General features: G+C 44.5%; 5 protein-coding genes across 10 annotated transcripts; 1 reads left to right on the forward strand and 4 right to left on the reverse strand.

Annotated features, from left to right (window-relative positions):
• Positions 1-450: 450 nt before the first annotated feature.
• TMUB2 (transmembrane and ubiquitin like domain containing 2) lies at positions 451-18146 on the reverse strand. Its single transcript, XM_089674523.1, has 3 exons — positions 17991-18146; positions 6744-7387; positions 451-4464 (listed from the first exon to the last, which is right to left on the reverse strand). Exons 2-3 carry the CDS (start codon positions 7382-7384, stop codon positions 4101-4103), a joined length of 1005 nt encoding a protein of 334 aa, XP_089530649.1. The 5' UTR covers positions 7385-7387; positions 17991-18146; the 3' UTR covers positions 451-4100.
• Positions 18147-21059: 2913 nt separating this feature from the next.
• ASB16 (ankyrin repeat and SOCS box containing 16) lies at positions 21060-30785 on the reverse strand. Its single transcript, XM_089674524.1, has 6 exons — positions 30267-30785; positions 27123-27390; positions 26174-26666; positions 23439-23552; positions 23156-23358; positions 21060-21625 (listed from the first exon to the last, which is right to left on the reverse strand). Exons 1-5 carry the CDS (start codon positions 30574-30576, stop codon positions 23173-23175), a joined length of 1371 nt encoding a protein of 456 aa, XP_089530650.1. The 5' UTR covers positions 30577-30785; the 3' UTR covers positions 21060-21625; positions 23156-23172.
• A 4541-nt stretch (positions 30786-35326) lies between these two features.
• On the reverse strand, positions 35327-68921 carry HROB (homologous recombination factor with OB-fold). Its single transcript, XM_089674525.1, has 10 exons — positions 68809-68921; positions 66133-66186; positions 60117-61010; positions 56764-56847; positions 49135-49275; positions 48750-48858; positions 47710-47795; positions 42943-43044; positions 38279-38672; positions 35327-36857 (listed from the first exon to the last, which is right to left on the reverse strand). The coding sequence occupies exons 1-10, from the start codon at positions 68809-68811 to the stop codon at positions 36808-36810; spliced, it is 1917 nt and encodes a 638-aa protein (XP_089530651.1). The 5' UTR covers positions 68812-68921; the 3' UTR covers positions 35327-36807.
• A 16635-nt stretch (positions 68922-85556) lies between these two features.
• Positions 85557-221583, forward strand: HDAC5 (histone deacetylase 5). Of its 6 annotated transcripts, none has more exons than XM_089674529.1 (26): positions 85557-85911; positions 123660-123831; positions 162217-162482; positions 166858-167002; positions 167132-167243; positions 168192-168322; positions 168645-168776; positions 169458-169570; positions 170595-170708; positions 172681-172858; positions 173940-174130; positions 175992-176204; positions 186595-186727; positions 187045-187178; positions 188920-189097; positions 192060-192109; positions 192846-192953; positions 193509-193564; positions 193826-193913; positions 194024-194143; positions 196849-196946; positions 199492-199610; positions 202275-202408; positions 202495-202579; positions 205238-205385; positions 209005-221583. In XM_089674529.1, the coding sequence occupies exons 2-26, from the start codon at positions 123783-123785 to the stop codon at positions 209042-209044; spliced, it is 3135 nt and encodes a 1044-aa protein (XP_089530655.1). In that variant the 5' UTR covers positions 85557-85911; positions 123660-123782; the 3' UTR covers positions 209045-221583. The 6 variants fall into 6 exon arrangements, 5 of the variants coding, with proteins under 5 accessions (XP_089530655.1, XP_089530652.1, XP_089530653.1 ...); XR_016312360.1 differs by lacking the exons at positions 85557-85911; positions 123660-123831 and adding an exon at positions 139280-139713 and having other exon boundaries at positions 209005-220308; positions 220554-221583; XM_089674526.1 differs by lacking the exons at positions 85557-85911; positions 123660-123831 and adding an exon at positions 139280-139713.
• A 5058-nt stretch (positions 221584-226641) lies between these two features.
• On the reverse strand, positions 226642-261759 carry G6PC3 (glucose-6-phosphatase catalytic subunit 3). Its single transcript, XM_089674531.1, has 8 exons — positions 261673-261759; positions 256918-257063; positions 245500-245717; positions 239935-240035; positions 237983-238061; positions 236361-236479; positions 233511-233652; positions 226642-228896 (listed from the first exon to the last, which is right to left on the reverse strand). The coding sequence occupies exons 2-8, from the start codon at positions 256924-256926 to the stop codon at positions 228533-228535; spliced, it is 1032 nt and encodes a 343-aa protein (XP_089530657.1). The 5' UTR covers positions 256927-257063; positions 261673-261759; the 3' UTR covers positions 226642-228532.
• Positions 261760-273768: the final 12009 nt, after the last annotated feature.

Consider the following 273768-nt stretch of genomic DNA (forward strand, 5'->3'; position numbering starts at 1 on the left):
AGGCCTGAACCGTAGCAGCAGATCAAGAGTCATGTGACAGCAAAAAAAAAAGAAAAGTTTTTTTTTTTTGTTTTTTTTTAATTTTCCCATTGTGAATGGGTAAAGGCAAAAGGCAGCAGGTATTGCTCTGGAACTGAAGCAAACAGAAACTGGTGCAACTCGACAATAAAACCTGGAAGCTGATTGGTTTTTATGCAAAGGCCTAATTTAACAAACGGATTGGTTACCATGCAGAGCTGCGCCAGATTCTGTGTGCTCCTGTTTTAGTAAATCCCCCCCCCGGAGATGGACTGAAATGTAATGGTTTTACTATGCTCTGACTGAATGGCTAAGCCTTACCAAGTGCCATTCTGCTGTCTCGCTGGCCAGTAAGAAAACTCTCATTGGACAATACATGAACCAAACCTTTAATTAGCGCACAGAGGAAAAATAAAGCTCTTACCCCTCAGATCCAGTTCATGAAGAAGCAAATTATTTTATTCATTCATATATTAACCCTGTAGATTTGTTTTTCATTTCACGGTAAAATAAAAGCAGCAGTCTCGTTTCCTTCAGTTAGGGTTGGGTAGTGTACCAGGTCGGAGCTTCCTATGTTGGGATCACAAATAGTCCATAGCAAACGTTTCCTGAAATCAATAACAAGCCTTCCGGGCTCCTGGTCAATGTTAGAGGACATTCCCGATTAGTGATCAGTAACAGACAATATGTGGCTCTAGGCGTACAGTCAGGTAAAGCCCATTACAACTCTACTGCGGATAGGCAATTTTTTTTCACAGCAGGAGGGAAAGTGATTCACTTTTTAAATAGTTTGAATTACTCCTCTTATTCCTGTTGCATGCTCCATACTGGTAAAGCTGGACACCAGGCAAACAGCTAAAATACTGTTTTCACAGCTCTGACTGGATGGATGCTAAACTACAGGCAACTCCTGGAAGCTGATATAAAAACATTTCCATAATAATGCTGCTTGTATTATAAAAATACAAGAGATCTTTTTTTATAACCGGATGAAATGACGTTCTGCCTTAAAGCAAAGCTCCACCCAAAAGGGGAAGTTCCGCTTTAAACATTTTGTCCCCCGCTCTCCATTAAGGATTGGCACCTTTGGGGAGCGGGTATCCGAATTTGACATGTAACTGCTCCCACTTCCGCTGCGACCGGAAGTGGGAGTTGTCCTCCTCCGTAGTCTTTTGGGACATGTGACAGGTCCCAGAAGACTCCAGGGCCATTCACAAAGCGCAGCGCTTCTCGTGCATGCGCAGTGGGCATCCGGCTGTGAAGCCGCAAGCTGTCACAGCCGGGTGCCCACAGTTGAGATGCCGGCGCCAGGATGAGAAGACGGCCGGTGAAACCAGATATGGTGAGGACAACGCTGGACCGAGGGACAGGTAAGTGGCTGCATTTTAAAATCTTTTTTTTTTTTCCGCTTTAAGTTAAATTTTACCTTCTAGGAAATGTTCAGACTGTTGCTGTCAACTTGGGAACTAGAATTCCAATACAATGTTTTTCCTCGTGGTTTGTTTGCTGGGCTGTCCAATCTGCTTCTGCCCAAACCCACGATCAAGCGATGGGACCAAAATCTTGGGCCCCATGGAGCCCAAATGGCAGTGTGCATGGGGGAAGTCATTGTAGTACAGGCTCTCTAGTGATGGAAGAGGTGGCACTGACTGGCTTCCAGGAGTTTGGGCTCAGAATGGACAGTATTATGGCATAGACTGAAGCGCATGAATTGAGGCAGAAGGTAGGTACCTATATGATTCATCACTATAGGGGCACACAGTGAATCTCAGAGGGTTGTTTTCAGAATGAGGAGAATTAATTGGGAGTATTGGCTCTGGGTCTGCAGTACTAGGTAGTATGCGGAGTCATTCTGGGGGTACTAGCTGCCTATAGAGTGACTCTGTGGACAATTTTTTGGGTGCCAACTGGCAAAAAAAAAAATTTCAGGCAAATGCTGATCCTTACTATGGAGGCAGTAATCAATCCAGAATATGAACATTTTCTATATACAGACAGAGCAGTGCCATCCAAAAGCTACAGCCCCCTTTATGGCATGTGCCAAAGATCTGAGAACAGATCAGCATCAATAGTCCCTGCATCCATTTGCAGTAAAAATGAACAATGGCACAACCCATGTTCACATGCACAAATGTGATCAAGTGCCTGCTACTGACAGAACCCCATTGCCAAAATCAAAACTTCAACATTTCCTGTTTCGGCACCGTGTGGGTATCATGGAGCAAAACCAGAAATGGATCCCATTAATGATTATCATACCACTGTCCTTCTCTATCATATCAAATACCTTTCTCTATATCCCCAACCATTTTTGGTTGGTAAACCCCCTGCAGACCTGGGGACTTCACACGGACCTGTTCTCCTACGAGCCCCTGCCATCAGAAAAGGTGCAGGAACTAACACAATACCACCAGTGTGGATACCCAAGATGGTGCTTCATGACACGCACAGGACTCTCACAATCTGTGCTCTGTCCAACTTTACACCATGCAACACCAAAATACCGACATTTTATACAAGACGGGGAAACCAATCCTCATGGGCTCATTAACACAGAACAATGAGGTTGTATCAGACAGGAACCAGACTCCACACTCAAGGCTGTCATGGGTTACTGCCTACCACTGCCCTGTGTACTAAGTTATTACAGAAAACCTAAGGTGCCATTGCAGACGTCCCTATGAATATGGGATCATGCTGATCCTTGGGTTTCAATACTTTTTGACTCAATGACTCTGAATGATGCAGATCACTTACTGCCTACCTGTTCAGGCTCAGTGACTTAGCACTGAAGACAAAGATAAAGGATGCTATGCATTGGCAGCTAATGGACTTCTCTCTCCAGTTAGCTTCCTTTAAAGAGTCAGTCCACACAAAACACGGTAGTTGAATCCCCCATCGACACGAACTCTTTTACGTTGTTGGATCTCTGGAGCTCCCAGTCCTTGAGGCAGAAAGCTCCACCTGTTACAAGGGAGTTTTGGGTGGTGTGGCCCTTTAAATAAGCCTATAGAGCAGTGGTTCTCAACCTTCCTAATGCCGCGACCCTTTAATACAGTTCCTCATGTTGTGGTGACCCCCAACCATAAAATTATTTACCCAGTAATTATAACTCATGAGTGTTGTTTTACCTCCAATACTGCTGCTTTCAACACAGTAGCTGCTTTCAGCACAGCAGCTACTTTCTACACAGTAGCTGCTCTTTACACATCGGAAATATGTGTTTTCCGATGGTCTTAGGCGACCCCTGTGAAAGGATCATTCGACCCCCAAAGGGGTCACGACCCACAGGTTGAGAACCACTGCTATAGAGCGTCATAAAAACAATGTCTCTAAGTGGTAGGAGTTCTGATTTGGGTGCTAAAGGAAGCTGGTTATATGTCATAGTCAAGACTCCCATCAAAGCTGGATGCGGACCCCAGAAAAAGAAGTCAGTTCAACAAAGTACAACATATAACACCTCTGCCATATCTCAAGTGCCGTCCGTGAAATAGGCACTCCACCCAGGAGTGGAGGCCTCCAGAGATAAATGGGAAAAACTTGGCTGTGCCAGGTACCACCTGCCCTTAGAGGTCCACTCCGAGGTGGCAGATGCCAGTCTATTGGTTTACAAGTCATACAGATCCACCTTAGAATACGCCACGTTTCATATACTGCTCTCCCCTACAGATCTTTCACTCGGTGGCCTCCCTGCTCCAGCCTTTGTCCCAACCTCACTGGCACTACCTTAGGAGACCAAAAGTCGTGCAGCTTCCTATCAAGCCTATTGTTGACCTCAATGCCAGCATTGTGTCGAAAAGGTCATGGGATGACGCTTTATGGCGTAATATGCTCCTGTTACGCAAGGCCTTTCTGGATAAATTGGGGACACCATGACAATCAGCCTGATACCACACAGTAATTAATACCGCTTAAGGCCCTAATCACGGCCAATCCATTTGGTACTGAGAACGGGATTAAGCCTGATTAAGGTATTGGTGAATTGATACAGAATACATAACAGAAGCTTTGTTGGTTTATCCCACAGAGTAATTCTGTACAACAGTCATAAGTCACTTAAACCCTTTTTTTTTTTTTCAGTTTTATCGCCCATACATGCCAAAGACCAAAAAGCTGAAGAAAACAGTGACCCCGCACAGGGAGACCGTGGCGGGGGCAGTAAAAAACTGGCGGTAGTTGATCCGGAAATACCAGATCAGTGCCAGCATGACCACAAAGATGGGTATCATCAGGTTCCCAATGGGTGGGGTGAGGCCGGTGTGCTCCGTAGATGTCCCTCCAGATTCCGGGCCTACTGGGGAGGAGGAGACTGTTGCCTGAGAACGGTGGCAATGGATGACGCAGTTGTCTGTGATATGGAGGGAGCGCAAGGTCTGTGAGGAGTCGTGTAGGAGCTGTCCCTGGAAAATGAGCTTCATCTGAGGTTCCTGGCCTGGGAAATATTTACTGGAGGAGAAAAAAACAAGATGAGGAAGATGTTAAGAGTGAACAAAGGTGGTGGCAGAAACATCAGAGGCACAAATCTCAGTAAATACGCTGTATATATTATATTAAAGTGATTCTAAAGGATTTTTAAAAATAATAAGCATGTCATACTTATCTGCTATGTGCAAGGTTTTTGCACAGAGCAGCCCTGATCCTCCTCTTCAGCGCTTCTGGCTCCCCCCTTCCCTAGTCCCGTCCATAGCAAGCGAGTGCTAACTCGCTACCGAGCCATGCTCTGTGTGTCCATTGACACACAGCGCGCGGCTCGGCCCCACTTCCCGCTCTCTTCTCACTGGCTGTGATTGACAGCAATGACTCCTAAGGCTGCCTCAATCTCCGGTGAGGAGACCAATAGAGAGAAATGTTGCTCCCAGTCACAGTGCTGGATCAAAATTGGGCTTAGGTAAGTATAAGGGGGACGGAGGACCTGCGTACAGACAGAAGGTTTTTTTACCTTAATGCCGAGAATGCATTAAGGTGAAAAAAAACACTTCCGCCTTTAGAACCAAATCACTTGACCACCCTCAACACTGGACAACCTGCATGTCACAGTCCACCTATGGACACAGAACTGTTGACTGATATACAGCCAACTGGTAATTTTTTGTATTTTATAGCTCTGCAAGAGCAAGGATGCAAGTATAAACTGATAAACAATAGCTTTATCAGCCTTTCCAGATCAAAAACTCCATTTATTAAAAAAAAAAAAAGTTAATATGTGGCCAGTTTATACTATTTCACATATTTACATACTTTAATAAGCTATAAATGAGCTTTAAAATACACCCTTACTGACCTCTGCAGCTGCAGGTACTAAGGACCAATTCATCCTCAATGGTCATCCAAGTTGTTCTCTCAGCAGCTCAGCTTACCTTGCACCCTCCCACCCGCAGCAATGTCTCAAAAGCTCAGCTCCCCCTCCTATTACTCTTGTTCTGAGTTTACAGCACATGTTGGAAGTTAGTCGAGTCACTGTTTGGGGTGGTGGGGAAGGCAACCTGGGCTGCTGACTTTTTTCTGGAGGAAGGGAGTAGGGAAAGCAGAACCGAGTTGCTCAATCACTGCTGGGAGGGGGAGCAGAGTGAATTGAGCTGGTGAGCGAAAGACTTACCTACCCGCCAATGCACATCATAAAAATGGAGATAGGAAAAAAAAAAAGAAAATTCATAACAATGTCATAGAGAATGAATATGAGCTGGCAAAAGTGCAGTCTTAGTGATTTATAAAAGCATGGTTCATTCAACAAGGCAAAGCAAGATAGAATGCCCTGAAATGCCCTAAAATCCATCCAAACAATGGAATGTCTAGAAATCCATGGCAACCAGTGAAATGTTCACAAATCCATGGAAACCAGTGAAATGTTCACAAATCCATGGCAACCAGTGAAATGTTCACAAATCCATGGCAACCAGTAGAATGTCTAGAAATCTATGGCAACCAATGGAATGTGCAGATATCCATAGCAACCAGTAGAATGCCAAGAAATCTATGGCAACCAGTGGAATGTGCAGAAATCCATGGCAACCCAAGGTCCTCTTTCAACTACTGATGGGTGAAATCTCAAAAAGCTGCATTTCATCCATTAGTTGTCAGGGCCCCTGATAATCCCAGCTATACATGAGAAGTCCCATCACTTCCAAGGACATGCAAGCTCATGTTACACTGAGGATTCTGCCACAGGCAGTCACCAGGATGCAGCAGCCACACCTCTCAATGGGCGTCACAGCAGAAGATCAATGCCACAGGAGAAGGTAAGGAGGTTGTAAGTGTTCCAGGATCACTGATGTGACAATGGGCCTTACAACTCACACGTTTGTCGGTTGACCTTTCCTGTGGATAACCTCAAAAACCCTGAAACCTGGGCTGCCCTGGTGTGCAATTTTGAACCAGCGTCTCTTGTAAAGGGCATGTTCCCTTCTACACCTCACTGCTGGTCCACCACTACGGTGGGAATCCTGGCCAAAAGAGAGGTGTTATGGTGTTAAGTCAGACATCAGGAGCTGGTTCAAATTTGTCTACCAGGGTGTTCCAGGATTCTGTGCTCCCAGGGTATTCCTGCATTAAGTTTTATGAATGAGGCTTGTGATCACCTCTCCGGATATGGCCAGACAGGTCCAAGGGCCAGGTAATCAATACTTCTAAACAAAATCTAGCTGCCTCCTTTAATAGGTTTATCTGATCCTATGTTCTACTTTGAATAATTCCGATGAATACCAGTCTTCCCAGTCCATTTTTCTTACCTTTTGAGAGTTCCGATGGTGTCATCTGGCCTCACCAAAGCAACCTCTTCCGTTTCATTCAGGAATTTCAGCCGCACTGTGATCATTTCTTCCTCAGGCTGTGTCTGCTCCTGGCCTTTGCTGGTTCTCTTTCTCCATTCATGATCCTGCTGATTTGTGCCACTATCCCGCTCTGTCTCTCTCTCTTCTGGCGGGACTTTCCGTCTTGCTACTTCCTGAGAAATGTCTGCTCCATCAGCCTCTCCCTCTGCTAGATCTTCATCGGTTTCACTTACAGCTGTCACAGGCTGGCCACGCTTAGGCACTCCTTGAATATCAAGCACCTGGTCAAGGCTGGCGTTCTCGCTGCCAGCACCCTGTTCACCACCTTGGCCTTGCTCCCCTTCTTCGGGCTTTTCCACCTGGGGCTCCACAGTCCTCTGTGCTTCAGGATTTGGGGGCCCTGGGTTGCTGAGGCCCAAAAGAGGTTCTCTACGTCCTGCGGGCATCAGGCTGCCCAGTAAGGGATCGCTGCCCTCGGCCACATAGGTTGATAGCCACGCCAGAACGAGTGCCAAAAGCAGGATAAAGAGGCCCACTGCAACGGTCACCTCATCTCCGAGGCCCTCTATCATGGTTGGCGGGGGCGACTCCATGCCCATTTTCTACAGCAAAATAAAAAACAAAAATTAAAGAATAAAGGGTGTTATCAACATGGAAAGGCCAGCTACATCTAGATCTACATCTAGAAGTGTTTTTACTCATGGGATGGCAAGAGTGACTTCTTCAGCCTCTCAGAGATGCCAGAGTTAAGACTCCCCCAAGTAGTATGCGTCTCAAACCCCTCTATGACATTCAGGGAAGGACTGGACTTTGTGGTGGGCAGATCTCAACCCTGGAATCCCCAAGAAGTGGAAGAAATTTGCAAGTGATTCAACCTAACCTTGTTTCAGGAGGAGTTGGCCTTTGGAGAAGAACTTTCATCTTCTGTTACTATAATACAATAAAGTATCCGTTGTACCAAATGAGACATTTTTAGTGTGGTAATGTCTGTGGCTACATTTGTCTCCAGCCCTCTGTCTGTCCAACGCATACTTGCATGGACACAGTAATCTATTATCTAGAAAGGTTTTGATCACTGGTAACAAAAGGTTCTTCAAGAGCCTGAACAAGAGAGACTGGCAATGCTATTTACAAAGCTGATTTTCTTTCCCCTTTATGTTCATTGTACCCCACTGCTTCTGCTTCATTCATTCTGGATGACTCCAGCTGTTTGATCATTACCCCACCAGTCAACAAGGGGGCAGCTCTGACATTGAGAAAAGGAGTCACATGGGGGGGGGGGGGGGGGAAAGAATCCAAAGCCACATGCAATATTGACCAGATCAACCAGTTTCTCCTAGCAGGTAACCGGGGAGGGGGAAGGGGAGTGAAAAAAAGTGTAAGTAGCAAGGAGGACAGGTAATTAAACTGACAAGGTTGTCACCCCAATTACTTCCCTGACGTATTTTGTATCTTTCCTTCAATGAAGTGCTACAGCCTCTGGTAGAATGTCTCAATCTGATACTTCCAGAAGTGGAAGTCAGGGGACACCTAGGAGTAGAAAAGGGATGTTGCTCTGGTCCTCCTAGACCATAGAAATTAGCGGGTGCCATCGTTCCTCAGCTAATCTATATGGTCAGCCGCTGCAACCACTAGATTGATCCCAGGCTCATTGATCATCCAGGTAAACCCGAGAATCTTGATACTCAGGTGCTTCTCTCCCTCATCACCCCCACCCCCCTTTTTTTTTTTATTCCCTCCCCTTTCCTATGGTCAGGCAATAGTATTGCTACTTTTATCTAACAGGTTTTCAGATCATATACTACAATGTGCGCCCAATCGGCTTTGGCGACCCCCTACTATGGCAGTGCATATGATCACTGCCACTAATTGCTTAGGCAATTTCTTCTTTGAGATCCCTGTGGTGGAGCTTTCTTCTTGTTCTCTTACTGCACTCTCGCTCTCTTTTTTCTGGACGCCAAACAGACTGCTTCTACCATATTCGGGCTGAGATGGACCTTTACTGCGTCTTCACGCTACCTCACCTCCTACCCACCATGATGGCCACCCTCCAAGTTTGTTGTGGTGTCTCATAACGTACAGGGGTTTAACTCCCCTCAGAAACGTAGGTGTGCCTTCAATTACTATGCCTCACTTCACGCCCATGTTATTGGATTGCAGGAAACCAGATTTTCCACCTCCTCCCCAAAATATCTCTACAAAAACAACCCCCAGGTGTTTCAGGAGACGTTTGAGGAAAAACAGAGAGGAGTCCCAGTGGCTTTTCATAAAAGTTCTCCTTTCATATGCAGACCCTACAGGTCGGTACTTCATAATATTACAGGGGACAATCCTAGACGTTGAAGTGACTATAGTTAACTATTAGGCCCCCAACGCTCAGTCTGTCTCGATTTTCCTCTCACTGATTGCAGGTAATCTCCTCGCATAAGAAGGGCACCCTGATCATAATGAGAGAAAGTAACGTGGTATTGAACAGACAGATCGATCCCCTTCGGTGGGCTCCTCCGGGGTCTCCACCGAAGCTAACTCACAAACTAAGCGATTCTCAGACCTTTTCTCCGAATATGCTTTGCTGGACGCCTGGAGGGAATTTAACCCTAGAGGGCAGGATTACACTTACTAGTCAGTGCCCCACAATTGCCACATACGAAAAGACCATTTTTTCATTACTCAATCTTTCATCCCAGACGTTCTTAATGTCAGATTCTTGTCTACACCCTGGTCTGATCACTCACCTGTAAATCGCTGGCCTCTACCCCTCAACACTATTCCTGGCATCTTAACGACTCACTGTTATTTAACGAGGTGGTAGGAGCCATTCAGGACTATCTCCAATTACTTTATTGACAATACGGTTTTGACTTCATCCCCCACGGTTTTGTGGGAAGCTCATAAAGTCACGCTGCGAGGGAAACTTATACAACTAGCATACCGCAAGAAGAAGCAGGAGTCCCAGATGGCAAATTTATCCTCCCATCTCACGCAGTTGGAAACCCAATTTAATGAGTCTCACTCTGTCTTTTTACGCAAACAACTAGAAGCTGCTAGGGTGGAACTAAATCTCCTTGATAAGGCTGAAAAACAGCTCAGATGGTCACGACATAAATATTATGCCTGTGCTAAAAAGCCAGGTCCAATACTGGCCAACCTTCTTAAAGCCCATACCCGAGATATCACCGTCACAGAGGTCCTTACAACAATCAAAGCCTTAGGATGCAGAGACCCCTGGACCTGACGGCTCCTCCACGTTCTATTAAAAAAGAAAAGAAACTGAAACCCTCGCTCCCTGCTTGACTAACTCCACAGCTGCCCAAATAGTGATGCTCCCAAAAACCCGGGAAAGATTCTCAGGACTCCCACAATTTTAGATCCATATCCCTGTTGAATGTTGACATTAAAATCTTCGGAATTAACTCCTTCCTGCACCACCTTATTCACAAAGATCAAGGGGGCTTTGTTCCCTTTTCTACCCGCAGAGTCATTCATCTTATTCATTTGCTTCAACAAAATAAAACCCATGGTATGCGTCTAGGCCTGGATATACACAACGCATTTGACTCTCTCTTGGGAGTATATGCATTATGTCTTGGAAATATGGGGATTTCCAACTGCTTTGCCGTCATGGCTGAGGGTTCTCAATCAAGGATCCCCCCGCCACGTTTCTCTATCTTTCTCGACAATCCTCCTCTTTTCCCATACACAGGGGAACATGCCAGGGATGTCCTCTTTCCCAAAAGGAGAAAAGGAGAGAGGGGCGCCAAATAGATTGCAATGGAGAAAAGGCATGCATCTCAGGATGGACGTCGTCCTTCAAAAGTCCTGGAGGGTGGAATATCATCTAGGAGCCAAGGCTGCTGTGGGGGCCTGGTCTCCCTGTTCTACGCTGGTAGCGTCCAGTGGCTGTGATGGAAACCAAACTGGAACGCAAATGGCGGCCAGGCGGATGTGACGTCACCACTTAATGCCGCAAGAGGGGGCGGTAACGCGTTTCGAAGCATCAGCTTCTTCGTCAGACCTGATTGGCCACTGGAAGTGGCCATCTGTATAGGAAGGAGGGGCAGGGACAGCTGCAGGGGATGAGTCTCACAGCCCTAAGCCGTGGCAATACAAGGGGAGGTGAATTTTAATGAAGAAACAATAAAAACAATAATAAAAAATATAACAAATAAAAACAATAGTAATAATGGATTGCCCGAGGCATAGAAATAGCGACTGGTAAAGGTGAATTAACAATAAGTTCTAAAAATACGACGTGCAACAATGAGGCTAATATATCCAATGGCATGATGTACAATATGACAGTTAAAAATGTATTTAATATACATAGCAAGTTATTATGAAATGAATGTTAATGGTTAAAACCAAATTTTAGGACAGTAGTGGTCACATCTATCAGGGTGTATGCTATATGGACAAGAGGTCAAGATAGGCGTATGGTCCGTATGCATAATAAAAATGCACAAGAACTCACCCATGTAAAAGTATACGAGAAATAAAATGTGTACGAAAAATGGACAAAAATACTCTTTATCTTAGCCTTGGAGCCTCTACTACATCTCATCAGATCTAATCCGGATATCAAAAGGGTTTCAGTCGCCCATCAATCTTTCAAAGTTAGCACATTCATGGACGACCTGCTCTTGACCTTGACTCCTCCGCACACTACACTACCTACCCTTTTTTCCATCCTCAACCGCTTTTCCAACATCTCCGGCTTAATAGTAAACGAAGATAAATCATCGGCCCTCAATGTCTCTCTCCCTAAAGCGAAAGTCGACCCACTGAAACTAAACTTTGCTTGGCCCCTACCGATTCAGAATATCTAGGGATTAACCTTACGAAGTCCTACCACGCTCTCTACGAAGCCAACTATAGCCCAACTTTTCGTTCTCCTAAAACCTTACTCATGTCCTGGTCTCCTAACCCCTTTCATGGATTGGTAGAATCAAAGCATTGAAGAGGACTATTCTTCTAAAGCTCTTCCAATGACCTATACCACACCCTCCCCAGCCCAGTTCCCTCTTACACCCTAAAGTCATTTCAAAATTATGCTCTACATTTTATCCGGGCTCACAAGAGACCTTGGGTCATCAAACACACTATGCTCATACACCGGAAACAAGGGGCTCTGGAAGTCCCTAACTTTTCTAAATACTATGTGGCGGCTCAAATTGCATCTCTGACCTCTTTATATGCAGCACAGCAGCCCCCCCTATGGGTCACTTTGGAAGCACTTTCTTGCTATCCGGTTTCTCCTAGCTCACTTTTATGGCTCCCTCCGAAATCTAGGCCCACCACTGTCAGCCCTCTAATGGCCCACTCGTTTCGCATATGGGACTCCATTAAATACTCTAGTGGCCTAATATCTCCTCATTTACCACTTCTCCCTCTCTTAGGCAACCCTCTGTTTCCTCCTTCCATTGGTGGGTTTCCTACAAACTTCAGTGTGTTCACTCGTTCCTCACTGGTTGTACCGTTTACACCCGGGCAGAAAGAAGGGATAAATATCAAGCCCCTCGCACTGAACTCTTTCAATTTTTCAAATTAGACATTGGGTGACCTTGACTCACAGACAACGATCCAATGACTCAATTATCCCTATTTGAACACATTTGCCATCGGACGCCCCTTTCCTCAAAACTTATTTCTTTCCTTTACTCACAATTGACTAATCTTCAGCACCCAAATAATCACACCTATGTTTCCAGGTGGGAAAAAGGACCTCAGAAGCACCAAAGATATGGGCTGTTGGTCAAAGATATGGACAACCCTGACCTCCTGCTCTATCAATATCCTTACAATGGAATCAGCCTTTAAAACGGTTACAAGATGGTACTTAGTCCCGTCCTGTCTAGTGCACAGCCACTCTTCTACCCATGGAACCTGCTTCTGAGGCTGTACTACCCCGGGAGATGTCCTACATACATGGCGGACATGTCCTATGCTCTCTCGGTTCTGGTCAAAGGTCCTTACACTCATTTCTAACTTGCCCTTTCCCTAGAGATCCTTGGCATGCCCTTCTCCACCTGAAACCCCCCAGGCATTTCAAAACACCAATTCATGTTGGCTACATACATATTACTGGCGGCTAAACAAACTATAACAAAGGCCTGGAAACAACAATTCATATCTTTTAAGGAAGTCCATCGTCGCCTAGACTTTTTCCTGGTAAATGAAAAACTCTCTAGCATCCTGTCTGGTACCCACAAGAGATTTCCTAAAACATGGACTCCGTGGATCCAACATGCCCACCCAGCCATATCAAAAGAATTTAATTTTGCTATAACTCTGGTGGCCCCATAACCCGGACTCAGGTGCTTTAGACGTTCTCCTCTAGATCCTTTCTTGTCTTCTCATATTTTCCTTTATTATTTTATCTCTTCTTTGACATACGACGACTTGTCTCTACCTATAGATATATGTTCCAACGTACGACCGCAATTGACTGTTCCTTCATTGTGTACATGATAGCGGTTGCATCTGTACCATTTAAATTAAAAAATTATTCAATAAAAATTGATTGAAAAGAAAAGCAATCCACAGGTGGTGAGGAAGAGATAGGTCACCTCCTCACCGTATGTTTGACCCCCGTAAATGCCACACCACCGCATGTGGCTGTGGGGCAGTTGTGGCTCGGCCCCATTTGCTTCAGGGGTACTGCTCACTAAACGCCTCCTATGTGTCACCAAGACAGGAAGGGAGGAGAAATCTCTCCAATGGGGGCACAGAGCGTAAATAAGACTTGACGGAGCTTCCAATATATTTTGTTGGAAACGAAAAGCTCCGGTGTATCTAGTACTTGTACTCAGATCAGTGCGTACCAAGCTGGACAGTAAGCCAGGCCAGGAAAGCACAGGACGGGCATACACCCACAAAGGACTGCATTGGGTCCTCAGTTACTATGACAGACACTGCGCCTACCAACACATTCAAACTTGAGAAATCAGAGAACGGAATACTTTCCTCAGCCACGGGGTTCATTATTCATTTTATTATACAGTATATATAGCGCCAACAGTTCGCTCAGCGCTGACATCTCAGAAACCATTAATAGACACAATCGCACTAGTGGCCTGTAACAAATGTTCTGGGAGAACCCAAACCCACAAGAACACAGAAAGCACGGCTCTGAGAGAAAATGAACGGTCCGCCTGCGGCTACAGAGTGACCAACTATGGTGGGCCATACACGTGGTCAGCAGAATTTGGGGGATAATTCCAGCCAAAAACCAAAGTTTTCAAACTCCTGATGGCCTTGCACATAAATAAAGTCAAAATTTATAGGAGCGATATGTACAGCATGCTTTTTTATTGAGCTATGAGCAGTTTCCTTTAATTCCAGTTTCATGTCAGGAGTGCTGCTGGCCAGCTGCTAGCAGGCTTCAGGAAGCTTTAGTTCTGCAGGACTATTCTTAGAAGCCTGCTTAGAGCTGAACTCCAGGTCATTTAAAAGGAGACCTTCATTCACAAAACATGCTACAAGCTCCTGCTGAAGTATATGGAAGAGAGGAAATCAGCCAAAAAGTGTTTGTTTTTTGGGGGGAAAATGTATCCTGCCAAAAACAAAACCAAACAAAAAACAAAACATAAAAAAAAAAAAAAAACCTAAACAAAACAAAAACAAAAAAAAACAAAACAAAAACAAGAAAAAACAAAACAAAAAAACAAAACATTAATTCCAGTATCATGTCAGGAGTGCTGCTGGCCAGCTGCTAGCAGGCTTCAGGAAGCTTTAGTTCTGCAGGACTATTCTTAGAAGCCTGCTTAGAGCTGAACTCCAGGTCATTTAAAAAGAGACCTTCATTCACAAAACATGCTACAAGCTCCTGCTGAAGTATATGGAAGAGAGGAAATCAGCCAAAAAGTGTTTGTTTTTTGGGGGGAAAATGTATCCTGCCAAAAACAAAACCAAACAAAAAACAAAACATAAAAAAAAAAAAAAAAACCTAAACAAAACAAAAACAAAAAAAAACAAAACAAAAACAAGAAAAAACAAAACAAAAAAAACAAAACATTAATTCCAGTATCATGTTAGGAGTGCTGCTGGCCAGCTGCTAGCAGGCTTCAGGAAGCTTTAGTTCTGCAGGACTATTCTTAGAAGCCTGCTTAGAGCTGAACTCCAGGTCATTTAAAAGGAGACCTTCATTCTCAAAAGGGAGTGATCCTACCTGCAACTACCCTCCCCCCAAATCTTGCCTAGGCAAAAATCGTTTAATCCTGCTCCCATGGCCTGCCATCTCTCATTGGTGCATGACTGCCTCTTCCCACTTCAGATGGTAACATGGGAGCCAGGCTGCAGAACCTGAGCAGTAGATTACAGCAGGACAACACTGGATTTCCTGTGCAGGTAAGTATCTGAATTGAGGACAACCCTTTACAATCAGAAAGAGGGAGAAAAAAAAAAGGAAGCAAAGGGGTAAGACTGAAGTTCATCCTTCAATATATTCCTTTACAACCAAAAAGGATATAGCCTTCCCTTGTACATTGAACACGTCCCGCCCATGGGATGTCATACGACGTCCTCAAGGATGAAGCACCTACAGACATCTCAGTTGGCGATTCCCTCTTCAGCAGAAGTGATTTGAGTGGCTGAACTGCCACTTGATCACTTCTGCGGACACCGTACGGTCACCTATGGAGAATTTTAGGTACCATCATCTGGCCCCGTTCCATGGATGCAACCACCCAAAGCATACGTCCAAATCAACAAAGCAATGGCTTCACCAGAAGATGAAAGTTTTGGAATGGCCCAGCCAGAGCCCAGACCTGAATCCGATGGAAAATCTGTGGGGTGATGTGAGGAGGGCTGTGCACAGGAGATGGCCTCACAATCTGACAGATTTGGAGTGTTGGGCAAATATTGCCAAGTAAAGATGGGCCATGCTGATAGACTCATACCCAAAAATACTGAGTGGTGTAATAAAATCAAAAGCTGCTTCAACAAAGTATTCGTGTAAGGGTGTGAACACTTATGCAACCAGATTATTTTCATTTTTTATTTTTACTTCCCTCCACCTAAAATATTTCGTTTTGTTGTACAGTTGGTCGCATTAAAAGTGGAAAAAGTTCTGAAATGATTTCTGTTTCATTTGTTTTACATCACACAAACCTGACATTTTAACAGGGGTGTGCAGACTTTTTATATCCACTGTAGATGGTGCAGAGGGCAGAACTGTGGGTGGGACCAGCAGGCTCCACCCACAACAGGCTGCCTGCAAAAAAAATGACAGGAGGGGGCGGAGACGAGACCAGTCACTTTTCACAAGGAGAGTGAGAAGCGGGGAGCGGTCTGTATTACAGGAAGGAACACAAAACATGCTACAAGCTCCTGCTGAAGTATATGGAAGAGAGGAAATCAGACAAAAAGGGTTTGTTTTTTGGGGGGCAAAATGTATCCTGCCAAAAACAAACAAAAAAACAAAACAAAAAAAACAAAACAAAACCAAACAAACAGAACAAAAAAAACAAAAACAAAAAAAAAAGCTCTATTCACACTACTGGAAACACTGAGGGGCCAAGCTGCGCTCATTCATCAGCTTTGAGCAGATCACACATCCTAGGTGAATGGAGGGATCCTCTGCTGTCACAATACACGGATCAGCGCTGGAGCTGATTGGCTGCGCCGATTGAAGGAAATTTTTCCAACATTCCCATTGATCAGGAAGCAATCATTAGATGGACTTCTCTCTAGCAGGAATGCCCACAGATGGATAGCAATGTGTCCCGTCTCTGCTGAACCCGATGAATTTCCACCCATCTATGGGCCGGGTAAGGCCCCCTATGCTCATCTATTTGGAACCTTCCATAATTAAAGGGCCCCCGTCCCAGAACGAGTGAGTACGGCCTCCACACAGGAACACAGCTGAGGCTGTCAATCACAGGCCGTGTGCTGGAGCTCCCTCCTCTGTCACTATTGGTGACACTTGGTGTCAGGAAAACTCCTCAGAAGTGATTCATGCTGATAGCAGATGAAGGAGGCAGCAGACAGAGATGACACTTAGTGCTCTGGACTGAGACAAGTACACACTATAGAGGGATGTGCTTTGTTCACACGTCATGTCTGAGGTCTACATCTGCACTACAGCTGAACTGCAGCCAACCCGTTTGTGGGGATTACAGGCGACTCTTCATTCTAGGAGATTACATGAATGAAGGACGGCTGATCAATGGCAGTAGTCAATGGTTTGCTTCCACCCTCTAACTGCCACTTCTGCTGGACAAATTGGTCTGTGTATGCGGCCATTCTATACAGGGGGGGGACCCCGCTACCTGCGTATACGGCCATTCTATACAGGGGGGGGACCCCGCTACCTGCGTATACGGCCATTCTATACACGGGGGGACCCCGCTACCTGCGTATACAGCCATTCTATACAGGGGGGGGGACCCCCCTACCTGCATATACAGCCATTCTATACAGGGGGGGGACCCTCCTACCTGTATATACGGCCATTCTATAGGGGGGGACCCTCCTACCTGTGTATACGGCCATTCTATAGGGGGGGACCCTCCTACCTGTGTATACGGCCATTCTATAGGGGGGGACCCTCCTACCTGTGTATACGGCCATTCTATAGGGGGGGGGCCCTCCTACCTGTGTATACGGCCATTCTATAGGGGGGGGGGCCCTGCTACCTGTGTATACGGCCATTCTATACGGGGGGGACCCTCCTACCTGTGTATAAGGCCATTCTATAGGGGGGGACCCTCCTACCTGTGTATACGGCCATTCTATAGGGGGGGGGACCCTCCTACCTGTGTATACGGCCATTCTATAGGGGGGGGGGACCCTCCTACCTGTGTATACGGCCATTCTATAGGGGGGGGACCCTCCTACCTGTATATACGGCCATTCTATAGGGGGGGACCCTCCTACCTGTGTATACGGCCATTCTATAGGGGGGGACCCTCCTACCTGTCTATACGGCCATTCTATAGGGGGGGACCCTCCTACCTGTCTATACGGCCATTCTATAGGGGGGGACCCTCCTACCTGTCTATACGGCCATTCTATAGGGGGGGACCCTCCTACCTGTCTATACGGCCATTCTATAGGGGGGGACCCTGCTACCTGTGTATACGGCCATTCTATACAGAGGACACACTCCGTATACAGGACGTCATACAACACGATGGTATACAGTGACATCACAGCCCGCACAGGGGGGGCGCGGTGACGTCACACCAGGACGCGGATGTCACTCACCGCCAGCCGCCGCTGCGATCCTGTCAGCCCCAAATCCGGGTCACCAGGGCCCACCCGACACAGGAAGAGGCGACGTCACACGCCGCGCGACCAAGGGGGTTGGGCTTGGGAGACGTATTGGCGTTGCCCCTGAACCGGCCAGATGGTACGGCGCATGCGTAGATCAAGATCACCAACGTGAGCTGACCGACGTCCCCCTAGAGGCGGGTCCTGGGAGTCATGTGATGGGTGGTGGGTGGTAACGATGGGGAGGAGGCGGAGTCAGGGAGGACAGGAAAGCTCTGCTGCAGGGTATCCAGGTCCCTGTCCTATAGCAGCCTGGGCCTGATGTGTAATCAAGGATTCCTATTGGTCAGCTTCTTCAGTACAATGATTATTTCCTACACTGAATTCATCCTGATTGTAAAACTGATTGTGATGGAGAGAAGAGCTCATCAGTCCTCTGCTTCTCCTTTCACTGTCCAGTCCATGGAGACCTGTATGTGAAAGTGAAACTGCAGCAGAGAACAATGAAGTCTCCTGCCAGTGATGTGTGTGAGAGCTGTATAAATCTCAGGACTGGATGGACGAATACAGATAAAACCGATCTCATGTATATCTCTCTTCCGTGGGTTCAGCTTCAATATACAGCTGCCAGGGGTCCGCTGTGTGTCAGGCTCTGCTTAATCCTCAGTAGTCCTGGACAGGGACGGCAACATGGGGGTCCAGGGGTCACGTCTGTCATCGAGAGCCCGGCTGGGAGCTTCCTTCTATTGACCAAATAGGAGCATTACCATACAGAGTGGGGAGGATAATGATTTGATCTGCGGCAGACTTTACGTTTGCCCTCTTATATAGAAATGAGGGGACTATAATGTTTATCATGGATGTGTTTTACCCCCTCGCCTACCGAGCACTTATACCCCCTTCCTGCCCACAGGGCACTTATACCCTCTTCCTGCCCACAGGGCACTTACACCCCCTTCCTGCCCGCAGGGCACTTACACCCCCTTCCTGCCCGCAGGGCACTTACACCCCCTTCCTGCCCACAGGGCACTTACACCCCCTTCCTGCCCACAGGGCACTTATACCCCCTTCCTGCCCACAGGGCCCTTATGCCCCCTTCCTGCCCAGGCCAATTTCCAGCTTTCAGCACTGTTGCACTTTGAATGACAATTACGCGGTCATGCAACATTGTACCCATATGACATTTTTATCATTTTTTGTGACAGATATAGCTTTCTTTTGGTGGTATTTAATCACCTTGGGGATTTTTATATTTTCTTAAACAAACCAAAAACCACTGAAAATTTTGAAAAAACGTTTTTTCTTCATTTTTGTTATAAAATTTTGTAAAGAAGTGATTTTTCTCCTTCACTGATGTGTGCTAATGAGGCTGCAGTGATGGGCACTGATAGGTGGCACTGATGAGGAGGCACTGGTAGGTGGCACTGCTGGGCATTGACAGGCATCACTGATGGGCACTTAAAGGCAGCACTGATACATGGCACTGATAGGCGGCAGTGACTGGCACTGTTAGTTGGCACTGATTGGCATTGATAGGTGTCACTGACTGGCACTGATGGGTGACACTGAAAGGCAGCTCAGATGGGCACTGATATGTGGCACTGTGAGATGGCATTGATGTGGCACCGGCACGAGGCACGGATGGACACTGACAGGTGGCACTGCTGGAGCTACACTGATCATCAGTGCCCTGATGATCAGTGTAGATGTCCCCTCCGTGGAATGCAGATTACCAGCTCTCCTCTCCTCTGTCAGTGCGACAGCTTGTGAGGAGAGAAATACCGATAACCGGCATTTCCCTATTTACATGTGATCAGCTGTGATTGGACACCGCTGATCACATGACCGAGCCGACATCTTCGGCTCTTTCCGTGATCGGTGATCTGCTGTGTCTGAGGGACACAGCGCACCACCGATCGCCTAGTGCGCGGTGAGAATGGGAGGACGTCATATGATGTCCTCCCAGAACGAGAGAACCACCTTGCGTCTGTCATATTACCATATGGCGTCCGGGAGGCGGTTAAATGATAGGATAGAATATCAACCAAAAATCCAGAAGGAACGCATGATACAAATGTTAGAAATGGAGTTGCAGTCCAGTGAGTAAAATAAATATTTGATCCCCAAACAAAACATGACTTAGTACTTGGTGGAGGAACCCTTGTTGGCAATCACAGAGGTCAGACGTTTCTTGGAGTTGGCCACCAGGTTTGCACACATCTCAGGAGGGATTTTAGTCCTCTCTTCTTCACAGATCTTCTCTAAATCCTTAAGGTTTCTTGGCAACTCGAAGTTTCAGCTCCCGCCATACATTGTTTTTAGGATTAAGGTCTGGAGTCTGACTAGGCCACTCCAGGACCTAAATGTGCTTCTTCTTGAGCCACTCCTTTGTTGCCTTGGAGCCATGTTTTGGGTCATTGTCATGCTGGGAGACCCATCCATGACCAAAGCTTCAGTGTTCTGGCATTCATGATCTTCCGGCACTCTCCCCTTTCCTGTCCCAAGTCCAGTCACAAAATGGCTTGTTTTCTTCTAGAATGCAAGGCATTCTGTGCATGGATAGAGGAGATCCTGTCATTCATCCCCTCTATTCAAAAGAATGCTTTGTTGTGCCGCCCATGCTGTGAATGGATGAGGGATCAGTGAGATCTTCATAGTTACTGAACTAAAGTTCAGTTTTAAACCCATGGAAAGCAAACAGATTTAAAGGACAACTCCAGCCACATTTTTTTTTAATTTTTTTGGATAGAGGAGAGAGGGTTAGAACCCTTGTCAGTGAAGGGAAAGCTCAAAGGGAGCTACAAAAATCTGTGAATGGATGAGGGATCAGTGCGATCTTCATAGTTACTGAACTAAAGTTCAGCTTTAAACACATGGAAACCAAACAGATTTAAAGGACAACTCCAGCCAAATTTTTTTTTTTTGGATAGAGGCAAAAGGGTTAGAACCCTTGTCAGTGAGGGGAAAGCTCAAAGGGAGCTACAAAAACCTGTTGTGTCACCAGGACAGGAAGTGAGGAGAATCCCTCCAAGGCAGACACAAATTCAATGACAGAATTGAACATAAGTTGCAGCAAGGGTTTAATTGTGAAGGTTTGGTTGTGACAGACGTTTCTAGGTGCAGGCGACACCCGGGACTTTGACAACTACACACTCTGATCTGCACAAAGGCGTGTTTATGGTTTCCTTGGAGTGCATTGTAGCGCCAACCTATACTGTAGGGGCATGACGGCTTGCAACCAAAGGTAAAGGTAAAGTAAAGGTCCTGCACAAGCAAATTCCATTGACACTCCAGTCATCCAGACATGTTTATATACAAGGTCCTTACTACACTGTGACCCCCTACTGCCCCCCACTGGAAGAGGCCCAGAATTTCCTGTAAATGCAAATGTACAGTACTTGGAATTAGTTCTCAAATTTTGAACTTTTTTTATTATTATTATTACCACCATAGACTGCTTAACAATTTTTAAATTCAAACTACTTACGTTTTAAATATATATATATCTCTTAGATTGTAAGCTCCAAGGATCAGGGCCCTCCTATCCCTCTTGTATTGAACTGTATTGTTGCTGATTGTCTCCCGTTATATTGTAAAGTGCTGAGCAAACTGTTGGCGCTATATAAATCCTGTATAATAATAAAAAAAAATCATTTATTTATATATATATATATATATATATATATATATATATAACTAAATATCTAGTCATCCTACATGACTCTGTTTAGTTTTCCATAGATAGGCATAACAGGGAGGGACATCTTCTGGCTAAAAAGGTGAACTGCATTACAATGCAATACAAGGCCAGGGTAAAAAACAAAAAATAAAATTTTATACACTTTCGAAAAGTCATGTGATACGCCTCTGACTCTTTATAGCGAGATGGGTGGGACGCGGAGACGCTTGGGTTAGCTTAAAGCTGAACAACAGGCGCAAAAGCTTTTATGTAAATAGCGACAAAGCATGCAGTTCTACTTTTTGGAAACCAAACACCTTTGCAGACACAGATATTACATTGTAATGCAGGCCATAGATGGGTCGAAAATCAGCCAATTTTTCTGCCGAAAAAAAAATTGGCCAATTTTCGCACCGTTAGTGGGTTAATTGGTTGGCTGTTTTTAGGGGTTTTGGAACATTTTTTTTATCGGTAAAGTTGGAAAAAAATCGGCCAATTTTGCTGATCACCTGATTTTCCCGGCAATGATGGGCAAATCAGCCGATTGTTTTACCGATAAAAAATCTGCGCATGAGCAGTGACCTGCAAGAAGAAGAAAAAAGGAAAAAAAAAAAGAAAAAAGAAGAAAAAGAAAAAAGAGGAAGAAGAAGAAAAAGGAATAAAAAAAGAAAAAAGAAGAAGAAAAAAGAAGAAAAAGAAGAAGAATTCTAGTCCGCTATTATAATTTATATGAAAAGTCTTGCGGTTGCAACAATGTATCTATTTGTATCCGAATAAAAACATGTGTCCGAAATGGATACAAATAGATACATTGTTGCAACCGCAAGACTTTTTCATGTCAAATATAATAGTGGAGCTCTCTGCAGGGACAGAAGTAATTTAATGCCGGCCGTAGACGGGACGAAAATCGGCTGATTGTTTTTACCGTTGGTGGGAATGTCAGCCTATTGAACGACCGATTTTTCTTTTTTTTTTTCAAAAAACGGCCTATTTTCGACACGTCTATGGCCTGCATAAAAGTAGCAGTCACAGCCTCAACACAAAGCCTGCGCAAAGAGTGGGCCCAACAGGCTCCACCCACTACAGGCTGTCTGCCTGGGTCTCGCTTGGCAGGCGGTACTGCCCAGGAGGCATATTTCCTGCCACAGATGCAAAGCATCGCAGCAGGTATACACCCCCCCCCCCATCGCTGGAGGAGGAGCAGTAAAAATGCTTCTCACCTGCAGGGTTTTACTACCTCCCCCCCATCGCAAGTGTGAACAAGCCCCTAAAACAGACCTAAACTTAAAATTTTGATCTGCTTAAAAAATACTGCCTTGTCACCTAGTAGGTCCTTTTTGGCTATAGGTCTGATTAAGTGGATTTATACATTGGACCAGTTAATGCATAAGATACTGTAAAAGAACTATATCTTGGTGCATATTGGTCGTTGGGCTAATTGTAGTCTGACACGGCCTTGAATCGACCAACGTGCCGTCACCTCTTCATGATCACCAATTAATGGATACTGCCCTCCGGCTGCAGGAGAAGATAGGCAGTGAGCGTTGGGGGTAATTGAAGATCTGGAATCGCTCTGTAACATAGGCCACCATATTTACTTCTCACGGCACAGCGGGCCAAGTGCTGAAGACACCGAGGTTGGTTTGAAAGTCGTGAGATGGATTCATATAAAGTCTGATGTTCCTACACAAAGAGGAAAAGAGGGATTACCGATGGACCTGCTTTATATATTGCTATCTGTAAATACAGCACTGAATTCTTACCTCCCACACTGAAGTAGGCACGGCTTCCACCCAGACGTCACCTGGTGGGATACGATCGTAGGAGTTCAGAACGATCTCAAAGGCCAGGGGTGACGCAGCGCAGTACCTCCACATCTGGAGACAGAAAATCTCACTTTAATATTTTATTTCAAACTAATAAAACCCATAAAATTAAAAACATAAGAAAAATATTCATATATTGGGCTTTCGTGGTCTTTAATACTTCTAGAAAGATACATTGTTAGTAAGGGAATTTTAAGATTTAAAGGGTTAATCCACCTAAAAATGATATTTTAGCTATGAGTGCATAGTGGTCAGTTCATGTTGCTAACTTGTTTTCTGATATATATATATATATATATATATAGATATAGATATATATAGATATATATATAAAAAATCAATGAGAATTCAGGCAGAGCTGCTGATTGGCCAGCTATGTGCAAATGTCAGTCTCCAAGCCCGTTCAACTCAGATTATAGGACCATAGGACTAGGCACAAGGTCCCATGACTGGTTGACAACAAAAGAAAACAAAAACGGAGGAAACCTTTGGGTTATATTGTTGCCTATAGACACTGAAAAACCAAAAAAAAAATGTATGCCAGCCCAGGAGAACCCCTACTACTACCATAATACCCCACTTTTTACTAGTGTCCTAGGAGGACAGATGTCTTTTCGTCAGCTCAAGACTCTTCCCTACATCAATGCTAGAACTGGTCTCCTGGATTGCAGCTCCCTGGCATGGCCATCCGCAGTCTTTGCATCTGGACACCAATGGACTAGATCAGGATTTCTCAACCAGGGTTCCGTGGAACTCTGGGGTTCCTTGAGCAATTTAGCCTCTCAGGTAAGTTCCCACTGATTCTTTTCTGTAATCTGTCAGGGGGTAATTCTTCCCAATGACCACAAGTGTAAGGAGCATTGTTCCCACTGAACATCACACTAATGTATCATGAATAGTAAAGTCATTTTTAGCAGGGGTTCCCTGAGACCGGAAAGTTATGTCAAGGGTTCCTCTGCATTGAAAAGGTTGAGAAAGGCTGGACTAGATGTTGTGGAGAATGCCTGTAAGTGACTTTTGGGTACTAGGTTCTGCATAGGACACTTTCCAGACTCTGTTCTGGTAAAAATGAGCTGTGCAGCGATTTCTAGGTCCAGAAGCATTTCTTCATTGCTTGCCCAATCTTTGAAGACACTTTTGAGAGTAGGCCATGAGTAGTAGGACATTGAGTTACCTCATTTACATAGGTTACCCCTTCTTGCCGGTTTCTACCACAGAAAAGGTAAACACTTGCAGGTATGAACGCTGAAGTCTCAATCTCAAGCCACCCATACGTCGTTGAGTGACCATCTTCCAATTGATGCAAGCATACCCCTATGACTATGTGCTATAGCACGAAACGCGTCAGTGAAGAAGCCGCAGCGTCCTGACGTCACGCCGCCAAGGCCCCTGCTAGTCTGGCGGCCATCTTTGATTCCAGTGCATGGTCAGTTTCTATGTTATTTTACTCTGTTCATCTCCTGTGTTTGGATCAATAAATATCTGGAAGCAATATCACACTATTTTGGCATCCTTTCTTGGGGGCTCTTGCTCTGAGCCCTACCACCCACAGAGCCTATCATCAAAAGAGGTGTGAGGTGTGGCATTGCTACAGATGACCCAGAGGGGAGTCCTTACCAGGGATAGAGGTCCATAGGATGATCCAGCTGACCTAATGAGATTACATGTTCTCAAATGCGCAACATTATTGCGCGATTTGAGATCGGTGAGTGCGTGATTTTATTATTTATCACCAGAAGAATCTGTAGAAGATCAACCTCACATGAGACTTCACGTCTATCTGATATATAAAGACTTTGTCACTATAGTTACACCTATAACCACCTTTATTGATGTTTATCTGCACTTTGTCACTTTATATCAATATACCATTAGTAGTGGCACTCTTTCTGATACATGAAGACTGACGACTATATTATTAGTTCATGTTTTATGTATTTATATGATGGCATTTTATTATATTCTTTCGTTTTTAGCGCTGCATCTTATATTTTACATTTGGTCTCAGAAGGTTGATTTGGTGCCTTTTCGGTGTATACAGCAGCTCGCCAATTAGTGCTCACTCTTGCACACCCTTACTATACATAATTGTGCTCTTGCATGCAAAAGCCATGTGGAACTTTGATCTGTTCCTGATGCCCACCTAGAGTGACTTAGTCACGTCTGGCCATCCGACCCTTATTACCAGAGCCATCCTCTGCACCAGTTTACTGTGAATGTAGGGGTCACACTGACACCCCCGCAGGGGCTGAGGCCATGCACTCACTGTATGTCCTCAGTCTTCAGGGCTGAGTGATGCTGTGCATCATATAACCTGAAAGACTAAGGGCATCTTGTGGGACAGGACTGAGGGTAGATATTGCAGCCAGATCTAGCCTGAAAAGCAGACAAAGCAAAATAACTCAAACGATGGGCTCATTAGAATTACCCCATACCAGGGGCGGACTGACAACTCAAGCGGCCCCCGGGCAATAGGAAATCATGGGGCCCGTGTCCCCGCCCACACTCAAACCACACCCAAAAAAGCCTATGAAAGGTACTAGGTGCATCTCATGGGGCCCCCTACTGACCCCAGGCACTGCCCGAGAGCCTAAATGGTCAGTCCGCTCCTGCCCCATACTGATCCCTTTAAACCATAGCTCAAACAGGAGAGACACGTGACCCAGACTCACCTTGACACTAGGGGACTCTGAGCCATGGTTGAATAATGTCTGTATCAGCTGATGGGGCTGACACTCAGGGTAATCAGTGCACACTTGCAGCGCACAATCCAGTGGGGTGTACCCAGCGCTGTTGGTCACATTGACAGATGCCCCATGGTCGAGCAACATTTTCACCAGCCTGAGATGGCAGTTGGAGCTGGCATTGTGCAGAGGCCCGTGGCCCTTCTTCCCAGGAGTGCCAGGAGAACCCCCTGCCTTCAGTAACATCTCTACAGCCCTCAGGTATCGCCCAAAGTGCTGCGGGGAGTCGCCGGCCGCACAGGCTGCGTTAACGGGTGTCTCACCCTCACGGTTGAGGGCACAAGGGTCAGCACCAAGGCTTAAGTACAACGCTACATGGGCTTCCAGACCACGGGTGGCTGCCACGTGCAGTGGCGTAGCACGGGTGTAATGGCAGGGAAGGTTCACAATACCGCCATATTCCAGCAGCTGCTTTGCACACCTAAAACAGAAAATATTGTTAAAACAGGGACCATCGTTGAGACCCTTTAAACGAACAAAAAGACTTTAAATGTGTGGAGAATACTATAATTAGAATTACGATAATTGCCCAGGTTCATTAATTAAACATTTATATCAGCCCCATTATTTATCTTTACTTTTTGTCAAGATCAACAGATTTAAAAACCCTTCCAATGGTACATCCAACATGACCAAAACGGAGTAAATTAGAGATAATCTTTGTTGGGGACTACATTCTCCATGTTATACCGGATCCCGTGGCTCCTGTGCACATGTACTGCCTAAACACACATGCACGGAGATGAATATACATTTTATTGCGGGAGCCAAGGTGTCCGAACTTCACATGCAACAACAAACGTGGCATTCCTTTACTGGTAAAATGGGCAGTTTTTGATCCACAGATGATGGCCACTATTCTACACAATATACTCACTCCAGAGTGTCCTTTGTGGTACAGAAGTGGAGGGGTGCCTGGCCATCTTCACTCTGTAAATTGGGGTCTGCTCCACGGCTTAGGAGCAGCTGGGTACAGTCAGCGTGTGCTCCCTCGCAGGCGTCATGCAGCGCTCCCCTTCCCCCTATGGTAGAGTTGGGGTTGGCACCGTGGCATATCAAGTGGCGCACACACTCTGAATATCCTCTAGCGGCAGTGATACGCAGTGGGGTGGTGTGAGACTTTTTAGGTGTTAAGGAGAAGAGACCTGACAAATACAAACAAACAAGGAGATATAAGAATTCAGTTGTGTCATAATGGTCATTTATTCCAAATTGCAATAACAATGGGAGGGGCATAGAGCGTGAGCCTACATACAGTGCACAGGAGTCAGAAGTAGGTAATGTACAGAATGCAGGGGTCAGGAGTATATAATGTACAGAATGCAGGGGTTAGGAGTGTATAATGTACAGAATGCAGGGGTCAGGAGTGTATAATGTACAGAATGCAGGGGTCAGGAGTGTATAATGTACAGAATGCAGGGGTCAGGAGTATATAATGTACAGAATGCAGGGGTCAGGAGTGTATAATGTACAGAATGCAGGGGTCAGGAGTGTATAATGTACAGAATGCAGGGGTCAGGAGTGTATAATGTACAGAATGCAGGGGTCAGGAGTGTATAATGTACAGAATGCAGGGGTCAGGAGTGTATAATGTACAGAATGCAAGTGTCAGGAGTATATAATGTACAGAATGCAGGTGTCAGGAGTATGTAATGTACAGAATGCAGGGGTCAGGAGTATGTAATGTACAGAGTGCAGGTGTCAGGAGTATATAATGTACAGAGTGCAGGTGTCAGGAGTATATAATGTACAGAGTGCAGGTGTCAGGAGTATGTAATGTACAGAGTGCAGGTGTCAGGAGTATGTAATGTACAGAGTGCAGGTGTCAGGAGTATGTAATGTACAGAGTGCAGGTGTCAGGAGTATGTAATGTACAGAGTGCAGGTGTCAGGAGTATATAATGTACAGAGTGCAGGTGTCAGGAGTATGTAATGTACAGAGTGCAGGAGTCAGAAGTAGGTAATGTACAGAATGCAGGTGTCAGGAGCATATAATGTACAGAGTGCAGGAGACAGAAGTGTATAATGTACAGAATGCAGGTGTCAGAATTATGTAATGTACAGAATGCAGGTGTCAAGATTATGTAATGTACAGAGTGCTGTAGTCAGAAGTGTATAATGTACAGAGTGCAGGTGTCAGGAGTATATAATGTACAGTGTGCAGGTGTCAGGAGTATATAATGTACAGAGTGCAGGTGTCAGGAGTATGTAATGTACAGAGTGCAGGTGTCAGGAGTATGTAATGTACAGAGTGCAGGTGTCAGGAGTATGTAATGTACAGAGTGCAGGTGTCAGGAGTATATAATGTACAGAATGCAGGTGTCAGGAGTATATAATGTACAGAGTGCAGGTGTCAGGAGTATATAATGTACAGAGTGCAGGTGTCAGGAGTATGTAATGTACAGAGTGCAGGTGTCAGGAGTATGTAATGTACAGAGTGCAGGTGTCAGGAGTATGTAATGTACAGAGTGCAGGTGTCAGGAGTATATAATGTACAGAGTGCAGGTGTCAGGAGTATGTAATGTACAGAGTGCAGGAGTCAGAAGTAGGTAATGTACAGAATGCAGGTGTCAGGAGCATATAATGTACAGAGTGCAGGAGACAGAAGTGTATAATGTACAGAATGCAGGTGTCAGAATTATGTAATGTACAGAATGCAGGTGTCAAGATTATGTAATGTACAGAGTGCTGTAGTCAGAAGTGTATAATGTACAGAGTGCAGGTGTCAGGAGTATATAATGTACAGTGTGCAGGTGTCAGGAGTATATAATGTACAGAGTGCAGGTGTCAGGAGTATGTAATGTACAGAGTGCAGGTGTCAGGAGTATGTAATGTACAGAGTGCAGGTGTCAGGAGTATAATGTACAGACTGCAGGAGTCAGAAGTAGGTAATGTACAGAATGCAGGTGTCAGAATTATGTAATGTACAGAATGCAGGTGTCAGAATTATATAATGTCCAGAGTGCAGGAGTCAGAATTAGATAATGTACAGAATGCAGGTGTCAGGAGTATATAATGTACAGAGTGCAGGAGACAGAAGTAGGTAATGTACAGAATGCAGGTGTCAGGAGTATATAATGTACAGAGTGCAGGAGACAGAAGTAGGTAATGTACAGAATGTAGGTGTCAGAAGTGTATAATGTATAGAATGCAGGTGTCAGGATTATATAATGCAAAGAGTGCTGGGGTCAGAAGTAGGGAAGGTACAGAATGCAGATTTTAGGAGTATGTAACATACAGAGCACAGGGAGCAGAAGCAGATTGTGTAAGAATACAGGCGTCAGGAGTTTGCATTGTACTTATATAACGCCATCAATTTACTCAGCGCTGTATACATATATTGTACATTCATATCAGTCCCTAACCCTCAAGGGTTTGTACAATCTAAGATCCTTAACTTACATCCATACATACACATACTAGGGCCAATTTAGACAGGAGCCAATTAACCTACCAGCATGTCTTTGGAGTGTGGGAGGAAACCCACACAGGCACAGGGAGAACATGCAAACTCCCTGCAGGTGCTGCCATGGCTGGGATTCGAACCAACGACCTGAGTACTGCCAGGTGGAAGGGCTAACCATTTAGCCACTGTGCTGCCCAGTACAATTTACAATCTAATTGTCCAATCTGCTTTAGATTGATCAATGCCTGAAGCGTACGGACCTTCAATTTAAACCTAGCCAAGTAGGCCATTACACTTCATGGCTGTTAGTACATCTAAACAAGACTATATAGTTATGATGGCACAATCAGGTTGAAATGTTGGTGGCCAGTTCTTTGGGGAGGTGAATCTTCTCCTAGGACAGGTGTGGGCAAACTGCGGTTCTCCAGCTGTTGTGGAACTACATTTCCCATGGGGCATTGCAAAGACCGGAAGTTACAAGCATAACTCCTATGACTTGCAGAGCCATGATGGAACTTGTAGTCCTGCAACAGCTGGAGAGCCGCAGTTTGCCCACCCCCGTCCTAGGACAACCCTCTTTTGATTTCAATCACAAATATCACATAGACCACCTCACCTATATCTGGGGACCACTGCAGCTCCTCGCTGATCGTCTCCACCACGACTTCTGCCGAGTCCTGTTCTTTGAATATGACCTTAATCCCTTGGATGTCACCGGTGTACAGGGCATTGTGGATGGCGGCATCCCGGCAGTACTGGCGCCGCTGGCTAGCCGGGGGGTGAAAAGTGTTTCTGTCGGTCTGTAACCTGCGGGTGAGACACTGCCTGCTCACCGCCCTCCTGCGGTCCTCGTACTCCAGCTGTTCTCTCTGCCATTGAAGGGAACGTAGAGTGGACGTAGTGAAGGGGAAGGTGTCCCTGGACATTGCACTAGGTTAGCTTCACCTCGCTGTAGCCTCATTGCACTCCCTGAAAGAGAGCTGCTCAGTCCTATTTATAACCGAAAGGCTCTGCTGCTCCACATGGTAAACATATTTCTGCAGTGTCATTTTCCTGGATATAATTATGGGGTGGCCTGTCCCTACCATGGCTCTCATTGGGACATCACACACACACTGATCGACTACTATTATCACACCAATATTGATTAGAATCAAATCTACACACGGACAAAGATTTCCTAAATACCGTGTACACGGAGAAAACTTACACCAGATCAACAAAAAAAATAAATCTGTAAGTAATGCCTTTCACACAGGCGTTCCGTATATCCGTTTATCATCTGTCCGTTTACAGAAGAAAAATGGATCCCCATGTATTTCTATGGACTTGCGGATGTAAACGGATGAACATCTTTTTACATCTGTTAATGTCCAAATCGACACACGGACAAAGGTTTCCTAAATACCGTGTACACGGAGAAAACACACCAGATCAACACAAGTCTTTCACTTTTACCCCCTTCCTGTCCAGGACAATTTTCAGCTTTCAGCGCTATCACACTTTGAATGACAATTGCGCGGTCATGCAACACTGTACCCATATGAATTTTTTTAGCATTTTTTTGAGACAGATAAAGCTTTATTTTGGTGATATTTATTCACCGCTGGGATTTTTATTTTTCTTGCTATGTAAATGAAAAAGTCCAAAAATGTGAAAAGTGTTTCTTATAAAATTTAGCAAATAAATAATATTTCATCATAAATCTTGGCCAAAATTTATTCCGTTATCTTTTTAGTAACAAAAAAATAACCCAAATTAGTTTATAACCAAAAATTATAATTTTTAAACTTTTTTTTACATTTTTATATTATGTTTTTTTTTTACATACTGTCACCCTAGCAGTACAGTGTGTGTCACCATGGTGACACTGTACTACTTGTGGGGGGTGATGAAGATTTTTTTTTTTTTTACACTGATTTCCTTTTACACCCATAAAGGCTGTAGGGCAGCACAGTGGCTAAATGGTTAACACTTCCGCCTGGCAGTACTAGAGTCGTTGGTTCGAATTCAAACCACGGCACCACCTGCCTGAAGTTTGCATGTTCTCAATGGCTGCAGGAATGCAGCCAGAGAGAAGGAGAAATGATTGCTTTTATTTATGTATTTCAGGTACTTGTATAGCGCCATCAATTTACGCAGCGCTTTACATATATATTGTACATTCACATCAGTCCCTAACTCACATTCACACATACTAGGGCCAATTTAGACATGAGCCAATTCACCTACCAGCATGTCTTTGGAGTGTGGGAGGAAACCAGAGTACCCGGAGGAAACCCATGCAGGCACAGGGAAAACATGCAAACTCCAGGCAGGTGGTGCTGTGGTTGGGATTCAAACCAATGACCCTATTACTGCCAGGCGGAAGTGCTAACCATTTATCCACTGTGCTGTGTATGTGAAATCGCAATAAACTGCAGAAAAAGTAATGCAAGAATTACTTTAGAAATCACGCTGCAGCAAATCACACAGGTTAAGACAGTGACCTTCATTAGATGCGATTTCAGGTGCAATTTCAATTCACAAATCGCACCGGTATGACCCGGCACTTCTAGAGCATTTCATCTGATTTCAGAACTGGAATGTATTACTTTAGGGGGATTCAGTGTATGGTGGTCCCATCTATGACAGTTACAACATGCTGGGGGATAGGAATGCCTCCTGTTTTGTTACATTTTTCTCTCTAATTGTTATGCTAAACACAAATGCCGGCTTCAGGGGATTTCAGCCTCGTCCAATTAGCATTTGATTACTAGAAAGACCAAATGGACAAAGCCAACACTTTCTATTGACTCTATTGGTGTCAGGTTGCCTTGATCTTTGCACCTGAAATGAATGTATGCGGATACTGCCATTTATGAAGTTCCTAAGACCAGTAAGGCAGGCCATAGCCATAGATGGGCCGTTTATTGGTCAAATTGTCAGCCAATAAACGAAAAATCGGTCGGTGCCGTTGCTGATGCTGCCACCGATGTCATTTTTTGTGTTTTTTCCAGCATGACCGATAAAAATAAATGAGATGATCCACAAAAAAAGGCCAACGGGCTGGCCCCACTAACGGCGTGAATATCGGCCGATTTTTCGTGCGGACGAAAATTCGGCTGATAAACGACCAGTCTATGGCCTGCATAACAGGCTTATTGAAAACATTTGTTATGAAACATCAATAAAGTGAATTCTGATTGGCTGCTATGAGCCACTGCCCTTTTCATGTAGTGATTTGCTCCTTGCATTCTTTATTTAAGAAGCAGAAGTGTTTTTATCTACTTGGATAACAGAATAAACTCTCCAGCACTCCAGGGATCAAATGCCAAAGGAAGGCCAAGGGAACCAGGACCAAAAGCGCCTATGGATAGCCTTTCGGAGATGCTGCCCTCCTCAGATAGGGAAATCAACAACTGAAAAAAGAGCAAACAGGAGGAGCACACCCATGGGCGGACTGACAACTCATGGGGCCCCCGGGCAATAGGGGATCATGGGGCCCCTGTGTCCTTGCCCAAACTCAAAAAAGCCTATGAAAAAGGTACCAGGGGCATCTCATGGGGCCCTCTACTGACCCCGGGCCCTGCCGAGTTTTCAAATGGTCAGTCAGCCCCTGAGCACACCCCTAGTGCATTATCCAAGGTTTATTAAAGGTAAAGAGGACGAAAACATACTCAAACATGGCATAAATGTAAAGCTCAGTAGAACGATACAGATGGCCATAACAGAGGCGGGTGTCCGACTGTCAGTATGGTCGGCTTGCTGACGCGTTTCGGGGACGAGTCCCTTTCCTCTGGTGCCATCATATTTGTATGTTTTCATCCTCTTTACCTTTAATAAACCTTGGATAATGCACTAGGGGTTTACGCCTCCTGTTTGCCCTTTTTTTAATCCACTTGCCCTTCAGAGGATTTCCCCCCTTCCTGACCAGGCCATTTTTTGCGATACGGTGCTGCATTACTTTAACTGACAATTGCGCAGTCATGCAACGCTGCACCCAAATGAAATGTAAGTCCTTTTTTCCCACAAATAGAGCTGTCTTTCGGTGGTATTTGATCACCTGTGCGTTTTTTATTTTTTGTGCTATAAACAAAAAAAGACCAACAATTTTGAAAACAAAACAATATTTTTGACTTTTTGCTTTTAAACATATCCAGTTAAAAAATTAAAAAAAAAAAAAAAAAAAAAAAAAAATCAAATTTTGTCATAAATTTAGGACAAAATGTATTCTGCGACATCTTTGCTAAAAATAAAATCCCAAAATGTGTATTTTAAATGGTTTACGTGAAAGTTATAGCATTTACAAAAGGCGGTATATATACTGGAATTTTAAAATTTTTTAATACTAGTAATGGCGGAGATCAGCGACTTTTAGCAGAACTGCGGCGGGCATTCTGACACCGGGGAGGAATGACTAACTGCCACTGACATCCCTAATGACACGAATACAGTGATCAGTGCTAATAAAAAGCACTGACACTGTACTAATGACACTGGGCAGGAAGGGGTTAACATCTGGGGTGAGCAAAGGGTTCAATCGACACATCACATTTACTAAACTGACACACTGGGGTTTATTTACTAAAGCTGGAGAGTCCAAAATCAGACTCCCTTCTGCATAGAAACCAATCAGCTTCTAACCTCAGCTTGTTCAATGAAGCTTTGGCAATGAAACCTGGAAGCTGATTGGTTTCTATGGAGAAGGGAGTCTGATTTTGGACTCTCCAGCTTTAGTAAATAAACCCCATAGTGGCAGAATGCCTCCTATGAATAGGAACTGAGTCTAAATAGAATATTTCTATCAGTAATCCAGGTGCTCATTGTAGGCCTTCTTAGCTCTGAGGAAGAAGGGATCCCCTTGACCAAGAGTTTATCTCTCTTCCGGATGGAACTCGCACATATCTTTTAACCCCCATGTTGGCTATGGATGTTATCAGGGGCGGACTGACCATTTGGAAACTCGGGCACTGCCCGAGGGCCCGGGGTCAGTAGGGGGCCCCATGAGATGCCCCTGGTACCTTTTTCATAGGCTTTTTTGAGTTTGCACAAGGTCACAGGGGCCCCATGATCTTCTATTGCCTGGGGGCCCCATGATTTTTCAGTCTGCCCCTGGATGTTATATGCCTTTTTTACGGCTACTCTTGTGAGTATAATTTATTAATAAATACATGAACTGTTTACTGAGGTAATGCGCAAGGTTGGTGCGCTCTTTTCTTTTGTTCTCTACTACAGTGAGCAAAGGGTTGACTGTGTGCTGTTTTACTGTATGTGCTGTGTATTTTACTAGGGAAACATACTGATTTGTATTGCTCTGCTATGGAGTTAACATCTGGGTGAGCAAAGGGTTCAATCGACACACATCAGACAGTATGCAGAGCAATACAAAGCAGCATGTCGGTGCTGACAAGGGAGAAATCTGTGTTTCCACTGTTCCTCGGCGATCGCCGGGTGACAGTGATTGACATCCGTAGCCACCAATGGCAGCACGGAAATGCAAAATCGTGTATATATACACGTGATTTTGCGCAGCCCTGCCGCCCTGTAGCAGTAGTTCTGCTATAGGGCGGCGGGGAACCAGTTATATAGGAAGGACCATTTCTCTGGAATTGTATTTGAATTACATTTGGTAAAGTGCTTAGCTGAGATCTAAAAAGACAAATTAAGAAAAAAACATAACAATTCAAACTGCAGTTCTGCACAAACAAACCGGATTACTTTATTATTCTAAAGCAATCTTCTTTCTTAACTAGGATAAAGTTTTGCACTTATAAGGCACACGTTTCTTTACATGTTTAGTGGTCCCATGATGGATATCTTCCACTAAGTCAACAGTAACGACTTGTAGAACTCAGAGTGGTGTACAGCTTCCAAGATTTCCCAAAAAACATAAGAGGTTTATCCAATCCCGGACTTGAAATCTTGTGACATAAACCCATACCTTCAGCCAGTGCATCACAGAAGACTAAAGGCCCAATTGAACTTTTAGTTTGAATCAGCTAAACGTGTCCCAGAACACAAAAGTGTAAAACTTTGCATCCCTTTTGTTTTGATGCACTTGGAATGTAAAGTATTTAGCTGATTAAAACAAAAACTTTAGCTGGGCTTTAAAAGAATCACTTCCCCTCTTTATGGCCAGTGACTTAAAGCGGAGCTCCACCCAAAAGGGGAAGTTGAGGTTTAAGGACTGCTTCCCCGCTCCCCATTAAGGATTGGCACCTTTGGGGGGCGGGTACCCGAATTTGACAGGTACCGGCTCCCAATTGCAGTCGGACCGCCTAGGCGAACGGAAACGGAAGGTGTCCTCCCTCCTTCCCTCCCCGTAGTCTTCTCTGGACACGTGACAGGTCACAGAAGACTACAGGACCATTCATGAAGCGCAGCGCTACTCGCGCATGCGCAGTGGGCACCCGGCTGTGAAGCCGTAAGCTATCACAGCCGGATGCCCACACTGAAGATGCCGGCCTCCTGGAATACAGGACGGTCGGTGAAACGGGCTGCGGAAGACACACCATGGGACCAAGGGACAGGTAAGTGGCTGTTTTTTAAAAGTCAGCAGCTACAGTTTTTGTAGATGCTGACGTTTATTTTTTGACAGGATGAGTGGAACTCCGCTTTAAGTTAGCACCTATGTTAAATGCCAAGCACCTGGAGGTACCCGTGCGTCGGACCTGGTGTCTTTTAGGTCAGCCCTTGCCCTTAGATCCCAAGAGTGGCGTGGCATTTTAGGCCAGCCCTTGCCCTTAGATCCCAAGAGTGGCGTGGCATGTGAACAATAACCGTCTTTTTTTGGCTGGCTGTGGTCCTCCCACTCCCCTTTACTTCACTATTGGTAAGTGGGACTGCCCATCACAGGGAAGAGCAAATAACAAAGCAGATTCAGTGAGAAGCGGGCAGACCAGAGCTGGCGACTGGAAGGCTAATCAGAGTTAACATGCCCTTGGTTATCTAGGGACAATTTGCCAAGCTACTCATTATCATGGCGGGTATGCAGACACCTACAGATACCTGCCATCACACAAAAGGTTCAGCCCAAGCTATGGAAATGGCCACACGTTAAATGATTGCAGGAGCCATCTGTTTCATTTTTGGAGACAAGAAGCCTCCCTGTCTAGCTGTAAACATAAAAAAGTGTGCCATTAGGATTTTGAGTCTTCGTTGAGAAACCTGAAATGTCATTCCCTGGGGTCCTCCGGAAGGTCACATAACAAAGAGTCCAAATCATCTGCAAGAAAAAGGGACAAAATATAAAGAAAACTTGAGTTTTAGATTGTGCTTATACCCGAGACTGAGGCCTGGAGATCAGACCGCTGAACAATCATCACATAACCAGGGGCGGACTGACAACTCATGGGGCCCCCGGGCAATAGGGGATCATGGGGCCCCTGTGTCCTTGCCCAAACTCAAAAAAGCCTAAGAAAAAGGTACCAGGGGCATCCCATGGGGCCCCCTACTGACCCCGGGCCCTCGGGCAGTGCCTGAGTTTCCAAATGGTCAGTCCGCCCCTGCACATAACTATGTATGCCAGTGGAGGATCAGTCTGTATATCGTCAGATTCTGTGCATGCAACTGATATCTAGATTTTCCTTTGAATAATGGAAAATCCTGATGTTGCCAGATGAAATTACTTCTCAAATAGATCTCTATATCTAGCTGCACTTATGGAAAACACAATTAACCGCTTCCTGACCGCTCTAAAGCAGATCTACTGCTACAGGGTGGCAAGGTTACGCAAAATCGCATATATATATATACAAATGATTTTGTATTTCCAGGTAGGGGGTGCACGCGCCCTACCCGCGCCGCCATTAGAGGCTTTGGCTGTCGATCACCGGGTCCCAACTGGTGCTTACCCCGCTGGCACCCGGCGATTGCCAAGTTTCACTGACATGACAAGGGTCTGTATGCAAACAATATAGATCTCTCCTCTGTCAGCTCCAGCATTCTGCTTTGTATTGCTCTGCATAGCATAGCAGAGCAATACAAAGCAGCGTGCTTACACAGTAAAGCACAGCATACAGAAAAACACAGTTAACCCTTTGATCGCCCCCAGATGTTAACCCCTTCCTGCCCAGTGTCATTAGTACAGTGTCAGTGCTTTTTATTATGTGTCATTGCGGATATCAGTGACAGTCAGTTCCCCCCCAGTGTCAGAATGTCCGCCGCAGTCCCGCTAGAATTCGCTGATAGCTGCCATTACTAGTATAAAAAAATAAATAAAAATTCCAGTATATTTACTGCCATTTATAGACACTGTAACTTTCAAGTAAACCAATTAATTTACACGTATTGGGATTTTTTTTAGCAAAGACATGTCACAGAATACATTTTGGCCTAAATGTATGACAAACAGGAGCGGACTGACCATTTGGAAACTCGGGCACTGCCCGAGGGCCTGGGGTCAGTAGGGGGCCCCATGAGATGCCCCTGGTACCTTTTTCATAGGCTTTTTTGAGTTTGGGCAAGGACACCGGGGCCCCATGATCCCCTATTGCCCGGGGGCCCCATGAGTTGTCAGTCCGCCCCTGATGACAAAATTTGATTTTTTTAATGGACATGTTTAATAGCAAAAGTCAAAAATATTGTGTTGTTTTCAAAATTGACAGTCTATTTTTGTTTATAGAGCAAAAAATAAATACTACTCACCCATGTCCCAGTCTGCATGGTCTGTAGCCAGAGAGATCCCGGGCTGCGCTGTGCTGAAGTCCAAAGTTGACGCTTTTGTCTGTATCCTGTATGAAGGCTGGTGAAGGGCTGCTGGACCTGGGGCCTTGGGTTGTGCTGAGCTGTAAGATGCAGAAAATACTGCCGGCTGGGGAGCTTTTGATTCTGTTTTGCTGGGTGACGGCTGGTGGGCTCTGGAAAGTGCTGTACTGGTCAGGAAGGGAGATGCAGCTGGATGATTAAAGTCAGGCTGGATTGTGCCGGAGGACAGGAAAGGTGTTTGTTCTAAAGTTCTGCTGGAGAAAGAACACTGCTGTGATTGGGTGTCATTGCTGTTCACATCCACCTCCTTCTCTGCCATTAGTTCCACAGACACCTGTATTGGAATAGGAAATAAAGAATTTTATTGCAATTAAAAGAACAATTCCAAAAAAAAAAGTGAAACCAATTAGTGAGCTACTAATTCAATCGAGCAAACATTACAACTGCTGGTCAGACCGTTCACTCAGTTTATGCATTCATTGCAGCCAACATTGTCACACACTGCTTTAACCTCCCTAGCGGTCTGATTATGTCAGTATTTCTGTGCTCAAAGCGGTACATTTTTTTGCATGGAAATATGTCGTTTTTTTATTGTAGGCCTGTAATTTTAGAATAACTCACTGAAATCTGTCCGAACAAGAGTCTAGTAAACATCCCGGGTAGGATAAAATTTGAAACACGAAATCATAAATTATAATATAATAAATAATCATAAATAATAATAATAATCAAACCAAAAACACTGAAATTTGAAATAGAGCACCAAGTTCGCACATCGCTGAGCAAAGTCGCAAAATCGTTTTTAGTGTCTGATGACAGGCAGCGTGAATGTAGCCTAATACATGTAAGCACAAAAAGTAAAAAAAAAAAAAAAAAAATGTAAAATATAAAAGCACTCTCTTTTTAACCTCTCTAGCGGTCTGATTATGTCCATATTTCTGTGCTCAAAGCGGTACATTTTTTTGCATGGAAATATGTCTTTTTTTTATTGTAGGCTGTAATTTTAGAATAACTCACTGAAATCTGTCCGAACAAGAGTCTAGTAAACATCCCGGGTAGGATAAAATTTGAAACACGAAATCATAAATTATAATTTAATAAATCATCAAAAAAAAAATAATAATATAATAATAATACATTTAATTCAATAATATAATCAAACCAAAGACACTGAAATTTGAAATATAGCGCCAAGTTCGCACATCACTGAGCAAAGTCGCAGAATCGTTTTCAGTGTCTGATGACGAATTTCCCCCACGAATCATTATCACTCAATTCTGCAAGTGGTTCTGATTTACTATCGCTGTTCTCTAGCCGGTCTAAAACCGCTTTTGACCTAAAGGGACGCTTTTTGGACGCCATGGATGTTTCTCAGTTTCCAGGCAGAAAGAACAATAAAAATGCAGGCAGGGCGCCGGACAAAGCACTCGGGACAAAATGTATGTGAAATGGTTTGATACAGGAATGTTATACTATGTGATTTTAGTGTATTGAGTGAATGTCACTTTTTAAAATTTTTTAATTTCCCGCCAGTTCCGTCCCCGTATGTCCCGACGTCGCAGGGAACGGAACCCGGAAGACGGATGCCGGCATCGGCCGGAGGAGATGGCCGGGGACACTGCAGGGGGGACATCGTGGGAGCGCAGGACAAGGTAAGTGAAGAACAGATCCCGGAGCCACGCTGCAGGGTATTCCCAAGTGTATCTCGGGGTTACCGCTTGTGGTGCTGAAACTTTACCCCGAGCTACACTCGGGAATACCACCAGGGGGGTTAAAGAAGAAATATAGGACACATACAGAAAAAAAAAACACCTTCATACTGATTTCTATACTAAAGCATGTGTTGGGATGCAGCTGTTCCACACCGCCTCCCAGACTGAGAACATGGCTGCTGTTCGCTCAGCTCTTGGTCTGCTCCAAGCAGAGAGCAGTGACTATTAGTCACTGCTCTCCACTGTGCTCCTCTAGCACTTAAAGGTGCGCAGGGCTGGAGAGGTGGAGGTAGCAGGCATGGCTATCTCCCGCTCTCAGACTGAAAGGCGCAACCACCTGTTAATCTGGGCTGGCCGCTCAGCTCTTCTGTGTAGCAGAACCTGCTCCTCGGTCCAGCGATGTCCTCACCGTCTTCTCTCCACGGCTCTGGCATTTTTAGTGTGGGCACCCGGCTGTGACAGCTTGTAGCTTCACAGCCGGGTGCCCACTGCGCATGCGCGAGAAGTGCTGTGCTTTGTGAATGGTCCGGCAGTCTTCTGGGACCTGTCACGTGTCCTAGAAGACAGGGGGGGAGGACAACTCCGCGGAAGTGGGAGCAGGTATCTGACAAATTCGGGTACCCGCTCCCCCCCTTCCGCTCCCCAAAGGTCTGCAGTCTCTGGTCATCTCCTGTACCGTGTCCGCAGTCTCTGGTCATCTCCTGTACCGTGTCCGCAGTCTCTGGTCATCTCCTGTACCGTGTCCGCAGTCTCTGGTCATCTCCTGTACCGTGTCCGCAGTCTCTGGTCATCTCCTGTACCGTGTCCGCAGTCTCTGGTCATCTCCTGTACCGTGTCCGCAGTCTCTGGTCATCTCCTGTACCGTGTCCGCAGTCTCTGGTCATCTCCTGTACCGTGTCCGCAGTCTCCGGTCATCTCCTGTACCGTGTCCGCAGTCTCTGGTCATCTCCTGTACCGTGTCCGCAGTCTCTGGTCATCTCCTGTACCGTGTCCGCAGTCTCTGGTCATCTCCTGTACCGTGTCCGAAGTCTCTGGTCATCTCCTGTACCGTGTCCGCAGTCTCTGGACATCTCCTGTACCGTGTCCGCAGTCTCTGGACATCTCCTGTACCGTGTCCGCAGTCTCTGGTCATCTCCTGTACCGTGTCCGCAGTCTCTGGTCATCTCCTGTACCGTGTCCGCAGTCTCTGGTCATCTCCTGTACCGTGTCCGCAGTCTCTGGTCATCTCCTGTACCGTGTCCGCAGTCTCTGGTCATCTCCTGTACCGTGTCCGCAGTCTCTGGTCATCTCCTGTACCGTGTCCGCAGTCTCTGGACATCTCCTGTACCGTGTCCGCAGTCTCTGGACATCTCCTGTACCGTGTCCGCAGTCTCTGGTCATCTCCTGTACCGTGTCCGCAGTCTCTGGTCATCTCCTGTACCGTGTCCGGAGTCTCTGGTCATCTCCTGTACTACGTCTGCAGTCTCTGGTCATCTCCTGTACTACGTCCGCAGTCTCCGGTCATCTGCTGCACTGTGTCTGCAGTCTCTGGTCATCTCCTGTACTACGTCTGCAGTCTCTGGTCATCTCCTGTACTGTCCGCAGTCTCTGGTCATCTCCTGTACTGTGTCCGCAGTCTCTGGTCATCTCCTGTACTGTGTCCGCAGTCTCTGGTCATCTCCTGTACCGTGTCCGCAGTCTCCGGTCACCTCCTGTACTGTGTCCGCAGTCTCTGGTCATCTCCTGTACTGTGTCCGCAGTCTCTGGTCATCTCCTGTACCGTGTCCGCAGTCTCCGGTCACCTCCTGTACTGTGTCCGCAGTCTCTGGTCATCTCCTGTACTGTGTCCGCAGTCTCTGGTCATCTCCTGTACTATGTCTGTAGTCTCTGGTCATCTCCTGTACTGTGTCCGCAGTCTCTGGTCATCTCCTGTACTATGTCTGTAGTCTTGGTTCAGAATATTTTTTTTTTCTTGTTTTCCTCCTCTAAAACCTAGGTGCATCTTTTGGTCAGGTGTGTCTTATGGAGTGAAAAATACGGTAATAAACAAAGCCATGGAAGGGTAGCCTCCCCATTATTCTATTTAGAATAATCAACAAAATGAGCATTTTCTGTAAGGGAAACCTGAAAAAGTGCTATTGATGACCTCTTACTGGCTGCCATGCTGATACAAAGACTTTAATACTTTGAGTAACTGACTTGGAACAACTGGGCTTCCGACTTTCCTCTGACTTTGCTTTATGTGTGTTTATTCAGTGACTCAAAAGTATGTAGGTTGGAGAAGGCCAAGAAAAGAAGGTCTGCAGAAGTCAGAAATGATATTTACAGCAATCATATTTACAGATATCCTATAAAAAAAGAAGGAATTTAAAAGTGGTTCTAAAGCCTAAATGATTTTTCCCTTAATGCATCCTATGCATATAGGTAAAAGAACACCTTTCTGAACCCCCATTATACCTACCTGAGCCCAAACCCGATACAGAGCTGTGCATAAGAGCAGCGTCTCCCCCAGCCCTGTCCCTGCTCACAGGGCAGATAGCAGCAGGAGCCATTGGCTGGGTGGCTCGGGAGCAAGCCTTCATGAGTGCCCCTATAGGAAGTGGCTTTCTATGGGAGCACTCGCAGAAGAGGAGGAGCCAGGACTGCTGGTGGGGGACCCAGGAAGTGGAGGATTGGGGCTGCTCAAAACCATTGCACAGAGCAAGTGAGTATAACTTGTTTTTTGTTTTGTTTTTTTAAAATAAAATAATAAAAACACAGGAAGGTTTAATATCACTTTATAGAAAAGGGAGTATGCTGATCCAGCATGCACTGTTACCAACAGTTGAACACCACTGCCAACAGATCGGTTTTGACGTGCCCCTTGTGTGCATGTTTAGTTTTTTAATAACTAAAACTTCCTAAAATTCTTACCCGAGAACTTTCATTTCCTTCTGCTGGTGGATAGATTTTCACCAAGTTACTTGGTGTCACATTGAGATAATGATTGCGATGAGATGGTGAGAACACTCCAACCTGTGAAGGGAAAACAAATAGTTTAGAGACATCAACAGAGTGAAGTAAGACTTTGCCCTATCTGTTCTTAAAGTGTTACTACACCCACAACAGTACAATCAGTCTGTATATGCAGTGAAGTGTGCTTGTTATAGTCACTGTGGAACCTAAGGGGTTAATTCTCCGCAATGTGTAAATAGGAGGTTTGATCCTGTCTTCTCTTATCCTCCCCTTCTTCCACTGTCCACAATCCATCTGCTGATAGAACAGATCCTTGGGGGCAAGCTGCACATGCTCAGTTTGATGTGTATTGCCAGAGAGGTTTTTTTTCTTTTCTTGGGAGTGTGCATGTGATCAGCACAGTCCTAGCAGAAGGTCAGGGGTCCTGCAGCCTCATAGGACAATCAGGGGAGAATGAAAACTCCTCCTACAAGCTTTAACCAGTGTTCTGTTGGACACTGATAGAAGTCACAAGACTGCTCTACTGCTGATGAGAAAAGGGATTTAGCAGTTTATATTTACTAAAAATAAGTGCATTTCCATGTTGTATGTACTGTGGGAGACCAGATATTGAGAATGCAGGGTCCAGGGAGACCAGATATAGTGAATGCAGGGTCCGGGGAGAACAGATATAGTGAATGCAGGGTCCGGGGAGACCGGATATAGTGAATGCAGGGTCCAGGGAGACCAGATATAGTGAATGCAGGGTCCAGGGAGACCAGATATAGTGAATGCAGGGTCCGGGGAGACCAGATATAGTGAATGCAGGGTCCGGGGAGACCAGATATAGTGAATGCAGGGTCCGGGGAGACCAGATATAGTGAATGCGGGGTCCGGGGAGACCGGATATAGTGAATGCGGGGTCCGGGGAGACCGGATATAGTGAATGCGGGGTCCGGGGAGACCGGATATAGTGAATGCGGGGTCCGGGGAGACCGGATATAGTGAATGCGGGGTCCGGGGAGACCGGATATAGTGAATGCGGGGTCCGGGGAGACCGGATATAGTGAATGCGGGGTCCGGGGAGACCGGATATAGTGAATGCAGGGTCCGGGGAGAACAGATATAGTGATTGCAGGGTCCAGGAAGAACGGATATAGTGATTGCAGGGTCCGGGGAGACCGGATATAGTGAATGCAGGGTCCGGGGAGAACGGATATAGTGAATGCAGGGTCCGGGGAGACCGGATATAGAGAATGCAGGGTCCGGGGAGACCGGATATAGAGAATGCAGGGTCCGGGGAGACCGGATATAGTGAATGCAAGGTCCGGTGAGACCGGATATAGTGAAAGCAAGGTCCGGGGAGACCAGATATAGTGAATGCAGGGTCCGGGGAGACCGGATATAGTGAATGCAGGGTCCGGGGAGACCGGATATAGTGAATGCAGGGTCCGGGGAGACCGGATATAGTGAATGCAGGGTCCGGGGAGACCGGATATAGTGAATGCAGGGTCCAGGGAGACCGGATATAGTGAATGCAGGGTCCAGGGAGACCAGATATAGTGAATGCAGGGTCCGGGGAGACCAGATATAGTGAATGCAGGGTCCGGGGAGACCGGATATAGTGAATGCAGGGTCCGGGGAGACCGGATATAGTGAATGCAGGGTCCGGGGAGACCGGATATAGTGAATGCAGGGTCCGGGGAGACCAGATATAGTGAATGCAAGGTCCGGGGAGACCGGATATAGTGAATGCAAGGTCCGGGGAGACCGGATATAGTGAATGCAGGGTCCGGGGAGACCGGATATAGTGAATACAGGGTCCGGGGAGACCGGATATAGTGAATGCAGGGTCCGGGAAGACCGGATATAGTGAATGCAGGGTCCGGGGAGACCGGATATAGTGAATGCAGGGTCCGGGGAGACCGGATATAGTGAATGCAGGGTCCGGGGAGACCGGATATAGTGAATGCAGGGTCCGGGGAGACCGGATATAGTGAATGCAGGGTCCGGGGAGACCGGATAAAGTGGATGCAGGGTCCGGGGAGACCGGATATAGTGGATGCAGGGTCCGGGGAGACCGGATATAGTGAATGCAGGGTCCGGGGAGACCGGATATAGTGAATGCAGGGTCCGGGGAGACCGGATATAGTGAATGCAGGGTCCGGGGAGACCGGATATAGTGAATGCAGGGTCCGGGGAGACCGGATATAGTGAATGCAGGGTCCGGGGAGACCGGATATAGTGAATGCAGGGTCCGGGGAGACCGGATATAGTGAATGCAGGGTCCGGGGAGACCGGATATAGTGAATGCAGGGTCCGGGGAGACCGGATATAGTGAATTCAGGGTCCGGGGAGACCGGATATAGTGAATTCAGGGTCCGGGGAGACCGGATATAGTGAATGCAGGGTCCGGGGAGACCGGATATAGTGAATGCAGGGTCCGGGGAGACCGGATATAGTGAATGCAGGGTCCGGGGAGACCGGATATAGTGAATGCAGGGTCCGGGGAGACCGGATATAGTGAATGCAGGGTCCGGGGAGACCGGATATAGTGAATGCAGGGTCCGGGGAGACCGGATATAGTGAAAGCAGGGTCCGGGGAGAACAGATATAGTGAATGCAGGGTCCGGGGAGACCAGATATAGTGAATGCAGGGTCCGGGGAGACCGGATATAGTGAATGCAGGGTCCGGGGAGACCAGATATAGTGAATGCAGGGTCCAGGGAGACCGGATATAGTGAATGCAGGGTCCGGGGAGACCGGATATAGAGAATGCAGGGTCCGGGGAGACCGGATATAGAGAATGCAGGGTCCGGGGAGACCGGATATAGAGAATGCAGGATCCGGGGAGACCGGATATAGAGAATGCAGGGTCCGGGGAGACCAGATATAGTGAATGCAGGGTCCGGGGAGACCGGATATAGTGAATGCAGGGTCCAGGGAAGACCGGATATAGTGAATGCAGGGTCCGGGGAGACCAGATATAGTGAATGCAGGGTCCAGGGAGACCAGATATAGTGAATGCAGGGTCCGGGGAGACCAGATATAGTGAATGCAGGGTCCGGGGAGACCGGATATAGTGAATGCAGGGTCCGGGGAGACCAGATATAGTGAATGCAAGGTCCGGGGAGACCGGATATAGTGAATGCAGGGTCCGGGGAGACCGGATATAGTGAATACAGGGTCCGGGGAGACCGGATATAGTGAATGCAGGGTCCGGGAAGACCGGATATAGTGAATGCAGGGTCCGGGGAGACCGGATATAGTGAATGCAGGGTCCGGGGAGACCGGATATAGTGAATGCAGGGTCCGGGGAGACCGGATATAGTGAATGCAGGGTCCGGGGAGACCGGATATAGTGAATGCAGGGTCCGGGGAGACCGGATAAAGTGGATGCAGGGTCCGGGGAGACCGGATATAGTGGATGCAGGGTCCGGGGAGACCGGATATAGTGAATGCAGGGTCCGGGGAGACCGGATATAGTGAATGCAGGGTCCGGGGAGACCGGATATAGTGAATGCAGGGTCCGGGGAGACCGGATATAGTGAATGCAGGGTCCGGGGAGACCGGATATAGTGAATGCAGGGTCCGGGGAGACCGGATATAGTGAATGCAGGGTCCGGGGAGACCGGATATAGTGAATGCAGGGTCCGGGGAGACCGGATATAGTGAATTCAGGGTCCGGGGAGACCGGATATAGTGAATGCAGGGTCCGGGGAGACCGGATATAGTGAATGCAGGGTACGGGGAGACCGGATATAGTGAATGCAGGGTCCGGGGAGACCGGATATAGTGAATGCAGGGTCCGGGGAGACCGGATATAGTGAATGCAGGGTCCGGGGAGACCGGATATAGTGAAAGCAGGGTCCGGGGAGAACAGATATAGTGAATGCAGGGTCCGGGGAGACCAGATATAGTGAATGCAGGGTCCGGGGAGACCGGATATAGTGAATGCAGGGTCCGGGGAGACCAGATATAGTGAATGCAGGGTCCAGGGAGACCGGATATAGTGAATGCAGGGTCCGGGGAGACCGGATATAGAGAATGCAGGGTCCGGGGAGACCGGATATAGAGAATGCAGGGTCCGGGGAGACCGGATATAGAGAATGCAGGGTCCGGGGAGACCGGATATAGAGAATGCAGGGTCCGGGGAGACCAGATATAGTGAATGCAGGGTCCGGGGAGACCGGATATAGTGAATGCAGGGTCCAGGGAAGACCGGATATAGTGAATGCAGGGTCCGGGGAGACCGGATATAGTGAATGCAGGGTCCGGGGAGACCGGATATAGTGAATGCAGGGTCCGGGGAGACCGGATATAGTGAATGCAGGGTCCAGGGAAGACCGGATATAGTGAATGCAGGGTCCAGGGAAGACCGGATATAGTGAATGCAGGGTCCTGAGTTTAGTAACACTTTAAGCAGCCATGAAGTAAGACTATCTTCCAGAATAACAAACTGTCAATGGTGAGAGCACAACCTCCCTCCTCCAGGTAGTAAGGGAGTAACACATGCAAGTGATTTCACTCCCTGCTAAGTCCCCCTCCCACCAATGACAGGACTGGCAGTGTCACACGACCGCAAGGGTTCTTTTTTGGCATCCGGCGTGCTGCTTGAAGCTTGCTGGAGGACTAGATTGCTATACCCGCTCCTCTTTTTTTTTGCAATTTGAAGACCTTGTGTAGGAGGATAGAAGTACACTACAAACAAACAAACATATCAGTGGAGCGACTATATCTCAGTACCTGCTGCAGCAGGAGGACGCTACCAGCCTTCAGCTCGCTCTCCCTCTCCTCCAATAAGAGATGATGGACTGTCCCCTGGATTTCTCCTAAGGAAAAAAATATTAAAGCTGAATTCACACTTGCGTGTGCGGTAACATAGGTAATACACATGCCTGGGCCTCTGGGCTGTGGTACAGTGTCCCTCATTATCAATGGCACCACAGTGCATATATACAATTACAAAAAAGCACACCTGCACCTTGATGCACCACAATGCATGGATGTGCGTACTCCGCAGGTGGGATTTTTCATGTGTTAAGAGAAGCAAAAAGTATCCATGCGTGAGGTGTGAAAGGGTCAAATTTGGTAATAAAAAAAAAGTATTTCACGGTTGTTGATTAAAATAGACCTCCCAAAACATTTTATTAATTTTGGTTAGAACTTCTGTCATGTTTTTGTTGCTGTGTGTTGGGGAGATTCACTCTATTTGTCCTGGTGACTGGACAGAAAGGATTGGTGTCAAAAGGGAACAGTGGTGGGGACACCATTCTGGTGACAACTGTCAAAGTTGGAAAACCTCTCATCTTTGGGACCCGTTTGCTGATTACCTGTTGTGTCTAAATTTAAAAATCCAAATCTTCCCTACTATAAAATAAATAAATAAAAAAAATATGGCCAGGGCAATAATTCATTTTAGTAAGCATAATGTTGATTCTTACATAGTTACATAGTTAGTCTGGCTGAAAAAGACAAAAGTCCATCCAGTTCAACCATTAAAAAAAAAAAAGTTATAATCCTACACCCACAGTTGATCCAGAGGAAGGCAAAAAAAAACCCAGCAAAGCATGATCCAATTTGCTCCTGCAGGGAAAAAATTCCTTCCTGATCCCCCGAGAGGCAATCGGATATTCCCTGGATCAACGTTCCCTATAAATGTTAGTATTCAGTTATATTCTGTGTATCCAAGAAACAATCCAGGCCTATTAAAGTTCTGTTCTATTATGGTTTACTCAAAAGACTACTACAAACCAGACTCCCCCTGCCCTGCCTATCCCTTTTACCTGTTGCATCTCGAAACACTGCACTGGCATCTCCATTGGCTGGGGTTAGACTCTTAAGAGCTACGGCCATCCGTGGGACTTTATTCTTTGGAAGCTGCTTGAGAGCCGCCTGCCAACATTTACCAAGAGAGAAAGCACAGTGAACACGGGTGACACTAAACCAGTGTTTCTCAACTCCAGTCCTCATGGACCCCCAACAGGTCATGTTTTCAGGATTTCCATTATTTTGCACAGGTGATTTGATCAGTTTCACTGCCTTAGTAATTACCACAGCTGTTTCATCTGAGGGAAATCCTGAAAACATGACCTGTTGGGGGTCCATGAGGACTGGAGTTGAGAAACACTGCACTAAACCAACATTACAAGCCAATGGTGCAGTTTTTACCTTACGGAGGACCATGACCACGCTGTATGTTCTCAGGAAGCAGGCTGGGTCATTCTCATCCAATGACAGCTCAGCTTTCATGGTAGCCCAGGGACCCCTTACAAACTCTTCTGCCACTGGCTGCTGGGAAGGGACATTCTCCTGGAGATAAAAAAGAAAAAAAAAAAAAGCCATTTCAGAACTGCTTCTGCTATCCATCTCAGACAGTGAAATCTACTAATCTGTGTAATGCAGTGACTGTAAAGGATGATCGTCAAGTACCTTATTTATCTAGGGCAGGGGTAGGCAACCTGAGAGCCGCAGGACTACAAGTTCCATCATGCCTCTGCAAGTCATAGCTGTAACTGTCAGTTTCGTAATCTTTGCAATGCCTCATGGGAAATGTAGTTCCACAACAGCTAGAGAGCCGCAGGTTGCCTACCCCTGATCTAAGGGGTCGATTTATAAAGCAGTGGTATGGCAATGCAGTGGCCATACCGCTGTTCTTAAAAGAAAGGAAAACCACTCTGGCACATTTATAAAGAACCTCTATGTGGCCATGCAGAAGGTGTGGAAATGACAGCTGACACTGAGTCTGCAGCCGTGCTTCATCCAGCATACATTCAGGTAAATGACAGCCAAAATGAATTGGAGGAACTATAACTCAGTTTAAAACTGAAAGATGGCTCTTATTCCTTCTGATGATGTACATGTGATCCAATTTGCTCCTGCAGGGAAAAAAAAATTCCTTCCTGATCCCCCGAGAGGCAAATGGATATTCCCTGGATCAACGCACGTCAAGGAGGAGCCCCTGCTAGCCGTGACGTCAAGCCGCCGGATCAAGGAGATCCGGCGGCCACCCATTTATACCAGCTGGTCAGTGTATATTCCATTCCATTTTATTACATCCTTTGTGCACAAGGATTGGCTTTACTACAATACTTAAGAAAAATGTGTTTTTTTTGTTTTAATCCTCAATAAATTCATTCTCGTTTTCACCTAAATACTACACTATGGGTACTTTTTTTTCTGCTCCACATCGAGCATTTAACTCCCCAGGACCACAAGGTGATCATCCCAGGGCCCAGAGGAGAGTTGTATTCAGCAGATCCCGCCTATAGCCAGGTCTATTAAGGGGACCCCCAGATGCGGTACCTCCCATCGTGGAGTCATCCATTCCAGGTTTCATTCCATCTACAACTGAAGGGACCTCTGGTGTATATGACACAAATGCGCATTTAAATTGCGCCTCTGGTGAGTGTGCAATTTACTCATTATTCCTGCATGGCACTGGATTATAACGGTCACTGGGATCTAATCATCCGTGGTTCCTTCACCACCAGATATTTATTGGACTATCATTTATACTGTGCATTATATAAATAGTGAAGGTGTGCGATACAAACGGTACCACTGCATCTTTGTTGAAAACTATATTCACACACCATGCGGTTTATATTATTTGGTATTATGTAAGCAATTTTGCATTATTTTATATATATTGTTACTGGTGCACCTATATACATCATTTCTAGCGCTGCACTATTTATGTTTATATAATTTTTAAGGTTTGATGGTTTCCCTTTTTAGTGTATCAGCTGCTGCATTTGTTAGCGCTCACTGAACCCCTTGCGATTATACTTCAGATTAGTAAGTGCATTCTGTTGTTGTAATAAGGACCCATTCATACGTTCAGGAACTTCAGCCAATCAAGGAAAGACTGGGACTATCCCATGGCAGTACCAAGACTTCCTGGTTGGCTGCAGTTCCAGGATATCTGATTAAATATACCTTATAATTCCTCGCTTGCTTTCTCTTTAGAAGTACATTTTAGAGGAGCGAATTCTCCCAGAGTCTATGTGAGAAGCTCTTGTTGTTTTAATCCCCAAACCTAATAAAAATCCCCAATATTGTGAGTCCTACTGCCCGTTATCCCTAACCACTTACTGCAGTGACCTGTGGTGTATCCTTGTGATCCATGCCTGGGTGGTTTCCATTACGTCCGGGTTCAGCCAGCCTTCCAACCATATGAGGCGGCAGCATTTTGAAGTACCGTGTCTTTTAAATGGGTTGAAAACTCAACTATTTTTTCTGCACTTTCATGTATTGTGAGTATATCTACATATTGTAAAATATTGTAATGGATACAAGAAATGTTCCAAACAAATGTATGTTCAATCTTGTAGATGATGTCACCCATATGCAGATGATGTCACCCATATGCAGATTTCTTCTTTTTTCCCTGAAGGAGGAGTGAAGTCACTCCGAAACGTGTTGGGTCATATAGAAACTCTCTCTGTAATCATATGTATGGATGGTGATGTTACATCATTTTTAATGGCTAATCAAACAGTCATACTGTGTATCCTTATCATGCAATTAATACTTTGATAGTGATGCTGTACTATGACATTGGATGATGTGTTGTATGGTATAGTACAGGGGTGGGCAAACTTTTTGACTTGAGGGCCGCAATGGGTTCATATATTGGACCCGGGGGCCGGACTAGCTGCTGGCCGGCCCAGCCACTACCATGCCATCCATAGTAAGTATAGTAATATTCCCCCATAGTAAGCATAGTAATTAATCCCCCATATAGTAATTCATCCCCCATATAGTAATTCATCCCCCATAGTAATTCATCTCCCATATAGTAATTCATCCCCCATAGTAATTCATCCCCCATAGTAATTCATCCCCCATATAGTAATTCATCCCCCCTATATAATTCATCCCCCCTATAGTAATTCATCCCCCACATAGTAATTCATCCCCCATAGTAATTAATCCCCCATATAGTAATTCATCCCCCATAGTAATTCATCCCCCATAGTAATTCATCCCCCATAGTAATTCATCCCCCATAGTAATTCATCCCCCATAGTAATTCATCCCCCATAGTAATTCATCCCCCATAGTAATTCATCCCCCATATTGTGTCAATTCACTTACCTTTGCTCCGCGCGTTCCTCTCGCCGTGTTCCCGCGCCGTTCCGGTCTTCAGGGCGGACTGTGTGAGGAGAGGAGTTCGTCACGCTGCCCCGCCTACATCCTGACAGCCAATGTTTGCCACGCTCCGCGGGCCGGATTAAAAGGTCCGCCGGGCCGTATACGGCCCGCAGTTTGCCCATTGCTGGTATAGTATGTCTACATGTTAACCACTTCCCATCCAGCTCATGTATATAAACGGCCGGACAGGAGCAGCGTAGGGGCAGGTTGCCACTCATAAATGGCGCCCGCCATTTTAGGCTGTGTGCGCTCCCTGGGAGCGCGCCGCACCGTTATCCGGTGCCCGCTATCCGGAGAACACCGTTTGCTGTACAGGACCTCTGTGTGAGGTCCCGATCATGTGATCACTGACTGGCCAATGAATAGTAAGAAGCAAGATGTCACTTCGCCCGCCATTGTAGCCTGTGTGCACTCCCTGGGAGCGCGCCACACCGCAATCCGGTGCCCGCTGTCCGGAGAACACCGATTGGTGTACAGGACCTCTGTGTGAGGTCCCAATCACGTGATCACTGACTGGCCAATCAGTAAGCAAATGAATAGTAAGAAGCAACATGTCACTTCTGACATCATTGCTTACTACGTGTGAAATCTGTGAATGATCACAGACGTCACATGGTACAAGGCTATTCACAACAGCCTTGTACCATGTGACCAATCACAGCTCACACAGTATTTCTCAATGGCTGCAAGAATGCAGCCAGAGAGAAGGAGAAATGATTGCTTTTACAGCCTTTATGGGTGGAAAAGCAATTGGTGGAAAAAAAAAAACAATCTTCATCACCCCCCACAAGTAGTAAGTGTCACTATGGTGTAGCTCGAGGTTACCGCTTCTGGTACTGAAAGTTAACCCCGAGCTACACACGGAAATACCGCAAGGGGGGTTAATCAGAACCTCCCACTTTATAAGTTATTTTATGAGGCAAGAGGGTGTCCAGGGACGTTTAGTAGACTCTGGGGACCCTGGCTGGACACACAAGTGACTCTCTACGTTTGGTCTCTGACCCCATACCTTAGTTGCCCTCTGTTTTAAGTCAACCCCCCGCCCCCCCCGCTGTTCTTGCTACTACCGGGAAGTCAAAGTGTTATTATGATTTTTGGGACAACTACTAACATTGTGTCCTTTTTCCATTCGTAACTTTTTATGGCGCTGGGCGCCTGGGTGGAACCACTCAGTCTAATAACATACATGTGTGCAGTATTCTTATGTTTGATTGCTAACTCGGGGTTTTTTTTTTCATCTTTTGTTTCTTTTTGTTACTTGTTTAATGTAAGTTTTTTTCTTCTAGTTTGATTTTTCTGATTGTTCTTATACATGGATGTACCTATTTGTTGCTGCGGTATGTGTTGAATTTCCAGGCTTTGATACTCAAGAGCTGTGACAATTCCCTTTGTATACACTATTTGCTGCATAGCATTTTGCCATTGTATTGGCTTGACAAGTATAATTTGTATGTGCATTTTTTTTTTTTTTCAATAAACGAAGTTTGAAATAAATTATACCTTATAATGACAGAGTACACTTAGCAAACCGTAGGACAGCTGCCGTTTTTTATATATACAGCAGGTAAAATAAGTATTGAACACATCACCATTTTTCTAGGTATTATTATTATAGAGGATTTATATAGCAACAACAGTTTGCGCAGCGCTTTACAATGGGAAGTGAAAATATATTTCTAAAAGGTGCTATTGACATGAAATTTTCACATGTTGGTAACAACCCATGCAGTCCATACATACAAAGAAACCAAGACAAATAAGTTCAGGAATTAAATTATGTGTAATAAAAATGGAATGACGCAGGGAAAAAGTATCAAACACATGAAGAAAGGGAGGTGCAAAAAAGCATAGAAAGCCAAGATACCAGCTGAAATCTATTAATAATTAGAAAGCAATCCTGCCCCTTGTCAGTGCATATTAATATCAGCTAGTTCAGTCTCAACTGATGGCCTACAAAAAGGTGTCTCATTACCAAGACGTCACACAAGAAACATCTCATGGTGGGCAAAAGCAAAGAGCTCTCTCAAAACCTTCAAAACTTTACTGTTGCAAAACATACTGATGGCATTGGTTCAGAAGGATTTCTAAACTTCTGAATGTTCCAGTGAGCACTGTTGGGGCCATAATATGGCAGTGGAAAGAACATCATTTGACCATAAATCGGCCATGACCAGGTGCTCCTCGCAAGATGTCTGACAGAGGAGTGAAAAGACTTATCAGAAGAGTTGTCCAAGAGCCAAGGACTACTTGTGGAGAGGTTCAGGAAGACCTGGAATTAGCAGGTACAATTGTTTCAAAGAAAACAATAAGTAATGCACTCAACCACCATGGCCTGTATGCACGCTTACCATGCAAGACTCCATTGCAGAAAAAAAAGCACGTTGAAGCTCTTTTAAAGTTTGCTGTACAACATTTAGACAAGCCTGTGAAATACAGGGAGATAATAGTCTGGTCAGATGAGACCAAAATTGAACTCTAAGGATGCCATAATACACACTATGTTTGGAGGTCAAATGGCACTGCACAGCACCGCAAAAACACCAGACCAACAGTGAAACATGGTGGTGGGAACATCATGGTGTTTTTCAGCATACGGTACTGGCAGACTTCATATCGATGAAGGAAGGATGAATGGAAAAATGTACCAAGATATTCTTGATAAAAATCTGCTGCCATCTACCAGGATGATGAAGATGAAACGAGGGTGGACATTTCAGCAAAACAATGATCCCGAACACAAATCCAAGAAAACTCTCGATTGGTTTCAAAGAAAGAAACTAAAGCTGCTAGAATAGCCCAGTCAATCCCCTGTCTTGAATCCAATAGAAAATCTATGGAAAGAACTAAAGATCAGAGTTCATAGCAGAGGCCCACGGAACCTTCAAGATTTGAAGACTGTTTGTGTGGAAGAATGGGTCAAAATCACACCTGAGCAATGCATGTGCCTAGTTTCTCCATACTGGAGGCGTCTTGAAGCTCTCATTACCAACAAAGGATTTTGTACCAAGTATTAAATACATTTCAGTTAGTGTGTTCAATACTTTTTCTCTGCGTCATTCCATTTTATTACACATAACTTAACCGCTTCCCGTCCGCCTTACAACAGTAATACTGCTACTGGGCGGAACGGGTGCGCCAAGTCACGTATATATACGCAATTCTGCATTTCCGGGTAGGGGGTGCACACCCTACCCGCGCCGCTATTTGCGGCCTTGGCTGTCAATCACCAGGTCCTGGCCGGTGATTACTCTCCAGCACGAGGAGCGTTACCGACAAGGGAGAAAACTGTATGTAAACAATACAGATCTCTCCCGTCAGCTCCTGCACACTGTTTTGCATGGCTCTCCATAGCAGAGCCATGCAAAGCAGTGTGCTTACAGTGAAACACACACACAGCTCAGTTAACCCTTTGATCACCCCAGATGTTAACCCCTTCCTGCCCAGTGCCATTAGTACAGTGTCAGTGCTTTTTATCAGCACTGATCACTGTATTGGTGTCACTGGGGAAGTCAGTGACAGCAAGCCAGTTCCCCCCAGTGTCAGAATGCCCACCGCAGTCCTGCTATGAGTTGCTGATTGCCGCCATTACTAGCAAAAATGTAAAAAAAAAATCGTGGTATATATACCGCCATTTGTAAACACCATAACTTTCACGTAAAACAATCAATTTACACGTATTGTGATTTTTTATTTTTAGCAAAGACATGTAGCTGAATCAATATTTGCCTAAATTGATGACGAAATTTTATTTTTTACTGGACATGTTTAATAGCAAAAAGTCAAAAATATTGTTTTTTTTTCTCAAAATTGTCGCTTTTTTTTTTTTTAAATGCAAAAAATAAAAAAAAAAATTGCACAGGTGATAAAATATCACTGAAAGAAAGCTCAATTCGTAGGGGAGAAAAAAAAAGGATGTAAATTTCATTGGGTGCATGACCGCGCAATTGTCAGTTAAAGTAACGCAGCACCATAATACAAAAAAAATGGCCTGGTCAGGAAGGGGGGTAAATCCTCTGGAGAGAAAGTAGTTCATTTATGAACTTATTGTCTTGAACTTAATTTATGAACTGGTGTCTTGGCTTTCTGTGCTTTTTGCACCTCCCTTTCTTCATGTGTTCAATACTTTTTCCCTGTGTCAGTCCATTTTTATTACACATAATTTAATTTCTGAACTTATTTGTTTTGGTTTCTTTGTGTGTATGGATTGCAGGGGTTGTTACCAACATGTGCTGAAAATTTCATGCCAATAGCACCTTTAGAAATATAATTAACTAGAAAAATGGTGCCGTGTCCAATACTTATTTTACCCGCTGTATATACTGTATGAATATTTGCTGGATGACGTGTAACTGCAGACACAGAATCTGGCTATAGTGGGGCTGTAGGAGACAACTCTGTACCCTCCTCTCTGCTATAGCTTGGAGAACCAAGGGCAGCCACCTCCTCTTCCTCTGGGTTGGCCCGGTTCAGCCCTGGTCTAAGCCTACAGATTGCATGCCTAGGATAATGCAAAAGACACAAATTCTCTGTTACTGATGTATGAGGCAGACAAGACGACAAGGCCTAAAAATAAATAAATGTTCCAGAAAAAAACAAAAAAAAAAAAAATCTATAAAAAAAAAAACAAAAAAAAAAACTTGCCTCACTGCGGTGCCTGGCTTGTGCCCCATGGCTGGGTGTATGTGGGGTAGATATCAAGATTTCATCCAGCCTTCTGCCACTGCCCTGGTAAGAGATGAAAATGACGCATTTTAATTTAAAACAGAAATATATTACCAAGCAATCATGCAAAAGGGCGGTTAGGTAACATCTCCTGTCTGTATGTATTACTTTGGTAGATGAAGACATTCTGAGCTGATTGCTGACAATCACTGCATAGATCCATGTAGACATTGGACAGATGTGAATGGTAAGCCAGCCTGTGTTGCTCTATTTCAGTTAGTGGTGCGCTGAAATGAAAGGTCTGGTGGCGAAAACGAAAATTCAAAATGCACTTGGCCGAAAACCGAAATGCGCAGTTTTTAAAAACGAATATTTTTTGGGAAAAAAAAAATACACTTTAATTAAAAAAAAAACAAAACAAAAAAAAAATATACACCCCAAATATGAAAGAGGATGTTACGGCGAGTAAATAGATACCCAACATGTCACGCTTGAAAATTGCGCATGTTCGTGGAATGGCGTGAAACTGCGGTACTTAAAAATCTCCATGGGTGATGCTTTAAAAATGTATACAGGTGTAAAGTTACAGAGGAGGTCTAGTGCGAGAATTATTGCTCTTGCTCTGACGTTCATGGCGATACCACACGTGTGTGGTTTGAACACCATTTACATATGTGGGCGTGGCCTACGTATGCGTTCACCACTACGTGCGAGCACGGGGGGACCTGGGCACTTTAAACTTAATGTTTGTTTTTTTTGCACTGTCCATTTAAAAAATGTTTGAATCACTTGTATTCTTATTACAAGAAATGCATGCATCCCTTGTGATAGGAATAATTAGTGACAGGTCCTCTTTATTTAGAGATATGGGGTCAATAAGACATCTCTCCTCTGCAATGTAAAGCATTGGATCAAAAAAAAGCATTGATCTAGTGCTTTACAAAAAAAAATGGCCAGAACGGGAAGTGACATTGCTCCGGTCCTCCAAGGGCATAGAGATGAGTGGAGGCCATCTTTCCTTCACTCATCTCTATGCCCAGCACCAGGATCATTCGATGGTTTCTCAGGTAAGGCTGACAACTACCGAGCGGTGGCCGGTGGTGGCAGCGGGCAGGGTTTTATCGGCACCGTTATTGGTGCCTTTCTTCATATCGGCCGACGGCTGAAAGGGGTGTTTTCGGCTGAAACGTTTCGGCCACCGAAATTTCACTGCATCCCTAATTTCAGTAAAGTAAAATCAGGTTGCCAAGATAGCTTTTCTATCTAGCAGGGCTGTGTACATCTCAAGACTGGATGGATATAAATGCAAATCCTTTGGCAGGTGAAGCAGATGCCTAGTTATTTCAATAGTGTATTTAGCCGTTTACGTGAAGCTGAACTTTAGACAAATCCCTGCTCTCACAAGTCTCTCTCATTTGGCCAATGAGTGCATGAGGCATGCTATGTTATTTGGCTGACAGCTTTACTGGAGCTCAGCTGTGAGCTTTACCTGCCCCCATACAGTGACTGGCCAATGAAGGAACAAGCATCTCTCTGCTCTCTCCCCCAGTCAACAAGCTCCTTTTTAGCATATCAGCACTGCAGTACACCTGACAGGTTTCAAGTGATTACTTTCCCTCTTGCAGACTGAGTACTACTGTACAGGGTATTTCAAATTTAGGCATTTATAGTAGTTGCTAACTAGTAGTTAACCACTTGACCTCCAGGTCTTTTTCTGACATTTTTGGTTACATATAAAAATCAATATTTTTTTTATTAGATAATTAGTTAGAACCCCCCAAACATATATTTTAAAGCAGAGGCCCTAGAGAATTAAGTGGTGGGTTTTGCAATTTCTTATGTCACATAGTATTTGGGAGAAAACACACTTTTTTGAATTTTGAAAAAAAAAAAAAAAAATATATAACCCAATTTTTCTGTAAAATATAAAAGATGTTACGCTGAGCAGATACATACCAGACATGTCACGCTTTAAAATTATGCCTGCCCACACAACAGCGACAATGTAAATTTTACTATCCATAGTTGAAGCTTTAACCTCTTTGCGCTGGCCGCACGCAAAAGTGTGGCCTCCCGGAGTCTGGGCCTTGGCGCTGAGCGGCCGCACATTTGTGTGCAATTAAGAAAAACATATGTGCTGAGAGCGCTCCCAGCACACAAGTCCGGTACTCACTGAAAGGTCCCGGTCTTCTCTTTTGATCAGGACCTTTCCCGATCATGTGACTGCTGTAATGGCGAATCATGGCGGTCACATGACCTTAAAACCCCGCCCTGCCTCCCGGCTTCTGAAACCTAGAAAGGGCCGGGAGGCGCCGGTGCCAAGGGGTTAAAAGCCTTTACAGGTTACCACTTTAAATTTACTGAGGAAGTCTGGTGCTAGAATTACTTCCCATGATCTGACGTTCAAGGTGATACCTCACATGTGTGGGACAATCACTGTTTGCATGCGTTCGGGACTGACGCGTGCGTTTGTCTTTGCGCACGAGCACGGAGGGACAGGGGCACTTACAATTTTTTTTTTTACAATATCGCTTTAATTTTTTTTTTCTCTGATCACTTTTATTGCTGTCACATAGAATGTAAACATCCCTTGTGACAGCAATAGCAGTGACAAGTACTCTTTATGGAGGGATCCCTCCTCTGCACTCCATGATTCGTATTTTTGAATGCTTTTTTTTTTTTTTAAATTGGTGCCATTTAGTTGAGTAAACAGGAAGTGATGTCAGGTAATCGCTTCTGGTTTAATATAAACAGAGAGCCGATCAAAGCTGGTCCCAGCTTTGTTTAGCGGTCTGCAGAATTGCCGGCTGGCTGCTCGGGTCACCTGGTAGGATGGGAGATCCCAAGAGAGCGGCAGAAGGCTGCAGGAGGGGGACTAGTTAACTGCTCAGATCCTATTACAAGAGAGCCGACTGCCGGCTATAAAAAACGGTACTGGAGTGATGCCTGCAGTGGGCTTTTAAGGTCATGTGACCACCATGATTCGCTGTCACATGATCGGGAAAGGTCCTGATCGAAAGGAGACCGGGACCTTTTCGTGAGTACCGGACTTGTGTGCTGGGAGAGTGCAGGCATCACCCCGGTAAAATCACTTGAAATTCAGCGGCATATTGGTACATCGCTGGTCTGCACGTGGTTAAAAAAAGATCAGCTTTTAAAAAAAAAAGAGATATCTGCATTTATCTGCGTTCTTTTATTTCCTCCTGAAACTTTAGGGACAAAAATTCCTTTCCTGGTAAGACTTCTTCCCATTTTTGGTCAGCCTTACCAAACTGCAGGAGTCAATGGCTAGGAAGTAACAAGCACAACAGCTCTACCGCTAGAATATTCACCTGTTGTGGCAGAAGGCCGGCTGGCCCAGGAAACCTCCTCTCTTTAGGGGGTGGTGTCTCCCATGCCAGCACCCGAGGGGTCTTGTTGGCAGCTTCCACCAACTGTACAAGATGAGTGGTCACCACCGGCGTCTGCAAAGTGCAAGATTGGTGAGGCCGAGAAGGCATCTGGGGAGTTCTTGGCAGTGCATTGCTGCCTGCAGCATCCTGCCAGGAATGAGCTTGCCCGGTGGCCGCTGTTGGTGTAGTGCAACGTGGATAGGTAGACTGAGGCGGCCGAGGCCCAGCTCTTGCAGGTGTGACCGGTTGCGTTTCCAGGCTAGGCCTCAAGCAGGGCCTTTTGGCGGAAGGACTCAGAGACTGGCATTGCCCTCTCCCTCTTCCACTAGAATGGAAATTAGAAGCTGTGGGAGTGTGTGCAGTAAACCCACATGACTGGTATTTGATAGGACCAGTCTCTTGAAGGTGTCCTGTAAACGTCCTGGGTTCCGGATCTGAGCAGAGAGCATCCCGAGAAGGACGTAGCTGAAAGCTGGGACTGCTATTTGAAGTAGAACTGATATTTTGAGATGTCTGACCGATAGGCCTCAAGCACAGTCTTGGATTTGGTGTTTGATATTGCACCTGCGATACCCCAGCTTCCACTTCACTGCAGACCGACAGCAATTCCTCATCATCCAGATCCTGGTCCAGGGATGTCACACTTGGTGTGTTTGCAGGTCTTGCATCCAACCATATGGGTACTGTCGCTTCAGAAAACAAAGGCTTTGCAAGGCTGGAAGAACTTCTTGCCACCTGCGTGCCCTTAGCAGAAATAGGCCTGAGGCGGACAGGTGTTGTATGAGAATTAGTGGAGAAGCTGGGTTCTGTACCCTCCAATGCAGACAGGAACTCCTACAGAGAGAATAGATGCACAGTAAGTCCACTGCCTAGTACTAGATGCATAGAGGACATGAAATGGCATTAACAGAGGTAGCCCCACCTAGCACTACCAAGCACACCAGGCAAGAGTTTCAGCAGCAAGTGTCTGTTCTTTATGACACCAGCTTGCTAGTTCAGAGCCAAACCCTCCTCCTTTCTCAGCACAGGCCTTGCAACAGTGATGGATGAATGAAAAATTCAAAATATGCCAACGGTGTCATATGTAAGTTCATTCAGCAGCATGATGTCCCAAGTGGCAATCAGACTTCTACTGCTTTACTGCAAGAGTATAAACCACTGTGCTGCCTTGCTTCTAATCTCACCTCCTGCTCTCTCGCTTCCTAATCACCTCCTCCCATGCTCACCTCCTCTAAAGCTTCCCACCCCAATCTGTCCGGTTTTCTCTGTCCGCCTTTAGGTGATCCCTGAAAACTCATCTCTTCAGGGAGGGCTGTGACAGGAGTCACTTTGGGTGGGGGGCTCATGGAACTCAGCTCACGTTGGAGAGGTGGGGAGACCCCTGTCTCAGTTCCCCATATTCCTCTTATGTGTAAGTCACCCTGTGCCTGTTAGGGGTGCAGGGTGATCTGTCCTAATATTGGGGTGGGGCGTTGTTGATTGTTTGATGTTATGTGGTTGCATCTCATTGTTCTATTGTGTGTCTGGCTTGGGAGCCATGGGGGGCTCATGGAACTCAGCTCACGTTGGAGAGGTGGGGTGACCCCTGTCTCAGCTCCCCATATTCCTCTTATGTGTAAGTCACCCTGTGCCTGTTAGGGGTGCAGGGTGATCTGTCCTAATATTGGGGTGGGGCGTTGTTGATTGTTTGAGGTTATGTGGTTGCATCCCATTGTTCTATTGTGTGTCTGGCTTGGGAGCCATGGGGGGCTCATGGAACTCAGCTCACGTTGGAGAGGTGGGGTGACCCCTGTCTCAGCTCCCCATATTCCTCTTATGTATAAGTCACCCTGTGCCTGTTAGGGGTGCAGGGTGATCTGTCCTAATATTGGGGTGGGGCGTTGTTGATTGTTTGATGTTATGTGGTTGCATCCCATTGTTCTATTGTGTGTCTGGCTTGGGAGCAAACTATTATGGGATGTATTATTATTATACAGGATTTATATAGCGCCAACGGTTTGCTCAGCGCTTTACATTATAATGGGAGACAATACAGTAACAATACAGTTCAATACAAGAGGAAGTTGAGGGCCCTGCCCCTTGGAGCTTACAATGTAGGAGGAGTTAGATCCATTGTTAGGTTTACTTACTGTCTATGCCCCTACGTATGTATGTGTTTATGTGTATTGGCTTGGTGGGGGGTGTCTCCAGCAGCTCTCCCTCCTGATGGGATTGTCTGTTGGTGTGTCTCTTGTTACTAAATGTAGATTGCCCCCGCCCTGTGTCATTATGCAGGGAGGGGGGATTATCCCCTTAGTGTATATACAGGGAAGCGGTAGTCTAATGGAAGTACCCAAGCGCAGTCTGGGGTCGGTTCCGTTACAAAGGCTATCCCACTTCCACCTAAAAACTGTGCTTTTACTTCTGCCATTGGCTCATCCTTCCTACCTGGTACCTTTTGAATCGGGCCATGAATTGAACTTGGGCAACCAGGTCTCTGGGGTCCTTGGGGAGCTGTGCAAGGTACATCTAGACACCCCTCTAGGGGCCTGCTTTCAATGCCTGCTCACCTCTAAAGTAAAAACCAGTTCATTTTAAAATAGTCCCTATAATATCCCCTAAGGGGAAAACAAATGTTAATGCCTAAGCACAATTTAGCAATTTTGACTTGTATTAGTAAAACCGTACATATCATCACAACTACTTTATGCATTCAGGTGGCTTGAACCTTGTTTTAATCAAGACAAATAGGGATTTCGTTTGGTGGTAAATGGCAATGGATATCTCCTGATTTTGTTTTTTTTTTATCAAAGGAAAACTGGCCCAAAATAATAAAAAAAAAACTTTTTTTTTAAATTTGTGTGTTTGTTGTTTCTACCATAACCTACCACCAAAGAACAACCCAAAATAAATTCTCCTGCTCCTGACGATTGCAGTGGTACCACATATGTGTGTGCTAGTTGTTATTTGTACATAATAGTGCACATTTTTCTTTTTCTTTTTTTTATCCAATCTAAAATATACTGACACTAAAACTAATTCAAAAAAGAGAAAAAAAATTTTTTGTCAAAAAAATACTGACCCTGACCCAAAACTAATCCTGGCACTGACCTACACCAAACCTTAATTTAGGTATTTTTTTTTTGTATTTTATTATTTTCTTCTGCTCTTTATTTTTCTCTCCGGAAGGAGAGAGAAAGTAAAATGTACCGTATATACTCGAGTATAAGCCGAGTTTTTCAGCACATTTTTTGTGCTGAAAAACGGCCCCCTCGGCTTATACTCGAGTCAACGTCTGCAGGGGGCTGCTGTCTCTTACCTGGCTCCGGTCCCACGACGATCCAGTCCAGGAAGCGCGGCTGCTCCTTCATTCGGTTTGTCCACTGGATGTTCGCGCGGCTGCTCGGCTGCGCCTTCTCACCGATGATTGGCCGCCAGAACTGTAGCTCAGGAAAGGCACACAGGCGGCCAATCACCGGCGAGGAGGCGGAGCTGAGCGGCCCCGCGAAAATCAAGTGAAGGAGATGCAGGTAAGTGTGCCGTGCTTAGGTGCTGCTGCAACCACATATGCTGGCTGCAGCAGCACCATACTGGAACAGGGGTCAGCAAGTGTCAGTGGGAGGAATAGTGCCCCATCATTGGTGTCACTGATACCAATGATGGGGCATTATTCCTCCCACTGACACCAACGATGGGGCACTTTTCCTCCCCCCCACTGACACCAACGATTGGGCACTATTCCTCCCCCCCCCCCCACTGACACCAATGATGGGGCACTATTCCACCCCCCACTGACACCAATCATGGGATACTATTCCTCCCCCCCACTGACACCAACGATGGGGCACTTTTCCTCCCCCCCACTGACACCAACGATGGGGCACTTTTCCTCCCCCCCCACTGACACCAACGATGGGGCACTATTCCTCCACCCCCCCACTGACACCAATGATGGGATACTATTTCTCCCACTGACACCAATGTTGGGACACTATTCCTCCCACTGACACCAATGATGGGACACTATTCCTCCCACTGACACCAAAGATGGGGCGCTATTCCACTGACACCAATAATGGGGTGCTATTCCCCCCACTGATACTAATGATGGGGCGCTATTCCTGCCACTGACACCAATGATGGGGCGCTATTCCTGCCACTGACACCAATGATGGGGCGCTATTCCTCCCACTGACACCAATGATGGGGCGCTATTCCTCCCACTGACACCAATGATGGGGCGCTATTCCTCCCACTGACACCAATGATGGGGCGCTATTCCTCCCACTGACACCAATGATGGGGCGCTATTCCTCCCACTGACACCAATGATGGGGCGCTATTCCTCCCACTGACACCAATGATGGGGCGCTATTCCTCCCACTGACACCAATGATGGGGCGCTATTCCTCCCACTGACACCAATGATGGGGCGCTATTCCTCCCACTGACACCAATGATGGGGCGCTATTCCTCCCACTGACACCAATGATGGGGCGCTATTCCTCCCACTGACACCAATGATGGGGCGCTATTCCTCCCACTGACACCAATGATGGGGCGCTATTCCTCCCACTGACACCAATGATGGGGCGCTATTCCTCCCACTGACACCAATGATGGGGCGCTATTCCTCCCACTGACACCAATGATGGGGCGCTATTCCTCCCACTGACACCAATGATGGGGCGCTATTCCTCCCACTGACACCAATGATGGGGCACTATTCCTCCCACTGATACCAATGATGGGGCGCTATTCCTCCCACTGACACCAATGATGGGGCGCTATTCCTCCCACTGACACCAATGATGGGGCGCTATTCCTCCCACTGACACCAATGATGGGGCGCTATTCCTCCCACTGACACCAATGATGGGGCGCTATTCCTCCCACTGACACCAATGATGGGGCGCTATTCCTCCCACTGACACCAATGATGGGGCGCTATTCCTCCCACTGACACCAATGATGGGGCACTATTCCTCCCACTGATACCAATGATGGGGCACTATTCCTCCCACTGATACCAATGATGGGGCACTATTCCTCCCACTGATACCAACGATGGGGCACTATTCCTCCCACTTTCACCAATGATGGGGCACTATTCCTCCCACTGATACCAATGATGGGGCACTATTCCTCCCACTTTCACCAATGATGGGGCACTATTCCTCCCACTGACACCAATGATGAGGCACGATTCTTCCCACTGGTGTTCCCACCCTCGGCTTATACTCGAGTCAATAGTTTTTCCCAGTTTTTTGTGGTAAAATTAGGTACCTCGGCTTATATTCGGGACGGCTTATACTCGAGTATATACGGTATCTCTCTCCTTCATTCAAAGAGAGAAAACACAAGGGCAGGCTTCATAGTGACTGATCAATCAGAGGCTATCACAGCAGTCAGGTGACCAAGAATCGGGAGTTCCGAGTCTTGTCTGTTAGTACAGGACACGGGGCTCTAAGTGAGACCCTAGTCTCTGTGCTGGGAGTGCACCGCGCGCTTCCAGCTCGGATTCAGATACGCAAATATGTGGCCCCACAGAAAAATCCCAGTTCAGTGGGGTTGAAATTTTTATGCCCATGCAGTCGGGTTGCACTGCACGGGATAACTGCTCATTTTGTTCTAGTGGAGAACACAGCGGAGATCTACTTACCGGACCCGCCGATCCTCCCCACACAAGACCGGCCACTTCAGGTCCTGTCCCCCCGTGGTCTAGCGGTCTTGTAAATGGACTGTTCTTGATGTCAGCATGCTCAATAGACAGGAACAGTCCACTGCTGGACCATAGAGGAGGGGGATCACAGTTTTTTGGAGGATCGGTGGGGTCAGGAGATTATAAACCTTGTGCTCACCCTTAGAAAAACAAGCAGCTGACCCATGCAGTGGAGGCACAGCCCGAATTCATGCTGAAATAAAATTTTTACCCGGAGTTCTGCTTTAAGCCCTAATGTTAAATGATTCTTCTTACCTCATCCTCAAAGTCTTCTGATCCCGAGCAAAACAACTTCTGCAGGCTTAAAGCCTAGAACAAATATGAACAAATGAATTATTTATAATGAAGCAAAAACAAGTGAGGTATGAATAGAAGGGTTGCTTGGAAATAGGAGTGGCACAGAATACAACTTTAAAGTGACTGTAAACCTTCACCTTGTAAAACAATCCACTCAGTTTAAAATAGAAATAAAAAGGCAAAACATTTGTGTAAAGATATATAAAAAACATTATATACAGCGGTTTCCCCTTTTTTATAAATGATCACTTTCCCTCTGTTCTCATCTGCATAGAGAACTGGGTGTGCATGGGGGGGGGGGTCAGGCTGAGATCCCAGCACAGCTGCGTGCGTTCTTGTGTAGAGTAATGTGAAAATGTTGCATTTTACTGCACATCTCTGGAACACACACTACTATGGGGTCAGAAACAGCATTTCATTCCCAACCCACAGGCAAAACTTGCTGCTCTTTTGCATATATGTGGGATACTATTCATTTTTAAATCTGAATTCCTGGAATTTAGCTACTTTGTAAAAACTGCAGGCTTACCATAGGTTAGGTCTAATGAGATACCTGCCACTTCCTGGACTCATCTGTGTTATTCACATCTAACAGATTTATTGTGTTCCGGGAAGATAACCTCTGCAGATCCCATGCTGCTCACTGTGCTCCAGTGCTGCCCAAGAGCAGAGTTGCTGGAACTGCTATGCCTGCCCCCTCCCCTCCTTCTGCCCATTCACAGAAGCCTTTGTAAACTCATTCACAAAATACAAAGGCTTCTGTGAATGGACAGCAGAGGGGAGGGGCGGGCCTGTGCTTCTCTCCTCTCACAGCTGGAGTGTATCCTCCAGGAGTGCAATAAACCTGTCCTGGAGGTGACATGCAGCTAATTGGACTTACCTCATAGTGTGCCTGCACTTTTTGAAAAGTTGCTGAATACCTGGAATTCTGCTTTAACGGCACCCCCAGGCTTCGGCAAACACGGTGCATTTTTCGTGTGCGCCAAATCTCACGTTATTGTGGCAACACACGACTTGGTGTGGTGTGATTTAAAAAAAAAAGAAAAAGTCTGCGTTGCATGGGTAGGGCAACCCGTTAGAAATGAGTGAGCTGTCTACCTGCAGAACACAGATTGCACAAGTGTGAACCAAGCCAAAAAGTCTGGAAATCACCCGGCTATGCTCACTCGATTACTGCAGCATGCACAGAGGCCAGCTTGCCATCAACATATGGCTGAGCTCACTAGAGATGAGGTCAGGAGTGTCTGGATGCTCTTCCCAACCCACCTGGTCTAACCAGGAAACTGTCACCTGTAATGGGCCAATCATCAACGGCAGCAGGGGGAGGGGGGCATTCCCAGCCCTGCAGCCGCACATATACAGGGGGTGGGCAATAAATGTGGCCGCTGCTGCAGATGATTGGCTCAGTACAGGTGACAGCTCCTTGGCGGCCTAGACCACTTGGGATCGGAGGAGCATCCAAACATGCCTGACCTCATTTCCCACTAGCACTGCGCGTGCGTCTGCGGCATTCTCAGTGCTCCGGCGTTCACCTGCGCCATTCTCAGTGCTCTGCAGCATTCTCAACACACCAGCGGGCACCTGTGGCATCCTCAGTGCCCCTGAGGCAATCTCAACACACCAGCGGGCACCTGTGGCATCCTCAGTGCTCCTGCGGCATTCTCAACACACCAGTGGGCACATGCGGCATCCTCAGCGCTCCGGTGTGCTCTTGCGGCATTCTCTGTGCTCCGGAGTACTCCTGCGGCATTCTCAACGCGCCAACATGCTCCTGCGGCATTCTCAACACCTTAGCGCTGCAGCATTCGCTGCGCTCCGGCGTGCTCCTGCGGCATTCTCAACGCTCCGGCGTGCTCCTGCGGCATTCTCAGCGCTCCGGCGTGCTCCTGCGGCATTCTCAGCGCTCCGGCGTGCTCCTGCGGCATTCTCAGCGCTCCGGCGTGCTCCTGCGGCATTCGCTGCGCTCTGGCGTGCTCCTGCGGCATTCGCTGCGCTCCGGCGTGCTCCTACGGCATTCTCAACGCTCCGGCGTGCTCCTGCGGCATTCTCAACGCTCCGGCGTGATCCTGCGGGATTCTCAACGCTCCGGTGTGCTCCTGCGGCATTCTCAGCGCTCCGGCGTGCTCCTGCGGCATTCTCAGCTCTCCGGCGTGCTCCTGCGGCATTCTCAGCGCTCCGGCGTGCTCCTGCGGCATTCTCAGCGCTCCGGCGTGCTCCTGCGGCATTCTCAGCGCTCCGGCGGCATTCTCAGTGCCCTTTCTGCGTAAACCAAGAGAACACAGTTGGCTGACATGATGTGCTGTAGAACATACATTACATTGAGGGCCCATTTATCACACTATCGCACATAACATGCGTTACTAAGGCATTCATCTTGAACGGCACCCCACATCACTATGGCAACACGTCTGTGAGATGCATTGCAAAACAGACGGTCACGTACCATTTTTTTCATGTTGGAAATCCATTCATTTTCAATGAGTTGCCAGTACATGACACAAAGTAAATGGGATTCCAACACACAGGACCCCTACAGCTCTGCAGGCATTCTGGGATTTGTAGTCCCACTGCTCTGCCAGACATATAGGGAGACCTACAGCTCATTAATACAGGGAGAATAAAGGGTCACTTCACCATTTCTCTAATATCAAGGCCGCCCCAGCATGGACCTCTCTGTCTTCGAGAGTTTCCAGCGCTGAATTCCTCAACCAACACAACTTCCGGCAGACCACTTCCGGCATTTGGAACGCACAGAGTTCCCGCAGTACGATTCAAACCACCGTGGTCCGGCCACACCCCTGACTTACCATGGAGCGCCCTCTGCTGGAGCCAGGGTGTGAGCTGCAGAATATGGAGCGCCCTCTGCTGGAGCCAGGGTGAGAGCTGCAGCATGTGGAGCGCCCTCTGCTGGGGTACAGAACGTGGTGATGCGAAGTTGCAGGCTAAGTTGTATGGACGCCTGTGAGTATTGGTAAATCCAGAATAAATGTACATGGAGGGATTATGTTGCATGTAAAAAAAAACTGGAGGAAAAGCTGAATGATCAGGAAATTGCTTCTCAGCTTTAATTAGAGCTGCCAGCATTGGCACGTATTGACGTTAAATCTGAACTCGGGGGATGAGCTGTATTGTATAGTTACGTTGTTCCAGCTTGGCACAATGTAAGTAAATATATCGCATACCTGATGGACCGCCAGAGAAACTGACAATCGCTGTAGTAGTTGGTGCAACTACAGTAGTAGCTGCGATTTTCCTAGTCCACCACAGGGGGCGCTGGCTCAGCACTGCCACCATTATAAGAACGTGTTATTTTTTTTAATTGATTAAAAGGCATTCTCTGATTGGACAAGGTGGAGATTGTAATGTCACTGCCTCTTTCAAACTACCCAATCAAAGAAGGTGATGACCCAGTGATGTCAGAACACCACCCTCCCCGCCCAAGGACTCCTGTGAAGAGCCCTCAGCTCTGATGCAATCTGTGGGCTGGCTCTTAGGAGGAGGAGTCAGGCTCCATTCTCACTTGTGCGCTCTAAAGTCATGTGATTTCCATTGCCACTTCACATTGGCACATCCCGAGCAACATTCCAGTCTGCGGGTACAGAAGGCAATCCGAGTCCCACACAGGGGCGGACTGACCATTTGGAAACTCGGGCACCGCCCGAGGGCCCGGGGTCAGTAGGGGGCCCCATGAGATGCCCCTGGTACCTTTTTCATAGGCTTTTGTGAGTTTGGGCAAGGACACAGGGGCCCCATGATTCCCTATTGCCCGGGGGCCCCATGAGTTGTCCCTTCTCCCACCACCCACCGGTGAGCACCGTCCTTCCCCGCTGTCTGATAGGTGGTGTCACCTGGGTCACGTGGCTCATTGGATCTGACGGGTGGACGTGCCAGGAGACACAATGTTACCCATGGCAAGAAATCCAATTCTCCTTTTCATGTTAGGGGGCAGCACAGTGACTAATTGGTTAGCACCTGGCAGTACTCCGGTCGTTGGTTCAAATCCCAACCATGGCACCACCTGCCTGGAGTTTGCATGTTCTCCCTGTGCCTGTGTGGGTTTCCTCCAGGTACTCCGGTTTCCTCCCACACTCCAAAGACATGCTGGTAGGTTAATTGGCTCCTGTCTAAATTGGCCCTAGTATGTGTATGTATGAATGTGAGTTAGGGACCTTAGACTGTACGCCCCTTGAGGGTTAGGGACTGATGTGAATGTACAATATATATGTAAAGTGCTGTGTAAATTGATGGCGCTATATAAGTACCTGAAATAAATAAATATGCGCCCTGTCGGCCTTCACTAGGGTTGCCACCTCATCCCTTTATAACTGAACACATATTAATTACACAGGTTCCGGGGCTGATTTATTGCAGATAAGGTACTAAGGCTAGGTGCAGTTTGCGTTTGATCCGTTTCTGCGGTGCGTTTTTGCACACGCGGTTTTGATGTGTTTTTATTTTCTTGTTGCTAGGCAGATTAAAACACAAAACGCGTCAAAAACGCATTGCATGCTTTTCTGCAGTGTTTCCATTGAAGTCTATAGAACCAAAAACACAACTTTTTGCATCCAAAAAAGTTCCTGACCTTTTACAAAAAACGCACCGGATGAAAACGCAGAGATGTGAATGTGTCCCATAGGAAATCATGTTAAATGGACTGTACTGCGTTTCTGCAAAACACTGCGGAAAACGCTTAGGTGTGAACCTGGGGTAAGGTTAGGTTCACACCTATGCAGTTTGCGTTTGATCCGTTTCTGCAATGTTTTTTCATTTTGTGTTTTTGCACATGCATTTTTGATACCTTTTGCTTTTTTTTTTACTTGTTGCTGGCCAGAATAAAACGCAAAACGCATCAAAAATGCATCAAAAACGCATCACTTGCTTTTCTGCAGCATCTGCATTGAAGTCCATAGAACCAAAAACACAACGTTGTCCGTTTAAAAAAAGTCCTTGACCCTTTCCAAAAAACGCACCGGATGAAAATGAGATGTGAATGTGTCCCATAGGAAATCATGTTAAATGGACTGTACTGCATTTCTGCAAAACGCTGTGGAAAATGCTTAGGTGTGAACCTAGACTTATACAGGCCATAGACGGGTCGAAAATTGGCCAATTTTCACATCGTTACTGGGTTAATTGATTGGCCGTTTTTCGGGGTTTTGGCACATTTATCGGTAAAGTTGGAAAAAATTGTCCGATTTTTGCCGATGGGCCGATTTTCCCGGCAATGATGGGCAAATCGGCCAATTGTTTTACCGATAAAAAAATCTGTGCATGAGCTGTGACCTGCAAGAAGAGGAAGAAAAAGAAGAGGTAGAAGAAAAAGAAGAGGAAGATGAAGTGGAAGAAGAAGAAAAAGAAGAGGAAGAAGAAAAAGAGGAAGAAGAGGAAGAAGAAAAAGAAAAGGAAGAAGAGGAAGAAGAAAAATAAGAGGAAGAAGAGGAAAAAGAGGAAGAAGTGGAAGAAGAAAAAGAGGAAGAAGAGGAAGTAAAAAAGAAAAGGAAGAAGAGGAAGAAGAAAAATAAGAGGAAGAAGTAGAAGAGGAAGAAGAAGAAGAAGAGGATTAAGAAGAGGAAGCAGAAGAAGAGGAAGAAGCAGAAGAGGATTAAGAAGAGGAAGCAGAAGAAGAGGAAGAAGAAGAAGAGCAAGAAGAAGAGGATTAAGAAGAAGAGGAAGAGGAAGAAGAAAAAGAGGAAGAAGAGGAAGAAGAAAAAGAAAAGGAAGAAGAGGAAGAAGAAAAATAAGAGGAAGAAGAGGAAAAAGAGGAAGAAGTGGAAGAAGAAAAAGAGGAAGAAGAGGAAGTAAAAAAGAAAAGGAAGAAGAGGAAGAAGAAAAATAAGAGGAAGAAGTAGAAGAGGAAGAAGAAGAAGAGGATTAAGAAGAGGAAGCAGAAGAAGAGGAAGAAGAAGAAGAGGATTAAGAAGAGGAAGCAGAAGAAGAGGAAGAAGAGGAAGAGGAAGAGGAAGAGGAAGAAGAAGAGGAAGAAGAAGAAGAGGAAGAGGAAGAAGAAAAAGAAGAGGAAGAGGAAGAGGAAGAGGAAGAAGAGGAAGAGGAAGAAGAGGAGGAAGAAGAGGAGGAAGAAGAGGAGGAAGAAGAGGAAGAAGAAGAGGAGGAAGAAGAGGAAGAAGAGGAGGAAGAAGAAGAAGAGGAAGAAGAGGAGGAAGAGGAGGAAGAAGAGGAGGAAGAAGAGGAAGAAAAGAAGAGGAAGAAGAAGAAGGAGAAAAAGAATAGGAAGTAGAAGAGGAAGGAGAAAAAGAAAAGGAAGAAGAAGAGGAAGAAGCAGAGGAAGAAGAGGAAGAAGAAGAGGAAGAAGAAAAAGAAGAGGAAGAAGAAGAGGAAGAAGAAGAAGCAGAAGAATCAGTCCGCTATTATATTTTATACTGTATGAAAAGTATTGCAGTTGCAACAATGTATCTATTTGTATCCAAATAAAACCATCTGTATCTGAAATGGATACAAATAGATACAATGTTGCAACCGCAATACTTTTTAATGTCAAACATAATAGCGAAGCTCTCTGCATGGGACAGAAGTAATTAAATGCCGGCTGTAGACGGGACGAAAATCGGCCGATTTTTTTTTGTACCATTGGTGGTAACGTCGGCCTATTGAACGACCGATTTTTCATTTTTTTTTTTTTTTTTTTAAATGGCTGGTTTTCGACCTGTCTATGGCCTGCATAAGGCTAGGTTCACACCTATGCAGTTTGCGTTTGATCCGTTTCTGCAGTGCTTTTTCATTTTGCGCTTTTGCACATGTGTTCTTGACACCTTTTGCTTTTTTTTAACTTGTTGCTAAGGCTAGGTACAGTTTGCGTTTGATCCGTTTCTGCGGTGCGTTTTTGCACATGCAATTTTTATGCATTTTTTTTCCTTGTTGCTAGGCAGATTAAAACACAAAATGCATCAAAAATGCACTACATGCTTTTCTGCAGCATTTCCACTGAAGTCTATAGAACCAAAAATGCAACTTTTTGCGGTAAAAAAAGTCCCTGATCCTTTACAAAAAAACGCAGCGGGTGAAAACGCCGAGATGTTAACGTGTCCCATAGGAAATCATGTTAAATGGACTGTACTGTGTTTCTGCAAAACACAAAACGCTGCGGAAAATGCTTCGTTGCGAACCTAGACTAAGGCTAGGTTCGCGCCTATGAAGTTTGCTTTTGATCTGTTTCTGCTGAAGTTTTTGCGGTGCGTTTTTAACACTTTTTTTTTTACTTTTTGCTGGGCAGATTAAAACGCAGACTGTGTCAAAAACGCATCACATGCTTTTCTTCAAAGTCTCCATTGAAGCCTAAAAAACCACAAACGCAACGTTTGGAATTAAGTCCCTGACCCTTTCTAAAAACCGCACGCAGCGATGTGAACGTGTCCCATAGGAAATCATGTTAAATGGACTGCTGTGCGTTTCTACAAAACGCTGTGGAAAACACTTAGGTGTGAACCTGGGGTAAGTGCGTTTAATTACCGCCTTAATCAGCCCCAAAACCTGTGTAATTAATGTGTTCAATTTTAAAGGGATGAGGAGGCAACCCTACCTCCTTACTGCCTGTCATTTGCCTCTGAAAAGCAATCCAAATGTGAATCGCTCTTCAGGAGAGTGGTGGATTTAGATGCATGCCTAAATCTCGCCTTTTTTTTTTCATTTCCCAGCGATTTCCCGGAGATTCACTTCATTATAGAATGAGCGCGTTTACTGATTGGCGGGTGAAATGCAGACGCTTCCACTTCCAGAATCGTACGTTAGGGCGCTCTGCTGGAGAGGGAGCGTTGGCCGGGCAGACAGCAGATGTGATGATTTGTAAAGTTTCAAGCCTGGCTGAATGCTGCATCCGGCAGTGTGAGAGGCTGACCCTGGATTGTGAGTCACTCTCTGCAGTGAGTCAGAGAATGGCGAGACCAACAAAAGCTCTGCTCAGGACATGAGGGGAATAGGCAATGCCGTCAGCACCGCGCTCTGCACATTCGCCGCGCATACAAATCCCAGCCAAGTGTGCTCCTAGGGACCATTCATCTCCAACAAGAGCCTACACCAGATCCACAACTTCCGAGAACACAATGAACACGCCACGCTTGTACTAGTGCTGTATTCACACATGTGAATGCCTGGAAAATCGAACGTTACTAGACTGTTTTCTCTGCAGGTCGAATGTTCTCAAGGACAATACCACATTATGGTCACTAGAGGGAGCTGATGATTGTAGTAAATATAGTAAATAGCTTGCCCGCCGCCCTATAGTAGAGCGGCAGGGCTACGCATAAATCACGTGATTTGCATTTCACGCGCACCAGCCTACCCGCACTGGGATGTCAATCACCAGGTTCCGGCCGGAGATTCCACCCGCTGATGACACCCGGTGATGGTTGGGGACAGCTGACAGGGGAGAGACCTGTGTGTAAACAACACAGATCTCTCCTCTGTCAGCAAGGACATGCTGCTTTGTATTTCTCTGCACAGCAAAGGGATACAAAGCAGCATGCCTCCCTAGCAAAACACACACAGTTAACCCTTTGATCGCGCCAGATGTTAACCCCTTCCTGCCCAGTGCCATTAGTACAGTGTCAGTGCTTTTTATTAGCACTGATCACTGTATTGGTGTCACTGGGGATGTCAGTGACAGCAAGTCAGTACCCCCCCCCCCCCGTTTCAGAATGCCCTGATAAGACATATCGGGTGGAGACACTTTGCACATTCCCAGTTTGGTATGTATTGCTAGAGAGTTTTTTTTTGTCTTGGGAGAGTGCAGGTGATCAGCACAGGGCCAATCAGCACTGTCCAGATAGAGGTCAGGGGTTCTGCATCCTCCTAGTGCAGAAAAAACCTCCTCCTACAAGCTTTAACCAGTGCTCTGTTGCACACTGATAGAAGTCACAAGACTGCTCTAACTGCTGATGAGAAAAGGTATTTAGCCGTTTATATTCACTAAAAGAATATAATTTCCACGTTGTGTGTACTGTGGGAGACCAGATATAGTGAATGCAGGGTCTGGGGAGACCAGATATAGTGAATGCAGGGTCTGGGGAGACCATATATAGTGAATGCAGGGTACAGGGAGACCAGATATAGTGAATGCAGGGTCCCAGGAGATCAGATATAGTGAATGCAGGGTCCGGAGAGACCAGATATAGTGAATGCGGGGTCCGGGTAGATCAGATATAGGGAATGCGGGTCCGGGGAGATCGGATATAGTGAATGCAGGGTCCTGGGAGAGCGGATATAGTGAATACAGGGTCCGGGGAGACCAGATATAGTGAATGCTGGGTCTGGGGAGAGCAGATATAGTGAATGCAGGGTCCGGGGAGACCGAATATAGTGAATGAAGGGTCCGGGGAGACCGGATATAGTGAATGTGGGGTCCGGGGAGACCAGATATAGTGAATGTAGGGTCCGGGGAGACCAGATATAGTGAATGCAGGGTCCGGGGAGACCAGATATAGTGAGTGCGGGGTCCGGGGAGACCGGATATAGTGAATGCAGGGTCCGGGGAGACCGGATATAGTGAATGCAGGGTCCGGGGAGACCAGATATAGTGAATGCAGGGTCCGGGGAGACCAGATATAGTGAATGCGGGGTCCAGGGAGACCAGATATAGTGAATGCGGGGTCCAGGGAGACCAGGTATAGTGAATAGGGGGTCCGGGGAGACCGGATATAGTGAATGCGGGGTCCGAGGAGACCGGATACAGTGAATGCGGGGTCCGGGGAGACCGGATACAGTGAATGCGGGGTCCGGGGAGAACGGATATAGTGAATGCAGGGTTCGGGGAGACCGGATATAGGGAATGCAGGGTCCGGGGAGACCGGATATAGGGAATGCAGGGTCCGGGGAGACCAGATATAGTGAGTGCAGGGAGACCAGATATAGTGAGTGCAGGGAGACCAGATATAGTGAATGCAGGGTCCAGGGAGACCAGATATAGTGAATGCGGGGTCCAGGGAGACCAGATATAGTGAATGCGGGGTCCGGGGAGACCGGATATAGTGAATGCGGGGTCCGAGGAGACCGGATATAGTGAATGCGGGGTCCGGGGAGACCGGATATAGTGAATGCGGGGTCCGGGGGAGACCAGATATAGTGAGTGCAGGGTCCTGGGAGACCGGATATAGTGAATGCAGGGTCCGGGGAGACCGGATATAGTGAATGCAGGGTTTGGGGAGACCAGATATAGTGAATGCAGGGTCTGGGGAGACCAGATATAGTGAATGCAGGGTCCGGGGAGAGCGGATACAGTGAATGCAGGGTTCGGGGAGACCGAATACAGTGAATGCAGGGTCCGGGGAGACCGGATAAAGTGAATGCAGGGTCCGGGGAGACCATATATAGGGAATGCAGGGTCCGGGGAGACCAGATATAGGGAATGCAGGGTCCGGGGAGAGCGTATATAGTGAATGCAGGGTCCGGGGAGACCAGATATAGTGAATGCTGGGTCCGGGGAGACCGGATATAGTGAATGCAGGGTCCGGGGAGACCGGATAAAGTGAATGCAGGGTCCAGCGAGACCAGATATAGTGAATGCAGGGTCCGGGGAGACCAGATATAGTGAATGCGGGGTCCAGGGAGACCAGATATAGTGAATGCGGGGTCCAGGGAGACCAGGTATAGTGAATAGGGGGTCCGGGGAGACCGGATATAGTGAATGCGGGGTCCGAGGAGACCGGATACAGTGAATGCAGGGTCCGGGGAGAGTGGATATAGTGAATGCAGGGTTCGGGGAGAACGGATATAGTGAATGCAGGGTTCGGGGAGACCGGATATAGGGAATGCAGGGTCCGGGGAGACCGGATATAGGGAATGCAGGGTGCGGGGAGACCAGATATAGTGAGTGCAGGGAGACCAGATATAGTGAATGCGGGGTCCAGGGAGACCAGATATAGTGAATGCGGGGTCCAGGGAGACCAGATATAGTGAATGCGGGGTCCGGGGAGACCAGATATAGTGAATGCGGGGTCCGGGGAGACCGGATATAGTGAATGCGGGGTCCGAGGAGACCGGATATAGTGAATGCGGGGTCCGGGGAGACCGGATATAGTGAATGCAGGGTTTGGGGAGACCAGATATAGTGAATGCAGGGTCTGGGGAGACCAGATATAGTGAATGCAGGGTCCGGGGAGAGCGGATACAGTGAATGCAGGGTTCGGGGAGACCGAATACAGTGAATGCAGGGTCCGGGGAGACCGGATAAAGTGAATGCAGGGTCCGGGGAGACCATATATAGGGAATGCAGGGTCCGGGGAGACCAGATATAGGGAATGCAGGGTCCGGGGAGAGCGTATATAGTGAATGCAGGGTCCGGGGAGACCAGATATAGTGAATGCTGGGTCCGGGGAGACCGGATATAGTGAATGCAGGGTCCGGGGAGACCGGATATAGTGAATGCAGGGTCCGGCGAGACCAAATATAGTGAATGCAGGGTCCGGCGAGACCGGATATAGTGAATGCAGGGTCCGGCGAGACCGGATATAGTGAATGCAGGGTCCGGCGAGACCGGATATAGTGAATGCAGGGTCCGTCCGGGGAGACCGGATATAGTGAATGCAGGGTCCGGGGAGAGCGGATATAGTGAATGCAGGGTCCGGGGAGACCAGATATATCTGAATGGCATCTGAATGGCACCCCAACCCACCTTGCCGATGGACACGCCTTGCAGTGCATGGTAAGTTGCCAACAACGCATGTACTAAAGTATGTTGCCATGCATTGTGCAGCAACACATATCTATGAGCTAGATGCATTGAAGTGCTATCCAGAATGAATGATTCCGCATCTCACCAACGCATTTGTTGGGTGTTGTGGTAAAGTTTGCAGAAACACGCATGTTGCTGCGATGACATAATGTACACAGGCCCTTTAATAGTTTGGCTGTAATACCATACTGTACCAGAAGGTGGCGATCCAAGTCACGTGTGTAACTGCAGAACTTCATTCAGAATAAACAGCGGCGCATCTCTCCAAAGCATTTACCGTGCGTTGCAGTAACGCAATGCACAGCCACTGCTGCGAATCAGCCCTCACAATAGGCTCCTTTTGGTTCATAAATATAAGATTGAAAACGTCTTTATTTTATATCTGCTCGATAAGTGCAAAAAATCTCAAACAATGTCATCAGGAAGTGTGTTAGAACTACAGAACCCCTCCCATGGATTTGTGTTTCTGTCCATCCAGCCCTGAGATTTACACAGCCCCATCATACAGTGTAGTCCTGCCTAGCAGGTAAGGAGACTCGAACTTGTTTGTTGCAGTTTCACTTTCACTTACCTCCCCACCCTGTGTCTTAGACCAGGGGTCACCAAACTCTCTAAACAAAGGGCCAGTTTACCATCCTTCAGACTTTAAAGGGGCCAGACTGTAGCCAGTGGGAGAAGAAAATATCCCAGCGTCGGTAAAAATGCCCCATCATTGGAGTCCATGAGATATATAATGCCACATCGTTGATGTCAGTAGGAGGAATAGTGTCCCATCATTGGTGTCAGTGGGAGGAATATTGCCCCATTGTGGCTGTCAGTGGGAGCAATAATGCCCCATCATTAGTGTCAGTGGGAGGAATAGTGCCCCATCATTGGTGTCAGTGGGAGGAATAGTGCCCCATCATTGGTGTCAGTGGGAGGAATAGTGCCCTATCGTGGGTGTCAGTGGGAGGACTAGCACCCCATTGTTGGTGTCAATGGGAGGAATAGTGCCCCATCGTTGGTGTCAGTGGGAGGACTAGTGCTCCATCGTTGGTGTCAGTGGGAGGAATAGTGCCCCATCATTGGTGTCAGTGGGAGGACTAGTTTCCCACTGTTGGCATAGGTGGCAGGAATTATGCCCCATTTTTTATACCAATTGACTACAAATATAAAGGACATTCTCCCAACTAACTACCAATGTAAAGGACATACTTCCAACTGACTACCAATGTAAACGGCATTCTCCCAACTGACTACCAATGTAAACGGCATTCTTCCAACTGACTACTAATGTTAAGGGCATTCTTCCAGTTGACTACCAATGTAAAGGGTATTCTTCCAACTGAATACCAATGTAAAGGGCGTTCTTCCAACTGACTACCAATGTAAAGGGAATTCGTCCAATTGACTACCAATGTAAAGGGCGTTCTTCCAATTGACTACCAATGTAAAGGGTGTTCTTCCAACTGACTACCAATGTAAAGGGTATTCCTCCAACTGACTACCAATGTAATTGGCGTTCTTCCAACTGACTACCAATGTAAAGGGTATTCTTCCAACTGACTACCAATGTAAAGGGTATTCTTCTAACTGACTACCAATGTAAAGGGCGTTCTTCCAACTGACTACCAATGTAAGGGTCACTTTTCCCATTGACCACCAGTGTGTCACTTTTCTGTTGACCACCAAAGTGAGGGGGGGGGGCATTTTCCCACTGATCCAAGGGCGGACTGACTATTTGGAAACTCGGACACTGCCCGAGGGCCCGGGGTCAGTAGGGGGCCCCATGAGATGCCCCTGGTACCTTTTTCATAGGCTTTTTTGAGTTTGGGCAAGGACACAGGGGCCCCATGATCCCCTAGTGCCCGGGGGCCCCATGAGCTGTCAGTCCGCCCCTGGTCCGACGTCATCAGGAACGCACCCCCCTATTTTTTGATGCCCGTGTATACTGCCCCCCTTGTATAGACAGCCAAAGGCACGGCCACAAAGTTGGTTTTCGGAAACATTGGCAGCCGAGCTCCGAACGTGATCCCCCCCCCCCTTTGCAGGCATGGCCCTGCATCCTCCTCCTTTTCCACATTCCCTCCTTTTCCAGAAGGATTGGGTGTTTCATGAGAAGAGAGAAATACTGCTGGGGTTACCATGGCAACCGGCTCTCGGACTCAGCAAGTTCCCAGAACCTTCGGCGGTGGGATAGACAAGACTGCGAGTGAAAATAGTATGGGGGGGGGGGGGATGCTTAAAAAAAGAATTTCAGAATTCTGCCGTCAATCTGGAGGAATATTTATGTCGAACGTGTAAAAAAAAAAAAAAAAGCGCAAGCTCTTCAGAACGAAAGCGACTCTCTAGAATTTTTATAAGGGATCTGGTGGGCAGGGGGGGCCTTACCCCACTGCAGCCAATCGGCTTTCAGCTTTTAAAGCTTTAGCCTGATTTAGCAATAAAAGATGATCGGTGATTGGCTGCTGTGATTGCTGTCTGAGGTTGGGGCTCATTCTCACCGTAAAGGTTCAGGATGTCAGTCGGCCCCTTATAGCTTTTTGTGGATGGAAATCGAGCCGCGCGTTTTGGTGCGTTGACATCAGGGGCGGACTGACAACTCATGGGGCCCCCGGGCAATAAGAGATCATGGGGCCCCTGTGTCCTCGCTCACACTCAAACCACACCCAAAAAAGCCTATGAAAGGTACCAGGGGCACCTCATGGGGCCCCCTACTGACCCCGGGCTCTCGGGCAGTGCCCGAGTTTCCAAATGGTCAGTCCGCCCCTGGTGTGTTGTCACATTTGTTGCAAATACTGCATTTTGGGTGCACTTGGGTTCCATGCGTTGGACAAATGTGGGCAAAATCGCCGGGTTTTGCGCGTACAAAAAAAACCACTATAGTGCGAATACTGACTGAGGGCCTGTTTATACTAGTGGTTGGGGGAAGGGGGGTAAAACCATACAGCTGAGCCAGGTTTTTACCTTTCCATAACTGCCTACCCCTGTAGTTGGGAAGGCGGTGGCCAGGGGTGTTCACGTGCAGGGGAGGACTGACAACTCATGGGGCCCCCTGGGCAATAGGGGATCATGGGGCCCCTGTGTCCTCACCCACACTCAAACCACACCCAAAAAAGCCTATGAAAGGTACCAGGCGCATCTCATGGGGCCCCCTACTGACCCTGGGGCCCTTGGGCACTGCCCGAGTTTCTGAATGGTCAGTCCGCCCCTGTTCAGGTGATGCAGCTGTGATGCTCTTCTTCACAGCTGTGGCAGGAATTATACCCACCGGCTGAATGCGACACATTCAGGTGAATGGGGCTGCATTGCAACTAGTGGCGGACTGACAACTCATGGGGCCCCCGGGCAATTGGGGATCATGGGGCCCCTGTGTCCTGGCCCAAACTCAAAAAAGCCTATGAAAAAGGTACCAGGGGCATCTCATGGGGCCCCTACTGACCCCGGGCCCTCCAAATGGTTGCAACCGTGCGCAATGTACTTGGTTGAAGTGCAGCAGTCTGGCATTTTGGGGGTTAAAACAGGAGGGGAGGAGTCTATAGAACACCTTCTCATTGGCTGTCAGATTCTCTGGGAATGTGGATTTCTCTTTACAGAGCAACACAAGTGTAATGAGCCCAAAGCAGGGGCGGAGTGACAACTTATGGGGCCCCCGGGCAATTGGGGATCATGGGGCCCCTGTGTCCTCACCCACACTCAAAGCACACCCAAAAAAGCCTATAACAGGTACCAGGGGCATTTCATGGGGCCCCCTACTGAGTGCCCGAGTGCTCGAATGGTCAGTCTGCCCCTGTCCCAAGTGTTCATTCTGGCACCATAAAAAACAGGCGGTTGATCCACGTTTTTACCCCCCCCCCACCTCCAAATGTAAATGGCAGCTGAAGGATTGAGTTGTGGCTTCTGCATGTCAGGTATGACAGGCGGCACCACCTCTCCGACTCGCCCATTGAAGCCAACAGGACGGTGCCTGCTTGCCAAAGGCGCTAGTTCAATGTAAAATCCACAATGGGCTAAAAGAAATCCTTCCAGGGATCCAGAAACAGGCGTGTGTGAGGCCGAGGAATCGCCTGTCAGCCGGCCGAGATGAAATATAAAGGACAGCGAAGGCAGGCTGTGCACCGACACCCGACATTTACAAACCGCCTGTCCCTAGCTGGACAAGGTTCCCAGTGATTGGCGGGTGATGGCTGCTGTGCTGCATTGTGTGTCATGGCTACTTTGTTGCCTGGATGCCGGGGTAAAGGGTGTTTTCCTGCTTCACTTTTCCTCCTACCCTGTTTTTGGTAATCATTGGTGATCAAGGAGGAGAGCCATTTACCCCCCACCCACCGGGTGCCACTGTACCGCCTTATACACAGGGCTCTCCAGACTATGGCCCACGGGCCACATCCGGCCCTCTACTGTTGTGTCCTCAGTGTGCACTGACCTGGATTCAGGTCAGCTGAGGCTCTCTATGGTTTCCGCTTCTACCACCCTACCCGCACCCAGACTCTGTAAAGGAGGGACTCTGATTGGGACGCTGATGTAAAGGGGACTCTGATGGGGACCCTGGCATAAGGGGGGCTCTGATAGGGATTCTGATGTAAAAAGAACTCTGATGGGGACCCTGATGTAAGAAGGAATCTGATGAGGACCCTGACATAAGGGGGAACTGTAATGGGGGCCCTGATGTAAGGGGGACTCTAATAGGGACCCTGATGTAAGGGGGACTCTAATGGGGACCCTGATGTAAGGGAGAACTCTTATGGTGACCTGGATGTAAGGGGGAACTCTAATGGGGACCCTGACATAAGGGGGAACTCTAATGGGGACCCTGATGTAAGGGGGAACTCTAATGGGGACCCTGATATAAGGGGGGACTCTAATGGGGACCTAGATGTAAGAGGAACTCTAATGGGGACCCTGATGTAAGGGGGGACTCTAATGGGGACCTAGATGTAAGAGGAACTCTAATGGGGACCCTGATGTAAGGGGGAACTCTTATGGTGACCTGGATGTAAGGGGAGGACTCTAATGGGGACCCTGATATAAGGGGGAACTTTAATGGGGACCCTGATGTAAGGAGGACCTCTAATGGGGACCCTGATGTAAGGAGGACCTCTAATGGGGACCCTGATGTAAGGAGGACCTCTAATGGGGACCCTGATGTAAGGAGAGGATCTGATGGGGACCCTGATGTAAGGAGAGGCTCTGATGGGGACCCTGATGTAAGTGGAGGCTCTGATGGGGACCCTGAAGTAGGGGGGGGGGACTCTAACTCAGTACCAGGGGCGGACTGACTATTTGGAAACTCGGGCACTGCCCGAGGGCCCGGGGTCAGTAGGGGCCCCATGAGATGCCCCTGGTACCTTTTTCATAGGCTTTTTTGAGTTTGGGCAAGGACACAGAGGCCCCATGATCCCCTATTGCCTGGGGGCCCCATGAGTTGTCAGTCCGCCCCTGCTCAGTACACAGAGAAGTTGAAGCCAAGCTGCCACTCAATCAGAGCCCATTGGTTGGACACCTCGACCCTTCCTGTGGCAGTCATATGACAGTGACTAGGGGGAGGGGTTAGAGATGGAGAGGTGGGCTTAGCTGATGACTTCTGACAAAAAGTCAGAAGCTGATGCTTTGTGATAGGTCCAGTGCTGTCACATGGCGGTGGGTGGACAGTCCTCAGCCTTGTGATAAGTGTACCCAGAACTTCCTCCTTCCAATACGTTACCATGTATCCGACTATCGAATGTTGTACCCATGAAGAGGAATTGATTTCAGCAATCCTCCGGAAATCCTTCATCTAAGGTCTCTTAAGATGACCATACACTATACAATCTGATTGTACAAACTTCTTCAGATCTACCATCAACTATATAGTGAACGGGTTTGCCTGACGAACACAAACTAAATGGGTTGTTTAGGTGTGTCCTACTCTACAGTGATTGTACAATCTGATTGTATGTATGTGGCCCACATAAAAGAAATTGTACAATCTGATTGTATAGTTTATAGCCATCCTTGTACTCTATGATTGTACAATCTTCAGTGGATGGCAAGAGCCTGCCTGATTGGATAAAAGTTGTTTGGATAAATTAGGGAGATCTTTGTATTACATGTTCTGATAAATATAGAGTAGAGATTGTACAATTCGGTTGTATAGTGCATGGCCAGCTTCAAACTATCCTTAGGTTGTAGTCGTAATGTGATTGGATCATCATCTGCCAATCACTCTGTAGTGTGGGGGCTGACCTCAACAATCCATTCAATTCATCCCGTCATTGCATGATAAAATTACAAGATTACAGGACGATTGGACAATCACATCGTGTGCAAGTGGCCCCCATAAAGAAGACTGTACAATCAGGTTGTGTGTGAATGTGGCCACCGTGAAGGAGGCTGTACAATCAGATTGTGTGTGTGGCCATAATGAAGGAGATAGTACAATTAGATTGTATGTATGTGGCCACTATAAAGAAGACTGCATAATCAGATTGTATGTGTGTGGCCGTCATAAAGGAGATTGCACAATCAAGTTGTATAGTGTGTGGCCATGATAAAGGATATCGTACAATCAGATTGTATGCATGTGGCCATCATATAGGAGATTGCAGAATCAGATTGTATAGTGTATGGTCATCATAAAGGAGATTGTAAAATCAGATTATTTATTGCATGGCCACCATAAAAGAAATTGTACAGTCAGATTGTATGTGTGTGGTCACTATAGAGGAGATTGTACATCAGATTGTATGTGTGTGGCCACTATATAGGAGATTGTACAATCAGATTGTATGTGTGTGGCCACTATATAGGAGATTGTACATCAGATTGTATGTGTGTGGTCACTATATAGGAGATTGCATAATCAGATTGTATGTATGTGGCCACTATATAGGAGATTGTACAATCAGATTGTATGTGTGTGGCCACTATATAGGAGATTGTACAATCAGATTGTATGTGTGTGGTCACTATATAGGAGATTGTACATCAGTGCTGTCTGTGTGCGTCCCGTGTGCATCCCGTATGTGTCCCGTGTGCATCCCGTATGCGTCCCATGTGCTTCCCGTGTGCGTCACGTATGCGTCCTATGTGCTTCCTATGTGCATGCTATGTGCATCCCGTGTGCGTCCCATATGCGTCCCGTGTGCAAGCTGTGTGTGCCTCGTGTGTGTCCAGTGTGTGTCCCGTGTGCAGTCTGTGTGCATCCCGTGTGCTGTGTGCGTCCCATGTGCTTCCCGTGTGCATCTGGTGTGCGTCCTATGTGCCTCCCGTGTGCGTCACATATGCGTCCTATGTGATTCCTATGTGCGTCCTATGTGCATCCCGTGTGCGTCCCATGTGTGTCCTATGTGCATCCCGTGTGCATCCCATGTGCGTCCCGTGTGTGTCCTATGTGCGTCCCGTGTGCGTCCTATGTGCGTCCTATGTGCGTCCTGTGTGTGTCCTATGTGCGTCCTATGTGTGTCCTATGTGCGTCCCGTGTGCGTCCTATGTGCGTCCTATGTGCGTCCTGTGTGTGTCCTATGTGCGTCCTGTGTGCGTCCCGTGTGCGTCCTGAGCCAGCAGCAGCTGGGAGGTAGGGCCCCTTTAAAGGGATGCAAGCTTTCTATCCCAGTGTCCCGCCCCTCATTTACAAGTCAGGCCCTTCCAGTGACAGGCTATTTTTAGGCTGGGGAGTCACGTGACCTGGGGGGGGGGGGGGGGGTTGGTGACGTCACTGAATGTTGTTGTTGGTGGAGAGACTACAAGATCGAAAAGGGAGAGACTGCAAGGAAGGCAGAGAGACGGCAAGGCAGGGGAGTGATGGGCAGGGATGAAGCTGGGCTCCCCAGGAGCTAGACCAGCCAGGGGCCCCTCTATGACAGCCTGATGTCTCCGGCTATGGACTCTGACCGAACACAGACAGAAGACACCGCTTTCCTCTGACTACAAGAAGAGACATCCCTCTGCTGACCGGGAGAAAGACAGCCAAGAGACATCCCCGTCACTGGTCTGTCCGACGGATGAGACCAACCAAGACCAACCCGGAGAGACCACCCACCCCAAATCCCGAAGCGTCTCCTCACCTGAAGGGCTCCCAGACATCAGCCAGGGCTCAGGTAGCACCTGTTCTGCAGTGGATGGGGGAACTCATTCTTGTCTTGTTTGTTGAATGTTTTTGCTTTCTGTTATGTTTTATGTCTTCCCGTGTTATCGTTAGCAGACGTTACTCCTGAAATATTTTGGCTTTCTGCAACGAAGGGTTGGCCAGTTCCTTAGGACATTTTATTTCGACTTGAAGACCTTTTTTTTTTTCTCTTTTCTGCTTTGTATTTTTAGTGAAGAGCCTTTCCTAAAAAAAAAAAGCGTACAGTGGGTCATATGAGCAGAATGATGAACAGGTATGCTTTTCATACTAATGAGCCGAATTCAATGAAAATGGAGAACCCGCATACATGTTATCAAGATGACCCAGTGGGGAAACTTGACCAGATACAACCAGAAATTGTTCTGCTGCATCTGATCGGTTTCCCTTTGAATTTGAGTTTGAAGATATAGTTGAATAAGGAATAACAATGACCATACATATTCAGATTTCCTCACAATTACATGTAAGTGCATGGGGTCTTAGTAGGCATGGCTACCAACCAGAACATGGGGTCTTAGTAGGCATGGCTACCAACCAGAACATGGGGTCTTAGTAGGCATGGCTACCAACCAGAAAATGGGGTCTTAGTAGGCATGGCTACCAACCAGAACATGGGGTCTTAGTAGGCATGGCTACCAACCAGCACATGGGGTCTTAGTAGGCATGGCTACCAACCAGCACATAGGGTTTTAGTAGGCATGGCTACCAACCAGCACATTGGGTCTTAGTAGGCATGGCTACCAACCAGAACAAGGGGTCTTAGTAGGCATGGCTACCAACCAGAAAATGGGGTCTTAGTAGGCATGCCTACCAACCAGCACATGGGGTTTTAGTAGGCATGGCTACCATCCAGCACATGGGGTCTTAGTAGGCATGGCTACCATCCAGCACAAGGGGTCTTAGTAGGCATGGCTACCATCCAGCACAAGGGGTCTTAGTAGGCATGGCTACCATCCAGCACATGGGGTCTTAGTAGGCATGGCTACCAACCAACCAGAACATGGGGTCTTAGTAGGCATGGCTACCAACCAGAACATGGGGTCTTAGTAGGCATGGCTACCAACCAGAAAATGGGGTCTTAGTAGGCATGGCTACCAACCAACAAGATGACCCGGTGTTAAAGCTTGACCAGATACAACCTGAAATTGTTCTGTTGCATCTGATGGTTTTTCTTTTGAATTTCGGAATGAATACTTACTTGAATAAGGATGAATAATGACTATACGTGTTCAGATTTCATTACAATTACATGTAAGTGCATGGGGTCTTAGTAGGCATGGCTACCAACCAGAACATGGGGTCTTAGTAGGCATGGCTACCAACCAGAACATGGGGTCTTAGTAGGCATGGCTACCAACCAGAACATGGGGTCTTAGTAGGCATGGCTACCAACCAGAACATGGGGTCTTAGTAGGCATGGCTACCAACCAGAACATGGGGTCTTAGTAGGCATAGCTACCTACTAGCATAATGACCCAGTGTTGAAACTTGGCCAGATGCGACCAGAAATTGTTCTGTTGCATCTGATTGCTTTTCTTTTGAATGTAGGATTGATTATGAGATTGAACAAGGATGAATAATGACCATACGTGTTCAGATTTCTGTTTAGTGTAACATTTTTCTGTTGCAATCAATCATTTTATCTTTTGATTTTGGCATTGAAGATATGATTGAGTAAATGTCAGAAGTGACTGTATGTGTTAATATTCCTGTACAATTACATGTACATACATGGGATCTTAGTAGGCAAAATCACCCACTGTTGAAGGTTGACCAGATACAACAAAAAATGTTCTGTTGCATCTGATCATTTATCTTTTGAATATGGGATTGAAGATATACTGTAGATGAATAAGAATGAATATTGACTGTGCTCATATTTCCATACAATTACACGTAAGTGCATGAGGTCTTAGTAGGCATGGCTGCCAACCAGCAAGATGTAGGCATGGCTACCAACCAGCAAGATGACCCACTGTTGAAGGCTGACCAGATACAACAAAAAATGTTCTGTTGCATCTGATCATTTTTCTTTTGAATATGATATTGAAGATATACTATAGATGAATAAGAATGAATATTGAATGTGCTCATATTTCCATACAATTACACATAAGTGCAGTCAATATTCAGTAGGCATGGCTGCCAACTAGAAAGATGTAGGCATGGCTGCCAACCAGCAAGATGACCAAGCAAGAAGTTGGCATGGCTACCAACTAGCAAAATGACTCGGCGTTGAAACTTGACTAGATACAACAAACATATTTTTGTTGCATCTCATTGTTTTTTCTTTGAATTTGAGATTGAAGATAAAAAATGAAAAATTTCAGATTTCCTTACAATACATATAATAAGTAGGTGGGGTCCCAGTGGGCGTAGCTACCAGCCTGTAAGATGACCCAGAGTTGAAACTTGACCAGATACAACAAATATTTCTGTACAGTTACATGTAAGTACATGGAATCTTAGTAGGCATGATCACCAACCAGCAAGATGACCCACTGTTGAAGGCTGACCAGATACAACAAAAAATGTTCTGTTGCATCTGATCATTTTTCTTTTGAATATGGGATTTAAGATATACTATAGATGAATAAGAATGAATATTGACTGTGCTCATATTTCCATACAATTACACATAAGTGCAGTCAATATTCAGTAGGCATGGCTGCCAACTAGCAAGATGTAGGCATGGCTGCCAACCAGCAAGATGACCAAGCAAGAAGTTGGCATGGCTACCAACCAGCAAAATGACTCGGCGTTGAAACTTGACTAGATACAACAAAAATATTTTTGTTGCATCTCATTGTTTTTTCTTTGAATTTGAGATTGAAGATAAAAAAATGAATAATTTCAGACTTTCTTGCAATACAAGTATATATAATAAGATGACCCAGAGTTGAAACTTGACCAGATACAAATATTTCCGTACAATTACATGTAAGTACATGGGATCTTAGTAGGCATTATCACCAACCAGCAAGATGACCCAATGTTGAAGGTTGACCAGATACAACAAAAAATGTTCTGTTGCATCTGATCATTTTTCTTTTGAATATGGGATTGAAGAAATATTATAGATGAATAAGAATGAATATTGACTCTGCTCATATTTCCATACAACTACACGTAAGTGCATGAGGTCTTAGTAGGCATTGCTGCCAACCAGCAAGATGACCCAGCAAGAAGCTGGAATGGCTACCAACCAGCAAAATGACTCGGTGTTGAAACTTGACTAGATACAACAAAAATATTTTTGTTGCATCTCATTGTTTTTTCTTTGAATTTGAGATTGAAGATAAAAAAAATGAATAATTTCAGATTTCCTTGCAATACATATAAGTAAGTGGGGTCCCAGTGGGCATAGCTACCAGCCTGTAAGATGACCCAGAGTTGAAACTTGACCAGATACAACAAATATTTCCGTACAATTACATGTAAGTACATGGGATCTTAGTAGGCATGATCACCAACCAGCAAGATGACCCACTGTTGAAGGTTGACCAGATACAACAAAAAATGTTCTGTTGCATCTGATCATTTTTCTTTTGAATTTGGGTTTGAAGATATCATTGAACTAGGATGAATAATGATCGTACGTTTTTAGATTTCCTTACAATTACATGTAAGTGTATGGGGTCTTAATAAGCATGCCTACCTACCAGCAAGATGAACCAGTGTTGAAACTTGACAAGATGCAGCAAAAATGTTTCTTTTGCATCTGATCAGTTTTCTTTTTGAATTTGAGATTAAAAGATAAAATTGAAAAGATATGAACAGTGAATGAATGTGTTCAGATTTCCATTGAGAATATATAAGTACAGGAGATCGTAGTAGGCATGGCTACCAATCAGCAAGAAGTAGTTGTATCAACTGGTTGTTTATCAGACATGCAAGACTAGAGATTATTTTGTGTGCGTTGGTTTAGTTCCTCAACCGCTGGAGGCCCATGGTTTGGGGACTCCAGATTTAGATCATTGAATGGAAGTTTAAAATATATCTTATCTCAAGAACAGTGACTTTATTGGCAGACTGCTTTAGTAGAGTAACTGGACGTAATTTATGGACACAGATTTTCTTACAATAACACGTAGCTACAGTAGATGGGATCTTAGTGGGCATGGCCCAGAAAGATGACCTAGTGTTGAAACTTGACCAGATGCTACAAAACATTTTTCTGTTGCAGTCAATCATTTTATCCTTTGATTTTGGCATTGAAGATATGATTGAGTAAATGTCAGAAGGGACTGTATGTGTTAATATTTCCATACAATTACATGTACATACATGGGATCTTAGTAGGCGTGATCACCAACCAGCAAGATGACCCACTGTTGAAGGTTGACCAGATACAACAAAAAATGTTCTGTTGCATCTGATAATTTTTCTTTTGAATATGGGATTGAAGTTATGCTATAGATGAATAAGAATGAATATTGACTGTGCTCATATTTCTATACAACTACACGTAAGTGCATGAGGTCTTAGTAGGCATGGCTGCCAACCAGCAAGATGACCCAGCAAGAAGTTGGCATGGCTACCAACCAGCAAAATGACTCGGCGTTGAAACTTGACTAGATACAACAAAACTATTTTTGTTGCATCTCATTGTTTTTTCTTTGAATTTGAGATTGAAGATAAAAAAATGAAAAATTTCAGATTTCCTTGTGTTGAGATTTGACCAGATACAACAAAAAAGGCTTCTTTTGCATCTGATCAGTTTTCTTTTGAATTTGAGATTAAAAGATAAAATTGAAAAGATATGAATAGTGACTGAACGTGTTCAGATTTCCGTAGAAAATATAAAAGTACACAAGATATTAGTAGGCATGGCTAACAATCAGCAAGAAGTAGCTGTATCAACCGGTTCTTTATCAGACATGCAAGACTAGAGATTATTTTGTGTGCGTTGGTTTAGTTCCTCAACAGCTGGAGGCCCATGGTTTGGGGACCCCTGATTTAGATCATTGAATGGAAGTTTAAAATATATCTTATCACAAGAACAGTGACTTTATTGGCAGACTGCTTTAGTAGAGTAGTTGGATGTACTTGATGGACCTGGGATTGGGTGATACTGAAGTTAGTCCTGGATCATGGTTCATGGTGAATTTTGGTTTATTAGACGATGGGCCTAAATAAATATCTCCTGATTTTGAGGAGAATATGATTTATGTATAGTGTAGATCAGGGTTTCTCAACCAGGGTTCCATGGGACCCTAGGGTTTCTACAGAGGTTGCTAGGGGTTCCTTGAGCAATGAGCAATTTCTGCCTCTTAGATAAGTTCCCACTGATCTTTTTAGCCATCTGTAAGGGGGCAGGGGGATTCTTCCCAATGAACACAACATTCTTCCCATTGACCATCACATTAATGTATCATGAGTTGTACATATAGTAATTTTTGTTAAAGGTTCAATGAGACTGGAAAGTTATTTCAAGAGCTCCTCTGTTTTGAAGAAAAGGTTGAGAAAGCCTAGTTTAGATACTGAACAGCAACATGCCACTCATAAGTAAAGGAGATGTAAATGAGTTTGTTGCCATGAATAATAAATAAAGTGGAACTATAGCTTAAGTGAGCATATGGAAGAAGCGTTTTGTTAACTGAGCCAATTATTCCTGTAACTAGACCTAGTGATATGACCATGATTAGTAGCCTCCATTCTATGATATTCCTTTTCTTCACAAAATGAATTCCTCATTGGGTGGTGGTTCAATTTTATCCCCAAAGCATGTCATCGTTAACAATGAATTTTTTATATTTGTCGCCTTTTGGTCTGTTATAGATATACCATTAAAAGCATTTTGCTATAGCCGTTCAATAAGTGCCAGAAATCTTGTGAGCTGATAATGTTCTTGGCCTGTTCTGCACTCTTATCAGTTATAGAAGTGGAGATGGGTAGGTGTTCTGTAGTCCTAAAGTACTTCCTGTCCTAGGGTTAGAAGTGTATTACTGGCAGGATCACTAGGTGAAAATGAAGGAAAAGCTTGAAAAGAAAACTAAAGCAGCTACCAAATCTGAGGACTGACAAGCTGCAATATATTGCAATCTATAATATAGGTTATATAGATAGCCAGGCAAATGGCATTCTTAGGAGGTCAGCAAGGAAGGCTGCCTTAGTATTTACATGCTACAAGCATGCTTTAATACTGCAAGTGTTCTTAGGGCCACTAAAATAGCTGAAGGTATCATTTATCAATATAGCATTCTGGATACTAACTAATCTGCTGTTTATGGTAGACTCTTGACATTCACACTTTTTTTAGTTGAGCCATTAATCATGACAATGAAGTCAGTAGGAGCTAGTGTCATCCCATGGGTACAAATCATAAATTGCCTCATGCCTCACTTGGTCTCAAAGCATAGATAAGAAAATGAGGTAAGCCTGAAAAATAATGGTTTAGACTGGTGGTCTCCTTTGTTGGAGTTGGATGAGGTACCTTGTGATTATTATTTTGGTTTCTTGCCATTGATCTGCTCCTTATCATACACCAAGCTTGTTTTGGTATTGTGGGACCTCCTCTTTTTTCCTTGATGATAAAGGTTTCTTAGGTTTTCATCATTTGGTGGGGTAATCTGGCACCCAAAAATGCTTTGTGTAGGACTTTAATCTAAAGCAACATGGACAATGTGGTGAGGACTTCCATACGCCTTGTTTGGTAGGACTTTAATCTAAAGCAGCCATTCTCAACCAGGATTCCGTGGAACCCTAGGGATCCTCCAGAGGTTGCTGAGGGTTTCTTGAGCTGTGGATGATCGACCTCACATCTGATGGTGTCTGCATTCTTCTAGTTCCAGTGACACCATCTTTGATCTCCTTTTTTTTTTTTTTTCCTTAATTTGTTTTAGAAGGGGTTCCCTGAGGCCTGAAAATTATTTCAAGGGTTCCTCTGGGATAAAGAGGCTGAGAAATGATGATCTAAAGCATCATGAACAACATGGTGAGAACTTCCATAAGCCTAGTTTGGTAGGACTTTAATCAAAAGCATCACGGACAACATGGTGAGAACTTCCATACGCCTTGGTTGGTAAGACTTTAATCTAAAGCAAAATGGACAACATGGTGAGAACTTCCTTTATGCATTGTTTGGTAGGGATACCCTTTACATTTTCCTAAAGTTAACATTCAAGTTTTTGGTGGGCACCATCACATTGGCAGTTTTTGATGGTTCCAAGGGATATATTCTACACAGTGGGCTTCTTCTCTTTTACTGAGAGTCCAGAGGATGGAGGGAGCTCCCTTTTCATGACCGCAGAACATAGGCAGAACTGGAAAAACATCGGTGGAGATCTCGATGTTGGAGAGAAAGACGTATGCTATAAGAAGCTACCAAGTGATTTGACTCACTCAAGCATGCCTAAAGTTAACCTTTAAAAGGCTTGATATAAAGGGCAGAAATTAATAGAGCTCTGTAATCAATAACACTGTTCAACAGGTAAAAAGTTTTGGGCATAAAATTAGCTAATCTTACATAATTTTGGGGTGCTGAAAACGAAAATGACCCTAAAAAATGTTGATTGGCTCTAGTTTCCATGATATATTCACCCATCTAATGACGTAAGCCATTCAAAATTATGATGCAACTTCAGCTGCATATTGCGCAATTGATACTGGTGACCAATAGAAAATTGCATGTATACTGAGATGATGCAATATTAGCCTTTAATTGCATCACTTCACTGCATAAAAGCTGCAGTATCTGTAACTGATTGTAGTTCGACAGCGTCTTTACATTTCGTTTTATGCTTATATAGGCTACTCAGTAATGCCTCGAACTTGTGTGAATAAAGCAGATAATTTCTGCTATATCTGCGGTGAAATAACTTTTATCTCACAAAAAAGGAGGATAACAGGAATGATTAAGAAAGCCTACAACTTGTATTTTGGCTGCAAGATAGGAGACCAGGACAAGAGCTGGGCACCACATATATGCTGCAATTCTTGTGGGACGGCACTGGAGCAATGGTTGAATGGAAAAAAGGCATCTATGCCTTTCGCTGTGCCAATGATTTGGAGAGAGCCAACAGATCATGTTAGTAATTGTTACTTTTGTATGGTGCCTCCAATTGTAAAAGGGCTAAATAAGAAGAAAACGTTATCTGTGCACTAATTATTCCATCGGCAATACGTCCAGTTCCTCATGGAGAGGGGCTACCAATTCCTAAAGCACCAGAATCCTTCGTGGTTGAGTCAAGTGAGGAAGAACCTGAAGCGTGTAGTCACGTGCAGTTGTAAGAGATAGCCCTTTCCTCGAATACAAGAGAAAAGCCAAGAGAAGCAAAACCGACACAAACTGAAGACAAAACTAGTGAGAATCCTAAGTATTAAAATGATTCAACTTAGCTTATGGCTATAATTTTTCTTGGTAATCCTATGCAATATATTATGCCATTTAGGCTTTGTTATGTAGTCAATATCACTTGCTTTATATTTGTGGAAAGACATCTATCTATATAATTATTGTGCATTATGTAGTCATTACGCCTATAGTAGAAAACTTTCCGTTTACAGAAAAACTAGAGCCAATTGACAAATTTCATTGTTATATTTGAACTCAGAATGTGAAATTCATTAAGAAATGGATCCTTTTGTTTCCAAAACTGGCAAAAAATAAAAATTTGTTGAACAGTGTAATACATCATTTAGTGTAATATCTTGCAAGCAGGCCATATGAGTATCTGAATATGACCAGGTACCAGTCTGTATAGCTGAGCTCAGAATGGCAGTGAGGTAAGCTTATTAATGTGCTGCTTCTCCTTTCACTCTCCAGTCATGGAGGGTAGGAGAACTGTAAGTGAATGTGAAACTGCAGCAAAGGAAGTTCATGTCCCCTCCCCTTCCAAAAAAGAGCTGTGATGTAGGCAGATATGTGTAAACCTCAGGACTAGATGGCTAGAAATACAAATCCTTTGGCAGGTAACACATCTCTCACCTTCATCTGTGTAATTAGATGTGTTCAGATATCAAGGGAGCCTCTACTATGGAAACTGTCATTGCCATTGTCCTTCTTACAATGCTAGCTGCCTCTTGTTAAAATACATTTGACTGTGGTCAATGACCTGGAACAGGCATGTAGGCTAGAAGGTAAGAGAGCCATAATTCGTAATCTGATTATTGAAGCCATTGGATCAGCATGAGAACAAGGCAGCTAGCATCTTCAGAGGTGGAGGCCAGAACAGCAACCTCCATCCTCTCTCGGCAAAGGCTTATGTCTTGTATATGGTGACCCCATTTTGTGCTTTGTTTAAGATTACGGGATAATCTTTAATGAAATTCTGAGAAGGTGTGCTTGGGTTGCACGGGAGTTTAATTTGGCAGCAATGTTCTCCTTTTCAGGGAATTATACTTCTGCCTGAATAGGCCTGTTAGTATTGCAGTGATAATCATATGCAAATTTCTAGTTGGGGAAAATTCGAGAGTCAGTTATTGTTAGAAAAATAATTTCGCTGCTCAAGGTGCAGCTGTGACCTGCACAGATCCGGCAGACATTTTGTATTTGCTCCGATTCACTAACAATGTGTATGTCAAAGCATTGGGAGCAGCCAATCATAAATTGCCTTCAATTACCCTGATGGCATGGAATAGAAAAGCTGATTTATGATTGGTTGCTATAGATTACAGCATATTTTTATTGTTCATGCGATGTACAACAAGCCCACTTGTTTAGATACTGCTTAGGGTTCTACAAGTTCTGATAACATGAATTCAAATGTTTTTTTTCTTTTATTAAAAAATATCAGCGATTGCTTCTCATGTATCTCATGTTTAACAGTGTTCATCAGGATCAGGATAACCCATAAGGCAACCTAGGATGGATGATGTCATAAGGGTTATCAGAGATATATAGACATTGTGCCATGGTATAACATCATTAAACCAATAGAAAGTTTATGGATGATGTCACCAGAGTTACAGGAGATGGATGGGTGACGTCATTGGGGCAATAAAAGGGTTATGGATGATGTCACCAGAGTTATTAGAGATGGATGGGTGATGTCATTGGAGCAATAAAAGGTTTATGGATGATGTCATAAGTGTTATCAGCGATATATAGACATTTTGCCATGGTATAACATCATTAAACCAATAGGTTTATATATGATGTCACCTATATATGATGTCACCAGAGTTATAGGAGATGGTTGGGTGATGTCATTGGGGCAATAAAAGGTTCATGGATGATGTCATAAGGGTTATCAGAGATATATAGACATTGTGCCATGGTATAACATCATTAAACCAATAGGTTTATGGATTATGTCCCCAGAGTTATAGGAGATGGATGGGTGATGTCATTGGAGCAATAAAAGGTTTATGGATGATGTCACAAGGGTTATCAGCGATATATAGACATTTTGCCATGGTATAACATCATTAAACCAGTAGAAGTTGTACAGATGATGTCACCAGAGTTATAGGAGATGGATGGGTGATGTCATTGGGGCAATAAAAGGTTTATGGATGATGTCACTAGAGTTACAGAAGTTGTATGGGTGATGTCATTAGGGCAATAGAAGAATTAGGAATGATGTCACCAGAGTTACAGGAGATTTATGGATGATGTCATAAGGGTTACCAGAGATGTATGAACATTGAGCCATGGGATGATGTCATTAGAGCAATGGAAGGTTTAGAGATGATGTCACCAGCGTTACAGCAGATGTATGGGTGATGTCATTAGGGCAATAGAAGATTCATAGATGATGATGTCAGTAGAGTTACAAGAGATGGATGGGTGATGGCATTAACACTATAGAAGACTTTTAGATGACGTCACCAGAGTTACAGAAAATAGATGGGTGATATAATTAGGACAACTGAAGATTTATGGATGATGTCACTAGAGTTACAGGAGATGGATAGGTGATGTCATAAGGGCAATAAAAGATATATGGATGATGTCACTAGAGTTATAGGAGATAGATGGGTGATGTCATTAGGGCAATAGAAGAATTAGGAATGATGTCACCAGAATTTACAGAAGATGTATGGATGATGTCATAACGGTTACAGGAGATGTATGGGCATTGAAACATGGGATGATGTCATTAGAGCAATGGAAGGTTTATAGATGATGTCACTGGCATTACAGGACATGGATGGGTGAGGTAATTAGAACAACTGAAGATTTATGGATAATTTCACTAGAGTTACAGGAGATGGATAGGTGATGTCATAGGGGCAATAAAAGATATATGGATGATGTCACAAGAGTTACAGAAGTTGTATGGGTGATGTCATTAGGGCAATAGAAAATTTAGGAATGATGTCACTAGAGTTACAAGAGATGTGTGGATGATGACATAAGGGTTACCAGAGATGTATAGACATTGAGCCATGGGATGATGTCATTAGAGTAATGGAAGGTTTATAGATGATGTCACCAGTGTTACAGCAGATGTATGGGTGATGTCATTAGGGCAATAGAAGATTCATAGATGATGATGTCAGTAGAGTTACAAGAGATGGATGCGTGATGGCATTAACGCTTTAGAAGACTTTTAGATGACGTCACCAGAGTTACAGGAGATGTATGTGTGATGTCATTAGGGCAATAAAAGGTTTATAGATGATGTCACTAGAGTTCCAAGAGATGTATGGGTGATGTCATTAGGGATATAGAAAATTCATAGACGATGATGTCAGTAAAGTTCCAGGAGAAGGATGGGTGAGGTCATTAACGCTATAGAAGGTTATTAGATAATATCACCAGAGGTACAGGAGATAGGTAGGTGATGTCATTTGAACAACAGAAGATTTATGGATGATGTAACTAGAGTTGCAGACAATGGATGATGTCATTAGAGCAAGAGAAGAATTATGAATGATGTCACCAGAGTTACAAGAGATGGATGGGTGATAACATTGGGGTTCTGGGAATAGAACGAAAAATGTATTTGGGATTATAGGAGCTGCATATAAAATGTCCTTAGGGGTCCAGAAAATAATAGAACACGCCCTCCGCCAACATGATGCAGAGAAAAACAATTGCTCCCTGTTTGGAAGTAGGGTCTCTCTAGGCAGAGGCCTGATCACTCAATGTTGAGTCCAAGCAAGAGTTCTTCAGTCGGCATACAGCATTAGCATGAGCAATTGGTCTGACTCAGCAGGAAGTGTATTAGACCTCTGCAGAGAGTCTACTGCCTCCACACAGAACAAACATCTCACTATGCATCATGCTGGCAGGGGACAGACTTTTCTACTCAGGCTGTGGCTGCTTTAGAAATAAAATGAACTGTCAGACGTTGAAAACCTTTCGTTTTGATGCACCTGGACTATATTTTGCTGAACTGACCATTCAATTGGGTTTTAAGGTTCTAGGAGAGGCAATGATGATGTCATTAGGAGGTTCGAGAATGAGGTTGATGGGTGCTGTCATTAAGATTACATTGAATATATAAATGATGTCATGTTTACAGTAAACGTATGAGTGATGTCATTACAATTACAGGAAATGCATAGGTGATGTCATTTGGTTAACAAGGAAGGAAGGACAACAAGGAAACAAGGAAGATGAATTGATGATGTCATAAGGTGTGGCTGATGTCACCTGGGTCTTTCAATTAGGGTGATAGGCACTGTATAGAAGATGTCATTATAGTTACATGAAATCTATGTATGATGTGTTTAGGGTTACCATGACAGTTATCACGTATCTGGTGATGGAGGCCAATGGAGAGAGGGCTTCCCTTGTGGCTAAGTTCCGGACTCCCCTGAGAGTGGGACAGCGGTAGTCAGGCCCAAAGTTGCACAGGTCGCCTGTAGGGGTGCTGCTTGGTGGTCCACTCAGAAGCACAGCTGGTGCACGGAGATAGGTCTGCAGACAGGAGGTGCCTGTGCGTGGTATGCAAACCCTTCCGGGATTTGGATGTTTACTGGATAGTCGGTTCAAGCCAAGATCAGGTACCAGGTGGGAATCAGAGCGGACGTGGTCAGATGGGATAGCTGAGGTCATTCACAGAGGAGCGAGAGAGAGAGTATCCGTAAGCCAAGCCGAGGTCAGATCAGGGGTAAATCAGAGTAGACAGGTCCAGGAGCAAGCCAAGTCGGTAACAGGAAATCACAAGTCAGAATCACAGGAACAAGGCACGGGGAGCTAGAGATCATCCAGCAACCAGAGGAAGTGATGAGCCTCCTTTATAAAGGCCATCTGGCACCCGACTGAGGCTGATGTGTACTTCTGCGGCCATGTAGAGTACTGGCAGAAATGCCAGATCTTCCATAACTCCGTCCATGGACAGGACCCTGACAACAGTAGAGATCAGGGCTCTCCAAACTCTCTAAACAAACGTTCAGTTTATTGCTCTTCAGACTGTAGAGGGGCCAGACGGTGGCCATTGGGAGTAGACAATGACATCAGTAGAAAGAATAGTGCCCCATCATTGGTGCCAGTGGGAAGAATAGTATCTCTTCATTGGGGTCAGTGGAAGGAATAGTGCCTCATTGTTGGTGTTAGTGGGGGGAACAGTGCCGCAAGGGCCAGATAAAGTCGACAAAAGAGCCACGGGCCACAACTTGGAGACCACTGGTATAGATGATATCATTAATGATAGAGAGAAGGCCTTACTGATGTCATTAGGATTATGGAAGATGTATGGATGGTATCATCATGGTTTTGAAGTATGGATTGTATCATTATGAATACGGTTCATGTGCGGATGATCTCGGTATGGTGGTCACCTAGAGGGTTTTTTACTGGGCTAACCGTTGAAAATGGAATTGATTCAATCGTATTAATAGGGAAAAAAAATAAGACCGGAACATTTTTCCTAGAAAAGGTGACAACCTTACTTGCAGGAGATATATGGATGATGATATCACTATGGTTACAACACATGTATGAACTATGATGTCATTAGGTTACAGTTGATGCGTAGATGATAATATCATGGGAACTACAGAAGATATGAGGAGGATAATATCGCTATGGTTACAGGATATGTATGGTTAATGATGTCATTAGGGTTAGAGGAAACGTGTTCATTGTAGAATGTGTATGTGAATGTTGGTGGGGAAGGGATTTTGGTGGATGGAAGATGTTCCAGATATTTGGAGTTGCGCAGGTAGCCTGGTAGCAGGTTGGAGTGAGTGTCCTGATCACCGATCTGTGTCTGCCCATAGAGAACAAGGTGGGGGGGGGGGCTGAGCTGAATATCACTACTCTTCTAGATATAGGAGGTCATCTTCTCCTGTATTTGTTATATTTGCATTAATACCGAGGCAAAAACATATTTTAAGAAGTAGGACCCCACTCCTGTAATATGTCCCCCCCCAAAATATTAAATCTGCAATAGGATAGCATTCTACATATTTACATATCAACAAAGTATCTAGAATACCTTGCAGATGTGATTTTGCAGGGTTCAGAACAGTATATCCTTGGTGGTTAGCATTCTTGCCTTACTGCACTGTGATCCTCAGTTCAAACCCCAGCCAGGATACTACCTGCATGGAGTTTGCATGTTCTCCCTGATTGTGATTTCTTTGTGTTCTCCCCACACTCCAAAGTCAGGCTGCTAGGTAATTTGCCCTAGTATGTTTATGTATGCATACCTTAAATAAGGGCAGTCTTTTAATATTGATTGGACCATGGGCAAACATTTTCTTGGGCCCTCCCCCCATGAAATTTCATTTTCCACCCCAACATCCCAAAAAACAAACACCCCCATCATTACACAGGACCAGGGGTGGACTGACCATTTGGAAACTTGGGCACTGCTCGAGGGCCCAGGGTCAGTAGGGGGCCCCTTAAGATGCCCCTGGTACCTTTTTCATAGGCTTTTTTGAGTTTGGACAAGGACACAGGGGCCCCATGATCCCCTATTGCCCGGAGGCCCCATGAGTTGTCAGTCCGCCCCTGCACAGGACCCCCCTTCTTCATCATTACACAGGACCCCTCCTCCATACTACCTCTCATCATTACAGAGGATCCCCTCCCCCATAATACCCCCATCATTACACAGTATCCCTTCCCCCATCATTATACAGGACCCCCTCTCCCATACTACCCCCATCATTACACAGGAGCCCTTCCCCCATCATTACACAGGACCCCCTACTCCATACTATCCTTATCATTACACGGGACCCCCTTCCTTCATCATTACTCAGGACCCCTCCCTCATCATTACATAGGACCCCCTCCCCCATACTACCTTTATCGTTACACAGGACCCCATTCTTCATCATTATTCAGGACCCCTCCCCCATACTACCCCCATCATTACACAGGACCACCTCTCCCATACTACCTTCATCATTACACAGGACTCCTCCCCAATACTACCCCTCATTACACAGGACCCCCTCCTCCATCACACAGGACCCCTCCTCCATCACACAGGACCCCTCCCCCAAACTACCTCCATCATTACACAGGACCCTCTCCTCCAACATTACACAGGGTCCCTCCCCCATATTACCCCCATCATTACACAGGACCCCCTCCCCCATACTACCCCCATCATTACATAGGACCCCCTCTTCCATTATTACACAGGACCCCTCCCCCGTACTACTCCCATCATTACACAGGACCTCCTCCTCCATACTACCCCCATAGTTATACAGGACCCCTCCCCCATACTACCTTCATCATTACACAGGACCCCCTCCCCCATACTACCTTTATCATTACAAATGACCCCCTCTCCCATACCACCCCCATAATTACACAGGACCCCCTCCTCAACATTACACAGGACCCCTCCCCCATACTACCCCCATCATTTCACAGGACCCCTCCCCCATATTACATAGGACCCCCTCTTCCATTATTACACAGGATCCCTCCCCCATACTACTCCCATCATTACACAGGACCTCCTCCTCCATACTAGCCCCATCATTGCACAGGATCCCATCTTCTTCCTCCACAGGCCTCTGCATTGCCTCCCACCTCCCCTTCCCAGTGGTCTCACCTTTAATAGTGTCCAGAGGTTGTCAGGTGAACACCAGGCACACCCCACCAAACCTTCTGGCAAAGAAGTTCTTCAGCAAACTAATGGTCTGCGGCTTGCCGAACGTGGTGAGGGAGAGGGGTCGGTGTGACTGTGCCCAGGACTGACAGGCGCACTTCCAGAACAAGGTTTACCTTACCAAGCTGGCCAATCACTGCAGAGGCTGGCTGCCGACATACCATGCAATCACCAGCGCCCCCAACATTCAATTCCACCCTCATCTCCTGAGTGATAGCCAAACCCACCAAGACATTTTGGACAATTTAATTCTCCCAACTTTGTGGGAAGAGTTTGGGGATGGCCCCTTCCTGTTCCAACATGACTGCACACCAGTGCACAAAGCAAGGTCCATAAAGACATGGAGGAGCCAGTTTGGGGTGGAGGAACTTGACTGGCCTGCACAGAGTCCTGACCTCAACCCCATAGAACACCTTTGGGATGAATTAGAGTGGAGACTGTGAGCCAGTCCTCCTCCCCCAACATCAGTGCCTGACCTCACAAATGTGCTTCTGGAAGAATGGTCAAACCTTCCCATAGACACCCTCCTAATCCTCGTGGACGGCCTTCCCAGAAGAGTTGAAGCTGTTATAGCTGCATAGGGCAGGGCAAACCCATTATTGAACCCTACGGACTAAGACTGGGGGGCCATTAAAGTTCATGTGCGTGTAAAGGCAGGCCGACCAATACGTTTGGCAATATAGTGTATGTTGAATAGAGTTGGAGTGGCATTCCTTATTACCATTGAGGACAGAAGTGTGGAGTAATTGCTGGTTTACATTTCTTGGTGCTGGAGGTCAAATCTAAGGTGAGCAGAATCACATGCACGAGTGTGGTGGTGTTGGAGAAGCTCTAGTTGTGAAATTCAAATATATTCTACAATAGCCAAAAAAGATAAAATCTACTTTGTGTGTACCTAATGCCTTTGGAAACCCAGATATTACCTTGTAAATGTAGCAGTGACACCATTATTGTGCTTGTGCTCTTTATACAAAATCTTCTGTTTGTGACCAGGTGAATACTCATCTGGTCACAAACAGAAGATTTTGTATAAAGAGCACAAGTCTTTGAACTTTTATGTCACTTGTTGTTTATTACTTGTCACTTTTCATTTTGTAACACAGAGGATTTTGGAAGATAGAAGGTGGACTTTATAGAAGGTGTATTGATTGAGGACACTTACATGAAATTTTTTATTGATTTTTTTTTTTTTGCGCTGCACATTATTTGCTATGTTATACAGTACCAGTTATCACCAACAGGTGGGGGCGTACAGCAGGACATCCCAATGCCAATATTTGGCTATGAAATGGAACATGATGTAGATGAGGATTGCCAAATTCTGTAAATAGCGTTTATTTGTTGTATATAATAATAAGAGCTGTTTAGACTGTCCCTGACAGGCTCTGGATAAATGTTACAAAATGATTCATTGTCATGGTTTACTGAAGAAAAAGTTGTAGCAATGATAGGCAACCATATGGTCAGGAACTACAAATCCCAGCATGTTTTGCCATCCCCACTGGCAGACTTTATGTGCTCTTTGACAAGGTACAATGAGGCTTGTAGTTTCACAAATGGTCGCTGGTCATTGGATTATATCAAGCAAAATAAACCTTTGATAATGTGCACTGCACGAAACGCGTCAGGGCGCTGCAGTATCTGGACGTCTGACCACCACAGGTGGTCATCCTGATTAATATCTGGTCAGTGTTGCTTTTGCATTTTTACCTTTATTATACATGTTATACCTTTAAATAAACTCAGTTTATACGGTATCACACTATGTGGTGTCCCTTATTGGGCTCTCTTCTATGAGAGACCCCACTTGCAGAATCTGCTCTAAAAGGGGACCCCGGATGATGACACGCTTATGAAATTTGAAGTATATACCCAAGGTGTTATTGGAAGGTGTAGGATCTTGTTCCTATCTTGGCCATTGATGATCGCTATCCGATACCACAGGATAAACCCTACATGCGTTTTTTTGACGCACTTCTGGTGAGTGCGCAATTTTTACCTCAGACTCACCGTGTGATACACAGAATCTCATCCCACGCACCTACTAGGATCTATTGGATCCCCACGTTTGACCTATTTTGGGACTTGTCCATCTCACTTAACTTCACCGTAGTGTGATTTGACATTTGCACTCTATTATATATGTTATATATGCCATTTTACTATTATAGCGCTGCACCTTATATATGGTTTTAGATATATATATGTTTATGTACTTTATTGGAAGGTTCTCTCTTGGTTACCTTTTGGTGTTCTAGCCGCTTTGAAATCTCCGGATAGCGCTCGCATATTATCTTTTTAAAATTAAAGCTGAACTCCGAGATAAGCAAACATTGTCTAAATACAAGAGTCTTGTGTATTCTTCCTTGAATCTTGGTGTGCTTTGTGTATTTCTTCCAGATCTGTGCAGTAATGCTGTATGAACATTGTCTTTCTGTAATAAGGACCAGTCACTGTTGCTCTCTCTCCTTGTGCAGTTGTGATTGGTCTTGTCTCCACCCACTCCTGTAGTTTTCTGCAGGCTGCCTGTAGAGGGTGGGGCCTGCTGAGTCCCTCCCACAGCTCCGCTCTCTGCACAGCACAATGATGGTGTCACTGCTACATTTACAAGGTAATATTTGGGTTTCCAAAGGCATTAGGTACACACAAAGTAGATTTTATCTTTTTTGTGGCTATTGTAAAATATATTTTAATTCCACAACAGCCACAGCTAGAGCTTCTCGTACTGGAATGTACTGCGCCTTTCCTACAATAGGCCAATCACCAAGCACCACCACTGTCACATGATCATATGGGCAGCACAGTGACTTCCGCCTGGCAGTACTAGGGTCGTTGGTTAGAATCCCAACCACGGCACCACCTGCCTGGAGTTTGCATGTTCCCCCTGTGCCTGCGTGGGTTTCCTCTGGGTACTCTAGTTTCCTCCCACACTCCAAAGACATGCTGGTAGGTGAATTGGCTCCTGTCTAAATTGTCCCTAGTATGTGTATGTATGAATGTGAGTTAGGGACCTTAGATTGTACACCCCTTGAGGGTTAGGGACTGATGTGAATGTACAATATATATGGAAAGTGCTGTGTAAATTGATGGCACTATATAGGTACCTGAAATAAATAAATGATATCCCTGTGTAAGTTCGAGTGATTCATATCTCACACAAGGCAACCTCTCCTCCTCCTGGCAGTGGAATGGAGCAATGGGGAGCATAAGAAAAATTAATATGTACTGCTGGGGACGGCAAAACAGATGTTCAGTTTAGTCCCCGTTCACACATGACCGACACTACTGCGGCGCGTTTCTGGTGCATTTTTGTACCGCATTTTCGGAGTTGCACCATTCACTCTACTCCATAAATGTGCTGAGAAAGCTCATATACCAAATTACAGACATGAGCCAATCGTGTTTTGCGTCGTACATTTTTCTCTGTGCAGAATATATATGGAAAAAATGCGCGACTGCTACCAGCGTTTGGGGTGCCGTTAAGAAATAATGGCACCGTGTTTTGGTAGCTTTTCACGTGTTTGCAGAAATGTGCGTTTCTGTCCTCGTCTCCACGTGGTGAATGAGGCCCAAGTGTGAATGAGGTGTGGAAGGGTTGGAGGTGTAAACCTCCTTTAACCCCCCTGGCGGTATTCCCGAGTGTAGCTCGGGGTAAAGTTTCAGTACCAAAAGCGGTAACCCCGAGCTACACTCGGGCTTACCATGCGGCGCTGCTCCGGGATCCCTCGGTCACTTACCTTGTCCTGCGCTCCCGCGATGTCCCTCCTGCAGTATCCCCTGTAATGTACTCCAGCGGATATCGGCATCTGCCATCTGGGTTACGTCCCCTGCGAGCGTCGGGACGTACGGGGGACGGAACGGCGGGAAATTTAAAAATGACATTTTATGACATTCACTCAATACACTAAAATCACATAGTAAAACATTACTGTATCAAAGCATTTCACATACATTTTGTCCCGAATGCTTTGTCCTGTGATCTGCCTGCATTTTTACTGTTCTTTCTTCCTGGAAACTGAGAAATGTCCATGGCGTCCAAAAAGTGTCCCTTTAGGTCAAAATCGGTTTTAGACCGGCTAGAGAACAGCGATAGTAAATCAGAACCACTTGCAGAATTGAGTGATAATGATTCGTGGGGGAAATTCATCATCAGACACTGAAAACGATTTTGCGACTTTGCTCAGTGATGTGCGAACTTGGCGCTCTATTTCAAATTTCAGTGTTTTTGGTTTGATTATATTATTGACATAAATGTATTATTATTATATTATTATTTTTTATGATTATTTATAAAATTATAATTTATGATTTCGTGTTTCAAATTTTAACATAACCGGGATGTTTACTAGACTCTTGTTCGGACAGATTTCAGTGAGTTATTCCTAAGAATTACAGGCCTACAATAAAAAAAAATACATATTTCCATGCAAAAAAATTTACCGCTTTGAGCACAGAAATACTGACATCAGACCGCTAGGGAGGTTAAAAAGAGAGTGCTTTTATATTTTACCTTTTTTTTTTTTTTTTCTTTTTTTTTTTACTTTTTGTGCTTTACATTTATTAGGCTACTTTCACGCTGCCTGCGTATACTGTGTTCGAACAGTAGCAGCTGTCAGGCAAATCAATGGCTGATACTGCCACTGAGCAATTACATGCAAGTAGGGCCTCCGACTGACCCTGGATGTAGCTAGTGTGCATCTAGGTTTGGTGTTTCTGCAGGGCTTTGGCCAAAGCTAATCAGCCAGTTTATATGCGGTCATAGCACAGGGTGTTGCTGCGTTCAAGCTGAACGCAGCAAGCTATGCACCACCACCCATCCACGTGAATGTAGCCTTAAATGTATTTTCATCGGAACAGAAGTTGTATTGTCACGAGTGCCTGGTGACCCAAAATTGACTTCCCTGCCTTCCTCTTTTCCCTTCTGTTACCGGTCATTTTAACCGATAGCTGTCAATCAGAACTTCCCATTAACGCATACAGGCTGTGAAAAGTACAACTGCTGCGTTCCTCGTGTTCCACTTGGTGTATTATTAGGAACGCTTTTCCTCAATCCACCCTGAAAGTAATGGACAAAAATCGTGCGGTAAGAGAGGCGTAATTCACAAGGACAAGTCTCGCCTCACTTTACTTATTGTTGTCAAGAATAGTTTCGCTGGCGTGCAACACAAGTCCCGGCATTGATTAATCTATACTGGCTTGTTGTTGGCACATGTTGGGGCTGCGACACGTATTGGCATTTCACGATGTAAAATGTCCCTGTGCTTCTTCCCTCTGGTAATCTGTGTCATTAAACAAAATCTTTGGTCTAATTAAAGGAAATTTGTATAATAAGATCGCGCTGTTGTCGAAGTGTAAAGATTGATTATGCAATACGTTTTAAATGCATGCCGCCATTACCTGTAAACATTAGCTTTGGATTTTTACATTTACATTGGTGATTTTTTTTTTTTTTAAAGTGATCCTGTCACTAGCTAGAAGAGCAGAGCCACCCTTAAAAAAAAAAAGAGGTGGGTGGTGGGCAGTGATTCCAATGTTCACTTTGGAGCTACTAGTGCTGCTGCTATCCAACCCTTCTGGATGCATAAGAGTGTCCCCCTCTGTGCTCTGTGGTCCTTTCTGTTGGACTCTTCATCACTACAGGACACAGCAGAGACAGGGACCAATAGAAGGAAAATATAGACCATTGTGCATATATGGTTGCCCAGGTGATGCCACTGACACCGTTCCTGAAGAAGTCCAGAATTGACAAAATGCATTGGATGGAGTCAGTGACGTCTCTGCTGCTGTTCCTGACATCACTTATGGTCATAGTAGTGACAGAGGGAACAGTGGAAAGAAAGTAGTTTATAATGCATTTATGGTTGTCTAAGTGACACTCCTGATGAAGTCGAGAATCGATGAATAGCACTGGAAAGGACTCCGTGATGTCCCTCCTGCTGGTCCTTACATACCTACAGGACACAGTAGTGACATAGGGGATAGCAGAAGTCAAGTAGAGTCTTTAATACATATATAGTGGTCTAAGTGATGCTATTAACACTGCTCCTGACGAAGTTGAGAATTTATTATTTTTTTTTAAGTGATCCTGTCACTATCTAGAAGAGCAGAGCCACCCTGTAAAAAAAAAAAGAGGTGGGTAGTGACTTCAATGTTCACTTTGGCGCTGTGGTCCCTCCTGTTGGCCTCTTCATCACTACAGGACACAGCAGTGACATAGGGACCAGCGGAAAATAGAGTCCATTATGTATATATAGTTGCCCAGGTGAGGCGGCTGACACCGTTCCTGAAGAAGTCCAGAATTGACAAAATGCATTGGATGGAGTCAGTGACGTCTCTTCTGCTGTTCCTGACATCACTTACAGACTTAGTAGTGATAGGGGGACCAGTGGAAAGAAAGTAGAGTCTATAATGCATTTATGGTTGTCTAAGTGACACTACTGACACTTCTGATGATGTCCTGAATTGATGAATAGCACTGGGGGGGGGGGGACTCAGTGATGTCCCTCCTGCTGGTCCTTACATACCTACAGGACACAGTAGTGAGATAGGGGCTAACAGAAGTCAAGTAGAGTCTTTAATACATATACGGTGGTCTAAGTGATGCTATTGACACTTCTGACGAAGTTGAGAATTGACAAATGCATTGGACGGACTCAGTGCTGTCCCTCCTGCTGGTCCTTAATGAACTAAAGGACACAGTAGTGACATAGGACTAGCAGAGGGAAAGTAGAGTCTTTTGTGCATGTGTAGTTGCTTAGGTGACACCTCTCCTGAAGTCTGGAAGTGATGAAATGCGTTGGTGAGAGAGTCAGTAATGGCCCTCCTGCTTATCCCTACAGGACACAGTAGTGACATAGGACTCGCTCTGGTCAGAGTCAGTAATCTCCCTCCTGCTTGCTCCTACATTACTGACGTAGGAACAGAGCGGAAGGGACCACAGCACCCAACCGGGAAAACACTATCTGGCACACCCCTCACCCAGCCTGGGAAAACACTAACTGACGCACTCCTCTAGCCAATTATTTAATTTGGGGTTGCACAGAAATCCAAAGCAGTGATGACAGCTTTGCTTGAGCTCTCCTCTGCTGGACTACGGACCACCTCTTATCATTTCCATAATTTTGGGGGGAGTTGTCCTGTAGTCCAGTACAAGAGAACTCGGGCAGGGTTGACCATGCTGCTTGGGATTTGAGTGCAGCAGAGGCAGCGTTGTCAGCTCACTACAGGAAGTTAGAAGCTCCCTGGATTTCTGGCAGATCGATGGGTAATTTGTTGTAGCTTTTTTAAAGAGACCAAAGCATGGGGAAGTGTACATGTATGAAACAGATTTTTTTTCTGGGAATATCTCTTACAGTAAAATCTTTTCTTTTTCTTGTAACACTTTTTGACACAGCTAGGGTCCTGTCCCTATTCGGATCCTTTATGATGCTGAAATCGTCTTCTAATATTACACAGTGTTAGATAATCCTTCAAGTTGTTGAAATAAATATTTAAGAACAAGAGGAATGTCCAGAGATGGAAGCATAAACCGAGACATGATTTCAGAGCTTTCATCTGCCAGAAAACCATTTAGTATCATAAATCTCTATAAAAGTGGATCTATTATCAGGTATATTTTTCCATATTAAAGACAAATTAAACTTTCACTTTTAAATCAGCTAAATACATCCCAGACACATCAAAACAAAAAGATGTGCAAAGTCTTACAGGTTGTGTTCTTTAAAGAACAGCCACAGCCTTTGTAGAAAGGTCTGTGCCCAGCCAGCATGCTGAAGAGAAGTACCTTTGTTCTCTGTGTGGAAGCAGTGGTCTCTCAGCAGAGGTCTGGCATGTCACCTGCAAGTCAGACCTAGAACTCTTCAATCAGCTGGCAGCAGGGGCGGACTGACCATTTGGAAACTTGGGCATTGTCCGAGGGCCCGGGGTCAGTAGGGGGACCTTTTTCATAGGCTTTTTTGAGTTTGGGCAAGGACACAGGGGCCCCATGATCCCCTATTGCCCGGGGGCCCCATGAGTTGTCAATTCGCCCCTGGCTGGGAGATCGAATTTTGCTGATTGCAGAGCTTTAGGTCTGACTCAGCAGGAGACATGCCGGACATCTGTAGAGAGACCACTGCTTCCACACAGAGAACAAGGGCCCTTCTCTGCAGCATGCTGGCAGGTGACAGGTTGTTCTATATTGTGTTTTTTAAAGAAAGCCAACTGCAAGACATCGCACACCATTTTTATTGAATATTCTAAAACTGAAAATGAGTTTTAACTGCCTCCAGCCCGCCATATATGGAAATGATGGACGGGTGGTGGTGCTCTCGTTCTGGGAGGACGTCATATGAACTTCGGCTCTGTCATGTGATCAGCTGTGTCCAATCACAGCTGATCGCATGTAAATACTGACAGCTCGAGAGGAGTGGAGAGCCGGTAATCGGCATTCCTCAGAGGGGACATTTACACTGATCATCAGGGCACTGATGATCAGTGTAGCCCCATCAGTGACACCTGTCATTTCCCATCAACGCCACCTGTCAGTGCCCATCAGTGCACATCAATGCCACATATCATTGCCCATCTGACCTGCCTTTCAGTGCCAACTATCAGTGCCACCTATCAGTGCCAGTGAGTGCCGCCTGTCAGTACCATATGATTACTGCCTTTCAGTGCCCATTAGTGATGTCTGTGAATGCCCACCAGTGATGCCTGTCAATGCCCATCAGTGCCACCTACCAGTGCCTCCTCATCAGTGCCCATCAGTGCAACCTATCAGTGCCCATCAGTGCAACCTATCAGTGCCCATCACTGCAGCCTCATTAGCGCACATAAGTGAAGGAGAAACATTACTCATTTACAAAATTTTATAACAGAAACTAAGAAAAAAACTTTGTTTTTCAAAATTTTCAGTTGTTTTTGGTTTGTTTATCAAAAAATAAAAAACCCAGAGGTGATTAACTGTCTCAAAATAATTATAAAAATTTAATATGGGTACAGTGTTGGATGACCGCGCAATTGTCATTCAAAGTGCGACAGCGCTGAAAGCTGAAAATTGGCCTGGGCAGGAAGGGGGTAAAAGTTCCCAGTAGGCAAAGGGTTAAAGGTATGCATGGTAGGTTATGTGTAATACTTATGGGCATTTACTATTTCTCAGATCACGGCAGGGGCGGATTGACCATTTGGAAACTCGGGCACTGCCCGAGGGCCCTGGGTCAGTAGGGGGCCCCATGAGATGCCCCTGGTACCTTTTTCATAGGCTTTTTTGAGTTTGGGCAAGGACACAGAGGCCCCATGATCCCCTATTGCCCGGGGACCCCATGAGTTGTCAGTCCGCCCCTGGATCACGGTATACCCCCTGACAATGCTTTGTCCTCCTTTCTTTCCAGAAGGCCAGCACCATTTTTGTTCGGGCATCATTTTGATTATTCGAAGTATAGGTGACCTACTGTATGCTCTAATTGTTAGGATAGGTGACATATCCTCCATTTGATATATTTCAGGAGCCGGTAGCAGGGCTATCAGAGGTACAATGAATAAAGACAGACTTCAGGGGGTCATCACATGAGCGATTTGTAGAAGCTACAGTGTCTCTCTCATTAGTGTTTTCACTGCTAAGAAAAAACGAATTGCAGGCGATGAAAGGTCTGTGTCACAGCACTTCCAGTAAATTGTAGCTCTGTTGCTGAGCGACTGACTCTCAGCAGTGCTTAGAGCTGGTTATAGAATGGCCGGCATCAACAGCCACTCATGTAATCCAATGGAGATGAATAGATATACACATTGTATCTAAGTACAGCAGTAACTCTGTAGCTAGCTACAAATTGCTGCAAAGAAAAAAAAATATCTTGGTTCAAATCCCATCCAGGACACTTCCTGCATAGAGTTTGCATGTTCTCCCTTTGCTTGTGTGGGTTTCCTCCAGCTTGTCTGCCTCCAACTGTCAAGTCAGAGGAGGAATGCAACAAGAACAGGGGCAGACTGACAATTCATGGGACCCCCGGGCAATTGGGGATCATGGGGCCCCTGTGTCCTTGCCCAAACTCAAAAAAGCCTATGAAAAAAGTACCAGGGATATCTCATGGAGCCCTCTACTGACCCCGGGCCCTCGGGCAGTGCCCCAGTTTCCAAATGGTCAGTCTGCCCCTGAACAAGAATGAGTGCACTTATTCATTAAGACTGGGTTCTAGTAGTTAAAGAGTAACTCCATTTTGCAAAGAAAAGAAACAATCCCCTCTTTGTGATCAATGTACATTGCAAGGATTTTAACAATCTTTGTAGCAGATTCCTACCTTTTGTTGCTCTGAAGAAATAGCTGTTTATTTCACTATGTCCATTGCAGACTGATTCTAAATGGGTGGGTCTGGGTTAATAATAATCACCCGGTGCACTCTCAGTGTTCATACAAGACCAGCTGCAGTGTCAGCATTCTTTTAGTATATAACCAAAACTTAAATTTGGGTGTGGATGCCTAAAATCTGACTTGTACCCTAGTGCAGACTTCTGAAGAACTCACCGAGCCAATCCCATAAGCAGGAAATTAAATTCTGGGGGGAATTCAAAGGCCTCCAGGCTGCCATTTTGCATTACATTTTACAGAAAATTACAACGGTTGTAGACTGAAAAGGAAAGGAATTTTAATGACATTCAATTACAATATGGCAAAGGGTCAGTTGACTGTCCTTCAGGTTTTAGGGGGGCTGGACTGTGGTAAGTGGGAATAGAAAATGCCCCAGCTTCAATGCCCCATCATTGGTTTTAATGGAAGGAATAGTGCCCCCCTGTTGGTATCAATGGGAAGAACAGTGCTCGATCTATGGTGTCAGTATGGGAGAATGGTGCTCCACCAATGGAGTCATTTGGTGGAATAGTGCCCCAGGGGCCAGATAAAGGCAAGCAAAGGGCCACATCTGGCCCACGGGCAGTAGAGACCTCTACTATAGACATTACAGATAAAATACTTTTTCTATAGTATTACATTTGCTGAATATTATGTGCGTCCCTTTGGCAATCTCAGGGGTCACTTTTGAGGAGCACAATATCAAGACGGGACCACCACAGTCCTAGGCAATCCTGTCTTCCTTGGTATAGAAAATGCTGGATTACCAAACAGTATTCTATCACTGAGCTATTCAACTATAGAACAACACTGGGGGAACCCTTGAAATAGCTTTCAAGTCTTAGAAAAATACCAAAAAAAAGCTTCCTGGTGCCAAATCCTGTAGATACAAAAGAAAAAGAAACTGAACTGCTAGGTACGACAAAGGCATTGGATTCTTTGGGCACAGTAAGAGACCACACAATAAAATACATATAACCATTTATTGACATAAAAGAGTCATATATCCATGATAGGACCCATAGTATAAACATGCTCCTCAAAAGAGGAGACAAGAGCAAAACAAGTCATAGTTGAGCACAATGCCCCCCATTGTGCTCAAGTATGACTTGCTCGTCTCCTCTTTTTGAGGAGCATGTTTGTACTATGGGTCCTATCATGGATATATGACTCTTTTATGTCAATAAATGGTTATATGTATATTATTGTGTGGTCTCTTACTGTGCCTAAAGAATCCAATGCCTTTGCCGTACCTAGACGTTCGGTTTCTTTAGTTTTCAGGTCTTGGGGAACCCTTGCTAAAGATGACTATATCTACAGCTCATGGAACCTTAACCTAAGCATGATATAAGATCAAAAAGGAGAATAAGGCTTATGTAGTACTTGGTGTACTTGACACTTAGGAGTGCTCTATAAAACTTTATTTTCAGTAATAATACCAAGATTAAAGAATAATGATGACCAGAAAAGAAACGCAGATGGTAAAAATGTTGGTGTTCCTTCACATTGGTGGTCCATGGAGCCTTCTGATGAACCAGTGAAAAGGTCCATTAGATGTCTTACCATTCACAAAGGAACATCAGTATCACAAAGAAGAAAGAAAAACAGTGCCGGTTGTCAAGTAACGTTATGAAAAATGATGAAAAACCCCCCATTTTCTTCCTGAATTCATTAAAAAGAATTATTAAACAAAGAGTAATCCAAGGGGTCTTAAGTCTTTGCTGCAGCACGCAAAGTTTTCCTATTTAACTACCTCAAAGCTCGAGAAAGTTGTGCTTTGTAGCATTGCTTGAATTTTTTTTTCCATTCGCAGTAAAATTTTAAGAGTATATAAGAAAAAAAATATATAGTTTGTAATTAAAATCAGGCTCTAGAAATTAACTCTAGGGCAGGGGTAGGCAAACTTCGGGCCTCCAGCTGTTGTGTAACTGCAAGTCCCATCATACCTCTGCCTATGGAAATAATACTTGTGGTTGTTAGTCTTCAATGCCTCATGGGACTTCCTCTACAGTTGGAGAGCCGAAGTACTTTCTCTACAGTTGGAGGGCCGAAGTTCCCTACCCCTGCTCTAGGGGATGAAGAATAGGGTAGAATACTTATCTTGCCTCTCACTCTGGCAGGCTCCATCAATCTGTGTGACCTCCTAAGCCTCTTCTATAGGATGCTTCAGGTCGCGGTCAAACAATGACTTCATCAAGGCTAATTCAGGGCTAGTAGCCTTACATTTTTCATGGGGACGGTGAGGGACCAATCACAAGGTGAGGTGGAGGAGAGTGTCGAAGCAAGGTGCAAGGTCTGCTGTCTGTGCCCCCAGTGGGGAGATTTACACTCTCTGTTTCTCCTGGTATCCTTTTTCCACGTGGACAGAAGGTCATGAAAAATCCATGAGAAATCTTTCAAGTTGTTCCAATGGCAAATGTCTAATAGGGGATTTTCCTTATTTTGAGGAGATTTCCTCTCACTTCCTATTGAGTTTCTGGGACAGGAAGTGAAGAAAAATCACCTCAACGGAACACGGGTAGATAAAAAAAATGATAAGGTTTTAACTATTCCCTGCTCTATCCACAACTAAAAAGAATCTTGAATGGCATGTTAGCAGACACAGACAGCTGTAGTATTTCCTTTGATAGAATAGAGCTAGCTACTTGGTATCATCCATTACAGCAAATCTTTATTGGCTACACGATGGGATAAAGCAAATTACATACTAACGCGTTTCGGCCAAAGCCTCACTCATACTATGGGTATGGTTTTGGCCAAAACATGTTAGATTGTAATTTGCTGTATCCCATCATGTGGCCAGTAAAGATTTGCTGTAATGGATGATACTAATTTGCTGGTTCTATTCCAGTGGCGGACTGACAACTCATGGGGCCCCCGGACCAATAGGGGATCATGGGCCCTTGTGTCCTTGCCCAGAATCAAAAAAGCCTATGAAAAAGGTACCAGGGGCATCTCATGGGGCCCCCTACTGACCCCGGGCCATCAGGCAGTGCCGGAGTTTCCAAATGGTCAGTCCACCCCTGTTCTATCCTATTGGTGGATCATTGCTACAGTTTGGAGGAACTTGGGCCAGAACACCGCTTCCTCGCTCCAGAGGGGAATCTGCGGTACAGCACGTTTGTTGCCTTTCAGTATTTTCCCCTACCGTTCAAGCAATGTAGGGAGGTAGGGGGGAGAGCAGAGGAGCTGGGCCAGCACCTATGCTGGTCCAGCCTTTTGTGCTTTTCTGAAAGGCAGGAGGGGGTGGATTGTAATAACAGTAGGCGTGTCACCATAACCTACCTTTCCTTCTAGCTATCAAGCTGCTGGAACGGGATAATAGTGATCACTTTAACATGGCAGGTTCTGATACACTCTGGTGTCACTCTGGGATCTGACATCAGACTTAAGGAATACAGTGGTGTCATGTCTTTACCCCTTGGCTGCTGATTGGCCAGGGAAAAAGCAGTAGCACACATAAGCAGGGGTGGACTGACCATTCCGGCGCTCGGGCACTGCCCGAGGGCCCAGGGTCAGTAGTGAGCCCCATGAGATGCCCCTGGTACCTTTCATAGGCTGTTTTGAGTGTGGGCGAGGACATAGGGGCCCCATTATCCCCTATTTCCCTGGGACCCCATGAGTTGCCCCTTCTAATAAGTCATCAACTATGCTCTCTCCCCCTTGTTGGCAAGCTCCCCGTCAGCATAGCGGCACCTGATTGGCTCCTAGTCTGCCCTCCCATGGGACAACAAAGGGACATCAAGGAAAATTCAGGTACCTATGTACAGTAGTTGTATGTGAAAATGAATGAATTTCTACCTAGAGCTAACTGTTTTGCCATCACAAGACATTAGGGATATGCCAGCCGGATATTTGTGTTTTCACATTCTCTTATCTAAAACCATGAACTTTGGAAATGCCAGCGGAGCCAGTAGCACGGAGCTAAGCGAAAGCTTCATCTCACAAATGAGTGTATATCTATTTATAAGCTCTAGTGACGCGGGTATGGCCGTGTAGCAGCGACTGGCGATAATACATCATCGCCTCCCTCGTCCTGCGTATGTCACAGTCAGGGAAATATGCTCTGCCACATTCATGCTGCCCCCCTGCTGTCCTTTGTTCATTGTGCTTCACATTCAAGCTCAGGGCACAGACCCTCTTCTACTATTTTATGTCATACTGACACTGGGGCCGAACCCGATTTTCGGAATAGGGACCCTGTTTGGCGCTTACAGTCTGGTGACAGACCCCATTTCATAATGACACCCCGGGGATAGACAAAGGGAAAATGTTGCTGTCTTGTTCCTGAGGGGTTGAACTGTAGATATTTATTACACAGCCTGGATAAAAGAGATTATTCAAGGGTGCAGTCTCTTCCTTAGATGCAACTGATGCAGTCCCATTACATACTGACACTTTGTGTATAGACCCCCATTATACACTGACACTCTGTGTATAGACCCCCATTATACACTGACACTTTGGGTACAGAACCCCCATTACACACTAACACTCTGTATATAGACCCCCATTATACACTGACACTTTGGGTACAGAACCCCCATTACACACTAACACTCTGTGTATAGACCCCCTTTATACACTGACACTTTGTGTATAGACCCCCATTACACACTGATACTCTGGGTATAGACCCCCATTATACACTGACTCTCTGTGTATAGACCCCCATTATACACTGACATTTTGTGTATAGACCCCCATTATACACTGAGACTTTGCGTACAGAACCCCTATTACACACTGATACTCTGGGTACAGAAACCACATTACACACTGATACTCTGGGTACAGAACATCCATTACAAACTAACACTCTGTGTATAGACCCCCTTTATACACTGACACTATGTGTATAGACCCCCATTATACACTGACACTCTGGGTATAGACCCCCATTATACACTGACACTCTGGGTATAGACCCCCATTATACACTGACACTCTGGGTATAGACCCCGATTATACACTGACACTTTGGGTATAGACCCCCATTGTACCCTGACACTCTGGGTATAGACCCCCATTATACACTGACACTCTGGGTATAGACCCCCATTATACACTGGCACTCTGGGTATAGACCCCCCATTATACACTGGCACTCTGGGTATAGACCCCCCATTATACACTGGCACTCTGGGTATAGACCCCCATTATACACTGACACTCTGGGTATAGACCCCCCCCCCCATTATACACTGACACTCTGGGTATAGACCCCCATTATACACTGACACTCTGGGTATAGACCCCCCATTATACACTGACACTCTGGGTATAGACCCCCATTATACACTGACACTTTGGGTACAGAACCCCCATTACACACTGATACTCTGGGTATAGACCCCCCATTATACACTGATACTCTGGGTACAGAACATCCATTACAAACTAACACTCTGTGTATAGACCCCCTTTATACACTGACACTATGTGTATAGACCCCCATTGTACCCTGACACTCTGGGTATAGACCCCCATTATACACTGACACTCTGGGTATAGACCCCCATTATACACTGGCACTCTGGGTATAGACCCCCCATTATACACTGGCACTCTGGGTATAGACCCCCCATTATACACTGACCCTCTGGGTATAGACCCCCCCCCCCATTATACACTGACACTCTGGGTATAGACCCCCATTATACACTGACACTCTGGGTATAGACCCCCCATTATACACTGCCACTCTGGGTATAGACCCTCCATTATACACTGACACTCTTGGTATAGACACCCCCCATTATACACTGACACTCTGGGTATAGACCCCCCATTATACACTGACACTCTGGGTATAGACCCCCCATTATACACTGACACTCTGGGTATAGACCCCCCATTATACACTGCCACTCTGGGTATAGACCCTCCATTATACACTGACACTCTTGGTATAGACATCCTATTATACACTGACACTCTGGGTATAGACCCCCCCATTATACACTGACACTCTGGGTATAGACCCCATTATACACTGACACTCTGGGTATAGACCCCCCATTATACACTGACACTCTTGATAAAGACCCTTGTTACACACTGACACTCTGGATATAGGCCCCAAATTACACACTGACACTCTGGGTACAGACCCCATTAAACACTGATACTGCAGCGATAGACCCCCATTATACATTGACACTGCAGAGATAGACCCCCATTATACCCTGATACTGCGGAGATAGACCCCCGTTAAGCCCCCCTTTCAAAAGAACAGCTGTTAACCCCCCGTCATCCCGCCATCCTTTACTGGGGCCCCTTTTTCGGCGGACCCCTCAGGCTCGGACCCTTTTCCTCCCATGCCGTCTCCGATCATTGTCCATTCTTCTCTCTCTCTGTCCCCATTCATGATTTTCCATTCATACTTTCCTCTCCCTCCCTCCCTCCATCGCTCTCTCTGCGTATCCATTCATACGCACTCTCCCTCCCACACTCTCTGCGCTCTCTGAATGCTAATGTGGCTGTCGGTGCTGAGGGTCACAGACGCATGGAGACGTGATCTCCAAGCTATATGGGGGTGCAGACAGCCTAAAACCTCGGCTGCAAGATGAATACGAAATCAGTGGACGGTGAGATTTGGTGCAATTCCGGAGAAGGCTATTGTTTGTCAGGAAGCTGGAGTGCCGCATGGTTATGGCTTTTCTACGATACTGATCTCTATACCACCCATGTATTCTGCAGAATCAATCATTTACCCCAGAGGAGCATACAATCTAATGTCCCCATAGCAGTCCTATACACCATCAGGGATTGGTGCGCCCAATGGAACGGCGTATGGAACAAAACAAACCTCCATAAGCCCACCGCACACATCGTCTGCACGTTGTACATTACTAGGAAAAACGATAGAAGCTGTAAGCATCATACTTTTTCATGGCTTTGACACCCCCTGCATACATTTTGGTAAGAAACCGCTAACTAAATACCTTAATTATTAGGATTTCTTTGTAGTCACTCCCAAGATTAATGCCCCATCTCTGAATATAGAGATAGATCTCTGGAGATAGACTTGAATGATCTCCAGACTTACAACAGCTAATATAATGTTGCCACTGTATGGGATTAGAAGATGTCATTCAGAGAGGCAACAACGCTGCTGCCTATCAGCAGCATTGTTGTCCCTCCACTGGAAATAAAGACTACATAATCCCACCTGTCAGATATTACCACCACACTGCCCTGACACCCCCTGCATACATTTGGTATGAGTTCGCTATCTAAACTCCTTACTTATTAATTTTTCTATGTGGTAATGTGTACGTGAGCCTCCCAGGATTCCTTTGAAGGGCCAACAATGTTAGTGATAAGCAGCTGCGTTGTTGCCCTTCTGATCAGTATCTCCTAATCCCATACAGCAATAACGTTACCGTAGACATTGCTAGCGTGGAAATAGGCCAAGCCCATGTGCAGCAGAGTTGCCCCTCTGATCATTATCTCCTAATTGCATTCAGGTAACATTATCATAGATATTGTTAGCCTAGAGCAGTGATGGCGAACCTTTTTGAGCCCGAGTGCCCAAAACTGCAACACAAACCAACTTTTTTATTTCAAAGTGCCAACACTGCAATTAACCACTTGCCTACCTGGACGCACTGACAGACGGCACTGATCAGTGGCACTGCTGGGCATCATTGATGGGTGGCACTGATGGGCAGCACTGATGGGCGACACTGCTGGGCACTGACAGGTGGCACTGCTGGGCAGCGCTGACAGGCGACACTGCTGGGCACTGGTGGGTGACACTGCTGGGCACTGATGGATGACACTGCTGGACACTGCTGGGCATCATTGATGGGTGGCACTGATGGGCAGCACTGATGGGCAACACTGCTGGGCACTGACAGGTGGCACTGCTGGGCAGCGCTGACAGGCGACACTGCTGGGCACTGGTGGGTGACACTGCTGGGCACTGATGGATGACACTGCTGGACACTGCTGGGCATCATTGATGGGTGGCACTGATGGGCAGCACTGATGGGCAACACTGCTGGGCACTGACAGGTGGCACTGCTGGGCAGCACTGACAGGTGGCACTGCTGGGCAGCACTGACAGGTGGCACTGCTGGGCAGCACTGACAGGTGGCACTGCTGGGCAGCACTGACAGGCGACACTGCTGGGCACTGATGGGTGACACTGCTGGGCACTGATGGATGGCACTGCTGGGCATCATTGATGGGTGGCACTGATGGGCAGCACTGATGGGCGATACTGCTGGGCACTGACATGTGGCACTGCTGGGCAGCACTGACAGGCGACACTGCTGGGCACTGATGGATGGCACTGCTGGGCATCATTGATGGGTGGCACTGATGGGCAGCACTGATGGGCGACACTGCTGGGCACTGACAGGCGACACTGCTGGGCACTGATGGATGACACTGCAAGCAGTTAATCTCACCTCTGGCAGCGTCGGTGTGGCTTCCAGCCCAGCAGCTCATTCCCATTCATGCTGAACACGTTGCCCCTGGCCCCGGAGCAGTGTGGGAGCCTCTTCCTCTCTTCCGCGCCCATCCCCGGCTACATCACCCCTGGTGCCAGAGCCGCATTGGAGCCGTTGCCTCTCGTCCACGCCCACCCTGGCCCCAGAGACATGTGGGAAATGTAGTTTGATGGGGGTCCAGTGTGGACGAGATCTGGATGGCCGGTCCATGCGCGCTCATCATCTTCTTCCTGGCGTGCCCACTGAGATGGCTCTGCGTGCCAGCTCTGGCACGCGTGCCATAGGTTCGCCATCACTGGCCTAGAGATTGGTCAAGCCTACCAGCTGCCTACCAGCCGCGGCTGGTAGACTTGACCAATCTCCAGGCTAACAATGTCTATGGTAACGTTACTGCTGTATGGGATTAGGAGATACTGATCAAAGGGGCAACAACACTGCTGCTTATCACTAGTATTGTTGGCCCTCCAAAGGAATTAAAGGCTACACAAGCCCCCTTGTTGAATCTTGCCTCTACATTGCTTTGGCACCTCCTGCAAACAATTGAAAGAATTTTCTATCTAACCACCTTATTAATGTTTCTATGTGGTCACGTGACACTGCTGCATATCAGCTTGACCTATCTTCAGACTAACAACATCCATGATAATGTTACCACTGTATGGGATTAGGAGATACTGATCAGAGGGGCAACAGCGCTGCTGCTGATGGACTTGACCTATCTCCAGGCTAACCGCATCTATGATAATGTTACTGCTGTATGGGATTAGGAGATACAGTACTAAAAGGCATTAAAAGGTATTTTTTTAATGCAAGCTGTGTTGGCACATGAATCTCTGATATCAGCCTCTTGCAGTACATGTACAGCGAGGCTGGAGTGTGAAAGAAAAAAACAGCACAAGGTGCCAATCGGTTCATGCGCTGACAAGAAGCATGCTGATAGGAGGTGAAAGCAGAGTATCACAGAGGTGAGCTTATGACTGTGCTGCTTCTCCTTTTACTGTCCAATTACAGGCTTGAACTGGACTCATGGGAAGTGGGTTGAATGATGCTGGCCTTTAGACTGAATTCATCTAGTGGCAGAAAAATGTACTGCAGGGAAATCTCTGGATTGAAGCTGAAAATTGTTTCACACAGGCTTCTAAATTGAAGGGTCTGCCTGCTGTAATCGCATAATCATTCCCAGTGCTGTCAAAATCAGTCCTGCATGTCTGCATAGCCCCCATCCAACCTTTGGCGAGTATTAAAGGGGCACTGCATTAAACCTGCAGACGTCTGGGAGAACCAATGAGCCAATCAGATAAGGAAGAAATTAGATTAATGGGTGTGTTCAGTATGCAAACAGCAGAACATTCACCAGGGTTTTCACAGTGAAAAGGAAGCATCAAACCTCTTTAAAGTGGCTAACAAATACATTTTTATGTCTGATTAAAAAAATTCTGAAGAGTGAGCAAGTAAAAATGTTTCTGTGTTGTGTTAAACCTTATAAGGCTGTTCTTGTCCTATAGTATACTGACATCTATTGGCAGTATTGGACCACTACAACTAGTTTACAATGTGACATGGTTTCATCCTCTGTCCTCCCCTTCTGTTTATTGCTAGTTAGTTTAGTCCTATCTAGACTCTCCCTGTTTCTTCCATGTTCCCCCAGTCAATGTTAGTAGTACTTTGCAGAGGCATAACTTAGGAAAGTCATTGTCTTCCTACACTTGACTCAAAAAACATCCTCTGTACTGCTATTATTTGAAGTAAAATTGTATTGGATTCAACTTCTGGGGGTTATTTACTAAAACTGCATGGTGCATCTCTGCACAGAAACCAGCTTCCAGGTTTTATTGCCAAAGCTTAATTGAACAAGCTGAAGTTACAAGCTGATGGCTACCGTGCACAGCTGCACCAGATTCTGAGAGCACAAGTTTTAGTAAATCTCCCTCTCTGTGTCTTATTGAAGAGTTAAGCTGCCTGTGGATGGTGCCATGTCAGCAGGTGACCATACTGACCTGACATACTGGGTCTAAGGATCTATGTCCTAGATTGTAAGCTCCTAGGAGCAGGGCCCTCCTATCCCTCTTGTATTGAACTGTATTGTTGCTGTATTGTCTCCCTTTATATTGTAAAGTGCTGAGCAAACTGTTGGCGCTATATAAATCCTGTAGAATAATAATAATATCAATGCACAAAGCAGCATTTGAAACAGAACAATGACATTGACCTAATATCTCCAGGTGCCCATATTAGGTCAATGACATCATGAGCATCCCTGACCATTTGTGTAGGTCAGCTGTGAGGTAGCGAGTCTCCCCTCTGTAGCTCATTGACAACTAGCATTGGGGATCAGACAAAACTCAAGCATCAACCCATGCTCATCACTAATGACCAGCATCACTCAACCCACAGGTCGTACTGGACCCACCCAAGCCTGTGATTGGACAGTGAAAGGAGAAGCATCACAATGATGAACTCACTTCTCTGTCACTCTGCTCTCTCCTCCTATCAGTATGATTTTTGTCAGCATATGAACTGATTTTCCCCTTTTGCTGCTTCTTCCTCTCACACTAGAGACTGCAGGAGGTTTATACTGGGTCGAATCACGTACTTTCACTATTTGTATTTAAAAAATAAATGCGATGATGTAATAATGATTACAGGGCTTTATTTTGTGCCTTTTCTATCCCCCTAGAGTCTTTAAGGTATTCTTAAATAATAAATGTGGTCACTTTATTTCCTATACCCTGTGGTCCCCCTTATACCAGTCTTCAGTGGGTTACCTTAGAAAGCATCTGTGTAATTCATTCTGAAGATGTCGACCTTGCACCCAAGGGGGATAATTACTGGTGCTTGTTCATTGCATGATCTGCTTACGAATCACTGATGTTTTCTTTCAACTTTTTACAGTGAAGACATTCAAAGGGGGGGTTGCTGATCGCAGCTCCTGTCTTACTGGAGTCTCTTCTTTTCATTGCAGGGCATTGCCAGCCGAGGGATGTGCATGGAGAACTGAGCCTCCTGGAAGCGCCATCTTTGTCCCAGCCTGTCAGTCAAGTCCTGGGCTTTGGAGATCCAGGAAGGGGGTCTTAGTTCCCTCTTCATGTCTGTCCAGCCATTGGACATCAGGATGAACCTTCCTAGCCAATCTGGTGAGTGATCAGTCAAAGAACATTTGTAGTAGGGTGGGAATTTTGTCGTAAATGTTTCATTTGCATGGGAATTGAGGCCCATAGGGAGATGGGGCCTAGGCCACAGAGTTCTGGACGTTGTATTTATTTTGTATATTTGATAAAGATAAGGGGTAATTAACAACACAGATGTTATAGGCACTGATATTCGGCAATAAAACAGCTGCATTAAAACAGTGTCACCAAGTTTGGGACTGTATTACCAGAGGACAGCTTCTGCTTAAGGGGTGGTGGTCTATGGTGTACCAGAATGGATCTCTGATGCTGCCCCATTTTATTGGTTCAGATTCCAGAAATTTTTTCTCAGAACAGGTGTAGTCCCTGAGCATCTCCCTTTAATAGGCCGGATCTCTGTCCTTGATCTACCAGTTGCGCCCAAATGATGTGGGAACCCTATTTTATAAGGTCCTACACCAAGATGGCCACCAGAGCTCTCAAGAGGTTGCAGTGTCCAATCAGACAGCTGGTTCCATTGAAATACTGACAGATCAGGGGTGTCAAACTCCATTTCATTGTGGGCCATATCAGCATTATCGTTGCCCTCAAAGGACTGGTTGTATCTGTAAGACTAGATGTCCAGAGCACCCCACTTCCCCTTACTGGAGATGTCAAGAGTCCCCCACTCTCCCTTACATCACAGTGCACCCCTCCCTTACCTTGTGCTGCTGCCAGGAAGAAGGTGGATGCGCAGCTGGGAAGCAGAAAGTGCAGGGTCTGGAGGAGGACCAGGCAAGGGCTGAAGTCAGCTGAATGCTAAGACCAGGGGAGATGAAGATAAGGGGGTGCTTTGGCTGTATGGAGAAGCATAGGAAATGGCAGAGCTCTGTCCTCCTCTACTGCCAACTGCTGAGACAAGGTGGTGTGAAGATGAGGGGGGTGCTATAGCTTCAGGAGAGATGCGAGGGCCACATGAAATGGCCTGAGGGGCCGGATTCAGCCCGCAGGCCTTGTGTTTGATACATGTGCCTTAGGGGGCCAATTCCCTTAATAGCCTCCTTTCCATCTACAATAACAACATAGTACCACCTAAAGAGTGGAGGAAAACCTGCACCTGCCTACACATTATTTTTTGATCTTGCCAGTAGACCCATTGCTTTCCCACTTGACAACACTTCATTCTACAGCAAAATCACACAGCAGTGTTGTCACACTGTGAACAGGCGTCTTAGATAGACATGGCAGGGGTCCACGATGTGTCTGCACATGTACAAGGAGTCCACCGCTTGCCCAGACACGCCGCAGGGGTCTGCCAGTGTCCATAAACCTGGCAAAAGATCCTTGTAGCGTGTCTGCACATGTGCCAAAAATAAATTCAAGATTTTGGAGAGGAGTAGTGTAAGGAGAACCTTCCTTCACCCTTTTATTTGTCTTTTATGTAGAGACCATTTTTAAGATTTAAACATTTAAACTTTTTTTTTTTTTTACAGTAAGGGTGGAGATCTCTCTTAAATAGATACAGCAACTTTTTCTTTAATTTGGAAAATAAAGGTTTAAAGAGTAAGTTTGCCTTTTCACAAAAAATGAAAAAGTGAACTACCTTCAAAAACCCTGACCACCACTCCAAACCTCTCCATCTACAAGTTGTGATGCCCTGAGCTGCCGGTGTAGGGGTCCACCACTCCAAACCTCTCCATCTACAAGTTGTGATGCCCTGAGCTGCCGATGTAGGGGTCCACCACTCCAAACCTCTCCATCTACGAGTTGTGATGCCATGAGCTGCTGGTGTAGGGGTCCACCACTTCAAACCTCTCCATCTAAGAGTTGTGATGCCCTGACCTGCCGGTGTAGGGGTTCACCACTCCAAACCTCTCCATCTACAAGTTGTGATGCCCTGAGCTGCCGGTGTAGGGGTCCACCACTCCCAACCTCTCCAGCTAAGAGTTGTGATGCCCTGAGCTGCCGGTGTAGGGGTCCACCACTCCAAACCTCTCCAGCTAAGAGTTGTGATGCCCTGAGCTGCCGGTGTAGGGGTCCACCACTCCAAACCTCTCCAGCTAAGAGTTGTGATGTCCTGAGCTGCCGGTGTAGGGGTCCACCACTCCAAACCTCTCCAGCTAAGAGTTGTGATGTCCTGAGCTGCCGGTGTAGGGGTCCACCACTCCAAACCTCTCCAAGAGTTGTGATGCCCTGAGCTGCTGGTGTAGGGGTCCACCACTCCAAACCTCTCCATCTAAGAGTTGTGATGCCCTGAGCTGCCGGTGCAGGGGTCCACCACTCCAAACCTCTCCATCTAAGAGTTGTGATGCCCTGAGCTGCCGGTGTAGGGGTCCACCACTCCAAACCTCTCCATCTAAGAGTTGTGATGCCCTGAGCTGCCGGTGTAGGGGTCCACCACTCCAAACCTTTACAGCTAAGAGTTGTGATGCCCTGAGCTGCCGGTGCAGGGGTCCACCACTCCAAACTTCTCCATCTACAAGTTGTGATGCCCTGAGCTGCAAGTGTAGGGGTCCACTACTCCAAACCTCTCCATCTAAGAGTTGTGATGCCCTGAGCTGCCGGTGTAGGGGTCCACCACTCCAAATCTCTCCATCTACAAGTTGTGATGCCCTGAGCTGCCGGTGTAGGGGTCCACCACTCCAAACCTCTCCATCTACAAGTTGTGATGCCATGAGCTGCCGGTGTAGGGGTCCACCACTCCAAACCTCTCCATCCAAGAGTTGTGATGCCCTGAGCTGCCAGTTTAGGGGTCCGCATACCCTTCACTGTAGAACACAGCCCCAGAGGGAGTATCCACCATAATATTCACAATGGGAAGTGTTAATAGACGGCGCAGTCACAGGACCGTGCTGACCAATGAGAAACACATCCGAGGTGTCTTCTTCTGATGGGGTGTCCCAAAAGAAAGAAGCCACTTCTCATTGGTCAGCACGATGATTGATTTTCTGTTATTGATTGGCAGCAGTCTGTACATCCCACCTATGACTGCTGAAATACATCTGTTTTTTTTATCTTGTGCAGGTAAATGCATCCATGCATATGAGGCCTTTAGGTGGCGCTGTGGACACGATTCGACTACCCTTCATTCTAGCTACCCTTTTTGTTTCACCAGTGTGAATGCTTAGATCTCCTTGGCAGCATGCAATGGGAATATTGGAATGCCTGAACTTTATAGACATTCTTGTTGTTCAACTATTTACAAGATGCCGTTGCTTCCTAGATAAATCTCGGGGACAGCAGTGCGAATCCTTTCTGCTCTGCTGGTGGCCCCGTAGCAGTCACTGGATGACTTTGCATGTAGTTAGGGCCCCTGGCAGTTTTGCAGGACTAGACATGAATCTGTTGTCTCTCCACTGTGTAGAAGAAAAAGAGATTTTTGGTTGCATTGGCATTTTTTTGTCCAGTAATCAATTGTTCTTCTAAGACAGAAGTGGCATCTGATGGTTTCCATAGAGCAGGGGTCTCCAAATTTCTAAATGAAGGGCCAGTTTACTATCGTTCAGACTTTCGGAGGGGGGGTTGATCTGTGGCCTTTGGAAGTAGAAAATGTCCTGGTGGCATTGGGAGTAAAAAATGCCATCATTGATATTAGGGGGAGGAATAATGCCCCATTGTTGGTGTCAGTGGGAGGAATGGTGCCCCATTATTGGTGTCAGTGGGAGGAATGGTGCCCCATCATTAGTGTCAGTGGGAGAAACAGTGCCTCATTGTTGGTGTTAGTGGGAGGAATAATGCCCCACTGTTGGTGTCAGTGGGAGGAATAATGCCCCATCATTGGTTTCAGTAGAAGAAATGGTGCTCCCTTGCAGGGGTTCAGTGAGAGAAATAGTGCCCCACTGTTGGTGTCAATAGGAGGAATAGTGGCACATTGTTGGTGTCAATAGGAGGAACAGTGGCCCACTATTAGTTTCAGTTGGAGGAATAGTGTCCCATTGTTGGTGTCAGTGGGGGGAATAGTGCCCCCTTGATGGTGTCATTGAAAGGAATAGTGCTCCATCTTTGGTATCAGTGGGGGGAATAATGTCCCATCATTAATGTCAGTGGGAGGAATAGTGCCCCATTGTTTGTGTCAGTGGGGAGAATAGTACCCCATTATTGGTATCAGTGGGAGGAATAGTGTCCTGTTATTGGTGTCAGTGGGAGGAATAGTGCTTCATAGTTGGTGTCAGTGGGGAGAATAGTACCCCATTATTGGTGTCAGTGGGAGGAATAGTGTCCTATCATTGGTGCCAGTGGGATAAATGATGTCCCATTGTTTGTGTCAGTAAGAGGAATAGTTCCTCAAAGGCTGGATAAAAGCAAGCAAAGGACCAAGTTGCTGTCAGTGGGGAGAATGATACCCCATTATTGGTGTCAGTGGGAGGAATAGTGCTTCATAGTTGGTGTCAGTGGGGAGAATAGTACCCCATTATTGGTGTCAGTGGGAGGAATAGTGTCCTATCGTTGGTGCCAGTGGGGCGAATAGTACCCCATTATTGGTGCCAGTGGTAGAAATGATGTCCCATTGTTTGTGTCAGTAAGAGGAATAGTTCCTCAAGGGCTGGATAAAAACAAGCGAAGGACCAAGTTGGTGTCAGTGGGGAGAATAATACCCCATTATTGGTGTCAGTGGGAGGAATAGTGCTTCATACTTGGTGCCAGTGGGGAGAATAGTACCCCATTATTGGTGTCAGTGGGAGGAATGGTGTCCTACCATTGGTGTCAGTGGGAAGAATGATGTCCCATTGTTTGTGTCAGTAAGAGGAATAGTGCCTCAAGGGCTGGATAAAAGCAAGCAAAGGACCACATCTGGCCCCCGGGCTGCAGTTTGGAGACCACTGCCCTAGATCCTGTAAAACCTGTATCATCTGTCATTTTCTGGGTACATGAAAACTGGTACATAGTTCAATTGTAGAAAATGTAATTGGTGTTATTGTTAAAAATAGCCTTTTTATTCTACGTTTACCTGCCCTTTTATAATTTTTACATTGTTGGAGGTCTGTAGAGGCGGAGAGAAACTGTTTTGCCAACAGTCATAAGATAAGGAAAGAGGAATCTAATTGTTGAGTCAGTGTCACACTGCTGAGTATCTTGTACAGTAGCTGTCAGTACCTTCTTTGTCCATCAGAGGCCAGTATTGAGCAGAGCCCCATAACCGCACTGTATCGTTGACGCATGCGCACACGTGTGTCTGTGATTGGCGAGGGCCCCTCTACAGGTTACATGTTGTCTTATCAGCTCATATGCTGTGTTATCTACTTCTTTCTGAGCTGTGCCACATAAGTCTGCAATAGCAAGGTAAACAGAAATAACAATGCTTTATTTTAGTACAGCGGGGAAGGATTAGAACCCCTGTCAGATCTTTATTGCTGTCTTTGTCCTTGTTGTCACCGTGGCAGGAAGTGATAGGATTCTCTCTAGTGGAGCCTTGGATAGCAGTAAAAACCCAACATGGGTTCAAATGCTTCCCACACATTGTACATAAACATTTCAAGCAGCACACTTTCGACATGACTCTGTTTAATACGCGTTTCACCCACAGTACAGGCTTTCGTTTAGTCTAAGCAAGAAAGTTAGATCACTCACACATATCTGACATGTTGACATGTCTCCGCTACTGACGCGTTTCACCCATAATAAGTTTTTTCTCATAGTCTGAGTGAGCAAAGGAGTAAGCAAGCTAGGTCACTCAGATGTATCTGATATGTCATGTTTCATACAATATGCCTTTACTCATAGTCTGAGCAAAGGAGCAAGCAAGCTAGGTCACTCAGACTTACCCTTCTCCATTTGACATGTCTCCGCTACTAACGCGTTTCACCCATAATACGCCTTTACTCACAGTCTGAGTGAGCAAAGGAGCAAGCAAGCTAGGTCACTCAGACATATCCTTCTCCATCTGACATGTCTCCGCTGTTGACGCGTTTCACCCATAATACGCCGTTACTCATAGTCTGAGTCTAGGGTGACAGTATGTAAAAAAAAAAAAACCACACACAATAATCCTTTAGATTGTAAGCTCCACAAGCCGGGCCCTCACATTCCTCTGTACTGAAATGTATTGTAATTGTACTGTCTCCCGTTATATTGTAAAGCGCTGCGCAAACTGTTGGCGCTATATAAATCCTGTATAATAATAATATTAAAAAAAAAATGTAAAAAAATTTTTGAAAAATTATAATTTTTGGTTATAAACTAATGTGGGTTATTTTTTTTTTTTTTTTACTAAAAAGATAACTGAATACATTTTGGCCAAGATTTATGAAGACATTTTATAAGAATAACACTTTTTTTCAAAATTTTTGGACTTTTTCATTTATATAGCAAAAAAATTTTAAAATCCCAGTGGTGAATAAATACCACCAAAATAGAGTTTTATCTGTCTAAAATAAATGCTAAAAAAAATCATTCAATTATTATTATTATTATACAGGATTTATATAGCGCCAACAGTTTGCTCAGCGCTGTACATTATAATGGGAGACAGTACACAAGACAGTACAGTGACAATGCAATACAATACACGAGGGGTTTGAGGGCCCTGCTCCTTGGAGTTTACAATCTGGGTACAGTGTTGCATGACCGCGCAATTGTCATTCAAAGTGTTACAGCGCTGAAAGCTGATAATTGGCCTGGGCAGGAAGGGGGTGAAAGTGTCCGGACTTGCAGTGGTTAAGGGTGTGTTTAAAGATGGTGGATGTCTCATGCCATATAGAATGGGGAAGGGGGCAGCATGGGAGAGATGTCCGTTTTGGGTGGACTGACCCAATAAGAGACACATACAATCATGGGTCACAGCAGTACTTACCTCACTGGATGAACAAAATGCGTAAAGGTGCATTCTTGCAGTGTTGGCTTCTTATTTATATCACTCTTTACTTGATCTGACATTGTTATAGGACATGTAATGGTGACCTCCAGCGTGCATAGTTTTATTATCTCTGTATGATAATATTTAATTTTAGGCCTGACCTTGGATAGAGTTTTGTCTGAGGGATCCCGAAAAAGGAATATACTTCTATTACCGTAGCTTGTCACTTTTTCCTCTGGTTTATTCCTCTCTGGAGTGAACCCTGTGCATTTGGTAATATTAAATAGCAGTACTTACAGTCTTACAGCTTGTTACACATCCTGAGTAGAAAAGCCTGTCCCCTGCCAGCATGCTGCTGAGAAGGACCTATGTGCTCTGTGAGGAAGCAGTGGTCTCTCAGCAGAGGTCCAGAATGCCCCCTGCGAGTCAGAGCTAGAACTCTCAAATTAGCAGGGAGATTGAACTTTGTCTTTTGCAGAGTTATAGGTGTGACTTAGCAGGAGGCAGGTTGGACCTCTGCAGAGAGACTACTGCTCCCACACCTTAAAATAATAGTTCAGTTATGGGCAGCCACAGGTGGACTGAATTATGCACACCCAGGGGCGGACTGACAACTCATGGGGCCCCCGGGCAATAGGGGATCATGGGACCCCTGTGTCCTTGCCCAAACTCAAAAAAGCCTATGAAAAAGGTACTAGGGGCATCTCATGGGGCCCCCTACTGACCCCGGGCCTTCGGGCAGTGCCCGAGCTTCCAAATGGTCAGTCCGCCCCTGTGCACACCTTTGTAATATTTCTCCATCAGCAAGCTCCCGTAACAGGAAACCTGTACTGAAATAAATATGAAGGCTGACCTTCTGAAGATCAGCATTTGCAGCCTCCATGTTTTCGGCCTTTCTCTACTTCTTCAGAAAATGCTACCTGACTGGTGAAGCTGCTTTGCTTTGAGTCAATGGCCTGAAAGGTGACTTCACTGGCTACGTCCTTGTCTCAGCTCAGTGACTCAGACAGAGATAGCTTGGCAATTTCCACTGGAAGGAGAGCAATGATGGCCTCCATATTTTTCTCAGTACAGTTTAGGGTCAGGAAATTTGAAACAGGACGGGTCTGGAATCAGACTCTGCAAGGAGGAGATATTGCTGGAAGGGCACCCAAGGTCTGGTTCCATCATGTCCACCTAGGATTGAAACACCCATTTTGAGTGGATTGGCCACACCGCCATCTTGTTTTGACATCACCAGATGTTCAACTGCCTTTCCAGGCTGTGCAGTGGCGCCAAGATGACGCGTGCTGCATCATCATGGAGGCAACTGTAAAAAGCATGAGTAAACAGCTACACCATGATGATGTGTCATGGCGTATGTGGTGTAGTGTGCACGTGGCCTCCTGGAAACAATGACTTGGGTGTCCCAGGAGGCTGTGGGCAACTGTTCATGTCATTCTGGCCTAGGCAGGGAAGGGTCCCCACCCCCAAAAAAAAGATATTTCTGCCTCCTTTCCCCCAAAAAAATAATTGCTAGATGAGGGGGACAGGGGGAACATTATGTAAAGTTGTAAGGGAGGGTAAAGTTCCCCATCAAGGTCTGATTCGCGCCACAATTTTTGTTTTCCAGTTATGTTTCTGTATGCGAGTTTATGATGCATTTTTTATGTGCTTTTTTTATGTGTTCTAGAGCATTTTTATGTGTTTTTTTTGTGTTCTGGTTGTTTTTTTTATGTCTTTTTAATGTGTCTGGTGCATTTTTGATGATTTTTTTTATGTGTTCTGGTGCCTTTTTGTATGCATTCTTAATGTGTTCTGGTGGCTTTTAGAAGCGTTTTTGATGTGCTCTAGTGTGTTTTTTAAGCATCTTTCCCCCTTTTTTTTTCTTCATCTCAATTCAGGTCATGCGCGTTCCAGTGTGTTTCTGGTGCATTTACATTCCTTCCGGTGCGTTCCCCATGCAGTTTTCCACATTCTAGATGCGTCCCATACTTTTGTTGACTGCACTGGAACTGGGCCTTTGGAAAAACATGGAGAACACTGTGCAGGTGTTGTTGATGCAGATTAAAAAACGCACTGGACTGCGTCTGGTGTAAACCCGCCATAAATGGCATGTTTCCAAAATAATCCAAAATATAGGCTTCAATTGCCAAAACTCAGCTCCCATGATGCAGCAGGAACCTTCCCCTGCTGTGATCTTGCTCGGGGGTGGGCCCAGACAACACACTGTGGACAGTGTCTGATTGCCTTTATAAGAGAATGATGTAAAGGTGTTTAAGGGAAAGTACAATCGTTTTCATTTTTTATATATCCATGTATTACCGAGATAGAAATACACTCAGGAGAACTCAGACTGGGAAAGGGAGGGGTAGCACTAGTAGCCAATCAGGCGTGCTGCCTGCATTTATATAGACAAGGAGCATGCGACAGGAGGAGAAAGATCAGCGCTCATTAGACACAGCACTGTGCAGTCGTGGGTATGGGGTGGGGACAGGGGTGGACTGACAACTCATGGGGCCCCCGGGCAATAGGGGATCATGGGGCCCCTGTGTCCTCGCTCACACCCAAAAAAGCCTATGAAAAAGCCAATGATAGGTACCAGGGGCATCTCATGGGGCCCCCTACTGACCATGGGCCCTCGGACAGTGCCCGAGTGCTCGAATGGTCAGTCCGCCCCTGGGTGGGGAGGTGACCAAGCTATATTGTTTAACTTCCGTCAGGTCCCCAGCCTGGCCATACTGTCCATCAGAGCTGTATGAATCTTAGGAATGGAAAGGCATAAATACAAAATCCTTTGGCAGCTACCAATGCTTCATAGGTACATATAAACCCAATGACTAAAACTATGCTTTAGCATGTTAACACAATGTGGAAAGTTGTTTTAAATATTGTTGAAATAATATCTAGTGATCCTGCCACAAAGGTTCTTGTTTAGGCACTTCCTGTTATTGGGTGACAGCGCTCTGCCCCGGTGTACCAATTAAGCCCCGTGTTGTCACATGTTTTGATGAGACTGAAAGTGGACCGTTTCAACTCAGCTATCACTGGAATACATGTAGTCGGGAAGTGGCTGCTAAGAGGCTGCAGCAGATTGGAAGGACTGGAATGCATTTAAGGATAAAGGATGAAAAAACATATTTTATTTAAAAAAAAGAGTGCTTAAACAATGCCATTTATATAGGTTTACATCTAATTTAAAGTAGAAATCATTGTAGTAACTGTTGTAGCCTGCCTTTAGCATGCTACTCTACAAATCCCTACATTTAATGCTGAAGTTTAATTTGCTTAAATTTTGCCTTCCATAGTTCCTCCATCCTGCCTCATCAGCATACAAATGACATTTTACTTTATCTTAGACCGTTGAAGTCATCACTGGGTCTCTGTGCTTCTCTATGCAATGCAGGCAGCACCCTGGCACAGTAAAGCCTTTTCAGCAAACAGTGGGCTGTATCTTTGGAAGAGTTATGCAAATATTAAAATGCCTTGATGTCAGTCTTGAGGAGTTGGCATTCCATGACTGTATTTGCATTAAGACCATGCAAGGTAATAGCCACTGAGCCAATATGACTGAAAGAACTGAACTCCAATGAAAGACGAGGGCCAGGGACAGTAAAGCTTGTTCACACCAGCGGTAAGGGGTGGTAAAAAATTCCCCTAGTTGAGCCATAATTTTGCCACCCCCGAAACATTTCCCAGTTAGCTGCAGAGGCAGTGGCTGGGGGTGTACACTTGCCATGATGCTTTGCGGCCTCAACAGGAAATGTACCCCAGATACTTTTGGTGGGGACAAATGAATGAGGGTGCTCTACAGGTGCAGGCTTCAAGAAAGCAGCGACGAGGTAATACAATGCCTCCTCGCTGCCTGTCAAATCCTAACATGGATTGCTCTTCAGAAAGCAACGCTTGTGTGAATAAGCTCATAGGTCGGGGTGGATGCCTTTGCTCCAGGGGAGGAAAACGCAACTGAAAAAAAGCACCTAAAGCCACGTTTTGCGATGAGGTGATACAATGCCTCCTCGCTGCCTGTCAAATCCTAACGTGGATTACTCTTCAGAAAGCGACGCTTGTGTGAATAAGCCCATAGGTCGGGGTGGATGCCTTTGCTCCAGGGGAGGAAAACGCAACTGAAAAAAGCACCTAAAGCCACGTTTTGCGATGAGGTGATACAATGCCTCCTCGCTGCCTGTCAAATCCTAACATGGATTGCTCTTCAGAAAGAGACGCTTGTGTGAATAAGCTCATAGGTCGGGGTGGATGCCTTTGCTCCAGGGGAGGAAAACGCAACTGAAACAAGCACCTAAAGCCACGTTTTGCGATGAGGTGATACAATGCCTCCTCGCTGCCTGTCAAATCCTAACGTGGATTGCTCTTCAGAAAACAATGCTTGTGTGAATAAGCCCATAGGTCGGGGTGGATGCCTTTGCTCCAGGGGAGGAAAACGCAACTGAAACAAGCACCTAAAGCCACGTTTTGCATGGGTGTTAATACATTCTATTGGTCAGAATATTAATTTATTCTGACTATTAGAAAATATTAACATGCTAACATCAATGCGCATTTGGCATTTTTTTCTGCCCCAACGCTCCTCTCTTTAAAGCACTGATGGTGCGTTTCTTTTTCTGCAAACATCTATATGTACATGGACACATAAGCTTAGTTAGGGGAGTGTTTAGAGGCTGAAAAAAAAAAAGCCAAGCGGCTGTAAAATCTGCATTTTTGACATTCTATGTGCATGAGGCCTAAGTATAAATGAACCAGCGTTTAAAATGTGAAAGCTTCATTAAAAACAATGGTAAGGTAAACCCCGGGGTAATGACTTAAAAAATATTATGCCTTCCCTTTAACTGGGTCTATCGAGTCACTTCAACACAATGCAGTGCCTTTCTATTGAATGGCAGGGTGCAGTGCCGGCTTTGGGGCTGGATTATTTGCACTCCTCCCTGGGGTGGATGACATGCGGGGAATTTTCTCGCTGTTCTGTCACTTCTATCTCAGCGATATATCTCCGCCTTTCATTTCTGATCACCCTGCCGGAGAAGTGCTGGCACAGGTCAGGCATTATTTTAATGACATGTTTCTGGAATGAGGTCTAGGCTATATATACTCGCGCTGGCTCTAATAATAAGCACATCTTGCTATTTGTGTGGGGAATTCAGAGTGACATCTTAATGACACTGTGCAGAGCCGGCCGTGCTCCCCGGCTCTTACCTAGGCTCTTGTCTGTATTTTCTCTGGGCGGTAAAAATAGACCTGTTTGGTGCTTACGGCATTATTAAGGCCTTATATACAGTAACAGGATTAAAGGGCAACTAGAACAGTTATGACTTATTTTTACACTGTCATTTCAGTGTGATGGGATTGGAAGTAAACAGAGGCGGAACAGTGGGCGATAACCTGAAATCCTGCTTTTAAAGTCATTTAAATCAAGCTGATGGCACTAAAATGAGAGAGCTGTGTGAGAGATGTGGAGATTGGCTCCTCTCTTTCGTATGGAGAGCTTTTCAGATTGGATTTAAGCTCCTGTCCGTTTTTACTGTCTGTTAGAGGAAATTTCCCTTTAGTTCCTCTCCCAAAGATGCAACAGGCAGTGAGAATGAATGTCTACAAGTTGAGGGAATTTTTCATTTTAAACCAACCTTCCTCATCCTTTTTACTCCGGGGGACCCCTCAAGCTGTGAGGAACCCCTAATGAAAATTAACTCATCAGGGGTCAGTGGGAAGAATGCCCCTTACATTGGAGGTCAGTGGGAAGAATGCCCCTTACATTGGAGGTCAGTGGGAAGAATGTTCCTTACTTTGTAGGTCAGTGGGAAGAATGCCCCTTACATTGGCAGACAATGGGAAGAATGCTCCTTACATTGGCAGTCAATAGGAAGAATGCTCCTTACATTGGCAGTCAATGGGAACAATGCCCCTTACATTCCCATTGAGGTCAGTGGGAAGAATACCGCTTATATTGGAGGTCAGTGGGAAGAATACCGCTTATATTGGAGGTCAGTGGGAAGAATGCCCCTTACATTGGTGGTCAGTGGGAAGAATGCCCCTTACATTGGAGGTCAGTGGGAAGAATGCTCCTTACATTGGAGGTCAGTGGGAAGAAAGCCCCTTACATTGGTGGTCAACGGGAAGAATGCTCCTTACATTGGTGGCCAGAGGGAAGAATGTCCCTTACATTGGTGGTCAGTGAGACGCACATCCGTTTATATCCGCCTGCCCTTAGACTTCACATGGATCTGTTACAAGATGGTTAATTAGGCTACATTCATACTCTAGTGTTTCATAAACACACACAAAAACCTTGCAGTGCAACTTCATTGTTAGCAGCTCCCCAAATGCGGCAGGCAGAACTCTGTTTTTTTCTACTATGAAAGTTAAAACATTCAAAGCTCAAAAAGGATCATGAGCTCCTTTGCCCCATTTGTCATGCCTAGGGCGAGCCCATTAAAATGAATGGGCTGCCCTATGTTTGTAGTGCGATGCCTGGTGTCAATGCGAAGCAAGCTGAACATGGAATAGGCTGCATTCACTCCCGAGCAGGACCATTTCTGTCATGTGGTTTTGTAAATGTATATACCAGTCATTCAGAATTGCATTTTAAGCGTTTTTCATGTCTATTCAAGCTTCAAGTGTTTTTGTTTTAGCCAATGAAAAGCACTACAGGGGAGGAGATCAGTTCTTAGGGGCTAAAAAAAATGCCTGAACAACATTACTCGCATGTATTCAGGCATTCCCATTCAAGACTACGTGGTCAAAAACACCCAATTCTGCCTAATGGCAGCTTTTGTTGCAATGGGTGATTTTCAGACATTTTAAATTGATTTGTTTCTTTTAAGCATTTTCACGCGGCTTTGCGTTTTAGTGCATTTTAAGCATTTAACATGTGTATGCAAGCTTCAGGCATTTTTTTTTTTCCACAAAAGTTTTATTGAAAGGGTAAGAATGTTATAGATATGAACACGGGCTGTATTCAAGCAGTGTAATACAAGAAACAGCTAACAATTGCAGCAATAACAAACCACATCAAAACAGTTACCATATACATACACATGTAAAAAATGGCGGGGTTAGAACCCCTGTGGAAGCAAGGGGTAGAGGTGAAAGAGGAGTGTGAGCCTGGAAGGGAGGGGGGTGGGGGGGGGGGGTGCGGGAAAGAAAGAAGAGGTATTGCTAGAGAGGCTTTTTTTTTTTTTTTTTGGAAGAGTGCATGTGATCAGCACAGGGCCAATCAGACAGAGGTCAAGGGTCCTGCATCCTCCTAGAGCAGAATGTAAACTCCTACAAGCTTTAACCAGTGCTTTGCTGGACACAGAAGTCACAAGACTGCTATATATGCTATATGATGAGAAAAGGTATTTAGCAGTTTATATTTGCTAAAATCATTAAAATGATTACACTTCCATGTTCTATGTACTGTGGGAGACCAGCTATAGTGAATGCAAGGTCTGGGGAGACCAGATATAGTGAATGCAGGGTCCGGGGAGACCAGATATAGTGAATGCAGGGTCCTGGGGAGACCGGATATAGTGAATGCAGGGTCCGGGGAGACCGGATATAGTGAATGCAGGGTCCGGGGAGACCAGATATAGTGAATGCAGGGTCCGGGGAGACCGAATATAATGAATACAGGGTCCGGGGAGACCAGATATAGTGAATGCAGGGTCCGGGGAGACCGGATATAGTGAATGCAGGGTCTGGGGAGACCGGATATAGCGAATGCAGGGTCTGGGGAGACCGGATATAGTGAACGCAGGGTCTGGGGAGACCGGATATAGTGAACGCAGGGTCTGGGGAGACCGGATATAGTGAACGCAGGGTCCGGGGAGACCGGATATAGTGAATGCAGGGTCCGGGGAGACCGGATATAGTGAATGCAGGGTCCGGGGAGACCGGATATAGTGAATGCAGGGTCCGGGGAGACCAGATATAGCGAATGCAGGGTCCGGGGAGACCGGATATAGCGAATGCAGGGTCCGGGGAGACCGGATATAGCGAATGCAGGGTCCAGGGAGACCAGATATAGCCAATGCAGGGTCCGGGGAGACCGGATATAGTGAATGCAGGGTCCTGGGTTTAGTAACACTTTAAACTCAATTTTGATCGGATTCGAGCAAAAAGAGTCGATTGGTGGAAAATGATTGATCATTTTGCATCGACTGGCAGAACTGTTCATAAAAGGAGCGTATTTCAATCGATAAGATTCTACAGTGGAAACACAGATGCGATCGTAAGTTAGGATAGGGTCCTAACGATCGATTGAAATCCACTTCCCAGTGAGTCCTAATTAGTTGTCAACTATAGGTCAATCATCACTACCTGGAAAGATCGATCGAAAAAAAAAAAACATTTATTGAAATGTATATGGCCACCGTAAGTGCGGGAACCCAAAGCAACCAGTCAGATTCGGACTTATCGGCAGCGAGATTTTTCAGTTCCTGCTATTTGTATGTAGTCGGTGTATTCTGGACTTGTTCTGTTGTTATCGCCGTGTTTCCGTCTTTGTCTGTTTGTATGTCTGTGGTCACCCCCCCTCCTCCAGTCTGTGTCTGATGTGACACTTGTGCTGTGTTATTCCTGAGCAGTCCTTCCTTATCCCCCTGCAGCGCTCTCCTTTCTCCCTCGTTCTCTCTCTCTCTCTCTGTCTATTTATATCTGACTCCTCCTCTCCTGTTCTATTTCAGTCGCTCTGCTGCAGAACCTTCCACTTGCATCCCAGCGCCGCTCACTAGGCAGAAGGGGGAGGGCAGGGTACAGGCCTACCGAAAAACCTCCTCGCCACCTCTAGGCGCTGCCACCCCGCCGGCTCCCAGCCACGTCCCCCTCTTCTTTTTTTGGTGGCCATGGATTACGTGAGCTCCATGACTACGCCGAGCCGCTGTTAAAAGAAGAAGCCGAAGTAGTCGGAGTTTGGTCGGGAGCAGGGCCAGGCGTTGTTGGGGAGGGGAGGTCGGCTGGTTGGCTGGCAGCGGAGAGGGGTCCGGGAATGTTGCTGCTTCCCCGAGCCCTGGCGCTGCCTGACATGCTGCAGACTATTTATGAGACCGAGCCCTGCGTGTCCTCTGCAGATGGTGTCAAGGGGCGAGAGCCAGCGTTGGAGCTCCTGAGCCGGGCACAGGGGCACAGCATGCCCACCGCAGGTGAGATGACTTTCCAGACTTCATTCATAGGCAGCCCCACTCTGCCTCCCATCCAATCAGACGTCCCTAATAAGTGCGCACTTGCATCGTCTTACCTAGAAAGAGTTGTCCTCCTCCAGATCCAGGTGTACCAACCGTCCCATAGACTTTCTGTAGAGGTTGGTGTCTCCAGCATCCTTCATCCACTCCTGTGCTTGTCATAGGGAGCCCCCCTCTGCCTCCCATCCAATCAGACGTCCCTAATAAGTGCGTACTTGCATCGTCTTACCTAGAAAGAGTTGTCCTCCTCCAGATCCAGGTGTACCAACCGTCCCATAGACTTTCTGTAGAGGTTGGTGTCTCCAGCATCCTTCATTCACCCCTGTGCTTGTCATAGGGAGCCCCCCTCTGCCTCCCATCCAATCAGACGTCCCTAATAAGTGCGCACTTGCATCGTCTTACCTAGAAAGAGTTGTCCTCCTCCAGATCCAGGTGTACCAACCGTCCCATAGACTTTCTGTAGAGGTTGGTGTCTCCAGCATCCTTCATCCATCCCTGTGCTTGTCATAGATATCCCCCCACTGCCTCCCATCCAATCAGACGTCCCTAATAAGTGCGTACTTGCATTGTCTTACCTAGAAAGAGTTGTCCTCCTCCAGATCCAGGTGTACCAACCGTCCCATAGACTTTCTGTAGAGGTTGGTGTCTCCAGCATCCTTCATCCACCCCTGTGCTTGTCATAGATATCCCCCCACTGCCTCCCATCCAATCAGACGTCCCTAATAAGTGTGCACTTGCATCGTCTTACCTAGAAAGAGTTGTCCTCCTCCAGATCCAGGTGTACCAACCGTCCCATAGACTTTCTGTAGAGGTTGGTGTCTCCAGCATCCTTCATCCACCCCTGTGCTTGTCATAGGGAGCCCCCCTCTGCCTCCCATCCAATCAGACGTCCCTAATAAGTGCGCACTTGCATCGCCTTACCTAGAAAGAGTTGTCCTCCTCCAGATCCAGGTGTACCAACCGTCCCATAGACGTTGTTTAGAGGTTGGTGTCCCCAGCATCCTTCATCCCCCCCCGTGCTTGTCTGCTCTCCCCATCGCCTCCATCCTCGCTGCTTCTCCCTTGTGTCTGCCTTCACTTTCCCTACTTTTGTCATGAAGTCTTCTACTCCTTCTCCTTCATTCATCACAGATTACTGTCACATCTACAGAGAAAAGTCTGCCCTTTACAGAGCACAACTTCCATTGTTCTCTATGAATGGCACAGAGATGTACATGGATCTCATCCATTCACCATGTAGGCAGGTCTGAGCACATACCTGGGGCGTCCGCACAATGCACTGCTGCAGCTGTGTCTCAGCTGCTGGGGATACGTACCAGACCTTTATCCCCCCCAGGCTTCTCGACTCCTTCTAATACACAGGCATCAAGACTGATTCACCTTCTCCTTATACACAGGCATCAGGATCTCGCACCTCATTCTAATACACAGGCATGAGAACCTCTCACCTTCTCCTTATATACAGACATAAGGACCTCTTACCTTCTTCTAATACACAGACCTTAGGACCGACTCAGCTTCTCCTTTATATACAGGCATCAGGACCTCTCACTTTCTCCTTCTTATATACAGGCATCAGGACCTCTCACCTCCTTCTAATACACAGGCATCAGGACCTCTCGTCTTCTCCTCATATACAGGCATCAAGACCCCTCACCTTCTCCTTCTGATACACAGACATCAGGACCGACTCAGCTTCTCCTTATATACAGACATCAGGACCTCTCACCTCCTCTTCATACACAGACATCAGGACCTCTGACCTCCTCCTAATACACAGGCATCAGGACATTTCACCTTCTCCTTATATACAAGCATCGGGATCTCTCACCTTCTCCTTTTAATACACAGACATCAGGACCAACTAACCTTCTCCTTATATACAGGCATCAGGACCTTTGACCTCCCCCTAATACACAGGCATCAGGACCTCTGACCTCCTTCTAATACACAGGCATCAGGACCTCTGACCTCCTCCTAATACACAGGCATCAGGAACTCTGACCTCCTCCTAATACAAAGGCATCAGGACTTTTCACCTTCTCTTTATATACAGGCATCAGGACCTCTCACCTTCTTCTAATACAGACATCCGGACCAACTAACCTTCTCCTTATATACAGCCAACAGGACCACTCACCTTCTCCTAATACACAGGCATCAGGACCTCTCACCTCCTCCTAATACACAGGCATCAGGACTGACTCACCTTCTCCTTATAGACAAGCATCTGGACCTCTCACCTTCTCCTTCTAATACACAGGCATCAGGACCTCTCATCTTCTCCTTACATACAGCTATCGGGATCTCTCACCTTCTCCTTATATACAAGCATTAGGACCTCTCACCTTCTCCTTATATACAGGTATCAGAACCTCTCACCTTCTCCTTGTATATCGACATCAGGACCTCTCACCTCCTCCTAATATACAGAGATACCATGACCTCTCACCTTCTCCTAATATACAGACATCAGAACCTCTTATCTGCTCCTTATATATACAGACATCAGGGCCTCTTACCCTTCTCCTTATATACAGACATCAGAACCTCTCCCCTTCTCCTAATATACAAGCTTCAGGATCTACTCACCTCCTCCTAATACCCATCAGGACCCTCTCACCTTCTCCTTGTATACAGACATCAGGACTGACTCACCTCCTCCTAATACACAGGCATCTGGACTTCTTACCTTCTTATATACAAACATCAAGACCTACTTGACACATTCTAATACAGAAACATCACAACCCCCCACTTTCTCTAATACAGAGACACCGGGACCTCTCACCTTCTCCTAATACAGAGACATCAGAACCTCTCACCTTCTCCCAATACAGAGACATCAGAACCTCTCACCTTCTCCTAATACAGAGACATCAGAACCTATCACCTTCTCCTAATACAGAGACATCAGAACCTATCACCTTTCTCTAATAAACAGACACCAGGACCTCTCACCCTCATCTAATACACAGAGAGTAGAGCCCCTCACAACCTCCCAGTACAAAGACCTTTCACCTTCTCCTTATATGTAAACATCTGTGTCCTTTCACCGCCTTCTAATACACAGACATCAGGACTTCTCGCCATAACCTTGTATACAGATATCAGGACCTCTTACCTTCTCCTCATATAAACAGACATCAGAATCTCTGACCTCCTTCTAATACACAGACACCAGGACCTCTCACCTCCAAGACCTCTTACTCTAATACATGGTACTACGATACCAGCGTATTCAGTGGAGGCAGAATGTGTATATTCAGTGAGGCAGAATGTGTATATTCAGTGAGGCAGAATGTGTATATTCAGTGAGGCAGAATGTGTATATTCAGTGAGGCAGAATGTGTATATTCAGTGAGGCAGAATGTGTATATTCAGTGAGGCTTTACATGTATATTAAGACAGTACATGTATATTCAGTAATGGAGTACATGTATATTCAGTAATGAAGTACAGGTATATTCAGTAATGGAGTACATGTATATTCAGTAATGAAGTACAGGTATATTCAGTAATGGAGTACATGTATATTCAGTAATGGAGTACAGGTATATTCAGTAATGAAGTACAGGTATATTCAGTAATGGAGTACATGTATATTCAGTAATGAAGTACATGTATATTCAGTAATGAAGTACAGGTATATTCAGTAATGAAGTACAGGTATACTCAGTAATGGAGTACAGGTATATTCAGTAATGGAGTACATGTATATTCAGTAATGAAGTACAGGTATATTCAGTAATGAAGTACAGGTATATTCAGTAATGGAGTACAGGTATATTCAGTAATGAAGTACAGGTATATTCAGTAATGGAGTACATGTATATTCAGTAATGGAGTACAAGTATATTCAGTAATGCAGTACAGGTATATTCAGTAATGGAGTACAGGTATATTCAGTAATGGAGTACAGGTATATTCAGTAATGGAGTACAGGTATATTCAGTAATGGAGTACAGGTATATTCAGTAAAGCAGTACAGGTATATTCAGTAATGGAATACAGGTATATTCAGTAATGAAGTACAGGTATATTCAGTAATGGAGTACATGTATATTCAGTAATGGAGTACAGGTATATTCAGTAAAGCAGTACAGGTATATTCAGTAATGGAATACAGGTATATTCAGTAATGAAGTACAGGTATATTCAGTAATGGAGTACAGGTATATTCATAATGGAGTACAGGTATATTCAGTAATGGAGTACAGGTATATTCAGTAATGAAGTACAGGTATATTCAATAATGAAGTACAGGTATATTCAGTAATGGAGTACATGTATATTCAGTAATGGAGTACAGGTATATTCAGTAATGAAGTACAGGTATATTCAGTAATGAAGTACAGGTATATTCAGTAATGGAGTACATGTATATTCAGTAATGAAGTACATGTATATTCAGTAATGGAGTACAGGTATATTCAGTAATGGAGTACATGTATATTCAGTAATGGAGTACATGTATATTCAGTAATGGAGTACAGGTATATTCAGTAATGGAGTACATGTATATTCAGTAATGAAGTACAGGTATATTCAGTAATGGAGTACATGTATATTCAGTAATGGAGTACATGTATATTCAGTAATGGAGTACAGGTATATTCAGTAAAGCAGTACAGGTATATTCAGTAATGGAATACAGGTATATTCAGTAATGGAGTACAGGTATATTCAGTAATGGAGTACAGGTATATTCAGTAATGGAGTACAGGTATATTCAGTAATGGAGTACAGGTATATTCAGTAATGGAGTACAGGTATATTCAGTAATGGAGTACAGGTATATTCAGTAATGAAGTACAGGTATATTCAGTAATGGAGTACAGGTATATTCAGTAATGGAGTATAGGTATATTTAGTAATGCAGTACATGTACATTCAATAAGGCAGTAACATTAACTAAGGTGGTATAGGTATATTCAGTAAGGCAGTACATGTACATTAACTAAGGTGATATAGGTATATTTAGTAAGACAGTATATGTATATTCAGCATTGGCAGTACGTGAATATTTAGTAAGGCAATATAGGTATGTTCAGTAAGGCACTACATGTACATTCAGTATTGGCAGTTTGTGTATATTCAGTAGGTCAGTACACATATAGTCAGTAAGGCAGTACAGGTATATTCAGTAAGGCAGTATGGGTATGTTCAGCAAGGCAGTACATGTATATTCAGTAAGGCAGTACATGTATATTCAGTAAGGCAGTACATGTATATTCAGTAAGGCAGTACATGTATATTCAGTAAGGCAGTACAGGTATATTCAGTAAGGCAGTACAGGTAATCTTAGTAAAGCAGTACAGGTATATTCAGTAAGGTAGTACATGTATATTTAGTAAGGTTATGCATGTGTATTCAGTAAGGCAGTACAGATATATTCAGTAAGGTAGTACAGGTATATTCATTAAGGCAGTACACTTATATTTAATAAGGCAGTACAGGTATATTCAGTAAGGCTGTACATGTATATTCAGTGAAGCAGTGCATGTATATTCAGTGAAGCAGTGCATGTATATTCAGTAAGGCAGTACATATATATTTCGTAAAGCAGTACAGGTATATTCAGTAAGGCAGTGCATTTATATTCAGTGAAGCAGTGCATGTATATTTAGTAAAGCAGTACAGGTATATTCAGAAAGGTAGTTTGTGTATATTCAGTAAGGCAGTAGATGTATATTCAGTAAGGCAGTACATGTAAATTTAGTAAGGCAGTACAGGTATATTTAGTAAGGCATTCCAGGTATATTCACTAAGGCAGTGCAGGTATATTCAGTAAGGCAGTGCAGGTATATTCAGTAAGGCAGTACAGGTATATTCAGTAAGGCAGTACAGGTATATTCAGTAAGGCAGTGCAGGTATATTCAGTAGGCAGTACATGTATATTCAGTAGGTCAGTACATGTATATTTAATAAGGCAGTGCAGGTATATTCAGTAAGGTAGTACAGGTATATTCAGTAAGGCTGTACATGTATATTCAGTGAAGCAGTGCATGTATATTCAGTAAGGTAGTACATATATATTTCATAAAGCAGTACAGGTGTATTCAGTAAGGCAGTACAGGTATATTCAGTAAGGCAGTGCAGGTGTATTCAGTAAGGCAGTGCAGGTATATTCAGTAAGGCAGTACAGGTATATTCAGTAAGGCAGTACATGTATATTCTGTAAGGCAGTACAGGTATATTCAGTAAGACAGTACATGTATATTCAGTAGGGCAGTACATGTATATTCAGTAAGGCAGTACAGGTATATTCAGTAAGGCAGTACAGGTATATTCAGTAAGGCAGTGCAGGTATATTCAGTAAGGCAGTACAGGTATATTCAGTAAGGCAGTACAGGTAATCTTAGTAAAGCAGTACAGGTATATTCAGTAAGGTAGTACATGTATATTTAGTAAGGTTATGCATGTGTATTCAGTAAGGCAGTACAGATATATTCAGTAAGGTAGTACAGGTATATTCATTAAGGCAGTACACTTATATTTAATAAGGCAGTACAGGTATATTCAGTAAGGCTGTACATGTATATTCAGTGAAGCAGTGCATGTATATTCAGTGAAGCAGTGCATGTATATTCAGTAAGGCAGTACATATATATTTCGTAAAGCAGTACAGGTATATTCAGTAAGGCAGTGCATTTATATTCAGTGAAGCAGTGCATGTATATTTAGTAAAGCAGTACAGGTATATTCAGAAAGGTAGTTTGTGTATATTCAGTAAGGCAGTAGATGTATATTCAGTAAGGCAGTACATGTAAATTTAGTAAGGCAGTACAGGTATATTTAGTAAGGCATTCCAGGTATATTCACTAAGGCAGTGCAGGTATATTCAGTAAGGCAGTGCAGGTATATTCAGTAAGGCAGTACAGGTATATTCAGTAAGGCAGTACAGGTATATTCAGTAAGGCAGTGCAGGTATATTCAGTAGGCAGTACATGTATATTCAGTAGGTCAGTACATGTATATTTAATAAGGCAGTGCAGGTATATTCAGTAAGGTAGTACAGGTATATTCAGTAAGGCTGTACATGTATATTCAGTGAAGCAGTGCATGTATATTCAGTAAGGTAGTACATATATATTTCATAAAGCAGTACAGGTGTATTCAGTAAGGCAGTGCAGGTATATTCAGTAAGGCAGTGCAGGTGTATTCAGTAAGGCAGTGCAGGTATATTCAGTAAGGCAGTACAGGTATATTCAGTAAGGCAGTACATGTATATTCTGTAAGGCAGTACAGGTATATTCAGTAAGACAGTACATGTATATTCAGTAGGGCAGTACATGTATATTCAGTAAGGCAGTACAGGTATATTCAGTAAGGCAGTACAGGTATATTCAGTAAGGCAGTGCAGGTATATTCAGTAAGGCAGTACAGGTATATTCAGTAAGGCAGTGCAGGTATGTTCAGTAAGGCAGTACATGTATATTCAGTAAGGCAATGCAGGTATATTCAGTAAGGCAGTGCAGGTATATTCAGTAAGGCAGTACATGTATATTCAGTAAGGCAATGCAGGTATATTCAGTAAGGCAGTGCAGGTATATTCAGTAAGGCAGTACATGTATATTCAGTAAGGCAATGCAGGTATATTCAGTAAGGCAGTGCAGGTATATTCAGTAAGGCAGTACAGATATATTCAGTAAGGCAGTAATGGTATATTCCCTAGAGCAGTATATGTATACTTAGTAAGGCAGTGCAGGTATATTCAGTAAGGCAGTGCAGGTATATTCAGTAAATCAGTGCAGGTATATTCAGTAAGGTAGTACAGGTATATTCAGTAAGGCAGTACAGGTATATTCAGTAAGGCAGTGCAGGTATATTCAGTAAGGCAGTGCAGGTATATTCAGTAAGGCAGTGCAGGTATATTCAGTAAGGCAGGGCAGGTATATTCAGTAAGGCAGTGCAGGTATATTCAGGAAGGCAGTACAGGTATATTCAGGAAGGCAGTACAGGTATATTCAGGAAGGCAGTGCAGGTATGTTCAGTAAGGCAGTAATGGTATATTCCCTAGAGCAGTATATGTATACTTAGTAAGGCAGTGCAGGTATATTCAGTAAGGCAGTGCAGGTATATTCAGTAAGGCAGTGCAGGTATATTCCCTAGAGCAGTATACGTATACTTAGTAAGGCAGGTGTGCAAAGTGTACTCACTAGAGATTATCAAATGTTTAAAAATCTGCTGATCCCAAAATGTGCACGATAGCTCAGCCAGGGCCCAGTCCAGTCAGGTGTGCTGGATTTTTTTTTCTTGTAATGCCTTGAAACCCCACAACACAGTGCTGGCCTGGTACACCGTACATATACACCAGTAGGCATGCCCCCTATCATACTAATGCCAGCCCCTAGGTCCTCCAACATCAGGTAGGTGCTTCAAAAAGGGCACACAAAGTCCATCTGCCTCCTCTGCCCTCCAAATGGTGCTATGAAATTGACAGTAGGATTTGCCTTGGACCATTCACTTGATGCAAAAAGACTTGTGTGTTTTTTTGTGGGGGGGCATTTGTTTTTTCAGCACCTGTCTGGCATTGATAACATACGACCTGTTATCAGCATGGCATGGGACCCTCGAAGCACAGGGGTGCCTGATCTACTTTCATCTTTAGTTTGAGTTGAGCTCATTTGTTATTCAATATGAAATACACTATATTTCCAAAGGTGTTGGGCCTCCTGCCTTTCCACGCACATGAACCTTAATGGCATCCCAGTCTTCATCCATAGGGTTCAATATTGAGTTGGCCCCGCCATTTGCAGCTATAACAGCTTCAACTCTTCTGGGAAGGCCGTCCACAAGGTTTAGGAGGGTGTCTATAGGAAGGTTGGACCATTCTTCCAGAAGCACATTTGTGAGGTCAGGCACTTATGTCGGGGGAGGAGGCCTGGATCACAGTCTCCACTCTAATTCATCCCAAAGGTGTTCTATGGGGTTTAGGTCAGGACTCTGTGCAGGCCAGTCAAGTTCCTCCACCCCAATCTCGCTCCTCCATGTCTTTATGGACCTTGCTTTGTGCACTGGTGCGCAGTCATGTTGGAACAGGAAGGGGCCATCCACAAACTGTTCCCACAAAGTTGGGAGCATGAAATTGTCCAAAATGTCTTGGTATGCTGACGCCTGAAGAGTTCCCTTCAGTGGAACTAGGGGGCCAAGCCCAACTCCTGATAAACAACCCCACACCATAATCCCCCTCCACCAAACTTTACACTTGGCATAATGCAGTCAGGCAAGTCCCGATCTCCTGGCAACCGCCAAACCCAGAAACATCCATCGGATTGCCAGACAGAGAAGCTTGATTGGTCACTCCAGAGAACACATCTCCACTGCTCTAAAGTCCAGTGGCGGCGTGCTTTACACCATGGCATCCAACGCTTTAAATTGCACTTGGTGATGTAAGACTTGGATGCAGCTGCTCGGCCATGGAAACCCATTCCATGAAGCTCTCTACACACTGTTGTGATAATCTGAAGACCACACCAAGTTTGGAGGTCTTTAGCTATTGACTCTGCAGACAGTTGGTGACTTCTGCGCACTGTGCGCTTCAGCATGCGCTGACCCTGCTCTGTCCTTTTACGTGGCCTACCACTTGGTGGCTGAGTTGCTGTTGTTCCCAGTTGCTTCCACTTTGTTATAATCCCACTAACAGCTGAGCGTGGAATATTTAGTAGCCAGGAAATGTCACGGATGGACTTATTGCACAGGTGACAACCTATCACGGGACCACGCTTGGAGTCACTGAGCTCCCGAGAGTGACCCATTCTTTCACCAATGTTTGTAGTAGCAGTCTGCATGCCTAGGTGCTTGATATTATACACCTGTGTCCATGGAGGTGATTGGAACATCTGAGTCCAATGATTTGGAGGGCTGGCCCAAAACCTTTGGCAATGTAGTGTATATCACAAGTAAAAAAAAATGGTATTGGGCTACTTCACCTTATCCTTGTGAAATAAGTATGTAATGGTATTAACCTACACCGTCAAATATTACCCCAAATATCCAGAATACACTCCACCTGCCCTATTATAATACACATACATAGCAAAGTGTACCTTTCACTCCCCGGTACACAGACATCAGGGCCCCTATAGATCCCATAGCTGTTCCATTGTGCTGTGTGGTCTTTTGTGTGTATGTACACTGATTGTTACTGTGCACATACAAGCAAAACAGCACAAACATGTCAGAGATTGTGTGTGATGTGTGACAGTCTATATATAATTCCAGCTGTGTATTTTTAGCTTTACTGATGTCTGCAGACTAGAGGAATGCTGCTTGAATGCTGCACTCCCATGCTGATCCTCCTCCTTGTGTGTGGATATAAATACATCAATAAAGATATACAGTGTATGTATGTGTGTGTATATATATATATATATATATATATCTTGTTGAAAAACATTCCAGGATCTCCAGGACAAATAGTAGATCAAAGCAGCACTGATAGTCATTAAATAAGACTGTGCACTTTATATTATTAAAGTTATCTAATTCAACTATATAAAAGTTCACTCCATTCTACAATGCCTAGCTGAAAATATTGAGGATACTTCTGTTATGACAGTATATTGGTGTGCGTGCTATCCAGGATAGGCGCAGTATCTCCATTGTACTTGGTTAGTTGATTCCCCCAATAAGTTATCTCAACCTTTAGGCATGGGAGTAGGACTTGAATACTGATGTAGAACCAGAAGACTGGTCCAAGTGGATTGATTGGGTGTAAAAGGGTATTTTATATATATTCTGGTGGAAGTAAATTTTAAAGTCTTCTCCAGACGATACTTAGTATCATCTAGACCAGCTTTTCTCAACATTTTTAACACTGATGAACCCTTAAAATAACTTCCCAGTCTCAGGGAACCCCTGGTAATAAGTGCTATATCTACAGCTTACGGTTCATTTGTATGAAGGTCACTGTGGATGGTGCTTCTTACATTTGTGGTCTTTGGGAAGAATTCCCCCCACCCCCATTACAGATAGCTGAAAAGTTCATTGTTGTCAGTGGTTATTTATCTGAAAGACAGAAAATGCTCATTGCTCAAGGAATCCCTAGCAAATTCTGGAGGAACCCTGTGGTTCTACAGAACCCTTGTAGAGAATTGCTGATCTAGACCAAGGGTCGCCAAACGTTCTAAACAAAGTACCTGTTTACTGCCCTTCAGCCTTAAGGGGAGCTGGACTGTGGCCAGTAGGAGTAGAAAATGTACAAGACCCTGTGGACAGTGCTTCTTATATTTGTGGTCTTTGGGAAGAATTCCCCCCACCCCCCATTACAGATAGATGAAAAGTTCATTGTTGTCAGTGGTTATTTATTTGAAAGACAGAAAATGCTCATTGCTCAAGGAATCCCTAGCAATTTCTGGAGGAACGCTATGGTTCTACAGAACCTTTGTAGAGAATTGCTGATCTAGACCAAGGGTCGCCAAACGTTCTAAACAAAGTACCTGTTTACTGCTCTTCAGCCTTAAGGGGAGCTGGACTGTGGCCAGTAGGAGTAGAAAATGTCCAAGTGTGGGAGCAAAAAATACCTCATTATTGGTGTCAGTGGGACATGCTAGGTATCCCGAAGACCTTTTCAGAGGCTCATATTCTTTGTTCCAAGATAGACATTGCTGAGATATGCAAAATATCCATGATAAGCTTGGAATTTTTGAAGAATCACCTATCTTGGGTTATGATCTACATAAAAATAGCCAGCATAATGACAAACAAGTGATCTTTCAGAGGATGTAGGAATAAATATATCCAACTATGGCCTTGATTTCAGTAGACCGGAAGATGGCCAGTGGGGGCATCTTGCCTTGAAGGCTGAGGGAGTAGACAGGGCACATGAGCTGGAGGATAGCATGTTTCTGTTTTCTACTCTTCTTCTTTTTCTGGGCTGTTCTCTCCCTCTCTTCATGACCCCGGTGATGTGACTGACAACGGTCCAACTTAATGCTGGGACTTATGGCATAAATATCCAGCAGACAACTTATGGCTGTAGATCCAGCTTAATTGTAAAGTATTGGTCTTTAGTGGTTAGTGGAACTGCAACCACGCCAAACGGGTATGTCTGTATATGTAGTACACTTTTGTATTTGTTGGTCATGGTTGGATAATTGATATGATGCATTGGAGGCAGTTCAGTTTGTTCTGATTCTGGCTAGTTGAGTTATAAGCCATCTTCTTATATTTGCTTGGGAGTGTCTTGGTCAGTAATATCCACGTGCATTCCTAGATCCACCCAACTGCCAGCAATAGACCCAGTTGTTGGCATTACACTGTCCTGATTTCTTCTATATAATATAACATAACAGTAGCACATTCTACCCTAGTTCTCTAGTCTGAACTCCCATTCTATATTTGATTTCTGGCCTTTTGATTAGCCTGTTGTTGCCTAGACCTATGTAATGTTATGCCTCCACACCCGCTCAGACCTCTTGACCTGTCCCCTCTTCTTCTCTATTTTCTTTATTTGCTCTTCTACTCTAACCCTACCCCTTGCTACTACTTCTTTTAGCGTCCAAGTTCATTACTTCCCTAGAACCTTATTTTAATTTGGTAGTACAGGTATGTATGTAGCGTCAACAATTTATACAGTGTTTTACATACTGTACATTCACATTAGTCCCTGCCCTCGAGGAGCTTACAATCTAAGGTCGCTATCTCACATGCATTCATACACATATTAGGGCATACTAGGCATGTCTTTATAGTGTGGGAGAAACCCCCAACAAGCACAGGGGGAACATTCAAACTCTATGCAGATATTGCATTTTAAACCGAGGACCCCAGTGCCCCAAGGCAGAATTGGTAACCACTAAGCCACTGTGCTGGACTCATCCCCCTACCTCTACAACCTATCCCTTCTGTACATAGTCATTACTGACTGAATCATGCTGGTAGGAGAAAAGTGCAGTGTACAGAGGTCATTAGTCTGCTGCTGTTCCTTCAATGTCCAGTTGTAGGCTGGGGTGGGGAGGTGACCAGACTAAATGACATAACTGCAGCAGAGGAAATCCGAGGGCTGTATGGCTAAAATTCAAATACTATAGCAGGTAAAACTGCATTTACATATGCAAGCTTTGATCTTTGATGCTTTAAGTTCAGCTTCAAAGGAACCAACTAGCTAATGTACAATAAGTGTGACACTATATAGAAGTATCTATAACCCTGGTGCCAAACCTGTTGCCTGAGGGCCACATGCGGCCCTTTGATATATGATGTGCGACCCTTGGACCTCAGGAGTCTTTAGCATATTCACCAATTTTGTATTGTCTTCTGCAGCATATCCGCATCCAAAAATGTAGCATGTCCATGTCTGAGCTGTCAATATTTATCAAGGGGGAGTTGTGTCTATCCCTGTCCAAATAATATGGCACCCAGTACTGTTCATTTTCCTCACCTGAACACCTATCACCTAATCCCCAATGTGAATCCCTAACTTCTAACACCACCCTCCTCTTCCTCTGAACATATATTACCTAACCTGTTATATGGCCCCTAACACATAACAACCTCCTTCTATCCCAGTACCAAACACTTAACTTGGCTCTTACTATGTAACCCTAACCACCAAAACTTCTATCACCTAATCAATAATGGTCCTTTAAGCTGGACATAGAGGGATCAAAATTTGGCTGGTTCAGCAGGGATCCATCTATGTCCATTTCCATTCAAGAGGCATCAACTTAGTGATCAACTCCTCTTGAATGGGGATGTTGGAAAATTTGTGTTCAGTCAGTATATGCAGCCAATTGGCTGCAGCACTGATTAGTGTATTCTGGCAGCAGAGGAGTCAGAACACAATAGCACAGTGTGGAGAATTCCTTCTTCCACCTCAAAATTTTTTTTTTTTTTTTATCAGTTAGTCAGTTGATCAGAAAAAAAAACAAATCACCTATGGCGAACCTAACACTCACGCAACACCCCAATTCAAACCTAACCCTAACCATAAATGAGTCCTTAATACCTAATCATTACAACACTAAACTTCTAAAATCCAAATTCAGAGCTCAACTAACTCCTAAACCAGGCTCTCAACCAGGGTTCTGTGGAACCATAGGGTTCCTCAAGATATTGCTAGGGGTTCCTCGACCAGGGGAAGATTTGTATCCCACCTACAATGTAAGGAGGTACTTTTCCACTGACATACAATTTAAGACAGCTTTTCTCAACCAGGGTTCTGTGGAACCATAGGGTTCCTCCAGAGATTGCTAGGGGTTCCTTGACCAGAAGATTTGTATCCCACCTACAATGTAAGGAGGTACTTTTCCACTGACATACAATTTAAGACAGCTTTTCTCAACCAGGGTTCTGTGGAACCATAAGGTTCCTCCAGAGATTGCTAGGGGTTCCTTGACCAGGAGAAGATTTGTATCCCACCTACAATGTAAGAAGATACTTTTCCACTGACATACAATTTAAGACAGCCTTTCTCAACCAGGGTTCTGTGGAACCATAGGGTTCTTCCAGAGATTGCTAGGGGTTCCTTGACCAGGGGAAGATTTGTATCCCACCTACAATGTAAGGAGGTACTTTTCCATTGACATACAATTTAAGACAGCTTTTCTCAACCAGGGTTCTGTGGAACCATAGGGTTCCTCCAGAGATTGCTAGGGGTTCCTTGACCAGAAGATTTGTATCCCACCTACAATGTAAGGAGGTACTTTTCCACTGACATACAATTTAAGACAGCTTTTCTCAACCAGGGTTCTGTGGAACCATAAGGTTCCTCCAGAGATTGCTAGGGGTTCCTTGACCAGGAGAAGATTTGTATCCCACCTACAATGTAAGGAGATACTTTTCCACTGACATACAATTTAAGACAGCCTTTCTCAACCAGGGTTCTGTGGAACCATAGGGTTCTTCCAGAGATTGCTAGGGGTTCCTTGACCAGGAGAAAATTTGTATCCCACCTACAATGTAAGGAGGTACTTTTCCATTGACATACAATTTAAGACAGCTTTTCTCAACCAGGGTTCTGTGGAACCATAGGGTTCCTCCAGAGATTGCTAGGGGTTCCTTGACCAGGAGAAGATTTGTATCCCACCTACAATGTAAGGAGGTACTTTTCCATTGACATACAATTTAAGACAGCCTTTCTCAACCAGGGTTCTGTGGAACCTTTGGGTTCCTCTAGAGAATTCTAGGGGTTCCTTGAGCAGTGGTGGATTAAACTCCAACCTGAGGGTGCCTGCATCGTTTTTCCACCAATATTACTTATCTTGCATCTAAGAGCTTCTTTCAGAAAGCATGCATGTCCAACACCAAAACCCTAGAATGCCAAGATACCAGAGTCGGAACATACTGTTTATCTAAAAATAAAAAAGTATGAGTGGACACTGTATAGAGCCTGATACCTGGTCTTTTTCTTCCTTTGTCTAATTGATCCCTAGTACAGACTTAAGGTAGCAGCACGGATGAAGGATTCCCCACTGCCCACTGTTGTATTCAAATTTTCTGAAGGCCACTGAAATGGTCACTAGGCATGCTGGCTCTAGTTCGGTAGCTGTCCACAAATGGGGATTGTCCTCAGGAACAGGAAAAAACCCATAGTTGAGAATCTACATACATGCAGAGCACCAAAAAAGTCCAAGATTCCATGGCTTTTACTGATAAAAATTGGTTCATAGCACAAACAACCATCTATTGTGTTTTGGTTGTAAAACACACTTCATCAGGGCTTTTATCATTAAAATCCTTTGACATTTGGTTGGCGCTCTTATTAGACTGTAGGTTGGCCATTGTATTCAGGCACTCCTGAATCCAATGGCATTGCCGAACAGTGACTGCATCTGATTGGATCACTGTTTAGCTGATAATTTTCCACCTGGCTCAGTCCATTGTCAAGCCGAGTGGTGTGCTCAAGGCCACCCACAGCTCAAAGTTTGGCCAATTTCAGCAGGAACCTAACAAAATCTGAGTTGTCTATTTCCAGCTTAACTTTAAGAAATATATGTCAGTAAAATCCATGATTTCTCCATCGTTGACTTGTTCCAGGCCTTTCCCCTCATTTCATGCACTCGCAGCATCCTCCATTCTCACACTCTCTGTATGCAGCTGTTTTGTTCTTGCTATATTTAGCTGTGTTTTTCAGAATGCTCACAATGAAAGTGGTAAAAGGTGATTAGCTGGCATCCTACAGACTCTCAGCCTTCTTATATCTCCCCCTCCCTCTCTCTCCGCATTTACACTTTCTCCATTTCCGCCATCCTCCCTCCCTCCCTCCATCCATCTCTCATCTCTCCCTTTTCATTCTTATATACTGTGCAGGCTGTTTTTATTGTTTTAGTCTATGTTTGCGCTTTTAAGCTGAACTCCGACACAAAAACTGCCATTTGAATATATATATACCTCAATAGCCACAAAGGCTATAAATCCACTTTGCATGTACCTTTGTAAAATCAGATATTACCTTGTAAAAGTAGTAGTGTCATCATTACTGCACAGTACATAGCCCGTGCAGAAAGCAGAGAATGGGAGGGGCCCAGCAGACCCCACCCACTACAGGATGCCTACAGGAGGGGGCAAGGACAAGACCTGTCACCCTGCACAAGGAAAGAGAGCAGTAATGATTGGTCTGTATTACAGAAAGTTCCTGCACAGAAGAAATGTTTCATAACCAGGGGCGGACTGACCATTGGGGAACTCGGGCACTGCCCGAGGGCCCGGGGTCAGTAGGGGGCCCCATGAGATGTCCTCAGTACCTTTTCATAGGCTTTTTTGGGTATGGTTTGAGTGTGGGTGAGGACACAGGGGCCCCATGATCCCCTATTGCCCAGGGGCCCCATGAGTTGTCAGTCCGCCCCTGTTCATAACATTAAGCTGGGGGTTTGTTTTTGTAGTCATTGAAGATAGCTGAGAACACAGTAAATGATGAGTGCAGCATAGGCAGAGAACACTGGAAGTGATCAGATCACAAGATTTCTGGCAGGATCAACAAATATTTTTGCACTCTTTTGAAAAGCTATAACAAAATGCTTTCAGTGGAGTATTTAACAGACTGAAAAGGAAGAAATAAGAGACTATCATTGTTCTGGGTTTACATGCCTTTTAGGTGTGATGAGTTCTGGTGGGAAGTGTTATGGAGGTGTATTATTGTAGGGCAGGGGAGGGCAACTGTGGCCCTCCAGCTTTTGCTGAACTACAAGTCCCAGCATGCCTCTGCTTTTGGGAGTCATGCTTGTAACTGTCAGTTTTGCAATGCCTTATGGGACTTGTAGTTCTACAACAGCTGGAGGGCCACAATTGCCCACCCCTGATGTAGGGGATGGTTAGGAACTCTGGGCCACTTTGGGCAGCATTGACCTTTTCACTTCTACTTGATTCCCATGCTGAGACCGTAAAATACCGATTAAGCATTTTTAAAATAATGTTCTCAGTCTGAATATTGCAAGTTTGTGACGGGTTCAACTCTGACACTAAACAATATCCTTCTTCTCTACAAGTGATCTATACACACCCACTGCTTAATACCCCTGTAATTTATTTGTCATGAAATTGTTTCTTGTTGTGTTTTTCTGCCTCCTTGTAACCTCCTCCATGAGCTCACAAATCTCTCCTTTTCCTCTTCACTTTCATTTGTGTGGAGTCAGTAGTGCGTGTTAGTTGTGATCATGTGCACTGCTCTATGCACACCATAGTCACTAGTCCATCTTGGGAGTGAGCAAGAGAGGGTGTCTGCTTTTCTTCATAAGTGGTGCCATGGAGAATGAACATAGCCACCCTCTAACAGAAAGTCAGAGCAGCAAAAAAAAGGGAATTTGGAGACTTGGAGGAGGCTGAGAGGATAGGCATACTCACCTCTTTATTGTGATGATGGTACCTTACAAAACAAACCAAGCAGGGTCAGTTTGCTCTTAAAGGAACACTATAAGGCAGCCTTTCTCAACCAGGGTTCTGCTAAAGGTTTCTATGGGTTCCTTGAGCTGTGCCTGGTTGACCTCCCATCTGATGGTGCCCTGATAATTTTGGATCCAACGCCACTTGGCGGACCAAGCAGCATGACACCAATGGTCTGTCTGTAAGGGTGGCATTCTGAACACCACTGGAAGATTTGCATGCATTCTACTGACCACCAATGTAAGGAACATTCTTCCTACTGACCACCAATGCAAGAGACAATCCCACTACTGATCACCAATGTAAGCAGTGTTCTTCCCACTGACCTGCAATGTAAAGAACATTCTTCCCAAGGTTCCTAATGTAAGGAACATTCTTCCCACTGACCACCAATGTAAGGAGCATTCTTCCCACTGACCACCAATGTAAGGGCATTCTTCCCACTGACCACCAATGTAAGGAGCATTCTTCCCACTGACCACCAATGTAAGGGCATTCTTCCCACTGACCACCAATGTAAGGAGCATTCTTCCCACTGGCCACCAATGTAAGGAGCATTCTTCCCACTGACCACCAATGTAAGGAGCATTCTTCCCACTTACCACTAAGGCAAGGAACATTCTTTCCATTATCCACCAATTTAAGGAGCATTCTCCCCACTGTCTACTAAGACAAGGAGTATTCTTCCCATTAACCACCAATGTAAGGAAAATTCTTCCCACTAACCACTAAGGCAAGGAGCATTCTTCCCATTGACCACCAGTGTAAGGGGCATTCTTCCCATTGGCCACTAAGACAAGGAGCATTTTTCCCACTGACCAATAGTGTAAGCGGCATTCTTCCCATTAACCAACAATGTAAGGAGAATTCTTCCCATTAACCAACAATGTAAGGAGAATTCTTCCCACTAACCACTAAGGCAAGGGGCATTCTTCCCATTGACCACCAGTGTAAGGAGCATTCTTCCCACTTACCACTAAGGCAAGAAACATTCTTTCCATTAACCACCAATTTAAGGAGCATTATTCCCACTGTTTACTAAGGCAAGGAGCATTCTTCCCACTGACCACCAATGTAAGGAGCATTCTTCCCACTGACCACTAAGGCAAGGAACATTCTTTCCATTAACCACCAATTTAAGGAGCATTCTTCCCACTGTCTACTAAGGCAAGGAGCATTCTTTCCGTTGATCACCAGTGTAAGGGACATTCTTCCCACTGACCACTAAGACAAGGAGCATTTTTCCCACTGACCACTAGTGTAAGCGGCATTCTTCCCATTAACCACCAATGTAAGGAGAATTTTTCCCACTAACCACTAAGGCAAGGAGCATTCTTTCCATTAACCACCAATGTAAGAAGCATTCATCCATCAATGAGTGATATCTCAGTAAGGTTTCCTCCAAGACCTGAACCCAAGACCTCTGGGGTAAAAGTTTGAGAAAAGCTTCTCTAGAGTATTTTCTGAGAAAACTTTGAGTTATCATAAAGTTACCTGGCAATAACTTTTGATGGGGCTTTTGTATTTTTATTAGCTTTCTGTTCCATCCTTTCATAAGGCCACTTCATACGGATATGACCATTCTTTCCACAGTGGCCATTGGTGTGTCTTATGTGGCAGTTATGAATACCAGCATTACATCTATAGCTGTCTTGACAATGTATTGTTCTTATTCAGTCAGAGCTGACTCATAAACTTGCACTGAAAGAGGACAGTAAATATTTCCTTAGAAATGAATGGCTATTTTGTGTGTCATGCATTTTACTGCAGGACAATGATAGATGTAAGCAGAACACTGTTAAAGATTCACAGAATGATTTTCAGGAGTGCCGCCCTTTTTTGTCAGATTACCAGTACTGGGTTTCATTAAAGTGGAACTAAACCTTCCTATGTGCTTTACAGCCAAGGAGGCTGCCATCTTGGACTCTGCTTGATCTGCAGTTGCTGTGGTGCTGCTCTTTCACAGCTGATCCTCTGCTCCCCCTGCATACTGTGCTCCCCCCCCATTCTGGCGATGAACGGTTCCTCATCGTTTTCACATCCAATGCAGGGTTATGGTCGCTGATGATCGTCATCGTTGATGACATCAGAGGCATCTAACCACCAAAGCGTGGGGGACTGTAGTGTGGAGGAGCCTGGTAAATTAAAGTGCTTTACCAATTCACCTAAATGAGCGGTTAACCCTTGTAGCACAGGCACAGGGTGGGGGGCAGGGGCGGACTGACAACTCATGGGGCCCCCGGGCAATAGGGGATCTTTGGGCCCCTGTGTCCTTGCCCAAACTCCAAAAAGCCTATGAAAAAGGTACCAGGGGCATCTCATGGGGCCCCCTACTGACCCCGGGCCCTCAGGCAGTGCCCGAGTTTCCAAATGGTCAGTCCGCCCCTGGGGGGGGGGGTGTTAAGTTTCCTTGAGTGCAGCTTTAATATTTTACGGCAAGTTGCCCCACTGATGTCTGCTCAGTGCCACCCTCCTTAGTTCATCAATTCTTCATTCTAATCAATTTAGACTCTGAATAGTTTGGGGAAGGGTTAAAACCCCTGTCAGGTTTTTATTGCCGTGTCTCCTCCGGGGAGGTCTAACCTTACTATCTGTCCTGTCCAGTGGCGGACTGACAACTCATGGGGCCCCCGGGCAATAGGGGATCATGGGGCCCCTGTGTCCTTGCCCAAACTCAAAAAAGCCTATGAAAAAGGTACCAGGAGCATCTCATGGGGCCCCCTACTGACCCCGGGCCCTCGGGCAATGCCCAAGTTTCCAAATGGTCAGTCCGCCCTTGGTCCTGTCATGTTGAAAGTGAAGAAGAATTCAAAGTTTTGTAGTTGGCACTGAAACATGAATAGAGAGGAACTTTCCATTAGGACAAATGCCAGAGGTGGGATTTCTCCTCTATTTGCAGAGAGTTCCACTGGCTTCTTGTTGTGTTGCTTAGTACAGGAAGTGCAGGGAAATCCCTCCAATGGGGACACAGCAAATAATACTCTTTCTGGGTTTATTCAAAAAATATATTTTTTGGTGGTGTTTTTCATCAACATATATTACAGTAGAAAATTTACATCTTATACTTTTCCATAATTAACTTTTTATGATTCCATGGAAAATGTAATTGCTGTGAAATGTATTACTGCTCTTTTTAGTCATGTACAGGTATTTGAACTGCTAATTTCTTAACATTCTTTAGTGATTGGATTGCCGACAGGAAGAGGCCTTTCACGTCTTCTGCACCTGACATAGCGCAAAGCAGATGTGAAGACATAAGCATTAAGAGCTTGATTCCAGGCAATTGACTAATTACAAATATTAAATGCATATAAGTGAGCTGCTTTAGAATATGCATTTCTGTCCATCAAGTTCCAAATTTATACTGTTCTGTCAGACAGCACAGCCCTGTTTTTTCTTTGCTGCAGTTATGTAACATTATGTTACAGGTCTTGTCCCTCCTCTAGCCTGTGACTGAACAGCGAACAGAGAAAGAGTAGACTGAAAAGCTTTTCCGTCTATCACTCTGCTCTCTCCTGCTATCAACATGACCCTTAGTATATGAGCCCTTTAGCACAACCCCAACCCACTCCCCTTGCCACTTGAGCCCTCACTATTGGTCTTTTAATGTGATATGTAGCCACAATGACCAATAGGGAATCTTAGGAGGTGGTAGGGGAAGGCCAACTTCTACAAGAAAAGTCAAGATTTGCATATAATTTCAACTGCCCATCAGGGGCGGACTGACAACTCATGGGGCCCCCCGGGCAATAGGAGATCATGGGGCCTCGGTGTCCTTGGCCAAACTCAAAAAAGCCTATTAAAAAGGTACCAGTGGCATCTCATGGGGCCCCCTACTGACCCTGGGCCCTCGGGCACTGCCCGAGTTTCCAAATGGGCAGTCCACCCCTGCTGCCCATATAATGCATGTAAGTGAGCTGCTTTAGAATTTCTATTTCTGTCCATCATATCCTACATTTATACTACATTTGTGCTTGGCCCCAATGCTCACCCCCCTCGAGCCCTCATTATTGGTCTTTTAATGTGATATACAGCCACAATGACCAATAGGGAATCTTAGGAGATGTAGGGGCAGGGCCAAGTCAGAATTTTACAACAAACGACCCACCTTTTTGAGTTTACATTGGAATTAATGTGAAGCATAAATATGAAGAGCATATTTTGACGTTACTGAACAACGTCCTTGCTCCTCCATTTTGTTTGTGAGTATAGAAGTAAATGACATATCAAAAGGGCATAAATATAGCAATAGCAGACCATGCAGCTGTTATGGGGCCCAAAAGCACAGTCTACACAATAATTTATTCAGTTGATGATAGCATTTGGAAAATAAAGATATAATAGATGTATATAGGGTTTGTAAACTTCTAAAGAGTTGTTGTGAAGGCCATTAATACTTGATGCCACTACAGGAATTGCCTTTGAGATGGCAATTACAGAGACAGGGCCCTTTAATAGTTTTTCTATGAGACCCCATCCTACAAAGTTATGGTCGTGAATGCTGACATTGTCAGTTGGGTACATCTAATTTCATATCTATCGGTGTATATATAATTGGATTTCCATTACTTTGCAGTTGCTCAGTGTGTTTAAGTCACCCTGGTCTCTAACCATCTTCCTATTGTTTCTTCCAAACAGTGGAGGTCACCCCTCTCCTTTCTGCAGCAGTGCCCTCTTCAAGCAGCCTCCCCCCAAGTCCCGGGGAGTTGAGGCAAGAGACACGGGCAGCTAGTGGTCCCGGAGTGACCATGGACCCGGTAAACCGGGAGCAGCAGCTCCAGCAGCAACTCATCCTACTGAAACAGCAGCAACAACTTCAGAAACAGCTTCTGTTTGCCGAGTTCCAGAAGCAACATGAGAACCTGACAAGGCAACATGAGGTCCAGCTCCAGAAGCACCTCAAGGTAAGAAATGCAGTATCTGTGTATCATGAACATCTTTGGATACCAGGAATTAAATAATCTGAAAATTGTCTATAGCAACCAATCACAATTGTTGTCACTTCCATCAACCTGGATTGGTAAAATATTTGTAATCTGTATTGATTGTTATTGGCAACATACTTTGAGACTGCAAGTCCAAAATACCTTTTTAAGCTTACATACATATACTTACATATATTTAAAATATATTGGTGTTTTCTATGGTTTAACATTTTTATTTTAGTTTTGTCCTTCCATACACAGATTATCCCTCAACTTTGGTAGTGTAAAAATTCTTCCTATGCATCTTTTTCAGTATTATGCAGTAATTAGGGACAATCTTATTTACTTGACAGGTACTTTTCCCTGATGGTAACCTCAACTTGAGCATTTTCATAATATGATTAATTTTAACAGGTTTATGTTTTGTGTGGATGTTGCCAGGTTCTGTAGATGTTTGTCATGGGCTTTCTCCTTTCACCTACCTTTATTGTCCCTTACTATGTTTCTTTTATTTCTATTTCTATTCCTACTGCTCTTTTGCCTTTCTTTCCCTTTTCTCCTTCTCTTTCCTTACATTTTCTTGTTCTCAGTTCTTCCTTCTCTTTTCCTAACTTCTTTCTTCTCATTCTCCTTCACTTCTTTCTTCTCATCCTCCTTCCCATCCTTCTCCTCATTCTCCTTCCATTCCTTCTCCTTATTCTCCTTCTCTTCTGTCTTCTCATTCTCCTTCCCTTCCTTCTTCTTATTTTCCTTCCCTTCCTTCTCATTCTTCTTCCAATCCTTCTCTTAATTCTCCTTCCCTTCCTTCTCTTAATTCTCCTTCCCTTCCTTCTCTAATTCTCCTTCCCTTCCTTCTCTTAATTCTCCTTCCCTTCCTTCTCTTAATTCTCCTTCCCTTCCTTCTCTTAATTCTCCTTCCCTTCCTTCTCTTAATTCTCCTTCCCTTTCTTCTCTTCATTCTCCTTCCCTTCCTTCTCCTCATTTTCCTCCCCTTCCTTCTTCTCATTCTCCTTCCTTCCCTTCCTCCTTCTCATTTGCCTTCTTTTCCTTCTCCTTCCCTTCCTTCTCCTCATTCTCTTTCCTTTCTTTCTCCTTCCCATCCTTCTTTTCATTCTCCACCCCTTCCTTCTTCGTATTCTCCTTCACTTCTTTCTTCTCATTCTCTTTCCTTTTCTTCCTTCTCATTCTCCACCTTCCTTTTCACTTCCATCTTCCCATTCTCCTTTCCTTCATTTTTAATTTTCCCCAACTCTACTTTCTTCTTATTTACCTTCCCTTCCTTCCTCTCATTCCATTCCTTCACCATATTCTCCTTCCCTTCCTTCTCCTTTCCTCCCTTCTCATCATTCTTTTTCTCTTCTCTCTTCTCATTCTCGATACCTTACTTAATATTCTTATTCCCTTCCTTCTTTGTATTTTCTTTTCCTTCTTTCTTCTTATTTTCAGTCCCTTCCTTCTTCATATTCTCCTTCCCTTCCTTCTTCTCATTCTCCTTCCCTTCCTTCTTCTCATTCTCCTTCGCTTCTTTCTTCTCATTCTCCATCCCTTCCTTCTTCATTCTCTGATTCCCTTCCTTCTTTGTATTCTCTTTTCCATATTCCTTCTTTCTTCTTATTTTCTGTCCCTTTGGTCTTCATATTTTCCTTCACTTCTTTCTCTTAATCTCTTTCCCTTTCACCTTCTCATTCTCTTTCCCTTCCTTATTTTATTCTCTTCCCCTGCCTTCCTATTATTATCCTTCCCTTCTGTCTTCTCATTCTCTTATACTTCATTCTTTTCATTCTGCTTCTTATTTTCTTCTCTTTCTTCTTATTCCATAGACCCTTTCTTTTCATTCTCTTTTATTTCAATCTGTGCATTCCCTCTTCCATTATTTCTTCTTATTCTCCTTCCTTTCCTTCTTCTTTTGGTACATTCAATTTCCCTTTTATTTCTTATCCATCTTTATCTAGTTCTTTCCCTTTCTACTGTTTCTCCTTGCCTTTCTTCTATATCTCCTGTTCGTCTTTTATTCTCTTCTTCTCTGCCTTTCCTCTTTCTCCACCTCTTCCTCCTTCTCTTTTTACTCCTATTCTTTTTTTTTTCTCCTTCCCTTGCTTTTTGGCCTCACTCTGCCATTATTATTATTATACAGGATTTATATAGCGCCAACAGTTTGCTCAGCGCTTTACAATATAACGGGAGACAATACAGCAAAAATGAAGTTCAATACAAGAGGGTTAGGAGGGCCCTGCTCCTTGGAGCTTACAATCTAGGAGATTACCAAGGTGTCAAACTTTAGCAATGGAGGGAGGGAGCACCTGGAAACACACCACTACAGCCCACAAAATAAATAAATCATTGGAAGATTAAACTCTATTACCCACCAATAACTGACATTAAGCCTTGGAGGACTCCATTTCCAAGGCTCCAGCTGCACAGATAACATCAGTTCTTACCATTCCTGCTTGTTAAAGCTTATTTCATATCAGCTGTGCTGCTAGCAATGACATCAAGTAATCTAAAAAAGGGGAGGAGTCTACAGGTTACTAGCTAACAGATAAGTGAGCAGCACATTGGCCAGCCAATACCATGTGAGGGCAGACCTTACTTCTTTTATTCTGTGCAAAAGAGTAGTGTAAAAGAGTACAAGGATAAGTTATATAGAGGGAAGTCAAATAATTGTGGATTCTAGCTGAGGTTTTTCAGCCAGGTCAATTGCTTAGTGATCGATTCCCTTTAAGGATCCGATCCTTCCCCCTTTTACTCAGCTGCCTGGAAGGTGCCGACTTGCTGTCTTCACATGTCTTACCAAAGATTTTCAGAGCTTCCTTCTGGGCGCTGTGCCCACTCAGCTCTCTGGGTGCAATGTAGTTCACACACCCTACAAATCTGCTTGGCGCATCCCTTTTCAGATGGCACCCTCTGCCTTCCCCATCAAGAATTGCAATCTTTTTGTTACCGTCATTACTTATTCCTTTTCCTGCAACAGTCAGCTCCATTCAAAGAGTCTTGCTTTAATCTTCTTAACCTTCTCTGCTCTTGGCTAATCTAAGATCTGAGCAGAGACCATGCTGTGAATGTGCATGGCAGAGGAAACAGGAACATTGGTTTATCTTGAAACCAGCATTATGTATATTATATTTTTTGTTTTTTGGACATAATGAGCAGTACTATCAAAAATGCTCTTCTCAGTCCAGTGGTTGACAGAAGCTACCTTGTCAATTCCTTTTTATGTACGTCATTTTCACCCAGACAGGCAAAGCTGTGAATTTCATAAGAAGATCCTAGGATACTTTTTGACACAATGCCATTGTTTGATTTCCTGCTTGCGCTGGAACCATGGTCCCCAAGATTATTCCTTGGCAAAGTGTTGGTGCAGGCATGAAGCAAAAAGGGTGTTTGTGGATATCTGCTATTGTATAAAAAAAATTATTTGAAATAGAAATATATGTTTATTATGGCTGCAGAGAGTTACATAATTCATCATCTAAACCAGCCTTTCTCAATCAGGGTTCCACCAGAAATTGATCACCATTGTAAGGAGCATTCTTCTCAATGACCTCAAATTTAAGAAACCTTCTTCCCACTGACCTTAAATGTACAGGACATTCTTCCCAATGGCCAATGCATGGAACATTCCTCCCACTTACCTCCAATGTAAGAGACATTCTTCCACATGGCCACCAATGTAAGAAGCATTCTCCCTATTGACAATATAAGGAGCACTCTTCCCAATGGCCACCAATGTAAGGGCCATTTTTTCACTGACCATCTGTGAGCCGAAGATAGTAATTATTAACAGGGGTTCACTGAAAACTAAAAGTTAATTCAAAGGTTCCTCCATTTGAAAAAGGTTGAGAAAGGCTTCTTTCATAGGAATTTAAGGAAGAACTATTACACCATTAAAATTACACTTTTTTTGTACTAGCTCTTGCTTTAAGACCTGTCAGTAAAGATAAAAGCTTGTCCCTGTCTGTTCTCTGTGTGGAAGCAGGGGTCTCTCTGCAGAGGTCTGACATATCTCCTCTTGAGTCAGACCTATACCTTTTGCAATCAACAAAGCTCATGCTTTGTGCTGATTGGAGGGCTCTATCAGGGGGTGCGTTTTACCTCTGCAGAGAGACTGCCTTCACTCAAAGAACAAGGGTTTTCTTCTGCAGCATACTAGCAGGGGATAGGCTTTTTCCCTCTCAAGAAAATGAACTGTACGAATTTTAAACTCCTTTTTGTTTTAAACTAATTTAAATTAAAGTTTTAATTGGGATTTAATAATTCCCCACCTTCTATAAATGTTTTCAATGACTGCAATTACTCCCTACTGTTTTCCTATCACTCAGTAACTTTTCATTAGACCTGTCTGCCTTGTATCCAGCAGCAGCAAGAGATCCTGGCAGCCAAGAGGCAGCAGGAATTGGAGCAGCAAAGAAAAAGAGAGCGGCAGAGACAAGAGGAGGCTGAGAAACAAAGACTGGAGCAACAACTCCTGATACTCAGGAACAAAGAGAAAAGTAAAGAGAGTAAGCTAGGGAGAGGGCAAAGCAGAGCTTAAATGGGGGGCTGGTTTTGATTGGAGGGCAGTCATTAGGTTTTCTGTTCAATGGTGGTTTAATCTAAGGTCCCCATCTGTGATTCTATGTCCCACCAAGGTGCCATAGCCAGCACAGAGGTGAAGCTCAAGCTTCAGGAATTCCTGCTCAGCAAGTCTAAAGAGGTGCCAGGAACTGTAAACCATTCCATCCTACAGCACCCCAAATGTTGGTGAGTTCATTTGCTCAAGTCTTTTCATCGCTCTCATTTTAGCACTATCTGTGGTTGCTTTCTTCTAAAAAAACAAACCTGTTTTCCTAATAATTTTAAACTATCCCCGCTGAGCTACAGCAAGAACTGTCCGGTGCAGTAGGTACCATGGGCTCCTTTTACGTGCCCTCGTAGCACCTGAACAGAGGACATGTGCATTATGTAAATACAGACATTCCCAAAGGTCCCACATAGCATGAATTGGGGTCTCCAAACTTTTCAGCACGAAGGGCCACATCATCTATTTTACAAGTATTCATGGGCAGACATCTAGTCCCTCTTACATCAGGGTCTCCATTCGATCAGTGTCCCCTCTTATACCAAAGTCCCCATCAGTGTTCCCCTTACCACTGTAAGGCTTACAGTCTGGTTGGGAGCCTGGAAGTGGAGAAAGTCTAGATTGAGGAAGTTCAGTCCTCCTGTCATTGCTGGGGCAAACATGTCAAGGTGGGGTGGATGAACCTGCATTGAAAGAAGGGGCGTAGAAGCAGAGACCAAAGGCAACCTGTGCTGCACATTGAGTGTACATCACTGACTCTATCTGCGGACCAAATAAAGTCATGTAGCAGGCCCATATGCTGTAGTTTTAGGACCCTTGGCATAGATGGCAGGTGGCTCAGTGATGAAGTGCCGTACCTCTAATCTACAAGAAAGATGATATTTGCATAACTTGGTCCTCTGGTCCACACTTTAAGACGGCCCCAATACTTATTAACAACTTGATGCCTACTGTCTCTCTTGATGCCTACTTTTAGCAAATATAGCTGCATTTTAAGGGCTTAATTTGAACCACTTTAGTGCCTTCTATTTGTATATATTTCCATATTGGTATGCGCTGTTGGACCTTTTCCCTGCTGATATCTCACTGCCTTTATTATACCATCCGCTGACCTTGTCTCCATCCATTAGGGGAACTCACCATACCTCACTAGACCATGGCTCCCCTCCTCAGGCTGGATCCCCAGCTACTCCTCCCTCTTACAAGATGCCTCTACTGGGAACCTGCGATGGGCGAGATGACTTTCCTCTTCGCAAAACTGGTAAGTTCTCCCAAAAGCTGTGTTTATATACCAAGAAAGCATTGAAGCTAGGGAATCAGCATGGCAGCCAGGCAACTAGTCAAGGGGGAGGAGGGTGCAGTTTCCCATGTTCACCCTGGGCACTGGATGGCCTTGTCCTGGCACTGCTGAGCACTACGTGGCACTGGAGTTGTCCTGCTGCCCAGCTGCACAGTTGTGACCCCTTGTTTGAAAATCATATTTTATCATCCAATAGATTTCCTAAAAGGGGCTATAAAAATGGACTCATTACATACAAAAAAAGTTTATCTATATTGACAGCTCTTTAACTCTTCTCTTCCAGCCTCTGAACCTAATCTAAAAGTCCGCTCACGGTTAAAGCAGAAGGTTGCAGAGCGACGTAGCAGCCCCCTCCTCCGCAGGAAGGATGGAACAGTCATTAGCGCTTTCAAGAAGAGAGCCATCGAGATTCAGGGTCAGTGTCCATAGTTCCTGCTGTGGCTACTTCGCCATAGTGGCTTGTCAGTAATCTAGTGTGCTTGCCATCTAGGCCAGATTAACAATCTGTCTGCTCTTGCGTTTCTCAGAAAAACTAGTTTGGGTGACAATTATTGTGGGCTGGCTTGCTATTCTGTAAATTCAAGTCAATTGTATAATAGCGAAATGGTGAAAGATTGTTCTGATTGGTTAAAAAGGGGTTATGGCACTTTATTTGTATGAATCCTTGGTAGAGTAGTAGTTGTGAGCACATACAAATTATTGGTTCACTGTTCTTTTCAGAGATTTGCTACGCCAACATGAGCTGCAAGTATGCTTTGTTTGCTAGACAGCTGCTTTCCCTTGGTCTGGCACAGCTACGATCTTCCAACTTTCTCCATCCCCCATTAAACGTACACCTCTTTATTAATCACTACCTATCATGGGCTGCTTAAAGCTGATAATAGACAGTACAATTTGATTGTACAATCTCCTTCAGGTCTCCTAACAATGATGTAGTGCAAGGGCCTGTTTGATTGGATACAGTTTTAATATTGGGCTGTTTAGGTAGGCCATCAGTTTAGTTTGGTTTAGAGATTGGACAATCAAACTGTAATGTGCATGGCCAGTTTTAGAAACCCGCTCTATCATTATTGATATGATATAACTCCTCTTGCAGTGTCCTCAGTATGTAATAGCGCCCCCGGATCAGGACCCAGCTCCCCAAACAGCTCAAATAGTGCCATCTGTGAGAATGGATTGACTGGGAGTGTGCCCAATATTGCCAGTGAGGTAAGTGGAGAGACGGAGGTCATGGCTGTAGCAAGTTTGGACAATGGTAAATTAACAGGGAAAATTGTCATTCTCGATTGACCCTATTTTGGTAGGAAGGATATAAGATTAGCAATGTGTGCCCATCGTTGGGGCTTGTTTGGACAGGGGATGGGGAAAACATATATATACTTTTAAGGGAGATGTCCAGGCCAATAAAAAAAAACATAATGCATATCTGAAGGCTGAATTCCAGGCAGACAGCTTACTTCTTCATTAAAAAATATATGGGAGATTTTACACAGCTCTGCCACACAGCACAGCCAGGTAGTAACATCACTTTTCTATACTGCAGTTAAGCAACACAGATTGGTCACCTCCCCACCCCCAGTCTATGATTGGATAGTGAAGGAGCAGCAGCAGACTGAGAAGCTCATCACTCTTCCCTTTCCTCCTGTCAATATGTTTTCGGCACACCTTTTTGATTCCTACTCCTGCCCCTACTTCTTCAAGTCCACAGGGTATTGCACAAGGCTGATACTAAGTCAAGTTCTGGTACTTAGGCTAGTTGCATTTCAAAACAAATGCAAAAAATTTTAATTAATTCAAAACTTTTTTTTTAATACCAGCCTGGAGTTTGGCTTTGAATATAAGCCGGTTCACTTGTGTCTACTTTTGACATTTAGATGCCTCATGTGGTAGAATCAAATTATTCAATAACGTTTGGAGACAAAAGCAGGAAATAAAGCCTCTGACACTTTCCTGTTTCTATGTGCATCACACACAAACTAGACATTGCAAACAATGCAGTTCTATGCAGAGCTAACCTCTTCCCATCATCAAAACACCTTGATAAGAGGGATGCCCTCAGCTTCAAGGTGACTGTTTTTTAAACATCAGGGCAGGTCCTGTACAGTCACTAAAAAGGAACACAGCCCTGACATTGTATGCTTTTATTTTGTGAGTTAAAAAAAAATCTTTAAAATGTTTGTGTTGAGCTATGTTCTTGGTGTTCAGTAATTAATAATGGTGTCCACACTCACAGATTTTGCCTCAGCAAAGAGTCCTTACGTTAGAAGGGACAGGAGGGCCTTTGGGCCTATACACATCTCCGTCTCTACCCAACATCTGCCTACAGGGAAGCTCCAGCAGCCTCAGTGTGAGTACCTGTATCACCATTCCAAACAAACTGACTGTAGCGTGACCGTCAGCAGCTTTTAAATGGAAACCTTTACCTTTTCTATAGTTTGTGGTCGAATATTGCATATATGTACAGGTAAACAGGTTACAGTCAACATGGTTGGGAGTTTAGAATGTTGGTTGAACATCAGCTGAACTAAAGGCCTTGGTGGGCTTTCCATGGCCTTGGAGGTGGAGAGGTCACTTGGTGGGCATGCGGGGCAGATAACTTGTGAGATGGACCTTGGTGGGCTTTCCATGGCCTTGGAGGTGTAGAGGTCACTGGGAGGGAATGCAGAGGACAGAAAACTTGGGAGAGAGACTTTGGTGGGCTTTCCATGGCCTTGGAGATGTAAAGGTCAATGAGCGGGAATATGGAGCAGAAAATACATGGAAGAGAGACCTTGGTGGACTTTCCATGGCCTTGGAGGTGTAGAGGTACTAGGAGAGAATGCAGGGGAGAGAGAACGTGGGAGAGAGACCTTGGTGGGCTTTCCATGTCCTTGGAGATGTAAAAGTGAATTGGTGGGAATATGGGGCAGAGAGAACTTGGAAGAAAGACCTTGGTGGGCTTTCCATCACCTAGGAGATGTAGAGGTCACTGGGTGGAAATGAGGAGCAGAGAGAACTTGAGGTAGAGACCTTGGTGGGCTTTCCATGGCCTTGGAGGTGTAGAGGTCACTGCGTGGGAATGCAGGGGAGAGGAAACTTGGGTAAGTTGAAGGAATAGGGAAAAGTAGAAGGGGTGGGAAAAGAAGATTTTAAAAAGGAGTGGGAGGAGAGAAAAAGGTCAGGGGAGAGGGGAGTGTTGCGTTAAAGCCAAACAGTCAGCAAGGTGGAGTCAAAAATTGAGGGCAGACAGTGCATAATCCAGGGTGCCTAAATATTTTGGGAAACTTGTGATGCTGTATTGTGGTTAGGCTGACCATACACTGATAATTTTTAATTTTGCTCAGCCTGCAGGCTTCCTGTATGAGAGAATCTACAGTGCCGGCTATTGTTTTTTGACAGCCGTGCTAGTGTCAGAATACCAGAATACGGACTGCATCTGGATGGATGCAGGTGCTGGTCGCCCCCAAAAATTTTCCTTTTGGCTCCTTCAATTTTCCTTTGAAGGATACAGGGTGGGAATGTGCCAACAGGGCCACTCACAGAGCAAATTTTGTTCAGTGTATGGCTTTATCGTATTCCATGCATTGGATCTTGCACAATTTCAACACATCCATAGAGATACGAGGTGGTTTCTAGGCAATGGCAATGGGCTGGTGAATGGGTTGTTATTTTTTGTGCAGGAGGGTGGCTAGTCCTTTAAAGTGCTTCCTAGGGGTACATTTCAAGAGATCCACCCAGTAAACTGGAAAAATGTGGTGTGTAAAGTGATAGAATAATGTGTTTACCAAACCGCTCCACCAAATTTGGAAGTAGGTATCATTTTCATGGCAGCTCCTGAAACAGTAGGGAGAATATCCCAGCACTGCCCAGGAACATTAGTCAACATTTTTAAGATGCACATGTTAAAGAGATGCGCTTTATGTAATCTTCAGTATCAATGTGTGCATTCATATTTTTAAAATCCTTGTTTTTTTTTTTTGCATCGTTTGTGTCTATACAAAGGATACCCATGTTGCCTTAGTAGTGCTGCAGAAAATGTGTGCTCTGCTACCTGTTATCTCTCATCTGATTAAAAACAACAGTTTTTAATAAGGTGAAATACCCTCAGTGCTCCTAGTAGCCAGAGATCATGTGACCTAAGCTGCCTGGAGAAGTTTGGAAGCAGAGGTTTTTCTTATACATGATAAGCAGGAGTCAGTTTTTCAAAAATTATGTGATATTTAATAATGCTGGTGTGTGCCCCAGTGTCATGAGAAGTGAGAGCCATAAGGAGAGGATTACTGCAAAATACCTCCTATTGTTGTAAACATTGCATTGATTTCGCTAATTATTTTTAATAGGGTCAGTTTACCCCCCAGGAGGGGGCTGAACGCCAAAGCTTGAGGCCGGGTGGTCCTTTCCTCAGCACCACGACCCTTCCTGCCCTGGATGGAGGGGAGCTCAGTTTAGGCGCACCATCCCTCCTGCAGCATGTCCTCCTATTGGAACAAGCCAGGCAGCAGAGTGCCCTTATAACAGGTATATGTCTCTCGCTTATGTACCTTTCTCTGTCTTCACTGTCCATAATCTATGCTTCTTTCTTGTACTATGTGTCCCTGTTAGGTTATGGTCCTTTTTATAAGGTTGGTCCACCTAAAACTGATAAACCTTTCTTGTCAGTTTTACTGTTGGTTCCTGGTGTGCTGTGGGCATTATAAGGGGTTCCCACTATCCCAAATTGATCATCTTAATTGGTTTTGTGTTATGGAGAATGTAACAGGAGGATCTGAGACACACAAAGGTGGGCAAGGACACCCAAACCACCCAAGTGGACAGGAACAGAGTCAGGATTTATGACATTGAGATCTTGTTGTTGGAGTATCCAAGGCCTATGAGATGCCACCTGGCTTAGTCATTAAAAAAAAAAAAATAAAACAGTGTCCCTTCCCTTTTTAGGTTAACTAAATATAATTCAAGGAGTTTTAGCAAGGTTAGCAATCATATTCCAGATACTTAGCTGATTCTGACCTGCTTAGAGTTTGCAGAATGGAAGTTTGTATGGTGGTGTGCAGTCAGCGCAGAGCTTGCCCACCAAGTAGAGGCAAGGATCTTTCTACTGAGTTTCCGCTAATAAACTTAAACCTATTCCAATTTATGTAGAGAATGTTATTTTAATAAAGGCCTTTGTCAATGCACTTTTATTTGCATCAAATGGGTTTTGCATTTCCATACGGATTTACGGTAATGCAAACTCCACTTGAGACAGGTCAGCTGCAGGTCAATTGTACCTGTCAGTTGGTTCTGAATGATCTCAGATGTGTCTTAAACTGAGGTCAGACTGATGCCATCCAACATAAGCCCAAAGCCTATCAACCCTGGCTTCCAAAGACCCTGCATACAGTATGTTCTTTGACATTCCCATAGTTTTCTATGAGCCCTTTCCTTTACACATGTCCACTTGAGATATGAGCCACATAATAAAATATAAAAAATGTTTTCCTTTATTACTATGGTTTAAAGGGCAGCATGTATATATCCTTGATTATCCAATCTAATCTCAGTTTTTATTCTGTTTCCTGCTTTAGTTAGACTTACAAATGTTCTACTTTCTCTGTTTCAGTCCCATTGCATGGTCAGTCTCCCCTGGTGGGGGGAGAACGTGTGTCCAGTTCTTTACGGTCAGTCACAAAAGGCCCACGACATCGTCCGTTGAGCCGCACACAGTCCTCTCCGCTCCCACAAAGCCCTCAGGCCCTTCAGCAACTAGTACTACAACACCAGCACTACCTAGACCAACAGCAGCTCAGCAAGGTAGGTATTAGTGTTTAAGAGCCCACCCTTTGAAGAGACATTGTTTCTAGATTTAGGGAAGTAATGCAAGGCAATGAAATAATCAACTTTGTTAACAGTATTTATAATGCACCTCATTCCCTTATACCTGGACAGGCTTTTATAGTTTCCATTTTATCAGGTAACAAATGTTTATTGTACTGTCTACATCAGTGGTCCTCAAATATCAGGCCCTTGGGGCACTTTTCCTTCCACTAATGAAAGACACCATTCTTCTCACTGACACGAACGATGGGGCATAATTCCTGTTACTGACATCAACAACGGGGCGCTATTTATCCCATTGAAGCCAATGATGGGGCACTATTACTCACGCTAACACCAACAATGGGGCACTATTCCTTCCTCTAATGCCAAATATGTACTGTTTATTCCCAATGGTGCCAGGACAATTGCCACAGTCCGGCTCCCCCTCCCATGTTTGCCTGAAGTTCAGCTTTAGCAACTTGCACACCCATTACAACAACCTAGATAGGTAATAAATAATACTTACTATGTTGAATAACTTGCTGAGTTTTCTTATCATATCCAACATGTTAACAAGATAGAGTTGAGCTTAAAAAATAATTCTACTCAAGCCCTCTATGTTGGTAATTGGTAGACAGTTGTGAGTTTAATAATCCAAAGGTTTCTTATATTTCTTAGGGATTGTAGTGGTAAGAGCCTATATCACCCACTACTGTGTGGCAGTCCTACCTTCCTTATTATACAGGATTATTATTATACAGGATTTATATGGCGCCAACGGTTTGCTCAGCGTTTTACATTATAGTGAGAGAAAATACAGCAACAATACAGTTCAATACAAGAGGGAATTGAGGGCCCTGCTCCTTGGAGCTTACAATCTAGGAGGGAGGGGTGAGTGGTACAATAGGTAAAACTGTGGGGGTTGGAGTGGCTGGAAGCGTAGAGGATTCCAGTATTAGCAGAGGGCGGGATAGGCTTCCCTGAAGAGATAGGTTTTTATTGATCGCTTAAAGGTAAGTAGAGTAGGTGATAGTCTGATAGATTGGGGTAGGGAGTTCCAGAGGATGGGTGACGCCCTGGAGAAGTCTTGGAGACGAGCATGGGAGGAGGAGATAAGGGAGGTAGAGAGTAGGAGGTCTTGCGAGGAGCGGAGTGTACCGTTTGGGTGATATTTAGAGATGACATTGGATATGTAAATTGGGGCAGAGTTGTGGATGGCTTTATATGTCATTGTTAGAGTTTTTAATTTTATCCGTTGGGCAACTGGGAGCCAGTGGAGGGATTGGCAGAGAGGGGTGGCAGATACAGAGCGGTTAGTGAGGTGGATGAGTCTGGCAGCAGCGTTCATGATAGACTGAAGGGGGATAGCCTGCGATGAGGTCAGTCAATGAGGAGGGAGTTACAATAGTCGAGGTGTGATATGACAAGGGAGTGAATAAGTTGCTTAGTGGTTTCCGGGGTTAGGAATGGTCGTATCTTGGAGATGTTGCTTCCTGGTTGGATTTGTCTTCAGTTGGTTGTCAAAAGTGTAGAATCGAGCATTGATACACCTTCCGAGAACTCCCCATGTCAACTAAGTGTCATAAGGGACTTTCCCACCTCATTGTTGGGTTCTATTACAAATATATTATGGAGACTATGAAGAAGATAGTCATTCTCTTCCTGTTGCAGTAAGAGGTGGGCGACTCCATGGCATAGCGTGCAGTCTTAATGCTGGAGCTATTAAAGAGGTATAAGCCGTTAGGGGGTTCTTTAGCCCACCAGTACTCAACCATAGTGGAAGTATTAGTTTCAGGTAGGTTGAGTAACACCATAGGAGTACCCTCAGTGACACATGCAAGTTGTTTCCTATCAGACTGTGGAGGGATTACGCCAGCCTCCCACCCACCCCGAGGAAACAGAGGAGGAACTGACTGAGCAAGATAGTGGAGAACGGTGTCGTGCTGTGTTCACCTTGGATGGAGGCACAGAGAGCGAGGAAACACAAGAAGAGGAAGAAGGAGGGGATGACGATGATGAAGACAGTGAAGAGGGACGGACCAACGGGTCAGAGAGCACGTTCAAAAAGGTATCAATAGCTTCCTTTCAGTATTGAAAGTGACGAAATTAAACAAGTCTGTTATTAGAAGTAGAAGAAGATATGTTTCCTTCTCTGTGAAAAACATTCCCTTTAGGATGATTAACCACACTGCTATGATGTTTGCCAAAATTCCCAGATTCCAGAAGATAGATGGGTGGAACCTGAGCACAAAAAGTGGGCTAGGTTGGAGTAGGGGAATTTTAGGTTAGTGGAGTGTGTCAGATTGTGGCTGATTATGCATAAAGTGGAATGGACTGGAGTTAGACTTGTCCTAAGACTTCACCTGAAAAAGTTAGCAATTACACTATATGACCAAATGTTTGCGGACAATGGCCCATCACACTTATAGGAGCTTGTTGGACATCTAATTCCAAAACCATGTGCATTATCATGGACCTCTATCCCATTTTATGGCCTTTCCACAAGATGGTGAAGTGTGTCTGTGGCAATTTGTGTCCATTTGAGAGGTCAGGAACTGATCCTCAATGCTAAAACCTGCCTCACAATCTACGTTCCAATTTCTCCCAAAGGTGTTGAGGTCAGGGCTCCATGCAGGAGACTCAAGTTACTCCACAACAAACTCAGACCATTTCATTATGGAGCTGGCTGTGTGTACAGGGCCAAGCCATTCTGAAACAAAAAAAGGTCTTCTCCAAACAGTTCCCAAGTATGGAAGACCACAATTGTCTAAAATGTTGTTGTGCTGTAGCATTAACAGTACATTTCACTGGAAACACCTGAGCCCAGAATTTTAGAAGGGAGTCCTCATACTTTTGGTCATATAGAGTATGTTCTTACAGGCCCTGTAATGAATCAGAGGCAATCAATGCTATAATGTCTATAGACCCCACGGAACCTTACATTGGCACAGTCCTAGCCTGGCTGGATAACACAGTAGACAAAAAACCATATTCTGTGCTAACTCGGATTCCGTGCCACTTGACCCCATAGCAAATTGCCTGTGCCTGGGATATAGAGCTGGCATGTCTAGATTCTTTGTTTCAGAGGCTCATTGAGTGTGCAATGCTGAAATAAAACGTTGCTCATCATAGTGGAATATAAACAGGCACTGTTCTATTATATCTGGTCATTATTGTATATTTGTATATAAATGTGATGTATTTGTCATTTGAAACATTTTGATTGCTATGTATCATCTACATTACTGTCCCTTGTTTGTATCACTTGAAAAACTCAAAGGAAGACAATGGCTTAATATAAACCATTATTAATAAGCTACACTTAAAAAACAAGAAAACCCTATATGAATGGCATTTAGTTTGCTAAAGCACTGTGTATCATAAATGACTTACATTTTTTTTATAATAAATAAATACGGTTTTCACCATTATTTCATGCATTTTGCATCTCTGTGCTGCTGATCTCCTGCAGCGATTCCCTGTGCACATGCACTCCAGCAATGACTGCATGGCATTTCTCTGGATTGGTTTCCTGATGGTGACAACAGTGTATCATACCGGTGCAATGTGAGTTGTTGCCCTCACAGGGTGACAACTTTGGAGCACAACTGGACTTCCAAATGTTCTACTTTCTCTGTTTCAGTCCTACTGCATGGTCAGTCTCCCCTGGTGGGGGGAGAACGTGTGTCCAGTTCTTTACGGTCAGTCGCAAAAGGCCCACAACATCATCTGTTGAACCGCACACAGTCCTCGATTCCCTGTGCACATGCACTCCAGCAATGACTGCATGGCATTTCTCTGGATTGGTTTCCTGATGGTGACAACAGTGTATCATACCGGTGCAATGTGAGTTGTTGCCCTCACAGGGTGACAACTTTGGAGCACAACTTAGACTTCCAAATGTTCTACTTTCTCTGTTTCAGTCGCATTCAGGGGCGGACTGACCATTTGGAAACTCGGGCACTGCCCGAGGGCCTGGGGTCAGTAGGGGGCACCATGAGATGCCCCTGGTACCTTTTTCCATAGGCTTTGTTGAGTTTTAGCAAGGATACAGGGGCCCAATGATCCCATATTGCCCGGGGGCCCCATGAGTTGTCAGTCCGCCCCTGGTCCCATTGCATAGTCAGTCTCCCCTGGTGGGGAGAGAACGTGTGTCCAGTTCCTTATGGTCAGTCACAAAAGGCCCACGACACAGGGAAACAGGGACAGAGAGTTCTCATCCTAGAACAGGAAGTCCCTGAACAAGGACCTTCATGACACAATCACCAGGTATTATTTAATGAACTCTGCGGAGATTTACACATATTGATGACTTTTGGAATTACACAAGGTGTTAACTCGCACATCAGAATTTTGTGATGCAAGTTACATCTACTTTTTAATGCAGGGAAGTCATATTTTTAAGAAATATATCAAATATATGTATAGCCCAAACTTTTTTGTTTAGTTTTGGATAGAGTGGGGAAGGGTTAGAACCTCTGTCCATTTTTTTGTTTGTTTTGTTTTGTTTTTAAATTATGGCTTGTGTCTCAGCTGGGGACAGCTGGTTAACATCTCTATTTGTCCTGGTGACCACTGTCTCAGGGACTGAGCGAAAATCCAAAATTCCCTTTAGGCTACATTCACACTGAGTTGAGCATTTTTCAGGCACTTTTTTCAAGCATCTTTTCTGGCATTTTCAAGCATTTTATTTTACCAGATTTGCAAGTATTATAGGCATTTTTTTCAGCCGATTTTCATTTAGGCATTTTTGCTGTGGCCAATAGAAATAGATGCTGTTAGATGGGAGTTGCAGTAGTCGAGGCGTGAGATAATCAGGGAGTGTACGAGTAGTCTAGTGGTGTCTGGTGTAAGGTAGGTGCGTATCTTGGCAATGTTGCGAAGGTGGAGCCTGCATGTGTTTGTAAGTGATTTGACATGAGGTTGGAAGGAAAGGTTTGAGTTCAGAATGACGCCAAGGACTTTTGCTTGCGGGGCGGGATTGATGGTGGTGGTGTTGGTAGTGATGGATATGATGGGAGGGGGCAGGGGGGAAGACGAGAAGCTCGGTTTTGGAGAGGTTAAGCTTGAGGAAATGAAGCGACATCCACTCAGAGATGTCGTTTAGGAGGTAAGTGATGCGGGCGGAGAATGTGGGGGTGAGGAGAGGGGTGGAGAGGTAGACTTGGGTGTCGTCAGCGTAGAGGTGGCAGTTGAAGCCGTGGGAGTGTATGAGTTTGCCAAGGGAGGAGGTGTAGATGGAGAAGAGAAGGGGTCCAAGGACAGAGCTCTGGGGGACCCCAACAGAGAGGGGGAGGGAAGGGGAGGTGGCACCGTTGTAGGAAACGCTGAAGGAGCATCGGGATAGGTAAGAGGAGAACCAGGAGAGAGCGGTGTCTCTGATGCCAAGGGAGAGTAGTTTATTAAGGAGGAGGGGGTGGTCAACTGTGTCGAAGGCCGCGGAGAGGTCCAGGAGGAGGAGGACAGAGTAGTCGCCTTTGGCGGTTAGTAGGTCATTGGTGATTTTGAGGAGGGCGGTTTCGGTGGAGTGTAGGGGACGGAAGCCGGACTGTAGTGGATCAAGAAGGTTGTTGTCAGTTAGGTGGGCGCTTAGGCGGTCGTAGACTACGCGCTCAAGGAGCTTGGAAGTGAGTGGCAGCAGGGAGATGGGTCTGAGGTTGTTTGGGTCAGTGGGGTCCAGGGAGGGCTTTTTGAGTATGGGGGTGATGTGCACATGCTTTAGGGGGGAGGGGAATACGCCGGTAGAGAGGGAGAGATTGAAGATGTGGGTGAGGGAGCGGATGAGGGAAGAGGGTGGTGACCGGAGGAGTTGAGAGGGGATAGGGTCCAGGGGGCAGGTAGTGAGGCGGGTTTCTGAGAAGACCCTGGTGACTTCCTCAGTGGTAGCAGTGGTGAAGTGGTAGGAAGAGTGGAGGAGTTCAGTAATTAGCTGAGGGCGGGGTAGGCTTCCCTGAAGAGATAGGTTTTCAGAGTGCGCCTAAAGGTGAGGAGAGTAGGTGCTAGTCTGATGGATTGGGGTAGGGAGTTCCAGAGGATGGGGGAAGCCCTGGAGAAGTCCTGGAGATGGGCATGGGAGGAGGAGACCAGGGAACTAGAGAGTAGGAGGTCTTGTGAGGAGTGGTGGTATTTGGAGACAAGATCGGTGATGTAGTTTGGGGCAGTGTTATGAACAGCTTTGTACATCAATGTTAGCATTTTGAATTTTATCCGTTGGGCAATCGGAAGCCAGTGGAGGGATTGGCAGAGAGGGGAGTAGCGGATACGGAGAGGTTAGTAAGGTGGATGAGTCTGGCCGCAGCATTCAAGATAGACTGAAGCGGAGATAGCCTGTGGTGAGGTAAGCCGGTGAGGAGGGAGTTACAATAGACAAGGCGTGATATATTAAGGGAGTGAATGAGTTGCTTAGTGGTTTCCGAGGTTAGGAACGGTCGTATTTTGGAGATGTTGCGGAGGTGAAGTCTACATGAGTTTGTCAGTGACTGGACCTGGGGCTAGAAGGACAGATTGGAGTCTAGAATGATGCCTAGTACTCTGGCTTGAGGGGATGGACTGTTGGTGGCGTTGTTGGTCTTGATGGAGAAGTCGGGGGGGGGGGGGGCGCGGGCTGGGGGGAAAACTAGGAGCTCAGTTTTGGAGTTACTGACATAATCAGACTACTAGGGAGGCTACATTCAGCTTTACTTATAAGCTATACATAATCTTTAAATACAGCCTTTACATCAATCACCCATTCAACATGTTTACATTACATGTCCTTCCATACAGCCAATGCAATTGAATGGGAATAATGTCTGGAATGCTGTGGTGTTGCAGAGCAGAATATTCTGCAGAGACTAGGAGGGGGCTAGGATTCATAGAACGCTTCCACTATGTTCGCTGTTGATGTAAGAACACAGTTCATTGATGAGAAGATCGGGGTATGAGTCATTTTCTGATGATTCATATGTCGCCCCCCCTTCCTCTGTCTATGACTCACACTGTACTAACATCCCCCCCCCCCCCCCATCTACATTGGTGGTATCAGGTACGTGGAAGGGTAATCTGGCTTGGGGATAGTTTTGCGAAGGATAAAGCGTAGACGTCATTTATCAATGAAGATTAGAGTGAAAATGCGGTATGTATGCAAATTAGACATTTCTGTAAAGAACAAATCCAAACAACCGTCGCTGATGTTTACTGCCTACAGACACGATTCTGTCTTTCACCATTCTTAGGGCTCATGTACACTGGGCGTTTGGAAAACTCTTCTGACTGCTGGAAAACGTAGGGTTAAAAATCATCAGTTTAGCCGCGTTTGCATACCACGTTTATGTGCGTTTGCGTTTAGAAGCGTTTTTAACCGCTTGCCTACAGGGCACTTATACCCCCTTCCTGCCCAGGCCAATTTCCAGCTTTCAGCGCTGTCACACTTTGAATGAAAATTGCGCGGTCATGCAACACTGTACCCATATGACATTCTTATCATTTTTTTGTGACAGAGAGCTTTCTTTTGGTGGTATTTAATCACCTCTGGGGTTTTCATTTTTTCTTAAACCAAAAACCGCAGAAAATTTTGAAAAAAAAAAAGTTTTTTCTTAGTTTTTGTTGTGAAATTTTGTAAATAAGTGATTTTTCTCCTTCACTGATGTACGCTAATGAGGCTGCAGTGATGGTCACTGATAGGTGGCACTGATGAGGAGGCACTGGTATGTGGCACTGAGGGGCATTGACAGGCATCACTGATGGGCACTGAAAAGCAGCACTGATATATGGCACTGATAGGCGGCACTGATAGGCGGCACTGACTGGCACTGATAGGCGGCACTGATGCACACTGATAGGCGGCACTGACTGGCACTGATAGGTGGCACTGATAGGTGGCACTGATGGGTGACACTGAAAGGCAGCTCAGATGGGCACTGATATGTGGCATTGATGTGCACTGGTAGGCACTGATACGTGGCATTGATGGGCACTGGCACGTAGCACTGGTCAGCACTGACAGCTGGCACTGATGGACACTGACAGGTGGCACTTCCGGGGCCACACTGATCATCAGTGCTCTGATGATCAGTGTACATGTCCCCTCCGCGGAATGCCGATTACCGGCTCTCCTCTGTCAGCGTGACAGCTCGTGAGGAGAGAAATGCCGATAAACGATTGGACACAGCTGATCACATGACTGAGCCGACATCTTCGGCTCTATCCGTAGATCAGTGATCCGCTGTGTCCGAGGGACACGCCGATCGCCGTGCTGCATGCTCCCTGAGCCACGGATGCATCCCTGAACGCAAGTTTGGTGCGTTAAAAAAAACAACTGTAAATTCAACTGCCTGTAAACGACGATGTGTACATGGACACATAGGAAAACATTAGGGAGAGTTCAGGGGCTGCTGAAAAAAACGCAGAACAGCTCCTAAACGTGAGTTTATCAGCTGCAGTGTACATGAGCCCTAAAGGTACAGCCGCTCCCAACATGAAATATTCTGCATATCTGTATACATATTCACCAATTACATTTTAGCATAAATTAAAGTTGAAGTCCAGCCAGACATAAAATGCACAAGCTACGGCAGATCTGTAAGCATTAATACCTTATTAAATGTATTCTTGTAAATGAAAGCAGGGTAAGTACCAGAATTTGGCATGGTGAAGAACCCAGCAGAGCTCAGACGGGGAGAGGGATGACCAACTGCCAATCAGTTGGCCTACAGTGCTCAGGTTCTAACAAAGCGCATGTTGATAGGTGAAGAGAGCAGAGTGGGATGAAAGAGCCTCCAGCAAGTAGCTACTACCCTAGGTTGGAACAATCCAACGCAGTTTTTTTTATTAATCTGTATTCCTATGGTACCCGGTTTACATATAAATTTTGTTATCCTTCCTTTGTGGTTTCAGTAGGAGGTGGGGAGGAGAGGCGATGGGACGAGTGTGGCTAGAATGCTTGAAGTATATGTGCTCATTATTGTTGGATGATTAGCTCAGACTTGTATTGTTACCAAGATTTTAAAATTCAATTTAATGAAATTATTTTTAAAAATGTAGCCGCTATTGGAATATTTGTTTCTGATGGATCTTGCCTTTAACTTGTCCATTTATAGGTACTGAGCTTCTATACTTTCTATCATCTCACATTCCCATGAATGATACTTTAAGTGTACCTGCAGCCAGTCCAAGCTTATGCCAGCCATAAATGGATCGAATCTCAGCCGGTTCAGCAGGGCCTGTCCAAATTTCGATCCATCTATGGGCAGGCAGGTTTTACAACCAGCCCTGTTGGAGTTTTTTGGGTGTGATTATTGCCGACGGCAATAGCCGCCGGCAGTAATCATTGTATCGTGACGTCAGGGAAGGCCCTCTGCTGGCAGAACACAATACTGCTGCGGGAGGGATCCCCCCCCCATCATCACTGTCTGTTTCGATGAGGGAATTGCCTAATGTATGGCCTGCCTAAGTAAACTGCTACTGGGGTGGTATAGAAGATAATTCAATGTGCTTGCTCACAGCCACAATTATCTTCCAGGGTGATAGTGCTCTGTCCTTGTCTTCCAATTGCTCTCCTTCCTTTTTGCCCTGTCACATATTTCTCTGGAGACCACCAGGGTTCCTCTAGAGCAGGGGTAGGCAAGCTGCGGATCTCCAGCTGTTGCAAGACTACAAGTTCCATCATGCCTCTGCAAGTCATAGCTCTAACTGTCAGTTTTGTAATGTTGCAATGCCTCATGGGAAATGTAGTTCCACAACAGCTAGCGAGCCGCAGGTTGCCTACCCCTGCTCTAGAGGTTTCCAGGGGTTCCTTGAACTGTTGCTTGCATGGTTCCAGAGCTAAGGCCATTTGGCAGAGTGACACCAGAGAACTTTTTAGCTGTCTATAAGGGTGGCATTCAGACCACTTCTGTAAGTGTGGCATTTTTCCAACTGGTCACGAATGTATGGGGCATTGCTCTCATTGACCCCCAGTAGATTGGTTTTAGCAGTGGTTTCTTGAGATCTGGAAACTATTTCAAGGGTTCCACTAAGGAAAAACAAAGTTGAGAAAGTAAGCGACCTTGCTTATCCGATCACCGTGCAGGCATATCCCACCATTATAACCATCAGTAAGTCTGCCCTGAGCAAGACATGCAACTGCTGTTGGACCCAGGGGCGGACTGACCATTCGAGCCCTCGGTCACTGGCCGAGGGCCCGGGGTCAGTAGGGGACCCCATGAGATGCCCCTGGTACCTTTCATTGGATTTTTCACAGGCTTTTTTGGGTGTGGGCGAGGACACAGTGGCCCCATTATCCCCTATTGCCCGGGGGCCCCATGAGTTGTCAGTCCGCCCCTGGTTGGACCCATGCATGCAGACAGGAAGTGGATACAATGAGGCTGTATGGGATCAGCAGCATAGAGATGCAAAAAAGGTGAAAATAGTATTTTCTGAAAGAGAGAAAAACAAATGGCTATGATACACAGTATGAATATATTAAACACCGGCACTTGACAAACAAAAAACAGCACAAATTGGAGCTGACGTCATTGAGACTTCTATTTGTCCGTTACTGTAAATAAATTTACATGTATGAGACATGGTGTTTTGGCAAACTAAATGTCATCCAATCAGTGTTTTCATCTATTATAAAGGACAAGTGTTTGAAAAATGAAAAATCCAATAAAACGTTCCATAGTACCAAACATTTAAAACATTTTGAAAACAGGATTTTTCTAAATTGTCAAGACAAAATAACTAGAGAGCTTGATTTTGAGATACAGTGAGGAACAGAAGTATTTGAACACCCTGCGATTTTGCAAGTTCTCCCACTTAGAAATCATGGAGGGGTCTGAAATTCACATTGTAGGTGCATTCCCACTCTGAGAGACAGAATTAAAAAAAAAATTCAGAAAATCACATTGTACGATTTTTAAAGAATTTATTTGTCTTGCACTGCTGAACATAAGTATTTGAACACCTGAGAAAATCAGTGTTAATATTTGGTGCAGAAGCCTTTGTTTGCAATTACAGAGGTCAACCGTTTCCTGTAGTTCTTGACCAGGTTTGCACTGCAACAGGGATTTTGGCCCACTCCTCCACACAGATCTCCTCTAGATCTGTCAGGTTTCGGGGCTGTCGCTGAGCAACACGGAGTTTCAGCTCCCTCCAAAGATGTTCTGTTGGATTTAGGTCTGGAGACTGGCTAGGCCACTCCAGAACCTTGATATGCTTCTTACGGAGCCACTCCTTGATTATCCTGGCTGTGTGCTTCGGGTCGTTGTCATGTTGGAAGACCCAGCCACGACCCATCTTCAATGCTCTGACTGAGGGAAGGAGGTTGTTGCTCAAAATCTCACAATAAATGGCCCCATTCATCCTCTCCTTAATACAGTGCAGTCGTCCTGTCCCCTTTGCAGAAAAGCACCCCCAAAGCATGATGTTACCACCCCCATGCTTCACAGTAGGGATGGTGTTCTTGGGATGCAACTCATCCTTCTTTTTCCTCCAAACACGGGAACCTTCCATGCAATGCATGATTTGAAACGATGACGGCGTAGTGTTCTACCGACAGTGACCCTTGAAACTGTGGTCCCAGCTTTCTTCATGTCATCGACCAGCTCCTCCCTTGTAGTTCTGGGCTGATTCCTCACCTTTCTTATCATCAGTGATACCCCATGAGGTGAGATCTTGCATGGAGCCCCAGTCCGAGGGAGACTGACAGTCATCTTTAACCTCTTCCATTTTCTAACAATTGCTCCAACAGTTGATCTATTTTCACCAAGCTGCTTGGTAATTGCCCCATAGCCCTTTCCAGCCTTGTGGAGGTCCACAATTTTGTCTCTGGTGTCTTTTGACAGCTCTTTGGTCTTGCCCATGGTAGTAGTTGGCGTCTGACTGACTGTAGGGTGGACAGGTGTCTTTAAAGAGCTCAGACAGGTGCTACTAAGTTAGATTGAGTGGAATAGAGGTGGACTTTTTAAAGGCACACTAATAGGTCTTTGAGAGCAAGAATTCTTGATATTTCTTAGGTGTTGTTCAAATACTTATGTTCAGCAGTGCAAGACAAATAAATTCTTTAAAAATCATACAATGTGATTTCCTGAATTTTGTTTTCAAATTCTGTCTCTCAGAGTGGGAATGCACCTACAATGTAAATTTCAGACCCCTCCATGATTTCTAAGTGGGAGAACTTGCAAAATCGCAGGGTGTTCAAATACTTTTGTTCCTCACTGTATATCTGATTCTGCTCTCCTTGCTGCCTTGTCTAGGCCGGGAGACTTCCCTACTATGAGGAGTTATGTTTTAAATGGAGTTTGACTGGTAGTTGGCACCAATAGGAATGTTATAAAGACTGTTTGAGTGGGGCATCTAAGGTCACCTGTCTGTTGGATTGGTTTTCAGAATATATAGGTGCTTAAAAGGTTCTCCTAAAAATGTTTATGCAAAAAAGGTATATAGGTAGGATTGCACATGAGAGGAATTAGTCTAATGTCTTCTCCCTGCTTCTTTAGCTGTTCCCAGATGCCCTCCCTCTCTATCAAGGCTCTCTTCCTCATTCGGCCCTAAGTCGGACCCAGTCCTCCCCGGCAGCTCCACTCACCTCCTGCAGTTCAGAGTCGCGACGCCGTGTCCTGAGCACTACAGGTCAGAGTTCATATCTCAACATTTGCCCCCTTGAACATACACACTAAGACAGTCCATTAACAAAAACTTCTGATCAAGCCTTCATAAGATCACTTTTACAGCTGATATAGTGCCCAGTAATGGTGTATGTAAACAAGAACATCAACTGTGTAGGGCAGGGTATCTCAGAGATTATATAACATGGTGCCAGCTTACGTAGTTGAGAATTCTCCATTATGTCAAGTCAAGTTCCTAGTGATTAGAGATCTGATTATCATTGAAAAGCACTGCCATTCAATTCTAAATAAGATATAGTTGTCATTTTATCCCTCCCCCAGGCTTAGTCTATGACACTCTGATGCTGAAGCACCAGTGTACCTGTGGGGACACCAATAACCACCCAGAGCATGCTGGGAGAATACAGAGTATCTGGTCCCGACTGCAAGAAACTGGTCTCCTCGGCAAGTGCCAGGTGAGCCTTTGCTGTTTTTGACTCTAAGTATTATTTTGTTTGGGTAGAATTTATCAGTGCCAAAGAATAATGGAATGTCTCTTAGAAAAGAACGATGCCAAAATACGAAGGCACTCAAATAAAGGGGCATATCTAGATGACAGTGAAAGCAGCATTTAAAGTATATAAGCTATAAATAAACTCACACTTTCTCTATGAGGGTTGGATATGCAAGTGTGATCGGAAAAGTGGCATATAAACATGCTTTCCCCAAGAATACAAGTTCATGCACTGGTGTTACCTCTTGGGTAAAGAGTTGTGATAGACCAAAAAAAAAAAAAAAGCCAATGAACGTTCATCCTGAAAATGATTTGCTAGCCATAGACATAAAGAGCATACTCTGATCAGACATAATGTATTATTTTTGTGTCTGTACCAATCATTCTCAACCCGGGTTACGCTGAACCCTAGGATTCCTTCAGAGGTTGCCAGGGGTTCCTTGAGCTGTAGCTGATTGACCTCTCATTTGATGGTACCTGCATAGTTCTGGGGTCAATGTCACCTGGCACAGCCGGCTGCAGGAATGATCTTTTTAGCTGTCTGTAAGGGTGGTATTCTAACCACCCCTGTAAGGGGGACATTCTTCATACTGGTCACCAATGTAAAGGGCATTTGTCCCACTGACCACCAATGAACTGGTTGCTCTGGAATAAAAAGATTTAGAAAGACCGTTCTATATGATCTTATAGACTAGCCAAAGATTGGCAAAGTAGCAAAATGTTGGCTTTCTTCTTCAGAGAACTATCTTGACATCGTTGTGGGGAAAATAGGTCATTGACATAACAGCCTGACTAACTCACTTTTCCCTCAATAAACTTCTGCCAGCGGTGGCTACCAAACACATAGACATCCAAATTGTCTCCAGACGATGTGTCAGTAGGATCAGATGAACATCATCTAATGCCTATAGGAACCCAAGGTTTGCCATAAATAAACAGATTTCTAAATGCTTTTGATAAATGATGAGATAATTGATGATTTTTGTTATAACTGCAATTTACTTACTACAGCCACAACTTTCCATGGGTTCATCTGATTTTATTTTGATACATGGTCACAGAAAAAAACCCCTTTCTTATGTGTTAAAGAATACTCCCTAAATAATTCCCAAAAACAGATATGCTTGTGTGTGCAACTACATGAAATACCTGCTGGATACTTCTATTTTTCAGGGACACCAGTGGTGATATCCCCACCAAAACCCCTGGTTTTGACCATACACTAATTCCAGTACAAAGATAAATGAGGTTTCCCAGGTGGATTCTCAATGCAGAATCAAATAACTTAAGAACCCAACTGTATGACAATGACACCTTGATTGTAGCCATGTGGGATGTAGCTCAAACACAAACTTCAGTGGGGAAATCTCACCTTATCAACTCAAAAAGAAGATGGTGCGTAATCCAAGACAGTGTCTCACCTTAGCAATTCAAGAAGAAGATGGTGGGTAATTCAAAGCAAATTGCCCACCCAATGGTATATCATATTTAGGGAGGGCAGGCTTTGAATTGATCAGAACATGTGAGAAATCTTTACAACCCTGACCACAGACTCTTACATGCCCCCTTTATTTTGAGTTTAAATGAATCATGTTTTTTTCTAAAATTGGGTAGTATACAACCATTCTAGGTTATGGGGAAGGATTATAAGTAAAGTTTTTCAGGTGGTGTTCACTAAGAGTGACATAAGTTTCTTGCCATAGCGCGTACGAGGAAGGAAAGCCACGCTTGATGAAATTCAGACAGTTCATGCTGAGCATCACACCCTATTATATGGGACCAGCCCGCAGAGCCGTCACAAGCTGGAAAGCAAGAACCTGCTGGGTGAGGAGCTGACTGTACAGACTCGTGATAACTCTGGGGCAATAAATGAAGAATGGGGTAGGGAATATACCAGAAATTGACTGTATATATCATATTGTATAATTGCAGCCTAGACATTTTTGTTGAGTGTTGGATGGGGTTAGCCTTCATCTCCTAATTCAATGATGGTGGTCACTAAAACAAAAAATGGAGGGATCTATCCAACAGAAGCACAGAAAGAAAAACACTTTTGTCGTATAGCGGGGAAAGGTTAGAAGAACCTTTGCCAAGATGTTGTTGTTGTCTGTGCCCCAATCATAAGATCCACATCACTTCTTGTATCAATGGCTACAACCGGTAGCAGATGAAATGAGGATAAATGCCCCATAGAAGGAAACAGTCTGCAATAAAAAAAAAACTGAAATAAATTTTACCTTTTTTGTCCAAAATTTACAAAAATGTTTTGGCTGGAATTACATTTTATCATACTTGATTCATGCATGGAGGCATAAAAAAAGTATTTCAATATTTACTGCATATCTTCCTATTTTACGCAGTTAATGATAATTGTGCAGCCTCAGCCTAGCTTCTTCAAGAAGAGAGGTCACCAAAGGTTGCCTACATTTTTCTCATAACAGGTTTCCATTGAGCTACATTAATGCTCAGAAATGTCCAAACAAAAGCATGTACTAAGGTGCAGCACATAGATATGAACTAGCCATATAATAATAATCAATAGGGTTGTCATTCAGTTAAACATGTATGAATTTTACTGCACCAAAGCTAACAAGTTTAAATATTCTTTAGAAGCTGTGCTCAAAAAGACAGATGACAAAGCACAGTTCACCAGTTTTCCTTGTAGGTTCCCTGCATCTAATCTTTTCCCTATTACTCATGTGCCATGCCTTTTTCTGCATGGCATCTCTGTGTGAAGGTGGCCATCTTGCTGGAGGACCTGAGCTTTGCTTCCTTATATCTGAGCTGCCCCTCATGATTGAGGATCTGATGACTGGTGCGGTTATGATAAAGAAGCAGCAGGAGAGGTGTAGAAAGCACAGATTCACAAAATAATTCCAAGGAAGAAGCAGGGAGATTCTTGCACTGCAGGTTTCCAGGTACAGCTCTCTCTCCAGCAAGGAAAACATTGAGCAGCACAGTAATGACTTTACCAAATCTCACTCCATATCTGGTGAAACATATCAGGATCTGCATATACACAGCTATGGTGCTCAAGGCACACAGGGGTGCCTTGGCACAGTTACATCAGGAAGTTATTATACAGGATTATTATTATACAGGATTTATCATTTGCATTTGCATTCCTCCTGAAAACTTCTCTTTTTTAGGAGGAATGCAAGAAAAAAGGTACATTTTTTAGGTTACTGCTTAGGCTCTGTCCTTGGACCCCTTCTCTTCTCCATCTACACCTCCTCCCTGGGCAAACTCATACAATCTCACGGCTTCAACTATCACCTCTATGCTGACGACACCCAAATCTACCTCTCCACCCCTCACCTCACCCCCACTATCTCCGCCCGCATCACTCACCTCCTAAATGACATCTCAGACTGGATGTCGCTACATTTCCTCAAGATTAACCTCTCCAAAACCGAGCTTCTCGTCTTTCCCCCTGCCCACACCCCCCCCCCCATCCTATCCATCATCACCAACAACTCCACTATCACTTCCGCCCCGCAAGCCAAAGTCCTTGGCGTCATTCTTGACGCGAACCTCTCCCTCCAACCGCATGTCAAATCACTCACAAACACATGCAGGCTCCATCTTCGCAACATTGCCAAGATCCGCTCCTTCCTCACCCCAGACACCACCAAACTTCTAGTACACTCCCTCATCATCTCACGCCTTGACTACTGCAACTCCCTCCTCACTGGCCTACCCAAGTGCAGGCTCTCCCCGCTCCAGACCATCCTGAACTCAGCTGCCAGACTCATCCACCTTACCACCCGCTCCACCTCTGCCACCCCCCTCTGCCTCTCCCTCCACTGGCTCCCGATTGCCCAACGCATCAAATTTAAACTCCTTACCCTGACCTACAAAGCCGTTCACAACACTGCCCCTGACTACCTCACCAATCTGATCACCAGGTACCACCCTACCCGTACCCTTCGCTCCTCACAGGACCTCCTTCTATCCTGCTCCCTGGTCTCCTCCTCCCATGCACGACTGCAGGACTTCTCCAGGTCCTCCCCCATCCTCTGGAACTCACTGCCCCAATCCATCAGACTGTCGCCTTCTCTATTCACATTCAGGCGCTCCCTCAAAACCCATCTCTTCAGGGAAGCCTACCCCACCCTCACCTAACGGCCATCCTCCCTCATTCCTCCTACCACTTCATCCCCCCCAGCCACTTCCTACTGTACCTTTACCCCCTCCCTCCTAGATTGTAAGCTCGTAAGAGTAGGGCCCTCTTACCCCTCGTACGCTGTCTGTCTTTGTTGTACTGTGCCATGTATTGTCCCCCCCTATTGTACAGCGCTGAGCAAACCCTTTGGCGCTATATAAACTCGTAGTAATAATAATAATAATAATAATAGGCACAGCTAACATTTCTAGATGCTCCCTATAACAAATCTTGACTTTTTTGAGCTCAGGTCCACTTAACTATTGTGGTCATAGAAAGAAACTGTGTAAAAGTGATCATTAGGAGGTATAATTGAATTCTAGCCTAAGGGCTAAACTACATGGCCTATTTTAATCTCTCGCTATGACCACTGCATTTAACCACTTGCTGGCATTCACCTCATTGGGCTAGAACTATGCAGGCAATTTTTTTTGTAGCGCAGTTGTTTTTCTAAACTTGATGTAAATTAACCACAAGTAGCAACTGATTAATAAAGAGAAGGGACAAATGGCTCCCTATGGATTAAGCAACAGAGCAGAAAAGTTATGTTGTTTACATCAGAATTTCTAAAAATTAACCTATACTTTTGCATATAACCTTCGTTATAGTTTATCATAATGTAGAACACAAAATATATTAAAACTTTTTTTTTCCATCATTTTACCACTTGTCTTTTAGGACCTCTTTCTCAGAAGATGTATGCAGTTCTACCCTGTGGGGGGATTGGGGTAAGTTCTAGGAACTCATGTGCAAAGATCTCACCAATAGTTTCTTCAAGACATATCAGAAACCATTAGATGGCTTTACACTCTAGCGTCAACCAACCACTAAATTGGAGGTTTGGGTCGACTCGCCCTTTAGGCAAATTTCTGGTATACTATCCTCTGGAATAATTTTCTTATAATACTTTGAAACAAGATGAATGCTTCAGGTAGGACAAGGGAAATTCTTGAAGGCACCACGCATTTTGAGGTATAACAATGCTGAGGACCAAGTTCTGGTCCTTTTATTTATTTTTACTGGTGGCCCAAAAAAGCATTTTTGTGACTAGTCTTTGTGGAGGAAAACACAATTGACTCAGTCATGTGACCTGTGATATCATAGTCAGATCCAAGATTTGGTAAGAGGTTGCATGAGTATTTATGGCTGTAATAGTACATGCAGTAACTTCTCTGCAAAGAGGTGAAAGTTATCTAATAGTCTATTGTAATATAATGGTAATATCTAACTGTATATTGTAATGTGATAGCAGTCTCTTACAGTCTATTGTAATTCTTTAGCAGTCTCTAACAGCCTATTTGGTGAGCTCTGGGGTCCTGATGTTGTTTACAAGGGGAGGCATATACCCTCCCTCTTCCCTTTCTAGAAATACCCCTTAAATCAGTAATATGAAACCTTTTTTAACGTTTTTTACTGTGGGTTTACTTGCCTTTTAAAATGTATTGAATGTCTTTTGGGTGGCAGGTGGACAGTGACACTGTATGGAATGAGCTACACTCCCCAGCTGCTGTCCGAACAGCTGTTGGTTCCCTACTTGAGCTTGCATTCAAAGTGGCATCTGGAGAGCTGAAAGTGAGTAAATATCCTTAACCAAACATTATTATTATAAAAATGAGCAATTCAGAGAGCCTCCATCCCTAGCAATTTTATAGGCTGATTTCCTTCATTGACCTTGCCCTGTCTTTGATATAAAAAGTGATGGAAAGTCCAAAATTTTAGTCGTCACAAGAACAAGAGGTGAAGGGAAATCTTCATTCTGGTAGCAACTAAGGGTTTTCTGTTGTGTCTCCATGACAGGAAGTAAAATAAAATCTTCCTGATGGAACACATACAGCAAAATACCCTAATGGGTCTTAACCATTGACTACAAAACAAAAAAAGCTTGGATTTTACATACATTTTCATCTAAATAATTAAATAGCAAGGTGGGCAGATTCTGTTTTACAGCACTCTTAAAGTCAGGTTATTCTGACCAGAGCAAGGGGTTTATATTACATGTACAGTATATGTGTTTAATAGATTGTCAATAATGTTCCTTTAGCAGGAATTATTTCTATAACTTTGCATCTTTTATTCTGGAAAGTGTCATGGTGTGATTTCCAATGTTTGTAATTTCACTTCCTGCAGAATGGATTTGCAGTTATCCGTCCCCCAGGACACCATGCTGAGGAATCGGTTGCCATGTGAGTATAGGGTGGAGGGGTCCCATTTTAGGGACCCCTCCTCAGTAATGGGGGGTTCACTTCTCTTCCATTCCTGCTTTTCTTCCTGAAAAGGCAGTCTCATCTCATTCTTGTTACCTTCAATTGTCCCGTTGTGTATGTCTTCTTTTGTATCTCATCGTCTTCCGCTGTCATCCCTCCTCCGCCTCTGGATCCCTCTTCCCTTTGTCCCGGACCACACTCACCATCACTGACCCTCTATCCCCTCTCCTCTTCCTTTAGGGGTTTCTGTTTTTTTAACTCTGTAGCTATCGCTGCCAAATTGCTCCGCCAGAAGATGAATGTGGGCCGAATCCTGATAGTGGATTGGGTGAGTTAGTAGAAGTACGGTCAGTGGACTTCATTGTAGCTTAGATAAGACAGTCCAATAACTTTGCCATTAGACCATTGCACTTTAAGCAAACTGTATTTTCCTTGCAGGATATTCACCATGGTAATGGAACACAACAAGCCTTCTACAGTGACCCCAATGTCCTTTACATGTCTCTCCATCGTTATGATGATGGCAACTTTTTTCCCGGTAGTGGCTCTCCTGAGGAGGTGAGTTAAAGCTTTTGGGTGCCCTTTTGATTTCTGGATGAGCAGCTTTTATTAATACTCTAATTATTCTAGATTCCTAGTGCCCAATCTAAGGCATGTGGCCCTTTGGCACTTATTGTACAGCCTTCAGAGTCCCTGTAGACCAGGGGTGTCCACACTATGGCCCTCCAGCTGTTGAAGTACTACAAGTTCCTTCATGCCTCTGACTCTGGGATTCTTGCCTGTGGATGTCAGAGTCTTGCAAGGCCTCATGGGACCTGAAGTTCCGCAACACCCGGAGGGCCATAGTTTGGAAACCCCTGCTGTAGACAGTCTGTGTTGATTTACTCTTTTACACTTTCTTTTTTCTGTGCTTTCTGCCTTTTTCATCTTTGGGATTTCTTTTCCTCCGATCTTTTACAATATATTTTGCTGTGGCACAAGTCATTTCTAAGGGGACTGTAGAAGGCACAAATGTGGGAGCATTGATTTGTAAAGGTGCTGTAAAAGCAGTAATCTCTAGCAATCTCATGTAATAGGTCTTCATACTATGTCTCCTGAATCATGTCTTCAGATTTCAACAGCTCTTGTTCACAGTCTTTGACCGCCTCCTATAGCATGTCTGCATTTCTGTAGTATTGCAAATACTAGATATTATGTGCAGCCCTCTAGTGATGTCAGGGTCACCACTTAAGGCCCCCTACATCAAGAAAGTTGACCACTACAGCTCTAGATGGACAAAAATATGTAGGCAACTATACAAATTATTGAGTTAAGGTGTTTTTTTAGTTTAGGTAATTGTTAATATTACAACATACAAAAACATTTTCGACAATTGTGCTCTTTGAACCTTATGTTGGGGAAGGTCTTTTTCTGCTCCAACATGACTGTGCCCTTATAAACAAAGCCAACTCTATCAAAACATGTTTGGTCTGGAGGAATACAAGTCTTGACCTCAACCCTAATAAAAAGCTTTTGGGATTAATTGGAATGCCAGGACCTGACCTCACAAATGCTCTCTTTTGGCTGAATTCGCACACACACTTCAAAAATATGTATGGAGGCGTGGAGCCTCAAAGTAGGAAAGGAGGGGGCAACTCCATATTAATGCCCATGGTTTTGGAATGTTATGTCCACAAAGCTCAAGTAGGTGTGATATAGTATGACTTAGTGAGGTCATTCATTATTTGAAAAACAGGTGGCAATTATTGCCCTTATTTAAGGAAGGAAGGCAACAAATATTGTACATGCTGGTTACAGTGCATTTCTCTCTGAAATTTTGAGGAAAATGGGTCGTTCCAGACATTGTTCAGAAGAACAGCGTACCTTGATTAAAAAGTTGATTGGAGAGGGGAAAACATATAAAGAAGTGCAGAAAATGATAGGCTGCTCAGCTAAAATTGTCACAAATGCTTTAAAATGGCAACCAAAACCTGAAAGACGTGGAAGAAAGCGAAAAACTACTATTTGAATGGATAGAAGAATAGCCAAAATGGCAAGGATTCAGCCAACAATCAGCTCCAGGAAGATCAAAGAAGGTCTAAAGTTACCTGTGAGTACTGTTACAATTAGAAGACGCCTATGTGAAGCCAAGCTATCTGCAAGAAGCCCCCGCAAAGTCCCACTGTTGAAAAAAAGACGTGGTGAAGAGGTTACAATTTGCCAAATAGCACATGGACTGGCCTAAAGAGAAATGGCGCAACATTTTGTGGACTGATGAAAGTAAGATTGTTCTTTTTTGGGTCCAGTGGCTGGAGACAGTTTGTCAGACGACCCCCAAACACTGAATTCAAGCCACAGTACACTGTGAAGACAGTGAAGCATGGTTGCGCAAGCATCATGATATGGGGATGTTTCTCATACTACGGTGTTGGGCCTATTTATCGCATACCAGGGATCATGGATCAGTTTGAATACATCAGAATACTTGAAGAGGTCATGCTGCCTTATGCTGAAGAGGAAATGCCCTTGAAATGGGTGTTCCAACAAGACAACGACCCCAAACACACCAGTAAACATGCAACATCTTGGTTCCAGACAAACAAGATTGACGTTATGGAGTGGCCAGCCCAATCCCCGGATCTTAATCCAATAGAAAACTTGTGGGGTGACATCAAAAATGCAGTTTCTGAGGCAAAACCAAGAAATAGAGAAGAACTGTGGAATGTAGTCCAATCATCCTGGGCTGGAATACCTGTTCACAGGTGCCAGAAGTTGGTTGACTCCATGCAACACAGATGTACAGCAGTTCTCAGAAACAGTGCGACTACAACCAAATATTCATTAAGTGATTCAAAGGAAAGCAAAATCTTCAAACATTTTTCAGTTTATATAGTGAATGTTTGAGTTTATAAAGAAGAATACAAACACTGCTATTTTTTTGAACCGTCTAGTATTCACTTTTCTTCAATTTTTTTAGAGGAACAATACAAATTTGATATATTTTTCTTCATGTTTTGATTTGGAATAGAATGTGTAGTGTTCCCAATGCATTTGTGTGTATGGAAATAAAAGCTATTAGAAGGATTTTGAGCTTTATTCACTTTTTTCAACACCCTGCTATTATTTTGAACACAACTGTATATCCCTTTCCTTTTGTCCAGTAAAGATGGCAGTTCCTCAGAAGCTAAGTTCTGAATGCACTTTATTAGATATGTATTTTAGGGATGAATAAGTAAAAAATGGTATTTGTTACACAGTTCAAATACCTAGTGTTTCTTTCACAGGTTGGCACCGGTTGTGGCGCGGGATACAATGTGAACATTGCATGGACAGGAGGTGTGGAACCCCCTGTTGGGGATGCTGAATATCTTGCTGCTTTCAGGTATTTTCTTGTGTTTAACAACTGAAGATATCAAAATGTATAATTATCCTTATGATTGTGATCAATTAATAAGTTAAGCTCAAAGAGTGCCTTGTGTTTCAAAGGAATGCTAGTCAGAACTCCAACTAAAACATTTATTTTAATTCTATACAGAGAGGGGAACAGTTAGAAACGCCTACTGTTTTTCATTGCCACCTGTGTCCCCATTGAGGAGATTTATGGGCATGCCCTACCCCAATGACAGGTTGTTTCACGGGGAAAATTATATAAAAAAGGCACATTAATTTAAAAAAGCAGGTAGAGACATTCTCCCCACCCCCTGCACGGGCGCAGATGTGCCATAGGGTGTGGATTCTAAGAAAGCCCTGCGGTGCATCTGCACATGCCTCTAATTCCCTGGCGGTCTGCATATGTACAGGGTTTCCTACACACATGCAAAAGTCTGCTTCCAGGGAAGTCCAAAGCCTTCCGTATCTTTCGCCTGCATGGATTAAGCTCAATAATGGTGGCACCAAAGAGGGAGAGCAAGGTCTGTACAGAGCAGAACTGAAGTTCCGCTTTAATACATAGTCATCAATAAAAAGTTGACAGTTCTGACTTTTGGAGTCATTAAACTTTTTGAATAAAGGACCAGCTCCGGGTCATTTAGACTGTTTATGGGCAAGACTCTGGTCAGTGGTCTGCCATAGTAAAAAATGCCCAGTGTCAGTGAAAGTGAAAACTACCCTAACATCGGTGGTCCGTAGAAGGAAAGAATTCCAAATGTCAGTGGTAGGGAAAAATTCCCTAGTGTTGATGGTCAGTGAGAGTAGGAATGGTGCCCCATGAGTGATTATAGGAACAGTTCACCCTTTATTGGATATAAGGGAGAGGAATAGTTCCAATACCCAATTGTTGGTGTTATCGGGAGGAACAGTGCCTCATCAGTGGGAGACATAATACCCCATTGTTTATGTCAATGGGAGGAACAGTGCCCCATTGCTGATGTCAGTTCAAGGATTAGTGACCCATTGTTGGTGCCATTGGTAGGAACAGTGCCCATCATTGGTTTCAGTGGGAGGAATAGTGCCCCATTGATGGTGGTGATGGGATAAGTAATGTTCCCCCAGATAAAGTAATAGTGCAGCGCTAAAAGGTATATCATAAATAAATCAGTACAAGGAATCATTGATATGAACATAGATATGAATAACTCCAGAGGGTGTCAAATAACTAAATATGCGTTGAAGGGAATACTCTGGAAATGCAAAAGAGTTCAAATAGATATGATCATATTAGGATTGTTGTCCTGCTGGAAGGTGAACCTGTGCCCTAGTCTCAAGGCTTTTGCAGACCAGGGGCGTACAATCTAAGGTCCCTAACTTACAGAACAGGTTTTCTTCTAAGATTGCCCTGTATTTGGCTCCATACATCTTCCAATCAACTCTGACCAGCTTCCCTATCCCTGCTGAATAAAAGCACCCCCACAACATGATGCTGCCACCACCATGTTTCACGGTGGGGATGGTGTGTTCAGGGTGATGTGCAGTATAGTGTTATGCTTTTAGGCCAAAAAGTAAAATTTTGGTCTCATCTGACCAGAGCGCCTTCTTCCACATGTTGGCTGTGTCCCCCACATGGCTTCTCGTAAACTGCAAACTGGACTTCTTATGGCTTTATTTCAACAATGGCTTTCTACTTGCCACTCTTCCATAAAGGCCAGACTTGTGGAGTGCACAACTAATAGTTGTCCTGTGGACAGATTTCCCCATCTGAGCTGTGGATCTCTCTTGGCTGCTTCTCTGATTAATGCTGTCCTTGCCCGGAATGTCAGTTTAGGTGGACGGCCATGTCTTGGTAGGTTTGCAGTTGTGCCATATTCTTTCCATTTTCGAATGATGGATTGAAAAGTGCTCCGTGAGATGTTCAAAGCTTGAGATATTTTTTTTATAACCTAACCCAGCTTTAAACTTCTCCACAACTTTATCCCTGACCTGTTGTGTTCCTTGGCCTTCATGATGCTGTTTGTTCACTAATGTTCTCTAACAAACTTCTGAGGGCTTCACAGAACAGCTGTATTTATACTGAGATTAAATTACACACAGGTGGACTCTATTTACTAATTAGGTGACTTCTGAAGGCAATTGGTTCCACTAGATTTTAGTTAGAGGTATCAGAGAAAAGGGGGCTGAATACAAATTCACGCCACACTTTTCAGATATTTATTTGTAAAAAATTTTGAAAACCATTTATCATTTTCCTTCCACTTCACAATTATGTACCATTTTGTGTTGGTCTATCACACAAAATCCCAATAAAATACATTTAAGTTTTTGGTTGTAACATCACAAAATGTGAAAAATTTCAAGGGGTATGAATACTTTTTCAAGGCACTATAATTATTCTTATCCCAAAGTACTTATAGAAAATATGGATTAAAATGATTGCTTTATACAATAAATCCTATCCCCACCCTATTCAAGCTTTAGAAAAATATCTTGCATAGAGTTTTTGCTTGACAAAGATGTATTTGCTTTCTAACATTGCTGCTCTTCTCATTTATTAGAACGGTGGTCATGCCCATAGCTCAGGAGTTCTCCCCTGACTTTGTCCTGGTCTCTGCAGGATTTGATGCAGTGGAGGGACACCAGAGCCCACTCGGAGGATACTCTGTTACAGCAAAATGTAGGTCTGAGTACAATCACCTGCATTCTTGTATTATTTTTTTTTCTCTATGTAGTGTTTTGCCAGTGTTATGGCAAGTATTGCCTTTGTTCTTCATTCAATTACGTCTACTTGTTTAGCTTTTCTTCCTGGAATTTCCAATCATGTGTTCAGTCTGTGATAATGAAATATCTGTAATTAAACAGCTAGTAAATTAAATTTTTAACAGGAACCTCTGGGGCTCTCACCTTGATCCTGGCTTTACTACCTAGTAACATAAGCTGGCCATATATGGGTACAATTTCAAAGGAAAATTCATAGGAAAATAATGTTTTAAGAAACTTTGATCATTTTTCTAATCATTAGTGGGTCCAAACGATATTCATTTTTGAGCTTATGGATTCAAAAATTCAAAGTAACAGGTTGGGAATTTTTTTTCAAATGAACAAATTCCTAACATTAATTGTGGTTTTCATTCGATAAAGTCCATTAATTCCAAAATCAAATGTTAAAAGCAAATAAAGCCTTTCGAATGGAATTCAAAAGCTCTGTGAATTTTCATACAAATTTTCCTAGGAATTTTTGCTCGAAATTATATCCATCTATGGCCATCTTCACTGACCTATACCCAGCATGCTGGTAGGGCTCAACTATGGCCATATCAGATTGGGCAACTGCTCTGGGGCCCAGAACTACACTGCCTGGCTAAACTATAATTTAGCCAGGCAGCAATAGTAGTTGTTGAATACATTTGAATGAAATTTTTGTATGTTTGTTTGGCAACCTGTATACTGTTGCTATGAAAACATTGGTAATCTGCATCACTAGAGGACTTGCCTTACAAATGGAGATTAGAGAGGCAGGGGTCCCTTTATGGGTATGCATGCTGGATGGGAGTTGTGACTTTCTAGATGTAAATGGTGGAACAATTTTCCTGGATCAGTGACTAACAAGTCAGAAATGGCACCTCCAATACCTGTACCCTTACAGGTTTCCTTTAATAAGGGAAACCTCTATATTGTTGTTAGCAGATAAAAAGTTTTGATTATGACAAAATTTGCTTAAAAGTATATATGTGTGTGTGTGTGTATATACATACATACATACATACATACATACATACATACATACATACACACACGCACTGCTCAAAAAAATTCAAGGAACACTTTGAAAACAGATCTCAATAAGGGAAAATATCATGCTGGATATCTATACTGATATGGACGGGATAATGTGTTAGGAACGTGTCATTGCAGCAACTCAAAATGGTCCTCAGTAGTTTGTATGGCCCCCACGTGCTTGTATGTATACCTGACAACGTCGGGGCATGCTCCTAATGAGGCAACGGATGGTGTCCTGGGGTATTTCCTCCCAAATCTGGACCAGGGCATCACAGAGGTCCTGGACAGTCTGAGGTGCAAACAGGTGGCATCAGATGGACCAAAACATGATATCCCAGAGGTGTTCTATTGGATTTAGGTCAGGTGAGCGTGGGGGCCATTCAATGGTATCAATTCCTTCATCCTCCAGGAACTGTCTGCATACTCTCGCTACATGAGGCCGGGCATTGTTGTGCACCAGGAGAAGCCCAGGACCCATTGCACCAGCATAGGGTCTGACTGTGGGTCCAAGGATTCCCGATACCTAATGGCAGTCAGGGTGCCACTGTCTAGCCTGCAGAGGTCTGTGTGTTCCTCCATGGTTATGCCTCCCCAGACCATCACTGACCCACCACCAAAATGGTCATGCTGAATGATATTACAGCAGAACAGTCTTTACGGCTTCTCCAGACCCTTTCATGTCTGTCACATGTGCTCAGGGTGAACCTGCTCTCATCTGTAAAAAGCACAAGGCACCAGTGGTGGACCTGCCAATTCTTGTGTTCAATGGCAAATGCCAATCAAGCTCTATGGTGCCGGGCAGTGAGAACAGGGCCCACTAGAGGATGTCAGGCCCTCAGGCCACCCTCATGAAGTCTGTTTCTGATTGTTTGGCCAGAGACATTTACACTAGTGGCCTAGTGTGCATGTTCTCCCTGTGCCTGCATGGTTTTCTTCCCACACTCCAAAGACATGCTGGTAGGTTAATTGGCTCCTGTCTAAATTGTCCCTAGTATGTGTATGTATGAATGTAAGTTAGGGACCTTAGATTGTATGCCCCTTGAGGGTTAGGGACTGATGTGAATGTACAATATATATGTAAAGCACTGTGTAAATTGATGCCGCTATATAAGTACCCTTAATAATAATAATAATAATTTGCCTATAAGTGGAATTTTAAGAAGTTGGTTGGACAAATGGAGGCCAATATACACCAAAGTTTTTCCTAATGTTGCAATGGAAAAGATGAATGGTTTACCTTGCTCCTGAATTCTACCTCAGTCTGTTCACCTTTGTGATATCTACATGTTAAGTAGCACATGCCCAAAGCAACCGATCAGTCATTAAATATATGTTCCCATTTTCTACTCTACTCTACAAAGAACTAGAATCTGGTTGGTTTGAAAAAAAAATTCTTTCTGGTTTTCAGGTATAGAGGTCTGTGTGTTTTTTACACTGAATCATCCAAAAGGGACAAACTCAGATTTAAAATGTTTAAACTTTTTGTTTCACAATTCTGTTCCTTTTACTCATGGTATTTATGTTCCTAAATCTTTTCAACTTTTTTATATGGCTCTTTTAGGTTTTGGTCACCTTACCGCGCAGTTGATGTCTCTGGCGGGTGGAAGAGTTGTCATGGCTTTGGAAGGCGGTCATGACTTAACAGCCATCTGTGATGCCTCTGAGGCTTGTGTATCGGCTCTTTTAGGCATGGAGGTGAGAAAGGGGCAGACCTCTAAAAAGAGCAAAATTGATGAGTTTTTGTTGCCCTGCTTTCTAAATGCTCTCTTACTTCTTTACAGCCTGCGCCATTTGATAACAGCGTCTTGCAGCAAAGGCCCAGCGACAACGCACTGAGCACACTAGAAAGAGTCATTGCTATCCAGAGTGAGTGATGGGATGCGGGTTGTGGTCATATCACAATAGATGATCCGATGCATATATAAACCCCTATGGGAACACTCCGGGTACTAATCAAGCAATTGTACAATGGGTATAAAAGCTAGCAGCCGTTGTCCTAAAGAACCTGGATTTTTCAACCTCATCTCTGAAAACCTTCAACCACAGAGATGCAGGGCTTTCAAATTTTAATACAACATTGCTTTATGTGTATTCCAGCCCTGTCTGGAGCCTAAGTTGGGAGCCTGGCCTAAACATCAGCATCACACTGGTTCTCATCACTGCTTGGAGGGGATGCATGTTAGATATGTGTGATTTGTTTCAATACAAATTAAAATTCAGATGAAACATTCATTATTCGAAGATTCAGATGCATCCGAATCTCCAAATCACAATAGTAACAAATTTCAACTAATCCAAAATAAATACTAAAGAAAACAACAAATTAATTTGTATTCTTTCATTTAATTCTGATGACTTGAGATAGTTTGGGCCTTTTGTTAATGTTTGAAGCATTTCTAAATAACATAACGAATGATCCGAACTGGTTTGGATCCATTTGTATTTATTCTAGTGAGCATAGCATGAATATTCTAGTAAGATTCTTTTTGTATTAGGAGTAAACTTGAGAGATCATTCCTTTAAAATATGTGCGCGGCCCAACAAACAAAGTCAGTGGTAAATGAGGAAATTGGTTATTTATTTATTTCAGGTACTTATATAGCGCCATCAATTTATGCAGCGCTTTACATATATATTGTACATTCAGATCAGTCCCTAACCCTCAAGGGGTGTACAATCTAAGGTCCCTAACTTACATTCATACATACACATACTAGGGACAATTTAGACAGGAGCAAATTAACCTACCAGCATGTCTTTGGAGTGTGGGAGGAAACTGGAGTACCTGGAGGAAACCCACGCAGGCACAGGGAGAACATGCAAACTCCAGGCAGGTGGCGCCGTGGTTGGGCTTTGAACCAGCGACCCTAGTACTGCCAGGCAGATGTGCTAACCACTTAGCCACTGTGCCGCCCAGTTCAACTCACTATAAAAAAATGCGCTACATATGAAATGGAAACATGCTAAAATAAATACAGTAAGGTATAAAAGTGAAATAAGATGATTTCTACTTGTTGTGTTTGGGTTGGATGGAGGTGGATTCATCAGAATCAATGAACCATAACATAACGAATGAATCTGAAATTAATTTTGTTACTTTTGGATGCATGCGACTCCAGTCAATATAATCCAATCAGCTCATTCCATTTCTTTTTGTGGGGTTGACTAGCAGGGATAACTCAGACTGCATAAGTAATCACCCGAAATAACGGATTAACATGTTAAAACGAATATAGCCAATCTTCCGAAATAACTTCCGAAAATACGAATTGATTCAGAACAAAGAATATATGAAACAAATCCGAATATAAGAAACGAATTCCGAAAATGAATCATCATAACATAACGAATATAATGAAACAAAATGATTTATTTATTATTTTATTGTTATTACAGGTACTTATATAGCGCTAATATAAAAAGCAGGTGCAGCGCTGAGATCAAAATATCAAATATTATTATACAGTATTTATAAATCACCTCCATCTGGTGAGTGCGGTCAATATTATTTTTCACGTGGTGATTAGGTGGAAGCACATTTTGGAACATTGTTTTGAAAATCCTTTTGGGAAAATAAGGACTTATGTTTGAAATATTATATATATATTTTTGCACTGACATTTATTTATTTGTGATTATTTTTATGTATTTAATTTTTGCGCTGTTTTTTGTGTTATTCAATAAAGCACCAATAGTTCGCTCAGCGCTGTACATTACAGAGGGGGACAGAATATGTGACAGAACAGAAATATAACAATTTAGTAAATTTAATCACTCCTGCAATTTTTTGACTTATTACACTTTATTGTTATATTTGATATTTTGATCTCAGCGCTGCACCTGCTTTTTATATTATTGATTTGGAAGTTTTTTTGGTACCTTTTTTGGTGTCACAGCAGCTTACCTATAGCGCTCACTTTACCATTTTGTGCTTTTACTTATATAGCGCTGTCAATTTAAGGAGCACTTTACATATATATTGTACATTCACATCAATCCATAACCCTCAATTAACCTACCAGCATGTCTTTGGAGTGTGGGAGGAAACTGGAGTACCCACGCAGGCACAGAGAGAACATGCAAACTCCAGGCAGGTGGTGCCATGGTTGGCATTCAAACCAACGACCCTAGTACTGCCAGGCGGAAGTACTAACCATTTAGCCACTGTGCTGCTCCCATATCTAATGACTAAATCGAAAATTAAACAAATTCTCCATTGTGCAATCTCTAATATGTGCAATCACATACTATGATATCAACAACAGTGCCTTTTTTAATCTCCTAGATTGTAAGCTTAAAAGAGCAGGGCCCTCAATCCCCTCATGTTTTGCATTGTATTGGTATTGTTCTGTCACATGTTCTGTCCCCCTTTGTAATGTACAGCGCTGAGCGAACTATTGGCGCTTTATAAATACTGTATAATAATAATAATAATAATAATAATAATAATATAAATGTTAGGTTCTCTTTAAAATGGGCCTTCAAGAGTCTGGCAAGAAACTTTCAGTTGGCTTTCTTTTACAGGAAAACACTGGAGCTCCTTAAACAACATGACTGTGGGTCATTCCCTTTTGGAAGCACAGAGAGGAGAAGCAGAGGAGGCGGAAGCTGTTTCTGCATTGGCCTCATTATCCGTAGATGCAGAACAAAGCAATACAGACTGTATCTCCAGGTAAGCATGGACAGCAGAGACAACAATGGACAAAGCCTATCTACACATTAATGGAAAAGGATGTCAACAGAGGTGGAGTGTTAAATGGGTTTTGTAGCACAAATGTTTGAAAAGGCAAAAACCATGGTATGCTACACACAGCAGTAGGTGCTAAATGGGAGGTTCTGTTCTGTCATTTACATTTGAACCCCAGGCAAGCAGGTAAATAAACAGCTGTACACATTTGTGAACTGTCTTGCCTGCCAAAAACAACAATTTTGTTCATCCAGATCCAGGCACAGGTTCACGACTTCCACTGCATTTAGGCAGTCAAGCTTGGTCAAAGACATAACCTAAACAGGCCATAAAGGAGTCAAAAAGCCGAAAATTCTTGGTTGCTCGTTTTTTGCATCATTAACCACTTCCTGACCGGACACTTTTACCCCCTTCCTGTCCAGGGCAATTTTCAGCTTTTAGCGCTATCACACTTTGAATGACAATTGCGCAGTCATGCAATACTGTACCCATATGAACTTTTTACCATTTTTTTTGAGACAGATAAAGGTTTATTTTGGTGGTATTTATTCACCGCTGGGATTTTTATTTTTTTGCTATGTAAATGAAAAAGTCCAAAAATTTTGAAAAAAAGTGTTTTTCTTATAAAATTTTGCAAATAAATAATCTTTCATCATAAATCTTGGCCAAAATGTATTCCGTTATATTTTTAGTAAAAAAACAAATAAGCCAAATTAGTTTATAACCAAAAATTATCATTTTTAAACTTTTTTTTACATTTTTATTTTATTTTTTTATATTATTATTTATGGGTTTTTTTTTACATACTGTCACCCTAGCAGTACAATGTCACCATGGTGACACTGTACTACTTGTGGGGGGTGATAAAGATTTTTTTTTTTTTTTTACAGTGATTGCTTTTACACCCATATAGAATGTAAAAGCAATCATTTCTCTTTCTCTCTGTCTGCATTCTTGCAGCTAATTGAGAAATACTGAGTGAGCTGTGATTGGTCACACCTTGTCACATGGTACAAGGCTGTTGTGAAAAGCCTTGTACCATGTGACCTCTGTGATCATTCACAGATTTCACACGTAGTAAGCAATGATGTCACAAGTGACATCTTGCTTACTACTTTGCATGTGATCACTGATTGGCCAATCAGTGATCACATGATCGGGACCTCGTACAGAGGTCCCGTCCGACGATCGGTGTTTCACTGTGTCCGGACAACACAGCGGGCACCGGATCGCGGTGCTGCGCACTCCCAGGGAGCGCGCACAGCTAGAAAAGGCGTTTGCCGTTTATGAACGGCAACCCGCCCCTGGAGTGCCGCCGCCCTGCCGTTTATAAACAGCAGCAGGCGGACGGCAAGTGGTTAATTAGTGTGCCAGCTGCGACATGTGATTTTCATGTTGCAATCGAAAGAGCCTGATCCAACTTGCTGGATTTTGTTTTGAAAAAAGCTAAACAAATGATGGCACAATCGTATGTGCCATTTTCATGTTTCGATCACTAAAACGCTCGGTTTTTAACTCGTCTGTGGCCTGCCTAAGCCTTGTAATTGGGCAATAAAGCAACAGCAACATACTGCTCCTTCAGCATCTCTTTCTGTTAGCAAGTTTCAAGTGATAGATTGACAGAGCTGTGCACTGCAGTAGAATCTGAATGGCTCCAAGTGTTCGTCCTCCCCCTTCCAATGCTCTAAATGGCCATGTCTATTGCAGACTTAGTTGCCTGTTAGTAGAAAAGTATCAGAAGATCGCCCCTTTTGTTCTTAAATGTGATCCAATGACACTGGCTGTTATAGCTTGTAGATTACTTATATTATTATTACAGGTAATTATATAGCGCTGTCAATTTACACAGCACTTTACATATACGCTATATTGCCACAAGTATCGGCCAGCCTGCCTTTACATGCACATGAACTTTAATGGCATCCCAGTCTTAGTCCGTAGGGTTCAATATTGAGTTGGCTCCGCCCTTTGCAGCTATAACAGCTTCAACTCTTCTGGGAAGGCCGTCCACAAGGTTTAGGAGGGTGTCTATGGGAAGGTTGGACCATTCTTCCAGAAGTACATTTGTGAGGTCAGGCACTGATGTCGGGGGAGGAGGCCTGGATCACAGTTTCTAATCTAATTCATCCGAAAGGTGTTCTATGGGGTTGAGGTCAGGACTCTGTGCAAGCCAGTCAAGTTCCTCCACCCCAGACTCACAGATTCATGTCTTTATAGACTTTGCTTTGTGCACTGGTGCGTATTCATGTTGGGACAAGAAGGGGCCATCCCCAAACTGTTCCCACAAAGTTGGGAGCATGAAATTGTCCATAATGTCTTGGTATGCTGAGGCCTTAAGAGTTCCCTTTACTGGAACTAGGGGGCCAATCCCAACCCCTGAAAAACAACCCCACACCATAATCCCCCTCCATTAAACTTCACACGTGGCACAATGCAGTCAGGCAAGTACCATTCTCCTGGCAACCACCAAACCCAGATATGTCTATCGGATTGCCAGACAGAGAAGTGTGATTGGTCACCCCAGAGAACACGTCTCCACTGCTCTAGAGTCCAGTGGCGGCGTGCTTTACACCACTGCATCTGCCGCTTTGCATTGCACTTGTTGATGTAAGGCTTGGATGCAGCTACTTGGCCATGGAAACCCATTCCATGAAGCTCTCTATGCACTGTTGTTGTGCTAAACTGAAGGCCACATGAAGTTTGGAGGTCTTTAGCTATTGACTCTGCAGACAGTTGGTGACTTCTGCGCACTGTGCGCTTCAGCGCTAATCCCGCTCTGTCATTTTACGTGGCCTACCACTTGGTGGCTGAGTTGCTGTTGTTCCTAGTTGCTTCCACTTTGTTATAATTCCACTAACAGCTGACTGTGGAATATTTAGTAGCACAGAAATTTCAGAAATAGACTTATTGCACAGGTGGCAACCTATCACGGTACCACGCTTAAATTCACTGAGCTCCTGAGAGCGACCCATTCTTTCACAAATGTTTGAAGAAGCGGTCTGCATGCATAGGTGCTTGATTTTATACACCTGTGGTCATGGAGGTGATTGGAACATCTTAATCATATGATTTGAAGGGATGTCCCAATACTTTTGGCAATATAGTGTATATTGTACTTTCACATCAGTCCCTGCCCTCGAGGAGCGTAAAATCTAAGGTCCCTAACTCATAATCACACATACACATACTGGGGCCAATTTAGATATGATCCAGTTAACCTAAAAGCATGTCTTTTGGCATGTAGGGGGAAACCAGACTACCCAGAGGAAACCCATGCAGGCACAGGGAGAACATGAAAACTCCAGGCAGGTGGTGCCGTGATTAGGATGCATCTTGAAAATCCTTTTTTATTATTATTATTATTATTATTATTATTATTATTATTAATAATAATAATAATAATAATAATAATAATAAAAAAATAATAATCTTGAAAATCCTTTATAAAAATGAATGCAAGTGAAAAGTATCAGGAGGCCTATGGATGGACATCTTTAGAGAGCTCAAGGCTTGGCCTGATACCTTCATGCCACATCTATTAAAAGCATATGAAAGATGAGTTATAGAGCATACAATTTGTAATTCAGCTTATTTGCCATTACAGGCCATTGGAAGAGCCCATGGAGGAAGAGCCAGCTCCTTGATTTCCCCCCTCCCTTTGGACTCCACACACCGCAATCCTTTTTTTTATTTTCCTTTCTTAGTTTTTGTTATGGTGATCGGATTATTTTTTCTATTAAAACCAAGAAACAGAAAAAAAACAAGAAAAACTGAGAAAATATAAATGGGTCACATGTCCTGTGTCCAAGCGGGCAAGACTAGCACACCCACCCTTCCCTCTCCTCGGGACCCCTCACTCTAAGCCTACACCCTGTCTCTGCTGCTGAGTCTGGTAATGCTACTGCTAATGTTCCATTGATTTGTGCCTCTTACACCACTGATATCCTCACAGCATCCTTTTAGTACTTCTGTCCTATGTCTTAAAGTGGGCCTGCTGTATTCACACAGTAGAAGCAGCCATTTTGAAAGTCTGCCAAGATGGGTTTTGGCCAGCACCAAACATTATCTGAGAAATATGATTTGTCGGGGTAATCCTGATTTTTGGGGACCCAAAAAGGGTGTGTTTTGTTATTTGCGGAACAACGATGAATGGGTCTATTATGTCAATATTTCTTTTTAATTTTGAAATATTGGCAAGAAAAATGACCTGTTTTATGTCCCTTGACATGTACATGTGGTTTCCATTCAATGACAGAATTGATCTATTTTTTTTAATACTGGGTCAGGCCTACATATGGCAGCACTTACTGTGTAAGCACTGGGTTCACTTTACATGCTCATCAATTGAATTCCTGCATTTGCTAAGGCCCATTTCATTTCATCCCAAGGATTGTTGCGTTCAAATTTTACTCAATTTACTAACAGCTGAATGGCATGAAAAGAGTTTTTTGGGTCAATTGTGAAGGGAACCTTGAACTCATCAGTGATTGGTAAGGACAATGGTCAAGTCACTTCAAGACAAGTTCAGGAATTCTCTAATGTCACTATTTTTCCATGGTCTGAGATGTCTACCTGTAATTTATATTTAGGTGGTTTAAGGGTAGGGGCATTCTGTGTGTAAAAGTATACTCACTTTGGCAGCCTTGTTTTTAAGGGTCAGGTCAGGCTCCTCTAGTGATCTCCTCCTTTCACTACACACAAGTCAGCATTAGTGTGACCGTAAACTGGAGAAGATTTCCAGAGGAACATTATGGCACTAGATCTTGACACTTGTGCTGCAAAAAGTAGGTATGGCTTTGCATAGACTATACCCATCTCCTTCCACCCAAAAGAAAGGTATTGTATTTTAATTGGTCAAGCTGAAGATACCACTGCTTAAACACAGGTTTGTTCATTATTAAATCAAATGTGCAGTTTTGTGTTTGCAGGTATACACCTTATCTAACAATTACTGTGCTAACCAGTACAGTCTTGGAAAATCTCCTGTATTACTGATCCATGATACTTTGTTGATCGATATGGCTAATTGGTGATCAGATGAATATTGTTTTGGCACACAGGCAAGATAACACACCAGTTCTATGCTACCTATATTCAGAGATTGCTATTCTGTTGTATCTTGGCAGATTTGCAATTCTAAATCCAATGAATCTGGTAGTTACCAAAAAGCAAGTAAGTACCCGTCCCATGTCTTAGGCCCCTTTCATTTTTCAGGCAGATCCAATCGGACCCTCCGTTATCCTCTATGAGCAGTCGAATGTAAACTGCAACTGTGGGTATAGGATTATAAAAACTTCTTTTTTTAATGGTTGAACTGGATGGACTTTTGTCTTTTAGCAGCCAGCCTAACTATGTAACAATGTAAACTTAGCTGCTTCCAACCCAATCCAATAATTAAAAAAAACAAAAAAAAAACAAACGGAAGGGGATCCATTCTCCTCTGTCTGGCCGTATCAGATTGTAGGGCAGTTGGGTATAAACAGACAGCCGGTCCATTTACATCTAGCTGCCCATAGAGCAGAGCAGGCTGTGTCCATGTCCGCTTTGCATAACTGGGGCAGACATGGACCTGTCTTCTTGCTGATTTGCTTAGCTCAGCAGGGGATCAACAGACTGATCCCCTGCTGAGTAAAACAGATCCAGCTCATGTGAAAGGGGCCAAAAGGAGTTTTTCCAGGATAAATACATGTTGTTGTTTTTTTGTTTGTTTTTTTTACAGCTAGTCAGTATGATACAAGGCATGGACAGCACAAAAACAGTTGTCATAATAGATGGATAAAATAAGTTTCAAGCTATGTGTGAATGGCCATCCACAGTTTCATGTAAAGGTTTTGGAGAATGGAGGGAGACACTGTGCAGGGTGGAATATTCAGAAAACAGACATTCTTTGTTGATGGAGGGATAAACTAATGCCGCAGTAAGGTAGAGAAGAACGTTGTGCACCCTGAATTCATAGAATGCAACCAGAAATGTGCTCTGCTCCTCACATGATATTGACTGGTCCTCATCATTTGTCCAATGAACAGCAGCTGCTCCACAAGCTTCCCATTCCTCCACTCCTGCCATTAGTACTGTCCACCAGCACTAGAACTGGCAGATACCGAGACAAGGAGGATCTATATAAATGCTGTCTTTATAGATAGTGCTGAGAAAAACATACACCTGTAACTATTTATTTATTACAGGTACTTATATAGCGCCATCAATTTACGCAGCGCTTTACATATATATTGTACATTCACATCAGTCCCTAACCCTCAATGGGTGTACAATCTAAGGTCCCTAACTCACATTCATACATACACATACTAGGGCCAATTTAGACAAGAGCCAATTCACCTACCAGCATGTCTTTAGAGTGTGGGAAGAAACCGGAGTACCCGGAGGAAACCCATGCAGGCACAGGGAGAACATGCAAACTCCAGGCAGGTGGTGCCATGGTTGGGATTTGAACCGGTGACCCTAGTACTGCCAGGCGGAAGAGCTAACCACTTAGCCACTGTGCTGCCCACATAATATAAGGGAATTTTCTATTCTCACATTTATTTTATTTCAGGTACTTATATAGCGCCGTCAATTTACACACATATATATAGTACATTCACATCAGTCCCTAATCCTCAAGGGGTGTACAATCTAAGGTCCCTAACTCAACATTCATACATACACATACTAGGGCCAATTTAGACAGGAGCCAATTCACCTACCAGCATGTCTTTTGGAGTGTGGGAGGAAACTGGCACAGGGAGAACATGCAAACTCCAGGCAGGTGGTGCCGTGGTTGGGATTTGAACCGACGACCCGAGTACTGCCAGGCGGAAGTGCTAACCATTTAGCGACTGTGCTGCCCAACTACACTAATAACTCCTAAAACTCTCCTGACAGTGACTTACTTAGCTGCAGAAACCACTGTTCCATACCTCCATAGTGGACAGTCCCATGACTAAATTCCTAGTTGACATGATTCCTGGAGCAGGGCAAGACTAGAGTTGATTGCCTATCACTGTCCACCAGCAGAGATCATGTGACTAAACAGCTAGGCATGTGGTCACCATCTGCTAAGGATCCTGAAGCAGCAGTTTCTCCAGCCAGTGCACTTCAGTAAGTCTGCCACTGCATATACTGTAGGCTTAAGGAAGTGGAATACCATGGGATCGAAGATCTTATCTATGGTGTTACCAAAAATGTTGTGTATGAAAACACACCATATATGAAAACAACAAGCAATAATTTTGCAATGTCATCCACTAATTTTAGATTTTCTAGAGTTTGCAGTTCATTTTGTAATATATAATTATGTTTAAAGTTTTTTTATAATTTTGTATTTTAGGTTTTTTTTAAATCCTTTTTCAAAATAAAAAAAAAAACATTACATTTTTTATGACAATAGGTATTTTAAAACAGAACCTAATTTGGTTATTTATTAAATAATTTGTTTAAAAAATATGCAGAAAATAAATTTTTAAGTAATTTGTTTTATTTTTTTTTAACAAAAGCTTCAAAGTGTATCCGTGACCCCGCATTCCCCCCCAGAACTGCTATCAGATTAAACCTTTGCCCCAAGTCCAAGCTAGCTATTGGAAGTTATTTATCCTGTCCTCGGGGAGTAAAAGGAATTGTTCAGTAAAGCAAAGAGCAATGACATTAGAGAAAGGTTGGCCAAGCATGCACACTTGGACCCTCTCACAATGCATTTTGGGTATTTACCCACCTAAATAAGATGCTTTAGTCACAGTTTTCTCTCCTGTGTATAGCAATGGGTGAGAAAAGGGAGCCACGTGGGAACTGTCACAGATGCCAGGGAAAACAATAGCATTTGGGCAACGTTTTCCAACATACCAAATGATTTTGTTCACTGAGAAAGTTTGTTCAAGGTTGCTGGGTGATGCTCCATCAGCTTTCCTAAGCGCTTACATGATGCCCCATATACACTGGTCAATAAAGGTTGGCCTGGAAATTATCATGTAACTTCTTTGTCTTAAAGTGGAACTTTGGCCAGGCTATAGAAATGCAAATATTCACACATTCCATAGCTTGGTCACAGTTCTGCTTTAAGTCCTTACTGTCATTCTCAATTACTGCCATTTTTTTAATATTTTACTGGTCACCAACAGCAAGATAACGATTACAACAGCCAAATAGTTTTTCTTTAGTTTTGAATGGACTGGAGATGTTATAAATACCTTTCAAGTTTTTATGGTTGTCTATGTCTTTGCTAAAATGACCCCCCTCCCTCAGTTTCTGTCCTGCCCACCTCTTGGTTCATTTTTGTGACCTGAACTTCTTTTTTCTCCTCTCTGGAGAATAGCCCAGACCTGTTTTCCCCACTAGGATGTCAAGATCGTTGCCTGGAGAAGCAAGCCAACATTTGACTACTGTGCCAATGTATAAGAACATATAGAGCAGCCTTTCTCAACCTTTTTTACATGGAGGAACCCTTGAATTAACTTTCAAGGAACCTTGGATAATAATTACTATAGCTCATGTTTTATTAATGTGAACACATAGGGGTTGATTTACTGAAGACAAATAGTCTGTGCGGTTGTACTAGATCTGAGGGCGAGCTCTGAAATTAGGGGAAACGCTGCTGATTTCTATCATCCAATCATGTGCAGCAAAAATGCTGTTTTTTTTTAGTTTCCTTGCATGTTCCCCTCAGATTTAGAGCAACTGCACTTGCAGTGCGCAGAATATTTGCCTTAAGTAAATCAACCCCTTAGTAAGGATATCAGAATGTGTCATACTTCTATTTCACACACAGGGCTTCTCTATACACCAAAATTATCAATAATAATAATAAATTATAATTAACAGATAATAATAATAGCTAGAAAACAAATAGACGGTGAAAACTAGTGTTCCCTCGTGTTGGTGGTCAGTGACGAAATACCTGCTTACTCTGCCCTCTTACATTGGTAATCCATGAAGTGGCCTTTTAAATTACGGATCAGTGTAGTGCCACCTTATATTGGTGATCACTAAAGTGGCCCTTTCAATTAGTGATCAGTGTAGTGCCATCTTACATTGGAGGTCAGTAAATGTCCCTTTTAAATTAGGGATCAGAGTAGTGCCACCTTACATTGGTGGTAAGTGAAATGACCCTTTAAATTAGGGATGAGTAGTGCCACCTTACATTGGTGATCAATGAAGTGGTCCTTTAAATTAGTGATCAGTGTAGTGCCATCTTACATTGGTGATCAGTGATAGTGGCCCTTTAAATTAGGGATGAGTAGTGCCGCCTTACATTGGTGATCAATGAAGTGGCCCTTTAAATTAGTAACCAGTGTAGTGCCACCTTACATTGGTGATCAGTGATAGTGGCCCTTTAAATTAGTGATCAGTGTAGTGCCACCTTACATTGGTGATCACGGAAGTGGTCCTTTAAATTAGTGATCAGTGTAGTGCCATCTTACATTAGTGATCACTGAAGTGGTCCTTTAAATTAGTGATCAGTGTAGTGCCACCTTACATTGGTGATCAGTGATAGTGGCCCTTTAAATTAGTAACCAGTGTAGTGCCACCTTACATTGATGATCAGTGATAGTGGCCCTTTAAATTAGTGATCAGTGTAGTGCCACCTTACATTGGTGATCACTGAAGTGGCCCTTTAAATTAGTAATCAGTGTAGTGCCACCTGACATTGGTGATCACTGAAGTGGTCCTTTAAATTAGTGAACAGTGTACTGCCATCTTACATTGGTGATCAGAGAAGTGGCCCTTTAAATTAGTGATCAGTGTAGTGCCACCTTACATTGGTGATCACTGAAGTGGTCCTTTAAATTAGTGATCAGTGTAGTGCCACCTTATATTGGTGATCACTGAAGTGGCCCTTTAAATTAGTGATCAGTGTAGTGCCACGTTACATTGGTGATCACTGAAGTGGCCCTTTAAATTAGTGATCAGTGTAGTGCCACCTTACATTGGTAGCCAGTGGAGAAGGTCCTAACTACACTGGTGGTCAGTGGTAAGAATGCCTCCTTTACAGATAGCTAAAAAGATCATTGGGGTCAGTAACTACTTATTAGAGACAGAAATTGCTCATACAGCTTTTGGAGGAACCCTGGTTGAAAAAAGCTATGCAAGGGGCTTGCATTAGTGTTACAAGACCCATAGTGGATTGCCCATCATTACTTGTCAGAGAGAGGAAACAGGAAATTCTGCACTCATCCATGCCCTAGTGGTCTCCAGGACAGGAAGCATATCAAATCTCCCCAAAGGGAAGGCAGTCTCTGCAGTCTCCCCAAACTAAAGAGCAGGGGCGGACTGACAACTCATGGGGCCCCCGGGCAATAGGGGATCATGGGGCCCCTTTGTCTTTGCCCAAACTCAAAAAAGCCTATGAAAAAGGTACCAGGGGCATCTCATGGGGCCCCCTGACCCCAGGCCCTCGGGCAGTGCCCGAGTTTCCAAATGGTCAGTCCACCCCTGCTAAAGAGAAAATGTTTTGGCTGGATTTCCCCTTTAAAAGTAATTAATGAATGTATTTAAAGTGAATTTTTCATGTCTTTTCCCTACTGTTAGGCCTGCATTTCTCTATCTGGGTAATGCAAACTGTAAGAACTGCACTTTAAACAACCTGTGTTTTTGCAAGGTATTGTTCAGCCTGTGTGCTTAATGAAGTGACCTGAATATTTGAATGGAATATGTCACAATCATGATATTCATGATTATGTTATATTCTCCTGTTGAAAATCTTCTTGGCGGTTGCCATTTAAAAAAAGAATTTCCCTTCTAGTCACAATGAACATACCCAAATGTCAATCTATACATATGAATGTGTGCATTTCATTTCTACTGTATGTACCACCGCACAAAATTAACAGTTGTATTTATGATAAGCATTTCTGTGTTGGCGTGCGCATATACACACAGGTCATACTTTGTATTAATGGAAGATTTTATCCCACCAAGGACCAAACTGAAATAACTACGAGTGTCTACAGAAGTATTTCACAGTTGTTAAAACAAAGTTGTGTAATGTTTGAGAAATGTGCTGTTCCCCCCATCTGTCCTTAAATCTAATTTTTTTCCCTTTCCCCTCGAAATCATATATTATGTTAATAATGACACTGTTTGACTGCTATGCAAGTCAGTCTCTTAAAGGGACAACTCCACCCAAAATGGTTTCCCCCCCTCCAGGTTCTGGATAGTGGTGAAGACCTGGCGGGAAATAAAGTTCTGCTCGAGTCCACCCTAACCCTAATCCACAATGAAGAAATAAGTAGTCTTTTAGCTGTTTAGGTCATGGCTAGTGGAGCATGCTGGGATATAAAGACAGACATCACCTGAGTTGCCAGGGGAAGCCCTTCTCTGCTTCACCTTTATTTGGCCAAAAACACTACTGCGGAAAGTTTTTTCTTTTTTTTACACTAAAGAGGTGTGTGAACGTTATATGCAGTTGGGCTTGTTCAGTAAGGCAATGACCAATACCAAATGAAGCAAACCATAGCAACCAATCACAATTGTTCTTTATTGATCAACTGAAATCAGATTGATTGTTCTGGATTCTGCATTTTGCTAATTGTGGGTTCTCTCTGCATTGCCTTATTAAATAAGACATGCAGTTTGTTGGCAAACAAGTTCCCATTTAATATGTTGAGATCTGTTTATTGTGCAACTTGAGCCTAGGATGGTGGAATTGAACACTAATGTCATTTATTTATTCTGATCATCACAGTGATCTGGGGCTAGGCCAATTAGGGGAGTATTTTCTAGCATTAAATAATTCAACTGCAAGTTATTTGTTATCAGATATCTGGTTGAAGATTAAGAAGCTCCTTTGCGTTCACCCAACTGAGTTCCTCCAATTGATGTTCACCAGATATCAAATTTCAGTTTGGCGTATTTATTACGTAAAGTTTTTTTCACACTATTCATAATGTTATTACATTATTATTATATTCAACAGTCCTTTTAAAGGCTTGGGCTTATGTCAATATCATCAGTTTGGGAGATGCTTATGAGATCATTCAAAATTCATTGACAGGTAGATTTGACCTACTTTGCATTTCTGAAGACATATTATTATTATACAGGATTTATATAGCGCCAACAGTTTGCTCAGCACTTTACAATATAAAGGGAGACAATACAGCAACAATACAGTTTAATACAAGAGGGAAAGGAGGGCCCTGATCCTGGGAGCTTACTTGAAACAAATCTGAGACTGCCCTTAAAGTAACAGTAAATCCCACCCATGACCTGTTTATACTAACCTTCACTGCACAACTCCATCTTTATTCCATCAGAGCCACTGCACTATACCCTGTGCTTCTGGGTATGAAAGATCATGTGACTTCCTCAAAGCTTGCAGTGACCAATCGTGAGGCCTAAACAATGTCACATAAAGAAAAGATTGACATAATCTACCTTTTTTTTATACGCTCTGAAACCATTCAACATGGAGGTTACACAGGGATATGACTACGCAGCAATGAAATGACAGCAGAGGGTAGGTAAAGTGAGAATAAGAGGGCCAAGGGGTGAAACTCCGTAACGTTCAAGTGGTTGTAAACCTCCAACATGAAATATGAAAAAAGCATATCCCTCTACAGCAGTGGTTCTCAACCTGTGGGTCGCGACCCCTTTGGGGGTCGAACGACCCTTTCACAGGGGTCCCCTAAGACCATCAGAAATCACATTTCCGATGTGTAAAGAGCAGCTACTGTGTAGAAAGCAGCTGCTGTGTTGAAAGCAGCTACTCTGTTAAAAGCAGCTACTGTGCTGAAAGCAGCAGTATTGGAGGTAAAACGACACTCATGAATTATAATTACTGGGTAAATAATTTTATGGTTGGGGGTCATCACAACATGAGGAACTGCATTAAAGGGTCACGGCATTAGGAAGGTTGAGAACCACTGCTCTACAGCATGTGCTTGTTTCAATCCAGAACACTAAGCGTCATTTCGGTCTGCTATAAGCATAAGTCACTTCTTACATATTTTCCTGACACTAAGAGAAAGATGGTGACAATGGAGGGACCTCCAGCAGATTGACAGTCTTGGCTCTGTTCCTGTGTGCTTTGTGAAGGCGGAGTGTCCCTTTCCTCCAATCAGCTCTCAGAGCTTTCCTCACTGATGTAAGTTTAGCTTTCCGCCTCTTTCTTTTCAAAGGTGAGAGATCCTGTGTAAATTCTAGACTTTGAATGGATATAGGCGAAGGATGGCTATAGATAAACAGGTCCAACTTATGTAGGATGATTTTTTTTTTTTATTCATCTCTACGTATCACTTGAGGCCAGTCACTTTGCTGGGTATATTTAAGGGTTTACAACCACTTTATAACTATAGCAGACTCCATTTTTATAAATCCTGCTCATTCAGCACTACACATGAAAAGGCTCCTTGGAAAATAAAGCACAATGCCTGTGAATAAGGCGAAAATAAACTATTTGAATGCGACTGGCTTTTTTTTTTTTTTTTTATTATTATTATTATTATATGCCCTTAGTAGATGCAGCCATTTTGTTAGGTTGAACTACAATAATAAAAATAGAACTCTTACTGGAGATATTGACATAATGTAACTCAGGTACTATATTACATGACATATGTTCCCAAGAATATCCTGCTTTTAGGTATACAGAATCAAAAGAGAAAATGGCTGTCTTTCACTTGTGTTGGTAGAAATTACTCCGTACTTAAAATATTTCTGGAACATTTAATGTTTAATTATTTATCATTAATTTATTATAAAGTAAGCTGACCTTCACCATCCCAGTAGATCACTAGAAATTGATGGCTACACATATGGCTTCCTATAGTAAATAAATTTGATGCTCATGTATTCCTTCTGTACTGAAATGTATTGTTGCTGTATTGTCTCCCGTTATATTGTAAAGCGCTGAGCAATAATATATAAATAATATATAAATCCTGTATAATAATAATCAATAACAAACATCTATAAAAGCACACTACGCAAATTGTATGTGACCATTAGCTACTACATAATGCTGCTTGTGTAGTTCATACCATAGGGGAGCATTTGTTCCACTGTAGCAGTGCAATTGGTTGGCTATAAATACCCTGTATAAGTCTAGGCTACATGGATGACTTTATTATGGTACCAAGCAATTTTACCACTTGCCAGAAGTTTGAAACACTACTAGAAAATCAGGAGCAAGGGAAATAAATTTCTCATCAGTATTCAGAAGAAAATCCCCTGCTTTGTTTGTTCTTTATGGTGAATATGTTGTTTGAACAGTTTTTGTTATTAGGCTTTATGCACACAGGACATTTATTGAACTCTCGTAGACGCCAGCAGTGTTTTTGCAGAAAAAATGCCTGACATTTGTAAATGCGTCTAACCCCCGATTCACATCTATGCGGGTGGTGCCACTGCGGATCCACGAAAATCCATGCAGCCGCACCACCCGCACAGAGAATTGCAGACTCACGGGCGGGTGCCATTAGTTCTAATGGAACGCTGCCCGCAATAGGAAATGCAACCGTACTGGGAACCGAGGTTCCCGTGAGGGCTGTGTTTTCCAAAGAAGTGCAGGGACTTCTTTCCCTGCGTGTCACGGGCCCGGGAGTCCATTCAAATGAATGGGCTCAGGTGCCCGTGCAAAACGCGGCCCGCACGGCCGCATAGGTGTGAACCTAGGGTCAAATGAATGGGCTCAGGTGCCCGTGCAAAACACGGCCGCATAGGTGTGAACCTAGGGTCAAATGAATGGGCTCAGGTGCCCGTGCAAAACACGGCTGCATAGGTGTGAACCTAGGGTCAAATGAATGGGCTCAGGTGCCCGTGCCAAACACGGCCCGCATGGCCGCATAGGTGTGAACCTAGGGTCAAATTAATGGGCTCAGGTGCCCGTGCAAAACACGGCTGCATAGGTGTGAACCTAGGGTCAAATGAATGGGCTCAGGTGCCCGTGCAAAACACGGCCCGCATGGCCGCATAGGTGTGAACCTAGGGTCAAATGAATGGGCTCAGGTGCCCGTGCAAAACACGGCCCGCTGGGCCGCATAGGTGTGAACCTAGGGTCAAATGAATGGGCTCAGGTGCCTGGGCAAAGCACGGCCGCATAGGTGTGAACCTAGGGTCAAATGAATGGGCTCAGGTGCCCGTGCAAAACACGGCCGCATAGGTGTGAACCTAGGGTCAAATGAATGGGCTCAGGTGCCCGTGCAAAACACGGCCGCATAGGTGTGAACCTAGGGTAAAGCTTTTAAAGGCATCAAGCTCTTGGACGTTCATTCATTTCATTGGTCAGAATAAATCATTTCTGACCATTTTGACAATTTAGCTTTGATCTGAAAGTACTTGTGTCTCATATTTCTATGGCTGTTTTTCATAAATAGATGAACAAATGCTGCCTGTAGTGGTTCCCCGTGTAATGGTGAATTAGCATCCCTGTTTAGGGACTGCTGAGCTAAGTTTATCGGTTTATTTCAGTCTGACCTATAGACTTGTATTCAGAAAGATGAGCAGTAAAAGCCAACCACTGTTCAGCACTGACAAGCAGAAGGAAAACCTTTCCTATCTTATGAGTTAATATGGCTGCCTCATGTACCAATATATTTAAAAAAAAAAATTTTTAAACACTTCAAAGATTATTTACATAAAGCTGATCATATATATATATATATATATATATATATATATATATTTAAGAAAGCATAAAAAGTCTCCCTTGACCACTTGCAAAACACAACTTCAAGTTAAGTTTTAATATTACGTTAATTTCAAGGCTAGCTTAGGCTTTGCTAAAGGATTCTCAACATATTAAATAATGGAACTGGTCTCAGGTGTCGTTTACAGTTTATTTTGTACAAAGCCAGGGTTTTTTTTTTTGTTTTTTAATTTTCAGGAGATATTATAGGATGGGGTGTGGGTGGGTTTCACCTTAAAATAATGTCTTAAGGCTTTAGCCCCTCCCTCACCATCACATGCAGTGGACTTGTGCAACTGTCTCGTAATTTGTTGTGTAAATAAATATATATATTTTTTTCTAAATTAATAAAGAGGAAACCTCACATGTTGTTCGACAGTATTACGTGCAGAGTTGGGGGCTCTGGTTGGACTCCGTGAAAGGTCGGTCCGCTGTAAACTCCCGTTTTTGTGTGTCTCTGTGTCTCCCTCACATGCTGTGGGTATGGATTTTCATCTGAGTATTTTGTAATATGTCCTGTTTGTCCTTGTATAAATAAAACGTGCTCAGACTTGCAGGAATCTCTCTTTCGGGTGTCTGATCTTTTTTTTCACACAGCTACGTATCAAGCTATGACCTATGTTGAAGAAGATTTCTAGTTTGGGTGGAAATCCCTCACCTATTGTAGGCCCTAGGCTGAGACATCCCTTTGCCTGTTATAGTTGGACTCTTGTTGAGAGTGGTGGTACTTACAGACATATCGAACAAGTATGCATATGGCTCATTTGGTCAATCAATGTCAAATTTTACATTGTAGGATGCTGCAAAGTCTTTAATTTGAGCTTCATCCCCAGGTTCCTGCTTTCCAAACTGATTGCAGGGAAATCTGATCATGATCCAGTTTCAGGGGAAACAAGTATAGTACTGCTTGGACCTTGAAGAAGGGGACACTCCCCGAAAGCTTGTCCTCAAAATTGTATGTTAGTGCAAATAAAAAAAGTATCACGGACAGTACTCAATTGTTTCAGGGGAAACAAATGTAAACTCAGTCACTAAAATCTCATGTAAGCTTTAAAACATTGCAAAATTTGCCTTCAATCATAGGCGTGCGCACAGGGTTTTCCAGTTGTGCCTGGACACACCCTAATCACCCCGTGTACATTACTATTATTGCTCTGTGTGCAGGTGAGGAGGTGAGAAAGATCCCTCGCTGAGCGGCTCTGCTTATAAAAGAAGTGCAGAATCACTTCTCTTTCACTCCGAATCTCCAGCCATGAGACAATGTGCCGTCAGGGAGATCAGAAATATACGCATGTGTGTTTGAACTTTGGAGTGCACACTCTAATTCAATAGGCTGTGCACACCTATACATTCAATCTGTTTAAATCTGCAAATATAATCCTTGGAGATCCTTCCATGAAGATCCTTTTCAGGCTTTACCTTTTATGGGGTAACAACTGTCTTATAAATGTACTCTTGTTACACACACCCCTGGTTGGGATCACAAGTGGACATGCCAACGCACATTGTGCAAGCATGGTATACACTTATTATTGGGAAGCTTTGCTGCAAGCGTTCTACACCTCTGGGTGTGTGGAATACCTGTTCCCTGGCTGCATGCTTGATTTTTCCCACCGACTTGTATGTCACTATAGGACATAAGACCTTGGAGGAACAGAAATATGATTATTATTAATATACAGGATTCATATAGCGCCAACAGTTTTCGCACTTTACAACATGAAGGTAGATAGTGCAGTTACTATACACTTCAATACAGGAAAAATCAGAAAACCTTGTTCATTAAAACGTACAATATAAAAGGGAGGGTCAAGTGATACAAAAGGTAATAACTGTGGGGGATGAGTTGATGGAGAAAATAAAAGTACAGTTGTTAAGTGGAGGCAGGATAGGCTTCTCTAAAGAGAAAGGTTTTTAGGGATTGCCTAAAAGTTGACAAAGTAGGAAATAGACAGATTGGTGTAGGGAGTTCCATAGGATGGGAGAGGCTCAGGAAAAGTCCTGGAGGTGAGCATGGGATGAGGTGACTAGAGAGCAGGAGGACTTGGGAGGAACGAAGAGAATGATTTGGTTGGTATTTTGAGACTAGGTTATTGATGTAGCTCGGGGCCAAGTTGTGGATGCCTTTGTAAATTGTTAGTATTTTTTTTTTATTTAATCTGATTTTATTGAATCAAAGATGTGGATACATACAGATAGCAAATGCAAAGTATGGTAAATAGTAGAGACTAGCATTGTATAAAAAAAAACTTCAAATGTACAAATTCAAGTTACATAAAAAATCAGAAACATAAAAGGGTACATAGCACCATCTTTGGTGTCACACTTGTCACATTGAGAAAGTAAAGTTTCGGAAACAAGGAAAATCTTCGAAGGTCCAGAGAAAAAAAAAAGATGCGTAAGCTGGAAGGATCACTAAATTAAGGATCACATCAGTGATAATTTTTGTGAAGTAAAAGAATGGGGTTCAAGTACAGAATGACATGGAGTATAAAGGGGGTAGAAGAGAGGGGAGTAAAGCAGGTAGTCAGAAACAGGGGGCAGATACACTCCGTCACGGCTGGGTAGTGATGGGTTCTGAATGGTAGAACATGGACCATGATGTCCAGGTGTGAGGATACTGCTCTTCCTTTCCTGCCTTCTGTGCCAACAGATGTTCTAGGTTGCTTACATAGTCTACCTCAGTGGCCCATTCCCAAAGGGAAGGTATGGCAGTCGATTTCCAATGGTGGGGAATGACCTCCCTAGCGGCACCCAAGAAATGTTGAAGAGTTGTTAGTATTTGTAATGTAATTTGTTGTGTGAGCAGAGGCCGATGGAGGGGCTGGCAGAGAGGGGTAGCAGACACTTAACAATTGGAAAGCTGGATGAGGTGAGATAGAGGAAACAGCTATTCGATCCATCCAACTGATCCAAGCAGCAAAGCAGTGGCAATTCAACAAACAGCAGCTGGAAAGGAAAGCATATTTACTCTTCTTTTAGTGACTGAGAGTAATTGACAATGGAGTCGGTTAACTACACAGTTAACCTATTACACACTAAAGCAGCTGCCACCATGTGTTCTAATGGCAGCACAAGACGTTTGCCACAATCACTGTAAGAAGTTTGACCATTAAGAAATGTCTGTAACACCTGCTGCCACGCAGACAGGAATATTTCAGAAATTTACATTATACTGGTGCTCTTCAAAAGAGACGGGATGCTTTCAACTCTGACTTAGTGCATTTGAGATACGCTTAATGATTTTTAAATATTATTTCATAAAATAAAAAGAAAACCTGTGCTAAAAAATATACACAGGAAAAGATATTACAACAGACAAGAAAAAATACACTAAATCTCAAAGTGACCAATGTAAAATTTAATCCAATGTCACTAAATTACGCCAGATGCAAAACTAAAATTCAAAAATGTGTATAAATCATATAAATACCCTTGCTGCCACTATGTGATAATCAAAATAAATAAATGTAATTCACAGTGAACTAGTGAAAAAAGTGGAGCATGCACTTCACAGTGCCTAAACTAAATACTAAAAAATTGTGTATATATATATATATATATATATATATATATTGATATAAATATTAATCCTATCCCCACTAATTCATTATATATACTCAAAATACATATGAAATTCATGTATAATAATATATAACAGTGAACAAAAAATTAGTGCTCAAATTAACCCACTATAGTGGACAAAACAAACACAGTGATAACACAAAAATAAAGTCCAGTGGTACAAAAATAAATAAAGTCCAGTGATGAAAAAAAAAAATCATACGTTGTTAACAACCATACACAGTGCTCGCAGTGCGCCCCCACTTGGGTGTGCACTCATCAAATTTGCCTTTAATATAGAGTAAAGAAGAGGGCTTCCGCTGGTGTATACTGGGAGTTCCTCCAGAATTAGCTCACTCAATGAACAAATGCCAAGGTTGTTCAAATATCCACTCCATTAATACTCTATACTCCACCATATCATGAAAAGGGAAGAACAAAATCCGCTCCAATGGTGTATTACCCAAGATAAATCGCTTTATTGCTCCAAGTATTGCACTTACGATGTATAAAATCAAAACAAGCCCATATTGCAAGTATTTGTGATCAGCAGAAACCGCATGGTGTTCTCACCACCTCCGGAACTGTCGGACAGAACGCCGTCACATCACTTCTTGTTACGGATCTACGTCACTTCCGGTTTGCCGCATAAGGCGTGACGGTGCGGCATATCGGAAGTGACGTGATGGCGTCTTGGATAAAGGTGTCTGAGGAGTGTGGGAGTGTTCCATGGTAACCAGTAGACCCTTCAGATACAATTTCTTTACTGTTCCTATATTTCCCTCTGATCACATGCTACAATCTAGCAGCCCATATTTTATTGTGCGTTATGCTCTCACGATTTGAACAAGTTTAGACTTGCAATGTTTATTATGTTTGGTTCCCTAAAAAAGGTTAACATGTCTTCTTATCTCCTTACACGTTTCGTGTATTTAGTCCTAAAATAATGGTAATAGAGAATGATTATGGCTATTATTTCCTATACCTCAGTATGATCACACTTACCTTATTCCTCGCTCTCATAGGCGTCCTTTGCTATGTGCATGCAGCCCCGTTACCACTTTGCTGCCCGACCAGTCACAGGGCTCTGACGTCACCATGTACAATGCAGGACCAGTAGTCCTGCATTGTATGTGAGGGCAATAAGTACCCACCTACATTTCAGAGTGTCAGACATCGGAGAGGAATACCAGCTTCTGGGGTAGCAAGGAATAAGTATTTGTACTTATGTTTTCTCTTCTAGCAATTAAGCCATTAGTTCCAAAGGCATGCTGGGAGGTTAATTGTGTCCTGTCTAAATTTGGCCTAATATGTGTATGTATGAATGTAAGTTAGGGACCTTAGATTGTACACCCCTTGAGGGTTAGGGACTGATGTGAATGTACAATATATATGTAAAGTGTTGCGTAAATTGACAGTGCTATATAAGTACCTGAAATAAATAATAAATAAATAAATAACCCATGCAGTCCAATTTAATAGCAGCCTGGAGTTGACATCATTGCTCTGATTCAGCTCTCTGATGGTGATGGCATACTTGTAGTCTCCAACCGGGGCACATGTGGCAGGGTGGCAACAAAGGAACACAAATGGAAGGATTGCCAGGTGTACTTTTAATGAAAGCTGAAGATTTAAAAAGACTGAAAACTATTTTTGAAATTACTTTGCTGTCTTAAAGCTTATCAGAGGTTGAGTTTTGATCTGTATTGTGTATAGGAAATACATTATTTAGGTAAACATTGATGCCAGCCACCAGGGGCGGACTGACAACTCATGGGGCCCCTGGGCAATAGGGGATCATGGGGCCCCTGTGTCCTTGCCCAAACTCAAAAACTCATCTCATGGGGCCCTCTACTGACTCCGGGCCTTGGGCAGTGCCTGAGTTTCCAAATGGTCAGTCCACCCCTGCCAGCCACAGTATTCAGGCACAAGGAGCCTTGCAACAAAAACTACTAGCGGGACTCTCACGGATGAGTACAAATATACCTATGTAGCAGCGTTTGCCTCGGTGAATAATTGATTAAGCACCCCCCCCCCCCAAAAAAAAGGCTGACTCCATTGTCTATGGAGAACAAAGGCACTTTATTATTGAAATATCATCTGCCCAAAATAGTCTGCATTGTAAATGTGTATACAGTACATAGAGCTATAAAGTAAACATCTACTGTAAAAAGAATCTTTCCCCTCATATAATTGTTTACATTTTGATTGAAGGGTGGTTTTCTTTCTCACAATTAGTAAATTATTGAATATTTTATTAAATTACTTTTACTATATAGGAAAACATTTTTGGACCTACCCGTAGGCCCAAAAGTATGTGAACAACCATCCAGTTCACATGCACAAAGTCAACTCCAAGCCCTGAGGACCTCAACCCTATAGGACACCTTTGCGGTGAATTGAAAACCATATTTCAAGCCAGATCTTTTCCAGCTTCAGTGCCTGATCCCTCACAAATGCTCTTTTGGTTGAATGGGCACAAATCCCAACACACTGCAAAATCCTGTGGATTTGGAAGCTGTTGGAGCCACAAAGGGGAGCACTCCATAGTAATGTCCATGGTTTTGGAACAGGATGTCCAACAAGTTTAAATAGGTCTGATGGTCTGATGTCCATAAACCTTTGGTCATATAATGTACCTCTGTAACTCCATTGTGAAAATCCAGTGTCATTAAGAAGTTCCTCTGACAGTCCCCCCCCCCTTCCCCCACTTGTTCTCCTGACTCTAGGGATGCACTGAAATGTCAGCCACCGAAACATATCAGCCAAAAATAGACCTATTGGCATTCTGCCAATGTGAGGGGAGGAGGGGGCGGGGGTGGCGGAGAATGGCAGGAGAGGAGCAATATATACAGTGACTGGCTGTGACTATATGTCAGTGCCGGTTTTTAAATGTAATTACCAGCTTTTGTTTTTTTTTTTCTTCATTATAACTCACAGAATTAGCTGTCACTTTCCCCCCAGCTAAAAGAAAAAAGTTTCCTTATAGTTTCTTTCCCAAGATAAAAGAAACAATGTTTCCTTTTAGTTTATTTCCCCAAGTTAAAAGAAACCATGTTTCCTTTTATTTTCTTTCCCGAGATAAAAGAAACAACGTTTCATTTTAGTTTATTTCCCCAAGTGAAAAGAAACCATGTTTCCTTTTAGTTTCTTCCCCGAGATAAACAAACAAAGTTTCTTTTAGCTTTGGGGAAAGTGACAGCTAATTCTGTGAGCTATAGTGAAAAAAAGTCGGCAATTGCATTTAAAAATCGGCACCGACATATAGTGACAGCCAGTAAAGGAGCCTCTCTGTATACACTGCTCCCTCACTGTATACACTGCTCCTCTCCTGCCCCCTCCTTGCACACACTGCCCCTCACCCCTCAACCCTACAAAGAGGACCTGTCCCTCATATGTTCTCACATACGGGACTATTGGTCCCCTATGTGCTAGCAATGAAACCATAAGTTAAAAAAAAAAAAAAAAAATATATATATATATATATATATATATATGAAAGTAGAAAAAAAACAAAAAAAATTGGAGCCTCCCCACCTCCATATACGCAGACATTTCGGTTTCAGTTCGATTTTCGGCCACATGCATTCTGAATTTTCGATATCGGTACCAGAATTTTCATTTTGGTGCACCTCTACCTGTCTCTGCTTTCAAAATAAGGTGCCAGCCTCATAAGTTTTAAAGGAATCCTTCAGACCACCAGACTGAAGGATAGAGCAGAAAAAGAATGGAGTTCAGAAAAAGAAATGGCGGCTCTAAATGGTCTGGCAATCTGTCCATTCACTCTACAACCAAAATCAATTGAACCATTTTGAAGGTATTTCCATCCAGTAAAATAACAGTAAATAAATAAGTCTCCCTGTAATTTAATGGTAAAACAGATGAACATAACTAGAACCTAAGCATCACGTTTTCCCTTCACTTATAATAGGAAGAGTCACATACGGTCTCATGAGTCTCTCTTGTGCGTTCCCTCTGAGTCAAGCCCCCTAACCAAGTATGGAGCCAGAATAATGACAACCAAGGGGCAGAGAGCATGGCGCAGGAAGTTCAGTGAGTAGTATAGGAGAGGTGGGGATATAGGTAGTGGAAGAGATTGTTGGAGTTTCAGGAAGAGGACAGACAGTAGTAGGGAAATGCTTCGATCACGCCAGCCTGGAGGTTTTCTATGCAACTTCTGGTAGAGAGGACAACAAAGGGCAAATCCCAATCCCAGGGCATTCCCAGAACTCCTAGTAACGGAAGAAAATGGTCTTGTCTCTGGGCGGATCCATTCTGATTTAGAACACCATTTAGTGGCCAGGTGAATGGACCTAACACAAGTCAGACATATAAAGAATTAAAGTGGAACTATAAAAATGACATACATGCTGCAGTCTGTTAACAGCATAAACGCAACAATATTCATTTTTTAGAATTGCTCCTCAACAGTTTTATTACCTCTTGATCCTGCCAGTAAATCTTTAATTTTTCAAATCCTTTAACAGGGTGACAAAGCTGTTTATTTTACAGTGAAATCGTACAGCTGCATTTTCACCCTATGGGAAGGGCAGTCTTAGTCAGGAAGGAAACTGACACTACCAGGAGTGTCAATCTCTTGTGCCCCTCCTTCCATTACTCCTGCTGACCTCCATATCACTACTGTGTCCAGTAAATATATCAGCCCTTACTGTATTTGTGATATCTTCAGAAACAACCAATAATAAGGCTGGCCATAGACAGGCCGTTTATTGGTCGATAAACGGAAAATCGGTCGTTGCTGTCACCGATGCTGCCACCAATGTCCACGAAAAATGGCTGATGGGCTGGCCCCACTAACGGCGTGAATATCGGCCGATTTTTCGTGTGGACGAAAATTTGGCCGATAAACGACCTGTCTATGGCCTGCATAAAAACCTTGCGCCGAATACGTGCTCAAATATAACATATAAATAAAATTCTCTCTCTTTAGTGATAATAGACAAATATTAAACACTGCTGCTACCTGAAATAAAAGAACTGCAAATTAATAAACACTAGTTGCACTGTGACCAGCTAGTGAAATTAAATTAACCCCTTCATCCGGGCATGAAGAGGAGTTTCTGTGCCGGAAGGTGGGCGGGACGGGGCTTACTGTCATGTGACATCACGGCGGTCACATGATCGGGAAAGGTCCCGATCGCAAGAGGAGACCGGGACCTTTCGGTGAGTACCGTACATGCGCGCTCTCAGCACATATGTATTTTGTATATTGAACGCAAATGTGTGGCCGATCAGCGTCTAGGCCCAGATGCCGGGAGGCTGCACATTTGCGTGCTGCCGGTGTGAAGAGGTTAAATTAAACAATCATATAATCCTACTCCTAGATTGTAAGCTCGAAAGAGTAGGGCCCTCTAACCCCTCGTGTGCTGTTTGTTGTTGTTGTACTGTTTCATGTATTGTCCCCCCCTCTATTGTACAGCGCTGAGCAAACCCTTTGGCGCTATATAAACTTGATGTAATAATAATAATAATAATAATAATAAACATCAATCAATCCACAACAATGAAAATAGAAAAGTCCATTATATCATGAGGATGTCACTTCCAGTGCTTTAGCCACTCCCAGACCGGACACTTTTACTCCCTTCCTGTCCAGGGCAATTTTCAGCTTTCAGCGCTATCACACTTTGAATGACAATTGCGCAGTCATGCAACACTGTACCCAAATGAATTTTTTACCATTTTTTTGAGACCGATAAAGCTTTATTTTGGTGGTATTTATTCACCGCTGGGATTTTTATTTTTTTTGCTATGTAAATGAAAACGTCCAAACATTTTGAAAAAAAGTGTTTTTTTTAATAAAATTTTGCAAATAAATAATATTTCATCATAAATCTTTGCCAAAATTTATTCCGTTATCTTTTTAGTAAAAAAAAAAATCCAAATTAGTTTATAACCAAAAATCATAATTTTTAAACATTTTTGTTTTTACATTTTTATTTTATTTTTTTATATTATTACTTTTTATTTTTTTTTACATACTGTCACCCTAGCAGTACAGTGTCACCATGGTGACACTGTACTACTTGTGGGGGGTGATGAACATTTTTTTTTTTTTACACATTGCTTTTACACCCATATAGGATGTAAAAGCAATCATTTCTCCTTCTCTCTAGCTGCATTCTTGCACTCATTGAGAAGTACTGAGTGAGCTGTGATTGGTCACAGCTTGTCACATGGTACAAGGCTGTTGTGAATAGCCTTGTACCATGTGACCTCTTTGATCATTCACAGATTTCACACGTAGTAAGCAATGATGTCACAAGTGACATCTTGCTTACTACTTTGCATGTGATCACTGATTGGCCAATCAGTGATCACATGATCGGGACCTCGTACAGAGGTCCCGTCCGACGATCGGTGTTTCACTGTGTCCGGAGGACACAGCGGGCACCGGATCGCGGTGCTCCACTCTCCCAGGGAGCGCACACAAGCAGGGTGCGGGGAGGCCGTTTATAAACGGCCACCCGACCCTGCACTGCCACCGTCCGGCCGTTTATATGCAACGGCCGGTCGGGAAGTGGTTAATCTTCGTACTACTTAGTATCCAAGACCAAAATCACCACATGTTCATAAGACGGCCTTCCCTTTAAGTTATGCACTCACCAGACCCACATGCCTTCCACAATCATGGTTGGCATGTATCGCTGGTTAAATCTCCAATTGTGGTATCACCATGTAAACGTCATAGACTTAATAAACCTCCTTACTCCTCTCCACCAGATGTCATTATTATGAAAAAGTCAAAGATATACTCCAATGGTACAGTAACCAATACTCTCCGTTTTACTAAATAAGTTTAAAAATCCACTCACAAGGTGTAATAGAAAAAACGCTTATCATATTCCAATGACATTTGATGTGAATATTGTGCTCTCACCACCGCCGGACCTCTCAAAATGGCACTCCCGTGTCCCTAGTGATGAAACACGACAGTGTGAGGCTGTGCGGCGACCGGAAGTGACGTTAGTAACAGGAACCAGAAGTGACGTGGGAGCGCCATTTTGAGAGGTCCGGCGGTGGAAGAATGGAAGGCATGCGGGTCTGGTGAGTGCATAACTAAAAGGGAAGGCTGTCTCACGAGCATGTGGGGATTTTGATTTGGAACACTAAGTAGTAGGAAGAGTAAAGCACTGGAAATGGCATCCACATAATTATTTATTTATTTCAGGTACTTATATAGCGCCGTCAATTTACGCAGCGCTTTACATATATATTGTACATTCACATCAGTCCCTAACCCTCAAGGGGCGTACAATCTAAGGTCCCTAACTCACATTCATATACTAGGGCCAATTTAGACAGGATCCAATTAACCTACCAGCATGTCTTTGGAGTGTGGGAGGAAACCGGAGTACCCAAAGGAAAACCACGCAGGCACAGGGAGAACATGCAAACTCCAGGCAGGTGGTGCCATGGTTGAGACTTGAACCGGCGACCCTAGTACTGCCAGGCGGAAGAGCTAACCACTTAGCCACTGTTCTGCCCACATAATATAAGGGAATTTTCTATTTTCACATTTATTTTAGGTACTTATATAGCGCTGTCAATTTACGCAGCACTTTACACACATATATATAATACATTCACATCAGTCCCTAACCCTCAAGGGGTGTACAATCTAAGGTCCCTAACTCACATTCATACATACACATACTAGGGCCAATTTAGACAGGAGCCAATTCACCTACCAGCATGTCTTTTGGAGTGTGGGAGGAAACTGGAGTACCCGGAGGAAACCCACGCAAGCACAGGGTGAACATGCAAACTCCAGGCAGGTGGTGCCGTGGCTGGGATTCAAACCAACGACCCTAGTACTGCCAGGCAGAAGTGCTAACCATTTAGCCACTGTGCTGCCCATTTTGTGGATTGACTGATATTTAGGATTATTTATGACTCTTAAATTTAATTTCATTTCACTTTTTACATTGTCACTGTAGAAGGTGTTCCATGCACTAGCTGGTCACAGCGCCACTAGCCAATTTGTGTTTATTCACTTACTGTATTTGTGATTGAGGTGCCATTTAGCATGAATAGAGGAGCAGGGACAGAGGGAAGTGCAGTAACATTTGGTAAAACACAGTGGGGGGTTATTTACTAAAACTGGACAGTGCAAAATCTGGTGCAGCTCTGCATAGAAACCAATCAGCTTCCAGGTTTTATTGCCAAAGCTTACTTAAACAAGATGAAATTAGAAGCTGATTGGCTACCATGCACATCTGCTCCAGATTCTGAGTGCTCCAGTTTTAGTAAATCTACTCCAGTGTTTTACTGCAAATTAACGCAGCACATAGGTGTGAAGCCAGCCCCAGTGTTTTGTTCAAGCACTACCAGGGGCGGACTGACCATTTGGAAACTCAGGCACTGCCCGAGGGCCCGGGGTCAGTAGGGGGCCCCATGAGATGCCCCTGGTACCTTTTTCATAGGCTTTTTTGAGTTTGGGCAAGGACACAGGGGCCCCATGATCCCCTATTGCCCGGGGGCCCCATGAGTTGTCAGTCCGCCCCTGAGCACTACTATAATGCATCATTCCCTTGTAACCTAGGAACCTCTTTCACTGATCAATTATCAATGCAAAAACAGAATTCCCAAACACTCCCTGCAGGATCTTTGCTTTCTCTTACATATATAATACCCAATGTGTACCCAATATATAATACCCAATTACACTAAAGAGCTTCTTCTCATCACATTCAAGGCCCCTTCAGACTTATGTATTGCAGTAACCTTTGGTCAAATGCATGTTACTGCAACGCACGGTAAAACAGTAAACCTTTGTGCTGTAAAATCTAATTGGTTACCACATCATCACTGTTTGCACCAACACTACTTTGGCTGGATGTGGCCTCCAGTTCAGATACTGTAGATGAGCCAAGGGATAACAGTCTAACACATCTGGTACTCACCAAGAAAGGTCCACCCCAAATGCACTCATTCCCCAGTATACAAGAAGAGCCCCGAGCAGCAGGAACAGAGAAGCCAGCGTATAAAACATAAAACTGCGGTCATGGGGAACGCTACGATTCAAGATGTATCCTAACAGCACACCTAGGATCAGTAAAATGGATAATGTTTAAGGTAACTAACATGAAGAAAAACATTTTTTCTGTTTTCAATGGTGGCATAAAACAGGAATGAACTAGAATTCTCTCTACTTTCAGGTTGCAATAGCTGTCCTGCTCACAATTATGTAGTATTACATTGTCATTCTACCCTAAACTGACAGTTTAGTTTTGGGTGTATACCACAGTGATGGTTTACTTGTATATCTTGGAAAATTGGGGAAAAAGATCATTGCAGAATTTCCCAGCTCTTTCCACTTGCCACAGCTATCTCTGTAGGATTTCCTAGCCCCCATCCCAGCTATCTCCATAGGATTTCCTAGCCCCATCACAGCTATCTCTGCAGAATTTGGGTGCCTACCACTGGTTAGTTGGTTTACTTATATATCTTGGAAAATTGGGGCAAAAGATCATTGCAGAATTTCCCAGCTCTTTCCACAGCTATCTCTGTAGGATTTCCTAGCCCCATCACAGCTATCTCTGTAGGATTTCCTAGCCCCATCACAGCTATCTCTGTAGGATTTCCTAGCCCCATCACAGCTATCTTTGTAGGATTTCCTAGCCCCATCACAGCTATCTCTGTAGGATTTCCTAGCCCCATCACAGCTATCTTTGTAGGATTTCCTAGCCCCATCACAGCTATCTCTGTAGGATTTCCTAGCCCCATCACAGCTATCTCTGTAGGATTTGGGTGCCTACCACTGGTTGGTTGGTTTACTTATATATCTTGAAAAATTGGGGCAACAGATCATTGTAGAATTTCCCAGCTCTTTCCACTTGCCACAGCTATCTCTGTAGGATTTCCTAGCCCCATCACAGCTATCTCTGTAGGATTTCCTAGCCCCATCACAGCTATCTTTGTAGGATTTGGGTGCCTACCACTGGTTGGTTGGTTGGTTTACTTATATATCTTGAAAAATTGGGGCAACAGATCATTGTAGAATTTCCCAGCTCTTTCCACTTGCCACAGCTATCTCTGTAGGATTTCCTAGCCCCATCACAGCTATCTCTGTAGGATTTTCTAGCCCCATCACAGCTATCTCTGCAGAATTTGGGTGCCTACCACTGGTTGGTTGGTTTACTTATATATCTTGGAAAATTGAGGCAAAAGATCATTGCAGAATTTCCCAGCTCTTTCCACTTGCCACAGCTATCTCTGTAGGATTTCCTAGCCTCTGTCACATCTATCTCTAGGATTTCCTAGCCCCATCACAGCTATCTTTGTAGGATTTCCTAGACGCATCACAGCTATCTCTGTAGGATTTCCTAGCCCCGTCACAGCTATCTGTGTAGGATTTGGGTGCCTACCACTGGTTGGTTGGTTTACTTATATATCTTGAAAAATTGGGGCAAAAGATCATTGCAGAATTTCCCAGCTCCTTCCACTTGCCACAGCTATCTCTGTAGGATTTCCTAGCCCCATCACAGCTATCTCTGTAGGATTTCCTAGCCCCATCACAGCTATCTCTGTAGGATTTCCTAGCCCCATCACAGCTATCTCTGTAGGATTTCCTAGCCCCGTCACAGCTATCTCTGCAGGATTTCCTAGCCCCGTCACAGCTATCTCTGCAGGATTTCCTAGCCCCGTCACAGCTATCTCTGCAGGATTTCCTAGCCCCGTCACAGCTATCTCTGCAGGATTTCCTAGCCCCGTCACAGCTATCTCTGCAGGATTTCCTAGCCCCGTCACAGCTATCTCTGTAGGATTTCCTAGCCCCGTCACAGCTATCTCTGCAGGATTTCCTAGCCCCGTCACAGCTATCTCTGCAGGATTTCTTAGCCCCGTCACAGCTATCTCTGCAGGATTTCCTAGCCCCGTCACAGCTATCTCTGTAGGATTTCCTAGCCCCGTCACAGCTATCTCTGTAGGATTTCCTAGCCCCGTCACAGCTATCTTTGTAGGATTTCCTAGCCCCGTCACAGCTATCTTTGTAGGATTTCCTAGCCCCTGTCACAGCTATCTCTGTAGAATTTGGGTGCCTACCACTGGTTGGCTTGTTTACTTATATATCTTGGAAAATTGGGGCAAAAGATCATTGCAGAATTTCCCAGCTCTTTCCACTTGCCACAGCTATCTCTGTAAGATTTCCTAGCCCTGTCACAGCTATCTCTGTAGGATTTCCTAGCCCCATCACAGCTATCTCTGTAGGATTTCCTAGCCCCGTCACAGCTATCTCTGTAAGATTTCCTAGCCCCTGCAACAGCTATCTCCGTAGAATTTGGGTGCCTAACACTGGTTGGCTGGTTTACTTAGATATCTTGGAAAATTGGGGCAAAAGATCATTGCAGAATTTCCCAGCTCCTTCCACTTGCCACAGCTATCTCTGCAGGATTTCCCAGCCACTCTCACAGCTATCTCCGCAGGATTTCCCAGCCACTCTCACAGCTATCTCCGCAGGATTTCCCAGCCACTCTCACAGCTATCTCCGCAGGATTTCCCAGCCACTCTCACAGCTATCTCAGCAGGATTTCCCAGCCACTCTCACAGCTATCTCCGCAGGATTTCCCAGCCACTCTCACAGCTATGTCCGCAGGATTTCCCAGCCACTCTCACAGCTATCTCCGCAGGATTTCCCAGCCACTCTCACAGCTATCTCTATAGAATTTCCAGCTCCTCCTACTTGCCAGAGATATCTCTACAGGATTTCTATGCCACCTGCCATGCCTATCTCTGCTCAACTTCAGATACCTTACCAGAAAGAATCCCAGCCAGGACCTGGTGAGGAAAATGTGCTAGGATGAGGAGCCTAGAAATGGCAATTCCTGACATCAGCAAAATGTACAACAGGAGAGGAACATAGCGGTGAATGCCCCTGTTAAAGATAAAAGTATTATTACTACAGATTCATACAAACAAACCTTTATTCCAAGTAAGACATGAACATACACAGAGCTACACTAACCCAGGAATCTGTAGAATCTGACACTCACATGTGTTACATGTGTGGGCTGAGGTTCCACTTGCCGGCCACTATATCACAATCCTGCCCCCTGCAAAGATTGCAGGAGGAACAACAGCACAGTGACTTAAGTCACTGGCAAATATTCTTACTGTACTTTTAAAGGCGGCTTGTTTTTCATTTCCTTTTCTTTTAGTGACGGATTTGTTTAAGCCACCTAAATCAAATGGGCAGTCCAACCAGCCAGGTACAACCTTTTTCATCTCCAACATGGGAACATGGAATACTGAATTGAACTGACTATAATGGGCAGGGGTTTTCACAAACCAGCTGTATACATATAGGATAAGAGACTGCAGATTATAAAATCAGCCAACAGGCACTCTTTACAATATAGTTTAAACACCTTATAAGTGTTTAGTACATCACTGAAATTCATGCAAAATTTGCCAGTGTTGTTTCTCTTTCAAGTTCAGAAAAATACAGGTCCATCTGCCTAAAATCCAGGGAGCACCTAACTTCCTGTAGTGAGCTGACAACACTGCCTCTTCTGCACTGAAATCCCAAGCAATGTTGTCAGTCATGCCTAAGTCCCTACCGGTTTACGGTAGCTTACGTTATGGTGATGAGGAGAGGGGAGGGGTACTGTAGTGTAGCAGGAGGGAAATGAGGAGGCAGGGCTGACAAACACTACTTAGGATTTCAGTGCAGTAGAGGCAGAATTGACAACTCACTACAAGCAGTCAGGAACTCACTGGATTTCTGACTAATCAACAGGTATTTCTCTATATTGTAGCACTTTAACCTATGCATGCTGGCGCCTCCCGGCCAGGGGCGGACTGACCATTTGGAAACTAGGGCACATCCCGAGGGCCCGGGGTCAGTAGGGGGCCCCATGAGATGCCCCTGGTACCTTTTTCATAGGCTTTTGAGTTTGGGCAAGGACACAGGGGCCCCATAATCCCCTATTGCCCGGGGGCCCCATGAGTTGTCAGTCCGGCCCTTTAAGGAATTTCAGACACCGGGAGGCGGGGCGGGGTTTTAGGGTCATGTGTCTGCGGTGATTCGCTGTCACATGATCGGAAAAGGTCCCGATCGCAAGGGGAGATCAGGACCTTTCCGTGAGACACCGACATATGTGCTGGGAGCGCGCGCTCTCAGCACATATATGTTTTCAAATTGTACGCAAATATGCGGCTGCTCGGCGTCAAGGCCCAGCCTCCGAGAGGCCGCATATTTGCGTACAGTTGGCGTCAAGGGGGTAAACAAAACATGGGAAAACATGTATGCCTGGCATAAATATATTTCATTTTTCTTTTTTTTTACTCAGGAATATACTTTGAAAAAAATGATGCTTTCCTCTTGCACACCCTGCTTACTTTTCAAATCACAAAACCATCCGGCAGTAACCTTTACCTTTTTGAGTTGTTGGTGAGGAACATTACCATGGGCCAGAGAGCTGCTCCTGTAATCATGCAGTGTCCTGAAGGGCTTCCTGAAATGGTAAAATACATAATAAAATCTAATAGCAGAGAGGAGTTATCATTTCAAGCAACCTATGTCATTTATTTTTAAATACTCCCCAGCAGGGGTATACAATAGATTAAAAAAAAAAAAAAACAACTCAGGCTGCAATACTCACTTGCTCTCCTATGCTGTCTCCCTAGTGTAATTCCTTTCAACTACTAGACATCTGTAATTTAATGAGGTCAATGATGCGCATTTCCCTCCCTTATAGTAAGTAGGATTTCACTAATTATGTTATATGGCCAACCTACAAATATTCCTTCTCCCTGAAGCATCCGGTTTTCTTTTGAATTTAGTGCGGCTGTGCGTAGCTCCAACCGCACAGCCATGTCATTTATTCACAGTCCTGTCTACCACCTCAGCAAAGGGGCCTCACTGCACTTGTAGTTCACCGTTTACTTTCTCCAAGTCTTTAACAGCTTGCACGCCACCCTATTGCAGCAATACTGCTACAGAGCGGCAGGGCTGCGCAAAATCACATGTATATACATGATTTTGCATTTCCGGGCAGGGGGCATGCGTGCGCACCCTACCCGCGCCAACATTGATGGCTTCAGCTATCGATCACCAGGTCTCGGCCGGTGATTCCACGCCGACACCTGGTGATCGCCGAGTATCACTGACAGAGGAGAGGTCTGTATGTAAACAATACAGCTCTCTCCCCTATCAGCTCCAGCACATTGCTCTGTTTAGCAGAGAAATACAAAGTAATGTGCTGACACTGTAAAACACACACACAGCACACAGTTCATCCTTTGATTGCCCCAGATGTTAACCCCTTCCTGCCCAGTGCCATTAGTACAGTGTCAGTCAGGGGTGGACTGACAACTCATGATGCCCCCGGGCAATAGGGGACCATGGGGCCCCTGTGTCCTTGCCCAAACTCAAAAAAGCCTTATGGAAAAAGGTACCAGGGGCATCTCATGGGGCCCCCTACTGACCCCGGGCCCTCGGGCAGTGCCAGAGTTTCCAAATGGTCAGTCCGCCCTTGGTGTCAGTGCTTTTTATTAGCCCTGACCACTGTATTAGTGTCACTAAGGATGTCAGTGACAGTTAGTCAGTTCCCCCCGTGTCAGAATGCCCGCTTCAGTCCCGCTATAAGTCGCTGATAGCCGTCAATACTAGTATAAACAAGAAAAAAAAATTCCAGTATATATACCCCCATTTGTAGACGCTATAACTTTCACGTAAACCAATTAATTTACACGTATTGGGATTTTTATTTCGCAAAGAATACATTTTGCCCTAAATTTATGCCGAAATTTGATTTTTTAAAATTTTTTTACTGGACATGTTTAATAGCAAAAAGTAAAAAATATAGTTTTTTTTTTCTCGAAATTGTCAGTATTTTCTTGTTTATAGTGCAAAAAAAAAAAAACGCACAGGTGATCAAGTACCACTAAAAGAAAGCTCCATTTGTGGGGAAAAAAAGGATATACATTTAATTTGGGCGCAGTGTCGCATGACCGCGCAATTGTCAGTTAAAGTAATGCAGCGCCATATCCCAAAAAATGGCCTGGTCAGGAATGGGGGTAAATCCTCTGAAGGACAAGTGGCTAACAGAAGGTCTGTACCGCTGTACGTTCCTGGGGCTGAGATGTAAACAATGCAGGAGCCTGTGCTTTGTGCCCATGGTACACTGATTGCTGGTGCAATGCTCTGCAGGCTTCAAAAATGTAATAAATGCATATATTATATTTTACTAATCTAGTTGAATTTATTACAGTTTTAAAAAGGTGCGTTATGCCTTTAAAAAAGGCAGCAGCAAGCTGAATGCTATTAATTGTCCTTAAAATGTCCCCATACACAGAAGCGGGGGTATGTCTGCAGAATGTACTCACCAGGACCAGTTTCACAGGTGGAAGGGAACTGCCTGAGCTTGTGACCATACAGTAAGCCAGATTCATGGACCCACCAAAATGGACGATCTCCAAAGAGAAACCTACAATATCACAGTGACAAACAAAAGTAAATGTGTCACCATATAATTCTATCCAAATTTACACAGAAATAGGTTCTAGTGCTGGTACCCCCCCAATGCAAAATGGCAGGTTACACACTCCTCTAATCAGTGGGCACTGCGTTTCAAGGTTCTGTACCTTTGACTGCTGAGAGTCAGTGACGTCTGACACTTTTGACATTATAAGATGAGGCAGTGAAATTACAGACTGTCTAGTTAAATTAATTAATATGTTAAGGATGCAATCATTTCAAACTTCAAATGTACTTTTAAAAAACTATTCAGTGACACCAAACAACTTTGCAAATGTAGTCTACCTCTGCCTTTCTTTTCTTATGCTTCAATAGCCATCATCACAGGTCACAGTTAATGTAAACGCTGCTTTGCTTACATAGAACATGCCTGCAATCTACACTAGTTTGCAGTCTGATGAAGAGATCAATATCCCCTAGACCAGGACTGAGAACAAGGAAGACATGAGGGATCCCTCTAGATGTGTCTTTCTGCTGTTCTCATTTGGTGATTTTGGAACTGCATGGTGTGAAAATGATGAGCTAAATTGAAGAACTAGTAGTTTCTGATTAGAATAAAGCAGGGTGCAGCGCTAAAATGTTGTGTTTAGGACATATAAACATCTTTATGCAAAAAATACAGTTGAATAAAACAGCATAATAAAACAATATTAAAATGCAAGTAAAAGTGTCACCTAATGGTGACTATAGGTGATTGGACACTAAACCAAAATACAGTCTATAGCGTGATCAGGAAAGATCCCAAATGATCTTCAAAAAATCCAATGGCTGGATCCGTGGATGAGGTGATAGATATATAAGGATTGCGCACTCACCAGATACGCAATCCCAATGCGCATTTAAAGCAGATACTCTCAGGACATCAAGGATCCTTATATGGCTCTGGTCAGATCTGGTCAAATGCACCTCACTGCTTGATAGCGTTGCCACGTTTGGGTATGGCCGCTCTGCAGATGTAAATGGCTCCCACCGGAGCTCAAAGAACAAAAGGAGGCCAGATAGTGTAATATCCTTATGGCAAGGAGTGTTTATTCCCAAAAAAACAGTACAGCTGTCCGGATCAGCGGATTGAGCATAATGGATCGGAGTCTGGTCCATTATGCTCCCCAATCCGCAGATCCGATCCATCTTGCGGGGATCATCGGCATGCTTTAAAACGTACCTTTTCGTGGAGCTCGTGGACAGATCAGTTAACCCCGTATAGGTTGCAAGCCGACGATCCCCGCAGGATGGATCGGATATGCGGATTGGGGAGGATAATGGATCGGACTCTGATGCATTATGCTCAATCCGCAGATGCGATCCATCCTGCGGGGATCGTCGGAGGGGGTGTCACCAAGTATCCCGACACCGGGTGCCACCAACCCTAGGGACGCCCCTGGTTTTTCCACTTCAAAATGTGGACATATAAAAATCATTATTTGTTAATATGCTGATCCAAACTGGCAGCTCCTCTCTGTACACTGCCCTGGGCCTGTGAAAACAACTTTCATAACAAAGGGAAAGGAAGAGGTTGTATTTACAAAGTTGTTGGTGAATGTGTTTCCTCCCAAGGGCTGCTATGTCACTGCAAGACACAGTAATGACATAGTGGCCTGCAGGAGGAACCACAGTGTGCACTGAAGAACACGCTATCCGACACACCCAATGATGTTAGCGGTGTGCTATGTAATGAGTGCAGGGTTTAGGTGTGTGTCTATGTACAAAGTACAGGGTTCAGAGGTGTGCTGTGTACAGAGTGCAGGGTTTAAAGGTGCAGTATGCAACAAAAAGCCCCCAAAGCTTCCTCGCATCTCTCTCTCCTACCTGGCCCAGCTCTAGTAATTTCCTGTGCAGGTGGCTTTGCCTCGCCTTGCAGGGAGATCGTTCTCTCTCAGATTCTAGAGATCCACCATGAGTGTCTGCAGGGATCTGTTAGATCTGGGAGCTGCTGAAAGCAAAGCTGTCCCTTATAAACACGGAAGACTTCTGTGTTTACAGGTGACAAGTGAAGGGTGAAAGCGGGAGATGGCGTAATGGAGTTCCGCCACGTTCCAGCTGCAAAACTGGGTGCAAGGCCCACATGACAAGGCTTGGCAGGCAGAATTTGGCCCGTGGGTCTTGTGTTTGATATATGTTCTTTAGACAGTGACAAGAAAACTTTAAAAATTCACCATTAGGGTCAATGATTCCTTTAAAAGACTGTAACAGCAAAAGACAACTAATGAATAATATTTAGAAAACTGCTATGACAATGTACGCATTTTATAATCACAATCGCTAGAAAGGTGGAGCTTTTAATTTGAGCTTTCAGCTTTGTATGGCTTCATAATCTTCATTTATACAAGTGATTGAAGGAAGAGCTGTCCTTGTTGCCCAGAGCAACCAGCTGTTTTATCACTCATAACCCCCATACTACACACATAAACAAAAGTACTCTGATTTGTTGCTATTAGCAGGAAGTCGAGTCCCTCCATCATTTGTTTTTATAAAGATGTATTGTTCCTTCTTGCATGACAAGGAAATGGCTTTGCAGAGGACATTTGTACTGTAATAGCAAGCATGACATGAAAAATGAAGCAATATCCCCTTGATAAAAGCTGCACTTCAGGAAATGAACTTGTTTTTATCATGTTTTGCAAGGTTTACAAAACACATTACAAGACGAGTTATCACAAATTCAACTTTCTCAATGACAACTGCTTTCAAGATTCTGCACACCTACCAAGCAAAACATTGCTGCATAACCCCCATTTATTTATGAACGATGTGGAGTTCAGTCCAATACTTTTGTTTTTATTTCGCTTTTGGTTGGAAAGGGTTTGAACCTTTGAAAGCTTTCTATTGCCGTCTGGATTACTTGCTGGGGTTATTACCCTTCAAATCCAGCTGACATAGCAGGAAATGTTCCTCAGGTATGGGGAAATCCCAACTTTACCAATTGTCAGAGATCTTCCTGCTCTGGTGACAATGTCAATAGTTGGATTTTCCTTTCACTTTCTGTCCATGTGACAAATGTCAAGAAGACAATAACGCTGGCTATACACCACTCAAATTTTGGTCAATTAGGGCTGAATAATCTAAAAATTCAAACTGTGGGTGGCCCTGTTGGCAATGTTTTGCCTGTCTCCTTCTATTTTGGAGGCAACATACACTGTATTGCCAAAAGTATTGGTCGGCCTGCCTTTACACACACATGAACTTTAATGGCCCCCCAGTCTTAGTCCGTAGGGTTCAATATTGAGTTGGCCCCGCCCTTTGCAGCTATAACAGCTTCAACTCTTCTGGAAAGGCCATCCACAAGGTTTAGGAGGGTGTCTATGGGAAGGTTTGACCATTCTTCCAGAAGCGCATTTGTGAGGTCAGGCACTGATCTCAGACAAGAAGACCTGGCTCACAGTCTGCACTCTAATTCATCCCAAAGGTGTTCTGTTGGGTTGAGTTTAGAACTTTGTGCAGGTCATTCAAGTTCCTCCACCCCAAACTCGGTCATCCATGTCTTTATGGACCTTGCTTTGTGCACCGGTGTGCAGTCATGTTGGAACAGGAAGGGGCCATCCCCAAACTCTTCCCACAAAGTTGGGAGCATGAAATTGTCCAAAATGTCTTGGTATGCTGACGCCCTAAGAGCTCCCTTCACTGGAACTAAGGGGCCAAGCCCAACCCCTGAAAAACTACCCCACACCATAATCCCCCCTCCACCAAACTTTACACTTGGCACAATGCAGTCAGGCAAGTACCGTTCTCCTGGCAACCACCAAACCCAGACACATCCATCTGATTGCCAGACAGAGAAACGTGATTCGTCACTTCTGAGAACACATCTCCAGTGCTCTAGAGTCCATGCGCTGACCCCACTCTGTCATTGGACTTTGGAAGTCCTTATCTATTGACTCTGCAGACAGTTGGCGACTTCTGCGCACTGTACGTGGCCTACTTACGTGACTGAGTTGCTGTTGTTCCCAGTTGCTTCCACTTTGTTATAATACCACTAACAGTTGACCGTGGAATATTTAGTAGCAAATAAATTTCACAGATGGACTTACTGCACAGGTGGCAACTTATCACGGTACCACGCTTCACGAGTCACTGAGCTCCTGAGAGCGACCCATTCTTTCACCAATGTTTGTAGAAGCAGTCTGCATGCCTAGGTGATGATTTTTTACACCTGTGGCCATGAAGGTGTATGGCCAGCCTTAGTGTGGATATATTAATCTATTGATTTCTCTTGTTTAGCTCACAGGGCTAAACAAGAGAAATCTACACATGTAGGACCTAAAAAAGCGGGAGATCTCTACAAAAGAGTTACAAAAAAAAAATCCAGGAGTTTCCCTTTCTCATTATAATTTTATGGAGATCCTCAATGGTTCTGCAGATTTAAAGAAGGCCAGGTGTGGATATGTTAGACATAGTTACATTGTTTCAGCTTGGACCATTGTCACTATGCATATACTATACATGGATGATGCTCCTGGAAGCTGGAAATCACTGGAGCAGACACCACTATTCCAGTGATTTCTACTTGCTTCTGGGTCCTGTGTCGAGTGGCTGGCCTTTTGCATTCTGAACACAGGAGGTTGCCCACTTGGTATGGGTACCATTCAGAGAATGTTTTGTGATTTCTGAATGAATGCAAAGTGTTCTCTGATTGATCAAGGTGGAGAGTGTGATGTCACAGCTCCACTTTTTTTTACCTCGCTCAATCAGAGAGCGCTTTGCAAAGCAGTCTCTGAATGGCACCCATTCTGAACGGTCAACCTCCTGTTTTTAGACTGCAGTAGGGCAGCCACTTGTCACAGGACCTGGAAGCAAGTGGAGATCATAGGAGTAGAGGTGTCTACTTCAGTGATTTCCAGCTACCAGGGGCATCAGCCAGGTATAGTATATGCAGTTACATTGATCCAACCTGGACCAATGTAACTATGTATGATATATCTATACCTGGAATTCATCTTTAAATTCCCTGGCTGAAAATGGCATTAGCATTTTTCTTCAAGCATAGTCCATATAGTTCTTTGGCAAGGAAACAGCCCTATCATTCTTCCAGACATATATTGTAGCAAGGAAATTAGCAAGCAAGGAGAACATCTGGAAATGTTAGTTGTCACTGTATGTAGGGATTAGCAAGGAGTAGTTACACACACGGGGATGTCCAGGGTGCTCGTTTTTAACTCTCTACCTCTTCTGCCATTTCCAAGTGTTTAATGGGGACCTGTGGCCCTGCTAATGTTTCCAGTGATGTTTAGGACTCCAGAAACAATGATTTTAGGACTGAAAGCTGCTGGATGGCATGCATTCAGCAAGTATGTAGAACAACATAACGGGGTTTAAATTTATCAGGGATGCCCTTTCATATTCATTAACAAAAGTAAGTAGTATACAAGTGCCTTTTCTATGGATACATATAAAATCATTATGAAGTACATATGTCTTACCATTTAAATACCAGATTCAGCCACTCGCAGATTACGCCTAACCACAGAACAGTCACTCCCAGTCTGTGCTGGAGGGCGTATGCCAGAGGAAAGTACAGGAGAAAGACAGTGCCGGGGTCACCCAGGTAAGTCAGCCACAACCAGAATTCTTCAGAACCACGAAGGAGCTCTTGCAACGTGCCAGCAAACTCAACGCCAGTGGTGTGTATATCATCCATCTACAAGAGGGCACAGTATAATGAAACGTGTTTCGCAAACTACAGTACTGGCCTGCATTTAGTTCCTCAGGTTTTTCAAATCCTCAAGAAGAACTATGGACTTAATTTATTGTAATATTATTGAAGAGGACCTGCACTTAAAAAGTGAAAATTTTCTATGTTATAGAGAACATTTAGAAATGCTAGCTGTTACTAAGCAGTACCTTAAAATGTCCACCGTTTGTCTTGAATTTCTCCTGAAATTCTTCCTATTCCTTAAACCTCATAGCTTTATATCTGCAGAGTATGATTGTCTACGGCACAACTCTCTGACTGGTAGTCACACAATTCAGAATGAGATTTGGTGATGACAATACTCCTGCTGCTCACTGTTCTCCTTGCTGGAGAGAAAGCTGTACCTGAGAACCTTCCAATTTCTGCTTCACAATTCTGTGGATCTGAGCTTCCTCCACCAATTTTACTTCTTCTTGATCGTTACCCCACCAGTCAATAGGGGGGCATCTCTTATATGAGGGATTAAAACCCTTTTTCTCTACCAAAATGGCTGCCTCCACACAAAGACATCATGCATGCACGTTCCTAACCCCAGAAACCACTAAACAGCTCATCCACTCCCTCATCATATCACGACTCGATTACTGCAATTCCCTCCTCACTGGCCTGCCTCGCCGCTGGCTATCCCCGCTTCAGTCCATCCTGAATACAGCTGCCAGACTCATTCACCTTTCCAACCGCTGTCCACCATACTGCCCCGAACTACATCACCGACCTAATATCCAAGTACTGCCCAGCACGCACACTCCGCTCCTCACAAGACCTCCTTCTCTCTAGTTCCCTGGTCTCCTCCTCCCATGCCCGCCTCCAGGACTTCTCCAGGGCGTCACCCATCCTCTGGAACTCCCTGCCCCAACCCATCAGATTATCACCTACTCTCCTCTCCTTTAGGCACACCCTGAAAACCCATCTCTTCAGGGAAGCCTACCCCACCCTCTGCTAACTTGCCGACCCTCCTCCACTCTTCCTACCACTCCATCCCCCACAGCTATCTCCTCCTGTGCCACCATCCCCTCCCTCCTAGACTGTAAGCTCGAAAGAGCAGGGCCCTCAATCCCCTCATGTTTTGCATTGTATTGTTATTGTTCTGTCACATGTTCTGTCCCCCCCTGTAATGTACAGCGCTGAGCGAACTATTGGCGCTTTATAAATACTGTATAATAATAATAATAGTAATGCATGGTAAGTCAGTAATGTAAATAGAGATCAGTAGCAGGGAACCTGCAGACAATACCAGTGACATGACAGTGACTACTTGGGCACGGCTTTCACAGTTCAGGTCCTCTTTAACTTCATACAATTTTAAGCTGATAATTTACATCCTTTTCTAATAACTAATGATAAACATTTAATGCATGACAATGGATTCTCAAATCCCTTTCAGGCATATTCGCTTTCATTAAACCTTCCACAGAAGTGATTAGTAAAGGAAACGGACGGCAGATGGAGGAGTCACTGTTAACCTAATCACTTGTGCTTATAAAATTCAGACTGAGCTACTGGGCTCCATAAACCGCTTTTTCAGTGGGAGCTACAGAGAAACTAGAAAACATGTTTAAATTAAACTCAAGATCCACCTTCCGGATAATATAAGAAAGCATAACATTAACACGCCATATGTCATTATTACCTGAAAGAAAAAAAATGCATACTTGTTTTTTTGTTCTGACCATAATAAATACATAAAATATACACAAAACAACTAAATAGTCCCTTTAACAAACACTAAAAAAAGTAATTGGCACTAAGCTGATCATGCCCACAAATAAAGTTAAAAATTAAAAGACTACAGATTCGATTTGAACTTGAAATGTACAAAATTGGGATCCTAGAAAGACCAAATACAGCATATACATCCCTTACTATAGTTAATTTTACTAATAAATTAAAGGTCACTATTATATTAACTTTTCCTTATGTATTTATTATTTATTTATTACAGGTACTTATATAGTGCCGTCAATTTACGCAGCACTTTACATATATATATATTGTACATTCACATCAGTCCCTAACCCTCAAGGGGCGTACAATCTAAGGTCCCTAACTCACATTCATATACTAGGGCCAATTTAGACAGGAGCCAAGAAACCTACCAGCATGTCTTTGGAGTGTGGGAGGAAACCGGAGTACCCGGAGGAAACCCACGCAGGCACAGGGAGAACATGCAAACTCCAGGCAGGAGGTGCCGTGGCTGGGATTCGAACCAAGGACCCTAGTACTGCCAGGCGGAAGTGCTAACCATTTAGCCACTGTTCTGCCCACATGTATAGATGTATAGATCCTGGATTATGCAAACGACGTTCCTCAATGTCGGAAGAAACCTGCAACTGCAGGCAGCCTTGTAAAAGGGAACCAGTGTGTGATCCTTGTATGGATCCACTGATTGCGATGTCAAATCAACAGATCTATAACTGCCCATGAGTGCCAGTCTTTACAGCTCTGGCTGCAATTACCGCTGCAATTGTCCCACTCCAGGGTACCAGCCTTGTAATTACCAGCAGCTCCCTGGCACAGGTTTCTATGGAGATAACGCTTGACATGAATTTTTAATGTGATTGCTCAATATTAGCAAAAGGAAATGGAGAGTCAGAACTAAAGTTATAGAAAAAAAAAACAGAAGTGTGAAAAATCCTAATGGAGGAAATGTACAAACAAAAAGAAACACATTTAGGGTATATACAGTATATAGGCACGCAGCACAGTAACCATTATTATTGCTAGGGGCCTCATTTCCTTCAGTCAGGGATCCTGTCGCCGTGCAGCCGTGCGACAGCGACAGATCCCCTCGGGCCATGGCGGTGCGAGTGCGCATGCGCGTGCACAGAAGCGCAGAAGTGCGCGCATCCGCAGTAGCGTACACGTCACCGCTTGGCGGGCTATTTAAACCTGCAGAACAGTAAAATCAATGCCTTCTGGTCTACAACGCCCCTGCACTTATTACCTGATTCTGTTGCCTGTATCCTGATCTGACCTAAGAAAGAACTCTGCCTGCACCGACCTCGGCTATCCCTGACCATCCGCTCGCCTGCTCCCTTGTACTTGATCTGCTTGCTAGTACTGACCTGGCTTGTCTGACTCTGCTGCACCTACTTACCTGTACCTGCACCTGGCTTGCATCCTGATGGCTGCCATACTTACCTGCTGCTGCACCCACGGTACTGCACCTGGCCTGCATCCTGGTCACCGCCATACTTACCTGCTGCTGCAACCACGGTCCTGCACCCGGCCTGCATCCTGGTCACTGCCATACCTGCCTGCTGCCGCATCCACGCTCCTGTGCCCAGTCCAGTCTGCATCCTGATTGCCGCCATACCTGCCTGTTGCTGCACCTACGTTCCTGCATCCGCACCTGGCCTGCATCTGGATCTCCTGGGTCTCCAGATACCTGCCGCCAGCTCCAGATCTATCCGGCACTCGTGCCACTCCTGGCTCTGCGCCCTCTGTTCCCACTATCAGGGGCTCCGAGCGGGAGTCGTAAGAGGACGCCTTCTCTCCACGTCAGGCTCCCCAATCAGGTACGTGACACCTTCCTTTCTGTCCGACCCAGCTGCCCCTGCATTCTGTTTCGCAACCTGAATGAATCGCGACGACCTGCCACCAACAGTTTTTCTCAAACCTGCAACACGATCACAATGGCCAGTGCTATAATGCCTTGACTGTTATCACGTACCTGGTGACAGAGGCCAATGGAGAGAGGGCTTCCCTTGCGGCTAAGTTCCAGACTCCCCTGAAGGTGGGACAGCAGGAGTCAGGCCCAGAGTAGCACAGGTCGCCTGTGGGAGTGCTTGTTTGGTGGTCCATCCAGGAGCATGGCTGACGCGCCGAGATGGGGTCTGCAAGCAGGGGGCACCTATGCAAGGTATGCAGATCTTCCAGAGAACAGAGGATCACAGGATAACCAGTTCAAGCCAAGGTTGGGTGCCAGGTGGAGATCGGAGCAGACGTAATCAAAAGGGATAGCCGAGGTCATACACAGAGAGCAGGAGAGAAGATCCGTTAGACAAGTCGGGGTCAGGTCAGGGTTAAACAGAGCAGACAGGTCCAGGAGCAAGCCGAGTCGTTAACAAGAAATCACAAATCAGGATAGCAAGGGAACGAAGGTACTAGGGAGCCAGAGATCAACCAGCACCGGAGAGTAGTGCAGGGCTTCCTTATAAAGGCCGCCAAATTTGAGCCGATGTGAAATTCTGCGGCCATGCAAGGTACTGGCAGGGGTGCCAGGTCTCCTAACAACTCTGTCGAGGACAGAGCCCTGACAACTATTCAATCAGTTACAGTGGGGATCGAAAGTTTGGGCACCCCAGCTAAAAATTTGTATTAATGTGCATAAAGAAGCCAAGGAAAGATGGAAAAATCTCCAAAAGGCATCAAATTACAGATTAGACATTCTTATAATATGTCAACAAAAGTTAGATTTTATTTCCATCATTTACACTTTCAAAATAACAGAAAACAAAAAAATGGCGTCTGCAAAAGTTTGGGCACCCTGCAGAATTTATAGCATGCACTGCCCCCTTTGCCAAGCTGAGACCTGCCAGTGTCATGGATTGTTCTCAATCATCGTCTGGGAAGACCAGGTGATGTCAATCTCAAAGGTTTTAAATGCCCAGACTCATCTGACCATGCCCCAACAATCAGCACCATGGGTTCTTCTAGAAAACTGAAACTGAAAATAGTTGACGCTCACAAAGCTGGAGAAGGCTATAGGAAGATAGCAAAGCTTTTTCAGATGTCAATATCCTCTGTTCGGAATGTAATTAAGAAATGGCAGTCATCAGGAACAGTGGAAGTTAAAGCAAGATCTGGAAGACCAAGAAAAATATCAGACAGAACAGCTCTCAGGATTGTGAGAAAAACAATTCAAAACCCACGTTTTACTGCATGATCCCTCCAGAAAGATCTGGCAGACACTGGAGTTGTGGTACACTATTCCACTATAAAGAGATACTTGTACAAATATGGTCTTCATGGAAGAGTCATCAGAAGAAAACCTCTTCTACGTCCTCACCACAAAAATCATCGTTTGAACTTTGCAAATGAACATATAGACAAGCCTGATGCATTTTGGAAACAAGTTCTGTGGACCGATGAGGTTAAAATTGAACTTTTTGGCCAGAATGAGCAAAGGTACGTTTGGAGAAGAAGGGGCACAGAATTTAATGAAAAGAACCTCTGTCCAACTGTTAAGCATGGGGTTGGATCAATCATGCTTTGGGGTTGTGTTGCAGCCAGTGGCACAGGGAACATCTCACGAGTAGAAGGAAAAATGGATTCAGTAAAATTTCAGCAAATTTTGGATGGTAACTTCATGCCATCTGTGAAAAAGCTGAAGATAAAGAGAGGATGGCTTCTACAAATGGATAATGATTCTAAACACACCTCGAAATCCACGGGGGATTACATCAAAAGGCGTAAACTGAAGGTTTTGCCATGGCCTTCACAATCTCCTGACCTCAACATAATTGAAAATCTATGGATAGACCTTAAAAGAGCAGTGCGTGACAGACAGCCCAGAAATCTCAAAGAACTGGAAGACTTTTGTAAGGAAGAATGGGCAAAGATACCTCAAACAAGAATTGAAAGACTCTTGGCTGGCTACAAAAAGCGTTTACAAGCTGTGATACTTGCCAAAGGGGGCAGTACAAGATAATAACTCTGCAGGGTGCCCAAACTTTTGCAGACGCCATTTTTTTGTTTTCTGCTATTTTGAAAGTGTAAATGATGGAAATAAAATCTAACTTTTGTTGACATATTATAAGAATGTCTAATCTGTAATTTGATGCCTTTTGGAGATTTTTCCATCTTTCCTTGGCTTCTTTATGCACATCAATACAAATTTTTAGCTGGGGTGCCCAAACTTTCGATCCCCACTGTACATAGTTCAAAGTTAGATGAAATTGTATAAATGTGTATTGCCAGATAAAACAGGATGTCAGGAATGGACTTGCCAGTAATGGTGGGACTCACCTGCCTTGTGGGCTGCAGTACCAGGGCTGGCCAGCGGGTGCTCTCAGCAATCAGAGACTCAACCCTGCAGTCAGCCAAACACCTGAAGCTGATTTAAGGGATGGCCAGACCTGCAGTCTGGGCCTTGGTGTGTGTTTTTCCATGGGCCCCTGTATCTTGTTACCTACGTTCCTGTTCCTGTCTGACTGATTTGTTGCCAACCCAGCCTGATCCTGACCTCTGCTGACTTCTCCTGTTTGATCCCTGGCTTGTGACCCCGACCATTCTCTGCCTGACCCCCTGTACCTACCTGCCCGTTAGTTGCTGTACCTGGCTCGTGACCTGACTACTCTCTGCCTGCTCCTCCTGTACCTACCTGCCCGATTGTTATTGACCCGGCCTGCCTGACGACGCTTGCTTGTATGTACTGTTATCTGTGGGTGGTTGGTTGGGTTTGTTTGCACTGTATTATGTTTAGTATTGCACTGCGTTTATGTTTGTATTGTTAGTGTTAATAAATTATATTGTTTATCACATATCTGAAGTCTGCGTTTCCCTGCGTCAGTCACACACCTCTGGTCATACCTGGGAGCCCTGACACCTAATTAGTAAATAGAGTCCACCTGTGTGTAATTTAATCTCAGTATAAATACAGCTGTTCTGTGAAGCCCTCAGAAGTTTGTTAGAGAACATTAGTGAACAAACAGCATCATGAAGGCCAAGGAACACAACAGGTCAGGGATAAAGTTGTGGAGAAGTTTAAAGCTGGGTTAGGTTATAAAAAAAATATCCCAAGCTTTGAACATCTCACTGAGCACTTTTCAATCCATCATTCGAAAATGGAAAGAATTGTTATCTGTGGGTGGTTTGGTTCGTTTGCACTGTGTTATGTTTTAGTATTGCACTGCGTTTATGTATTGTTAGTATTAATAAATTATATTGTTTATAACATATCTGAAGCCTGCGTTTCCCTGCGTCAGTTCACATACCTCTGGTCATACCCGGAGCCCTGACACAGGACTTTTAGTTTTAAAACTGAACTCCAGGGAAAAGAAAAATCCTCCTTTGCAGTCAGGCTGCCTCCGCACTGGGCTCTGAAGAAGAGGGGGATCTCCCTTTGAAACGCGTCAGCCATTTGGAGGATCTTCTTATGGTTGAAACTCGCTCAGTTGACCAGGTCACTTAAGACACTGTGGATACTGATGTGCTTGTTAATCTATGCTGTTTATGAGTATATATCTGTTTTATCATTTTAATAAAGCTACCGTAAAGGTAATGTGCAAGGCTGGTGCACATTTGTTTTTCCAGTGTGACTGCTGGGCTTCTCCAGTCCTTAGGGGGCTGCTAAGCTTAGCCAATAGTGGAACAGCTGAAGAATTGTGATCCTTCATTACCAATGCATCATTTTGAGCACAGGAAGTTGTTCTTTTGGTTTGCCTCTGCACGGCAAGGGTTATGCCGTCCATACATGGGTCGAAATTCGACTGATTTTTCTTCCGAAAATCAGACCTAAGAATAATCAACCGATTTTCGCTCTGTTAGTGAGTCAATGGCACTGGCCGATTTTCCTGGTTTGGGAGGAACCAGGAAAATCGGCCAGTGCCATTGACTCACTAACAGAGCGAAATACGGCTGATTATTCTAAGGTCTGATTTTCGGAGATCGGGCATGTTGGAAAATTCATGAAAAACAACAGATTTTCGACTCAATGATGGTCCGATCGTACGATAGTTTTTCCGAAAAGAATATGCGCATGAGCCGTGACCTGGAAGGAACAGACGTTTCGCTTGTTATATGGGGTGAACTTTATAACTTGGTCGGCTGATTTTCTAAACCATTGATGGCACCATCGGATTACCGAGCGAACGACGTTTTCGATTTTTGGACAAAAAATCGTTCGGAATTCGAACCATGTATGGCCTGCATTAACCACTTCCAGTCCGGACACTTTTACCCCCTTCCAGTCCAGGCCAATTTTCAGCTTTCAGTGCTATCACACTTTGAATGACAATTGCGCGGTCATGCAACACTGTACCCATATTAATTTTTTAGCATTTTTTGAAACAGAAGCTTTATTTTGGTGGTATTTATTCACCACTGGGATTTTAATTTTTTTTGCTATGTAAATGAAAAAGTCCAACATTTTTGAAAAAAAGTGTTTTTCTTATAAAATTTTGCAAATAAATAACATTTCATCATTTCGTTATCTTTTTAGTAAAAAAAAAAAAAAAAACCCAAATTAGCTCACCAAAATTATAATTTTTAAACATTTTTTTAATTTTATTTTTTTATATTATTATTTATGGTTTTTTTACATACGGTCACCCTAGTCACTACTTGTGGGGGGTGATGAAGATTTTTTTTTTTACACTGATTGCTTTTACATCCATAAAGGCCGTAAAAGCAAGAATTTTTCCTTCTCTCTGGCTGCATTCTTGCAGCCATTGAGAACTACTGTGTGAGCTGTGATTGGTCACAGCTTGTCACATGGTACAAGGCTATTGTGAATGGCCTTGTACCATGTGACCTCTGTGATCATTCACAGATTTCACACGTAGTAAGCAATGATGTCAGAAGTGACATCATTGCTTACTACTCTGCATATGATCACTGATTGGCCAATCAGTGATCACATGATCGGAACCTCGCAGAGAGGTCCTGTAAAACGATCAGTTTTCCACTGTGTCCGGAGGACACAGCGAGCACCAGATCGCGGTGATGCACGCTCCCAGGGAGAGCGCACAAGCAGGGGGCGGGGAGGCCTTTTATAAACGGACACCTGACCCTGCACTGCCACCGTCCAGTCGTTTATATACAATGGCCGGATGGGAGGTGGTTAAATGGTTGTTCACATCTAGGGGGGCACAAAAAGCTAATTTAAAGCATTTGTAAAGTCAAACATTTTTTAAAAATAGCAACCATGTTATACTTACGTGCTCTGTGCAATGGTACTGCATAGTGCAGCCCTAATGCCGGCCATACATGGGTCGAAAATTGACCGATTTTTCGTTCAAAAATCGGACCTAAGAATAATCGGCCGATTTCGCTCTGTTAGTGGGTCAATGGCACCGAACGATTTTCATGCTTCCTCCCCTTTTTGGTGATCGGGCATGTTGGAAAATTTGTTAAAAACGACCGATTTTCGACTCAATAATGGTCGAATCGTACGATCGTTTTTCCAAAAAGAATATGCGCATGAGCCGTGACCTGGAAGGAACAGAAGTTTTAGCCTGTTATATGGGGTGAACTTTATGACTCGGTCGGCCGATTTTCGAAATCATTGATGGCACCATTGGATTACTGAGCAAACGACGTTTCCGATTTTCAGATGAAAAATCGTTCGGAATTCGAACCATGTCCTGCATAAGCCTCCAGTTCTTGGATCCTCCTCTAATGGCTCCTCTGCTTTGTGTGCCCCCATAGGAAGCCATTTCCTATGGTGGCACGCCTTCGGGCTCCGTCCTGAGCTGCTGTGCCTGAGTCTATAGACACAGAAAGCACGGATAGGCCCTGCCCCCACTCCCTCCTAATAGGATTGGACCGATAGCTATTGGCTCTTGCTGCCTTAGGAAAGCCTGTGAGAACAGGGAGAAAAGGAGACAGCTGCTACAGACAGGCACAGCGCTGGATTGAGTGAAGACCAAAGCCAGTCATAGATGGTTTGAATCTTGGCTGGTTCAGCAGGAACCATCCAAAATTAAAACCACGTATGGACAGGCTGAATGTACCCAAGCAATCGATCAACTTGGGTAAAACCAGCCTGCCAGATTTTAATTGTGATTATCGCTAGCGGCTGTCATAACCGCTGGCAATAATCACCATCTTCGCCCAGCGGGGATGGCTCCAGTCCCCCCCCAAAATGGCTCGGCAGGAGGGATTCCCATGTCAACACTGACTCGTGGTTACAGGAAAGAAATTTGCACCGCCTAGGACCTGCCTAAGTAAGTATAAGGGGGGGGCGAGGGGACAATACATATCCGGAAACATTTTTTACATTAACGCAAGAATGCTTATAATCCTTTTATTACCAGATCCTTCTCTCTGGCAGGCTTCATCCAGGATGTAAGACTAGTCCCTGAAGGCTCTTCTCCCCTTTGCTCCAATGGTCATTTTTTTGTGACAAACAGAGCTTTATTTTGGTGGTATTTAATCATCTCTGGGTTTTTTATTTTTTTCTTAAACAAACCAAAAAGCACTGAAAATTTTGAAAAAAAAATGTTTTTTCTTAGTTTTTGTTATAAAATTTTGTAAATAAGTGATTTTTCTCCTTCACTGATGTGCGCTAATGAGGCTGCACTGATGGGCACTGATAGGCTGCACTGATGGACACTGATAGGTGGCACTGATGAGGAGGCACTGGTAGGTGGCACTGATGGGCATTGACAGGCATCACTGATGGGCATTGAAAGGCAGCACTGATACATGGCACTGATATATGGCAGTGATAGGCGGCACTTACTGGAACTAATAGGCAGCATTGACTGGCACTGATAGGCGGCACTGATGCGCACTGATAGGCAGCACTGTTAGGTGGCACTGACGGGTGACACTGAAAGGCAGCTCAGATGGGCATTGATATGTGGCATTGATGTGCACTGGTAGGCACTGATATGTGGCACTGATGGGCACTGGTACGAGGCACTGATGAGCACTGACATAAGGCACTGATGGGGCTACACTGATCATCGGGGCACACTGATCAACAGTGCCCTGATGATCAGTGTACATATCCCCTCCACGGAAAGCCAATTACCGGCTCTCCTCTCCTCTCGAGCTGTCAGCGTGACAGCTCGAGAGGAGAGAAATTCTGATAACCGGCATTTCCCTGTTTACATGTGATCAGCTGTGATTGGACACAGCTGATCACATGACCGAACCGACATCTTCGGCTCTTTCCGTGATCGGTGATCCGCTGTGTCCGAGGGACACAGCGCACCGGCGATCGCCGCGCTGCGCGCTCTCTGAGCTGCGCATGCGCAGTGAGAATGGGAGGACATCATATGACGTCCTCCCAGAACGAGAGAATCACCTTGCGCCCGTCATATTACTATATGGCGGGCGGGAGGTGGTTAATTAAAAGGTAGTTCTGAGTGTAATTATTTTATCAGAGCACCACAAACAGAAATAGAAAAGATTTTCTACTCATGAATAAAACAAAAATAAAAGCAAAGCCATCTCAGTTTGTGGCAGTACTTACTTGAAACATGTCTCCTTATAATCCTACACCTCGGGGCTCCTTATGATTGTACAGGAGAAGTTGATTTTTAAGTGTTCTCAGCACTACCACTTCATGGTATCAAAATTCTCTGTTTACTTCAGTAGAGTAGATTCTTAAAATTTCACCTGCGTGAACAAATATTTTCAGTTAGAACACATTATGGAATTTAAAGTGTAACTAAACCTATAAATAAAAAATTAATAAAACAGTAACATACTCTCCATTCAATCCAGCAATGTTTTTTTGGTGATCCTGCCAATTAACATTTCCAATCCTAGGTTGGGGACAATGCTCCCTTCACAGGAACCAGGGGCGTAACTACAGGGGTTGCAATTGCGACCCAGCCCCATGCTCCAGGGAGCCAGTGTGACCCCCCCCCCCTTACGCCTGGATGGGAGGGGTGGTGGGGGCGGCATGTAGAAAAACCGATTCCCTCTATCTTCCTCCTGCAGCTGCTGAAAAACCACTTCTCCTCCTCTCCCTCTCATGGGCAGTCAGCGGCTGCAGGAAGATTTAGGGGATCAGATCAATGCTCCCTACACAGGAACCAGGGGTTTAACTACAGGGGTTGCAATTGCAACCCAGCCCCATGCTCCAGGGAGTCAGTGCGACCCCCCCCCCTTTACATCTGGATGGGAGGGGTGGTGGGGGCGGCATGTAGAAAAACCAATTCCCTCTATCTTCCTCCTGCAGCTGCTTAAAACCCACTTCTCCTCCTCTCCCTCCCATGGGCATTCAGCGGCTGCAGGAGGAAGATTTAGGGGATCAGTTTCTCTACATGCTATCCTGCTGCTCCTCCTATCCAGGTCCTGCTGCTCCCCTGGCCCCCCAGGGGAGGGGGTAAGCCGGAAGAGATGTGTCAGGATGGAGTGGGGAAGGGGATGGTACCAGCTTCATCCTCTTCTGAATAAACACAGTCCGTGATTGGTGCTGTTCATTCATAACAAGCGTAGCAAACTGTATTTACTGTATAAACTGTGATTACTATGCTTCAGTTTGTGAATGAATGGGAAGCTCTGCACAGAACTAATCCAGTTCTTTCATTATGTGTGCAACATGGGAACACTATAGCGGAAGGTGAGAAGGGATTGGATAGAGCGAGAACTGAATGGCGGAGAATCAGCAGAGCTGGGAGACCTGAGTGGGAGACTCTATAGATGTCACATGTGGTGCACAGCATGGGAGCAACAGATCGGGACATGTGTGAGGACCAGAGAAAGAGGAGGCTTAGCAGGGCTGTGGGCACTATGGAGCGGTGGATCAGCAGAGCTGCAGATTACCACTGAGCGGGGGATTAGCGGAGCTGGGGGTTACTAATGAGTGGGGGATCAGCATAGCTGAGGATACTACTGAGAGGGGGATCAGGAGAGCTGGTAGTTACCACTGAGGGAACAGCAGAGCTGGGGGTTAATACTGAGCAGGGGATCAGCAGAGCTGGGGGTTAATACTGAGCAGGGGATCAGCAGAGCTGGGGGTTAATACTGAGCAGGGGATCAGCAGAGCTGGAAGACCTGAGTGTGAGACTCTATAGATGTCACATGTGGTGCACAGCATGGGAGCAAAAGATCGGGACATGTGTGAGGACCAAAGAAAGAGGAGGCTTAGCAGACTGTGGGCACTATGGAGCGGCGGATCAGCAGAGCTGCAGATTACCACTGAGCGGGGGATCAGCGGAGCTGGGGGTTACTAATGAGCGGGGGATCAGCATAGCTGAGGATACTACTGAGAGGGGGATCAGGAGAGCTGGTAGTTACCACTAAGTGAGGGAACAGCAGAGCTGGGGGTTAATACTGAGCGGGGGATCAGCAGAGCTGGGGGTTAATACTGAGCAGGGGATCAGCAGAGCTGGGGGTTAATACTGAGCAGGGGATCAGCAGAGTTGGGGGTTACTACTGAGTGGGGGATCAGCAGAGCTGGGGTGTACTACTGAGTGGGGGATCAGCAGAGCTGGGGGTTACTACCGAGTGGGGGATCAGCAGAGCTGGGGTGTACTACTGAGTGGGGGACCAGCAGAGCTGGGGTGTACTACTGAGTGGGGGATCAGCAGAGCTGGGGGTTAATACTGAGTGGGGGATCAGCAGAGCTGGGGTGTACTACTGAGTGGGGGATCAGCAGAGCTGGGGGTTACTACTGAGTGGGGGATCAGCAGAGCTGGGGTGTACTACTGAGTGGGGGATCAGCAGAGCTGGGGATTGCTATAGAGTGAGGGGCTCAGCAGAGCTAAGGATACTTATGAGTTGGGGGATCAGCAAAGCTGGGAATTACTACTGAGTGGGCAATCAGCAAAGCTGGGAGTTCTACTGAGTGAGGGATCAGGAGAGCTGGGGGTTCTACCAATTGGGGCATCTGCAGAGCTGTGAATCTGCTGAACGGGGGTACTAATGAGCTGAATATATGCTGAGTGGGGGTATTACTGAGGTTACTGCTAAGACCCTCTAAAACAAACAGAAAATCAACACACACAGGACATCTGCATTCATTAAAGCTTCACAAATGCATCATAGAAGCCCCTAAACACCCAGGGTGCATGTGACCGGATAATTGTCCCATTCTGACTGAAGACCCATACAGCCGCAGCCGGTCATTGAATTGTACAGGTGGCCGTGGTCCCATTCATTCCTATGGGTAAGCTGTACTCATAGCAGCCTCCAGGGGTTCAGCTTACACAGTATGAAGAGGAAAAGATCAGCAGTGTCGGAGGAGAGATCGCTAGATCGGGAGGACAAGTATTCGACCAGGCTGCCCAGGGACAATTAAAGGTGGAGTTGAGCGAATAGTTAGATTCTTTCATTAGCCCAGCCGGGACTTGTTCTCTTTTGACCACTTCCAGTCTGGGCCAATTCTGACACTCCCCTCCTACATATAAAAAACATCATTTTTTTTGCTAGAAAACTAATTAGACCCCCCCAACATTACATATTTTTTAAGCAGCGGCCCTAAAGAATAAAATGGTGGGCTGCATATTTTTATGTCGCGTAGTATTTGTGCAGTGGTTTTTCAAATGCAATTTTATTTTTAAATACACATTTAGGAACTTTAATGCACTAAAATACAACACCCAGTGTTTTGGTAAAATATAAAAGATGATGTTAGGCCACGTAAATACCACGGACATCCGTTCCTCCCAGTGTCTCAGGGACCGATTGCCGCTGGACGCATCCTTACCGACAGCTGCAGCGATGACCGAGATATCACCCTTCCCATCCAAGGACGATCAGGTACATCCTATGCACAGCAAGTGCTTCACTTGAAACCTCATTCACACCATGAGGTTCGTCTGAGCGCATACGCTTTTGGCATGTACCCACGTGTCGCATTTGAAGGCGGCCCAATAATTTCAATGGGCTGTCCTGTGCACATGAAACACGCAAAAAGAAAGGTGCAGGCATGATTTTTAACCACGGCCGATTTTCGCACCGTTAGTGGGTTAATTGGTCGGACGTTTTTCGGGGTTTTGGCACATTTTTTTATCGGTAAAGTTGGAAAATTTGCGGCCGATGTTGACGATCGGCCGATTTTCACGACAATGATGGGCAAATCGGCCGATCGTTTTACTGATAAAAAATCTGCGCATGAGCCGTGACCTGCAAGAAGAAGAAAAAGAAGAATTCCAGTCCACTATTATATTTTATATGAAAAGTATTGCGGTTGCAACAATGTATCTATTTGTATCCGAATAAAACATGTCTGCAAAATGGATACAAATGGATACATTGTTGCAACCGCAAGACTTTTTCATGTCAAATATAATAGCGAAGCTTTCTGCAAGGACAGAAATAAAAATGCCGGCTGTAGACGGGACGAAAATCGGCCAATTTTTTTACCGTTGGTGGTAACGTCGGCCTATTGAACAACCGATTTTTCGTTTTTTTTTTTTTTTTTAAACAAAGGGCCGATTTTCGACCCGTCTATGGCCTGCATTAGTATTCCAAATAGTGCTGCTTAAACCGTTTCCCGTTCACCCTATAGCAGATATTCTGCTACAGGGCGGCATAGGTGCGCAAAATCTTGTATACGTGAATTTGAAGTTCCGGGTAGGGGGCGTGTGCTAGCCGTACGCATGCTCCACTGGCGCCGACGCCATTTGGGTCACGCTCGGTGATTACCTGGCAGCACCCCGTGATCGCCAAGTATTACCAACGGTGGAGAGAACAGTATGTAAACAATACAGATCTCTCCCGTCAGCTCCTGCACACTGCTTTGGATGGCTCTGCGTAGCAGAGCTATACAAAGCAATGTACTTACAGTTGAAAGCACACAACAGTCACACCGTTGATCGCCCCATGTTAACCCCTTCCTGCCCAGTGCCATTAGTACAGTGTCAGTGCTTTTTATTAGAAATGATCCCTGTATTGGTGTCACTGGGGATGTCAGTGACACCAAGTCAGTCCCCCCCCCCCCAGTGTCAGAATGTCCGCCGCAGTCCCGATATAAGTCGTTGATCACAGCCATTACTAGTTGAAAAAACAAATTCCAGTATCTATACCGCCATTTGCAGATGCTATGACTTTTTTAGTTGGCCTTTCTGGAGGGCAAATGGTTAAGAACTCCAGTACTGAGTAACTACAAGTCTCAGCACAGCTTGCCCCTCCCCCACCCACCGCCGGTACTGGTTAACACACAGCTGTTTCCAGTCAGGCAGTAACACAGGTGACCCCACCGACCAGTCACACCGCTCAAGGTGCCCCCTGTGTCTCATAGCAACGCCCCATATGCCTCCAGCACGTGACCCACCTCAAGCTCCGCCCGCCGGCCGCTAATTCCCCCTTCGGGTAGAACGAGCAACTCAGTTTGAATGAACCTCTTCCAGGACAGACACGTCACCACCCCCGCCCCTTCAGTAACTCCGCCCACCTAGCGCGTCCTCCATCCAACTCTATCGCGTGGAGATGTGGCTGGTCACGTGTCAGGAGTGAAGGGGATGGGGGCGGGGTTTTTAGTCACCTTATATGGGTGGAGACTTCCTTCCTGTTTTTGCTGAGATTAAAATGATCAAAGTTTGCCACACTTTATTTAAAAGACAAGCCTGACGTTAGGGAAAGGTCCACACTGCCTGGCAACTTCCTCCTTCTGTTCAGCTTTCAATATCCCTCAATGTCCGTCCTGTTTGCCAGGTCTTCAGTGCTGGCTGTGATACCCGTATATACTGAAGTGGGGGCCCTTAGAATATGGGGCTCGCTGCTCTGCGCTAAAGATTTCAGCACCCCAACACACCTCCAGGGCGCCACGACAACATGGCAGGACCTATGTTTCCATGGGTTGAGCTCCATTGGAGGTGTAGGTACACCCAAAACGTTATTTTTTCACTTTTACATAGGGTAGAGAAGGGTTAAAACCCCTGTCAGGTTATTTTTAGCTCACTGTGTCCCTTTGGAGACACTTCCCTTCACTTCCTGTCTAAAAGAAACAACAGGAAGCAGAGGAAACCTTCCAAAGTCAAGGGAATCGTAGATGGTGTCCCTAGCAGGACTTGGATACATATTATTATATTATTACATCTCGTTTATATAGCGCCAAAGGGTTTGCTCAGCGCTGTACAATAGGGGGGGGGGCAATACATGGCACAGTACAACAATAACAAACAACGTACGAGGGGTAAGAGGGCCCTACTCTTTCGAGCTTACAATCTAGGAGGGAGGGGGTAATGGTACAGTAGGAAGTGGCTGAGGGGAATGAGGAAAGAGGGAGAATGGCCGTCAAGTGAGGGTGGGGTAGGCTTCCCTGAAGAGATGGGTTTTGAGGGAGCGCCTGAAGGTGAGGAGGGAAGGCGACAGTCTGGTGGATTGGGGCAGTGAGTTCCAGAGGATGGGGGAGGACCTGGAGAAGTCTTGCAGTCGTGCATGGGAGGAGGAGACCAGGGAGCAGGATAGGAGGTCCTGTGAGGAGCGAAGGGTACGGGTAGGGCGGTACTTGGGGATCAGGTTGGTGAGGTAGTCAGGGGCAGTGTTGTGAACGGCTTTGTAGGTCAGAGTGAGTAGTTTGAATTTGATGCGTTGGGCAATAGGGAGCCAGTGGAGGGAGAGGCAGAGGGGGGTGGCAGAGGTGAAGCGGCTGGTGAGGTGGATGAGTCTGGCCACTGAGTTCAGGATGGTCTGGAGTGGGGATAGCGTTCGTTTGGGTAGGCCAGTGAGAAGAGAGTTGCAATAGTCAAGGCGTGAGATGATGAGGGAGTGTACGAGAAGTTTGGTGGTGTCTGGGGTAAGGAAGGTACGTATCTTGGCAATGTTGCGGAGGTGGAGCCTGCATGTGTTTGTAAGTGATTTGACATGAGGTTGGAAGGAGAGGTTCGAGTCAAGAATGACGCCAAGGACTTTGGCTTGCGGGGCGGGAATGATAGTGGAGTTGTTGGTGATGATGGATAGGATGGGGGGGGGGGGGTGTGGGCAGGGGGAAAGAGGAGGAGCTCGTTTTTTTTTTTCACTTTTACATAGGGTAGAGAAGGGTTAAAACCCCTGTCAGGTTATTTTTAGCTCACTGTGTCCCTTTGGACATATGAGGTTGACCGCCCAGACACAATTTAAAGGTGGCTCCAACCCCACCAACCTTCCTCGGTTGCCACCCTGTTGCCACCCACGGGCACATCTGGGTATGGGCAAAGGCTTCCCTGTTTGCAGTTGTTCCGGTAATCTCTAAGCAAAGACAATCTCTTTTGACAAAAACACTTTCTGGCGTTTCCGCATCCTCAGGGACCAGTCACAACCCCTTATGCAACCTATACACGGGTGTCAAACTGGCGGCCCTCCAGCTGTTTCCAAACTACAAGTCCCATGAGGCATTGCAAGACTGACAGTTACAAGCATGACTCCCAAAGGCAGAGGCATGATGGGACTTGTAGTTTCGCAACAGCTGGAGGGCAACTAGTCTGACACCCCTGATAGGTCATCACAACTGTGTGAGATAACCGCACTTTGCCCTGGTTCACACTGATGTGCGTTTTCTGTGCGAATTCCACGCGGAATCAGAATCACACCCCGTTCATGCATACCACTGCGGGCGTGTATGTTAACAACACCCCGAAAGCGGTCCGCAAAACGTGGTGTGATGTGCAGAATCGGATCGCATAGGTGTGAGTACCCATGTGATCCGATTCTAGTGCGGACCCAAAAAGGGTCCTGGACGTTTTTGGTGTGGATGCGATTAGAACCATACAAAACATACGGCTCTGATCGCACCGCACACAAATCGCATGTGATAGCACAGGAATGCGGTGCGAATCACATGCGACGTTCCACGCCAATGAGGTATAAAACAAGAACGGATATCAGTACATAAAAGTGATATTTATTTATTATTATATTTCAGGTACTTATATAGAGCCATCAATTTACACAGCACTTTACATATATATTGTACATTCACATCAGTCCCTAATCCTCAAGGGGTGTACAATCTAAGGTCCCTAACTCACATTCATACATACACATACTAGGGACAATTTATACAGGAGCCAATTCACCTACCAGCATGTCTTTGGAGTGTGAGAGGAAACCGGAGTAACCGGAGGAAACCCACGCAGGGAGAACATGCAAACTCCAGGCAGGTGGTGCTGTGGCTGGGATTCGAACCAACGACCCGAGCACTGCCAGGTGGAAGTGCTAACCATTTAGCCACTGTGCTGCCCCCGAATATATTTTATTCTTAGTTTGTGTGACATTTATAGCGTTTACAAATGGCGGTATATATACTGGGATTTTTGACTGTGGCGGATATTCTGACACGGGGGAACTGACTTGGTGTCACTGCTGCATCTCTGTTGATTAATATAGGGTGCCTGTATGCAGCTCTGGCGGTTGCGTCTGTACAGCTGCTGCATCTCTTGACTAATATAGGGTGAGGTGGCAACCCTACAATGGAGATGCAGCAGCTGTACAGACTCACCTGCCAGGAGCTGCGTGCAGGGAGCCTGTTAGTCAATGGAGATGCAGCAGTTGTAAAGACTCACCTGCCAGGAGCTGCATGCAGGAAATGCATGTAAATCAACAGAGATGCGGCAGCTGTACAGACTCACCCACCAGGAGCTGCATGCAGGCAGCCTATGTTATTCATTGGAAATGCAACAGTTGTAAAGACTCACCTGCCAGGAGCTGCATGCAGGCAACCCATGTAAATCAATAGAGATGCAGCAGCTGTACAGATTCACCCACCAGGAGCTGCATGCAGGCAGCCTATGTTAGTCAACGAAGATGCAGCAGTTGTAAAGACTCACCTGCCAGGAGCTGAGAGCAGGCAGCCTGTGTTAGTCAATGAAGATGCAGCTGTTGTAAAGACTCACCCACCAGGAGCTGCATGCCGGCAGCCTATGTTATTCATTGGAGATGCAGCGGCTGTACAGACTCACCCACCAGGAGCTGCATGCAGGCAGCCTATGTTATTCATTGGAGATGCAGCGGCTGTACAGACTCACCCACCAGGAGCGGCATGCAGGCAGCCTATGTTAGTCAATGAAAATGCAGCAGTTGTAAAGACTCACCTGCAGGAGCTGCGAGCAGGCAGCCTGTGTTAGTCAATGGAGATGCAGCAGTTGTAAAGACTCACCCACCAGGAGCTGTGCAGGTAACCCATGTAAACCAATAGAGATGCAGCGGCTGTACAGAAAAACTTGCCAGGAGCTGCGTGCAGGCAGCCTGTATTAGTCAATGGAGATGCAGTAGCTGTACTAACTCACCCACCAGGAACTGCAAGCAGGCAGCCTATGTATGTCAATAGAGATGCAGCAGCTGTACAGACTCACCCTAGGAGCTGCGTGCAGGCAGCCTAGGTTAGTCAACAGAGATGCTGCAGCTGTACAGACCTGCAAAACAGAGTTAAATGCAGAAAGTGTGCGTTCAGGAGCCATTCCTGCACACCTGTCAAACTCAGCTGTGTGGGCGAATGTGTACAGCCGCTGTATCTCCATTGACTACCATAGTCTGCCTGCACACAGCTGTCTGTACAGCCGCTGCTTCTGTATTGACTAACATAAGCTGCTTGCATGCAGCTCCTGGTGGGTGAGTCCATAAAGCTGCTCCATTGACTTTTATGGACTGCCTGCACTCAGCTTCCGGTGCATAACTGATCGGCTCTGTCAGGGGCTTACTGACCATTTGGAAACTCGGGCACTGCCGAGGGCCCGGGGTCAGTAGGGGGCCCCAAGAGATGCCCCTGGTACCTTTTTCATAGGCTTTTTTGAGTTTGGGCAAGGACACAGGGGCCCCATGATCCCCTATTGCCCGTGGGCCCCATGATCCCATAAAGGTTGTAAAAGCAGTAATTTCTCCTTCTCTCTGGCTGCAAGAATGCAGCCATTGAGAAATACTGTGTGAACTGTGATTGGTCACAGCTTGTCACATGGTAGAAGGCTGTTGTGAATAGCCTTGTACCATGTGACCTCTGTGATCATTCACAGATCTCACACGTAGTAAGCAATGATGTCAGAAGTGACATCTTGCTTACACCTATTCATGTGATCACTGATTGGTCAATCAGTGATCACAGGATTGGGGCCTCACACAGAGGTCCTGTACAGCGATCGGTGTTCCGCTGTGTTTTACCGTATCACGGTATTGCGCGCTCCAGGGAGCGCGCACAACCCAAAATGGCGGACGCCATTTATTATTATACAGGATTTATATAGCGCCATTAGTTTGCTCAGCGCTTTACAATATAACGGGAGACAATACAGCAACAATACAGTTCACTACAAGAGGGAAAGGAGGGCCCTGATCCTTGGAGCTTACAATCTAGGAGGGAGGGTCTAGTGGTACAAAAGGTAGTAACTATGGGGGATGGACTGGTTGGAAGAGTAGAAGATTCCATTATTAGCTGAGGGCAGGATAGGCTTCCCTGAAGAGATAGGTTTTCAGAGATCGCCTAAAAGTGAGCAGAGTAGGCGATAGTCTGATAAATTGGGGTAGAGAGTTCCAGAGGATGGGGAAGCTCTGGAAATGAACGGTTTATGAACGGCAACCCACCTGGACTGCCACCGTCGGGCCGTTTATATACAGCGGCCGGACGGGAAGTGGTTAAATGCATCAGTGGAAGTGTTTTGGTATATCCGTTCAATTTTTGCCAGTTGTGGTTCACATCAATGGTGTGCGGTCCTGCGGGGATCATTTCTCCTTCATAGATACAGAACAACGGGGAAGTGGTGTCACCCTAGGAAGTGTGTTAATGGCAAGATCAGCAGGTGAAAATAAAATCAAAAACAGCTTGAAAAGCAAATCTAATACAGCTACCACAACTAATGCAATCCCCTATTGCCCTGGGGCCCCATGAGTTGTCAGTCCGGCCCTGGTAGAGACGGTTTCCATGGCCGAGCAGATGCATCCAAGCCTTACATCACAAAGTGCAGTTCAAAGCATCGGATGCAGTGGTGTAACATGTCTGGGTTTGGCAGTTGCCAGGAGAACAGTACATGCCTGACTGCATTGTGCCAAGGGTAAAGTTTGGTGGAGGGGGTATTATGGCGTGGGGTTTGTTTTTCAGGGGTTGGTCTTGGCCCCCTAGTTCCAGTGAAGGGAACTCTTAAGGCGTCAGCATACCAAGATATTTTGGACAATTTCATGCTCCCAACTTTGTGGGAAGGTTTGGGGATGGTCCCTTCCTGTTCCAACATGACTGCGCACCAGTGCACAAAGCAAGGTCCATAAAGACATGGATGAGCCAGTTTGGGGTGGAGGAACTTGACTGACCTGCACAGAGTCCTGACCTCAACCCCATAGAACACCTTTGGGATGAATTAGAGTGGAGACTGTGAGCCAGGCCTCCTCCCCCGACATCAGTGCCTGACCTCACAAATGTGCTTCTGGAAGAATGGTCAAACCTTCCCATAGACACCCTCCTAAACCTTGTGGACAGCCTTCCCCTCTTCCACCACTGCTCACCTCTCTACCCCTCAACCCCATTGCTTAGTTTTGCACCCATCCTCCACCACTGCTCACCTCTCTATCCCTGCACCCCATTGCTTAGCTTTGCACCCATCCTTCACCACTGCTCATCTCTCTATCCCTGCACCCCTCATTGCTCAGCTTTGCACCCATCTTCCACCACTCGTCACCTCTTCACCCAATCTTCTGATCTCCACAGCATAGGGACTAATTGTTCTGTAGTGCAAGATAAGAAAAAGATAAAGTTCTTGAGATAACACAGGAAGCATTCACAGTACAGCTCTGGATTTCTAACACAATCAATAGGTAATGTGTTCACTTAAATTAGATTAGTAAACCCTTACAATGATCTTCTCTTGTTTGCTCTTTCTAATTTGGTCTGTTTGATTTACAATTGAAAATGTTTAGTTATATGGTTTGATAACAACAACAAAAAAACTGTTGATCTAATTAAAACCTATTCTGTGTCCTCTTCACACTTCCTGTGTTATCTCAAAGACTTCTTATCTTGGACTACAGAATGATTAGGCTTGAAGTAGAATTTCATTGCTAAACCTTGCTAGTCTTAAAAATGCTCCTTCCCCCATCCTAACACCTATGCTGCCTAATGCCCCTTATACACAATGAGAAAATTGGACAAATGATCATCCTTTTTTTTTTTGCATGCTAGTCTCATATCGATAATGAAAACGTGACTAAAGTTACGAAAATTATTGTAGGATAGAATAAAAATTCTAAAGTGTTGTCATGTATTGTAATGCATTTGTATACCATTGAAAGCGTTTTGTTGTGTTTCATTCATTTCAAGAGCCTGCAAGTACAGAAAATACATTTTCTTTTGTTTGCTGTGTGCATTTGAGGCTCGGTTCACAGTACTGCGGGCCGTGTGGCCCGTGTTTGCTTGGGCAGGACAGCTCATTCATTTAACCTCCCTAGCGGTCTGATTATGTCCATATTTCTGTGCTCAAAGCGGTAAATTTTTTTGCATGGAAATATGTATTTTTTTTATTGTAGGCCTGTAATTTTTAGGAATAACTCACTGAAATCTGTCCGAACAAGAGTCTAGTAAACATCCCGGGTATGATAAAATTTGAAACACGAAATCATAAATTATAATATAATAAATAATCATAAAAAAAAATAATATAATAATAATAAATTTAATTCAATAATATAATCAAACCAAAAACACTGAAATTTGAAATATAGCGCCAAGTTCGCACATCACTGAGCAAAGTCGCAAAATCGTTTTTAGTGTCTGATGACGAATTTCCCCCACGAATCATTATCACTCAATTCTGGAAGTAGTTCTAATTTACTATCGCTGTTCTCTAGCTGGTCTAAAACGATTTTGACCTAAAGGGACGCTTTTTGGACGCCGCGGACGTTTCTCAGTTTCCAGGCAGAAAGAACAGTAAAAATGCAGGCAGGGCACAGGACAAAGCACTCGGGACAAAATGTATGTGAAATGTTTTGATACAGTAATGTTTTACTATGTGATTTTAGTGTATTTAGTGAATGTCACTTTTTGTCATTTTCAAATTTCCCACCGGTTCTAGTCCCCGTACGTCCCGACATCGCAGAGGACGGAACCCAGATGACAGATGCCGGCATCCGCCGGAGGACATTACAGGGGACACTGCAGGAGGGACATCGCGTGAGCGCAGGACAAGGTAAGTGAAAAACAGATCCCGGAGCAGCGACGCATAGTAAGCCCGAGTGTAGCTCGGGGTTACCGCTTTTGGTACTGGAACTTTACCTCGAGCTACACTTGGGAATACGGTCAAGGAGGTTAAATTGGCTGCTGTGCCCACGTTTCTGCATAAAAAAAGGCCACGCGACCACAAGTTCCCACATCCAAAATCGGCAGATTGAATGGCAGCCCCACACATCTCGCAAGTACAGCACAATTTGACTGCGGGTGGTTGCGGGTGCGATTCCCGCACCCACAACCAGCCCGCAAATGTGAACCTAGCCTAAAACTGGCCATACAGTAGTAGATTTTTTTACCAAATACAGTCAAAAATGATCATCAATTTGACCCCACTAACCATTAGAAAATCAAACAAATGTTCTTAAAACAAAAAATTTCAAAATTCTACAAGTGTTAGTTATAAATTGGGACTTTTTATTTTTTTAGATTCTTGGACACATTGGATGTCTTCAGCTGCCATTGTGCTGTCTGGGCTTCTGGAGCATCTCAATGAGTTCCCCCCAGGAATACCTGCCATTAATTTATCCATTGCTATACAGTATATTACTATTATTATGATTATTATTACAGGTACTTATATAGCGACATCAATTTACACAGCACTTTACATATATATTGCACATTCACATCAGTCCCCATCCCTCAAGGGGTGTACAATCTAAGGTATATGCTCTAATATGGAGACTGTTGAATGAAGACTGAATGTACAGAGGGGGCCTTGATGAGACAATAGGGCAGCTGCATAGCTTTGTAAATGTTCAGTTTAAAACTATGTTTTTTTAATGTAAATTGTTAGGTGTTGTTGTTTACTTTCTGCATTCTATGTTAATGCACTTACCACTCCCGAAAACCTGTCCCCTAATTGCAATCTATTGTGAACAATACAAGAGTCCTTTGTGTATACCTACTCCAAAGAAAGACTGGAAAAGTCAGATTTTTTTAGGTATGCTGTTCTAATGGGAATGCAAAACAAACACATAGGGAGAGTTTCTGACTGCATCTGTGTGAATGGGCCTTTAAGGTGACTGTCACCTTTAACCCCTCGCCTACCGGGCACTTTTACCCCCTTCCCGCCCAGGCCAATTTTCAGCTTTCAGCACTGTCACACTTTGAATGACAGTTTTGCGGTCATGCAACATTGTACTCATATGAAATTTGTATCTTTTTTTGAGACAGATAGAGCTTTCTTTTCCTGGTATTTAATCACCTCTGGGTTATTTATTTTTTGCTAAACAAACCAAAAACAACTGACAATTTTGGAAAAAAAAGTTTTTTCTTAGTTTCTGTTATAAAATTTTGTAAATAAGTGATTTTTTTCCCTTCACTGATGTGCGCTAATAAGGCTGCAGTGGTGGGCACTGATAGGCTGCACTGATGGGCGCTGATAGGCGGGACTGATGGGCACTGATAGGCTGCAGTGATGGGCACTGATAGGCGGCACTGATGAGGAGGCACTAGTAGGTGGCACTGATGGGCATTGACAGGCATCACTGATGGGCACTGAAAGGCAGCACTCATATATGACACTGATAGGCAGAACTGACTAGCACTGATAGGAGGCATTGATTGGCACTGATGGGCACTGATAGGCGGTACTGATGTTCACTAATAGGTGGCACTGACTGGCGGCGCTGACTGGCACTGATAGGTGGCACTGACTGGCACTGATAGATGGCACTGAAAGGCAGCTCAGATGGGCACTGATATGTGGCATTGATGTGCACTGGTAGGCACTGATATGTGGCATTGATGTGGCACTGACAGGTGGCACTGATGGGGCTACACTAATCATCAGGGCACTGAATCACCAGTTGGGTAGGTGGCTGCTACCAGGCCTACCAGCTGGGCAACTCCTTCCCTGCCGCCAGGTGGTCCTCTCTCAGGAGGCCAGTGAAGCCTACAGCCTTCTTCCCTTTAAGGTCCCTCTGCCTGGAGAAACCATGTATTTAATATTACAATAGAAATGTGTATGTAATAACGTTGATAAAAATCTCTTTTAACAAAATGTCCCTTACATTATATCTATGATCCTATTGCTGCATTAAAGTCCCAATGGGGGTTCTTTGGGTATATGGAGGTGAGCCCTTTCCAGCCTCAGCTCCCTCCCAGGCTCCTGCATCTCAGCCTCACTTCTCCATCTTCCACCCACACTCTCCTGCTACTGAGCAGGCTCCAACACTTTTAAGGGTGTTTCAGCCCATTGCCAAGCATTCTGTTGGAGATTGGGTGAGGTCTCTCAAGAGTGCAGCCAGCCACTCCTCAGATCCACCTACTGCCTCTAGAGTACAGGTGTCAAACTGGGGGCCCTCCAGCTGTTGCCAAACTACAAGTCCCATGAGGCATTGCAAGACTGACAGTTAAGAGTTCCAGAAGCCGGGAGGCGGGACGGGCGGGGTTTAGGGATCATGTGACTGCCGTGACGCGTCATCATGACGGTCACATGATCTGGAAAGGTCCTGATCGAAACAGCAGACCCGGGACCTTTCCGTGAGTACCAGACATGTGTGCTGGGAGTGCGCGGGGCACGCACTCTCAGCACATATGTTTTTTTGTTAATTGCACGCAAACGTGCGGCCACGCGGCGTCTAATCCCAGACGCCGGGAGGCCGCACATTTGTGTGCGGCCGGCGTAAAGGGGTTAACCCCAGTCTGGCTATTACATCTGGGCTACTGCTGGGGACATAGTGGCTGGTGCAAGGAACCATATTGTCATATTGCACAGTGGGGGACACAGGCAGGGCTGCTGTTAGAAACCACGGAGGCCCCATACAGCCAACCTGACAGGGCCCCCTTAAAAAAAACAGTTTACTATGCTTCTTAGATTGTAAGCGCCAAGGATCAGGCCCTCCTAACCCTCTTGTATTGAACTGTATCGTTTCTGTATTGTCTCCTTTTGTTTTGTAAAGCGCTGAGCAAACTGTTGGCACTCTATAAATCCTGTATAATAATTATAGTAATGCTTCAGTTATGAATGAACACAGTGAGTGATCGGTGCCGATCACTCAAACGTGTTGATTCAGGAAAGGAGGGGGCTGGTTAATGTGACATATTTATCAGACCCTTCCTTCACTCTCCATCCTGAGGGTTCACATACATGCGGTGCGTTACATCGCATGTGATTCGCACAGGAACCGCACCGCATTTCTGTGCAAATCACATGCGATTTATGTGCGGTGTAATTGGAGCCATACGTTTTGTATGGCTCAAATCGTACCACACCCGCGCCAAAAAGCTGCAGGACCCTTTTTTGGGTCCGCACTAGAATCGGATCGCATAGGTATTCACACCTATGCGATACGATTCTGCACATCGCACTGCATTTTGCAAACCGATTTCACTGTGTTGTTAACTTAACATACACACCCGCATTGGTTCGCATGAATGAGGTGCGATTCTGATGCGGTGCGGAATTCGCACAGAAAACGCTGCAAATTCCGCACTGCATCAGTGTGAACCCAGCCTGAAAGGTCCTATTGTGTGATGCAGCTGCCGGAGGGAAGGAGAAAAGGGAATCCGGCATTGTGGGGGCCCAGGCAGCTGGGTGAATCAGTGTACAGGAAGGGTGATCGGCTTGGTGGGTGTATGGGGGGGGGGGGGGGTAATTACTGGAACCGATCCCCTGTATGGCTCTCTCTGCAGCAGCTGAAAACCAGCAAGAGGGAAAGGAGAAGAATGCAGCGTTCAGATGCGGCAGAGAGCCATACAGCGAATTGGTTCCAGTAATTACCCCCCCGCATGGCGATCACCCTCTCTTTCCACATTCAATTCACCCAGCTGCCCGGGCCCCCCTGCTGGCCTGGGCCCCGTACAGGAAGACTAATGGTACCCCCCTTATCCACGGCCCTGGACACAAGTATACCAAATGCACAAGTTTCTCTCATATTTTGAGAGAAGATTCCAGAATGGGCAGTGAAATGTTAGGCCTTATGCCTATGGGTGCGTAGTGGGTTATATTCTGGCTTCTCTGCTACCTCATATATCTGCGTACATTCATGTCTATGGGCAGCTCTATGCAGTGCCTCAGCTTCCCAGGCACAGAAAGCCAGATTTGTATGTTACACGCCGCTAACGCCCGTGAGGCCAGCGTTTTCTTTTCCTGCCTTTTTTTTTTCCCGTAAAGAGTCCATGAAAGACATTTTCCCAAAATATATTTTATTGTTGTTTGCAAGCATGGTATAGCAACAATCTGCTTCCCTCACACAAAAGAAAGGTTAAAAACTCCATTTCGTTTCCTCTTGCATATTTGTACTG

Source organism: Staurois parvus, unplaced genomic scaffold (assembly GCF_062004578.1).
Source record: "Staurois parvus isolate SC_StPar_1 unplaced genomic scaffold, SC_StPar_1.0 ptg000151l, whole genome shotgun sequence".
In the NCBI taxonomy this organism is placed as follows: domain Eukaryota; kingdom Metazoa; phylum Chordata; class Amphibia; order Anura; family Ranidae; genus Staurois; species Staurois parvus.

Bases quoted from the DNA above. Each gene is read 5' to 3' on its own strand.
- TMUB2 (XM_089674523.1), bottom strand. From the start codon at position 7,384: ATGGGCATGGAGTCGCCCCCGCCAACCATGATAGAGGGCCTCGGAGAT. The intron at 4,465-6,743 runs GTAAGAAAAATG...TTTCTCCTCCAG, and splicing joins ACCATCGGAACTCTCAAAAG to TAAATATTTCCCAGGCCAGG.
- ASB16 (XM_089674524.1), bottom strand. From the start codon at position 30,576: ATGTCCAGGGACACCTTCCCCTTCACTACGTCCACTCTACGTTCCCTT. The intron at 27,391-30,266 runs GTGAGGTGGTCT...TGTATTTGTCAG, and splicing joins GCAGTGGTCCCCAGATATAG to GTCTCTTCTCCTTAACACCT. The intron at 23,553-26,173 runs GTGAGTCTGGGT...TTCTGTCTCCAG, and splicing joins CAGAGTCCCCTAGTGTCAAG to ATGTGGAGGTACTGCGCTGC.
- HROB (XM_089674525.1), bottom strand. The intron at 61,011-66,132 runs GTAAGAAGAATC...TTCTCTCTGTAG, and splicing joins CAGAAGACTTTGAGGATGAG to GAGTTCCTGTCTGCATTGGA. The intron at 48,859-49,134 runs GTAAAAACTGCA...AAATGTTGGCAG, and splicing joins TGGTCATGGTCCTCCGTAAG to GCGGCTCTCAAGCAGCTTCC.
- HDAC5 (XM_089674526.1), top strand. From the start codon at position 139,560: ATGTTGCTGCTTCCCCGAGCCCTGGCGCTGCCTGACATGCTGCAGACT. The intron at 167,244-168,191 runs GTGAGTTCATTT...TCCATCCATTAG, and splicing joins CTACAGCACCCCAAATGTTG to GGGAACTCACCATACCTCAC. The intron at 202,409-202,494 runs GTGAGAAAGGGG...ACTTCTTTACAG, and splicing joins CGGCTCTTTTAGGCATGGAG to CCTGCGCCATTTGATAACAG.
- G6PC3 (XM_089674531.1), bottom strand. The intron at 236,480-237,982 runs GTAAAGGTTACT...TATCTTTAACAG, and splicing joins CTCACCAACAACTCAAAAAG to GGGCATTCACCGCTATGTTC. The intron at 228,897-233,510 runs GTGAGTACCAGA...GACTTGTGTTAG, and splicing joins TTTGGGGTGGACCTTTCTTG to GTCCATTCACCTGGCCACTA.